Source organism: Venturia canescens, chromosome 8 (genome assembly GCF_019457755.1).
Source record: "Venturia canescens isolate UGA chromosome 8, ASM1945775v1, whole genome shotgun sequence".
Lineage (NCBI taxonomy): Eukaryota > Metazoa > Arthropoda > Insecta > Hymenoptera > Ichneumonidae > Venturia > Venturia canescens.
The window spans coordinates 21,061,527-21,339,255 of NC_057428.1; the positions used below are offsets into that span (position 1 = coordinate 21,061,527).

The following is a 277,729-nucleotide window of genomic DNA, read 5'->3' on the forward strand; positions in this document are numbered from 1 at the left end:
GACCTCCGCCCTCCCGGATAATCGCTTGGGGTTTGGGGATTTTTGTGTCGAGCATGAATCTCTGGGGAGGGCGAACGAAATGGTGTCATTCGGAGCGGTTGGTTTTTCGAAGTTTTGACAAACGACGAGTTGTTGAGCTTCGAATCTTGGTTTTTACAGTCTGCTTGGGAATCGAGCACGTCGATTACGATCGGCGGATCGATCGCGTTCGGGGACTCGGAACAACGGTGGAGCTGAAGGGGAGATTCAGACTCGTGAAGTTTGTTCTCGATGCTCGAAGGTCGAGGTATTTTACACGCGCGCATACGCACTCGGCGGTTGTGCAGGCAACTCCGACGGAGATGGAAGAACTGCTGTCGTGGAATAACGAATGTCTGGCGCGCCCCTTTCTCTCTCCGATCCGCGCATCGCCTCGATTCTCCTTCTTTCTTGCTCGCTGGGACGCCCCAAATAAGCGTATAGCTTTGCGACGATGTTTTGACAGTTGCTGCTCCGACACCTCCGGCTTCGACATTCATTAGGAAGCGGTGCCCAACGACGAGCCAAACTCCGCTGCGTTTGGCAAATCGTCAGCGAGGCAAAACGACGGAACGCGGACTCGTCAAAGTGTTTGTTGAGAACCTTCCCTCGCTGCTCGGGGGCTTTCTCTCGCTCTCTTCCTTCTCGCCGCGTACATCGACGATGCTCCGGCCCAGCTGTCCCCGGATTTAGATGTTTAGGATAATGCCCCGTGCCCGTTTGCGGTTCTCGCTCAGGCTGCGGACGACCTTACAACTAAATAATGTAGTCCACTCCGAATGCCAAGGACCCGGAATGAGAGTTCTCGTCGCGCTGAGCCTGCAAGATAAAAAGAGAAAGAGAGCGTTAGTAAAGCAGCAGGCAAAAGGAGCTGGAGAAGCTCGAGAGAGGGAGAAAGAGAACGAAGGAGGGGGGAGACGGGAAGCATTCATCTAGTGGTTATTTGTAGACAGATTCGACACCTCGACAATACCGGCGAGGAATCATAATGGATCACCATCAAAGGATCGAGTCCGCATACACGACGTGTGCTTTTGGTAGAAAGAAAAAAAGAAATGGGCGGTCTTTGGCCGAGATTGTGTCGAGAGTGGTAAAGATCCGGGCAACGAGGAAACCACGGCGTCTCTCGCTACGGGGTGTCTTACGGCGAGGTGTGAAACCGAGGCTAAGTGTCTTCGAGCTTTCTTAGCTTCTCTCTCCCTCCGAACGCGCATCGATCGAGATGACGCGCGACTATTGTGTCGCGCTAAGAAGTTTTTCGTATTTACTTTCCAGATCGAGAGACACGGCGTATTTGGGTCTCTTTTCTAGAGTCTTTCACGGGGAGGCGCGCTTGCATGGAAACACGTGAGCATGCGTTTTTGAAGACTCGAGGACCGGCAAATCCATTTTCCTCGTCCTTTCATCATTCTCTCACGCGAGTCCCTGCCGTGAAAGAATTTTTACTCGGATGAGAGCTCTGCGGTTGCTCCCGATATCTCGGAGCAGCAGAAAAAGTTCGGGCTTCGAATCCATCGCGGGTCAAAATAAAATTAGTCGATGACCGAGCCAGTACTGGCTCCCGTTCGTTTTTCTCCTCCAATCGAGCGACCTTCGACGTCCTCGTGCGGTACGAGAAACTTTCCCCGAGCCCCTCGGGGAGAGCACAATGGACAATTATCGAAGAAATGTATCGTCTTACAAACCCGCGGGGGAAACCCACGAACGCGCCAGTTCTCAGTGGCGGCGTATGAGAAAAATCGGTGTCAAGGTACGCGTCAAACGCCCAGGGCTTGCGAGAGTTTTGACACGAGAGACGGCTCGGGGGTTGTTAATGAATGGTTAGATATAAGTCGACATTATGGCTGGTATTGAACGCACACGATGGAAAAAGCACGATAATGCGATACCGGAGTGTGTTTAATTTAAGGATATTCGAAATGAGACGAGTTTCAATGGAGGGAGGTGTGGCACCGAAACCAAAACCTCCCCTCTCTTCGCGACCCCCGGGTACCCTTCGCCGGCTTACACCCCGCCCTTCGTCCCGCACACACGCGCGATTCTCAATGCACCCTCGACGAAGTGCTCCTCGCCATGGGAAAAACAAAATATTTTTCTAGCTGCTAACTCCATGCCCAAACTTTTCTCACTCCACTCGACATACACGCTTCTCGTATGCGCATACGTCCCAACTCGAGCCGCGAATTATTGTACCAAATAATATCAAACTCCTCGACTAAGTATTCCGGGGCTCGACTTTCCTCGCGGAGCTCTCCCGTCAACGGAAACCCTGCAAAAGCTTTCTTCGGTTTTACAAACACTACAAGAGCTCAGGCAAACTTGTGAATTATACGGAAGATCCGAGCATCCCATCTTCGGGTGCCGCCAACAATGACGATCTACGAACCGTCCAGCTCATCTGGTTGACCCAATTTCTCGACCTTCCATTCCCACGCACTTGCCGCCAACCTCACAATCAACGAAAATCACTAATTTGCGGATACTTCGTCCCTCGACTCTCTCACGACGTTGCAACGCTCGGAAACTGACGAAAAAATATTCGTCATTCAACTACTTTTCGTTCCACGAAATCATTCGTGTGAAAAACTACGAATTGCAAATTCGGAAACTTCAGCGTCATACTTTCTCGAGGATTCTCCAATCCAAAATTTCCAAGTTTCAACCACGGAAATACCCCAAAAAACAAAGATCAATGAAAATTCTCGTACACCCGCCTGAACCTGGGAATCAGCATCGAAATTCTCAGATTCCGTTCCACAAAAAATACTTCACAGTCTCATCGATCAAGATAATCCATGGTTACAGCCATTGAATATTTTGAGAGTTTAATAGAGACATTTAATAATTTAGTTGGGATCTATACACTGGAAGAGATACAGGAGGGCTTAGGAGCGTGTACACTCGTGGTCGTGGTGAATGTGTCAGGCGTCAGTGCCCTCACGAGCTATTAAGCCGCTTAGCACTATGGGGTTTATGTTGTGCCGGCTTGAAACCGGCGGGAACGAGAGAATCGGATGGGGTGTGTCTATCTCCTGTGTGCAACTCCTGGTGGACCATGTATGCAGTAACCCTCCACTCCGCCCCCTCCGCTATGCCATTATCTTTCCTTATCCATCCTCCTTTCCGTCCCCCCGAATATACAGGAGGAGGCATATGTAGCCAATATACTCGACATCCCTTCGAATATCATCGTGGATGGTCCAGATTTTCCACGATCTTCCAAATGAGTGTCAACACTGCGATTCAGTCGTTGGAATTCCAATTTTTTTCTCGACGAAGCTCGTAAACAGCTTTTGGACGACGTGGACGAAAAAAGGGCCTTGAGTTTAGAATTTCATGATTCGATCGCGGTCGGAGGCTTGAGCAGAGCTCATTGATTTTCGGTCCAGTGGAAGGGAAAGCGAAGAGATGAAAATGTGGAATAATAAATGGCTGGAAGTTCGAAGGAAGAGGGAAAATTGCGGAGATTTAGTACTTAGGATAAAATATTCGGTGTGTTTTGGTCGCAGAGGGTGCGAAAGCCGAGGACGGTTAAGACATAATAATTGTATGTCGGCAAAGGATCGTAGGAGAAAATGGGACCGCGCGAGTTTATATACACGCAGGGAGCGAGATACTTAGCTGAGCGTAGTGACAGCAGCTCCGGGATTGAGGGGGTGAAATGTTATTATTGCAAGGGGTACGCGCGGCGTATGGTTAACACGGCTCTTTCTATATTCCTCTTAGGGGGCTTCGAGCGACAACGAGAGAGTGAGAGAGGCCAAAGAGTCGCCGGAGAAGCTGTAGGCGCTGCTGCTACTAAGTAGCCTGGTTAAGTATGTTGTTTAAGCCAACACTGTGCAAGTAACCATTTCGCCAAGGATAAATTGCTCCTGCGCTCCTCCTCCTCCTCTTACCCTGCGTACAACTCGCTCACTTCCCGCGTCAACCTCACGCCTTTTCCCTCCACTTTTCACTCTGCCGCATCTTCCTTGATCCTGCGGGGCCGCGACCCGGTGGAGGAAAGTCAACGACCGTTTTTCCTCGTTACTGGGCTACACGAGCTTCTGTCTTGTGAGCGTTAATTTTTACGAAACCGAGGAAAATCAAGGAAACAATGACGCGGTTAGTGGCTTGGTGCGAGCGAATTCGTCGTTCGTGTGCGTCCTTAATGATTGAAGCTCAGTGAAGCCGTTCGCTGACAGACCCCAATTATTTCCTGGCCCAGCCTTCGATTTGACCGCGAGCGTCTCGGTGCCACAAAAATGCGCAGCTTTGGGGAAGCTGCGCGGGACGCGATGAGGAAGCTCATTAACGTGAGCTTTCGTGGCTCTTTCTCGGAGCACCTCCGTCGATATAGCTCGAAGGAACGATCGAGAGCCGGGGAAGCGAACGGAGGAGTCGAAAACTCTGGAAAATCAGGAAAAGTAGATGAGAATATTGATAAATTTGAAAGTTGGAGAGGGAGCCTGATGGCAACTTTGGCGAAGAAAGCTCGCAACGCTTCGTGAATTTTGATTCATCATTTTCGTCAGCACTTCTCACGCTCGCTTTCTATGCACGTAGAATCCTGAGCGCCGCCGTAACCGACCCAAATTTCACTTATTTACATAAGCACAAAAGATAAGAGCCTTCGAGAGTCGACGCGGTAAATTTTCCGCCCTTCCTCCTTTCTATTCTCAGCGTCGAATTGCCGATCTCGTTTTATCTCACCAAATACGTCATTTTGATACCGGAACGAAGAATTTCCGGGGTTGAGTTGCATTTCGAGATGTGGTCTGACCCGAAGCTGTGCGAAGCCAACCCAAATGAGCGCGGATCGATGAATTCGACTGCATCCGATGTAACCAGCAATGAAACCGGAGTGAGCTTTCCACAGTGGAGTTGCCCAGTGCCGGAGTCTCGGTTTTCCAAAGCCCTGAAACATTTGATTTGCCGTTGAATATAACAAGAAATATGAAATGAAAGCTGGAGATAAAAATAAATGCGGCGAGTTACACCGAGCGGTGAAAAAATGGGAGAAAAATTGTAAAAAAAAGAGAATCGAGCGCAGGCTATGGAGAGGAGAATCAGAGAGGGGCGTTCAGAGCGACGAGCGTGGCGCGCTTCACGGATATCCGCACACCCGAGCCAGCGGAACTTCCGGGAAAGCCGCGGCGAGTATGTACACCGGGCGCTGGACCGAGCGAGATCGTCAAACCGGAAGAGAGAGCGAGAGAGAGAGAGAAGGGAAATCACCGCGGGTCGATTGCCGAATGCATACAGACGCGAGCTCACACAAACGGAAAATTCTAGTCGCACAGACACGGAGGCAGATAGATCGCGACGGCGGGAAATGTGGGTGATGCAGGCGCGAGAAATAAAGGGCGTGGTTTTCGGCGGAGAAGCAGAGAGGAGCGAAAGAGGAGGATTGGCTACGAACTTGGCACTCCGGTCGATACTTCGCTGACTATCGTATACATCAACGTTATGTACGTATATACGAGTCTCTGTATCGCGAGACCACGAGAGCACATCTGACACCTCGCTCTCTTCCTCGCCCTCACTCCTCCCGAGAACCGAGAACCCGAGACACCGACTCCGCAGTTTTTCACGTTTCATTTCAAACGTCGGTTGGCCCTTGATCCGAGTCTGTGCCAAGGGGAAATCAATTAATCGCCATCGCGAGACTTTTCTTCCAAAATCCCGTCAGCTTCTAGCTCCCATCGAACAATGCTACCCGATGCGATGAAAATATGGAACGGAACAAAGAAAGATTGTTCCTGGAACGAGTCTCTGCGAGGCTCGTCAACGCTCGATTCAATCAACGATTAAAAGTTCCGAAACTAGCGTCCTCGTTCATCCTCCAACGGCGGATCGAGAGCTCTCGATCGCTGTCAAGCAACGAATTCGATCTTAGTGAAATAATGAAAAAAAGGTGATGGGTCGAGAAAACAGAGGCGTAAGCCTTGATACCGATGATAATGGTAATCAGAGGAGGAGAAATAATACAGTATACAGGCAGTATCCTCTCATTGAGGGCAACAATGCGTCCGATAGATGAGTTAATCGGTAAGTTCCTCCCCGGGGCACTAAAGTCCTCGGTTCGCGCTCTCCATTGTGCAGCAACCTTGTATATTCGCGCATGGAGAGAGAAAAAGAGGCAGAGAGGGAGGGACGAGTATGCGAGACCGGATCGCAATGGGCCCAACGTGATGTGTTCGCTCCTCGTCGTGCACATGCGTGCACGGAGCTTGATACGAAAAGGGAAAGAGAGCCATGCAGGATAGTTTATGTGTGATCGAGAGCGAGAGGGAGTGCGAGTATCTTGCGAGAGAGAACAAAAGGATGAGTGACGTCTCCGGTGATCCCGATCGGGAGTCCGTTCTCTCTCTCTCGCTCTCTCAATAAATTTAGTTGATCATTCTACGCTTCGCGGATGCTCACTCGCTGCTGCTCCCTCAAAGTCCCGCATCGCTCCATTATACCGAATATAAAACAGAGGCTGGGAGTACAAACAAGATCGAAGAGCTCGTGAACGATTCTCCGGGGACAGTTTTTTGAGCATCGATTGCGAATGATCGTTCGACCGAATCGATATTTCGTTTGGGTGGTGAATGAAATAAAGAAAATGAAGGAAAAACAAACAAAAAATAATGAATTTTAGCTTGTCAGGGGAAGACAAAAGTTTGGACAGGGACGAAAGAATCGTGACGAATTTGTGTCTTAATCGATTTCCGTTGGAGCTCCGTTGATCAGTGATTTTCTGGCGCTTTGTAGATGGAATTATAAATAGAGAATGCGCGGCATCTCGGGCGAATGAAAGCCACGGGATCGGGGAGAAGGAAATTAAGTAATTCATCAGGTCGATGGAAGAAAAGAGAGAAAGCGAGAAGAAGAAAGGAAAGAGCGGTCTTGGAATATCATTCCTCTCATCTGAGCATATGCCGCGAAGGAATCCGACGCGTGCGCACCCGGAATGAGAGTCACTGATCGATGGGATGCGGCCCGATGGAGAGTAATTCATCAGCGCAGCAGCCGCACCAGCAGAAGAGAAAAAGAGAGAGAGAGAGAGAGAGAGAGAGAGCGAGAGAGAAACGTCGAGGAGAAGAGGATGCGGCCGGGTAACCCGATCTGTTCTGCCACATCTTCTCCTCGGCTCCGATGCTCTCATCCAGTCTCACTCCTCGTTCCTTCCTCTCTCACTCTCTGCTCTCAGACTCGAGTTCAACCCTCTCTACCCTCGGCTTATTTCGATTTGGGTAAGAGACGGCAAGATACGTTGAGCAATGAAGAGACGAGGAGGAGGAAAGTCGAGGATAAAATGGGGTCAAGCCCGGAGCGCCCTCTGCACCGAATCCTCTCGATCTCTCTTTTCTTCGCGGTTAGTTTCGCGGTTAATTCGCAACGACTAAGAAAAAACAAGCGCTCTTCATTTGCGAGCGTTTCTGCCTCCGTCATTAAGGAGCTTCGGTCCTCAATTTTTTCGGAGCTTGCACCAAAAGTGCATCCGCTCGCAAGATTTCTCTGATTCCGGTAAACTCGATCGGCGATAACGACTTTTTCTTCCAGCGACGTTGATTTCTTCGATTGGCTACGGACGTAGCCAATCGAGGGCCACGAATTTCTTCGTCAAACTCGCCTCCGATGACATCGAAACTCGAGACTTTTTGCTCCGAATCGTAGGACGATGCCCCGCTGTCGTTTTCCATTGGAAAAAACAGCCCGAAGCGACTCCTCCGAGTGAGACATCTGACAATCAGGTGGCACGATGATTTCATCAAGTCCCCGACGCATCTGTAATGGCGACAAAACACGTGTACACAAGCACAGCAACGAGAGCGGCCGAAGGGAAGGGAAAGCGAGAGATCATCATACTTTGTAACTGCTCGGCAAAAAGCAAAATGTCTCTCGTGCGAAGCTCTCAGGCGCCGAGGGGTGGATATTGTAATATGCACATACCGGGTGACACTTCTGCTCAACGAACGAAGAAAGCGTTGAGAGCAGCGAAGATCGGGGCGCTTCGAGTCGAAGAAACGCGCATTTTGCTCGATTCCCTCGCACGCTTAATCCAAAGTCGACGTTCGTCACGAGAAAACATTTCGGCTTCGATACTTGAACGAGAAACTCGTTTCATTATCGGGCTTCCGTTGGAACTTTGTCAGTTGTCAAGAGTCAGCAACGTTTCGCGAGTTTTTTCAATAACGAGCCTCAACCCCGCGCTTCCGGGGCATCGAATCCGAACACCCGGTATCGAGTAAAAGGTGCGAAGAGTTTTGTCCCCTGAGAAATGGAGCGAGAGAGAGAGAGAGAGAGACCGACGGCTGTTTCACGGCACGCCGCTCTCCTTCGTGTATACACGCCAATAATACACGAACGGATTCGTCCCGGCGTGCCAACTTGACGTATGATGATAGTCGTCGCTCGCACACACCGCGCCTCACAATTCTCATTGTCCGTGTGTGCACGCGAATACAGATTGGCACGTCTTTCCTCTTCCTTCCTCACTTTAACTTCGCCCCACGAGCTCCACGGGGAATCAAGATGCTCGTAATAATATCATTATCACAGTGGTCGCCCTGGACTCCTCGTAAGTCTGAATCCCCTCGCTATTAAGAGTCCACACGTACCTCCTTTTCCTCTCTCTTTCGAGGGACTCTCTGAGTGAGACATTTAGGTGGAGGATCCATAATGACGTGGCCGAGGAGGGCACGCGAGTTGGAGCAGCCGCGACGCTGCTGAGCGAGGGATCGGAGCTGCTCGATGGTTCGAACGCGCTGCTGATGATGCACCGAGAATTCCTCGAGTTCCTCAAAATCCTCGAAACTTCATCGGAAAATTGGAATCGGCGAGGCGGGAAAAACCATTTCCTTTCGCAACGAGATCGCTCCGTTGAATCCTGAAAGCGAGACAAAGTGTTACCGTTAATGACGTCAGAGCCAGCTGTCCTGGCTATTAATTAAGAGGGCATGCGAGAGAGGCCCCGAGAAAGGCTCGGTAGACCGAAATTTGCCAGAGGGATATGTATCAACCGACACACTGAAAATTAATCGTCAGACTCGATGAATTTTCAGAGTTCTTCTCTCGCCCTCGGGTTAATGTACTTTTGTCGAGAGCGATACGAGAGATTAGGAGAGTGAGAAATCGCTCGTGAGGATCTAATACACCGTAAAGACTTCATACCCGCTGTACCCACGAGTAATAACGTTATTTATGGAGAACGATTCTTCAAATCTGACAAGATTAGAGTCCCTCGCTCCGGAATATCGCTTCCGTATTATGATTTCTTACTTTTCATACAGATTATTATTTTCACGCTTCGTTTACTCCCTTGATAATGGCTCGTTCATTTCGGTACCGTCGGCCCTAAAAAATCGTCTTTTTAATGAATCAGTTAATCTATTCGATGTGCAAGAAGCGTTCATTAAAATTCTCCATTCAAATGATATTTTTTTCTACGTTCCCACACGCTCCGAGGACTCTCATTTCGGGGCAAATGTACCCGCGTGCACGACACCAATCGATTCAGGAGTTTGTACAACAAATAATTTGAGAAACTAAGTCGACGCGAAAGCGAAAGTAGCCGAAAATTGGATGAGAAATATTCATTACCAGGATGATGGTTATTGATTGGACGATTTTATAGGTCACTGTTAGGACACTAATCGTTGCATCGGGCTCCGAAGTGTTTGATCAATGCTAATCGAGCCTCACCTTGATCCCACTATTTCCTCAAGTCTTGGGAGGTTCTCACTCGTAGACCCGGACATTCTAATGCGTGCGATAAAAAAACCTTTTTCTCTCCGCGTGGCTGGACCGGGGAGATTGAAGCGAAGCTGCTAATCATCCGAAATGGGTTCTATTAATGAGTGAATTCATCAAAAAATCATCACGCGGAGGCGCTCGTCGCTCGGGCTCTCAAACATTCTTTTCCCACCTTGTCGCGAGGTTTTTTGAATTTCTTATCAACGCTCTTTCCGACCCTTTTCTCCTCCGCTTCTCACTAATCCTACTGGTCGGCACTCTCGGTCCTTGAATCATCAATTTTCAGTGTGGGATCATGACGAAAATGGTGAAAGCAGTTTAAGAAAATTTGCTGGACAAAAAATCGTGTTTTTTCAGGCAAAGCTCTGTTGGAAAGTTTCTTTTTTCGTTTAACTTCCCGAAGGGAGGAACTCATATCTGCATTTTCACGGGGAAGTGAGTGCAGAAAAAATAGAGAGCGATTAAAGAGCTTTTAGTGTAAGTGCGCACGCGACAAAGCCAAAGTCTCGCACCCGTTTTTTCCTCCTCGCTCTCCCTTCGCCTCGCTCGGCAAACTTATGCGCGAAGTACTTCCTCCCAGGGCAGCGTGTGTATTATAATAACGAATTCTTAAATCAGCTTGAAAAGTTAACGCATATAAAGCGCACTCTCGACGCGACTAAAAATTTTGCTCTTCCACGAAAACTCGCTCTGCCTCGAGCACAAGGAACTTTAAAAAACAAGCTGCTCTCGGAGGAGGAGAGCGTTAATATGGAAGCGAGAAAAATCTGCAGAGTGCGAGTGTGCGGCGACTTGGAAATGGAGAGATAAAGGAGGAAAGCGAGGATAAGAGGGAGAAGGAAGCTCCGGTAAAAACGCTGAAACCAACGACGAAGCGAGCAAAAGCTCAGCGTTCTCATGAATCCCAGATTCAAAGGATTAAAGCTCCCGAACTTGCATCGTCCCTCCATTTTTTCCACTCCCTTCTCACGACCCTGCCCTATCCCTTATCCTCATCCGTGGTTTACGGGAATCGCGTGAAAACGTATAATTTCCGTCGGGATTACGACGAAAGTACAAAACCCAGAGGAGAGGCACAAACCTTCTATGAATTAAGGATCAAAGTGTTTCCAAGACGAGGCAGCGGGCGAGAACGTTATTACTTTTACAATTTCACTCAAAAATCGTTGAATCGATCTTCATTTTTGTTGCTCGAGCAAATTTGCTCTTCACACGATTCGTGTTCTTTCTACGGGGCTTATTACTGAGCGAAAATGGAAGCAAAAATAAACGTGGAAACGGAAATTTGGAAGTGAACGAGCGGATGAAAGAGTAGAAAAGTGTGCTTGACCCGTGAAATCGTTTTTCATTTCGAAGGCACATATTCGTATCATTGATTTTGAGAACCCCTGATCAATACGGTCTAGCTATAGAGAGCTCTAAACCGAATCCAATCCTGATTGACGTGATGCGAAGGGAGCTGAGAGGGGGAGGGAGCGTGTATATGGAAGGCGAGGCGGAAAATAGAGTCGATAGAGGGGGAGTGAGAGGGCGATATCGTGGAGGATTATCTCTGGCGCCACCAACACCGTACCGATCTGCGTGTCGAGTCGAAGATCGGAGGAGAAAATCTTCTAGAAGGCGCGGAGGAGATGGTGCTCCAGAGAGATCGAAGACCATTAGAGAGAAGGGAAATCGGAGTAGACGAAGAGAACTTCGGGGATGTTGAATCCGTAACAATTCGAGGAGCCCACGAGACGGTGGATCCGCGCTCCAGTGAAAGCAGGAATATCTTCGGAAGGACTCTCTGGGTCTCTGGGAAAGTCGATTCCCGTCCATTTCGAAAGAAACTCTGGCGTCCAGTCCTCCGAGAGAGTGGATCCTCGGTCTGAAAAAGTAATCATTTAGGAGGTTAAATTCTGCTCGAATTTCGACAACGAAAATCATTTTTATTTGACAAATCGTTCCTGAGAGAAGCAGCATTTGTGAGTACACTGTTTGCCAGCGTGCAGGATTGTGGACCGAGGGAGAGGGTCTCGACCACAGATACTCGTAAGTACAGCAGGGCCACGTGTGGTTTATACCAGCAAGCACAAGCCGAGAGGAGAAGGATCAAGGAAGAGAGAAAGGAAGGAAAAAAAGCGAGGGAAAAGAGAAGGCTCGAGCGAGAGGGCGCTCGTCTTGTCTTTTCTCTTCTCGTGGTTTGTGCCGGGCTCTCGCCCTTAGGGGAAGGTGGGAAGGAGGCTGTACGTTGAATGGGATTGTTTGTGGGCAAACACGGTGGAGAAGAGCATCTCAAGAGGCTTTTACCAATGTCCGGGTCACACCGTAACCACTATTCGCCTTCTCGTGACTTTGACTCACACAGAAATAAATTTTTACGTGAAAATAGCTCCGGACGTATAAATAGAAGCTTCTTCGCGAGCACTGAGAGAGCCAAAAGAAAATGGAAAAGTTTAGCGGCCCCCGCGCGTACATGCACGTAAATGCCCGCATCAAGGACGAGGATCGTCGTCCTTCTCCATTCGAACGCGTACACAACATTTCTCGAAATAAAAACGAGCCGCGTTCGCACAAGAAAAAGAAACTCAAATAAAAGACAGAGAAGCGGAGTGGAGAAGTTCGGTCGCTGCGTCAGGATAAAATTATCGAAGTGCAAGTCATCCAGGCAGCTCTTCGGATGCATTCTCCAGCGTGCAGGTTCTCCACTATACCGAATGACGAGGGAGTAAAAAACTCGCTCGATCCTCCGCTCGTTACAGTGCCAGATTTGTGAGGAATTGAGTTCAGTTTCTCGAGTATGGCAAATTGGAGGAAAAAATCGAAGGTAATTAGCCTTGGAGTCGAAACAGGTCCGTGACGTTTGAATTTTTGGACGGAATTCCAGGGAATTTGAGTGAACGAGCTCCGAGGTCTTATTTGCCTGCGCGATTGCTTGATTGGAATTTTCTTGCTGGAGCTTTTATATTAAATCACAAATTTAGCGGCGCTGGATAGTTAGTTGCGGCGGAAGCGCGGACGGGGTCAGAAATCGAAAGTTGGCGAGGGTCGTTGGAGTTTCGTGCGCCCGTGTGTGTGTATGCGGGAGGAATAATTCTTCGTTTTTTGTTGTGGACGAGGGTTAGGGCTGTAGAAAAGCAAATAGCGAGCGTCTGTCGTGTGTGGAAGGACGTTGGTAGACGATCGGGAGCGTCGAAGAGTCCCGCGACCGAAAATCCGCCTCTCTCGTGGGAAAGAACGAGAGGGAAGGATGGACCAGAGGGATGCGAATGGAGAAGAGCGTGGACCGTCAGAATCGTCACCAACGACGTACACTGCCGCAGCCAGAGAGTGCGGAGCTGGAGGATGGTTAGTTAGAGCGCGGTGTTTGCTGAGCGAGTTACCCTAACCCAACTCAGGCGGTTGGCGGAATTAAACGTTCGACGGAGGCTCGTTAACGTCATGAATATGTACCCTCCTACTCTGCTGATGGAGGCTTCGCTGCTCCAACTCTCTCTCTCTCTCTCTCTCTCTCTCTCTCTCTCTCTCTCTCTCTCTCTCTCTCTCGGCTTTGCTCCCGAACGCCTCGTCCTCGATGTGTGCGTGTGTACACGCACCGTTTGAGCCTCTGCCCCCGGCGACGGCGCAGCTTCTCTTGCGGTTTCATCACCATATTTATACAGGCGGTGTTAAAAGTCGCGCTTAAACGCTTCCGGATTGTTGGAACATTCGATGATGCGAAGGAAGCTCCTTAAACAAGTTTTCCTGGGGCTGGCCAATGACGGGAAGTTGCTGATGACACTGACCGACGATCGGCTCAGTGACGAAGGTCATTCGTCCGGTGAGAATCGACTTCCGGTGGCTGATAAGCACACGTCGACGAATCCGGTGCTTCGTCAAGGAGAAATGGGCGTGGTTTAGTGATGGCACAATCCACGAACGTGGCCAAAGAAGCGTTTCCAATTCTTCCTTCGGGGATCACAGTTTTCTGATCAACGGTATGAGGAGCTGGACCATCGAACCGGAAGTTGCAGTGCATTGGGGGCGGTTTGAGCGAGGAAACTTTTTGGACGGTCTGTACACCGAGCGGTAATAATGCACTTGCTTGTGCCGTCTGGCCATCGCTTCCAGATACAGGCATTGATAGCATTCCTCGAGAGCATAAGCAGAGTCACTTCCGGATCGTCGAATCCTCGTCTCCTCTCAATGAAAGAGGAATCCAAATCACCTCGCAACGTCTCAATCGCACGATTCATCTATTCAGTAATCCTCACACAAAGACTTTCGCACAAACGTCAAAGAGAATGAACAAATTCCCTTCTCTCTCGTCGAGCTCTCGTACGAGAGCTACGAACGTGTCCAGCGAGTGCGAGGCTCTCCTGACCAGCGATTCTCCCTCCCCCCGATCCTTGCCATTTGCCTACAGAGCTGGGGTCGTCCCGAGCACGTCAACTTTGCTGGTTAATATTCATTGGTTCGCGGTTTCACACATGTGGCCAAATCCCCGTCGAACGAAGACCACATCACTAGGATGCCTCGGACAATTAATTCCTGTTCTTATTCCATCAGAGTAGACTTGACACGATCCACGATCCTTTGGAACGGTGGACTCTTTGGACTCATTCACTCGGATTCCTGTGCCAAGAAAATCTATTATAATAACGAACAACATTTTCAATTCACGTGATTATGATACGAGACTCGTGTGTATTTATCAGAAGATTCAGGTGCTCATGAGTACAGGAAAACGATATTCTTGGGAAGGCTGGCGTCTTGAGGTCGGGTTCGCGCAATCGCTCGTCATTTATATAAATAAGAAGGTTCCACCTCGTATAGCTATATATGCTTGTGTATATATATAATATTAGAGGTATGAGCGATACTCTGCTACCGTCTGGAACGAGCATTTCATACGTCTCTCCGGGTGACTCCACACTTTGCATTATATTCGAAGGTCCAGCATCAGGAGCAGCAGCAGCAGCAGCAGCAGCAGAAATGAAAGGAAGGAGCACTGCTGGGAATCACGCTTCAGGATTACGAAGGCATTCAGAAGGATCTCGCGGGGCCGATGACTGACTCGCCTCCCTCCTCTGCGTCGACTCGCTCCCATAGTTAGTGTATTTTTCCTGCTGACAAGAAAAAAGGCACGAATAAGAAATGTGACGAGAGATGAAAGAGGGAGAAGGACGCGGGAAGTTAAGGTATCTCTAACGAGGAGCTAAACACGAGGGGCTAATAAAATAATCCAAAGCGAAGAAAAACTTTTTTCAGTTTCTTTAACCCCCGGGCTTCATTGTGAGCAGGAGTTTCAATTGCTGGAGAGCTCCGGTGAAAAGACTCTTGCCGAGATGAGAAAACAAGGGTTGAGAGAAGAAACTCGCTGCTGCTCCGCCCGGTGAAAAAGCGTGGCTCGTTCCCAATGGACGACATATGCGCGGCCACTGCAGAAAAGCTGGCCGAGCGAACCGAAGTGGGAACGAGGAGTGTGTAACGCATCGATAAGTTACACCCGAGATGCCCGCAGCCGAGGGAGCGAGACACCGAGAGAACATTCGTGGTTACGGTTTAACAGGTCGTCATAACACTCGTCAGCGGTGCCCACTGACAAAAGGGGAGACCCTTAAGCAAATAAACATTCCAACGAACCAGTTACTTAACGATCGTCATTCGCTCGTACGCAAGCCGGCTGTTTCCTTCTTATGCACACCATTCCTGTTCGTACACACACACACACACACACACACACGCGCGCGTGCACACACACACAATATTCGCTTCGCGGTGAACAACCGAGTCGACGCACTGACAACTGATAGCACTGAATCAACCGCGTGTGGATACTACGAATACGAAAATAAAGAAAACACCGATAAAGAGAGAAGGGAAACACAAACACCGGGCACCAGGCTATCTACTCTCATTACCGCTTCCTCGAGTGCATCTCCTCGAGTGGGTCCAGCTCCCGGGCACAGAAATAATACTAAACACCCGGACCAACCGGTCACCCCCCTTTCAACATGACCGTTCGAGCCTCGCTTTGACCAACGATTTTTCTTCAATACCAAAGAGGTTTCGAGGAAGCGAAACCTTTTGGACAATCACGCTGGAGTGACTGGACTAACTCGATTCGGCCGAACTTGGAATCACCTTCGTCTCGCTCCAACAACTTTTTCGCACGGATCCTTCGATATTTCTCGAGGAATATTCAAGTTTTTTCTGTCCACGAGCATAAATTTTGGCACCATTTTCAAAGCGTTTTGCAACCCCCGAAAAACCGCTGCGAAGCGACCGTCTTCAGGGGCAAAAGCTCTCGAGGGGAACGATAGATTAGCATTTTTACAAAGTCCAAATAATTTTCCATAAATTGGAGAAGAAATTCTTCGGGCGACGGAGCGACACTCCGAATCCTGTGTCGTTGTTACTCGGAGAAACCTCATCGAGGTACGGATTGCAGGAGCAACGGCGAGAGGGCGAAGTGAGAGGTTGAAGGAGCTGCACCCTCGGTTTGAACCGTTAATTAAGTCATCAGCTACCGAACGGCTACCGCCGGAGGATCGCTCACGATCGTCCGGCGCATTCCGGGGCGATGCTCTTCGATGAAAACTCTCGAAGCGAGGCCCAGCATCGGCCTGCCGTGCGAGGAGCGCCAAGCATAATGGATTAAAAGATGGGCCAGCGGGAGCGAAGTCAAAGAAAAAAGACGAAACGAGGGGCGCGCGTTACCGAGGAATCGAAAAAAACACTTGGAGGATTGATGAAAAAAATTCGAAACGTCAAATGAATGGAAGACAATGAAACGACGAAAAAAACAAACGGAACGGATCCGAGCCGCGATCACGCACACATTCACCGGCATACCCGGCTCCTAAACCGCTCAATTCGAGGCATGACGCGCTACATTTCGATTCGATTATCTCCTCGCGACTCCCCAATATCGGAGCCGGAACGATCTTTGACCAAAATTCAACTTTTCGACCATACGATTTCGCTTGACATTAGTTTATTGCCTTAGTTTGAAAGGCAGCCAGAAAGGTGCGCACAAATCACAACAATAATCGAACAAAATCATAAGAAAAATAAAACGAAAAAAATGTAAATGAAAAAAGAAAATTAATATAAATTTGCGAGTTCCGAATAAATGAAATACTTTGAGTGGCTACAATAGCAAACATCTGCTTAACTGGACGGCCAGAACTCGTACAAATATGTCTTCACCTGAACTGAACTAGCGAGCTTAAAACCAGTACCCAACATCCGTATTAAAGCTCTACAAACTGTAACTAAACTAAATGTAAGAACGCGAAATGGTGCATTTGTAAAATCGCAAAATTGCACCGTACAAGGTTTTCGAAAAACAGGTGCCAGTCACCAAGTGCAAATATTGGAACAAAATCGCTCCTTCGCTCCACTCTAACAAACGCTCACGCAGCTCGGATTGAAACACACTCAGGCTCGCAGCTGAGACAACCTCGTGTGCTGGCAGTCCCAAAACTAGCAACCAGAGATCTGGAGGAAATCTCTAAGAATTTGCGTGCGACGATTGGCGATAACGAATAACTCACTCCTGGCTCTAAAAGACCGGAAGTCTGAGTTCCCGCTGTAATCAGTGTTGCCGATCCGTACAAAGGGCTCATCGATGAATTCAGCCACACGATTGCTCTTAATTTTAAGGAAGTTCAAGCGATTATCGTACGAAAAATACACTGGATTCTATAATTCTAACTTATAGAATTGAAAATTTGTGTAAATCTTCTTGAACAGCGTTCAATTACGTGTGAAAAATTTGGAGGATTCACAGCGCCTGGTAATCGGGATATTCATTGTTGAAAACGGCAGGTTAAACGTGGCTCTTGTGGAAGCTTTCAAAAATTGCGAGCTTCAACAATAAATATCTCAATTTCGAGAATCATCGGCACCTCCGCCAGAAATTTAACACTGTCTTAAGCTTTCTGTTGAAAATGTTATTCTGCAAAGTTGTTAAATAATTTATCCATAAGATACGCGCTTGAGTCTCTAAACAGAGTCGACGATCAGTTCGACGACAGTTTTCAGTATCAGTTCTTGGAATAATTCAAACCGGAGTCTCGGTCTCGGCATCGGGGAAAACGATGCGGCGTGTCCCGGTTGTCGAAAAAGAAGGGAAAGAAGTGCGTCCGAGGTGTCAGGTGGCGAGCAGGCTTCGTCCCGGGAGTCACACCTTGCAGGAAGCACTTGAGACTTAATTGCTCGGAGGCGCACTTCGAAGGCGGCGGCGTTATTTGTTTGTCTCGAGAATAACGTCAAATTGGAGAAAATAAATGAGCGCGGAGAGGCTCGCGCAACTCGATCGAAGGGACTCCGGAAAATGAGTGAATTCCCTCCGAAGAATCAGTCACCGCACACTGCGGTGTGTGCGCAGAGATTAGCAAGCTCCTCGAAGCTGCTGCACGACGAGGGGGGTCGCTCTTTCTCCTCTCTCTCTCTCTCTCGTCCGGTGTTAAAGGCAAAAGTGAGAGTGGATCTCCGGAAGTCGAGTGCGAAGGGCCGAGGGCTCTGGAGCAATCTGGCAAAGTGTTTGCCCTCGCAGCGTCGTGCCGGAGCTCCGGTTGCCGAAGGGATTCTTCGAGATTTGCCTCCCTCGCAATCCTTTCTTCGGACGGGAAGAAAAATCGCTGCAGTGGGGAGCAAGTTCGTGGTGGGCGTTTGTAGAAAAGTGGAAAAGCGCCCGGGGGCGCCGGGAGCGTGACGGCGTCGAGGACGACGGTCCGAGAAGCGGCGCGGAACCTCCGCGCAATTCATCACGAGCGTATATCAATCCCTCGGCCTTTTCCCTCGATGAAAGTATCCTCTCGCGCCGCAGCCGAGGCCAGAAAGCGCCGGCAGCGATCCCGGCCTGTTTGCCGCTGCGTCGAGATTGTTGAATCACGAGAAAAAAAGAGGCGGACCTGGAAAAAGGAAACAAATAAAGGGTTATTGTATTTACACCCGAACTCGACGAGCCTGCTTCCCACCTTCATCTGTCTCTCCGCACTCACCCCGGAATACGCGCTGTTGAGGAGGATACCGAAGCCCTGGTGATCTGCGCCTCGAGTGAAACACGAGGAAGAGATTTGTTCCGACGCCGCGCGGCGAAGCCCTTCGGCAACTTCCATTCACACTGCTTTTCCTTCTTCCCTTTCTTGCACGCTTTCCTTCCTATTTTTCTACCATTATTGCCAAATACTCGTTTTCCTTTTACATCGAATTCGTTACGAATGATTTGGTGAAGGGAAGTCGAGCAAAATCTCGGCCTCGAGTTGCCAAAATCACTGGAAAATTAAAATTCAATTTATTTTCGATTTCTTCATTTTTGTGGAAGAGTTACTAGGAAACTGGAGGAAAACGGGGAAAAAAGGTCGAGCGAAAAAATCGGGGGGGCAAAATGTCAAAAAATGATTATCGTAATTAAAAAAAAAATTGTAAGTTTTTAATACAAGAATCGAGTCTCGTTGAATTATCATTCAAATCGTTTTTTCCGAGTTTGACTTCGTCGTTTCCTGTCACCGATGCTCGGGCCCAATTCCCATTTTTCAACTTCCATGACGATCATTTTTTCCGTTTTTATCCGCTAGACATTTTCGCTCGAAGATTATTTCGCGCTGGATAAAATAATGAGAAAGGAGGCTCTCCGGGCGATCCGGTAGTGAAATAGTTATAGACGAGAGTCCGTCACAGTTTATATAGGACGTCGCGTTGACACGTACGTATATACATACATAATATGCGTGTAATAGAGACGAGAGGGTACAAAGGTGAATGAGAGAGCCAGGCCGGAGAGATCGACAGTGCGAGAGGAATATGGCATCGCGTACACCACGCCTTGTGATTATCGTTTCGTCAGTAGCGTAGTAGAAGCCAGTCTCTCATTAGTACAATGCTCCTGTCGTGTCGGCGTTCTCTCTTCGATTTTCGCTACACAATATATATCTGGATAGGCGCTACGCTGCCTGGACGAAAATAAGGGTGTATCGCAGCCCGGGAAAATTGTAAGTGTCGCGAGATCAAAGGGTGGTGTAGTAACGTGATATCTGAGAGAGCAGCTGGTAGGTTGCGGAACGCAGCTCACTACGCGCGTGTATACATTTTTGTGCGAAATTCCACGAGAATGAAAAAAAGGGATTCGGATCGAGGGAATTTAATTTTTTACGAAAAAAGCAAGTTTTTTGGGTGCAAGAATTGATAAGTTAATTTTTTTCGAATTATTATTGTTATTTTCAAGATTCTTACCTTCGTTCGGGTTTCCATGTAGTTTCGTGGCGAAATAAAACGGCCAATGATTCCGCGAAGTGTTATACTCGGTCGCTTGAACTTTGAGGAAAATGGCGGCAGGAGAAGGAGTCTGAGGGAACACCGATAGGCTTGTTTGGTATTATCGCACTTTCCTTGATACCACGAAACTCCTTACTTTCTCCTCCGTCCTTCATCCTCGTCGTTTAAGACGACGGGAAGGACAAACGCACTGGAATATCACGGATCACGGGCTGGCGGCGAGGCAGTGTCAAGTGCAGACGGCATTCGCCCCCTGCCAACGCGAGAATAACCTTCGTACCCATAACACCCTCAACCTTGCTCCTTGCCAAACTCTCTTCCAATTTCTACTCAGTAACGAGCAACTTGTTTCCTTCTGTTCGCGCACTGAAACACTTTTTCTCACTTTCATCGTTCTTCGTATTTGATACTAAATTTTGAATATTGTTCAGGAATGTAAAAACATTTTTCACTTCTCGCGTTCATTCCCACTCGTCACGAACTGCCATTTTTTTTCTCAACACTCGATTGGGACTGCTCGATTTTTGTACGTTATTTACTGTACCCACATTCTCCTCCCTTTTTATTTCCTTATTCTCTTTTCGCATCACAGGACCCAAAATCCGCGAGGGCAGCACCAAATTGGCTCCGACCACGCTCCGACGGAATCTCGAGTTACGAGAGAACACCAGAGAGCGCACATGTACACGAGCAGGCGAAACAGGACACCCCACCGCGATTCGAGACGCTCACGGAGATATTCTCGTACTCTTCCAACACCCTTCAAACAAAAAGAATACAATATTGCTTTTACGATTTTTTATCTCATTTTTTGCCGTTCTTTTATTTTATAGTTTGTCTAAGTTTCTCGGATTTTTTTGAAAAACACGTCAAACACCATTTTCATTGATTTGAAATAAAGTTCATTTTCAAAACGTCGACAGCTTCAGACTACGAAAAAAAATTGCCCACTCAAGTTGATTCGTTTTTTTCAAATCTTTCTAAACAATGAAAATATTGAGCTATATTCGAACTATTTTTGTCAGATACGTTCGGACGTCCCATGTGGCAACAAAGTTTTGTTTTCAGTGCACCGAAGTGGAAGTAATGCTGAGGATCATGTGACTGGAATATACCGGGGCCCTACCGAACGTTTGAGGCGATCATTTATGTACGAAAACAACGATGCGATATCTTCACGGGTTCTTCTTTTTGCCATACAGCAACAGCAGCAGCTCACGAGGTCGTGACATGTATAGATATAGCACGCTGCTCTTGCCCTCAGTGTACGCGTGAATGTATTGAAAAGACTTTATTTCCAAGTTCCACAAACAAAGAAGTCTCAGCAAAACTAAGGTACCGCGAAAACTATTTTTATTGCTCATATAAAAATCAATTAAATTCTGGATTCGGTGTCAGATTTGAACAAAGTAAGCGTATTTACGAGTCGAATTAGAAAAAATGGCGGGAAACAATGAACAACGTTTTCTGACATTTTTCATAACCTCACTTTCCCCCCGAGTACTCGCCGCTTTGTTCCGATCCCCACTTTCATATAATGTAAAAAAAATGGTCTCGTTTATATCGTGGCATAATAATATTATACGAGATTTTGGGCAGTAGAAGCCCACAGAGCGTGTGCGATGCATCGAAGAGTATAAAATGAGATCGAGGTGTACCACACGCGCTTTATGTATATATCGAAGGTATAGAGTAGTAACCCGATAGGCTCACCGTGTTCCCGCAGGAGAAGATCATACTTCGGTACAAAGACTGATCGCTACATCGCACGCGATCACCCCACACGTCAGCCAAACTGACGATCTTCATAGCACCATTTGGTCGTAAGCCAAACCTCCTTTCGACCTCTCAATGCCTCTTTTTTTCCTTTCTTATTTGCCATCATCATTTCATCCCCCGGACTTTTGCATCTTTGCGGACCATTGGAGAAAACAAGGTTATATAACGCTCGTGCGATTGTTCGTCGAAACGGATGAATTTCATTGGTTACGAAAAAAAACAGCTTTTTTATTTTCATTTGCAAAGTTAATGTAAATAGCTCGATCATGGTGGCGCGAGAGAGGAAATTTTTCGAGGTTAACTGCTCGCGTAAATGTTCGTTTTCGAAACTAACCTATTTTACAACGTTTTCGTCGAAACTTTATGAATTCGGTGGGAAATATAAAATTATTAGAAAATTGGAATAAAATATCCGTGTCGGACGAATTACTCGTCATTATCGTGCTCGACTGATCGAATCATTTTTTTCAACCTCGCCCATTCGGATTCACTGAGCCCTTGTCAGACAGCCATTGTCAGTTTCTTTGTCGACTCTTTTTTTTTCCTTCACGAGGAAAAAACGAAGCATCTCGATCCAATGGAATTTTAAAGGGTTGTGCGATCAACTGATGCTTCGAGTGTAATGAATGAAACATTATTTTCGTTCTCTTTTTTATTATACAAAATAATAGAAAAAACACGCTAGTAAAATGGTGGCTTTTTCGAGGGTGATATGAAAGGGTTTGTAACAGTGCGCTCGAGAGTTAACATTCTGCGTCGAGGATACTCCAGATTATTATTTTTATTCTACTTGAAAACTTTTTGGATGCTACTCGGAATGAAATTATTTGAAAACTGAGTTGAGCACACTCGTATTTTTTCGTTCGACTGGCTCCACTCGATAATGGCTTAATCATGATGGATATTAAATATTCAATGAAACATTTTTATATGCTCATAATGTCGTGAAATACTCGCTCTTTTAAGGCTAAAATGAATTTTCGACGAGAGGCAAGTTCCTGAAGAAAATTTTCGGTCAATAACTGTCATTTCTGATTGTTTAACCTCAAAAAAGTTTTTATTCTTCAGCCCGATCGGACGTTTCGCCCGGGGTCAATATTCTTATGAGATCGTTGTTCGATTCTACGACATTTTTATACGAAACTGTATTTCCCCCTCTCGTGGGTAACTTCCACTGGGATATCGGCCTCTTCATTACGACGAAAACAATCATGGCGAATAAGGCAACTATTAAAACTCCGATTGCGGACCACACGATCGGATAAATCGTCCAGTTGTTATCCTCGCAACGTAATTCCACGTTTGGTATGTCTGCTAAGCATTTTCCTTCGAGCAGAGGCGGAGATTTGCACCTGATCACGAAAAAAAGTCGTTTTATTCTCTTCGAGTCGAAATTTTCAGGCGTTTTTACAAAAACAAAAAACTTTTAATAATTTCGCAATGCTTCCGTAACTCGTAATGATTCGATATTTTCCTTTATTTAAAAAAAAAAACCAGGAAAACAGTGGTGGATGGAGAAAAGGATCGAGAACGTTGAAAATACGATTGCGAAGGAACGTTTCGTCGGGATGCTCGAGACCAAAGTGAGGAAAGACTCGGAACTCGACAATTTGCTCCGTGAAAAAAATGGCAACGCCATCTGTGAGTGGCAAAGAGAAATTATTACCTGATTTCCTGACTGAGTTCGTTGGTAAGTTGAAGTCGATTGACCCATTGCATTCTGCAGTCGCAATGCCAGGGATTGAACTGTAAATCGACGACTGGCGTGCGCTGCATTATCGGTCGCAGTTCACCGTTGAGAGATTCGATGCTGCAATTTTTGATCGACAAGCGTTGGAGTCGTGGCAGTAAACGACTGTTGGGAGGCCAGACGCGAAATTCGGTGAGTTTTTTCGAGCCCTCCATCGACAAGGATTCGAGCATCGTCAGGTTTTCGAAATCGTTGAGCAATATAGCGGTCAAGTTTGGCATCCAGTTCATTTGCAACGACACTAATTGCGGAAGCAACAAATTTTCAGGGTAAAAAATATCGGTACGCGAGATATCGAGCTCCTGGAGACTGATCGGTAAGAAAGGGATCGTCACTATCGGATTCGAGGATAAATTCAAATAAGTCAATTTCGTCAACGGTTTGAATAACCCAGCGGAAAAATCACTCGCTGAAATATTGCTCAAGTCGAGGTGAAGGAGGGAGCGCAGAGTCGAGAACGAATCCTCGTGAATTTCCGCAACTGGATTGTTGGCGACCGATAAAAACTGCAACATCTGTGGAGAGGGAAAATATGAAGCATCGTCAGTTTTGGACAACGAATTTGACACTGTATTTTTCCCCCTCACGGTACTGATAATTTCTGACTTTCCTCATCATCTACAATGCTCTTTCGTACATTTTTTATTTTTTACTTTTGAAACGAAGAAAATTTTCAACAGAAAGTGAACGAATATGAAACCTCGAGAGCTCCACTTCGCTGTATCGATTGATTGTAAGCAACATATTTCGTCGGCTTAATCTCAATTAATTCCAGTCCCTATCTCGAATATGTAGGAAAAAAAAACAAGCATTTCAATGTGATACTTTGAACACCGATACACAGTGACCTCTCTCGATTTATAGCGTTACCCAGATCTGCACGCACAGACGTCAAAGGCTTCGTTAAGTTGAAATTAATTCGTGATAAGGCCCGTGACGTTTTTTGAATCCCGGATTTAGCTCGAAAATGTATTTATACATCGTTGTGAGATCATGCGCGAGAAATATTGCAATTTTCCCTCGATTTTCTCCGGTTTTTTTTCAGATTGTTTAAAAAAATGTTTTTTACCTTCATGTGTTCCAACATCGTTTCATTAACGACGGTCAATTTGTTCCAGGAAAGATCCAAAACTCTCAGTTTTGGTATTCGATCGTTCAAGGCATAATCGTCGATGTACTCGAGCTGGTTGTGACTGACGTTCAGTATCTCCAAATTGTATTCCTCTTTGCACAAAAAGAAGAAACGCTGAAGATGATTCTCCGATAAATCGAGTTTCCTCAAATTGTCCAGTTTCGTTGAACAATCGAGAAAACTATCGAACTCGTTGCCACGCAGTATCAAATCTGTTTTGTTGTGGAGGTGGATCTGAGACTGAATTTTCACGAAGAAATCTTCCTTCTTCAGGCCCTTGTACGACAAATCGACCTTAGAAGAGAAAGAAAACACGAGAATTGGATGAAATTTTCATTTTCATTGTAAATCAGCAAAAATAATGGAATTTTGTTTTTAAATCTCTAATGGCATTGGAAATCATTTAAATATTTCTCATAACGAACATTTCCCAATTTGAACGCAAAATATTCACAATAATTTTGAGCATGAAAAGAAATTTTGAACGAACACAAGAGTACACCGATGAAACAAAAGGTCAAAGACTCACCACAGAAGAATCGTGATCACAGAGAGCACCGCGTAATCCCAAAAAGGCGATTAGACCAAGCCACATCGTCGCAGAAAACCGAAACATTTTTCACGTCGACGAGGGGGGTCAGGTTGCTTAGAAGGATTTACAAAGCGTAGCTCGTGTCACGATGACGGTTAATGGCAAATAAAAGCAAGGGAATATTCACGCGCGATCTCCTCTCAGGAGGTTCGTAAAGTTCAGATTCGCGTTGAACTGAGAACGTCACTGTTAGATAAATCGAGATGATTAATAATTCTCCCACTGCAAAAATACTCGTACAAATGCACCGAGTTTGCTCGACATTCGAGTGTATAGAAATGTATACACAGACTTATAAAACGACGATAATTAAATCACACTTTCCGAAACTCTTAATCGACAACTGTTCTCATTGGCTCAATGTCTTATTTCAATTAAATTAACACTTCTCTGCCACTGATAAAACGATTTCGAAATTATTTTTACGTTTTTTTTTTTGTAAATCTCCAAATCATACCAGTCGAATCAGTCGCACGCTCTGGCGAGAACGTCTAATTTCAGTGCAAAGGAATGCACTGACATCACGAGCCACAATCTATTGTCATTCCTCTCGATATTATAATTATTATTAAATTTGTTGTTATTAGAAATATTGTTGTAATATTCGGCACAGAATGGTATCGAGTGAGATGTGCAGGGGACGAGAGGGCACAAAGACGTTAGAAAATGAAGCTAAGAATTTTTTGAGCCGAAAATTTATCTGCTTTTGACACGAGACGCCCAGATTTTGCGTTCTGCGATACGCTCTTTTATCTCTTCCTTTGACGCCTCTCACTCGCACTTCTCACTGATATGTCAGTATCTATATAAATATATAGTAAATTTAATGCATACATCAAAGTCAGGTTCGAATCATCGACTCGTACGTATCGTAAATATGTTTTCTCTTCTTTATTATCATTTTTTAGGTGTGTTAGGGCTATCGCTGACTTTGAAAACTAACGGATTTGAAACGCGGAATATGCTTGGTAACATCGTTGCAAGAGTGCCGAAAACCTCTTCGGACATTCCCTGAAAAATAAGGAATAAACAATTATCAATTTCAATAGCTTTTTTGATTGTCTTTTTTCAATTTCAACGTTGGCCATTATTACCTTGGGAACGAGAAACTGTAAATTCTTCAATTCAGCTCCGCCCCACGATGCCATTTCTATCATGAATCCTTTGACACATTTAAAAACCAATTCCGCTCGTTTGGTGCACCACGCCACTGTCATGTCCTGCGAAAAAAAATGGTGGGAATTCGTTTATTAAATAGACTTAAATTTTTACTGGTTTCATGATTATTCATTCAATTTTTGTTCGAAATGGCAATAAATTCCATTCATTCAAATTGAAAAAATTGAAATTGAAAAAAAAAAAATCCATTTATATGAAAGAAAAGTTACCTCGGTCATTTCATGAACCAAAAGCACTGGAATGGTCAAAGTAGTAACATCGTTGCAACACGCAGTCTTGAGAATGTTTCTCAATCCGAGAATAACTGGATGACGCGAATTTATATCACCCGACCTCAAAGAGTCGTTGACAACCATGTGAAAAACTACGTGAACTTGTGCCAAATTCGAGTGCCTCGTGATGAAAACGTCTCCCGTTTGCAGAGCCTTGCTCGTCGTCGTTCTCTTCGTCTGTCGTGGATAGATAAACAAATCAATGTTTTATCGATATTTTTAATTTTTTTTCCTCTTTATTATAGTTTACGAACTTGTGGATCGCTGCCATCACGATGATGAGATTGACGCCAGGCAACCGCTTCTTTGACGTCGTCGCGAATTTTTTCCAACTGCTCGTCGATCGGTGGGAAGTGGAATTCCGTCGTCAGCTGACAAATTGAACAGAGTTCTGAAAAACATTGATAAGAGTAGTGAAAAGTCTCATTTGATAGTCATGAGAAGTTTGAATCTATTCAAAATGCATATTGTTTCGTGAACATCGGGAAATCCGAACATTTTTTCATTCTTTTGTTTGAAAATTCGAAAAAACAAATTCTGCCAGAAAATTAAACTGAACATGAGCAATTGCTATTTTTCATAATTTTGATGAATCGTCTAAAACCTTTTGTAATTCCGGAATAACTTCCAAGATGATTGTCACTGAGTAGGACCAGACCGCACAAGTCGTTGGAGTACAGTCCAAGAGCAGTTTGTAATCTTTGAGGTATGGGGTCCATATTTCTGTGTGAATATACGATAATACAAATTTATGAGAAAGCAGATAATTGATTAATTTGGTATTTTAATTGAGTATTTTTCGCTGACTCATCAACTGACCCCAAGTCTGCGTGTTTCGTTCTGCAAAAATCTAAAACGTCGCCAGTCAAAATACGAATGTTGTGCATTTGTTTCATCTGTGAGCCCAAATGTATTGTGAAGCTTTCTTCCAACTGGGGATAGTCCGAGGTACTCTTGACCTCGTTAATGATGGAATTGTCATGGCCACTTGGAATGGGGGGCATTGGCACCATCGGTGAACTTCTGCAGGAGAGACAATAAACATTTATCATTTTTATCGATTTCTGTGCTTTATGAATCGTTCGATAAATTATTGTCGTCATTTCTGATAAATGAATCGACTTGTCAAATTCAAGAATCAAGGATGGTTTTCTAACAATGAAAAAAGATAAAAATGACTATTTTTTCGTACACAGGCGTCGGCAACATGCTCGTTTGTTGATCCTCGAGCAGTCGCATTATCCAATTACGATATTGTCGCCGCTGTTCCAACTTAAGAGCGTCGACTCGCGATCCCCAATGTCCTTGCAATAGACTCTGTTCCTCAAAATGTCTAGCTGCCATCTCGTTAATGGATTTCTCAGTCGATCCTGTCTCCAGGGTTTCTATGGCGACTCGCATCTCTTCGGTTTGCCTGGAAAACAGAGGGAACATGAGATTCTGAGAATAAACCACCTAGTTATGAATAGTAAAGCAATTTCATGGAGTGAAATTTTCCACATTCATTTAAGTCGGACTTGATTTCAATGAAGTTGATTATCAAATAAAGATTAACTTTTTTGTTAGCTGCTGATAATCCGAATCTCTCATTTGTATGACTTCGGTGACATCTTTGCCGTATTCATGTTCAGCTTGTAAAATAGGTTCGAGCGATGGTGAGTGAACCAATCTATGATAAGCAGCAGCAAATAATTCTTCGTCCGTTGTACCCATGGGTTCGGCGTACTCAGCAGTCTTGAGTTTATAAGCTTTTTCTAGATTCTTTATTATTTCTTCGACGTCAAGATCGCCACTCTGAGCTTTTTCAATGAGTTTCTCTGATCTCTCGTCATGGAAACAGAGCGACTGCTCTTTGACAAAAGTTTTGAGAGATTCGAAAAGGTCTTGTTCAACGTAGCAAGGCAATTTGAAGGATGACATTATTCTGTGGGTGAGTTCTTTGACAGAACCGTTGAAAGGGATTTTGAGTGGAATTTCTAAGGTGTAATTATCGTTTGTTGTACAAGTGGGAAACTCAAATTTGAAGGTTTTTTCTGTAGCATCTTCTTCTGCCATTCTTCACAATATTGAAGGAACTCAGCGTAGAAGAAACTTGTGAAGATTGACACTGAATTTTCTCAAAGCCAAACTGTGATACTTCCTTCGGTCAAATAAGGTTACAAAAGTATCGACAAGTTGTAGGCCTCCGAACGATTTTTGTGTTCCATATTGTGATAATATTTCAACACCAGGAACAATAATTGATACTCCAATTGAAGTTATAGAAGTTTATCGCACGTTAGGTTATCGGAAAGATGAACCAGGGTGGACTAGAGTGGACACGACTATGTGATGTAAAGAAATTCTTAATAATTGTTGAGCTGATCATTTAAATCGTCAAAATATACTTGACAGTTTTGAAATGTCAGTATGTAATATTCACCCCTGTATAACCAAACTTAAATAATGTTTGAAAATTAGATTTATTGTATTGCGAGCAGTTTGGTAATTTAAAAAAAAACAGGAAACATATTTGCTTTTAATGTCACTTCGGTGTTTACGTAGAAAACACTTTTAATAAACACTCAAGTTGACAAGTGACAGGTCTGACACTATAAACGCCCCTCGTCTGGCACTACTGTGAAAAAAGAAAAAAAAACATTATTGCGATTGGCAACACTGAAAAAAAACTCAAGAAGGGTTCAATCTCCTGCGTCGTCCTAACCCACTCGGGCACAGAAGCAGCGCATGTTTTCACACTCCGTCAAAAATCTGAAACTGTGTGACGCGTCAAAATGTCAAACCAAGATACGAGTGAAGAAAAATTTTATTTTTACAACAGTTTAGCTATTTTACTGAAAGCAGTAGAGGGCGAAAGAACGACTGTTGATTTGCGTAACGAAGCATCGATTTATGGGACGATAGAGCAAGCCGATGGGTAAATTTCGCGCATTCAAAGCGCTGGTTCCGACGAACAGCTGATTTCAAATACCGGCATCGCAGTAACGGTTTTCTTTGTTTCGGTTTTGAATAATTGCAGATATATGAATATTGTTATAAAAGACTGTATTTTTACGGATCCGAGAGGTGACAAATTCCCCTACGAAATTTTCTTCGTTCACGCCCGTAATATTCGCTACGTGCACATTCCACCCAACGTAAGTGCCTTTATGAATATTCGAATAAAATTTGTTTATGCAGGGTTGAACATTTAACAGATGCTGGCTATGTACCGATAGTCGATCTTGTATGAATGAGACGGATATGAAATACATCTATTGCACTCTTCTCACTCATGGGCGAAGGTGACTACCGGTACATGGTCTGGATTATTCCACACTTCCGAAAATTTCATTGTCAGTTCATGCGTTCAGCGAATGCTGCAACCATTTCGTAATAGTGCACTAAGCACGTGGCGACAAAACCAGAAACGATTCTCACAGGATTTACAGTTTATTTTCAAACTCAGTAACCAAACATGGATATATTTTCGAAATAAATTGTAGTACAATTCAAATCTCGTGGTGGATATTGTCATGATAAAAGCGACAAAACTTTTCTGTCGAGCACAAAGGAATTGGAATTATATTCAGAAAAAAATACGTACTGGCAATAGCGAATTATTGAAATTAAACATTATTTCTTCCTGCAATCGTTCGCTCGAAACATTGTCTGAATCTTCTGGGAACAATAACCAAAAAATGGATTTCCTGAAATTGAACGACTATGATTGTGTTGGTTTCGACCTCGACCATTGTTTGGCGTCTTACGACATCACCAATTTGGTGAGATTCGAGTTCGAGCTGCTGTCAAAGTTTATGGTCGAGCAACGAGGATGGGACAACAGTCTGAACGACCCTCTACTTGATGCTGACATTGATTTTATGCAAAAAGGACTTGTGCTTGATTTTGATGGTGGCAATATTCTCAAGTTGAGATCGGATGGTTCAATATTTCGTGCAAGCCATGGCACAAAATTAATGACTCAAGAAGAATTAGAAAAGAAGTATCCACATGGGAGGTGGAAAGAGGCAAGTGCTCTCGCAGAAGATTCCTTGAAAGTTTGGAACGGTCCGGCATCGCTCAAAGTACGCAGTCTTTTGGACTATTTCGATATGCCAGTTTCTCTTGTCTTTGCTCGTGCCGTTGACGCCTGCGACAGGAAAGGAAAGATTGAAGGAAATTACAATATCTGGCCCGACATACTAGATGGCTTGACATACATGTTTGATATGAATAGAATTGAAACCAACAAAGGTGGATACTTTTCAGAGTTGAAGAACCATCCCGAGAAGTACATAAACCGAAACAATCCTCGGATGATAGATTGGATTCGAGAATTGAAGAGACAAAAATTTACTTTTCTCATCACCGGTGCCTATGCTCATTGTGCAGATTTGGTAGCTACCGCTGCTTTGGGTAATAATTGGAGAGAGCTCTTTGATATTGTTGTTTGTTATGCAAAGAAACCAGGATTCTTCACAGATCAAAGACCTTTTTTGAAACTGTCTGGAACCCAAGAAGTCGAAGCTGTAGAACCTGGATTGTTGATGAGAGGAGAAGTGTATTCTCGGGGCAATTGGAGAGAATTGGAAGAATTTTTTTGTCAAGAAACCAAAAAACATTCACCCAAATGTCTCTACTTTGGTGATAACGTCATTCAGGATATTTATAGTCCATGTACTGCTACCAAGTGTGATACCATTGCAATCAGTGAGGAACTAATGGCCGAGGGAATGGTTAACAAAGACTTTATTTATCCTCACAAAAAAATATTGACTTCCCAAATATGGGGCTCTTATTTTTCTGAAGAAACAACGGGTGTTGTTAATCCCACACTCTGGTGCCATATTATAAAAAAATCCTCACGACTTTGTGTACCTTCGATGGACTTTGTCGTGGTGGACGATTTTGATCGAGAGTACAAATGTTCCGCTGGGAACGCAGGGGCAGCTTTTGGTTTTTATCCGGCTGAACCGCTGAGCATGAAAATGTCATCGGATAAAAAAATAGACCCGGAGTATAAAAACGGTTGGCCTAAAACTCGGAAATATGATTGAAAATTTTTTTTCTTCTCAATGTTCAACAAACGAATGAAACCAATCGTTATGTCAAATTATCTGTCACAGATTCCTATAATTCCGGCAATCACGAACCAACTGAGGAATTTATCGAAAAACCCCAACAAGACCAACAAAATGACATTTAAATCGAAACGAACTCAGCAAAACCAAATGGAAGGTAGAGCAGCAGTCGATCGAATACTCAAAGGAAGATCGAGCAAGCCAGAATCGGAGATAACAGAGGGAAATAGATAAATTGTCAGTAAGCACGACGATAGCGACTTAGAAAGTAAGATTTTCGATATCAAATGACTTTATTTTTATATAAACATTCGAGTTTTTACTCGTATATAATAAAAATACGCATATATATTTATATAAAAATAGTACTGACACCGCATCCCAAAAAATACTGTGTTTGTAATACAACAATTCACCTTACGATTCATAAATAAATCAACAAGACAATACTTTGAAATACTTCGTCATTGAGATTTTTCTTGTGAATAGTGACAGCTTCTGAATATAAAATTGGTGTTTTCTAATAATGTTTGACAAATTTTCATCACACTGCCTCGGCAAAGTGTCTAATAATTTCAAAGTTCCGTTGTTTGTTTCCAAAATTGTTTTTCCTACATACAAAGATGCACAATTCGAAAAAAAAAGCAAAAAATTGAATAAATTTTTCTCACAGATGTAACCAGAAGGTTTGGAATCGGTAATATTTTGAAAATAGACAATATTTGAAAAAAACGAGCGACGATCGACGATAACGATAAAAAACTTCAAACTGCCGTTATGATCTTTCGATCGCGATTGCTATTCCCATTCCTCCTCCGATGCAGAGAGAGGCAACGCCTTTCTTGACTCCGGTTCGCTCCATCAGATGGAGAAGGGTGACCAAAATCCTTGCTCCTGAAGCTCCGATCGGATGTCCCAGGGCGATTGCGCCACCGTTTACGTTGACCTTGGCTGGGTCAAGACCAAGGCCTCTCAGACAAGCCAAAGACTGTGCCGCAAATGCTTCGTTCAATTCGAAAAGGTCAACTTCATCTTTCGACCACTTTGCCTTCTTTAACTAAAAATTGAAACATTTATTCTCGTAAGATAATGTTAAATGGGAATCCAAATTTAGCACACAATTTTTTGAGATTTTTTAGAATAAGTACATGAACAAAAATAATACTGACGAGTAATTCAACAGCTGATATTGGTCCAACTCCCATGATGTCAGGCTCCATACCAGTTTGAGCTATTGCAACAATCTTAGCAAGGGGTTTGAGTCCTTTTTGAGCAGCCAATTCGGCAGACATTAATACCACCGCAGCGGCTCCGTCGTTGACGCCTGATGAATTTCCTGCCGTCACTGTACCATCGGTCTACATTAAAACGAACATTTCATTTGAAAGAATGAGAAAATTCTTCAATCATTATTGACGTGGGTCAAATATCTGTTTTCACTGCACTTAATTTTCTTGAGTCGAATAATGGATTTTAATGAAGACAGAAGAGTGCGCTCACTTTTACGAATGCTAGTCGCAACTTTGTCAAACTTTCGACAGTCGTTCCAGGTTTTGGATATTCATCCGTGGAAACCGTAATCGATTCGTTCCTGCCAGCAACGACAACAGGAACTATTTCTTTCTTGAAGAATCCCGCGGCAATAGCAGCTTCGGTTCTTCGTTGAGATTCGGCGGCATAAATGTCCTGATCTTCTCTACTGACGTTGAACTTTTTAGCGACGTTCTCAGCTTGGGAAAAACGAATGGCGAGTTGAACGATTTGTTTTTTCTTTCACCAACGAATATTTCAATTCGAGAGTGTCCCAAAATCGATGTGACTTCATTTCAGGATCGAATTGACTTTTTTTTTCAAATTACCAGTAATTCCCATGTGAATATCAGTGAAAGCATCGGTCAAACCATCGAAAATCATGGTATCAACCATTCCAGCATTTCCCATTCTGACACCGTTCCTCAAATATATAGCGTGTGGAGCCGAGCTCATAACTTCCTGACCACCCGCTACAATGACGTCACCCTCGCCATTTTTTATTGTCATGTATCCATTGAAGACAGCTCTACACATAAAGAAGAGCAAAATATTTTTTTGGTCGAGGTCAAGAGGTGAGGAATACGAAAAATAAATAGACCTTACTTGAGACCCGAGCCGCATAGTAGATTGATGAGGTATGCCGGTACTGTAATAGGAAGACCAGCTTTTATAGAGGCCTGGCGAGCTGGATTTTGACCCTGCCCTGCGGTTAATGCCTAAATTAAAAAAACAATATTATTTTCGTGTACGTCGATAGAGAAATCGGATGAAAAACAAACCAGGAGCCACTTTTGATTGATATTCGGCTCGAGATTCGTTTTAATACGCATGTTTGGACTAAAATATTATTTGAGTATTAACAGTTTGCAATATGATAAAAAATTTTGCTTTTCCAGAATACAAATTTCACTTGATAATTCTCTGCACTTTCTGCATATTGTTTCACAATTTTTCATGTTCCGTTGTACCTGTCCAAGAATAACTTCCGATACTTCTGATGGTTTCAAGTTTGCCCTGGTGAGACACTCCTTTATTACGATGCTCCCCAAGTCCGATGCCTTCAAAGAAGACAGTGATCCACAAAAAGATCCTGAGTAAGTTTCATTTCAATTTTAAAAATTTATCAACAGGATATCTAAAACTGCATTCTTCTATTGCTTTTGGGGACACAGGAAAAACTGAATTTTTATCTAAAAATCTTTGATGTGAGCACAATTGAATTGTATATTACTTGTGCAACAATATATTCTTTCTCACAAAACACAAAGAAGACTTGATGGTAAAAAAAAATGTGACGCAATAAAATATTCGATTGAGTGTTATCCGTGGTAGCATGAATACCAGCATAGATAAACATAATCTGAATGCCTTAACTCTTTCCTTTCTGCTCACAAAGTAACTAATTTTGTTCTAAGATTTGAAGCGATAGAAATAAAAAAAGATGTATTTTGCAATGAATAAAAAGCAAACAGTAATTTTCATTGTCACTAAGATAGCGTTGCTTGAGTGACGAAATAATAATACAGTATTGGGAAAAATTTGAATAGATAGAAGACATAAATGGGTTTGCGGTGGCACAATTTTGGGGAGATAAAAAATATTCAGTATCATTTTATTCACATTGAAAAATATTCTCGAGGTTAAAAAGAAACGGTATTTTCGAAAGTAGGTTGCTGCCTAAGAAAAGTTTCTATGCATGTCATTGAAGAATAAAATGACATGTTTTAAAAGACGCAATTCTATAGAACGGTTTCCACAACAATAAAGTTTCGTTGGTTTCTTCAACATAGCGAATGCGCAAAATTGTTATTTTAAATTTAAATGGATGGAATATTTTTTCCCCCCTTTTCCTCCCGAAGAATTTGAGTGTGGTGACACACTTGTCAGAAGTCCTGGTTAGGCACTTATTTTATTCGTAATATTGAAAAATATCGGATTTTTTGGTTACATACCTATCGGGGTTCTCGCTGCCGAAACTATGACCACGTCTCGATTCGACATTCCGAATGTCTTTTATTAATACTTTTTGATAAACTGTTAAAAAAATTGTTCAAAAAGTTTTTACTTGCTCCGGTACGTGTGTACTCGCGGGCTCTGCCAGCGGAAATAAAAAAAACAGTCGATGTCGATGTCATATACATGCTTCAGGGATGTAGGACGTAGGTTTTGGGGTTAATACAGTAGCGTAGCACAAGAAATTTGTATTGAAAACAAATTTTCTAAAAATAAGTTTCAGTTTGTTTCCCAATAATACGTAATTGTCTGTTGGAATGCAAATAGAAAAAGGATTGCAGAAGTCTCTTTCGCTCTTGGAAATGTTTTTTTGAAAAGAAAACTTTGAAAAACTTCGAAAATGTTGAACTTGGAGTACAGCCGTAGAAAATTTTTATGAACAAAAAATCGAAAACGAATCCCGTGAATCAAAACTATATCGAACGAGTACGATTGGCGATTTTTTCGCAAATGAATAGGACTTCAAAACTGTCTGCTCAGAGAAAAGAATTTCTTTAAAATTCCAGAATCTTTTAAATTACCCGCCATAAAGAACGTCCGTGCGGCGAAAAAATGTAAAGGGTGGGAGGAGTGAGAGAGAGGGAGTGAGGTTGCGTGTTCTGACAGTGCTGTTCGTCAGGTGGCGCCGGGTTGAATTTTCCCGTAGTTTGTATTTACCCATAGTGCATTGTGACCAGTGACTGGTGCTAAGATGGCCGACAACAAGGAGGAGATTCCGGAGCCCGTCGAAAAACGAGGTATTTATCGTATAAAACAAGGCTTCATTCATCGTTTCATGAGAATAAAACGATAGGAAATTTATTTATCGTTATTCCGATACCCCCCTCGTGCCAGCCGTATTCGTAATTATCCGGTAAATAATGCCATCTGCAAAGCCTGCGTTCCGGAGCGATGGGCATGGAACGTCGATTCTTAAGCTCTTCGTCGGTGCGGGGCGAAGGAGGGCTGCGGGCGGGAGGGAGGAGGAGGAGGATAGATATTAATTTTTTCATTTATCACCAAATAATACGAGTGTCACCATGTTTTGAAAGAAACTTGAGAAAAAAAACAATATAAAAACGCGTTCCAAAGGTTTCGAACGTCTGTCAGTCGATGGCAAATGAGTCTCTCGTGCGTGTATACGCGTGCATGCGGTTATTGCTTCTTTTTAGCTCGTTTATTCTACTTTTTTTCTGTCTTTTTTTTTTGACAGGCCACGTTCACCGCGCGTAGTGCATTCGGTCGTCGGCGCTTGCACACGTATGTGTGCTCTCTGCACAACTTTTATTTCGTCTCGTAACGTGTGAATTAATATTCAAAGATAGAATAGAGCGAGCAGTGAAACGGTTTATCGTAATATATGCACGTCATATGTATACTCTTCGACGTCTCTCGCTCCGTCTCACTCTCGTATAGTAGAAGTGCAAAATGATCGTGGCTATGCTCGTTACTCATTAAGGTCATACGGCAACGGCCTTGCAATTGGCACCGGGCGGACACGATACCCGCCCGGCTGGACATAATCTCAATCTCTCGCTTCTGTCCGCGTGATATTAACCGCTATTCGTAATATCTATAGATATACGTATATTTATCCTCACGATTTTCTGGTCCCTGCAGACACGTATACCTAACCCCCAAGAGCTCGAGCACGCCTGTCCAACCGTCTCGAGGCGCTCTCAGGACACTCCGAGCTTCTACCGAAGTGTACCTCCCTACATTTCGATATTTTTATTTCACACAATTTGTTTTTTCACGTAAACTCCGACGGTGCACGATGCGAACTATTTTTTCAGGCCTTTTTCGACGCTGGTTATTCCGTGCAGCCGTGTCCCGCTAAAAAAATATTTTCGTAACAGTTTCGTGTGTTTTCTCCAAAGAACATCTCGCACGGAATAAAAGTGTAGAGGTCACGCACGTGACCTTCGAGTTTCTATCCCTTCCAGACGTTTCTGAGAATCCTGAAACGCTCTTCCACGAATACGGCACAGTTTCTTCGAATTTTCATCACTTTCGAACGTTTTCTGCGATTCTCTTGAATTTTTTCGAACAACTCGCTCGATTTTTCGCCCTGTTCGGCCCGGTATAAGCGCGTGAAGAAACGCGTTCTCCAACGGCCCGACGGCTGCCGAGAATCCTTCGTTTCAATATTTTTCACAGTCGGGGACTCGTGTATTTTTATCCGCAACCCCCACAAAGCAAACCTCGCCGTCATATCCTCCACCCATTTTTTTTCTTTTCTCTTTTTATCAAACGACCGACAAACGACACTCTTTAAACTCCCATTCCCGTCCTCGCGCGAGTCTGCGGAAAGGGAAAAAAATATTCGAAGAAGAATCGAAAATATTTGAAGAAAATCACGAGCTCGACTCGAACGCGAATTTTTCGCACACTTTGCAAAATCACACGCTCCTTTCGCCCAAGCCATTCGAGGGCCTTCCAACTCCTATACTCGCCGAACGAATGCCTCGGAGTTTCGAATCGAAGCTAAATCTGGACTAACGAGCAATCCACGTGCTTCTGCCGGCTTCCTACTTTCGTGGATATACCAAGTGTACAGCCTTAATGGTGGCGTATTCGCTTCGCACTTGTCAACAATTGCGATTTCTTGTTGGTTTCAGATTTGAGAAAAATTGCGATTATTTCCCTGCCCGAGAATCGTGAATATTTGAACGTGATTCATCTGTCAAGTGTCATTTTTGGGAAAGAATATTTGACGAGTCATCGTTAAGGGAAATGAGGAAAAAATTGAGCTCAATTATTCTGCGGGTAATTTCGGTTTTCGTGTTTCAGACCCCGAAATGTTGACACCCAGTTGTCGCTCGTTGACGTAAATTTTAAGGCGACGAGAGTTCTGCAGAAATAAGGCCTCCTTAATGATAAAACTATGGAAAAAGAGCGTCCGCCAGGCGCACCCGCATCTCGCGTGATCTCGCAACAACTCCGGAATTTCCTCGTCCCAGAATAAAATTCCGCATAGCGCGCTCCTCGTTCGCAATCGAGGCCCGGAAATACGTGTTTTTGGGATAGTCTAAAATCGAGGCGGAACGAGGCGCTCGCGAGGTTCCTTACAGTTTCGTTATTTTGCGACGTTCGGTTTGAAAATTCAAGTTTCTTTGTCTCTTCGCTCTCGACGGTCGTTTGTTCCCCGGGAAAATCCTTGCGAAAAGTGAAATTTTTAATTTTCTCGTCATTTCTTGGATGCGCTAAAATTTTTGCGGATTCCCTGGCACGGAGCCAGCACTCGATGAATCAGACTGAAACGCGCGACACGAATAAACAGTGACACGAGCTTTTCGGTAATAAAAACGAATATTTTTTCTCCAAAATCCAAAATCCCAGCGTTGTCAGAGCCCATTTTCCAGTAGAAATTCCGCGAGGAAACTTGACTCGTTGAAGGCCCCTCGAGTCAATCGCACCTGCCATCAATCGCGTTTCACCTGTCCGAAGAGCTCTCGGAGGAATCTCGATTCCCCGTCTCGAAGCGAGCCTCCCATTGATCTCGTCGTAGCTTCGTTCCGCGCCCGATATTCCGATCGATTATGACGCCGCGCCTTTCGCGTTTCGCCCGACAGACGCAAAATGATGAATATAATTGGCGAGGAAAACGAGGAGCGGAGATTTTTCAGCAGACAGGAGCGGAGAAACTGCGAGGAAAGTTTAAAAAAAGGGCCACGAGAGAAGAATCGTGGCCTTAAACTTTCCTATAATGATATATAATGATATACAACAGCATCGTCACAGCCTGATAAGCTGACGCGTAATAACGAAGGTCGTTACTCTCCGCGAGAGCCGGGCTCGGGCGATCGGCAATCATAAATTCAAATGCCTACCTGCGCCTCCTAATATCGAGCCCCTCCCTGTCCGCAGGCTCGTACAAAAAATCATAAAATCAATCGAGCACAATGGATTTTCCATTCGGACGATGATTCGTCGGACAATCGAATCTTCCGGCTCCTTTTTCGGATTATTCTCCTGCTGCTTCGACAGCATTCTATTACGAAAGTGTCAGCACTTTTCGTGCCTGTTTTCGTCGGCCCCGTAACTCAATACCGAAGAAATAACGAAACAATTATTTAGCTGATTCTCGGAACGTTCGTTTCGATGTTCCGGTCAAATTAGTCAAAAAAATTCTCACTCGTTTGGGCAAATGATTTTTCAGCGTCGCAACAATTTCGCTTGGCACCGAAATTGACGACGCTCGTGAAGCACTTTGACAACGTCGGTGCCCGCCATGTGTTGATACTCGGTGAGTATAACCACGCCGAGAGCGATTTACAGTCTCGATGCTCGAGTCTGCGTGCCTTCGTAATGTCTCGTGCATTTACACAATGCGGAGCGAGAGGACAAGCTCATTTAAAATTGGCGCGTGCGTCACCCTGACAACCAACCACGGGGCTATGGGACACATGACTAACCGGAACTTTCCACGCGAGTAAGACGTCGATACAGTCAGTTCGGAATAACTCTCTCATCGATTCTCCAGCTTTTGGAATCCCGAGCAATCGCTCCCCCTCGAATTTCGAGGATTTCGTTGATAAACTTTATTTAGGTACTAAATTGAACTTAATTAATCCGAAACGATCACTCTGACCGAGTGTGAAGGGATTTGAAACGTTGATAAAACTAAGAGTTGTTCAATCGCGACGTAATCCTCAAGATTTTTAGACGATCGATTACGAAATATTTTTTTGCGGATGAAAACGGTGAATTATACTTTGACAGCTCCGTCAAAATCAGACGCTCGAACTTTCTGCCTTGGTACCAAATTCACCTCTTTATCTCTCGGATTTATCTCCGATAATAGTAAGAGTGACGAGACCGATAAGCGGAAAGGCTGCTCGGGAGATACGCGACGTCAATTTCTGTGAGCGAATAACTACGTTCACCTTTGATCAGCGAATTACTTTTTTTTGCTTCGATTTCAAAGTGCTCATTCGCTTTTGAAATATTTCTCGAAGACACGAGCAAATATTCACATTTTAAATTCTCATTCACGATTTCCTGCGGTTGAGTCTTTGCACAATTGAGCATCAACCCGGAACTGGGGAAATAGTTTCAGGAAAAAGTTCAACGATCACGATTCTTTTGATCTTTGCATTTCCGTGAAAAAATGTATTTTCATTCCTCCATTCGATAATTGAAAGTCCTCGTATTTTCGCTTGCAAACAGCCCCGGAAGCGTTCGTATTTCGTAGCAGCTAAAAAAAGACCGGATGACTCGTAGAGAAAAGTGACAACTTTGTATCGCAAAGTGCTTATCGAATTTTCCAAGAGTTCCTCAAGAATTCTATCAAACGAAAAACATCCGAAAGCAAACCTCAAAAAATGAAGGAATTTTTTTTAACGATAAACTAGAGCAATAACAATTGAATGAGAACGAAGAAGACAAAAACGATGTTTCGAGTGTGTGAGAGCCGGCGGCGAGCGTTGTCGCGGTTCCCGGCGCAAGGGCCGGGGGCGGGGATCGGTTCATCCGAGCTCGCTCGGTCGAGGCGAGGCTCGCACTCCACTCGGTATCACGCAGTCGTGCCGGGAGCCTCGAGGCCCCTCGTTTGTTATTGTTTACATGTTTTTCTGCGATTCCTTAAGATTCTACGAAAAGCAGCTTCCGCCGTTGGGAGCATCGGTTAAATCGCTCTTCCAGTGACCTCTGTGAGCCCGTGTCCATAAATGGGATCGTTTTATTTGTCTCAACGCCTATAGAATCGAGTGAAAAGTGCGGTTTTGGGGGAAATCAAAAGTGTGAGGGTGGGAAAGAGGCTCTTGGCAAGTTGAACAGCCAATAAATAATGGTTGTGGTCGTGACGCTCACGGAATACGAGCAACAACATCGCGGTGACTCCGGTACGTTTTTATAACGAGCTCAAACCTCGTATTCACACACACACGCTCGATCCAATTTTAATGAAGCAAAACTGCATCAAGATGCTCCCATTAGCACTGTTCATTCATCAACTTTACAACCACCGGCTTGTTCACATTTTAAATCAAGCTTTCAAGCCTCTTTTCGAAAAATGCACATTTTAACACGCAATTCACAACGCTGAATATTCACGTTTTATTCATTATATTCGAATTTATTCATCATCCTCCAAGCGAGAATCGAGTGTGCAGTATTTTTTATACGGCACACCATTCAGGCAACGATTTCGAGACGTTTCGAGTGCACTTGAAGTTTCGAGCCATCATTTTACGGTTTTGTGACTGAAAAAATGTTTTTTTTTTTTATTTATTTTTTTTCCGTTCAAACGACGAGAATGCAGGCAAATCTGTCGAATTATTTCACTTCTTTCGCGAGTTGCGAGAACGGGTGGAAACCTCCGGAAGAAAACTGTGGAAACGGTTTTACCGAAAAAACGACTAGTTTTCCTCCTGCTCGGACCGAAGTACTATCGTAGCTCCAGGGGAAAAAGTACGGACGTCAATTTGAGTGACGTAATAAAGGCTTTTTTGGGGTTCTCAATCAGACCGGTTGTCCCGAACGAAATAGTGAATTACGAGTCCCTTTATGACGGTGGATGAGCTCGGTGAAAAAAAAAGAAGAGCGAATTAACGCGGGTTGTGCGCGCGGAGGGCTCTTTGCCGAGAAATTGCCGCTGGGGTGGCGGCGGGCTTGATTTTTCGATCGCGCTTATAAGTATCGGGCGAGAGAGAGAGAGAGAGAGAGAGAGAGAGAGAGAGAGAGAGAGAGAGAGAGAGAGAGAGAGTCGAACATAATCGCGTATAATGATCGCGATGGAACGAGGGCTCAATAGAGCACAGGAGCAGCCAGCGACGACGGAGCATAACGACGGCATTCCTGGCCCTGGCTCGGGCCGGCAGGGTGTCAGTTCATCACGGGACAAATGGCTACTGTGTCAGTTGGACCGCGCAACTCGCCATTGTTCAACTCTTCAATCGTAGTAAGCCTGCTCCGTGTAAACTCTACAACTGTGTCAATTGGACCTAGCACTAGTCGAGCCCGTAGTATTTGGAAATTTCCCCGCGGCTCGCGCATCCCCACTTTTCCTATTTTTTTTTGGGTACAGCCTGAGCAAGCCCCCACCGTATCCGCAGCACCGCGCAACGTACCATCGTTGAAACTCTCCAACTGTAGCAATTGGACCCCATGTCAAGTGCTCAACCGTGGCCTGTGGCCGATCGCGGCAACCCGGCCTGTGTAGCAGTTCGACATTTTGCCAACGCTCGCGTACCCCCACTTTACCTCGCCTGTCTCACAGGGTCCAAAAGACACGGTGGCCACTTTTCGCCGTGTGCATTTGAGACAGGCGAGGTAAAGTGGGGGTACGCGAGCGTTGGCAAAATGTCGAACTGCTATACAGGCCGGGTTGCCGCGATCGGCCACAGGCCACGGTTGAGCACTTGACATGGGGTCCAATTGCTACAGTTGGAGAGTTTCAACGATGGTACGTTGCGCGGTGCTGCGGATACGGTGGGGGCTTGCTCAGGCTGTACCCAAAAAAAAATAGGAAAAGTGGGGATGCGCGAGCCGCGGGGAAATTTCCAAATACTACGGGCTCGACTAGTGCTAGGTCCAATTGACACAGTTGTAGAGTTTACACGGAGCAGGCTTACTACGATTGAAGAGTTGAACAATGGCGAGTTGCGCGGTCCAACTGACACAGTAGCCATTTGTCCCGTGATGAACTGACACCCTGCCGCTCGGGCCACCAACTCAAACTGATGCGCGCCGTCGTTCCTCATCCTTCCTGCTGCACAACGCTGCGCGCCGCCCGGTTGCCTCGCGCAAAAGACCGCCGAATTCCGGCGCTGCTGATTGCCCGGCCCGCGGAAGTGCCGAATTTACGTTCATTTTTCGTCGCCCTCTGCCCCCTCCATTTTTGACGGACTCTTTTGCCTTTTTTCCGTTACGAACGCCCCCTCGAGTACACGCGTCGACTGAATTCCTCTGACAGGCGGTGCGGAGCTTCGCGGCTTCGAGCTTCTTTTTACACTCGTTCCTCGAAGCTGGCCCCGCCGGGACTCGGTTTTTTCGTTAAATTGCCATTCTTCTTAGCTTCTCACTAAAGCTCAAAATGTCGATCTCATCCGGTAACGAAACTCCGGGTTGATCTCGTCGAGGGAGTTACAAAATTGGGCTCCGCCTCGAAATGACCCCTCAGCCGTCGTCTTTTCGATGAAAACAAAATAAACTGGCATTTGAGCTGGAGATTTCAATCGTTTCGCCAGGAAAGACTCCGCAAAGCGATAAATTTTAACGTCATCGCGTTAAAATCTGACGCCGTGAGCTCCACTTTAAGACTCGGTCTATACACGAGCTCCCGCGAATAATTGAATTCCCATTTCGCACGCACTCTTGCAAAACAAGCGAGGAGACCCCCTTTCCACACAATTCCTACTCGCCTCGCGATCCTTCCCATTGTCCGCGAATTCCCATTCATGAACCTCGCTGCTGCGCTGTGGCTCTCTCACGGGCGTTTCACAGACAGTAGACTCGACTCTCGCCGCTGCTCCTCGAGCGCGGAGCCTCATCGACGACGCTGTGAAAAGACCCTTCGGGAGCAGGGGCCATTGACTCGGTGAGCGATTGGGAGAAAATGAGAGTGCCCAATCCCAACAAAATTCGAGTTCGATGGAAAATCTCAATAAATTGGTAAATTTCTGTACAAGGAACGAAGAAGCGTGCTCGTTGGTGCTGGAGCGATCGAGCTCTTTTCCCACTGCCTGCATTTGACGAGAGTTTTGTCTCATTTTTGTTTCAGGTGAGTTGAAAAAATGGAGATACTTGAAATGCTACCGCGTTGGATCGTTGATCGGTGAGTTTGCTCAGCAACGATCGTAGCCAATGAAACGACGTTCTCGCTCCCCCCCGCCAATTCGCATGCGTGCATCAGAGAAAAGTGATTATTATAAAATGAAACTGTGAAATAATGGAGAATCCGTTAGACTCGGGACGAGTTCTAATGCGTAATTAGAAGAAGCTATTTCTCGTTTTAATTAGCGAGCCACGCGATAGTAGTTCGGTCTAGCGCTCCCGCAGCGTCGTTTTTTCTGTTTCGAAGCCTAAAAGGCACGAGGAAGAATCGTTCGATGTCGAATCATTAAACCCACGAGGCTCCGAGGCTTTTTTTCGCTCCATCGAAAATGCCGTTTTTACGGATTTTTTCGTTCGTCTCTGTGGCAGAAAATGGGGATTAAAAAAATTGGAGAAAACAAGCTCCGTGAGCAGGCGGAACCGTCGCGATCGTTCCATCGCTACATTCGAATGCGCTAAAAATGTAAATTCACTCGTACGATGAAGCAAATTCTGCAGCTTCGTGTCAGCCCCCGACTCCGCTGCTGACGGCACGCTCCGCGCCCGAGCTTAGGATCCGTGAACCTTCCTCGTCGCGTACCCACTCGCTGCACCGGAGAACCAGCTCAACTCTGCGTATAAACCAACGGATCTACGGAACGCATCCATGAACGCCTAATTTACTAAATTACCAGAAGCACCATCCTTCCAGCTCGTTACATATTAACCCTATTTCTTTAATTATTAATTTAATTGCAACTTCGAGGGTCCTGTACGCTCGCATAATCCTATTAATTACTTTCGGCACTGATTTTCTTCTCCCCCTTTCCTCATTCCGCATACTCGAAGACACGAGCCTCGTGCTGTGCTCAACTCCCCATCGTCGGAGGCCAACAAACGTGGGAATGTGAAAGCGATCGATGCGGACATTAATTTCATTCGAATTCGTTTTCTTTAAAATTAAGGAAAATCGTTACGCGTTACGCGTTATTCAAAAAAGTAACTTAACTTTTATGCTCTTTTCGGTGATCGAAGAAACGATTTAAATTTATTCTCCCAATTGTTTAAATTAGGTGCAACTTGTTTGTTGAGATTTATCCATTTTTAAGGCAACTCCTGCACTGCATGCTACTCAAATGAGTGCTCAATTTTCAAAACGCTTTTAGACCAAGTTCAACGTACCGATTAAACTTATTGTTAGCAGATATGTATTCAGGCATGTTTTATTAACGTGAAAAAATATTTAAAATGATAGTTTTGCAAAACTATCAACTGATAGATGCAAATTTCCATGATGACACATTTTCACAGCTATTTTTCAAAGAATCATCTGTACTTTTTAACCAATTTTATTGCACCAAGTCTCATTTTGCTCCTCAACTGATCCTCTACGAATTCACCACGTTGATTTTCCTTTAAACTCATTCCTGAGAGAAATTATTTATGAAAAAGTTTTTTCACTTAATGAACGATTAGTTGCAACAGTGAAACGCGATCGAGTTAAAAAAACAGCTACATGGTGGATTCATAGAGGACCGGTTGACGAACAAAATGAGACTTGTTGCAATAAAATCGATGAAAAAACGCAGATAATTCTTCGAAAAATACCAGTGAAAATGTGTCAGCGAGGAAATTTGTATTTATCAGTCGATGCTTTTGCAAAACTAGCGTTTTTAATATTTTTACATCTTAATGAGATATGCTGTAATACAAATCCACTAACAATACATTTAAATCGGTACGTTAAACTTGGTCTAAAAGCGTGTTTTGAAAATTTAGCACTCATTTGACTAGCATGCAGTACAGGAGTTACCTTAATGTAACAATAGCAGTTAAAGTACTTTCGTAGTAAAATCGTCAAGCAAAATATCACAACAGACATTTTCTATTTATATGCGTATGCATATCTATATTTTAAACCAGCCGGCTCATGGCGCTGTCAAACCTTCCACTGTTTGTGTCGTTATTACTCGTTAACCTCAAATAAGTATTTTTCCTTTTCCATTCTTTTTCCAAGTGATTTTCACCGGTAGCAAGGCTTTCTCAAAACATGATTGTTGTCTGAAAACATTATATCTTCTTATTCTCGGTTTTTGGCTCTTCAAAGTTGGGAGGATCCTATTTCATTAACCATGCACGAGAGTCTGTGTGTAAGGCTTAAAAAAATGGTGATTTTCGTTGATAGTTTTCTCGACAACTGGACGAGAGATCCTGTAATAATACCGGGAATCGATGCACGCTGTGTATTTCTAGTATATTTAAAAATTCCAATTCTCAAAGTTGGCATTTTTGGATTAAAAAAATCCAACATATTTTTTAGTCTCCAGGAAGGATTTCGATCCTCGAAATGTTGCGACGAGTTCGATGACGAAAAAAACCACTGCGCGTTCTTATTTTCGAGGGGAAGGAGTGTCGCAGCTGTGGAGCTTTGAGTCGGTCTTTCTTTTCTTGAGCGACCCACGTGCAGCGTGCGAGGACAATTTCCTTCGCTTTGTCAGCAGTTGTGCAATTTCTGAGTACTCGCGCATTGAAATACGTGCGTTTGTGCGCGAGTGCTCGTATAAATATGTTGTGTCCGTACACAAAAGAGCTGCGCGAGCGATTAGGCTCGCCGGAGCTTATCCAACGATCGTTTGAATATCCGCCATTTTTCTCGAGAATCTCACCGAGAGAGAGGGAGCGACGCCTCGTCGAAACTGCGTCACGATTGTGAGTAATTCTTCCTCGTTTATCCTCGCACAACTCGGACCTCTTCTCGAGCCGTTTTCAATACTGCAACGGAGACGTAACGAACGCGACCTCGCCCACGTTCCATTATGTCGAAGCGCATTACATAAATGCTCGTCTCACGTCGACCCCGAGCCGAGATTACCTCGCGTTCTTACATTTTCTAGCTACGATCCTCCCCCGTTTTTCTTGAGGGTCCCCATCGCCGATTGCAGTCGGTTGCACGGAGCTTCCGGTCTTGGCAAACGCCTCGGAGAGTTCTGACACATCGTCCCGGTCACCGGGACCTCGATACCTTGAATCCGTGACGAGGAGTCACAGATGGTGACACTTGTGATTGAGAAACCCGTCGAATGGGCCCGAGCTCCGTTGCCCCTTTGACCTTGACCATCCGGAGCCAGAATTTTATGACCCGGAGACGAAAAGTCGAACGCGAAACGTCCGGATACAAAGGCAAGATCGCAAAATCGACTGTATTATTCGTTCATTTTTGCCGAACAGGTGCTTACCGAAATTCCGATTTTTGGCGGGCTGCGAGAGCTTTTCGCACGGAAATCGAATTCCCCTGGGTTCCGATCCGGTTCCCGGAGAAGCGATATTCGATGCGGACGAATTTTCGAATGATCCGGACCCGCAAGATCTACCCTAATTAGACGGGCAAAACGAAACTATTTTCACGATTTTTTTCCACCGGTATAAATTACAAATATGGATATAAAAAGTGTTGGGCCTAAAAAATACACAAGAACATTTTTTTATATTTACTTTACTCACTTTTCGTACAGAAAAATGGGGGAAAAGCCGGGTCCAAAAAAAATTGGTGTGCGCTGTTGATAAAATCTCTGAAATGGATGATCGGAGAAAATAATGGTTTTAGATTCAATAGGCAAATGGCTGTAGCACGTGTACGATTTTTGATTTTTTCCAAAATAACAAAATGGCTCCCATTTTCCCGAAAACTACGAAATATCACTTTTTTTTTCATCGTTTTTTGCAATAAAAAATAGTTGCGCTCAAAACTTCAAAATTCGTATGACATAAAAATGGTACGTACATTAGAAACTTCGATAAATATTTACCGAAACTTGAGCATTTTTTATAACGCTGAAGTTTGCAACGTTGGAGTCCAACGAAATGATCTAAAAAAGCTCTCCAATAATTCCAGTAATTCTCCAATTTTGTTTCATACCGAATTTGCAATTGCAGTTGTTCAACTTACACCAATCACTTCGTGAAATAAAAAATTGGTGAATTACAAATCTTTTTTTCGTTAATTTCATTGGACTCCAACGGTGCAAACTTCAACGTCGTCATTTTTTTTTCATACCGATTTCTTTCAATAATTATCGATCAATGAATAATAATAATTATTCACTTATATTAAGAATAATAATAATTATTATTATTATTATGAAAGTATAACTTTTGAAAAAAAATCGTATAGGAAAAAAACGTTGAAATTTCCAGTTTATCTATCTATTTATAGAAATGTCCGTAAATTTATATTATTATTATTATTATTATTATTATTATTATTATTATTATTATTATTATTATTATTATTATTATTATTATTATTATTATTATTATTATTATTACTTTATTTTATAAATTAATTTCTTTCTTTATGTACACGTTGTTCAATTTTTGTGACTTGATCATACACGGATTACGATTTACCTGCACGAAGATTCTAAAATGCTGAGTGTGTTGGTATTCTTGTAAAATTATTTGAACGCGACGATACTCTAGTGGTAACGTGCTCATGCAGTTGGAAGCGAAGATGACAGTTTCGAATCCCGATGATTGTAGATTTTTTCTGCGTAAATTATTATTAGGACGATCGGAATTGATTGAATAATAAATACGATCGGAAATCAATTAGTAATAAATAATTAAAATTTTTGAAATTATTCAAATCTTGACATTTACATTTGTAAACGAAGTGCGACATCCCTTCCGAGGGCCCGATCGGAGTCCCGATTAAGGTCCTAACTGCGTTCGGAAAAACTAAGGAGGGCCTCGTCGCAGCCTTAATAAAATTTCTACACGCGGGATGCGCCGTAGCTCTAGTCACAAAGAACACGCGGTAAAATTTTGGTAAACATCGGTTCAATAGTTTCGGAGATTTTATCAACGAGCCGTCGAAAAACGTAAAAACGTCGCTCAAATGTACACTTGGACTGATCAGATCTTTATGAAATTTGAGTACGATCCTTTCAAATGTGTATGCTTTCGAAAAATGGAGAAAAAAATGGATTTTTCGACAATTCTAATTCGGGTAGAGCCCTTAATAGAAGCGTGTGCATCGGATTGCTGGAAAAAAACGTTCGTGTTCCAACAGTCTCGATCGATCGTGACATTTATCCGGGTCTAATAAATCGTGTGAAGGATGCTCGATATTCTCGTGGCAGCTTCGAACTCCGCGAACGCTCGGTAGATGGCGAAGCCCGGTTGAAAGTTGCGCAACACGCCCGGAAGCGGCGAGTGCATTACGCCCGCGGATGGCTCGGGACATAGCGGGAAAAGAGAGCACGGAGCAGATGAAATAACTCGGCGCGGTGCGCGAGTATGTGCGTCGGTGCACCTCACCGCGCGGTGCTCGTTTCCTCTTTTTCATTTTGTTTGTTCTCCCGCGACTGGGAAACCTGTGCGAGGACGGCGTGCGAACGAGCCTCCGAGTCTGCTCTTTCCAAGGTCAGGGCGAAGGTCTTTTGCCGCTCCTCGGACCCGCGGTGCGCGGGGGCAGGCTGCTGACGACCCAACGTCCGTTTAGTTTCTCTCTTTCACTCGCCTTTCTGCTTCTGAGCGAACGTTGCGGCATTCCGACGAATGGAAATTCGTCGCGTTGTCGCGACTTTGCTCCGCGCCAAGTAAATTCCTCGTGTTTTACCATTTTCTCTCCTTTTTATCGTTGTGCAAAGCTTTGCATTCACCGCTAAAATAAGCCGAACGAGCGATTCTCCCAGACGTTTTTTCTCCCATTAAACGAGGAAGATAAAGCGGAAATGAAAAGCTTGCCCGTTTTTTATCGACTCGCGCGAGCTAATTATCCGCGGTTTTACGATCGATTTATAAACGCGCCCGGGCATGCCCGATAAAACTTTGGCGCTTCCGGCTCGTAAATCCTGAAACTTTGATGGCGGGGGGTGGTGAAATTTTTTTTACTTCCCCTGGTAGCTTCCCGGTGCCTGAGCCGTGCTCAACTTTTTCCCTAATTCCGCATTCTCCCAGATCCGCTGCAGCTCCGATCGCGTGCTCGCGCTCGAGGCCGTTTCCTTCTTTCCCTAAAACATCACGATCTCGTTTGGCAGATCAGCAGCAAGCGGAAGTCTCGTTCCCAGTCTTTCCGAACGACTCGAATCGCGAAAGAGTTGCGTTTCCTCCCCGAAATCGAGATCCGACTCTCGACGAGCCCAAAACTCACTGAATTTTTCGCCCCCGAAGCAACTTTCTCGGTCGCCTCGTGAAATCGTTCGCGGCGCGGCCTCACCGCGCGCATCTGCCTCGTTTTTCGAGCTCCTCGCGCGTTCGTCAGACACGATACGGCCGCCCAATCGCGTGCCCGCCCAGCGACGCGGCGGCTTCGTCAGCAAGGTCGTTCTTCAGGTATGCGAGAATTAGAAAGTTCGTTACCATAAAAGACGCTTCCCTGGGCGGTTCTCTCGTTCCCGAAACCATAAGATTTCGGAAGCCACCGCGCACGAATACATTCGAAAAGTGGCTCTTCGAACGTGCAACTTTTCCTCAGCAGCCTTCCAATTCCCTCCGTCAAATTAACGAGTCAATCACCTCGAAATCCATTTTGTATGAAAAGGCTCTCAACCCAAAGCCTCAATCCGGCGTCACGAAGGGCTCTCCGCCTGGTGAGAGAGCCTGAGAAGCTGCTAAACGAGGAGGCAAGGTCGAGAATGCCTTAATCGATCGATCCTCGAGCAGGCTCGAGAGCGGCTTCTTCACTCTCTCAAATATCCGAGCATGTTTGGATAAATTTCGAAACGGGACAATGAAACGCGTGTTTTTCTGTAATCTACAATTTTAGTACGAAACATTTTTCTCTGAGATAAATATTTATTGAAATAACGCAAAAAATCATTTTTGTGTCAATTTTTTTCAAGTTTCTATATCGAAAATGTCATCAGTGCGAATTTGAACGACCGTGTTCTCAAAGTCACTCACGAAACCTCAAATTCATTATTCAAAGGGTTGATTAGGACTCGCGAGGACTTTTCGCAGGGCTCGCGGGGGGAGTTGGGCTCTTCGGAGTTTTCCAGCGGCGCGGTTGTTTATCGATCGAGTAGGTGAGACGAGGAAGGGGACGTGGGTGGGAGCGATTTGCCGGCGTCGCGACGTCGTTCGCACCGCGGTTCACTGCGCCCTCTGCGTCCTTGGAAGGCGTGCGTCGTCGTCGAGGAGGAGCGTCTTCGCGGAGGCTTTGTCCTCGCCGCATCCTCGTTCTCGTTGCTGGGCTCGCGTTCTTTTCGATTATTCTCCAATTCCGCTCGCTTCCGCATTGGCCGTTGTTCGAACGAGGATAAAGAGAGCAGCGATGTGGTGCTGCAAGCGCGTCGATGACACCTCGAGCTGGCCGATCACAACGATTCTTAGAGGTAAAGAAATATCGAAAAGTTTCGGATAAGCACGAAATCTGAGCTTCCTGCTTGTCGCTATGAAGAAAGGCTTTTTATTGTTTCGTCCTGCTGCGAAGTGTTATTCGCTTCGGCACCGAGGAGCAGCCTCTGATAATGCTGCTTCCCAGGGAACGCTCACCTCGAAAACGATTTTTGTAAGCACGCAGCTTGTTTGCTTACTTTTCTCAATATTTTTTCACGACAAATTGAGCTTTGGGTTGATTCTCGCTCCCGATGTACACGCAGCGGCTTGAGACGATCGTTCTCGAAGCCCTGCGAGGAGGCCGCCGCGGATGCGGGCCTCCTCGTTCTCCTTTAATCGCATTTCTCGTGCTCCCCCTCTCGGCGCATAACTTGTACGATTTAATGCCGCGCTCTCGTGTGTACAAATGTCGACATGCCAAAGTGATGCAATCGCCGGGAGTTTACCGCGAGAGAGTCGCCGAGACGCTGGGCGACATATTGGGAAGAGAGCGAAAGCTTCGCACTCGAATGAAATTATCACCGTCCACGTGTCTTACACGCTCATCGATTTTCTCTCGCACCCGCCGCCCCGGCTCCTCGTTTGCGCTCGCGATGTGGAGCGTGCTCGAGCAAGAGATCTGCAATGGTCCCCTGCCGCGCGTGTGGCCTCGCTCACTCGCTTCGCTTTTCAATGCTCTCTCGTCAACGCATATACGCGTCGATATTCCTCGACTCGTTCACGCAGCTCTCCGTCGCGCAACCGCGTGCACGAGAGTCGGCTCCCGAGGCTCGTCCAGCGCTGTTTTTTCTCCTGCTGGTTTTCTGCGACTTTTGACGGAAATTCGAGCGCTATTCAGACGCAGGCTTCCCGCCCTTTTCCCCGGGTCTGCCGATAATTTTCCCTGAAATTATCGCAGAAAAGATAAGAGACTCACATTTGTACTGTGAAAATGAGCGCATTCGTGGGCCGCGGCTGTCAAATACGACGCGGTGTCGTTTTATCGCGGGGCAGCTAATCTGCGATACTTCTCGTGGTCAATTAAACCGGACGTTTGACGGGGGCGGGGTATCAGCCGGTAATTGGATGAAGACGTAGTTACGGTGGGAGAGTGACAAGTCTCTTGGGCGATCTCGTTGAGGCTCGAAGCGCCTGCGGGATTGATGAAACTTGATAAAGCAGTTCGGGAGGACAGAAATTCTCAGGAAACTCTCAAAGGGAACGAGGCTCGAGGCTGCCCCCCTTGGAAGAGATTTTGGGCCTCCTCGCGCTCGTGACGTCACATCCGACGTCTCAAGAGACGCTCGCGACGAGAGACATCCTCGAAACGCGAGACACTCTCGCTCTCTCGTCGCGTGGGTCAGTTATTTTCGTACTCGAGCAGCTTCGCCCCTCGGCCTTCCCTTGCCCCGGCCCGCGCTCGCTCACTGCACTCCTTTAAATTCCACACTTTTGTTTTTCCCTTCATCTCCCTTCCCGACGACTCTTTCTCCGTCTTTCGCGGCCCTCGCGCGCCCGCTCTGCCATTTTCGCGTATTTGAAGAATTCCCACGCGCAGCGTCCGCTCGATCGTCGCCACCGATTCGCGCTCATTTTTTCTGCCGATTTTCTTCCGGCAATTCGCCCGTGGAAATCGGGTCTTTCGACCTCCGTCCAACGCACTTTCGTTCCATCAGTCAAAAAGTTCTTTCCACCTGTTCGCATTGCAGACTAAAACCATTTTTCCGGACAACCGCGATCGTTCGCGTGCCCTCGATTCAGCAGCCTTGAATTCCCCGAGCTCGCTCGTGCAAATCTGTCACGTTGAAGCGATCGATAAGCGACCTGCTGCGAATTACAATGTTTCGAGAGGCGCTTCAACGCAAAGCAAAGCAAAAGATGAAAACGCGTGTAGAGAGCCCCGGGTGCAGTTTAAAAAGGAAGAAAAAACAGGGAAAAAGCCTGCTGCGAGGCTCGTGGAAAGAAGCCGCGAGAGAAGTGCTCGATCGCGTGTCTCGCGTGAGGACGTTTAATTAAGCGGACGAGACGAGCGATCGGTCAGTCCGTTAGGTGCATCGGCGCTCGTTAATCAATCGCGCTATTTCTCACTTTCGTTTATCTCATACGCGCGCGATCTCACCGCAATGAAAATCATCGGCTCGACGCGCCGCTGCAGAATTCGTGCATCCAGACCCGGCCACTTTCCCCCGTTGCAGAAACCGCGTATCTATCTTTACAGTCGGCAATCGAGCGAGGGTGTGCAACGACGAAGGCAGAACGAAGCAGACAATTTTGAAAAATTGCTTGCATTTTTATTATTTCATTTTTCGAAAACGTACTCAAATTTCACAAAGATCTGAGCACTCCAAGTGTAATTTTGAGCGACGTTTTTACGTTTCTCGACGGCTCGTTGGTAAAATCTCCGAAACTATTCGACCGATGCTCCCCAAAATTTTACCACGTGTTCTTCGTGACTAGAGCTACAGCGCGTGTCATACGACTTCTGAAATTTTGAGCGGAATTATTTTTTAATTCCAAAAAACGATGAAAAAAACGTGCTTTTTCGTAGTTTTCGGAAAAACGGGAGCCATTTTGGTATTTTTGAAAAAATGGAGAGTGATACGCGCTACAGTCATTTAGATATTGAATCGAAAACCATTTTTTCTCCGATCATCCCTTCCACAGATTTTATCAACAGCGCACACCCATTTTTTTCTCCACCCGTCTTCTCGCCCAATTTTCTGTACGAAAACTCAGTAAAATAAATATTAAAAAAATGTTTTTGTGTACTTCAAGAGTGTATTTTTAAGGCCCAACACTTTTTATATCCATATTTATAATTTATACCGGTCAAAAAAATTCCTAAAAATTTGAGCCATGGAAAACGAAACGTAGCCTCGTTGACCCATGAGTTGCGCAATGATAAATTAAATTGAAAATAACCGCAAGGTTTATCGGTGTGAAATTATAATTTATGAGGATTTTATTTATTGGAAAATAACGATTTGGCGTTTATGCGCTCTCGCGCCTTTCGCAAGCTTAGTGAGAGTTTCTATTCGCGCGGAACTCTGCTTGCTTTTATGGATACATCGATTCCGGGTCGAAGGACACCCGCGCCCACCGGCCTGTGTGCACACACAGGCGTTGCAATAATAATCTAATCGCTCGTAGATTATTGTGAATGATCTCTCCTCCCTATCTCTTTTCTCTCTGGCAGAGTCCGCCGCGCTTAATTTCCTCCTAGCAAGAGAGCGAAGGAGGAACGAAAATCGGTCGGCGTTCCAAGACCACTGAAGAATCAGACTTTCCCCGGCGTTGTCCAATTTATTTAGCCATTAAGCATACGCGGACAAGGCGACGAGACAAGAACGCGGCAACGTTGATCCAGCCGAGTGCACTTTTCCCGCATTTCCTTGTACTTTTCGTTCCTCGCTTTCTTTCCATTTAAAAAAAATATAATTCTCGCAGACATTCCGCGCGATTAAATGCGCGGCGCGCGGGATTGATCAATCGATTGACCCCGCTAAACCGCTCTTACGAGAAAAGTTCGACGACTTTCCCTCTCCCTCCCTCTCTCTCTCTCTCTCCCATTTTATTTATTATTGCGCGACTACGTACTCGAACGGAATTGAGTCAAACGATTTTTTTCTTTTCTCAGCAATTGCGCAATGCCAACGGAGCGAAAATCTGTTGGAAAAATGACGCAGAAAATTTGTTTCTTTCTCTTTCAACGATCGGAGCGAATAAAAATATGCGAACGCGGTCCAACGAACGCGCGGCTTTCTCCGCGAATCGAATCCCAGATTCACGAGCGTATTATTGCAAATCGCGTATGTGGGAGTCTGAAACTTCTTGCGCGGCACGACGAAAGGTTAATAGTTGGGATTAACAGACACACGTTTCTCGACTCGTAGCTACGTGCAGCAGCCTTATTTTCCTTGCGGCACAATTAGAAGTTGGGTGTCCTTGATAAGCGAGCTCCAATTGCAGGCGCGACAGCAGAGCCTCAAATTGTGCGAAGAACGGATTACTACATTTTAACACGGTCATGCCTTTTCTCAGACTCTGTTCTCGATTCGTTTACATTCTTCGTTTCGTCGAACGACCTTTTCAGCGAGTTGGGAGAATTTTCATTTTTATCCGAGGACGAAAGTTTTTCACGAAAATTGCATTATTTTGCAAACGAGGTTTCTGGATCGAAAGACACGAGTCGCGCGGTTCCCTGCGCAATACAATTTAGTCGGCTCGCGCGAAAACCTTCGGCTGCGCCAATCGGGGAGGAATTTGTGCAGGTAGCTCAAGGGGCTCTAAATTTATCCTGACAAAAAATCGATCCCTTTGGTTTCCAGCCCCTTTCGCTTTCGGCCTGACACTTCGTGGCCCAATTTCGATGCAGTTTATACAAAAAATCTTCCGTTTGAAAAAACGACGACAAAGCAGTTTTCTTGGCTCTAATTTTCGTCTGCGTAGCCAGCGATGCGCGATGGATTCCGAATTCGCTGAAAACGGGAATTGACGATCGTGAAAATCGCGAGCGAGTCTACCGTCCGTCGGCCACTCTGCTCTGCAGAAAGTGAGAGAATCGAAGAAAAATTGCTCAAAGCATCGTCGAGCCGGCGGCGGCGCTCCTCGCTCGAGTTCTCAACGGAGAGTCTCTCGTCTTTGAAAGTGACTTTTTACAGCTGAAGGCAAAGCAGAACCCTGCGAGACGAGTATCCGTTGGAAGCCTCAGCCGTCTGCCATCCGCGTGGGAGGACGAGAAGACTTTTTCAGCATCGAGCAGCATTCCCGATCGAGTTTTCATCGATTGTGTCCCCGTTTCCGCACAATTTTTTCGTTTCTTTTACCACGCGCAAAGATTGCAAAGAATTTTTATTGAAAATCGAAATTTCCTTGGTTTTTCATCATTTGACAAAGTCCATTCGGAGTTTATTAGTTTCCAAAAGAATTGAAAATCCTTTGATGAGTCGATTTCATTCGCATTTGGTGCGACTCTCGATGTTTCCTCATTGCCAACTCGATCCTCAGCTCCTCCGTTAATTTCTAATCGATCAAAAAACCGTCGTTATCCTTTCTCAACGAGAAACCACGTTTGGGAGGCTCATATAAACGTTGTTTTATCTTCGAGGATGCATAGTTATAGGCGAGATCAAAGATTTAAGGTATTACTGGATGGATAGTCCAGCCGATAAATTGTACTTGATCGGAATTTCCGTACTTCGTGATGCAATAAAAATCTGAAAAAATTCAGCAACATTTGGAAAGTTATGAACTACAATTATCAATAATAATATTGCCCAAAAGTTATTAATAAATTGTTTAAATAAATAATTTTTTAACAATTTTACAGTAAACCCTTGTTTTTTTTTTTTTACGAATCGAATGTGCGCATTTTTCTAAATGCTCGTGATTTTTTTCCGAATTTTCGTGGATTTTTGAAATTCCCTTTTTTAAATTTTTTAAGTGGCTCTATTTGTAGATTTTTCGATCCAGTAACCTTGAGACTTTTCAAAACTGATGGTAAATATGTCTTCTAAAACGTATTGAAAATTCGAATTTTTAAAAATTTTTTTCAAAATTTTTTCAAGAAATTTCAAAAATCCACGAAAATTCGGCAAAAATTCATGAGCATTCGGAAAAATACACACATTTGATTCGTAAAAAAAACAGTAGGTCACCACAAAATTATTGAATAATTGATTGTTTAAACAATTTTTTATTAACTTTTGGGCAATATTATTATTGATAATTGTTGTTCATAGCTTTCCAAATGTTGTTGAATTTTTTCCGATTTTTATGGCATCACGAAGTACGGGAATTCCAATCAGATATAATTTTTGGTCGAGCTATCCATCCAGTTATACCTTAAGGTGATCTATTGCACGGTTTAATCGGAATCTCATATTTTCTTTCAAATATCAAGCTACTCGGAATAAATCGTGCAACAGGATTTTTACCGACTGAACAAGTGATAGATCACCTTAAGCGAGGGTCAACTTTGGCCCTTTGAACATTTGGGCCCTTTGAGGCTTTTCTGTTCCTCGGTTTGCTGGCTTTCGGCCAAGGCTTGTGAACTCGTGTATTCATCGTTCTCTCGTAGCGTTGAGAGCTGGTTTACACGCCCACGAATTTACAAGAAGCGAACAAGGAGTCGAGAGGTCAAGGGACAGGAGAAGAGGACAGACTGCGAGGATTATCGAACGGTTGTCCTCGCGCGGACAATTAGAATCCCTGACACTATTTGCGTACCGAAAACGCTCTACGCTGAAGAAATACGAATAATACCCTTGAAATCATCATCGAGATTTATTAGCTTCCGTAACGTGGAAAAATGAGTCTTCCAATTTGCACCAACTTTCGCGTTCGTTCGCCCAACGAGTCCCGTAATTACGGGAATTTAATTACGACCACAAATTAATTGATGGCAATTAACCCCCCATTTTTTATCTCCGACCCAAGATCGAAAGTGCTTTGTTTCTCATTCACGAGATCGCGGCGACCGCGCCTGCTGCAGCGATTAATCGATTATCCGCGGGGGCATATATAAAACAGCGAGGGATATAAAAATGAGAGACCGAGAGGCGAGCCGTCGTCCCCAGAGCCGAGTCGAGTGTCGTGTGTAACACTCGCGAACTCTCCTGATGCTGGAGCTTCCAACGTTCCGTTAATTATCCCTGTCTCGGGGAATTAGAAGTAATTAAGGTCAGAGCGTCGCATGACGATACTCTTCGCGAGATGTACACACCGACAACGCGCTCCGCACTTCGATACCTCGGTACACCACCGGGCTTCTCGTTTGCCAACTGCTTGCCTGCCCCCCTCCCGCGCCGCTTCCCTCTCTTTCTCGCTCCTTCCCTCGCGGTTTTTTCAGTCTTTCTTTCCATTCTCAGATCCAATATCTCGAAATCACTCTCTCCCCTCCGCGATATCTCGGTGCTCAATCCTTTTGTGCTTGTTCGCTAACGTGTAACCTGCTTACGCTCGTTCATTCATTTTGTATTGTTCCCGCACCTTTATCTGCCTCTCCTCAAATACCGCGCGTATCTGCTTCGCGTCGTATCGGCGAATTTCATTATCGTTGCTCCGGAAAGAAGAATTAATTTAAAATATGCGAATTCACGTTTCGTTGAGGGGAATGAGCAGTTTTACTTGAACTTGGTATCGCGGCGGAATGAACGATGAATAAAGCGGAAGGATTCGTGAGCAGGAAAAAGGAGATTTTTCCCGAGTCGAAATTTTCAGCCGTTTATTAATAATGTTTTTTTACGATGACTGCTGAATTTTTATTATCTCAAACTCGACCTCTGAGAACGGATACTCTCGTCCGGTTTGTGCGAGCAATTAGTACTCAGCATTTCTTCGTCGTAAGGCAAACGGGCGAGGCCTCGCAAAAGCGCACTTCGGTAAAACGAATATTCTCGATTGTTGAGGAATAATTTATGTGGTCCTTTATCCGTAGCCCTCTGGCGGACTTTTTTTACACTAAAAATTGTACTGGGAAATAAACTTTGAGTTTTGTGAATATAAGAGAACATTCGCTCTGTAGATTTAGGCCGTAGACAGCAGACTGCCTTTAAGGACACGGATCAACGACGCACTGGTGCAAATTTGTACTTGGACTTTTTAAAACGTTTTTATTTCGTTCATGAATGTGTGGAATTAATCTTACTACGAGACTTTTTAGGGGTAACGATTCCTTAGTAATCGATTAGAATCATTGTAAAAATGGAGAGATTAAGTTTCATTATAGAAAAATGGGCAAATTGAAGAAAGGAATTTCGAAGTTCTATAGACACTTGACATTTTCTTGGGTGCAAATTTGCACCGGTGTCGCGTCTATGCTATCAAAATAGGACCTGGGGCTACTGAAACTGCGTCCAGAGAAGTACGAGGTTCCGTGCAAGTGGTCCAGGAAGAGAAGTTGATTCGGGCGACACTTTTAGGCGCATGGAGACTAGCAAGTGCGGAAAAGATAGCCGCAAATTTCGAAACCGTTCGATTTGTGCCATCGTCAAACTGTTTCACCGAATTTCGATTTCGAAAATTCCAAGTGAGGTTATTTGACTGATCCGTGCTCTTAAATGAAGTTAAATGCCTTTAAAATAGGCTCAAAATTTCGACTAAAATTTCGACTCGGGTCGGAAGGAGGCAATTCTGATGGGAGGTTGAAAATTGGGCCGAGAACGTGCAGCGAACGAATGAGACGGGGAACAGAAGGTTTTGCGATGTTTTGCGGGATCTTATCGGCTCTGGGATGGACACGAGTTCGCGTTTGTTTTCAAGATTGTTACAAGCGTGGGGAAAAACGAGGATACTTTGCATTGGACGAATGGCCGAGTTTTTCAACTCTCGTTTCCCTTGGCGTGTCTCATTCGCGGCAACGAGTGTTCCAGATAAAGTTTAATAGTCATTCGTGGAAACGGGCGCGTATAATCTGGCGTCATATCAATTACGACAAATACTTTGTAAGATCGCGGTTATTGTTCGAAGGAGTGGAAAAGGCGCGGACGCGAATTTCTCGATCTTTCATATCGCTGCTCACCCCGGCAAAGTGGCACTTTTCAACCGAATAAACTCGAGCCGTTTTGCTCGCTCTCGCTTGACTCGAATCGCCCGAGAGTCTCGCGGAAAACGCGCTTAAAAAGCCTATAAAAACGCGGAGAAACAAAAAGCCATTAAAGAAACGGGACGACAAGAAATCGTCTCTGGAACGCTTCCACTCGCCCCCCATTTGTCAAGACTCGCGCGCACACTTGCTCAAGATTCGTGAACTAGGCCAGAAACCGCACTGCAGGAAAAACATTTATCTCTGTACACTACGCATTCAGACTAATCTTCGGTTTATTCCACTCCCAAAGAGCGCGCAGAGAAGCGACCGAATTTATCCACCTTCTCGGTCCTTTGTTACAGAATCGAAGTCCTTTTTCGACCTGGCGTTTCACCGGACAAGTGACACCGTTTCGACCGCTTTTTTTATAAATTATTCAATATACATTCCCAAACAGATGAGGAGCAAGAAAAAATGGGCAATCTTTCAGTTATTTTATGTCGCGATGAAATTTCGTTGAAAAAATCTTCATTAAAATTCAACATCAAGATTTAAAATCCTCCAAGATTCGAAGCGGAGAATCGAGTTGTTCAAAAATTCATAACAACCTTGGTCGACCGATTCAGAAGCGAGATTCAGAGCACCCGATGCCGCGCGCAGACGAGAGAAAATAAGTTGGAAAAATTGGAATGGTCCGAGGTGAAATTTTGACATGAAACGTCGTAAATGTAAGTTCGGGGATATATCGATCCACGAGAAGAGAAGGCGAAAAGGAGAGAATGGAGAAAATGGGGTTTTGTGTGTTGCTTCGAAAACAAGTGTGCGTTGCGGGCACTCGGCGAAGCGTGGAGCAAATTGACCCACATCATTATTCCCCGCGTCTACTTTTCTTTCTCGGCATCGCACCGTTCCCCCCGCCCGTTTTTTTTATTCCATCGCGGCATTCGAAATAATCGATGATCGATAACCGAGCCTCGCCTCTCCGCGGCTCGAGCAAGACTCGCGGGACGCCGGGAAGCGAGTAATTCGCTTTTCATCGCTTCTAAAATCTCGTCGATCGTCGAGGCAAGGAATGCGCCGGAGAATTTTAGCCTCCGTGAACAGCGTCGATGAGATTAACGGTTGCTCGAATGCGATCGCGAATTCACCTCCCGCCGTTCGGCCTTCCTACACTCGCTCCGCGTTTCTTCTCGCGTTGCGACAACTCCGTCGCGATTAATCGATTCCGAGATGAACCAACGAGAACGGTGAAACTCTCGACGAGACGCGTTCGACCGCCTCGATCATTTCCAGACGTCAAATCGCCCGTTTTTATTGCCATTTCGAACTTTTCATCCCGAAGTTTTGAATCGACGAACAAGCTCCGTTGAACGATCAATAAACAAACTTTTTATTCCTCATAAAACCTTGAATTTCCACGATTAATGAAACTTTTCACGCTCCCACTCAACTTCGAATCCCCTGCTGGCTCAATAAAAAGCTTTTCAAGACCCGGAGGATTGCTCGGGTCATGGCCGGTGCGTGACGCCGCCCCCGGTGCAGCTCGCCCCTTCGCAACGTACATCGCAACCATGAAATCTCCCCGCAGTAGAATCCTACCTTTGCGCTTTGATTCATAAAACAAACATTATGTCATAAAACAAAGTGTTAACTGCCCCTGGAATCGAAGGAGTTTGGTAGATCAGAGTAAAGATTATCCTCAAAGAACAAAAGCCAAGAGCAGCACGAAGGACTCGTGATTCCAGAGAGTCGTCGCTCCCGCCGCGCGGCGATCAGTCGACGGCTTTGCTGGTAAAAAGGCCTGGAACAGAGACCTACTGCTCGAGGGTGAGTTCGCAGGGTAGGTCAGGAGCCTCGTGTGTTTCCTTTTCACGTCACCTGTCGGTTGTTCCGCGTCGACCCGGAGTTCGATGACCCGGGCAATGCCGTTGGAGCACCAGCCGAGTTTTCGAGTCGCCAGGGGATTTCGGATGGAATAATCGATTGAGTAATCGATAGAAGCGAATCGTGGCGTGCCGAATCGCTTTCGATTGAGCTTAATCGCCGTCGATCGAACCGCTTGTGATGTTCCTGCTTAATTGTTGCCGCGGCTCGCCTCCTCCGTTGATCCAAAGCATCGATCCAAGTGCGAGCATCGACTGTAGCTGGTGGGACGACGTGTATATGAGCGACATCGGAAAGTATCGTTCGCTCGCTCGATTCTGTATACAGGAAGCCGAGGATCCACGTTGCGTTGGCAAGAGATAAGCCGAGAATTAAGGGCGCAGCATAATAATGGAGGCTCAATGGAGAGCCGATGCTCCGCCTACGCGAATTGAGGCTTTCGGACACCGCGCGTAGGCCGCTGTTTCTCCGCTCTTTTGTCAGCATGGAAAGGGGCTCGGTACGATCGAACTAGGAGATTTCGTGTCCAGCTTCAACCTCGCGTTCGCGTCACGCGCGAATGCATCTCGCTTTATTAATCAGCAAATCGGAGGATTCGATTGCGCTCTCCGTTCTCGTTCCCGACTCCGAATCTTTCCGCAGCTCCTTCATCGCGAGCCCGCGGTGAATCTCAGTTCTCCGAATCTTTGGAGGCTTCGCGAGAAGATTTTCAAGGGATCTTTCGTCCTTGGAAACCGACAAGTTCGTGTTCCGCAATGAATACGAACGGACGGTACGAAGTCGATGACGAAACGAAATTTGGAGAATCGGATTTTGTTGTGCGGGAAGGGGGGGGGGGGGGACGCAACCGCGGGGATGCGGACAAATATCGCGATGAATCCTCGCGCGCGCGAGGATACGAGCCGATGACGCAGGACACGAGCGTCGTATCGAAAGAAAGAGAGCGTCGGGGCGTCGTCGTCGTCGTTGTCGTCGTCGTTGTAGTTATCGACCCTGAAGCTCGTCGGCGCCGGTGCCACCGTCGCCTCCGCGCGTCACCCTGGCAACCTCGCCCATTTTCTTCTCTCTCCCTCTCGCGCGCGTCGCGTTTGTAAAAGCTCTGTATGAGAGAAGCGTGTTCCGGGCGGGGGGGGGGGGGGGGGGCAGAGACGACAGACTCGGAGGAGTCGCGGTAGCCGGAGGCGGCGAGTCCTCGAGCACGCTGCAAAGTATCACATTTGAGCGATCCCATTTACATATCATAACGAGTAAAAACGATAAAAGAGAAGGAAAAAGAAGGACGCGTGGGTGGAAATTAGAGTACCGAAGTAACGAGATCCCGCCATTTTTCAAGAGCCCTTTTAATTGCGACGCAAAGATTTTCCATCCCTCCGATGAGATCGTGGAAAAAAAATCGCTCGAAACCTGCGCTCAGCCCCGCGCTCGCGAATCTTAGCGATTCTCTATAATTAACGCAATCTCGGCCCGCTCGAGGATCCGCACCTGTGCGACGCATCAAAGCGTGAGATTAAGCGCGATTAGCGTGTCTAGAGGAGTGTGTCTTGTAGCGAAAGGACGAAACGCGACGCGCAAGAATCCAAAGATCGTTTGCCCTTTCTCTGTTTACCGATCGGCGATGCGTTAGCGCCCTGAGGCCCAGCACACAAACGCGCGAGCGCGTAAAAATGCATGTGTGCGGTTAGTCTCGATCGATGCACGTGTAGAGCCGAGGGAGAGGCAGCCGAACGAAACGAAACGAGAATCGGCGTGGCCTATTACGTCGTTACGGGCCCGCGGAGACGCGGGTACAGGTGCAGCAGGAAGTCGACTCGTGTCTTCGTCCCCGAAGCTACAGGTATATATGCGAACTCCGCGCACGCTGCTTCGAATCCGTTCTCGTTTTACTGTCGCGAGGCTCTCTTCGTGTCGCTCAAAATTGCAGACCCTGCCCCTCTCGCAGTTTACTGCAAAACGATCTCGTTTAATCGAGCCGGAAAAACGGAGCGTCTTTTTAATGTCGGGACGTCGCTGGGGTTACACGCCGACGGCGGCGTCTCGCCCTCGCCGTGTGTTGCGGACTTGACGATTCAATGTCCGCAGACGACGGTGCGCCGCTCCTGCGTAAACATAGCTTGTCTCGCCACTTTTAATCTCCATTCACGGCGCTTTTCCTGCCTCGAGATAACTCCTCAAGAACCAACCTCCGGAGCCCAGCTTCGCGGCAAATCGCGTGCGCGTTTAAACCCTTTCATTCATCAAGTTGTGTCCTCGCGTCGCTGCTCCGCGGGAACAAAATCTGTTGCGTGTCTCTGCCGAGCGTTTCGCGCGCGCGAATAAAACTCCGCTTGGCGCCACTCGCGCATCAACTCGATTTTCAATTACCACTTTCGTCACCGAGTTATTAAAATATGGTTTTGTCGTCCTGGAGCAGGGACGCGGAAATCGTCGAGGGATTTCGCCCTCCCGTTTCGTCGGCAGCATTTGAAATCGGTCCAAGTAACCGATTTGTAAATTTGAAAGAATATTTATTCGACGGTGAATCACGCGCTCGATTTCCAGGCACCGATGACCCGCGCACATGCAGCACCGTTTTGAAAGGTTTCTTGAAAAGTAGCACCGATTCGAGCCCCGCAACTAAATCGGCAGTAATTACCTTCGTTACGAGACGCGTTTCTACTTTCTTTATTTTGATTGATCGCGACTCGACTTTCATTGTCATTGGCCGCGCGCGCGTTTCATTCGGTACGGTAAAAGTAGAGCCTCTCGGGAAGATTATGATTATTGGAGGAACATTTGACGTCTCTCGTTATTTCCACTGGACCAATTAATCTCGGCGCAAGCATCCGGGGAATTTTCATTTCGGAATAGCGAGATCGGGTTTCTTTCCCGAGGATTTTCGTCGTCGTTTCGTCGAGCACCCGAGCCCCACTCGGGCACTCATATCCGGGCATTTATATCTCTCAAACGCAACCGTCAACGTTCGCGTTATTATTCTATCCGCGAATTCCTACGCGGTGGCAAGAGAAAGGGCGATCTTTCATCGGGATTTATAGCCGCGAGAGCGATGAATCAGGTCTCCGTAGAACGGGGGCCTGATTATTAGAATGAAATGATTATTTATGCGATGCGCAATGACCACAATTGCGCTCGACCGTTTCAATTTTCCTGGAACTTCGCCGCGGGAGAATATTATTTTCTCCTTTTCTTTTCTCCCGACGTATTTCGAGAGCTGCCCGCGGATCTATTCTTCGGCTCTCCTTCGCTCGCTGCACTCGAGTCGTACTAATGCGCTCTCTTTTTACCGCTTTTTTCGCTCCCCAACCTTTCCTCTCGACTATCCTCGTGCGAGGCTGCGATCTTTCTGCTGCCCCGGCAACACACGCGCTTTCTTTATTCTGAAGAAGAATTTGGAGCGCGACTTCCCTGCGCACTCGAGCGCTCGCCTCGCACTATTTTCCCGAGTCTCCGATCGTCCCGGGACGTCTCGCAGTCCGAGTTGCCCGAGTCGCCCCAAAAGTCACTCGGAAGAGTCGTCTTGACAGTGAAATCCACGAAAATCGATCGATCGAATTTATTTTTGTCGCCAAAACAAACGAAACGCTCGATTTTGCTTTCGTGCTTTTTTGTGTCAAGATAACTATTGTCGATTTTCTTGAAACGTTTCTTGATTTTTCACTAGAAAATTCACGCGGGAGGATATTCCCGCAGGGCTTTGTTTCTGGATATCGTAACTCACAGATTACGACTGCGCTTGCGATGCGCCTACGCTTTCGTATACATAAGTTACGGAAACAAACGAAGCGTTCGAGAGAAATCTTTATTTCTCCCTACAAATCACTCCGGTTCCGAAGATAATCGTACGATTAAACTCAGCACGATTCCGGAAGGGATAAAAAAGCTTCTGAAAGAGCAATAAAAGGAACGTCGATCTCTGGAATTTATCGCCAGAATGGTTGTCCAAACTTTGAGATACTTTGCTCCACGCTCAGCAAATTCCTCGAAATTTCAGTCCCAAAGCAAAAAAATCAAATTCACTTTTTCACACTCAATCGAAATGATTCGAACGACGAGAAAATATCGTAAAAATGCTCGTTTAAAGGCGTGAGTCCGGCGTCGGGATCGTTAGTGAATAAAAAAAACATTGTGCCCGAGTCACAATCAAAGTTCCATTGTTTTCATTGACGTGTACTTAGCGCGAGATGAATTGAATTGATTGATTATACGGTCGAGAGAGAAAAGTGGGTGTAAAGTGAGAACGTCGAGCGCGCGGAGCGGGGATCGGTCCGAGTGATTTTTCGGAGAGCCGTGCTTCGATGGGGTATCGTTTATCGTAATAACTATCATTATTCGAACTGCGAGTGACGAAGCTCGGGCCACGATTAAGTGTACCTGCGGAGACGAAGAAAAAGAAGTGAAACGCGAAGGAAGGAAAGGGGGGAGCGACTCGCACACTCGAGTATGAGTCATCGAAGCTGGCGAGTCTCGGACGATGCGCTACGCAGACTCGCGTCTTTCTCGTAGACAAGCGTTGACCGCGTTATCCCGTGATCTTCATAGGCCTTCGCTCGAACGAGCCCGCGTCGATCCATTGGAGCCTCGTGTGGAGCACTCGAAAGGCTCGCATTATTTCTTCTCATTGGTCGCTAAGAGGCCCCTTAATTTCGGGCTCAGCTTTGGTCACAGCTCTCGTTCAATGTTCTGATTAATGTGGGACCGAACGAAACGTGGGGTCTCGCGATCCCGGAGATCGTCGCGTCCGACGAGTTTCGACGTGTTTCGCTTGGAAACGTGAAAAATCGTCCGAAGTGTTCGCCATCGCGACAAAGTGGCGAGCGACGCTCGTTTCGTCAGAGTTGCGGAAAAATGGGTAAAATCGTAGCGAGGAAATCTCATCGGTGATGAAACTCCGCTCGGAAAGTGGGGCTTGAGTTTGATTACGAAACGAGTATGCGACAATGCGACGCAAAAAGAAGCCGGAGCGAGAAAAGTTTGAAGGAAGTAACGGCAGAAAGATCGCTCCTGGAGGAAGCAGGTTGAACGCAACGCTCTTGACTCCCTCGAGAAAAAAGGCTCCGAGAGAGAAAGAGCGAGCGCGGGCCATGTGAAAATCATCTCGTTCTCGTCGGTCCCTTTCTCTCCTTCGGCGATGCCAGCCGGCGGTGTGTGTTTCTTTTTTGGCCTGTTCGTTTTGAGCCGCGGATATATAGAGGACGGCGATTCACGCGGTTGCTCCGAGTGCGCTATGCGCAAAGCCCGCCTATCGCGGGCTCCGAGTCCCGAGCGAGCTTTCAGTCTCGCGTCGACCGTCGTCGCAGTGGTTCGAGGGAGCGCGCTCCCGTCACATCGCTCGTTCTATGTTCGCGGGAATGTGAACGGGCACGTCGATGTTTTTCTCCCGCGCGCTCTCCGGAATTCCCGAGCTGACAGCTGTCACCTGGCTAAAGTTTCGAGCGCGATTCTGCCGACGATCCCGCCCAGCTGGACCATCGATCGGAGCGAATTTCATCGATTCTCTTCTCTCGTGGAATGTTTATGGAGCGTGGAAGTAGTGCGACGAAAAATGAGCGGTTGATCGACGCTGGAAAAACGTCTTCCGGACTCCCTCGCAAGATCGATCGGAATTCACGTTTTCTCGGTCTTCCACTCAAGCGGTAACGAGAATTTTCGTCGGCTCGACACTTTCCACCGGAGATTGACGCCGGGCTCAAACAAACGCTCGCGGCGATTCGTTCCGTGTGTAAATATACGCACGACACGGAATTGTAAATACGAGAGCACTGTGTACTCACTTTTCTCGGGGATACGCGATCCGAAGAATCAACTTTCGTCGTCGAGCGTGCACCAGGTGATACACGACGTGCGGGTTTGCGCCATAATCCTTCTATACACGCTTACGTATTCTTATTATATACATAAACGTATGTACAGCACCCGCAAAGGTCGATCATCGGCCGTGTGCGACACAGAAACTCTCTTCGCGATTAATCGAGCCTTAAAGAGCTTCTGGCTCTTGGCAAACGCGAAAGGAGCGAATAACTTGTAAACGCGCATGCATTTTTTTCCAATCCTCTCGTTTTTCGATCACGAAGCTTTTTTCTGATAATCAGCGTTATTCTACTGATGAAAAAAGGAGTAATTACGCGAAATTAGTGGGGAAAGCTGTCAAGTTACGTATAGAAATTCGTCTTTGGGAAGTCGATGAAATAGGGGGGGCCTAAAAAATGCGGAATTCGTTTTCATGAGGCTGCGCGGGGCTCGATGTTATCGCCACTCGGGAAAACTTTCAACAGCGTTCGCTGATTAATTTGCTGGATAAGCGCTCCTCGATCTCTCGAGCGAATCATTGTTCGTGAAATCGCAAAACAAAAGTGTTTGCAGATTTTGACTGGGAGCGTTGAGAAGGAAAAGTTTGAAAAGTGACGAATTCGCGTTTTGCTTTTAATCCTTTTTGCCGAACACTCTTCGAGCCTGCTCCGTGACGAAATTGGCTTCGTCCTCGTTGCCGGTTCAATGTCCGGAGTTTCGTGAGCGGAGGAGAAGCATCGAAAAAGGAGGCTGCAGCGTCGAACGTGTTTTGCGATTATTTAAAAGAACGACGAAACAGTGCCGAGGATTCGGTCGGACAATGAATTCCCGTTGCCGGGAAGCGCATCGAGGAACGAAAAGTGCGCACACGGGATTAAGAATCTTGACGAAAACACGACAATGCTGACGGCTCGATCTGGCCCACTCGGGGTCGGACGAGTCCCGAGAACCCTCGGACCAGCCGAGGGCAGTGATCACCTCTTCTTGCTCCCCGAACGCGCTCTCGTCATGGACAGCACCCACCTGCGCCAAGATCTAGCCGGTCTCGACTTCAATCTTCATCTCAATCTGCTTCACACCGCTCCTCGTGGCAACGTTTGGCTATGTAAGTGTGCCCCGTCCGTTTTAATGCTCTCTCGAACCGCTGAACGAATGCACAGAAGGGGGAGGGGGGAGAGAAAAAAGTGACGAAATGTTGCTTTGCTCGGAGCGAAAATCACTAAAATTCTCTGTCGAATCGAGGTTCAACGATTCCGATGATTCGGCAGCGTCGAGCTGAAACAAAATCTATTTTTCACGACGTCATTCCACTAAAAAGAAACAAGTTTTAACGTGGAAAAAAATCGAGACGGCGAAGAGCGAGGTTTTTTCCCGTTTTTTGTGCGGAGCGGATGGTGCTCGGGTTAACTGGAGTGTACACATTTCTGTGGGTATTGTCCGCTCGAGTTGATCCGAATCTGCTCGCCGAGGGGTTAATACGAATCCTCCGGGTTTTTTTCACACGTGAAAAAGAGGTGACGCGAGACGAAAGCAAATTCGAGATAACGCGGAGGCCGCGTTTTCCGGGCGAGTAGTTTCTCGGTAAAGAAGAGAAAATTTGATTGATTTAAGTCATTTTCGTAGCGGCCTCGGATCGGCGGATTTCGTGGCGAAGAATCGATCGGATTCCTCGAGCGAAAAACTGTGTCATCGCGGACTCCCCCGCCGGCGCGCTTTGCGATCGTGAAGTAACTCGAGTATCGATTTATTCGTTAGGCGATCGACGATTCGGATGAACGAGGCGAGAGAACGCCCGGGGGGTCCGTTGGGAAGAGGAGGCGTGTTATGAATATTGAACGCTCGGCGAGGATTGGCGAAATCGGAGTTTTATAAAAGCGCATTCCTTGGCCGGCTCCTCGCTGCTGGCGATGCTTCGCCAAAGACACGACGACGCTCGAAGCTCCGATTGGAAGTCGACAGAATTTTTTCTTTTGTGTTCTCGAGCGCGTGTGTCGCAGGCACGTTTTATTTTATGTAACGGCGGGTGAGTCACGCGACTTTCAAGGTCTCTCGTCGCTTCCGAGATGGATTTCGCTATCAGGCCCGCTTGAGCGTTTTCGGGCGAGCCCACTTCCCCCCCGCCAGCTTCGCCGTCGCACAATCAAATGGGAGCGAGAGCTCGACACTCGAAAGAAACGTGCTCGCCCGCCCGCCGGGAGAGCCGGACGCGTTTTTGGCTGAAAAATCATTTTTTAATAGGCGCAGCTTCGATCGGAGTCGCTGAAAATCGACTCGATTCCTCGACGGAGGGCGCCCGAAGCAGAACTCCCTGCCTTCCAGCGCAGAGGATTAAACTTGTTTCGCGTGCATGAGAAAACAAAAGGTGGTGGGTGAAGTCGGCGGGGGAGCGCGCGAGGATTCCGGAGGCGCCGAAATTCCCGGAAACTCGAATCCTCGGGTCCGCGGGGCTGCTCGTGGGAGCAGGTCTTGCTCCGTTCTCCCAATTAAAGAGGAATGTGTTGGGCGAATACGCGCGTGTACGCGACGCGCAAACGACCCTTTAGAAATGCGAGCTGACCGCGCGGCAGCGTTGCTACGAGCTCCGTTTTTTCGAGGCTAACGAACCATCGCGTTAATTGTTAATTGGTTTAATTAGAGACGAATATAATCCATATCAAGAGCTGCGTCGGAGCAGCAGTAGCCCCAGCAAAAGCGCCAGATCAAGGAAAATAAAGTGCGGCTTTTTACTCTCGACAAGTTTCGCTGGACCTGAGGACCGACCGCGAGGCTTTTGCCGCTTGGATTCCCCGATGAGTCCGCAGCCCCCGAAAAGTTCGTGGCGAACTTTCCGTCGCCTGCTCTCCAATTAGTCATTTCGCCAACAAGCTGCGTCCTCCCGGGGAATCGTCCCTCCGATAAACTCCCCACAAAGTACTTTTCTCGTGAAAATTTCTCCGAGATTGTTCATATTTTCATTTCTTTCATGCTCGATTCATGTTCTACTTCCTTTCGAATACTCACCGCGCTACCAGGCCAAATGTAAATGTAAGCAGAGACTGCACTGTGCACGCGCTCCATATAACCAGCCACGATTCATTTTCCTGATAACCGCACACACGAGCTTCAATTCGGCCCCGCACTTCTGTGCAAAGGCAGCCTCGGACTTTTATGAGAAAGAGAGAACGACGGAGATCGAGCTCCCCTTGCCAAAGTAATAAACAGAAACTCTCGATCCGCTCTCCGCGTCGGCAATCGTGCAGCAAATTCTGCCAAATATTCCACCGGCGTTTGCTTTCGTGTGCGAATCGCTCTGCTTCGCATCGAGACGAAACAGCTGATTCGGGCACGAAAGTCTAGCGGACAAGGGCACGGAGCCGCGCGGGGGGGTCGAGAATGGGCTCGTCGATTCAGAAGCGCCCGCCGCGAGGCTATTTTTGGTAGCGAAGTTCGCGTCGTCGATAACCCGCCACTTCGCGGATTATGTACAAAAACTTGTGCGAAGTCTCAATAGGGCAGCCTTGAGCATTGCGCGAGCGATATTTATTGAAAAAAGGCGACGGAATCGAGGCGAAGGGCGGGGATACACGCACGCGCAGTTTATTTCTCTTTCCACCTTCAATGAATTCACGGAACAAGTTTTTCGAGCTGTTCCCTCTTGGGGGGGAAAAAAACGAGAGAATCTCAATGGATAACCGGCGTTATCGATATTTGACAAATGAAGCGTGAAATTGACCTTGACAGGCTCCCCCTCCCGGATAAATAAACATAAAAAGTTAATAATAAGCCTCGGGATATCGATGCCAACGATCGACTCTCAGTCCCGTTGCTTTTCCTCCTCTCATTTGACACGATAGACTCGCAAACTCCACCAGAATTATCGTCGTCGATATACCGCTTGGCGTTCATCAAAATAGGATTCGGTGCAATTCGGACCATAACTCGCGCTCGCTGCGCGCACGCATCGTTTTCATCCGCAACCTTCGAGAATCTTTTGACTTTGAGCTCGCTGTAATTCGCGTTTCGAATCGAACTTATTGGAAACACGGAGAGCCCGAAGGTTCAGTGCAAGTTCAGAAAATATCGACAAAGCTCAGCAACTGCGACGATACTTTGAATTTTATTCAAAATCGTTTTTATTCGTCTCGAGAGTTTTTTTGTCCTTTGATAAAAATGAAGGTTTCTCTCGAACCTCTGAAATTGTGCCGAGTGCGAGGAAACATTGGTCGCAGCTCGTGCGTCCAAATTCCCACCAATAGCTTCCCTCACAGCCCGTGTATCTGTGCCATGTTTAGCAAGTCTATTTATACGGCTTATTCCATCAGATCGAACGATTTCTCGATCCTGCTCAGCCGAGTCAATCGAAGCGTGAGTTAATCTAATCGCTCATAGTCCAATTATAATATCGCGAGCTTGGAAATTCTGTCGACAACGATCATCAATAATACACGGATAATATATTATTTGTTGTTTGTTTATTTGTGTTACAGGTGAGTAAACTGAGGAGTTTTATTGCCGTTGGGAGAGAGGAATCTCGGGGGAATATCCCGTGGGCTAAAACACCGATATGAACGAGTGGCTGAGTACCTTTTTTATGCTCTTTGACGTAGTCCTCTTTGCATTTTATTTCAACGGAATTGGAACAGCGCGGCGTACTCACCGGGGCAATAATATTTCGAACGGGATATTTTACACGCGTATAATCGAGCGAAAAAGAGTTTTTGCTCCACTCTACGATAGGAGATGTTGCGGGTTTTGTGTTTACAGGGTGTCCCTTGCTCGAAGGCGAGGATCGCGAAGTCTGGCGAGGACCAAATTCGGAGTCGAAGCTCCCGAAACCGTTTTTTTCTGGAGCCGACTCCCTCGCGATGAATTTACGGCTCGTAGTGGCCAAACGGCTGGGGGTAGAGCAAAAGTCCTGGGGAGTGAATTTGTAGGGGATCGAATTTCCTGCGAAAAAGTTCCTGGCCGTTTTCCTCTATCTCGAGGATTTTGGCCCTGAGAGCCGGCAGAACCTCGGGCAGAACAAACGTCTCGAAGAGATTCGTCCTGCACGTGAAACCTGGAAACATGCGACCTTCCCAGGAGCAAACTACGGGAGACGGAGAAACGCCGTCGGGGACTTTTTTGTAGGAAATTCGATGCCCTGCAACTTCGGTTCCACACTTTTTTGCTCTATCTCCCCTCGTTTTGCCAGTAGACTCGACGAAAGGGCGCGGCTCTCTTCACTCCTCGAATTTGGCTTTCCGGTCGTTTTTCCCTCCTGAAATTCAGTCAGCGGTCATGTCCATTCCCGCTGGAACATTCCGCGTCTATTCCACTGAACATCCTCCACCAGAAATGGCACTGTTTAAAAAAAACATCAACTTTTCGCCCATTTTCCGTTCCAATAAACACATTTTCGAATTACCAACAAAATGACAGAGTTCGCGAATCCTCAAAGGGTAGACGCGCCATTGCGTCGTTTTATCGTGCATCCAAGTGACCCTGAAACGCGTGAAAGATCTCGTTGGCGGGATGGGATTGCGGTAAAACGTCGCGGAGCGTTCGTCACCGAGGAAGTGAGCGATTTCCTCGCCCCAGAAATACCTGCATCGCGTATCGTACGTTCGTAGACTCTTCGCCTAATTCGTCTCGTTGCTTCAACCTTCGTCGCTTTCGATTGCTACGCCATCGACGATCACCTCCGTATTTCATTGCACAAGATCCGTGCTCGCAGTTCGAGTTTTATTTTCATCGTAAATTTTCAGTCTCCGTAGATACAATTTCGAAAAATAATTCTTTCGAAGTGCACTTTGTTCGAATGTCGAATCGATGCTCTTCGATTGCGCTCTCTTCGGCGAGATTGAAACGATGCCAATTTTTTTTGTTCTGCGTCGACCAGCGCTCGTGGCACGCTGCAACGAGATGAAGAGAACGTGGACGGGGAGAGACAATTATTATTATGTTTGTTGTTACAGTGCTAAGGCGCTGACCGGAACTTTATTGCGTTTCCCCGAACGCTCTGCCAACGCAATATCGATTATGCCTCTTTTTTCTATCCCTCTCTCTCTCTCTCTCTCAATTTTTCCTTTTTTCGCGCCTCGTCGCTTCTCTACGTAAAGGGAAAACGTAATTCTCGGGAGCGACTCACCAATGACTCACTCGCGGTGCTGTCTCGCGCGCGATCGAAATTACGTTTTTCTTTCTTTCGCGGCTGACATTCCACGGCTTTAATTTCGCTCGATGTCTCGCGGACCGTTTCAAATGCGGAGGGGATGCGCTCGCGACGATGTTTTCTACGAAAATCGTTTTCCACTCCTTTTTCCTTGCTCGCTCCTCGATTGAAGTCTCCTTTTACATATTTCTCGACTTTCACAAATCCACGATCGATCTTCAGCCGCCAACGCTAGCCTCGAATCCCCGAGACACTTTCTAAATGAGAAAAACTTTCGTGGAAAGTGGAAAATTGCAGGGGCTCGTACGAGCGCTTTTAATTGACATAATCTTTCGACCTTTTTCTCCGTTCATGGGAGAGTCCGCTGTACAAAAATGTCGGATTTCGCTCTCGTTTTTTCACACTTTTTCTCCACTCCGGATAAATTGAGTGCAACGACACGCGATACGCTCACTTTCTTCCATTTTTTTCTCCCGCGCACCCCGAACCGTGTTTCTCGAGTGGGAAGAGGAGACCGCTGCGCGCGGACACTGAAGAATCGCTCACTTGAAATTTTTCCGAATTTTTCCCTTTTTCAAATAGCAAATCTTCAGCGCCGCATTTTTCTCAGTATTCTGCCGCGCGACCGCGGACGGCGAATAAGTTTGTCGTCGACCTCCCGTCGCTCCAGCGTTATCGGTCACACTCCGTGGAAAATGAGAGCTTGACGAAAGATAGGCGAGGAAACCCGTGCATACTTTATGCGGCGACGGATCTTTCCGCATAACCGCTCGGCGCTCATGCACTTTTGCGGTTGCCCACGGAACGGGCAAACTCGGCCCGCACCCCGCGTTTTTCAACGCGGAAGAAAACTCCCCGGAAAGAATATCGTAATATTTGATTGCCTGTCGGAGGCCGACAGGTTTCATTGCTTTTTTATGTTATTTTTAACTCGCTCTCGACGGACTTGAGATTCATACGTGAATTTTCCCCGTTTCGGTTGAACGTGCCTCTTTGTAGCGATTTTTGAAAAAAGCCTAAAAAAATGGAAAAAGATTGAAAACAATCGCGTTGGAACTCCACTCTGAAAATTGATTTCCTCCCGCGAGCTCGTCGCTCCAGTATTTTTGCATTAATAACGAGAATAAACGAAGCTCCCTGCAGGCCAATCCGAAGGTATACGAATCGTCTACATTTGTGCGTGCGGAGGAGAAAAACGCATTAGGACGATCGATCGAGCCCCCGGAGTTGCGCACGTGCGTCACACTTTTTTCGTAACGCATTTGTTTCTCCGAACACATATCTAGAAATTGTTCAGAACAGTGTTCATTTTTTCTGTTCTAAGCGCAAGATCCGTGCGCGATTAGGCGCCGGTGGAATCGATTTTTTCGAAAACGCCCTCGAGTGACGGTGCACACCTGTTCGACGTTCATAATTTATTTAGTGCCTCGGACTCGTCGTTTTCGTCCGCGCCTCTCCGAAACTCGAAATGTGCGAGCGATAGGCCTTCGCACGAGTTTCCTCGCTCCGCATTTTCGCTCTTCATTCATTCGTATTCACGGGAGATGGAAGGTAATTGCGCTCGCGTCATCAAAATCGTTGCGTCCCCGAGCGAGTAATTGGCAGAGCGCGTGTCTAACTACGAGCCGCGCCACCCTCGCTCGCCGATCGATACAAACCCGGGGGTTGACGTCCCGACGATGGCCTCACTCACTTTTCTCATCTCGCACCTTTCGCTCGAATTTCCTCACGCTCCATGCCCCCTTTTTCACCTGTCGCAAACGTTTTTACAAGCTCCAGGAGAGCCTGGAGGCTCTCCGCTTATGAAAATCTCTCGCTCCGTCCACACTGAGAAAAAAAATCGTTGTAACAACCAAGTGTCTTCATTTTTGCTGTTTAATCTCACTAACATTCGCTTGCGATAAATAATAAATAGTTCACGTAATTTTCGTTTATGTGAATCAACTAAACGAGTGAAACCAAATCTTTTGTTCGAAGAACTCGAAACATTTGTTTATTTCTTCACATACACTTTTATCATATATTTATTTGAATATCAAGCACTGACGTATCTGAACGGTTTCGTTGAAAATGATAAATATTTTCTAAATCGAATCATACCGGTCGGTTCAATATAACCCAAAATTTGTTGAAATGTGTTATTATATTAGCCAACACGATTTGTGGAGGGTATTTTACACTATGTAAGAAAATGTATAAAAATGCATGTTTATGCGACAGATTTCGTAAAAAGTAAATGAGAAACGTCAATATTTATTCATAAAAATGCAATGTAAATTTAAAATTCAATTTTAAAAATCGTCTTCTTTCATCTGTTTTTCAAATGTCTAAACAATCTAGATTCTTGTCGTGCGCTCTGTGTTGTGTTCAAATTTTACAAGTTATTGTGCACGTTTGTGGACTTTTATCATTAATTTTATTAAAATCGCATGTGAGGAAAGACGGTTTTGTGAAAGCAGAAAGTACAAATCTACCAATAATCAATACGTTGATGGGGGCGATGAATCCACTGTTTTTGTGGCATTTTTACACTTGTATTATTGCACTCAGGCACAAGAAACCAATGACATACCATTATAACTCATTATTTTCACAAATCTTTTTACTTGCTCTTTCGCAATCATGTTGTTTATTAACGGAGTGACGTCACAGACCGAAACAACATGGCTGCGAGCGTTTCCGCGTGAAATTTAAAAATTATAAATAAAAAATAGGTTTTCAAGTCACTTTTCGGTCTTGTAAAATTGAAATAAGAATTCTACTGGTTTATCACGATCTCAGGATTACTTAAAAACAGTTTTCAAAAAAGGTGTAATGCCCTATTTTGATAGTCGGATTTTTTTTTCGTGTAGCTTGACCAAATTTTATCGATGACGAACCAAATGAATTGTCCCTACGAATGTCTAACTCGAAAGAAAAGTAGTTCAGTATATTTTGTATCATTTAGTTAATTCAGTTGAAGGTTTTCTTACCACAACGCAATCTACGGAGATTCAATACACAATGATTTTTGTCTCGATTTTTGTAGCAACAAAATATGACGTTAGAGCAATCCAAATATCGTCACACAACCCTCAATTTCGTTAATCCAAATCGCTATTTATTTGAATCATTATCTAAATATTTTGTGAAATTTAATAAATATTTTGTCGTGCTCGTGGGGCTGAATACTTCAATTAAATCGAAAATTTTTCAGGTGTTTCAACCAAATTCTTTCCTCAATCCGTGAACTCCGCGAAAAACGTTTTTTATAATTATCATCCCCGGAATGGCCGCGTCCCCGCGGACGAACTTCCGAGTCAAATTTTTCCTGCGAACTTTTCACAAAATTTGGCTCCGTTGCCGTAGTCGTGGTGTCGCGAATATAATATTCGAGTGACAGTACAAGTTTTTACTGACATTTCGCGATCGGAATTCAACCGAAAATGTTGCGTCCCTGGCATCGAACAATGGGACAATCTAGCGCAGAAGACACACACACACACAGACATGCGGTAGGGATGACACATCGATCTGGTTTGCCGCAAAAATAGTCCCGCAGGACTCGAGAACGGGGTGATGCGGCTCCGGTGATCCGATATTCCGTAAGCGGAAGGAGACACACGTCCCGCCTGCCCCTTTCTCGGCCTCCTGGTTAAATTAACTTCCGTCGACCTCGTTTTCCTCGAGGAATTCTCCGATCTCTTATTTACTCTCCATCGATTGTTCTTCTTTCTGAAAACTGGAGGCTCGACCCCGCACGTTTGATTTGTAAGAGAAAATCGACTACTGCGATTGGAGAGTTACACACAATGTGGATTCGGACTCGAATGATTTTCAAGTACTCCCAAAACTCGTGGGTCACGATTCATTTTAAATTCTCCTCCGAACAGCAGCATTGTGAGTGCACGGAGAGACTTTTATACGAATATTTCGGATGAATTTGCTAGAAAAATTTGCTATGTTTTATAGCAGCGCTGTTCTGTATCGCCGTTCTATTACATTTCACCAAAGTGCGTAGTAATTTTGATGCCGAAAGCAGTTCCCTCAAATTTTATTATGTACGACAGGCAAAATTTGGGTCTGCGACATTCTTACGCATCGAACGATGTATCGATATCCGAATGTCGCTCGTGTCTTTGGCGAAATGTTAAAAATAGGTGAATTGGACTGGACAAATTGTTTGAAATTTTACCATGTGCTGCTGGTTAGTTTTCATGTTTATACTCACAACGCCTCATATAGTTGGTGGGGGCATGAATTTTGCTATGTCATTGAGCAAAATTCAGTGTGGTAAAAGGGAAAATACGAAAATACGAAAACGCCTGCTCTTTTATCTCCTAAATTTTCATCAAATCATTTCATTATTTACTATATGTTTTCAATCAAAATTCGCTCGGTGTTCATTTTTGATATAGTCCAGCGCGTTATTTACTATCAACTGTGGCAATGGTTCCCCAAACTTTTGCATTATTTGACGCACTCTGTAGCGATTATTATTACAATATCGATGTAGTCCGTGGGTCGAAACAAAGTGCGAATTCCCCTGCGCAATGCGTTTGCAGAAGACCCCTTAAAATCAGTTGGGTAGTTGTCGAGTCGAGTGTCCAAACACAGATTGCACAGATTTACCGATGTGTATAGACTCGCAGAGAGAGAGAGAGAGAGAGGAGCGTGCGGATGCGTCTGCAAAAGTTTATTTATTATTCTTTCCGTCCCCGCTCCCTCCGGTTCCCTCTGCTTATTGTTCTTCTGTGGCATCTTCGACTAATGAACCCTCACAGCCTCCTTTGTGCGTCTCTTCAGACTGTAGCGAGTGTGTGTCCGCTGGATGCTGATTCCTCTTAAGGAGGTGTTCGCCGGTACAGTCTGCACAAGCGCGCCGCACTTTGAGGTCTCCTCGAGCACGCACCTTTTCTGAGCATCGAGTCTCGATTCCAACAACTTTGATCTTCGATCATCCAGAGACTCGTCAACAGAGTCCCAGCGTCGGAAGTGACGTCAGACAAAAATCGCAGCTCGAAGGAGCCTCGTTGAAGTCACAAAAGAACGAAAATATTCGCCCTCGTCGATGACAACGCAACGAATTTTTCATCGGCCTCCCCAAAAAACGCGCATTTCACCGCGAAATAGCATTTTTCCCCCCTCGGAGCACTTTGAGGTTCACTGTACCGCCGAATCTCTCATATCTTCTTCCACGAGACTGTCTCTTGATTTTTCTCGTCTCTGATGTAGACTCCGGTTCGGTGTGAGGAGAGAGAGAGAGAGACAGCGGTCTCCTACCACGACGACAGCAATCGTCTGCACTCGTGGCACAGACGACGAGGATTTGCCTACACGTGGGCCGCCGTTCATTACCTCTATACGTGTATAGAGCTCTTAAGGGGGACACTCGATCTTTCTCTCTCTTCTCTGTCCCACTCATCGGACTCGTTTCACGAGCAAGGTGGATTATTTTCGAGAGGGAGTGCCACATCTCGGAGACATGCGAGCGAGCGAGCGAGCGAGCAGACGATGGCACGTTCGCTCTCTACAGGCTGTCCTCGGAGGTCGCTCGTTGGCAGGGGATTAGGTTTTTGGATTTCCAACATTTCGGGCAAAACATCGTCGGCTTTGTTCTCATTTGAGGAGGCAAAGTTTCGAGATTCTCAGCCTCTTTTCCTCAATCCCGAAGCTGCTTGCTCGTCGGGGTCTCGTTGACCTTTTTGGAAGGCGATTCGAGTGAAAATCGGGAGCTCAAATCCTCGGACCCTTTGTACCTCGCTTAACTTCGCGGCTTGTACATCGACGATGTGCGTGAACGTGTATTCAGGCGCGGGGGCGAGACGCCAACGCCCACCAGCTGAGAAAGAGACGAGTGTCTTGGAAGCCGGTGATCTGCTCTCGCCACACGCCGCACTATCTTTTATTTCCTTCGTTATCTTCTCGAATTGCGCACTTCCCAACGGCCTTCGCGATTCCGCGACCACCCTCGAGCCTCTTTCGTACCAAAGGTCTCGACATTTTCAACCACTTTTCCACACTCCGCGACATTTCTGACGCGCACGAGGCATCGGGGAACGAGAAAGTCCGCAAGCTGTCAAGCGCCCTTCGGAATCCTGATTAAGTCGCTCAACAATGGCTCTGGTATCCTGGAAACATCGATCTGACCTTTCTACCCTCGAGCTAAACATCCAACTTGGATTATCGCACTTTCTAACGCGACTTTACAGCGCGACCGGGTCGACGCTTCAACGGAAAGTAACGCTTTTACTGACATTTTTATCTCCTCGCTCGTCAATTACTCTTCGCTGAACAACAATCACGACGCAGCCCTCGAACGCGTTTCATTTCCAACGGGCGAGCGTATCGATCGCGGTGGAAGGACGAAAAGTCCTCAAAGCTTTACCGGTCACCCGTAATTCAGGGGGAAGAGTCAGCCTCGAAGACCTCGAAGTTTTCGCTCTCCCCGTTCGTCGATAAAGCAGAACGTTCCTCGGCCGGTGGGATCGTCCGGCGCAGGAATCTATCGCGCTCTCGCGAAGCGAGCGACGTTTTACCGATCGTCGGAAAAAGGCTCGCCTCGTCAGAGTCCACCGCTGACGACCTTGGGTAAAATTCCGTTTTTTACGTCACGAGTTTTCGTCGCAGTTTCGTTCCAGGCCTCTTACCAATGCGCAGTAAACGCTGGCCGACTGTGCATCGATTTTGGCGACGGCGAGGGATCGGAGCAGCGAATTTTACCGACTGGATGTTGACGCGTGACGCCGGGAAGGAAGGGACGAAAATTTGTGGGTTTTTCGATCTCCGGAAGATCGAATCGATGCGAGAAAACTCGATTTTTTTAAATCATTTCTGCGTGCTCCGTTCGAAATTCGTTTCGTGATAGAAAATGATAACAGAAACCGCGATCAGGCACCTTCGTTCGGTCCAACACCGAAATCCTGACCTCGAACGACGACGCAACCTCGCATTTTCTCTCTTTTCTTTTGACCGAAACGTAGAGCCGTGAGCTCCGAGGCAATAAATAACGCCTGACTGATATTAACGGGCTAATTAACAGCAATTAACATGCTGCGGTATGCGGAGATTTTTTCTCTTCCGCGGTATATAAACAATGCGAGCAGCGCGCAACGCACGGGAAAACAAAACACTCGAAAAGCACTCGTCGCTACGTGATTCAACTCACTACTTCGCGGTACGCTCGTCATTTTTTTCCTCAATTTCTCGGCCTCCTTTCCCAGCCGCGGTGGATTCACGTACTACCTGTCAAAAGTCGCGTCAAACTTATGCTTCAACCTGCAATTTTTTAAAAACATCGGAAAATCTTTACCGTTTTTCTCATCCCTGTGAAGGTGTATAAATTTCGGAGGCTGCCTGATGCCCATTCGCTCTGTAACAAGGTCGTTGGACGGTCCCGCGAGTAGAGTCGTAACGTTTTAACGAGCTTTTTAAATTCGTCGAGTCGTTTAGGCTCCTTCGAACCTCGTTAAGTTTCCTGCTTTGGAAAGTGAAAAAATGGCTTGTTTTCGGGAATGTTTTTAGGATGGACGGAAATAACTCAGCAGGATGGCGAATTTGATGTCGGTGCGCGGTTTCAAGGATATTTCAAGAGCATAAAAACATTTTTTTAATGCGAGAAATACCAATTCGTTCACGGTTTATGCGCTAAGTCTGATCTTCCAAGTTTCTCAGCTGTGTACAATCTGGAGATCGTAATTATTGTCTGAAACGAAAATTTAATTTTTTTTCCCCATCCTCATATATTTTCCTTCCATTCGAACCCATGAAAATCCGAAAAAATCGCGAAGTTCTGTATTTACGGGACGTTCAAGTGATATTTTTCTTCTTTATAAGCGTTTTTTTTAAAACTCCCTAAAAATATAGAATTCAGCAATTATTTCGGGTTTTCATAGATTCGTGTGGAAGGAAAATAAAAAAAAAATTGGAATTTTTGTTGCACGACGATAATAACGATCTCCACACCGTACGCAGTTGAGAAATTATGTAAAAAATGAGTATTTCTCACGTTAAAAAAAAATGCCTCAAAACATTCCCGAAAACAATCGATTTTTTGATTTTCTAAAGCAGCCTAAAGCAGCTTGTAGACCAAAGAATAATTGACTCCGGAATCGTAGAGCATCGAAAGCCTCGCATTTTTCTTCGAACCGTGGATCAATGAATCTCAATCAGAAATGAAAAACTCCGAATTTGCACAGGAAAATGTGGGAAGAAATGAATTTTGAGTGAAACCTATTTTTCCAGAGTCCAATGTTTTGATAGTTCCTTAGACGATCGTTACCACTTTACTACGCCAAAGTCGTGACGTAGTTGGTATTTTTCTCTAGCTTACGAGAAAAAAAGGGCGCGAGGAACGAGGTGATAAAGCAGGAGGGAGGAGAATGAAAAAAGATGAAAATAAACTTGGCCATGCTCGCGGGCAAGATTCTCGCCGATTCCTTGTGTCACGGAGTGGAAAAATCTGTCCCCCTCGCTCCTCGCCTCGTGATTCGAGCTACACGCACGAGAGTGACCCACATTTGCCTGCTTGCTCTCTCCCTCGCTCCCTCTTTCTCATTTTCGTTTGGTGCAACGACGCGGTAGATTTTGCGGGCAAATATCCGAGTGCACCTACACCGCACACGTAGCTTTTATATCTAACTGAGACGGGCCGCGCAGTTCCACCTGCAGAACTGCATCATGCAGCATGGACTTGGCGTCACGCTACTCCGTATTATATTGGTGAATATAACGGAGTCAAATATTTTGTCGGTTGCGCTCAAACCTGCTCGCGTTTATTTCCTTTTATGACTTTTTCACTCCAATCAGAGTTTTTCCCCCGTAAAAAAAAAGCATCGTTTCGATCGGCCGCGCGCTGATTTATTCTTGTGGTAGTACATAAAGCGGCCCCGAACGCTTGAGAATTTTAGCATTTCCGTCATCCCCGAGCCGAACGGGGCATTTCAGAAACTCAAAATATTTCTGAATTCCACGAAATTGCAATTCGCAGCGCCGCCCGAACGGTTCTCCCCGATCCTCTCGACGGCGCGGATCGCATATTTTCTCGTTCCTTCGATCCCCGCTCTCGGATGTGAGATCTCGATTAAATGGAATTGATAAAGCGGAGAGTAAATAAGTTTAAAGCCGAGCAGCCGGGCCGCTTCGAGGTTTCCATTTCCTTGTTTTTCCTTTCCACACTTTAATGACGAATCAAATTCGTGGTTTTTGGGTAATAAAATGAAAACGCAGCGCAGAATTGGGCCGAATTGAGGAAAAGGAATGCAGACGATGTCCAACCGTGGAAATTCGATGAAGCGGGGATTAAAATATGGTGAGGAATCGCGATGAGCAAAAGGATCGCCGAGTGTTCTCGTTCCCGGAGGAATAATTGCTCGCTCCCTAATTCCGTTTTTCTTTCGAGGCGGGTCCGAGGACTCTGTTAACGGGGAGAAAAAGGCTCGAGCGTTTGTGTCTCGTAGTTAGAGTGTGAACGCGACATTCGTGGCGCGAATCCGTCCGCGGGGGAGTGAAAAGGTCCTCAAAGTAAGCACGAGTACAGGGCGAGAGTGTGAGAGGAGAAAACTCGAGGGAGCACGACGCCAGTAAATTCGCGGGTGGAAGTTTCTCTCTCGGGGCTCGCGGGAGTGCTCCAAAAGCAAAATTAAGAGTACACAACGGAGTTTGTACACGTGTACGAAGGGGGAAGAGGATTGGTGAGAACGTGTGTACAAACAGCACGCTGGAGCCTCGTGCGAGGCTTTTGTGGGCGAGTCGGGCGCGCCCCCTCATAATTTTCATCATTTGCAAGCGAGTTTCACCAGCAGCTAAGCCCGAGCTGGCTGAGATTTTTGCTGGCATTAGGAGGGCGAGTTCTGCGCGAGGCAAGCGGCAGCAGGTGCCGTTGCTTCTCGCGATCCGTAACAACGCCCGACTCGGCCATATGGCGCCGTTTTCTTTGCGTTCCTAAGCATTATTAAGGTCGCGAACGGTGCCTTACGAGGTATGCAAAGCGACGAAAAAAAATAGCGGAGATTTCTTCCCCGTGGACAACGAATGAGGTCCGCGAGCTCGTTTTTCCTGCCTACTTTCCAAGACACTTTCAAAGCCCCGGAGCCCCGCCGCCGCCTCCGATCACCGCGGACTAGTCAATCGATTACTGAAGAAACGATCGTCGCAAAGCCGCGTAGAATCGCGGACGCAGCGGAAAGAACGATCGAGGCGACCGCCTCGATTCTCAAATGTCATTATTGATTATATAGAACCGCGTGGAGGGCACGACGTCCGTGAAGCGCCTGCCCACGCTCCCGGTGGATGTTAACATCGGGCGGGAGAGAGGCCTCTTTGAATAAACAGCTGCGGCACAGGGTCACTCGTACCGGGATCTTGGCCATATTCGTCTACGCGGCTGCCGACGAAGCGCGATCTTTCAAGTACTCGCTATCAATCTCCCAGCACATAATGAAACATCGTCGACTCCCATCGTCCGGGGTAATCGGTCCTCGACGCTATATTTAGTAGTGCCACGATTCATTATTTGTTGAGCAACCGAACAACTTGCCATTGGAACGCTCGATCGGGGATCGGGAGATGCGGAATTTACAGTTTTCATTCTGAAAACACTGCGGGGACGAATCTCTCTCGCTCTCGATACACTCGCCTTTTATTAGGCTAATGAAAAATGAGATCCCGACGCTCGCGGCGCGGCGGACAAAAGCATCCCCGCGCCCCCGTCAAGGTCCGATTCGTGGGAACCGGAGAAACTCTAGACGTTGCGAATACCAATGTCCAGAGGCGACGGGTTTCCTCCTCCCGAAAGGGAGGAATGGAACGAGCGCAACGGAGCAAAAGAGAGCAGTTACTCGATATCCCCATCTAGTATCGATTCTCCTGTTCTCGATGACCAGCACCTTTTTTCTCTCGTTCCCCATGCGCGAGCAGCGTCTCGCATTAATATTACATTTCCAATTGAAATTTACATCGATTCCAAGTTCTTCGCGATTATGCGATTAAGGAGGTTCACGCGAATCTAATGGCAATCGAAAATTCAAACTTTGCACGAGTACTCGGAAATTGCACGACTGCTGACAAAGCGAAGGAAATTGTCCTCGCACGCTGCACTCAAAGTTCCACAGCTGCGACACTCCTTCGAAAATAGTAACGCGCAGTGGTTTTTTTCATCGTCGAACTCGTCGCAACATTTCGAGGATCGAAATCTTTGCTGGTGATTAATAAATGTGTTGGATTTTTCGAATCCAATCACGCTGGCTCCGGATTATGCATTTTTTCTCACAAGATCACGCGAATCCAATGGAAATTGAAAATTCCAACTTTGAGAATTTAAATTTGAAAATGTGCCAGAAATACACAGCGTGCATCGATTCCCGGACTTATTACAGGCTCTAGCGTCTAATTGTCGAGAAAACCATTAACGAAAATCACATTTTTTTAAGCCTTGCACGCAGGCTCTTATGGCAGGCACACTTCCTGTGCGACCATTTGGATTTAATGAAATAAGATCCTCCCAACTTTGAAGAGCCAAACACCGAGAATAAGAAAATATGTTTTTATAAAACAATGATGTTTTGAGAAAGCCTTGTTACCGGTGAAAATCACTTGGGAATGGAAAAAGAAAAACACTTATTTAAGGTTAACGATCCAGCTGGTTTAAAACACATTAAAAATTGATCAATCTCAACAAACAAGTTACACGTTATTTTAATAATTGCGAGAATAAATTTTGGTCGTTTCCTTAAGCCGAAAGATTAGAATTTTTCTGTCCCTCGTAACGGAGAGGACAGAAGCGAGGAGTTTGTCCAATAAAACGTTTTTTTTAAGCATCGCACAATCAGGACGGGGGCGAAGTTCGCTCTCGAGTCAGCCGATCACTCGATGATTTACGAACGGGAAATAACGTTTGCTAGTGGCAAGATCTAGACAAATTTATGACAAAATGATAAAAAACTTTGCGTAATCGAGGAATGTCGAACCCCCCGTGCTTTTGACGTGCCAAGCTCCGGTGCATGCCCCACTCGATGATGACGTTCGTTCGCGACGCCGTGCCACGAGATACCTGTTCGTTTTTGCCCCCTCCGCGTTCCTCGCACTCGCACAGGCTCGCTCTCTCGTTATTACGTAACGTCGAGAGAACGAGCCTGCACGACGAGTTCCCACTGGCCTTAAGCACAGCGCTTGTGTCCGACTATTTATTTGTACATGCTTCTATATTCCCGTGTCTTCTTCCTGGAGCGCGATTTTTGGAGAATTTCACCCGGCGCTTGTGCTCAATTTCCAAAATTCGCGATCCAAGTCCCCGCGGGTAATTTCGTCGAGAGTAATTCCGAGTTTTCTTCGCGACTCATCGGAAACGATCGAAGCGATAGAGGAACGTCTTCATACGCGAATTCCACCGTTTCGGGTTGAAAGAAAAGCATCGCTGCGTCGATCCAGCACATTTGCTGCTACGATCCCGACCGGGAGGGTTTTCAGAGCGAAACATCGAGTGTCATAATCCCAAGCAGCTGATATTGCCGCACGCTCCCTCCCGCAGCATTCCGCTCGAGGTTCCCAGTCGTTGCGAGTGTATGACGAGAGCGGAGCGTCTATAGCTATGTGTACAAGCGTATTTATATGACGGAGATTTTAAATTTAAATTGACGTATACATTATCGGCGGAGCGGCCTTGCCGTGCGTTCTCCGGCGCGTTCTCGCGCAGTGAAAAAGGCTCGGGCGGCTTATAATTTAGCGACGAAAGTTGTGCAGAACTCTCCTTTTTCCGCGGCTCGATTGCTCCCCCCTCCCTCCTTTTTTACTCTCCTTTCTATGCCTCCACAGAGGCGGCCGAGGTGGAGAGATCGAGCTGAAAAGTTTGCGCGATGAGAATGCGACGTCGCGCTTGGCCCGCGCGAGTCCGCAGTCAATAGATTCCGCTAAAGTTTTAGTCTCGAGCCCCAGAAAGACGGCGCTCGCTCGTACATTTTTCCATTTATTCTCCGCCCCTGCTCCGAGCCCCGCTTCTCTCCTGCGTTTCTTGCTTCGGAACGATTTTAACGTTGTTGAGCGATTCCTTCTCCTCGTAATGTGTTTGGTAAGAGTACTGGTAAGGTACTGAAATCCTTGCGGAAAAGAAGATTCGATGTTTACGAGAGTTTCGGTAGCCCTCCGATCAATTACCGCCCGATCTTGCCTCCTCGTTTATCGTTTTACGAGATTTCTCCTCAAATTGCCTCAAACAGGTTTTCAACGTGCGATTTTCGGAGTAGAAAATACCCGCTCGTTTGCAGCCGAGTGACATTGCAAGGTCGCCCGGATCCCTCCGACTTCGCTCTCTCTCTCTCTCTCTCTCTCGACTCGACATGGAAATTGAGAGATCATGCGAAGCCCGTTCCAAAGCACTCGTGCGCAAAGATGCTGACAAATAATCGCATTAAGGAGCAAACGAGTGCCACGGAACCGTCTCCGAGAGACGTTTTTCCTCCCGTCGGCGATGCCGCCTCGCGTGACGTCACCCGATCGCGGAACAGCGATTCTCGTCGTTACGCAATCGTCGAGAACAGCGGACGAGTCTGAGACACAATAAATCGAAGGAATTTATGAAACCGAGAGGAACGTCTCTAGAAAATAACGTCGGACGCGGTCGCATCGATGGGGCTCAACATTTTCACCGCGTTTTCCTTCGAATGAAAATATTCGACGAGCGTTGAACCGTTGGAAAGCGAGGCCGCGGCGCGCACGCTCGCAAGCGGAGTTATCTTATCACATTCTTCGTGGCTGCGTAGCCATCATCGCGATCATACTTTCGATATCTTCCTGGTATCGCTCCCATTCGTCAACCGATGTTTGAAAAGCCTCGTGAATCGCGCGCGCCCGTTATTCCGCACTTGAACTTTGAAGCTTTCATAAGCTCGCGCGAGTATGTTGCGCGAATTCGAGGCAGAGAAAATGTGGTCGAGGGAGCTTGAGAAGCAGAAAAAAATGGCGAGTCGATCGGGTCGCAGCTCGACTCAAGGCAGATTCTCTTCTCCGCTCGAATCAGTTCGCACAGGTACGAGCCGGGGATAAAAAACTCGTTGAATTCGAAGCGAGGTGCGCGACATGCACGGGGCAGCAGAGAGAGAGACAGCGAGGAGTGCGAAAGTGGCGTTGCCGAAAGGTGCAGCCTCGGAGAGTCCGCCCGGCGGGGGGAGTCCGTGTGCGTGTCTCTGTCCGTTTGTCTGGTGCTCGCAGAGCCGGGACCGTTTCTACTCTCGCTCGGCAGCACTGCTTTTGGTGTTAAAAACGACGAGGACTAGCGTGTAGCGAGCGAGAGAAGTAGTTAGTGCGGCTCGAGCAGCCTTCGCGCGTTCTCTCGTACGAAACACAACGAGTCGCGCAGAGAGTATCACACTCCCGTGGCCATGCTCGGCCGCTGCGTCCTGCCGCGAGTTCTTCTTCCATCAGTTGTTTTTTATTTTCTCCGCGGTCTCCAGCTTCTCGCTCGACTCACGATTTTACGATCACCCTCGGGCTGAACGCCCCGGAATACGCGGCTCAGCCCGGAAGTGACGGCGCGTCGACGCTTCTCTTTCATTATTTCTCTACCGCTTTTATTATTTGTTTATTTTCTCGTGAGTGTCTTTTGTGCCGGTGCGCGATCCAGTGGGAGTGGCGAGCAAACAGCTTCGTACGCTCTTCCCTTTTATTTGATTTTCTTTGCTCCTTTATCGTTGTTGTTATTACTCTTGCGAAGCCTGCTCGGCTCCCCATCGATCACGGATCGTCCCGAGTGCTCCAGTGTCGCCAGTGCTCCCAGCTCTCTCGCCGATTTCCTCGCCCCCTCTCAAGCCCCGCCGTCGAACGTTTATTTCTCGTCCGTCTTCTCGGGCTGTTCGTCGCACACAAACCGCTCGTTTGTTCTACGATGAGATGGGAACCGGCGAAATGGATCGAGGAATACCCAGCAGCACGCTCGCGACCTTGCGAGGCATACTCGTGAGCTCCCTTTCCCGGGAGAATCTTGGGCCCCACGATCTTCCGGTGCACGAGTACACCTCGAGCTCCAGACAAACTCGGAAAACGCGAAAAGTCCACTTCCGCGAAGGTATCTTTTCGCTGCCTTTTTTTACATCTCCTTCCTCTCCCGTCCCAACCTCCCCCCCGCGCTTCTCCGCAGTCATTAACGCTACGAAAATAACGATTGTGTCACGCCTGCGAATGAGCAACGGAATAATACGAATCGGGCATTCGCAACTCGCGCCTATATATGCGACGTCGCATTGTGAATATTGATGACGAATTGTAGTTTAGAAACGGACGCTTTCTCGAGTAGAGAAGCGCCGAGTCGAGTCGCAGGAGCTCCCATCGGCAGCGGAATACATTTTTCGATGGGCTCGTAAGACCGCGCTAAAGTTGACAAACTTTGGAGTAAGAAAGGTGACGAAACGATGCAAATTTTTCAGCACTTTTGAGCCTCTGTCAAATCGAATTTCCCGGCAGGCAATGAAAAATTCGAATGAAGCAAAGCTCGACGACGCGAGTGACTCGCGAGCGAAGAAAGGCCTCAAGGTCGGGGGAGCGTGATCGAGGAGCTGCTTCCGCAGCGTTAGCAAAGTTGAGCAATTCGTCGAACGAAGTTCGAAAGTTCCTCAAATGGTTTTCCCCTTCGCGCAGAGCGACAACACAAAATGAAGAAAAACTTTCCTTTTTCTTCATTTTTGTGTTGTTTGCAACAATGAGGCGCAATTCGACCGCGCCTCGATGAAACACTCGCTCGCGATACTCCCCCGAGTTTGTTGAGAGCGTGCCACGCACAAAGGCCCAACGTACACACTTTTTACGAACGCATACATGCGAGCGTGTGCACACAGATTATGGGACTCGCTTATGCGTTCCGCGACGAGAGAACAACGAGTGACTTTTCCACCTGTGCGGAGCTTACGTGTTTGCATTCGAGTATTCCACAAAAACGGAAACTCTCTTTGTCGAACATGCACTTTTGCCCCGTTTCTATTTATTTAACGAGACGTCCGAGAGCGACGTCGCAACTGACGTTTAACTTGCGCAGTGGCAACGCGAGAAACCGACGTTTCCACTCATATTTACACGCGTTTATTTATTTGTGAAAATGAACTTTACAAGCCGCAAATAAACTGCTATTCGCAGAGGCCAAACGACGGTGAATACGAGGCACGAATATTTCTGGCTGCATCCGAACTAATTCGGCGGTTCCTGCTCGTTGACAGGATGGAATAAAAGCTTTTTGTTTTTTCCGGTATAATCAAGGTGCGCGAAACGATTCTCGTAAGAAAGTCCTGAAATTTACAGAGTTTGAATGGCTAGTCGACTGACACGCGCATCGAATTTTAAGGGGCTCGTCTTAATTTAAATACGAAAAAAAATACACAGGGTTAAAGGGACTAAAAATCGTTTATCTTTCCATATAACGAATGAACTTTTCTCACGAAGTTTATGAAAAACGTACGCAATATAACAGTGAAGTATATAACGAAGGTCTGGAAAAAATTCGAGATAAATTGCGTTAAAGATTGAAAGAAAATGGTAATGAGCGCTGCTCGTGTAACCTCACATTTGCTTATTTCGGCATTTTGTTTCTTCTTGGCTCGGCCCATTCCTGCCACAGTCTTCTGTCTTTTTATTAATACTTTTTTCTTGATTCGTTTCCCTTTGCGCTCTCTAATGCGATTTTTAGCATAAAAAACTAGAGTATTTCGGCCAGGGACGAATGAAATTTGGAGTTCGGTCAGTGATGGATCCCCGATTAATTAAGAAGTTTCGGTACAGGCGATACAATGTTGCCATGCTAACCCATGCTAAAAAAATTAAAAAATTCAAAAAGTTCAGAATTTTATAAAATTTGGTGAACATATTCTTTAGTGCCAAATTTGACTATAGAAATTTTTTAAGATTTTTCTTCTACACAGTTATCGAGTAATTGATCAATAAAGTTCACGTGTATAAGCATAGCGTTTCCATATATATAGGTATACATTCCGGGCATAAGAAATCTGCTTTAATTACTCGATAACTAAGTAGAAAAAAATTTTGAAAAAATTTGTGTTTTCGCACTTGATGTTGAAGAACATTATCACCAAATTTCATCAATTTCTTAACATTTAGACTTTTGTACCGAAACTCTTTAAAGATGTTTGGTACAAAAAAGTCTAAATAATTATAAATTCATCAAATTTGGTGATAATGTTCTTCAACATCAAGTCCGAAAACACCATTTTTTTAAAAACTTTCTTCTGCTTAGTTATTACTTAGCTTAGTTATTGAGTAATTACACATTAAAGCAGATTTCTTATGCCTGGAATGTATATGGAAACGCTATGCTTATAGACGTGAACTTTAGTGATCAATAACTGTACAGAAGAAAAATCTTAAAAAATTTGTGTCGTCAAATTTGGCACTAAAGAACATGTTCACCAAATTTTATAAAATTCTGATCGTTTTGAATTTTTTTATGTTTTTAGCATGGTTCGTAATTTCATTCGCCGCATGAGATAAGTTGAAAAAGTGTATTTACAATTTCGAATGAATAACTCTGACACGAATGTAAAGTGATTATATCTTCAATGAGGAAATAAAAATCGATTAAATTAAAATACCCATAAAATACGATCGTTCGGGCATGCTCTGCCTTAAAAGTGAGTAAATTCGAATGAGTGAGTTTTATCGAGGGGAATTTCAGAGGAGGAAATACTCGGAAAAATCGACCTTGTCGCACTCGGCAGCGATTCGTCGCGGGCCTTTCTTCACACGAGTCTTTGTACCTCAAGTACAAAGACGACCTTTCCAGTGGGTTTTCTTGTTCGCTTTGTCTCTTTACTCGCGGCACCAAACACCGTCATTACTCCCGCGCACTTACGTGTCACGGTGTAAATGCAGCTCGCAGCAGTTGAGGCCTGCGATGCAAATCGTTCGCTGCTCCACGGGCTCTCGTGAGTTAACAAGTTTTTCAAGATTCTTTGAAGATTCTCGCACGAACGTTCGCGCGGCAGAAGAAAAATATCATCAAAGAGTTCGGGAATGAGGCAGAGGAAACAGAGTTTTCAGAACGAAAGAGTGATTTTCAACCGGCGCCGATACGAACAAATGCAAACTCGTCCACGATCGCTTATCTTTCGATCGATGCCCCGGGCTGGAAGTGCCTGCAAACTCGTCACTTATCTACCGAGTGGTCCGCGATCAAATGGGATAATGAATAGCGCGCGTTTCGCTCACCACCAAGAATCAACGCGATCGCAGCGAGATTTTTACACTTCCGTCGCCCGCCCCTCCAATATCCACTTTCCCCGACGACAATCAACGCCGCCGTTAATTCGCACGATAAGCATCATCGACGTTTGCGGATACGCCACCGAGTTTCTCGTTAATCTGAAATTTTCAGCCTCCGGGGAAACACCGGCCGAAGCTTCACGAGGGTGCGGAAGAGCTGTGAGCTCCCCCCGCCGGGCTCTGCTCTCCTGCTGACCACGCTGCGCTCTTCGTGGCTAGAGACCAGACTCGCTGCATCGGCCCGACGAGGAGGCGAGCGACGAGCACCTCGTAATTAGGGCGCAGATTGATTTATCACGTAATTCACAATTAATGCGCTCCCCCCCTCCTTTGCACCTTCTATCTGGATCCTCATCACACACGTGTGCCCACACACGCTAATATTTTAAGCACCTCGGATCCCTTGTTCCTCGTAACCGGCGAAACTTGCTCGCGAGACTCGAAATATTCGAGCCTCAGCATTATTTTGCTACCTTAATCAAAAGTTGCTTCTGTAATAAATGATCGAACTGTGCGCTCGCGCTGCGGGAACGGAACGTGGAAGAAAGGATTCGAAATGTGATTTGTTTACGTTGTAAAAAGCAATGATTAAAAGAACGACTATTTCGTAAAAAATCGTTGAAAGTGAAGAAAAAATATCGAGGGAAGTGACAGCTTTGTTGGCGTACCTCGAAAAATGAAGTCGCTCTGATGCGAAGGAAACATTTTAATTCGTTTGAATCGTTGTTGAATCCAGTAAAATTTCACTCCCGAAGGAGACCGTCGAAAGCCGTCGCGATTTGGGGCTTAATTTTGGAGTTTTTTTTCAAAATCCGAACCACTCAAATATGTTTCGACTAATTTTCAAGTTGAATTTCAATTTCTATCTGAATAAGCGAATGATAAAATTTGTGAAAAGCTCGCTGTGAGACCCCGAAATTGCATTAGCTTAAAAAAATTTGAATTCGCATTGATAAACGTCGTTTTTTATGAATGATTTTCCCTTTTTGGTTTTCAGGTGAGTACTCAATGTCGAGAATGAGCTCTTTCGCAGATGTCTACGAGTCTCATCGCGACAGAGTTATGTGTAGGAACGTATGACGTACTCGCAGCTGGTATGTAGCCGTAGGAATTACTAATCGTTGAAATACACGTTCGATGAGCGAGTGTCACGAGAATCGTGGGCTCCGCGGTCGAGATTGTCTTGCCATGTGTCTGTACGGACGGTTCTTCAGCGACGTCGTATCGCGACGGACCTTGACCCCTTTCCGTTTCATTCACGATGTTTCTTAATCGATCGTACCTGCTCTCGGGGTCGCGTCTTGAAGCCTTTTTCGAACTTTTTCAGACTCGTTATTAATAGCATTTCAGTGAATTCGTCACACCTGAAAAAATTAAAAAAAATTGCATTAAAGGAGAACCCGATCGACGAGACGGGAAAGTCAACTTTTTTTGTCGACTCTGAGCTCTCTTGGAGTGTCGAATCGCAAATTTTGTCGTGACACCAAACACCGGTTTTCGTATATAAGATCGAGGAAGCTCGTCAAACATCGGCCTCGAATATATTTTTCTCCTTGAAACGCATTTGACGAGTTGGCATCAACATTTCTAGAAAGAAAAAACCGAAAGTTGGGAATAATTGTCGAAAGAGAGAGCGCAGAAGTGGAAAATGGATTTTGCGAGTGGACCGGTCTGAAAACCAGCCGCTTTCCGAGCAACTCTCCGATCCGTTTCTGCATAACGTTTTTTTTTTCTTTTTTTTTTTTTAATGCTGTTCGATCGACGAACAAATTCAACGGCCCGGGTTTCGATTCTATCGAGCAGCGTCTCTCTTCTTACCGTGTCCGCTTCTCGCGACCAGGTTTTAACCTCGAACGACACACGCATCTCGCTATATTTGGAGTGAACGCTCACGCGCCATATCGAAACTCGCGTCCTCGTCTCCGCATCTCTCGTAACGTTTCCGAATGGTCGAAATAACGAAATTTCTACCGATCGATAGAAACTGTCAAGCGGCTCACAAGAGTCTTGGGAATGTTCGAAATTTCGGAGAATCGTTGAGAATTTTTCGACTTTTTGCTTTCGAAATGCCGTCTGAGAAACCCGCTGGAACTAGCGCCGGGAGACGGAGCATTAAAAATAAATGATTCGTCCAGAGAATAAAGCAATTTATTTAACGAACTTTGCGTCCTCGAAGTTTAGCTATTAGCCAATAGCGCTTAATCAACCGACAGCAAGAGTCGCGCGAGATGTTTCTTCAGGCGGAAACGATATCGAGCTTTGTAGAGTCTCGTGCGAAGTCGAGAGTTCGCGCTCGTATGGAAGCGACGATACAAAAGGCTCCAAACGCCTGTCTGCCTCGTTCGGGCTCTCGAACGGGAGTTTCTACTTTGAAAGAGGCGCCAGTCGTAGATAATAACACGCCCGATAATTAGGCGATTCGCGATGCACAAGGGAAACTTGCATCGAGTTGAAAATTCACTCGGATGAGAAGATAAATGGCTGGCACGGTAACGAGAGTCGACGGAGACGATTATTAAGCGCACTGCTTCTCTTGATCTCTGATTCGTTGTTTAAACACGCGGCAATTACAATTTAATCCTCTCAGGCTGAGGCCTCTATTTCACGTCGAAGGAAAATTATTCCCTTCACAATTTTATCTCAAAATACTTTCTAATTTACGAATACATTGTGACTTGAATTTCGGGTGCGTACGACACCAACTCGGGGAGTGAAATCAAGAAAATTTACGAATTAATCTAGCACCTAACACCTTAAGGAGTCTACCCTAATTAGACGGGCAAAAAAAAGACTTTCACGAATTTTTTTGACCGGTATAAATTATAAATGTGGATATTAAAAGTGTTGGGCCTAAAAAATATACTCTTGAAATACACAAAAAAAATTTTATATTCATTTTACTGAGTTTTTGTACAGACAAATGGGGGAGAACACGGGTCCCAAAAAATGGTTGTGCGCTGTTGATAAAATCTCTGGATGGGTGATCGGAGAAAAAAACGGTTTTAGATTCAATAGGTAAATGGCTGTATAGCAACGTCGGACCATATCGATATTATAATAATAATCGCTACAGAGTGTGTCGAATAATGCAAAATTTTGGGAAACCATTACCACAGTCCATAGTAAATAACGCGCTGTACTATATCGAAAATGAACACCGAGCGAATTTTGATTGAAAACATAGTAAATAATGAAATGATTTGATGAAAATTTAAGAGATTAGCAGTCGTTTCTCTGTGCTATACGAAAAATGGCATACTTTCGTATTTTCATTTTTACCGCACTGAATTATTCTCAATAACATAGCAAAATTCATTCGCTCACCAATTAATATGAGGCGTTGCGAGTATAAGCATGAAAATTAATTAGTGGCACATAGTAAAATTTGAGAGAACTGCTTTCGGCATCAAAATTACTATGCACTTTGGTGAAAAGTAATAGAATGATGACATACAACAGCGCTGCTACAAAACAGCAAATTTTTCTAGCAAATTAATCCGAAATATTTTTAAAAATGACAAAATGGCTCCAATTCTTCCGAAAAATACGAAAAAGCACGTTTTTTATCGGCTGAACAATTTCGGAGATTTTATCAACGAGACGCAAAAAACCGTAATGTTGAGAAAAACGCGTTTAAACAAAGACAGCGAACGTCGCTCAAAAGTACACGTAGACTGCTCAGATCTTTATAAAATTTGAGTACGATACTTTTAAATATGCGTATACTTTCGAAAAATGCAATAAAAAAATCGAATTTTTGAAAATTCCAAAAATATTAGCTTCCCTCCGAAAAAATATAACATTTGGAGTATGAAAAACAAATGTGTACTCACTTTTATTTTGCGATAACTGAAGCACGTTTTCACCATCGATATTTCGATGGATTGAAGCAGTTTATCTCTTGGTTTAGGAGCGCGTGTTGCGTAGAAGCAGCACACGCTCCGAGAGTGTTAAAAAAAGGTGAAAATATGAGACGTTGGATCCGAGTGTTTGAGATCAAAATAATTGATGGAAATTCGACGAACGATTCGAGCTGTGAGTGTGTGAAAAGTTTTTCAACAATTTTGGTATCCCTCACGAGACCTTTCACTGGATTAGGATTAGTAGTAGGACTGACTACTGTGATGAGCGATAAACGAATAATCACGCGCGATCTTGGAGCGCGGATTTCGGTTGGTGACGTTTTGGATGAATCTAAATTCCAAATATACTCGAAATTCGAGTGAATAGCCCTCTAATCCCTTGCATTGTGCGAGGCGAGAACGTTTCTCTTTCACCTCGTGCTCGCACAGAGCCCAAAGACCGTTTCTACTCGTAGGGATTATGCTTGCTGCTGGAATATCGCAGAGCCGAGCTCTGCCCTTATTGTTCGCAGTGGGCGCGATCTCTGCAGCATTGAAACTGTACCGAGGTGGGTGATCGGATTGTACGAGGAGTGAAAAGCGGCAGAAGAAGAGGAATAAATGGAGATAACTGCACATTTTCCTGGCTCTTTTCACCCATTCGCAGTTAATTTACTGTTAAATAAATTTCGTAATCGACGTCCCAAAAAGAAAGTCCATTAGGTCGGAAGACTTTTTTTGTTGTGCTGAAAATCCTTGGGGAATTTCAGCACCGCACGCGTTGACTAATGCCCTCGACGTCCTTCCTCAGTGCTCCACTATTTTTTCTCCCAACTTACCAAAGAAGTACTTTAAACTTTTGTTTCTACCGACCGACCCACACACGCAAACACTGAAAAAGTAAACTCGGTGAAAGATCGCTGACGATACCTCAGCTTCCGCATCCCCCTCCAGCTCAATTACCGAGTAGAAGAGTTGGAGAATAAAAGAAGGAGAAAAATGAAACATCAACGAGACGATTATTCCTCTGTTTTTTCTTCTGGCCTTTCCCCCGCCTCACGTGTCCCAGCTTCATCCCTCATGACGAATTATCCTCGGACGCTGCCATCCGCGAGGACAAAAAATTCAATAAACAACCGTCCTTCCTCGCCAGCTCGTCATCCTTGGTCCGCTTCCAGCGCTCGGTGAACGAGTATGGAAAAAGGAGGTTGAGTCGCAGGCTAGATCGAGGGAGTAAATTCTTTGCCCACTCTTTTTTATCAACGAGAGCACAACAGCGGCATCGCCGTACAGCGATCCGGAGCCTTCGTGTGCCTAGACGACTCGCACGTGTGCTGGCCATCGGAGATTTCAGGGGGAAAGAGAAACACGTTGAGAGCTAAGGAACTCGCCTCCTGGGCGTCAACGTGTAATCGCGATCTTGTCAAAAGATAGTGCTCGCGAACTCTGCAGTCCTCGAGCAGCAGCCCGCTCCCCTCCCCCCGGAAAAGCCTCTCTCGGTTCGCCCCATTATACATTCGCGTGTGCTAAACTCTTGACACCGATCTCACGACTGCGGGATAAAAGCTTCTCGGAACGTCGCAGCACCCTCCCATTCATCCGCATCGGCGTTCATTTTCTTTGAGATAAAATGCCACACTTGTAAGGACGGCTCTGCGCTCTCGGGATATCCGCGAAGACGGTGCGCCGGACTCGAGTTTCCCCAACATAATTATCAACTCGATTTACGCCAAGTTTCAATCCTCAAAGTCCGCGGGAAGTGGATTTCTCGAGAGGAATCCCCGACTTCACGATAGGTTTCAAAGTCTAAGAAATGTGCCCGCGATAAATGAACGCACCGAACTCGCCCGACGCCGGGCTGTGACGCAAGCCCAACAGCGCAGGTCGTTCGGGAGGCAAGAACTTTCAGCTTTCATCACGCGGCGAATCCACAATTCTGGGCAAACTCTTTCTGTGAGCCTGAAATGGGAGGGAGCTAATGTCCGAAATAATTAAGACACTCGACGGTGTTGCAGTTCTGAGAGATAATATTAGCGAGAACGGGAGCAAACTCGAGGCAGATTCGCCTTGTTTCCTTCGTCGTAAACTCTATTAATTACGTGAAAAAGTTGGGTCGATGAATTTTTTCAAAGTTACATCGAGTTACGTGCGCCGTCAGCAAGCGGAATCACGCGGTGCCACTAAATCACAGAGCACATCGTTGAATTTGCTGTCTCCTGAAGCGCGCAGCTCGCCACAGGCTCACGGCGACTGGACGCGCTTTTGGTATGCCGAATTTGCTAAGCAGCTCCAGCAGCATGAGAAATGAAGGCGAAACAGAGGAAGCGAGCGTCTGGCGAGTGTCCAAAGGATCGGACGTCTCCGTCGCGAGAACAAGGAACCAGGAGAAAGAGACGAAGAGCCGATGCGATCCAATTATGAATATTTGCGCGACGAACGCAACCAGCCAGTGTAGCAGTCGGTGGGAATTAATATCTCCACCTTCGCAGATGCTGTAAGTTGCTAAAATCTTGGAAGAATCTTCGCATTCGATCAGTAATCGCGGAAGATCGGATAAAGCGAGAATGTGCTGAGCCAGATTCCGATGGGAGAGCTGCAAACAAAACGTCGAAAGCGAGGCAGGAAAGACAGTCGGGAATTCCATTAATGCGAGGCTCCGATAAAACGCGAATGTGATGCGGAGATGAGTCGAAGAGAGAAAGCGGCGGGGCGAGGGAGCGCTGAAAAGCGTTGGGACATTGTTGATATTTGCCGAAACTATGGAGCCTCGGGTGGTTGAGGGTCCTTCACCCTGCAACAGAATCACTTTTCATTGTTCCTCCTGCATTGGTTCAGCACTCACGCACAATCGTCTAGAGGAATTTCGCACTCGGAGAGTCCTGCGCTCGTCCCACTCGAAAATCCATCGCGCCGCTCGGCGTCTGCTTGCTCGTGGTTCTCATCCGTCGTGTGCGCGAGTCTGGTGAGCCAGGGTGTTGCTTTCTCCAGGGAGCGTCTGTCTCCGTCGACGTTTGAAAGGCTCTCGGTGCTCCACGCGTCACGCGGAATACGTAAACGATCGTGTCCCGTGTCTTTCGGGGGCTCCGCGCAACGAGGAAGATGAGAAAATATGCGATCGCGGTGAAACAAAACACCCTCCGAGTGTCCCCGCACACCCGGGCGCCTCCCGATCTCTTAAACCGCCCGGCGGTGCATCAGCCTCTCCCAGGATTAATTTTCAGGCCTCCGCAGCACCCTGTCAACGTGTAATACGCAAGGGAAATTCATTACGAGCCTCCGCACCGTGAGGACTAACGGCCTAGCGCAAACGGGAGGGCTGGCCCGGTTAACCGAGACCGCACTAACGCTCCTAATAAACGGAAGATGTATGTTACGGAAGGAAGGAGGAACTGGAGATTCCGCCACGTTTTCGCGGCGCTTCGGTCTAGCGCGCCTTTAATATCACTCGAAAACAGAATTTCCTCGTGAGAGGCTCCCCCCTCCATCGCTCTTTGCTCCCTCGTGTTTCTTCATCCCCGCCATCCTCATGGGAATTCAATGAAACGACCCAAAAACCCTTGCTAAATTTACAAAGCATTTCTCCTCTCCCCCCCGTCTCATCAATTTCAATCATCCTGGATAGAGTTTTATACTCGGCGATGACTCTCGACCTCGTGACACCTGAGAGATTAAAAAAAAACTTGGGAAAACCTCTGGAAAATGCTGTGGCTCGTTTCTAGTAGAGCGTCTCCTTGGCTCCCCGAGGAAAAGGGATGCCGAGTCGTCGAAATGATTTCTCGACTCCACCGGGTTACACGTCCTCGGTATCTGCAAATCCCGGACTTTCGCCGAGGAACGTCCCAGCACCGAGGGAGCCCCCGACAGCTCTTGATTCGCGGACGCGCCAACGTCCCCCGAAAGTGTATACTGTTTTACGAAATTGCGGTGAAGTGGAGCAGGCGACGGATGTATCCGGCGGCCCTGGGGAGGGTCAACCGCGGGGAAAGCCCGGGGGAAGATCGTCGAGAAAACTGGCCTGCTCGGTGCGCTGGTCCGTACGGAACGGAGTGTAGCACAAAATCGAGACTAATGGAAGAAGAGAGTGCGAGAGGGAGAGGCGAAAACTCATTTTCCTTATCTGGCGAGCGGTGAGATCCGGTGTCGGTGAAATCAAGGGCTATCAGGCTCGTTTCATTTCGTAAAATAGTAACCCGAGCGGCTACCTCGGTGTTCACCTCTGCAGAATTATTCCAGGCAGTCTCTTCGAATATCGAAACTTCCGGACAGCGACGAGGGGAGAGCGCCTCGGACTAGAGCAAGAAACTTCTCCGACTCCCCAACTCCACTTTTCAGCCAGCTTCGACTGTCCAAGTTCGCGCGTTCTCAAACTTTCCTGCGCTGGTTGCACTCGCAACAATAAGCTCCCGAAAGAACACGGCTCCGGGCCAGAGTTTGCTGTACAGCTTGTAGAGCACTTTCGGCGCAGGCTCAGCACCAAAAACTGACAACTTTCTCCCGGGGGATTTCATCATTCGTGCATCACTCAATAACAACGACACTTTGGCTATTAGCCGAGCCATTAGCTGCAACGATTCTACGAGCGCTGCAAAGCGAGCAATGTCAGAGGGGCTGAGAACTGCGGGGGCGTTCCACGAACGAATCGTAATGCCCAAAGCCATTTCCAGGGTGTGAATTTTCTTGCAAAACTTGAATAATGTTGAAGAACTCGGCTATCGCTGCTCCGTGAGGCAGGGAGGAATGAAAGAAGCGAGATTCTATCACAGCTCTTTGCCTGGGGAGTTACCGAGAGCTGATCGCCTTGCCAAGGTCGTATTTTCTTCACGAGTATTTTCCGGCTCATATATGACATAAAAAGTTGGTCTCGCTTCGCTCTTGCCAAGCGTATATATCGCGTCGGGGTGAGGCATTTTCGTGCCTCGGAGTGGTGTATCGATACCGACAAATAACATTGCGTCGATACACGTTGTCAAAGTACTCCTCCAGAAGTGAGTTTCTTTCGGGACGTCGAGGGGGTTGTTATTACATGAGAGAGCTCCGCGAAAAGTACTCGGTCTCTCGAGCGTCGGTACACCCGAAGGCTTTTTCCCCAGAAGAATATGACGGGGAAGCAGAGCTCGAGTCTTTTGAGGGTTGGCGAGGAGAAAGGAAGGAAGGAAGGAAGGAAGGAGGTGGCGACGCAACTGATCGATGCAACAGAGGCATGCACACCAGCCCCTCGTCGGAGGTGCCAGAGACACCGTAACGGGCTTCTCACTCTCACTTTTTGTTTGTTCCCATCGCTCGGTGCTCTGGAAGGATCCTTCGTTATTCGAGACGCGATCGACTCTCGCCGAGATGAATGTCTAGAATAAAGATCGAACGAGAATGTAACGAGAGCTGCGCGTAACTCGGCTCGGGCTTGTTCCTTCCTCCGGCGGAGTGGATGATAGAAGGCGAGGAGGCTGGACGCGGACACGAGTCTCGGTATTCTAGGCCGGCCGGAACGATTACAAAGGCATCTCCGAGGGGGAGAGATCTCGGGAAATGCTGGATCGGTAAAGAGAGTGCTGGGGACTCGAGTGGCTCCGAAGAGTGTTATAGATTACGCGGGAGAATTGTTGGGACTCGCGGGTGGAATTGAGGCTCCTCGCGCGCCGGTTATGCTATGACGCTGTTTCCAATAATGTGGGCATTCATCCTTTAAAGTGGAAAGATAGAAGCGCGGTGGACGGGATATTAGCTATTAGAGCGGGCACGGGGGTGCTCGAAACTCGATTGCATTGCTACACGACGTCTGCTGGTTGCGTGAATCGAGCAATCTCATCCCCACCATCGCGTCATCCCTGACGAGCGCACCCCCGTTTCGCCGGAGCATCCCTCTCCCGGCAGCTCGCCAGCGGCGTCGGCGTTGGCGGTGGCGACGACGCGGAAGGCCAACCGGCGGGTGGCTCCGCCGTTCCTCACTGTGGCCCGCTCCGGAGATTCTGCTCAGCGCGCTGCCGCGCTCGCCTCTCTCGTCCTCGCTGCTTCGTGCTCAGTTCTCACCCGGAGACGATCCGCGCGCGCCCTCCGGTAATTCATCCTTTTTCTCTTCCGCTTCTTCCTCCTCTTCTTTCGCTCTATCTCGTGGGATTCCTCGGAGTGACATTCTCCTGGCACGAACCTTCGGCACTCCCGAGATATAGATGAAACACGAACACCAGGTCCTTCCGCACATGCCACAAGGACCCTCGCGCCCCACGTACCGAAGTCCGATCGCGTACTTTTCGCTCCAGGACTCCCGACCGATGCTTTTTTTCCTCTTTCCCTCTCATTTTTATCTCGCTCTCTCGTCCTCTCAAAACTTGGCGCAGTTGGGACAAAAGTTTGCGTGTGCAGTGATCTCTCGAAAAAAAAGTTTGCGGAGCATCGGGGAGTCTCGGGAATTTTCGAGTTAACGTCGACCCGATATTCGAAACAATTCTGCGTGCTCCCGGTAGAAAATTCTCGCGAGTGTCGTTCCCACGAGAGCTTTCTGTTTACACCGACCCCGCGCGAGTCGATCTTCCTTCTTTCCAGTCAATTGTCGTTCGAGCGAATTTCAATAGTTCATTTCCAACGAATGCGGAGTAATTTCGTATGATTTTTGGCTCGGAAAGCATCGGCTCGGCCGCGTAATCCTTCCCTGTCGTAGAATTGATGGACGTCGGACTGGCGGAGCAGCTTCTGTGGCTCTCGATCTCTCGATTAAAGCTCTCGTTCCAACAATTTTATGCGCATCGCCGAATAGATTCTCTCGCTTATATTCGCCCTTCGACAAACCCCGCTAACCTTTTGTAACCACTGCGCCAAGCCCCTCGTCCCTCTCGCCGTTCCCCCGTGTTCTCCCTTTTTTACCATTAGGAGGAATCCTTCGGAGCCAAACAGAGCAGAAGATCGAAAACCCCTGTGTACAAACTCAGACTAAAAGCCAAATTTCACGGATCCTCGAGCATCCGAGTGTTCCCTTCCCGCGGGTTTCCTCCATGCGCTCCGTGCCGGCTCGGCGCCGGGTATCCGGTTAAATAGTAAACGCGGAGGGTGCGAGACCCGGCAGCCTCATTTGTAATGCCCTCAGCGTTTTTCGATAATTACCCATTTTACTACGCGCACGCCTTCGCCAAATGGCGCATCGTTTAGGCTCCGCACCGAGGATGTTGTAACGGTGCTCGAAGTGGCAGAGAGTAATGAAAACCAGGATGAAAACTGATGTGCTCGATCCGTTCGAAGCTGCTATTGCGACTTGATTACGCGTCCTTTCGAAAGAACCGACAACGAGCCGATCGATGAGCTGAACAATGCGACTTTTCGCGACGGTGTTTGGTGCGACGAAAATATCACGCGTATGAAAGGATGACGACGAAATCGTGGAAGATTCGGCGGTTACTCGTCACCTGAGACTCCGAAGCCTCGTCTCGTGTCCTCAGCCGGCGTCGGCTCGCTGGATCGTTTTTTTTTTAAATTTTTCCTTTTATTCGTGTGTGTGTGTGTGTGTGCGCGCGAGTCCTTTCTGCGAAAGCGTGCCTTCGAACAGGGCAGTTTTGGTCCGCGAGGGCCGGCCATGGGGGAGGCACAATGTTCTCCGAGCTGTGCAGGGAGACGCTCCGGAAGGCAGCTGTATGTTACACTTCTGGTCGTGCAGGAAGTCCTTCAACATCCCCACCAACATCGCCGCCATCATCACCAGCCAAAGAAGCAAAGACTTCTGCCAACGTTGAACTGGCAAATGTCCATCGTTCGTCCGGAGCAGGAGCGTCGTCATCGGCGTCATCAGCAGCCTCATCCTCCAACCATCAGCAATCTCAAACCCAACAACCCCGGCAACAGTACTATCAACAGTTCACCGACATCATCAAACAGCACAACGACCATGCCGGCTCTTCGAACGAACATCTCGCGAGAATTCACCATCAACAGCACAGCCAATCCACGGCTTTCAGGACCAAAATCACTACGACGGACAACGACCGAGCCAATCCTCCTCCTGAGCACAGGCCGTACGTTTTCCTTCCACGAAACTCTGTCCCCTCGAACACTCGACTACGAGAGTCCCTGCCGGGTCAGCTGATCGCATCCGAATCCGCGACTCTCGTTTTCCTCTTCTCAAGAGCAAAAGGAGACGATTTTTACACGAAATCTAATTCAATTAACAGAAAAGTCCGTTTTTGTTGGATCGAGGATTAAAAGTCTTCGTAATCGCGCGCTCGTTCGTCCCTTCTTTTCTGCACAAATTCCGTTCAATCGCGCGTTCTTCAAATATCCTCTACGTCACGCGCGCTTTCGAAATGTTCTCCATCGCGCTACAAAAAAATGGCTTTCCGTTCGCCCCTTTACTGGCCCGCAGCCCATTGAATTGAAACGAATGGGTAGCCCGAAACGAGCCGTCATGCGAAGCATCTTGCTCACGCGAATTTACACGGTATCGCGATAAAAACGTATTGCAGCGAGCCGGCGAATCGTGTACGACAGAAAAAAAACTTTGCGAACGTTCTCCGGTTCGCGTCATAAATCGGAACTGTCGCTTTCATAATCTCCTCCCCATTTAGACGTTCTCAATATTCCACATTTTAGTTCGCCCCTTGCCAGCCTCGTTACTGCGCAATTCGAAAGGAGATCGACCACGATAGTGACATTCGCGATTCTCGTGCCTCTGACCCTAATGACTTTGGTGACTCGATGGAGCGCGTGACGAAATTCTGGACCAACAAAAACGGACTGTCGCGAGACGCATGTCGGGATCGAGTGAGAAAGAGAAAAAAAAAAGAGCGAATTTTAATTTCGATATTCCCTGCGGAGTGATAAGCTAATCGAATGGTTGTGTGCCCGCCGGTACGGCAGCAGAAAACGTACGGCAATGCCAACGGATTTTGGCAGGCGATCTCCCGAGTACCACAGACACGAGAGACGAAGATCATCGCACTCGGTGTCGGATGATTATCGGTCTGAGTGGAGTTCGAGCAGCAGCAGATCTGCATCCCCATCGAATTATCCGGATCGGGAATGGCTCGTCGGATACGAGAGTTACGCCAATTCCGGTAGGTCGAGAGATCACAGTAGATCGAGAAGCGAGTCCTCGGGATCGTCGACGGACGCTGACGACTCGTCAACATCCGGTGACGAAGGTAAAACGACAAAAGGATCATTTTCAGAGTCCCCCTCGAATTTAGGATGCTCGCAGGGCTCTCGCGAGCCCGGAGAAATATTAGGATCAGGACCGAGGTCACGGATCCGAGCTCCGGTAAAACAATCCGGCCGGTCCTTCAAAAAAGAGGGAAAAGAAACAAAAGTCACTGAGAGAAAGGAGGAAAAAAACGATAATAACGGCGCATTGAAAAAAGGGAAGAAACGTAGAGATTTGGCTCACGTCCGAGCGGGAAATTGCACGTGAATGGTAAAGAAAGCAAGGGGCGGTTGAATGGTTAGCCCGAGCGTTTCGCCTTATCAATCGCGGAGTGGAAAGAGTTACGGGAGATACTTTCTTCGGCCTTTCTTCCAGCGATCTTTCTCTCTCCCTTTTCCTTGGACACTGGAACCATTCTTTTGTTCAATGGACGACGAAAGAATGGATCCTCTTACCCTCCTGCACCCTCATTCTTGCAGTATCTTTACTCTCGTGTCTCTGTATTTCTTCCTTCTTTTATTTCCCCGTATCTCCACCTCGTGCCTCTTCTTCGCTGAGCCAACTGGCGAGTTCACTAATTCAGAGCATCGGCTCAATTTGTACTCGCGAAGAAAGAAGTAACAGGGATCGTGTATACAGTCGCTTCGAAGTTCCGTGCCCGCCCCGAGCCCCGGCGACTCGCACGCTTGTCGAGGACACCGGAACGGGCTCCGCGCTTCTTTGTTCCGAAGCCACAATTTGGGTGGTGAAAAACTCGATCGTCGCTCACTGCTCTCCTGGATGTGGCGCGATGTTCTTCAACATATCGGGGAATCCATTATTGGAAAATTCATCCGATACCAACGTGTTATTTAGTTTAGCCACTTGTGGCGAAAGACGCTCCACCGAGGGTGGGAGCCATCGCACCGAGCTGGACCGCAACGGCACCGCGATACCCATAAATTATCCCTGATAATGGACCGAAAACCGTGAGATCGCTCCTTTTTGCCTCACTTTTCCCTCAATCGATTTTACCGATATTCCAAATCACTGAATCACCTTAATTATGAAACTCTCGTGAAGTACGAAAATTCTGTGTACGTTTCACAATTTTTCGGGTGGGGATAAAATGTTGGAATGACTTAAATCTCGAGTTTGGAAACTTGGAGGTTCGAAGCACGTTTACATCGAAAATAGAATGTAACAATCGCCCATGGAAGCAGGACGACTGAAATATCGATTTTTCGAAAATTCGAATATCGCTCTTTCGATTCATAAATTACGGCAATCAGCAAATACTCCGAATATTCACAATTTCGAAAATAAAATAACGAAAGACTAAATATAACTGAGGTTGAAATACTCAAAGAGCTAAAAGTCACTCACTCACTCGCCAACTCAGGTGGTGATCCCAATTCGAAACATCGCCACTTTGATTTTCGTCTTTTCGAGCCATCGCTATTCCGCATATCTAAGTTTTATTGGCTCCAAAAATTCACTTTCGATTTTTCGCTACTCTATATTCTGGTCTATCTGTAAAACAACTACCCTCCATTTTGAATTGGAATATAAGAACTTTTGACATTCGTATAATCCGTTGAAATTGCATTCGAAATGGAAACTATCAAAATATATATTTTCGAGCGAATACGAATTTAAAGAATATATTCGATTAAACACGTAATCCGCTAAACAGTCGTTCGGAAATAAAAGAATTTCGAATACCTTATTTTTCTCCAATCTGATATCACATAAATTAAAAAATTTATTTATCGTTCGTCATATCTCTACCCCACCCGACACAACTTATTCCTTTTGCCTTCGCACTTATCAAACGAACAGAGTTCAACAACGAAAAGGGCCGTTTGATAAACTCATATCGGCGTAAAGATTTCCATCCGATTGCACAGCCTGTCTGCGTGAAATTGTTTCGCATTAAACATGCCAATAAAGTGTTTATTACTCTGGTTGTATGGGCGACGATACGCGTACAAATCGCTGAGTCGTGTCTTCTTCAGTATGGAGGAGATGGTGCGCAAAATTTTCGGGCTCCACGGGCTGCACTTGGAAGGAAGACAAACCGAGAGAGCATCCGATCTTGCCAAATCGATGTGCATGTATACGAGGCCGTGGTATATAATGTCGAGATAATGCCACGTCTTTCGATTCGTCTATACATAGACGTCAATAGAGCATCATTCTACACTCGCGAGCCCATGGAATCCAAAGTTTCCTTATTTTTCTCGGTCTGTTGGATCGTTCAACGTCAGATGCAGTTTCCATTGTTCTTTATCCGGCATCAAAGCACGTCGCATATACGTCTTCATTCTCATTATATTTCGTGCGACCTCGTGTCCCTCGGATGGGTCGATTGACGAGGAGCTGAGAGCCAGCTGGACTTGTCCAGCGCTCAAATTATGCTCGAGCTTTCAAACGCAGGGAATTCAAGTAAAAAAACTTTTCTCCGAATGACGAACGACTTGTCAATCATTATTAAGGTAGGATCGTATTTTATGGGTGTGTAAATCGGGTCGATTTTTTACTTCCCAATTAAAGGTATTATCACTCTAAATTAATGTCAGAGTTATTCATACAAAATTGTAAATAAATTTTTCCAACTTATTTTTTGCCGAATGATGAAATAACGAGCCATTAATTTATCGGGGATCTATCACTGACAGAACCCGAAATTTCATTCGTCCCTGCACAGTTTTTTGTGTTAAAAGTCGCTTTAGAGAGTGCAAAGGGAAATGAATCAAGGAAAAAGTGTTAATAAAATCTTCTGTCAAACCAAGAAGAAACGAAATGCTGAAATAAGCAAATGCGAGGTTACGAGTGCTCATTTCACCAATTTCGTTAAATCTTTAACGCAATATATCTTTATACTAGTATAAGACAATCGTCTCGAATTTTTTCCCAGACATTCATTACATACTTCACTGTCATCGTGCACGTTTTTCATAAACTTCGTAAGAAGCGTTTTTTCGTTGTATGGAAAGGTAAACGATTTTTTATGCAGAGTCCCTATACCTCCGCGTATTTTTCTTCGTATTAAAACACGTTTATTTAAAGACTTTGCTAAGAAAATTGTTTCGTGCATGAACTACCTTAAGCGAACGTCAATTTTGTGATTGTGAAAGAACGAAATTAACGTCCATCCACTCGCTCATTCATCCCTGGATACAAATACTTTGCGTTGTTCGATGTCTTTATTCCTTGAACGACAATTGGAGACACGATCGTCCCTTTATTTTCCATTGGCTCTCGTCTCGAGTCCCCCGACGTTCCATCGGTTTTTCTCCTGCTTTACTTCACTCCCCGCATTCGTCTGTTCCCTGCGAAGATCTTAACACTCGAAAAATAGTACAAAGTGCTCGATTTTTCTCGCTTCTCTGTTGCTAATTACTTTCTCGGTTCGACGCGCCAATGGCCGTCTTCCGAGCTCTTGCTAAGTCGCCACGAGCTTCTCTACGTAATTCGCGGTGTTGTACGAACATCTTTGTACGTATATAGCCCACAATCGAGTTCTACCATCCTCAGACACTTGGGAACGTGAACAGAGAGAATCACTCCCTTGCCCTTGTTTTATCGACAATTAAATTGAGACCCAAGACGCGGCAGCTGCAGTAGAAATTGCCACGAGTTGCTACACTCCATTTCCTTGTACGAGCCTTTGCTCGGACTTGAGAATTCCACGCTCAATCGAAAGCCTCGTTGACCCCAACGAGTTTTTTTTCAAACCCAACGATTTTTTCACCCCAGCAACGACATAAAATTCCGCCCGATACTCGGAGAGGGCAAAACTGATTGGAAATTTCGTACTCGCTGTAAAAATTCACTCGTTAAAGCAAACGGAACTGAAAACATTTTCCGAAACTGTCATTTTGCAAGTGTCGTGCCGACCCAAAGTTCAAGGTCACTATTTCGCTCGAAATTTTCTCGTGCACATATGCAAACAAATATTGCCGTCCGCATGCTTCACGTCAGGTAATAGAATAGGTTTGAAAGCCTTCTAGCCGGGCTCTCAATCGCGCGCTCTTCACTTTGAAGGGAATGGCGGCTCTTCGCCTTGGTATACCATCGCCAAATCTAATTTTCTCTCTCTCCTGGTCGATGGAAAGCAATCTCGGTACCTCGCGTCATCCAACCACCCCGCTCTCCCCTCTTCCTCTCGAGCTCCCTCGACCTGTTTCTCGGTTTGTTTCACGTCCACATTTATTACCAACAGTTTCGCTTATTCATTAGATTCCGCGCTTTTCCTCAAGAACGTAGTTGTCGCTGGACTACTCGTTCCCATCATTTCAGTGGCCAAGATACTTTATTGACGTCCAAACACGTGCGTGAACCGCGCATTTCCCATTTTTTAACGTTCCCCTTTAAATTTGTGAATTCGAACAGAAATTTCGAAGAATTTCTCTTGGAATCAGGGGGGGGGGGGTCATCTTGACCCCAGTTTTATTTCCACGCTTCGACACCGATGATCGAAGCCCCCGGGATGAAGCTTTATACGACAACTTGCCACAAAATTTCTCCTCGACACAAAGAAACACGAAAAATGGCTCGTTTTTTCTCTACACGGAGAGACTTTTATAGCAAAAATTTAACATCGGACCACATCGACGTAATAATCGCTACGGAGTGTGTCAAATAATGCAAAAGTTTGGGGAACCATTGCCACAGTCCATAGTAAATAACGCGCTGTACTATATCAAAAATCAACACCGAGCGAATTTTGGTGAGAAACATAGTAAATAATGAAATGATTTGATGAAAATTTAGGAGATAACATAGCAGTCGTTTCTCTGTGCTATACGAAAAATTGCATAGTTTCATATTTTCCACTGAATTTTGCTCAATAACATAGCAAAATTCATGCGCCCACCAACTACATGAGGCGTTGTGAGCATAAACACGAAAATTAACCAGCAGCACATAGTAAAATTTCAAGCAATTTGTCCAGTCCAATTCACCTATTTTTAACATTTCGCCAAAGACACGAGTGACATTCGGATATCGATACATCGTTCGATGCGTAAGAGTGTCGCAGACCTAAACACTACCTGTCGTACATAGTAAAATTTGAGGGAACTGCTTTCGACATCAAAATTACTGTGCACTTTGATGAAATGTAATAGAATGGCGATACAGAACAGCGCTGCTACAAAACGTGGTAAATTTTTTTAGCAAATTCATCCGAAATATTCGCATATAAAAGTCTCTCCGTGTACGAGCAAAAACAATTGGAATTAGACGTGATTACTGAAAATCCATAATGTTTCCTTTCCATAAATTCTGCGTTGAAGAGGAAAGAAAGTTTCCGAGTTTATGACTTTGTCGTGATAAAAGCCAATGATTAAGCGAGTAATTAATGCTTGTAAGATTAGTGCTCGGGAATGCGGGTGAAAATAAAGAGCGGAAATTGAGTAAGCCTCCCGGCAACCGGGTACTCGACGTCTTTAAACGTCGAGGAGATATTAGTATCGCCTCGAAAGAGCTGTGAAGCCATTAGAACGGTATTTACCGTGGATTATCTCTCCGGAAAGAAGTGATAATGATGCGATGATGATGTTGTCGAGGAAGAGGCGGCTGGAGGAGTAGAGAAGGCTCGCCGAAAAAACATCGTGTTGTTTCGATGGGTATCGCGCGAGCTTGAAGAAAACGGACTTTTTCATGGCTCTCCGTGCGAGCCTCGGTGATCATCGAACTCCGAGGAATGTGAGATTAAATTCATTAAATATTATTAGTGTTGAATTCACCGTATACGCGGATGAGCCCCGGTAAGCGCACGCGATCTCGAATCGAAGTTAACGATCCGCTTAATAAAAATGCCGACTTTCGTCGAGCTTCGCGTTTCGAAGATTCCAAAAACTGGAGGATCGAAAGTTGTTCGTTGGAAGGATGAAAAGTGGGGTTTTCAGTCTCGTGCGAATGGGGAGCTCGTCACATTTTCAAAAGGAGATAAATTTCTTTGGGAAATGGAGTTGCGATGCTGCCGATCCGGAGATGGCGGATCGCGTGGAAAAGCTTCGTTTCCTCATCGAGATAACGATCTCTGATGCTCCAGGATCACGAGAGTTTAATTCCAGGTCGGAAAAGCTGGGAGTTTCCGATACGAGAAAAGTTGGAGGGATAACGAGAAGAAATGGGAGAAAGAAAAATGACGTTGCTCATGAATGTGCGGATGGTCGTTCCGATGTATCGATTGGAATGTCTCGTTTTTCGTTTTTATTTCGCGACTTTTGCTCTCGAATATACATTTTCATGCCCGTTGATTTTGCTTTCGTTGTGATTTTTCATGTTGCAATGGAGAGGAAAAAACACAGGCGTGCGGGAGCTTCCGATATGATTTCCTCGTAGCGATGAGTCAGGTCCGATGTGCGCACAAAACGAAAAAAGGGACAAAGAGAAAAGCAGAAGCAGGCGAGCCCGAAAAATCACTCTGAAGAGGCCAATAATATCGATTTCAAAAGTCTCCGTGTCCGTGTGTCCGCGCGAGTCGCAGCCCCGTGTGAATTTAGATATGAGAAATACTCGTCTCGTCGAAATGAAAGAGTTTCCGAACTCGTTGGGCCAGTGGAATAAAAAAGCAACGAGCAAAAATGCCATAATATCCGACCGGAATGTTCGCGTCGCGGTCGGCATCGAAATCATCGTCCTCTCGCGACTCATCCTCGCTGCAACAATGTTCAACTCCGGCGGCCGGCTTGCCCGCCCAACCGAGTGCTCCGCCGTCCGTCTTCCCACTTTTTCTTTTTCATTAAAAAACGCTTCAACTTGCGGACTCTGTTCGCCCACACGAAATTTCATTTTCCTGCTTCTCTCTCTCTCTCTCTCTCGACCCATTTGTTAACCAGTTACATCAACGTGTAACCTTCCATTCGCATATATCTGCCCCTGCGCCCGGCCATTCATATTGTAATCGGATTATCGCCCGTTACTCGATTCCGTGGCCCAGAGGCGCAACCATTCTCATGTGTATTTACTCGCGCACCGACAACCCCCGACCATTCCCAAGAGCTATTTGCTCGAGCAATTTCACGAATTTGACGAATTGACGTTGTACTCCATCCCGCGAAAGCCACTCGCCGGTCTACTCTTTCCCCATTTCTCTTTATGGACCGCTAACCCTGATCGTTCAATCCTCGGGTCACCGTAGAGATTACCGAACCAAAAGCCCCTTCATATTTTCCTCAAATTTCAATAACTCCTCCCTCCCGCCCCTTCTTTTGTGAAAAGTTCGTAAAACATCGAATTTTTAAGATTTTTTCACGAGTTCAAAAAGGCTCGAGCGATCGTGGACTTTCGTGTTTTTTTTTTCATTCTCCGGTCTGGTTTATTCACCAGACGCGTGAATATGAGTAAAAACATGGCGAATTAACTTTTCTCTCGAAGGAGGATCAATTATTTCATGCCACGGAAAAAATAGCAAGAATTTTGGGGGCTTTTACCAAAAACGTTGTAATTTTCGTGTCGTTTCCAAATAAAAATTTCTCAATTGCTTGTTTCACAATTGAGCATAGTAAAATTCCAAGAGCTCGAATACAAATCGCCGATCCGCCGAAATTAAAAAATTTATTACGGTGAATAGCAGAATTTCATTCGCGCTTCAACATTTATCGCCCATTTTCGTGGTTTTTATACCAAAAACATTGTAATTTTGTTCTGACAGAGGTTTAAACTGTGCTATTTTATCTTACGTAGTTCACCGAGGAAACGTTGTAAAATTTACGTCTACTCGATCATGAACTGTAAAGTACAATTATTATGCCCTTCTGCCATGGTTAGCAATGTCCTCACAATCGAAATTTACAGTTATAGCAAAATTTGAGCGTTTATAGAAACTCACTGTGGTGCTTAGCAGAATTTCATTCGAGCTTCAATGACCCATGAATTTTCATCGAGTCCTCGCTTCATAAAAAGTCACTATGTATGTTCGTAAGAAAATATTACGATTCGATCAGCCGAAGAGCAGTTTATCTGGCGTTTCATTCGGTTGAGTATTCGAATGATACGAAAAGTTTGGCTCGTCCTTTATCCAGCGTCATATTATGTAGGCATTGAAAGATGACGAAGGTACATGCTTGCGGATTAAAATGTGGAGGGTAAACAGCGTTGAAATAAATTTCATAGGTATTCGTTGGCCTCGAGGAAGCAGCAGTCCGCGCGTACGGCAGCGCGCTCGGCTCTGTCACTGTAGATTAAGCTCTGCGGGTGGCTTGTTTCTGCGAAATAAATGAAGTATGAAAGGCCAACTCGGATATTCAACACGCTGGAGCGGAGGATATGTCTGATCGATGTGACGTACAAAACCGCGGTTTAGAGAGCCCTTCGCCGGGGAGCTCGTTTTTTGTGTTCTTTTTTGTTGCCTTGCTCGTGCATCGGTTCTTCCGACCTCGCGGACACGCGGACTCGGAAATTTGATGGATTTTACGAGCTTTCTTGCCGGAGGAAGTTGAGAAATATTTTGCGAGATAAAAATTGGGTCGCGAGCTCCCTTTTTTCAATATTTCGATGAAACGATCGGGACAGCGAGACGAATGGGGACGAGGGAGCTCGACTTTTGCAAGGGGCTTCGTCGCGCTCCCGAAATCTGTTCGAACCGCTCGAATCGCTGGTCCGGAAAGCCCGCGTATCGGACGAAACAAGTTGAAAATGGAAAAATCGAAAAGCGAAAGGGAAGAAAAGAGGGGGGAGAGGGAGGCGCGACGAGCAGAAACAAAGCTCGATTTTTTAATTTGAAAAATCTGCGAACTGGCGCTCGAGCCTCTCGGTTCTCCTGTCATGCCGAGCAGATATAAATCCCCGATAAAACGACGCTTTTGTACACTCGGCTAGGAACGTATCTGCGTTGAGCAGGTGGAGGTTTATCCCTCAGGCGTGTACAGCTTGTCGCGTGTGAAATTCAATGAAGCATTTTCCAAGTGCGCCTTCCCTCGCTTCGAAAACGAAACGCGAAAACAATAATTGCTTCGAATTCGATCGAAATCTCGGGCAATTTATATTTATTTCAAATCCTAGCAAAAGTAGCTCGTCTCCGTCTGATTACTCGGGGAAAAATGAACTCGACGAAGCCCTAAATTCGTTTGCCCTCCCCAACGACGATATTTCAATCGAATTGCTGCTTATCAGACGAAGCGAGGGCTCCGCGTTGATCAAATCGACGGAAATGGGGCTCCGTGTATGCAGGCTCCTCCCTTTATTCCCTCATGAATCCTCACGAAGGCATGGAACTTGGCATAAATATGTATCGCGTACGTGACTGTCAGCTGCGCGATCATTTTATGGCAGGAGGCTTGCACATGAGCGCGCCACTCCATAACTCCTCCATATTTATCCCCCGCCGTTGGGTGTATCTCCTCAGAGGACAATTTGATCCTCGTGCCCTTCCCTCGATACGTGATAGACCGCGTTGCTTTCCCACGCGCGTGTTTATTCTTCCCCGGATTAGCGGTGGACGATGTTTCACCGTTTTATATTTCTCCGGACTCGTGCCCGAGGCTGAGGCCGTAGGCAGATGAGTTCGGAGCAACGAGGAGCTTCTAATTTCGAGGATTTTCTCTGCGTGCCGTCCTCGAAGCGAGTGTGGCGCGTCCTTTTTTCCCGTGGATCTCGAGCAGTCTCTTTCTGCCTTCGCTCAACACGCTCGCATTCGAAAATCCGTCCTCTCGGCCTCGCTGGAAATTCGTCCCTCCGCGGAGCACGGAGTGTGTGTGCGTGTACATAAATAATTCGTATATAACGGAGCTCCGACGCGGAGAAACTGATGCGCCAAAGCTCTTGCGGTCGTCGTGCTCTTTCCTTCTGTCTCCGCTTTTTCCCCCGACACAGCCAGCTCCGGAGTCTCCTCTCCTCGCGCGAGTACAGCTTCACCTGCACATTCAAAATTGGATCGAGCTCCCGCACTCGGAGATCCCGTGGCATGACTTATTGTCCCGGAAGAGAGGTCTCTGCGGAATTCCGACGCGGTTGCTCTCCACCGCGAGCGTTTTCCCTTCCGATCCTCTAATATGTATCGTATTTTATCCGCACCACCGACCCACGCGCGCGCTGCCTCTCCGCGTACGTCGTACGTTCCGATGGCAGCGCCCTGACTCTCTTACTGAGATTTATCTCCTCCTTTGCTCTCTCCGCCATCAATATAAATAATGCAGATCTATGCCGTCGAATAAATTCGAATAGCTTCGTAAGAAACAAGCGAGATGTGAATCGATTCGCTCTCGGGTCTTCTCGGGACGACTCGCGACCCGGTCGAACGTTTTTATGGGCTTTCTCTCGCGATGAGCTTTCGTCCGGGGGTCTTGAAGTTTCTCAATTTTTCGAGGCCACGTGTTCGCCTGGCAGCGATATTTCCAAGAATTCGAGCAAGGAATCGCGCTCCAGTGGGGCGAGCGGCACCTGGAGAATCTCGAGAGTATCTTTCCCTCGTTTTTTTCCCGTCACAGGCTCCCCGCGAGAGGAGATACCGCTCGCGACGTTTTAATAGCTCGTCGTTGTCTAGCGATTCTGACGTGAGCGTTTATCCGCCAGTCAGTCAACGGAGGGAGAGGAAACTCTTTCCACGTCGGTCCCTCTCTCCGGTGTCTTCCGCGCGCGTCTATGTGCAGTGATATAATTAAGCGCGAGAGCTCTCAGGAAAGATGGAAGAATTAGCGGGCAATTTTCGACGCGCTTAAACAAAACGTCGCTATAGAGCGGATGAGTTTAAGTCCTCAAATCTCGGCGTCAAGCGAGCCGGAACGTTCGTCGCTTCTCCGCTTTTTATCATCTTCATTCTCGCCATTTTCGTGCTTCTGCGGAGTTAACGAACTCGTTGCAAAAGGCTTTTGAGGCGTCGAAGCTCACGCGGCTGCGAGCTCAAGCTCATTTTTGCGTGCTCCCGTCGCAAAACGAAGCAGCGTCGAGATGATTCTGACCACGAGCCGGAATTTATCGTATCGCTTATCGTCACGAAACAAATAACGTTTTCATAGACGAAGAGCCCTCGCGGCTTATCGCACCGGGGATCGCTCCTCCCGGTAACCATTCGGTTGCAACCCTCCTCGGGCTGAAACCCCGTCTTATGCAACAGCCGGAAAGATCCTCGCCGAAAGATGATGAATGTATAGCCAAAGGCGGAGCCGAGGGGATTGCGGAGCCGGGGTGTTGCTACCGAGGTGTTTCTCCCCCCTGCCAGGCCCGGCTTTGCCACAGAAACGAGGGACTGGAGAGGCGACCTCAAATGTCGAGGTTCAACCACTACGGAGCGTCGCAGAGGGACCCTTTGCCTCTTTCACTCGGCTCTGTAGCTCGCCCTCCTCCGCGGGGTCGATACGTACACGCTCGGAGAGGGCTTTCCGGAACGAGATCGTCGAGGATTTTCGTCCGTGTGTGTTTGCGCGAGAGAAGCGACGGGAGGGAGAAAAACTCTCGAATGCCTTTCCATCCCGCGTATCTTCGGCTCGCAATGATAGCGGCGAGGAAGTTTACGCTTTTTTCTCATCGGAATCGCGCTCGAATATCGCCGCTAGAGAGCCCAGGGAAGCAATACCGAAAGAGATATCTCATCGATCGATTAATCGCTGACCCATGACGATGCGAGTACTCGACAGCGAGCGGGCGATCCCGAAGAAAAGCTCTTGATTCCGGGGCGGGGGGGGGGGGGGGAAGTCGCTTGCAAACAAGCGATTAATTCCTCGGGTAATATTTCATTCCTCAGACTTTTCCGAAGCTCTACCTTATTCCATCGACTCCCCCGCAACGTTTCTTCTCCCCCCGCTTCATATTTCATCGCTCATTAGCAGCATCGATATGTGCAACGAGCTCCCTCGTAACCGCGCATTCGACCACGTCGCAAATTCACAGAGAAATATGTATGTGAGGGCGTCGGAGTACGTGCGCTCCCTTGATTGCGGATTAGTACGTACACCGCGCGCCTCCAGACGTACGAGCTTTCCCCAACGTTGCTCCACGGCAGCATCCACCGCTCGCGTGTCTCGTGGGAGGAACTATCGATCCTCCCGACTGACCAGTTTTGTCCTGTCTCATCTCCTCATAATGGCTCAAACATCATCGCTCTCTCGAGATGGCAAACGCAGCTTCGAATCGCGTCAGCTCGATTTAACCCGGCATGACGCTCGCTACGGAAGAGCCAACGGGATTCCTTTTTTCCCAGAAACTTTTCCACTTTTCATCTCAAACAGCCGGCTACATTTCGAGCCTTGTAATCCTCGGATGTTTTTCGTCCCGATCCACAGGACGAACGATCAGCGAATCCCAACCGCGATCGCATGGCCAACTCCTCATCCATCAATATCTCATCAACGGTGCTCCGGGAAGGGGAAAATGACAAGAGACTTTTCTCTTCGGAAGCCTCCGAGCTGCTCCGAGCTAACCAGCCTTCGTAACTTCACAGCGAATTTTCTATCACCCCGGCCATTTCACACGCGCATTTATACGCGGCCCCGTACAACCTCGCGCGCGCAAAGCCTCGAGCCTATATAGAGAAACGGCATTTGCGACTAACACTCTGACGTGCACCGGACGTATCGTCGATAAAGCTCGATCCCCGTTACGTATCTCCTCGTTCTCGTTATATATTGAGTGTGAACGTGGAATTCCCGATCCCCCCCCCATATATCTGCGGGAAGGTATGCGTGCGAAATTTCATCCATCTCTCGATAATCATCGGGCGATCTTCGAACACCCGCACACGCACGATCCCCCTGTTCGTGCGCTGTGTACACGTGGACACAATTTTCCACGGAGATTAAGAAACGTATACGAATGTGGGCGTTAAAATTCCGTTGAGTAAGTCAGCGAAAGTGGGGTGGAAAAATCGTTTCAAAGCTGATGGGAATACGCACGAAAATGGTCTGAAAATCGAGGTCTAAAATGAAATTTTTAAGGTCGATCGACCGTTCGATAAAGTACGGTGAAGCTCCACTTTTCCTCGTGGTCAATGATAGTTTGGGGTCCCCTGGTGGGCAAAATTTTGAAAATTACTTCATTCACAATTTTGAGTTTTTAACACGGTACCCTGTGGAAGAACTGACAATAATAATTGTGAAAAAATTGTACGGTGCTCGAGCTCCGGAAAAGTTTATATCGCGAAGAAAATTCATCGCAGATTCCGTTTCTTTAAATGAAACATTACCTTACGGGGCTTTTAAGAAAGAAAATGTATGAAAAAAGTTCAGTTTTTATCGCGTCGAAGCGGAATCGTTACGTTGGACTGCTGTAACAGCTGATTGAACTTCGGGCAAATTCGGGGGGAATTTCAACAAATTTATTTTTAAGACTGACTCGCGTGCTAAGGAACTTTTGCACAATAAAAATGTTCCTTAGCTTTTTCAAGTGTCACCGGCACCGACTCAACCATTAAGGAGGGTGGATCACGAAATCGAAATAATCAGAATTTGATCAAATTTGGTGATAACATTCTTTGACATCGAGTATACAAATTTTTTCAAATTTTTTTTATCACATGGTTATCGAATCGAGCGTTAAATCGAAGCTCTTATGCACGAGATGTATAACTGTATATATGTAAACTTTATGCTTATAGACGTGAACTTAGTGTTCAATTACTCGAGAGCTACGTGGTAGAAAAATCTAAAAAAATTGATATTGTCTTATGTATTTTTAAAGAATAAATTTACCAAATTTTATTAAATTCTTATCATTTTGAAATTCTTAATATTCCTAACATGGTTTAGCATGGTAACGTTGTATCGTCGCGATCCACCCTCCTTAACTCGTCGAGTTGGATGAGTATAAATTTGATCTTTTATGATACCTTTAAAGCATTTTATTACATTCTTATTATAAAAATATTCTCAATGCAAGTGTTCATTAATTTTATTGATAATTTAGACTCGAGATTAATCAGCGTGAAATAGTTGCAAAGTTGACTAGTCATGGAACGGCCGAACTACTTTAATTCCGAATTCTGAGCAGCTCGCGTTGGGATCGAAATAAATTCGTTTGCAATCCTAAATAGTCAGTTTGTTAATTCGAGCGTGAGTGCGTGAATCAGAAAGTGAAAAGAGCTCCGTTTGAAATGCGAATTTGTTTGATAGAGACTTTGAAACATTACGACGAAGCTGCAACGTCCCTTTTTGTGTTGTTGCAGCTGGAGCCGTTCCTGAGGAAAGCAACCAAAGGTCCAGTTCCGCGCACCATCGCCACTCTCTCACGAAAGGTAAATTTCACTCGCCAAGGAAGCTCGGCATATCGAGTTTCGATGGAAGCGTGTTGAGTTTAGGTTATTCCTGTGCGAAAAGTCCGATGAGAGGGAGCTTCAAAAAACGGGGAAGCGCGCAAGCAACTAGTAAGAAATAACTTGGATTACTCTTCCTTGAGGAGATGAAACTTCCATCGGGGATTAAGGAGTTTGCTCTTAATTATTGATAACCCGGGGGCCGCTCCTCGAGGGAGACGTCGACCGAAGAATTTCCGAATATCCGCGATTGTCGAGGGGCTGCTCCGATAAATGACTGGATGATTATCCAGTCGCGAGAGCGACGAAAAGAAAATGAAAAACTGGGGAGCCCGCCCCAAGATTGGGGCTCGGTGTAAATCATCGATAGCTGCTCGCGCCTTAGACGCGAATACACGGATGAAGAAAATGGACGCGGCGGCTCGAGAATTATGCGGATTTTCCATTGTCTCGAACGACCCACTTCCAAACGCGCGCGCGCGCTCCGAGATTAACCGACAGCCCAGAATCGTGGATATGCACACCGACGTTATGCATGCCTGTTAACACGGAGCCTGGGGAAGAACATAACTACGATGAATGAACATTTTCCACCGTTTGAAGACTCAGTCAAGATGTTTGTTTAGCCGCGAACGTTTCCTCTCCTTTCTTCCCCTCTCCGCGCCTCCCCGCAGCTCCCTCACTTTTTTCCGCACTCTTCCGCGCTGTCTGGTATCCTCCGCCCTTGCACCTCGACGTTCTCCGCAACTTTCCTAGTTTCCTAGTTTCGCGACGCCCTCTCGGATGCTGTAGCCAGTAAAAATGCCATTGGGACAGGGTTCTCGCGACCCACACACGTGTCTCGTCGCCTCGTCTGTTTTTTCTCGCGCCCTTTGGGCGCCGGGCGGAGGCTTCAGTTTTTCTCGATTTTCCTTTCTGCTCGACTGGCCCTCGCTTTTTTTATTTATTGTCTCGATGCTCTCGAATGTGGAGCGAGGATTCCGTTGGATTTTCACGCTCCTCCGAGCCAATCGCCGATCCTCTGTTTTTGTTTTTTCCACTTGTTTTTTATCGGCGTGTGGAAAAATGGGTAAAGCTTCGCCGACGCGCGTCCATCAGCTCGGTGGAATAAGTGCGCCTATATGGAAATGCGGAGAAAAAGAAACGAAAGCGCGGAACTCGTCGATATGCGAGGGCTCGAATCGCAGCTTTTCCTCGAGGAACTTCCCTCGACTCTTCCTCCGCTCCTCAATCCTGTTACGCGTTTCCGAGTTTCCGACACGGAACGAATGAAATTTCGTGTGTGCTCCCGGAGCTATTAGCCGCGTTAAACAATCCTTCCAGTTTCGTGTCCAACGAACGCGAAAAGCGTCGAGTTTCAAAGTTACAAAAACAGGCTTTCAGCCGTCTCGACTTGAGCGCGGGCCGAGAGTTTGCCCCGCTGAATAAACAGGCTCGCGAGTTTGCAGCGATGTAGTTAATGAGAGGAAAGCGGATTTGAAAAGTCGTCGACATAATGCAGCCTGCGGAGCCTCGAGGATGAATCCTGAAGGGATAAAAGTCGCCGTACTTCATCGCAGAACGTTCGGACCGCGAGTACGTTCCAATGGGAAAATAAGAACTCGCTCATAACCAGGAATATCAAGGTCTCGATGCAGGTTGCTGCGGAAACTCGTACAATTATTCGCACACATGGACACACACGGCGCAGTGATTATCCTCCCCGAGCGGAGGTGGAACGGTTCAGCCGAACCTCGAATTATCGATTGGAACCACGCGATTCGACACATCTCCGATGTGTGCCGTCGATACAAGTTGCATAATGCATGCGTCGCCTACACACGAAGGAGAGGAGCGCGCACGTAGTTGCATCTCGATGGAAATTCGAGACGGTAGCGATTCGTGAACTATGCCAATTGTCGCCTCGCGTATCGATGAGCGAGTCGTTTATTTACACGCGCTCTTCAGACCGAGCGATAATCGTCGCGAAATATTGCCTCAATTTATTCGGCTAATACGATTTATTAATCGATATTCAAAGCGGAATGCGGCGCACGCTGTTTGGAGCCAGAAGTTTAAACGACGAGTAAAACACGGCGCTCCGGAATCGTTTCGTCCACAGGGACCGAATCGGCTCGCGCGATTGACAATTAACTTTTCGCCGCCCGAGTCGTGGCTCGTCAAGGGATCGAGGGACTTTTGTCCCGTTATTTCTTTTCCAAACTCTCGTTCACCGATGAACTTTTTTTTTCTGGCATTTGGTCCAACGCCCTCTCAAACTTCAAATCCGCTCGACGCGTTTATCGTCCATCAAAGAAATCAACTCCGCGACGATGCCACGTCGAGGAACGTGTTCCAAGAACTTAATAACCCGAGATTGGACGAAGCGAAAACAGGAATGTTTCGCATCCGGTGAGCCTCGGTCCAGCTCGATTGGCATATCTGCCCTGCTAATGAGACATCCAATTATCTTGAGCCAGAGGGACGAGCGAGAGAGAGAAAGTGGGCTGCGACGAGTTAGCGTCGGGGGCTGTTCACACCTCGGTGTCCATCGTCGGCAAACAAGCGGCGTCGCGGTGACGCTTGACTCGCTTTTCCATCAGACATTTGCAATCAGCGAGGAGAAACAAGAGGCCCCCGTATACCTTTACAATTCTGTTTCAATCCGCGTATACAAGTATCTATAATTGTGTGCTCAGTTGTTCAGAGGAGTGAAGAGCGAGGGAGTTTCTGCCAGTGTTTCTCTACCTTCGTATTTACCGGCTGTTCCAGAAGGCACCTCGACGCCGCGCTGCGAAATTCAGCCATCCTCTTTACACGCCTCCACTCAAAAAAACTCTTCTTCCAAAATATTTACTCCGAAATTCATAAAATTTGTACGTCTCCTCATCTATAATCCACAACCTTCGGTATTTCTACTCGCGATGAGATTTGTTCTGAAATCATCGTGAGTAGAGATATCAGGGATTAAATATCACACCGGAGTAGATATGTTAAGGATCTATGTAAGATCAATTCCGCAGTACATCTATTTATTTTTAAAGGTTATGTCTTACGTTAAAATGTCAATGGGGAATCATTTCTGTTTGCATTTTATAATTTTTAACAAAAAAAACTATGTCATTTTGAATCATAATTTACGATTTTTAATAAAATTAATATTCAATTTGATAACTGTGGTCAAGCACAAGCGAGCCAATCAAATTACATGTTCAATATAGCGGACGTACTAACTACAGAACGCCGCTGAAACGTCAAAAGTTAACCCCAAATATCTCCACAACGACATCGGAAACAGTGGGTTTTTTTTGCGTGAAAAAATCGATAAAACTTTGAAGTTTCTAAAAAATTTTTTTTGGCCGTGCGTTGACAACGATTCATACACTTTTTTATCATTTTAGTTCGATTTTGTCAACTTCCGGTACAAATGACACGGATTTAAATGCGGCTTTAATTCTTCAATATTTCTTTTTAACCATCGGCTAAGTACCTTTTTCTTTTTTTCAATCGATGCAGCGTGATCAACTCTATTAAATATTTCAAATTCATGAAAAATTTGACACCTCGATATTTTTTACATACATCCTTAAGGAGGATGGACGTTCTGTATGTTGATCCGCAGTTATCAAGGAGCGGAGTTGTTATCGAGCATGGCCACCGGTACACGGAGAGAAAAAAATAATAAGAATTACTATGCTGCCATGGTATGGGGGTTCTATATCGCCCATTTTGAAGGTTTCTACCAAAAATATTGTTATTTCCAAGTAAATTCTGAATGAAAATTTATAAATTGCGTATTTTGCTGTGACAAAGGTTTAAACTGCGCTATTTTTTCCCAACATAGTTCACCAAGGAAACGTTGTAAAATTTATGTTAACTCGATGATGAACTGTGTCGAGTATAATTATTATGCCGTTTCGCAATATACTTAGTACTGTTTTCACAATTGAAATTTACGGTTGAACATAGTAAAATTTGAGGAGCTCGAGCACAAGCATCGATCATACGCCAAAGTGTTTAGAAATTTACTATGATAAATAACAGAATTTCATTCGCGATTGTACGATAATATACCGGTATACGTGCGTGTACCGATGTATTTATTTTGACATCACTCATCAGTTTTCATCGAGTCACTTCACAAAAAATTACCATGTATGTTCGTAAGAATTAATAAATATTATTACTGATATAGAACCCTACTTCTATGGCACCATAGTAGTTTTTAGTGAAATTTACTCTCCGTGTAAAGTTGTTAATTGGCAGCTATGTATAGGTATGCTCATCACAGCTTTACTCGATAACAACTCCGCTCTTTAAGGTAGTTCATGCAGGAAACGATTTTATTAAGAAAGTCTTGAAATTTAGACAGAGTTCGAATGGCTAGTCGACTGACACGCGTATCAAATTTTAAACGGTTCGTCTTATTGGTTATTTGGATAAACGTGTTTAAAAATCGTGTATCTTTAACGAATGAAGGCTTCTTACGAAATTTATGAAAAAGGACACAATAACAATGCGGAGTATGTAATGGGGTCTGAGAAAAAATGCGAGACGATTAAAGATTATTGGTAATTTTGTTTCTTCTCGGTTTGGCCCATTCCTGTCATAAGCTTCTGTCTTTTTATTAAAACTTAATTTAGAGTGACAATACCTTCAATTAGGAAGTAAAAAACGACCCAATTTAGACACCCTTAAAATACGATTCTCTGGGCACGATCTAAACATATATTTAGAGGAGAACTGTTGTTGAATACATTTGCTGAAAGTAGAATTGCCGACTCGCTGCAACATAACTCGACTCTCATAAGTCCCCTCGTTAACACGTCCACTCTAAAGATTTTTATTTTATGCCTGAATCTCGTCTCTGCTCTTCAACGCGTCTATTGATTTAGCAAATTTGAGAGTAGGGCTATTTGGAGTGGTTTTTGAGTACAGCCGTAAAGAGGACGGTTGTTATTCCGCCCGAAATTCAAAAGAGGAGATTCCGGAGTGAAGAAAGCAAAGTTTTCTCATTCGCACGGGGCCGCGATAACTCTGCGCAGACTGAAATAAAATTTATTGCGAAATAGTATCTGATAATAATGCCGCTGTTCTTTTAGGCCTGAAATTCCTTACGCGTGTATAAACGGAAGCATGAATTTTCGAGCGAGACAGCTTTATGAATGCAATGCAACGCGGGCTCCATCGTAGTACGTGCGTATACATTAAAGCGCACTTGTGTATTTGCACTCGAGTGTGCCAGAGCCGGAGAGGTGTGAGAACGGATCCAGGAGAGGGCGCGCACGAATCCGCTATATTCGCAATTTGTTCAAATGCCTCTCGCATTCTCTCTCCTCCAGCCCCCCCCCCCCTCCTTGACGGAGGGGGAAAAAATATGGACGCTTTCATCCGAAACACGAGGAAGGAGCCAGGGAACGAGAGGAGACTTCGAAAGAAGGAAATTTAAAGAAAAAATGATGAAAAAAGCGCCAGCGCCCTCGCACTTGGCCGAGGCTCAATGTAGCTTTTTATACTGAAAGCTAAAAAATCCGCGACCCTCATTACGGCCCCCGCGTATATACACTCCGATCCCACCCATACACGCTTACGCCTTCTTTTATTTGCAAACATTTGACTGATGCCGAGAAATCCCTTTAATTTACGCTATTTCCCCTGCCACACACACGTGTATGGATTAAAATTATATTTTTTTGACTCAATACTCGTATATTTGCGTGTACTCTGGCCTCTGCGCGTACTCCGTTCATTCCCTCTTGAGTTCCCCCTCGTCGAGGGCTCTGATTCAAAAGAAACTGTCGACATTCGCCGTTCTCTCAATCGCGATCTCTCTCCCTCTCCGCCTTTTCATTTCCCTCCTTTTTTGTTCCAACCCCCCCGCGCCCTTAATCCTCCTGAATATTTTCATCTCTTTATTCCCCGTTGACGTTTTTGCCCCGCCTTCGACCTCTATTTTTCTTCACGTCTGACATATTTTGTTTAACTCCAGATCAAACGATGCACTGGTTCGCTCAAATCGGCGCCGATAACGAGCCAATTCGACAGGGCTCAGGTAAAGCCTCTTCGAGTTTGCCATCTGACGTTGACTTATTTCACATATTTGCAATTAACTTGGAGCTTTTATCTGCGACATTAACGAGTCCGTTGGTTCGTTTTGTTTTCAATACTAATGAGAATGCGTTTTTGTGACGCTCGAAAGCACCGTTTTCGTATCATTTGTACGATTATCTACGCTCGCTCGCGGAACGACCCTTCGTTCAATTATTCCGTCTCCGCTTCCTCGTCGTCGACGCTCCTCCCATTCTTTTCGTACTCTCCGGACCATAAAAATCTTCGGAGTATCGAATAAAGAGAAACAGCCATAAAAGAGTGATCGCTGGGGTGATTTTATCAGAGAACATAAACGAGAATAGAGCACTGACAAGTTTGTCAATCTCTGTCCGTATGGAACAATCGAATTTGCTTTTCCTGGCTTCGCACACGCGACGACTCTTTGTCGCGCAGTTGTTGAATTTTGTGGATACGCGCTGGAACGATGCACCCGTCGATTGAAATCTCATTGGGAAGGAGAGCCGATCGAATAAGGACGTGCGTAAACGCACCTGAGAGAGAGAGAGAGAGAGAGAGCGTGAAAACGCGAGTTTGCTCGTTGTGCAAGCAAATCGAAATCCGTCTCGATGTATATTTCAGCACGTTTTGCATTGCCGCGTCCTCGGGCGTGGACGACTCGTATGCACAACTAATGAAAAACAAACACGACGCAGCGAGGAGCGCGAATCTCTTCAACTTCGATAAATAGCAAAATTCCGATCAAGTTCGATCCGCGACCGAAGTAAAAGTGCGACGATTAAAAATCTCGAATTTTCTGACAGCGCGTCCACCCGCAAAAGGACGATCACCGTCCGCTTATTTCGAGCTTTTAATTAACGGAGTTGCACACCGCGCTAGATAAATGGAGAGGAAATAACGAAAAAAGTGAGAGTGCAACGTTCCGAGTTTGCAGACTCACGTGTACTTGTCAACCGAAACAAAAGATTTGTGTCATCGCGCGAGTCCCCGTTGGAATGTCAATAAATTTATGCCTCTTGACAGTATGAAACGGGCGTGTGTACGAAGGTGTGGCATGGCTCGCTGGGGCGATAATTTAAGCACGTTTTAACAGATAAAAATGCAATATCCGGCGGAGAAGATTCGCCTGTTCGTATTCGCGTGAATAACCACCATTTGTTGTTGATTTTTTCTCTTGTGCTCGATCGGATGAAACGTGACGATATTTTGACGGGACGAGCATAAACGCTCGGCTCGGTCGCTCGCAGGCTGTCGCTGATTTTGTTTCTTCTTTACGGACAAACAAAAACTCCGCCGCCGGCAGTATCGCTCGATTTTCGCTAATTTTTAGTTGCTAATGCTTCCTTCGTTAACGCACAAAATCCACACATGTTGCAATATGATTTATTATCGGCAGATGTGAAGCGCCGCAGTCTCTACGACGAAGACTCCCTTGACGGCGATCATCCTAATGACAATCAAGGTATCATTGCTTTTTTTTAATCGACCATTAAACCGCTCTCGAATCATCGAAATGAGAAATGTCAAGATTGCTGTTATACATTCGCTCGTGTCACGTGTCATAACTCAAACGTCTTTCGCCTCTCGGTTGACCTTGACTTCTGGCCTGACCCGCTTTGAGCCCTGACCACGAGGATCTCTCAGACTCGAACTAACTTCTTCTCTCGCACCCCGACCCCTTCCAACCGGACTTTCAAACGTTGAGATTAAACATTCCGCCTGCCCAATTTCTTCCCCCAGGACGCGATTCGACCGGAAACGCTAAAGATGTCGACCGGGCTAAACTCGTCCGCGACAGACAGAACGAGGAACGACAACGAAGGATCGAGGAGATGAGACAACAGGCTTTCGCGGCTCAACGCTTCCGGGAGCAACGCGAAGTCGAACGGAAGAGACGCATCGACGAGCTGAGGTCTCGTGACAGCGACAGGTAATAAAAACCTGTCGATTCTCATGCTGATTATCATTTTTCAATCGTTTTACAAAAATACTCACGAAGTTTGGGATTTTAATAAATGTTCTCACAGCTTCTAGAGACTGGAGGAAAAATTTATTTGAGAAACTCGCTAAAATCAGTTCGCGCTGGAAAAATAAAATTTTTCGAAAAACTTTAGCCGAGAAAATATCGACGCAGCAACGTAGAAATTCGCTTGACATTTAACCAGCAATTTGTTTACCAGGCGAAACCAAGTTGAGGAGAGAAAACGTCTGATATGGGAGGCCGACAGAGAAAGACGAGAGGCCATTTTGCGAAAAAATCAAGAGCGAGAGGCGCGCATAGAGGCGCGAAAAAAGAACGAGAGGTCGCAGATTGGATTCGCGTTTGGTAGTTCGACGCCGCGGATGCTCGAGCCTGCGGACACCGGCGGCTCCTCGTTCTGGGGCACGAGAAGAGCAACCTCGACGACAAACGTCATGATGTTTTCAGCAGCTCAACCATTGACGAGACGATCGTCGGAGCGTGAGCTCGATGGCAGCAAAAAGCGAGCGACTTCGGCCGGTGGACTCGATCGAAAACCTGGCGAAGGTAACAAACACGATTCTCCCTATTACTTCTTCCCTCAATAAACACCAAACGCCTAAAGTCCCATTTCCTTGTCCAATAACGTACTGGGCCGAATTTAGGATGCGAACCCGTTTTAATACAGGCAGAATCTCTTCTTCTCGCAAGATCGAGTAAGTTATCCGTCGTCAATAGCGTTTGTAACGTTAAATAGTTATACGTAAATGTGTATTTGTATGAGAAAACTTGAGAAAATCCGGCTCCACTCGAAAAAGAGGTACGGACACACGTATCCAGTTTATTTTCTTTTTCTTTCATTACTTTATCCTCTGTTTTTATTATTATTTTTCGTCATATTATTATTTAGAGTATTCATCTAGTGCGATAGAGTGTGAAGTAGCTTCGTTAGTTGTCGATAGTTGTCACGAATCGAGAGATCTGTCACGAGCTCAGAATTGATTTTCACGAAGTGTGCTCGTTTTGAGCTTTATCTCTGTCCAAATTTCGTGTGCGTGTTTCGACGAGATATTTGCCTCGTGAAATACGAGTATTTTTATCTCTCTCAATATCAGTTTAATTCGAGCACCAGAGTTTACTTTCCGGTTGTGTTGGCTAAGCTCGATATTTCTTTTAAAATAATTTTCATGAAAATCCTGCAGGATTATAACGAGGAATAATAATGTTTTTCTTTTCTCACAAATATAATAAATAGAGTTTGACTTTTGTTGGTAAAAATGTGCACCGATTTCTCGGAAGTTTTTAAAGGCATTTGTGGACACATGGGAAATCCGGTAGGACACAAATGTTTATAGTCACGTCTCGCAAAAACGTCAATGTCACTGGTTTTTATTTGGTCGTTGCGAGTGCACTGACAGCTTGAAAAGCCCGAAGAGACTTCCTGGAGGTTTTATGTTTTTTCAGGAGAAGCTCCGAGCTTGCCGCGAGGGAACTTGGAAAAGCAACGAGAAAACCATTAAATTCGGCTCAGTCAAAAAACAAATATATTTGGCAATTACCTCGCCTCGTCACCTCGCGTTTCTTTCACATTTTCATTATCTTCGTTCCATAGAACAGTGTGTAACATTGCTCACCAAAAGATCCAAATTCTTCACTCAAATAATTCCTTTTTTTCATTATTTTTCATTTCCCCCTGCTGTACTTTCTTCCAAATTTCTTTACCCTGTATATCGCATGTACGAAAATCTAAATGTGCACAGCAGCATCGTTAGAACATGTTTGACGGAGCATATTACAATCGTAAACGAAGAAATAATAAGGAGCATTCGTATCAAGAGTTCATAAATGTGTGTCGATTGCTCCCCCGCCCTTCGAGTCCAAACATTAATATATTATTTCTCGTTCGTTTCAGTTTTTAATGACTCTTCATCCTCTCTTCATCGTAATTAGCCAAACGATTGAAATTAGTTCGCCATTGGCCTTAGTGAGCGCTTGATTGTTTACTTTTTTTAAGATCAAAGTGCACAAGAGAGAGACACACACGCACACACGAGTTCATTTATCACTGCAGCAGCACCAGCCTCATTCAAACCTCTCATTCGATTGGGCAATTAACGAAGAGTTTTAGAACACTCGAACTATTCTTAAACACTGTTTCTCTTCTCTGCGTCTCGGTTCGCTCTTTCAAAAGATGAAAATAAACAAAAAAGTAGCAGCAGCAGCAGCAAGACAATATCGAACAGTTGTCGCTTTTATCGACCTCGGAGCTAAGAAGAAACCGATAAAACACACAAAATGTCTGTCCTCGTTGTTTTTTTTTTTTTTTTCAGTCTCTCCTCCTCCTCCTCGAGGAAATGGGATTAGCCCCCGAGTATTTGTTCTCAAATGGAAGCCCCGCTGAGTTTGTTGAAGTTTATCTCTCTTTTTTCGTCGGTATTTGAATTTGTTCGCAGATATGAGAATGTCCTCGTCTATGTACGAGGTTTTCAATTGGAATTGTAGCCCCGATCCTTCTTTAACCCATGCCAAAAATAAGAGAGCCAGCCTCTCGCTGCCTCCCACCACTGACATCTTAGCCATCGACGATAAATCAGATAACGAGACTAGGCGCTCAACGATGCATCGGGCTACCACCGGTGAGTGTCCGAAGAGAGCCCAGAACAGCGTCGGGATACATAATTTTAATACTCGTTGCGTTCTTTTAGTTTCTGGTTATTTTTTATACTTTTTTTCTGTCTTTTTGAAATTGCCCGCTTCTCAAGGACCACGAATGATTTACATTTCTCCGTTTTATTATCGTTTCTCTGATTTGTTTTTCTCTCTAGAATTCACACTAATTTTTCATTCTTTTACCCCGGTAACGGCGAGTCCCCCATGGAAAAAAATGTTTCGAAAATGTATAAAAAGCAACGTTCATCGATCGTTCAACTCTTTTCTCTCTCTCTCTCTCTCTCTCGTGCCTGTCAATGATTCGTCTCACGGCTGTGACTCCTATTTTTTTCCATGGACCGGGCAACCAGTCACAGTTACTCGCATTCTCGAATCTCTGTACACGAAGGGTCGCATGTTTTCGTGTCCCCCGTATATTCACGATGTTCGAACGCACCGAACGCGCGCAGCATCACGCGATTCTCCGGGAAAAGTACTCGTCAGTTTAACAAGCTTTTTTTTTCGTGCTCCACTGTTATTCGCGTGGAAAATGGATTTTTTTTCTAGAAACGTGTTTTCATTAAATGGCGAAATGAGCGGATCCTGCTTTTGTTTTCGGAGCGAGTAAAAAGAAGTAAATTTCATTCGGTCCGAGCGGTCCGGTACATTTTCATATTTCTTTACAATCATCCGTTGCTCAAATTTGGCCCAAGGATCATGTTCGAAAATTCGTATAATTCTCCATTCGAGACGCCACCATCGCACACACGCTTTTTGTCTCACCGTTTCATTATACAATAGCGAGCGAGCTTTTAAATCGCATTTACCGTTAGGACATAAAATTACACTTGTTTGTCGATGAATATTTTTTTTCGGTTGCTCAATCACTTTGTTCCTGCCTGCAAAGCATGTATGCGTTTTTCGTCTCGTACACGTGCACCCAATTTCAACCTGACAAAAAAAAACACGTCCTAATCCCCCTCGCTGTGCATCAACGTATGGCCTTTGACGAGTTGGCCCAATCGCAACTTGGGACAACTCGTTCGTTCGCAGATTGTTGAAACGTCGCACGTCTTTATTGCTGTAATATTCGTCCACCTACGAATAACATTCGTTCGTGTGTGTGTGAGTGTGTGCGTGTGTATTTGTATATTTTTATTTAACTCGGAAAAGCTTCATGTGCGAGCTCGGCTCTTCCAGTATTTTTGGATTTAAAAAAAAGTATACGAAAATGAAAATATTGAAGTAAATCGATCGAAAAAAAAATACAACAGCCTTCCCCTTGCAAGTGTACTTGCATTTTTAAAAAATGTGAAAAAACACGAATTCGTATACTTTTTTTTATTCTTCCCACAGCACGTATCCCGTTGATTCTGCAATCAAAATTTGTCTCGTTTTACAAAAGTATATTTTATTCTGTATTCAATGTATTAGTTGCTATGATTTTGTATCACTTTTTTGTTTGTTTTTTCTTTTTTTTTTTTTTTTAATTCGATTCGTTTTCGTTGACCCCCGAGGGCTCGATGTTTGTGGCTTTTGTTTTTAAGGGTAAAAATTTCCAGGTGAGGATAGCGACGGAGCAGCGGGAACCCCGAGCTCGGTATATCTGCGCGTGAACAGAAGACGAACCGATCTAATGCCGACGATACCATCGCCCAGGGACGGTGGACTGGTTCAAACTCGAAGTTCCAGCTCCAAGGCATTCACACGTTCACCAGGTAGGACTTACTCCATGTCGAGACTGGACCAGCTTGCCCAGCCTAGGAAGCGTAACAACAACGAGCTCGGAACTGTTACGGAACAGACACAAAATCAGCCCTTGGGCGCTACCAGCATGAGTCGCAGCATGTCGCACTTGGCTGCGCCCGGGGCCAAGAGTCTCAAGCGTACCGATAATTCACGTAGCATGGGCACGTTACCCGGTGCTTTGCACGTACCGCGACCAACCAGGGCCGAGAGATTGCGTCGAAAGGCACGCGAGCATCAGACTCAACAGCAGCAAGGTAAGTGCGCTGTGTGAGGCCTCCTTTGCCTACCATTTATGTGCCATCAACTCGCCGACGTTCGACAAACTCCAATTTCACTAAACAAATTCGAGTTTATTCACTCAAGGACGCAGTTTGAGGGGTCTTTCTGGCTATCAATCTCTTCGACGATTGCAGTCTCTCCACTTTTTCCACGAAGCTTTTGTGCGGAGGTTCTAGAGCACTCGAGTCGAGGCTCCGAGAAACTTTAAGCCAAAATGTCAAATGGCACGATGATAAAGAACCTCAGGGATAAAAAGACAAAATTTTGAAAATCTTTTCTGACCTCCGAAAACCGATAATTCGATAATCATTTTGAATGAGTAAGCACAGATTCTCAGACTAAAATTCCAGTGAAGAAGATAAAAAAGACTGAACCAGACGCGTTTTCATCGTCAAGTATACACGAGTTGAAGGGACACACATGGATTCACACTTTCGTTGCATGCATAGAAAACGAGACCTGAAAGCGAGCCATTGTCAATCAATAACAAAGCCTAGGCCACGGCTGATACGTGAGCGAGAAAAAGATGCACGTTTTACGTACTCTTGTAACGTACGATTTTCAAAAGTTTCTCTCCATTGTCCTCGTCGAACAAAAAAATCACTTCAAACAATGTCTTCAAGTGTTTTTTTTTTTCGTTTCTCGGTTTCATCTTCACACCACCAAACTACCGAATAAATCTTCAAATCAAAAAAATCACAATTCAAAGAATGAAAAAAGTTTTCTTCTGCATCGGAACTCATTCGATCTTGCTAATTTCCAGCAAAACTTGTAAAGTTCGATCAAACAAATGATATTATTCGTGCACAGCTAATTGGTGGACGACCTTGAAACTTGGTAAGCGCTCGCGACCCATGAAAACGAGATATTCTATGATTTTTTTTTTTTTTTTTTTTTTTTTTTTTTTTTTTTTTTTTTTCATTTCAAAGCCGGTACATCGCCAAACCTGATTTTACTAGTCGAAGGAAAAGGTCGCCCATGCGTAGCAACAAAAGAGTTAACAAAGCCTAATCTTTGAAAAGTAACTTTTCCTGAAAAGAAATCGATAAACGTGTAATATAGTATTAACCACGTACTCGCTCACTTGCTATTGATTAACGAGAAGCTCCCTTTCGGTATGAAACCCTCTCTCCACGCCCCCGCTCCGCCAACGATATGAGGTGAAGGTATATATAAAAAAATAAAACACTCTTGCTACAGCCACTTCTTCGTAACCCGGTAAGCTGCACACTCTTCTACTATTAATATTCCTTAAAGTATCATCAATTTCTCGTCGTATTTTACACTCGTATTTTATGTGCAAATACATCTTTCGATTGTTTTATTGCATTATCGTATGTTTTAAAACCACCATTTACTCGATCGATTTACTCCATTCGTTTGCAAGCGTTCAATTTTTCTTGATTTTCATTAATATCTTTCTTTGTTGGATTTATGTTTTTTTTTTTATTTCGAGCTGGACGACCGGTCGGTGGTGGATTTCTCTATCATCAACACTCACACACTCTCGAGCTTTCAATACTCCTGAGATCTCGGAGAGACAAAAGTCTCATTGTCACTGCACTGTTAACTTTTAACAACCAGCACAAACGAACATAAATGACACTGAATTTTGAAAATTCTCATTGTGCAGCGCTGCTGCAAACCTCGTCTACGATGGAGCTTACACTCGCTAAATAAATATGTTCATTATTCTTCGCATATCTTTTCAATCATTTATTTATTACACTTGTTTTCATCGGAGTGACCTACATTTTTCAATCCAGTGCTTCCTCACCCTCCGTGTACTGTGGAATCGTTATCCTCCGAGGCATTGCACAAGAATAAATCAATAGTCATTCTAAATTCATGTGTTTTTGATATATTCGAAAGAATTAATGTGAGAAATAGCAAGCACTCAAAACGATGAATAAATGATTGAGAATAGCCTCGAAGAATTCCTTGTTTGTTTCGAAATGAATACAAAAATGCTGACTCAATGGTGTAATATTTTTGAGAGATATGAGAAAAGATAACTAACGAGAGTTTAGAATACTAATTAAGCCTGTGAATGAAAGAAGAAATGGGGGAAAAAAATTGCTTATCGTGGGTGGATTTAGGTGTCCGCAGTGGTGAGGTGACGCCGAACAGTCCATCGCGACCGCACAGTTCCATGAGTCAACAGAGTGGCAGCAGTGTGGGCAGCAGTAACGTCAATCTGCGTCCTCGCACAACGACGCCCCGACGTCCGCGACCCGCTTCTATTGCCGGAACTGGCGTTTCTGTCACAGAACGACACAGTGAGCATGGCTTTTTAACTCTTAAAGACAAAACGAAAGAGAAACAACATAAAAACAATCGCTCCGTACCGCACACATCAATCGAAATCGAAACGATTATTTTCAAATGAAAAAATATTCGACGCGTCGAATCAACAGAAAGCGCTGGTCAATCGTAACACACGCTCCACCGAATCATTTTTTATCCCTTTTTTTTATGATTTTTTTTCTTTCATTTTCATTTCGAAAAAAGATGTTGCATCGTGTTGCACATACAAATACTCTTATCAGGAGGGACGTTTGTATTTTTGGGACCATTTTTCCAAATTTTTCACATTCTCGAAATGTACGAGACGATTTTATCGATGATTTCAATGGTCGAAAATCGTACGTCCGTTCTACGGTAGATTTGGAAATTTTATTACCTCTCAAATTTGACTTTAACCAAAAAAAATTGACTGTCACCCTCGTTTCTCGGTGGTTCTTTCATTACACACGTATGGCCTATCGTTTTCAGATCTGGTAGGAGACATCAAGGTCACGAAAGATTCGAAACCACCACTGCCAAAGGTTCACAGTACTCCAAAGAAGCCGACTACTCCGAAGGTCACGGATCCACCGAAAAAACCAACTGACAAATTGATCAAGAGCGCCAGAGCATCTCCTCGGATCACCCCCAAAGCTACACCTCTACAAAGCCCAGGCGCCGAGCATCCACCACTCATACGGGAAAATACGACCGAGATTATAAAACATAATAATGGCAATAAAGAGCTCAAGACCGAGGAGAAAAATGAGGAAAAGAAGGATCAAGGCACTGAAAAAGCTGAGGCAAGAATAAATTTCAACTTTTCTTTCTCCAACATTTCCCATCGCTCGAATATTTCTATTAAATTTTTAACTCGCTACACACCAATCATTTCATTCCATAAAAGATTCAACAGAGATTGACACTTCTTCGGAGTAATTTAATATTCAAAGTGAACATATTTTTTATAGGATTCTCAAGATCTCGGTGGTGACCTCGATAAGGATGATAGCAAGATAACTTCGAACGCCGAGTCAAACGTTTCCGTTTCATCCTCAAGAGCTGCAAAGGAAAGCGCAAATGTCGTTCATGAAGTTTCTGGCCAAGTTGCTCAGCATGCAATTACGAAAGTCGAGAAGAAGGACGAGCACATTAACGGGGGGAAAAAGGCAGCAGTGGAACCTGAAGTCAAATCCGAGCCGGAAATTGAAGAGATTGACATGTCTGGTGAGAGATTATGATATGGGAAAACTTGAATGATAGGATTTTGAGAGAAAAAGTGTCCAAAGTTATTCCCACTGCGTGATTTTTTTTTTTTTTTGACCTTTCGTTATTTAATGAGCTGCTCGATTTGATGTTTCAACAGCTTCGATGATAGCTAAAATCAGAATAACGACGGAAGAAGAGGCCAAGGCTGCTCTCGCCGAGCGTAGAAAATTGGCTCGCGAGCAAGCCGAACGCGAGGCTGAGCTCGAACGTCAACGATTGGTAATTGAATCCTCTCGAATCCCCATTGAAAACGACAAACTTTGTCTCATCGAATTATTCGTGTGATTGATGGATCGTTAAAATATTGAAATTTCAGGAAGAAGAAGAGCGCCTCGAAGAAGAACGACTACGGGCTGAGGAGGAAGAACAACGTCGTCTTGAGGCGGAAACGTTACGGCTGGCAAAAGAGGCGCAAGAGTGTGAAGAGCAAAGACTTCAACAAGCCATCGAGGAAGCAAAACGCCGAGAGGAGGAGGACAGAAAAAGACGCGAGGAAGAGGCTCGTTTGAAAATTGAGAAAGAAGAAGCCGAGCGCAAAGCAAGAGAAGAAGCTGAAAAGTACAAAGCTGAACGATTTTTTATAATAAATTATTAAAATACTCGATAATAACGAAGCAATGAATTAATCATTCGTTAAAAAACCTTTCAGGCAACGTCTCGAAATGGTTGAACGTCTGAAAAAGGAAGAGGAAGAGAGATTGCAACGACGCAAACGAGTGGAAGCTATAATGCTTCGAACTCGTGGAAAAAATCAGTCTAATACTCCCACAAAGGTGAACCTCAAGACAAAAGTTCCGAATTTCTAGCGCATTTTGTTTTTTAATTGATGTTGAATGAACAACGAGTGCATTGGTTACAGGGCGAGGGTGGCGAATCGGACAAGATGAAAGAAGACAGTCCGAGTGACGAGAACAAGCCAGCCCCCGGTAGCAACAGGGGTGAGGATGTAATGACAGCGAGTCTGATATCCGAAGCGACCCAGCAGTTTATAACAGTCGAGCAACAAGTTAATCACGATGGTAACAACACACAAACGGATATTGTGCGTAACGGTACTAACCATCGAAACGGTATAAACGAGAGTAAAACCTTGCTGGAGAGTAACGCCCACCAGGATAACGTCGAGGGTGTTGGTGGCGGTGAGCTGAACGGTCATCACACGAATCACGGGAATGGCATCGACAGCCAATCAATTACGTTGGACAATGCCACTGTGTAAGTATGCCCAAGTACAAAAAAATAGCCAAACGATTGAATTTTATCACTGGGAATGAAATAACTTTGAGATAATAAATAAAGTTAAATGACATAAACAACAACGGCAAATGAAACAGAGGAATGAAAACAATTACTAGCTCAATGCAAAACAAAACGTGATTAGCGCAACTATTCTGGCCGCCGCATCGCCGACAAACGATTACAGTCCGTCAGACGAATAAAAACAAACGCTTGCGAGTGTCCCGCCCTCCGTCGTGCGTTATTTAATCCATTTTTTTCTGTAAATCTACAATTATTCGAAAGCAACAAAAACACCTGTACTTGTCGCATTCAAATTTTTGCTATCTCTTCATCGATCAGTCTCCTGCCGATAACACGCAATTTTGTCTGGCTGCGTTTTTCTCTCACTGTGCGAGATGCGAGCGAATATGCAACTACGAATGCCTAAACTTTGTGTATATTGCACACGAATACGCGCTTTTTCATTTAAACGAATGAAGGTTATTACGAATTTGAGCTGCGTGATGGTAATTTAAAAAAAAAAATCTAGACGAAAGCATCTATGAAAAAAACACCTTGCCATTTCGTTGGACACTCGTCGAAGCTTTCAATCGAGTACCAATGTACGATTTTCAAACTCCTTAGCAGCAACGCATGAAAAATGGTACTCGATATTCAACAATATTCTGTATTATCATCCACATAGACGGTCTATTGAGAAAGAACCAAAACAAATGGATGATTGTTGTAGAAATATTTGGTGCTTCAAATCAAAATTATGTCAAAACGATTTATCGAGATACAAATTAATTTACATACAAATGTGTACGCATGAGAATTAAGAGCAAATAAAAAAAAAAGAGAGAGAGAGAGAGAGAAAATGCAAAGTGGAATGAGAAATAATGAATCGATAGTGGCACACCCGACGATTTTCGACGAGTTAACTCAAAAAGCGAACCAGATCATCGAAGCGTGAAAAAAATAACACACTATAGTACTAACAAATTCGATTCACTATAGACTCGGTCTTTCCACCCACAGAAAAAAAAAGCCTCGCTTTGAATGATGACACGAATATAAAAAAAAAAAAATTCTGTAAAAATCAGCCAAGAGACGCGATAAATCTGCGCTTGAACGTCCGGCAGATGTGATATATACGTATAGTTAATTAATAGATATTCATCATGCTTCTCTGCGACTCAAGTCTTGAAAAAGACTGCCTATTCTCAGAATCCATTTCTATAATACATCGTCAGCAACTTTAGCAAAAAAAATATGAATAAAAAACGAAGATAATCGATTGACTATTTGATTTTATTCGATGATACTTTGCATCACGCACCTCTCTAACCACGATATAACCGTATTAAAACGCTATAATGAAAAAAAGATGAATAAATCTACGCAATTGTATTATATATTCACAATGACAGTTCAACATAAATATATATATACATATATATATATATTTTATAATTAAATAGTTAACTTCGGATTAGAAAACTGTATAACACGATGAATTAACTAGGTAGGGAAAAAACGATAATAATAATATTTAAAAAGTTTGTTTGATTGTGCGCATCAGCCTCTGTCCTCGTTATCGTCAGATTGATGTTTCATATACAACAACAAAATGAAAAATGATCGAGTGGGAGAGAGATTTACCGAGAAAGGCGAGAAAAAAACGCACTTATGAAATATCGACATGTTGTTCAGCGGTAATCGTCATGGATAAGATTTTTAGTGTAAATAATGTAAAGAGAGTGAGAATGCAAGAGCAAGAGAAAAGTTAATAGCATAAACGAACTTAATCATCCGAATAATTGTATACAAAATTTCATGCCAAGGGCTCAGTAAAGAGGGACAAATGAGTTTAATCGTTTATTTTTATTGTCCAATCTTTACTGGGCTCCAACCAACTTATATTTTTTCCATTTATCCTCGCAACACGTTCGCTCTTATTTCGTTCTCCAATTCACACACCTCGAAATTTCCTTCATTCAGTTCTGCACGATCGTTGTTTAATTTCGCGCATCTCGACAGCAATCCCCTCTGAACACGCCGCACGTTTGCCGCACGCATCCAGGGACGAAAACATTTAGACCAATGAAATAATTTTTTTAGTAGTAATTGTTCTCTTTTCGTGAAACTTTGTGATTTCCGTGGCCGTATCGAACACACGAAAGATCAAAAATGATCCCTCCTGAATTTTGTGTAAACTCTTTTCTTCCTTCTGTCCTAATAATGCACACGTTCTTGGCTATTCCTTTGTGTAGTTCGTTTGTTTTCACACTACGACTCATCCGTCAGCTAAATGTTTCGTTTGTTAAGTATTTAGATCATAAGTCTTGAAAGCATATCCGATCAACGCCAACGTTACTCCAGTTGTTCACACTAATTTCTAGTCGTAAGACAAGTACAGATCGTTGATGATTGTTGAGAATAACTGGGACAGTGCTTTTTATTAGGAACGTAGTCCCCGAGGTATCTCTGTAGTCTGTGTAATGAATGACATTGATGGCATCGACGACGCTTTTCAATGCAAAAAACAAACGAAACCCCCGCGATATTTAATCGTTGAATAATTTTGTGTACCTGTTGCTTTCGTTGAGTTCAGCTACAATATTATCACACTTCGAACGAGTCTTCTCGGTCTTGTGCATACGTAATTTTTTCGTTATCCGAACTTTTTCGTCGTGTCAAATAATATACGTGAGCCTATCAATAAAAATGAATGTAGATTTTGGGAGCGTATTTTTTTCTTGGTCTTTGTGGAAAAAATTCCTCGCGAAACAGTACATTTTTTGTTGTTGTATCGATTGAATCGTAATTGTGCAAATTTTAATTTTTCTTCAACGAAAATCATTGGCGTGAGCAATGAGACGTAAATTTATTCCACGAAGCCATGAAAATCGATGCAAGCCTGAACTAGTATCGCTTTGACACTTGTGAAATCTGTTCTTTGGTTTTTAAAGATTTTATACACACGTGACACACGAACACACATGCAAACACATTCATGCTCAAGCAAATTAGTAATTAGTGTATTGGCCGTGTACTTAGTGTGTTTTTTATGTTTTCCTTTGGCTGATTTTCTTATAGCAAACAAAACAACGTGACCAACAACCTGTTAGACCTGACGGATTTTGATACACTGAGTAATAGCAGTAGAGGCCCGATACTCGAGCTGTCGTCAAATCTGTCTAACGAGGATTCCCTCAACTCTAACCTAAACCCAGCGGCAATGCCCTTTACTCCCATGGTCAACCCTTTTGTGCCTGTCGCCGCGAACGCCAACACTAATCCGTTCCAAGATGCTTTTATCAACAACCGAACCCAAGACAACAATCAAGTACCAGGTATGTGCATGAATCGTACGAGTTTATTTGAAGAAAAAAAAAAATACATATATATGAAAAATATATAAACAATTGAAAGCAAGAAAAAAAGCTATTGATAGTAAAAGGAAGAAAACCCTATAATCCTGAAAAATCATCATTCAATTCTTATTATTTTCAATTTATTTATTTATTTAACGTCATTTTAATTCGTCTCGTTCAAGCCCATTTGTCTCTCTGTTACAGATCTTCTATCATAAAGTGTAAGTGTTAGATACTCTGGTTAAGGAAGAATTAAGGAATGACAGAGAGAAAAAGAAAAGAATAAGTAAAGAAACTAAGAATCGCGAATAACCGGTGTTTGCCACGGCGCAAACTTTCGGTAAATATTATAAATGCCGTTCGATGGAACAGACAGATACGAAGCAGGAACAGAAAGAGAAAGAGAACGAGAGAGGGAAAGAGTGAGAGAAAAAATGTAAATAAGCTCTAAAATAGATGATTAGGACGAAAAGAAGCGAAGGTCCAAATATAAATGGAAGCGATACGGAGGGTGAACTCCTGTGGAAAGAGCTACTCTTCACAAAAAACGAATAACTCTCGTACACGATGATGCGCATGATAGTGATTGAGAGCGAGAGAGCGAGAAAGAGAGAGAGAGAGAGAGAGAGAGAAAAGAAAAGCAAAAATGAAAACAAATAAGAAAGAAAAGATGAGGCAAGAAAAAACTAAGGCGAGGAAGTTGTAAAATAATATATAATGTTAATTAATAATAGCATACAATGAATGAAACAAGAAAAAAGAAGAAGCATATATATATACATAAACCCCCGTCATAGTATACCTACTCGTGTAGAGAGACTAACTTTTTAGACGAACCTTTGCTCGGAATATTTCGTATTTATAAAACAATTACGTATTTCGATGAAACGATGACACGCATACACTATACACACACACACACACACACACACACACACACACACATACACTCACACATATAAATATATATTTTTTTCGTTTTTATTGTAATCGAAAAACCTCATTAAATTATGGTTCAACACCGTGTACTATGAGAACGTTTTTTTCGACATGTGCGCTCGATTTAATTGCATTCGAGTGAAAGTTCACAAAACAAAATATAATTGCACAATTTGATGAAACTGAAATGATGAGAAATGGAGAAAAAAAGCGAAATTAAAGAAAGAAAACTAATAAAAATAACAGCACTGTATAGCTAAACTATATGCTTTTGAGAGATTGATCCGAACGCGAGAGATACGCAGAAATCCGAATTATTCGATTGTCGTAATTGTGCTCCTTTTTTTGTTTTCTTAATTTTCTTATTCTAATATTATATACAGACAAAAATGATTTCTTCCGTACTGAGTTTCAGGGCGTGCGCTCACTAGTCAAGCGATTTCTATTGTTTTTACCAGCCTCTCTCTCCGTTTAGAAACACATCTTTTTGTTCTTCGAATCCGCTACTAAACAAGGTGGCGGATATTATTATTAATATTATGATAATTTTTATTTTATTATTATTGTATTGATTTACTTGTTGGAATTCACGTGAATGGTGATCGATCAAGTTTATTGCGAATATACCATGGATTCTTTGAACTGTGATGATGTTGATGATGCTGATGATAACGATGATGCGAAATACTTCGTGAAAATAGCCTGCTGTAAAGTGTTTAGTATTTAATAACGCAGAGAAAGAATAATACGGAATCCGAAGAATAATAATGTTGTACGGAAAAAAAAAAGAAAAGAAGAAGAATAATAATAATAATAATGATGATGATCTTAATGATAATAATAATGGAAGAGATTGACGATACAAAAACGGTATTGGGTGAACTGACATGGTGGCAGATTCGTCACAAAATTGCGCTGCCGTTTTCTTCTGCATTATATCTCTTTCTTTTTTATTTGTTTTTAATTGTTCTTTCATCTTCGTGAAGCGTTCGTTTCTTTCGTAAGGCCTAGCGCTTCGGCCTCGTGCGTCCTTAAGCCTGACAAGGATATAAAAGTGAATTGGGGTCACAGGAGAGGTGGATTAATGAGAAATTAATACAATACGTCTATCCCGTAGTATATTTAACGCGAACAAGATGAGATGAGCAACAAAATGCGTGCAGTGACTGTTTAATACTATAATGTTAATTATTGTGTAATACGGGGATATTTCCGTCTCGCAATGTGTTAAGTAAAAGAAAAAAAAACGAAAAATTATACAAAAAGTGTTATTCAATTGAATTTCTCATGAATACTGCTGCGAGCGTCTCAACTGAAATTGTTACGTTTCTTATTTAATCGACACAGTTTTTTAGCTTCGAATATGGACCACAACGCGAATTTGCTGATCCCCCTGATTCGGTGTTCCGGAAAAAACGTCGAAATTGCTTGTTGGTGAATTCTTTGGTGAAAAATCTCGCTCCATCGGTCGTTTTTTGCTTCGTAAAGCGAATAAAAAAGGAGGAAGAAAGCAAAGAGGGAAGAGAAAGAGGACCGAAGATACTGGTGATCGTGCTGGATAATAATTTTGTTACTCAATTTTCTTTCACTACGCACCCACATGTCAAAGGCGCTCGTCATTTTTGTCTTAACACGTTTATTACGTAGGAATAAAAATTAAGCTGATTATTGTTGTCTCTAAATTGTCAAGGAATGTTCGTCAGAAATGTTTTTATGGTGTTTCGTAAACGCTGTATCCATATTGTTATTATAATTAAACTAAATTATGTATTTGAAGAGAAAAGAAGAGAGGATAAAATAAGCTTCGGAGTTTTGTTGGTGCAAGCAAAAAGTCGATTCCCTAATCGTGCTTAATTCTTCACGAAGAGCAACGAGATTTATAAAGTAAACATAAACAGTTTTTACGAATGATTTGAATCTTGGAAATTGGAAGGGTGACCGTTTGTATTCGCACGAACCTCGATTCCTTATTCCTTTTGACCTCTCACTTTTCTCATTTGAATTATCTTCCCTCGTCCGACGTTCTCCGCCACTACGAAGTGTTACGGTTATTTTTGTCTTCAACTTTTCATTTTTGGCGACGAAGTCATCGTGTCTCAACTACTTCACATTGTGAAATAAAAAGTATTGAAAAACGACATGTTTGTACGTGAGAAGCATAAATCATTGCGACGAGACCCGGTTCGTCGATAAACCTATGCAGCACTTGGTCGTGCAAAGAATCGTCGTTGAACTGTTTCTGGTCCACCTTTATAATTCGTAACCGGTGGAGAGCATCGTTGGAATTTTGGTGTACGAGATATTCGTTTCAATACAAGAGTCCATACGCATGAAAAGTTGGAATTCTTCAAAGGTACGAATTTTTATAGATTTTCTACCTATTTTAACCTATAAATTTTCAAATTTTTTGCTGAAAAGTTTGAGAAAACTGACGGCATAGAGGCACACTTATGTTATCGACGGTGGTAATTTAGTGCAGCAAAGTCTATATCTTTTGTAGGGACTTTAGCGTGTTTTCCACTCTACGTTCGATATGACAGCGATGCACATTACCTGCATCGATCGGATGATGCAATTTTGCGTGCAGCTACATGATCGATAAAAAATTAAAAGCAAAACAAGTTTATATATAAAAAAGCGTGATGACTGAAAATTTGCGAGACATTGGCGCCTGGTTGCGGCAATATTAATAACTGATTACTGATTGGAGCGCACGCGCTGAATTTTAACTGTCAAGTCCATTCAGAGATCTCAGTGTCAGTGGTGATCCAATCGTCTTCTCACTTTCACGCATACGTCTCCAGTTTTTATTTTTTGGCGTTTCAATGTATCGAAATTTTCTAGTAAGTACGTGGAGTCATGATAAAAAAATTCTTTAGTTCGTTGAATAAGTTTAATCCTTCCGAATGTTGTTCTTTGGTGAAAAATTTTAACGATGCTATTGTGACGACGTTGAATTCTACTGTCTATATACGCTGTTGTTTCTACGTATATCTCTGTGCTGCGATCTCCTCCACTCCTCTTTCCCAAACACCCCTTCTCTCCGGCCAACTTTCTCGGATCGGAGGGTTATTTATTTTTGTGTTGCCGTATAACTACAATTCTACTCAACTTTCGGCCTCGTCATTCGTGATCGTACATATGTTTCACTTCGGCTAGTTATCTACTATTTCTTGTAAAAAATTTCTGCTTTTTTTATTATTCAATGAGCCTAAAATAATCATAAAATCCGCGAATATTATATTTCCCATTTTTTTTTTCGTCGCACGCAAGTTTAGACTCGAGCGAAAACAATTTTTCGTTTTCTTTCATCATATTTTTTGATGCAAACACTTAATCTTTTATCGTTTATTATTATCGATAACACACTTCCGCGTATATTCAAACAAAACGTTTCATCCAAACAAAAAAGATAAAGAATGAGGAGGCGACACAATTCCCGCGCACCAGCACTAGTGTCGTTTTATTATTCTTTTTTTTTTTTCAAAACTCCCATGTTTACGGTTGCATGGCCTGACGAAAACGAATAATATATATTTTTACAGATGTGCGGCGAGACTCTAAATTGAAAAGTGTACTTCAATTAAACAAAAAATAAATAAACACAACATAAACTCACGACGAAAGTAAGAAGAAAACAGCGACAATAGAATTTGTATTAAAACAACGAACAGCGAAGCGATATTCGACTTGAGGGAAAAACTCAATTAACAGGCAGTAATGCGCTCACCTCTCTCCACAATTTACAGAAGGAAATTTGGATTCAAATTTTGGAGGATTGTCTTTGTTCATGTGTTCCACAACCAGGGATGAACGTGCATAATTTTTAAGACAAAAAAATATAAAACAAACAAACTTTATGCAGGGTTGAAACAAGTGATTGACAATTGATCAGAGAAAAAGTTAAATATGTCAGGGAAAATTGTGCTAACGCCCTTGGGCAATCAAACTATCAACAAGGATCTTTCACCTACTGCTGCCGATTATTCCATTATCAGGGGAAAGGTATTTTAGTTTCTAATTCCCTCCGGTATCGAAATTCACAACTATCGATCGCTAAACAAATTTTTGCTGTATTGCTTCAGGATGTCCTCGTTGCTCCTTCGGACGATCAGTATGAATTACTTATGAGAAGACTGAAAGAAAGAATCAGCGACGGAGGGAGTGAAACTATATTTGATATCGGAATCGGCGAAGGTATATTTTCTCCAACATTTTTCCAAACTATTGTAAAGCACCTGAACTTGCCACAAAAAGATTAATAAAAAGTCATGCAATTAATCTCCATTCTCCTTCAAATTTTTTGTCGAGATACTTTCTACAAACATTTCTAATAAAAATGAATGAATATTTCTAAAATTATATATTAAATTACTTTTAGATGCTCACAATATTAAATCACATAACATTCTTTGATATTTCAATCTCAAGTGAATAAAAAAGCGCTATTTGACATTGTACAGATTTTTTGTTGAATGATACCATTAATCAATACAAAACTTGAACAGATGGTTCCGAGGATGGTTTGAAGCAAGACGAGTACGAAGCCTCGGTAATAACACTGCAGTCACTTGCAGCAACGCTAGAGGCGGACTGTGTCCTTCTGCGACAGACTAAGGTCGATCAAGGATTAACAGGACAATATTTGGTTCGCAAAAGGCTGGATCAACAAGATTTTCTCGAAATAAGGGTCGCGGTTGTTGGAAACGTCGATGCTGGAAAATCAACGTTACTGGGTGTTCTAACACATGGCGAATTGGACAATGGTCGAGGACTTGCCAGACAAAAACTGTTTCGTCATAAGCACGAGGCTGAAACGGGACGAACGAGTTCTGTGGGAAATGATATTCTTGGATTCGATAGCGTCGGTAGGAAAATTAACGAATCCAATGAAAAAAAGCAAACTAGCGCTACTTGGCGTAATTTATCATTGAACTTAACTTCCATGATTTACTATAGAAAAATTCGTTTGTTTTCTTCAGGAAATGTCGTTAACAAACCCGAACACGGATCTCTTGATTGGGTGAAAATATGCGAGAAATCGTCGAAAGTAATAACGTTCATAGATCTGGCTGGCCACGAGCGTTATCTAAAAACAACAGTGTTCGGTATGACCGGTCATGCTCCAGATTTCGGTGAGTTCTCTACATATCTCGCTATTACCGCCGTCACCCGAAAGTGAAAGGAGAAAGTCGTTGATGCGGAATTTATTCAACGGAGAACGGTGAAACAAGACTATGCCTTCGAGCATCGAATCATTTTACACACAGTGAAAACTTACCTTCTTTCTCCTTTTCTATTTCTCTATCGGCTCTTAGGTATGCTAATGGTCGGAGCTAATGCCGGTATAGTGGGAATGACTAAAGAGCACTTGGGTTTGGCACTTGCACTTTCGGTTCCTGTTTTCGTTGTCGTTACCAAAATCGACATGTGCCCACCAAAAATATTGCAGGAGAATCTTAGACTCCTCATTAGAATTCTCAAATCACCCGGATGCAGAAAAGTACCCGTCACCGTAAAAACTCCCGATGACGTTGTCGTCAGCGCCACCAATTTCGTTTCGGAAAGGTAAAGGATCGGATCTGAAGAGTTGCCTCAAATCTGATCACGATGCAAAGTTCATTTTTATTAATTAAAACAATTGATGAAAAAGAAAGCCATTTCAATTCCCGTTCAAATTTTTTCTCTAGACTATGCCCAATATTCCAAGTATCGAACGTGAACGGTGAAAATCTGCATCTTTTGAAAATGTTCCTCAACTTGCTTACCGCAAGAATAACGAGTCATGACGACGAGCCAGCAGAGTTCCAGATCGATGACACATACTCTGTACCCGTGAGTAATTTGTTAATATTCGGCTTATGAAATCGGCATCGGAAGATTGCATCAAAACAGTCAACAATTTGCAATTCCTGAATCATCGATTTACCACACGTTTCCAGGGTGTTGGTACCGTCGTTTCTGGCACGACGCTGAAAGGCGTCATACGTCTAAACGACGTTTTGCTATTAGGTCCAGATCCTCTCGGGCATTTCACTCAGATTGCTGTCAGAAGTATTCATAGAAAGAGAATGCCCGTTACGGAAGTAAGAGGCGGACAAACGGCAAGTTTTGCCCTTAAGAAGATCAAAAGATCGCAAATACGGAAGGGGATGGTGATGGTTGCACCTGCCCTAAATCCACAGGCCTGCTGGGAATTTGAGGGTGAAATATTGGTTCTCCACCATCCGACTACGATCAGTTCTCGATATCAAGCAATGGGTAAATTTCTACGATTCGAACGGAGAATACAAAATAAAGCATCCTTGAAAATATTTCAAGCGCTTATTTCCATTTTGTTATTCCAGTTCATTGTGGAAGTATACGACAAACAGCTTCAATATTATCAATGTCACAAGATTGCTTGAGAACGGGTGACAAAGCTCTCGTACACTTCCGTTTCATAAAGCACCCGGAGTACATAAAACCCGGTCAACGAATGGTATTTCGTGAAGGACGTACCAAGGCTGTTGGTAACGTCTTGCGACTGATACCATATTCGAGTTCGTCGAATTCGCAAAATTCACGATCCGGAAAACCAAACAAAACGGGACAACAGCAAGGACGTGGACAGAATTCTACGAATTACGTGGGTCATTGAATTTTTCGGCATGCGTTTATGAACCAAAAATTTCGGATTTGTGTAATTCGTCGTCAAAAAATGTTCGAAATTTTTTTAACTGTTTCATTCAGATAACGGAGACCTCTGAGGCTAATGGAAGCTTCGAGTCGCAAGCAGCGAAACGTGAAAACACACCGCAAAAAACGAGCTCAGGACCTAGCATAAAAATGGGACGAGGTCGACGAGGTGGTGGAAAATCGCACAATTCAGCGATCAACAACGTACAACCACTCTCCGAGCAAAATCCACCGGTCAAAATTTAAATGAATGAAATACTTTTTCACTTTTTTCCTCCCTATCTTTGTGTACAAAGTATGCATAAGTGATGCTTGAAGAAATATTTCGTGGAACTCTGTCACGGTCGTTGATCTTCGATCAACTCTGATGGTAAATTTCAACAAAACTGAGCCTGCGATTGCCTTTTTTCCCTTCCCTTATTTTCACTTTACTTCCTACTTGAATCTAAATTAACAAGTTTTGCGTTAACTGCTTTCGCGGCAACGATCGTGAACGAGAAAATGCCAAATTTATGGCGAATAGAGAAACCATCCACTTATATGTTCATTACACCCCGTTAATACTGAAACCTGAGAAAAACAAAATATATTTCATGTATTATTGAAAAGAAAAAAGCAGAAAAATGAAACGCGACTAGCAGTATTTTTCTGTCATTGTTCACCAAGGAAACGTCCATTGAAATTTTGGAATAAATACTTCGATGAACGAAAAATTAAATGGGATAAGGTTTGATGTTGCAGGAAGAAAGTATATTATTACGAATCGAAATAGAAGGGATGACTTGACTTATTTGTATGGAATTTTTCGAGATAAGAAGCACAAAGGAACGAATACTATTTTGTTGCATATATAACATTTTCCCTCTTTTCATTTTTCTTTTGTGAAATCGAAATTTCAGCTTTTTCTATTCACAACGTATAACTAGTGTACGGGTATATCCGGTTGTATTTTATAACACGAGTAGTTTTTAATATGATAAATACATTGTTTATTCAACAAAAGTTCATATCAACTGTTCCAAGCTCGTGAGACAAGTAATCAGAGGAAAATAAAAATCTTGAATAACATCCCATCGTACCTTTTTTAATTCTTCTTAACCTTATCCTTTGCGTCTTGAATCTCTTCCTTAAGATTAGACGCGAATCGTCGAGCTAAATTCTTCAATAATACAGCAAATTCTTTAGGATCTGATGGCAAACTGTGCGCTCCAGTCATTGAACTTGTTCTCGTTAGAATATAAACTACAAACTGTGCCGCTCGTCTCATAGGCTTTGATTGTGCCAATTTATTTACAAGATTCTCGTTATTTGCAAGATAACGCATCAAAAACCTCAACACCATCGCGACAAAGATTTAATTCCCTCACGACTTATTAATTTTCATAAATTTATCACACAAATGGAAAAATGTTAAGAATTGAATTTTATCGTAATAATAATTCAGACTAAACTTTTGGTATTTCAAAAGTACATGTGTTACGATATTTGAGCAATAGCTCGCGTTTTAATCTCAACTGCTTCCTCAGAGTTTCTAATTTTTGGAGCTGATCTTCCTTGCTGAATTCGATTCCTGGCAATCGTTTAATCTAAAATTCATACGAAAAATCACGTTTTTACATTTATCTATTGGATGTACCCTAAATACTGTACTCTGTTAGAATTTTATGTGCTAACAACTCTGACTCAACTGTGAAATTCATGACAGAGCTAATTCTTTGATAGGGTTCCTTCTTTTTCATCTTTACGTACTATCTAAGAAAATAAAAATGAAATAAAAAATCCATTATTTAAAAAATAGATATGGCTTTTATCAGTGAATTGTAGTTACCTGTGACCTCACTGAGTCCAGTTTTTTCTGCAATTCTAAAATTTTATGACTGGTGTCCTGAGACTCTTTAGCCTTCTGTGATGTGTCGTGAGGGTCTTTTTCCACACTAGTAACAAAATAAACACAACATTGTTCACCACACTATTCACTTTGGTATCATTAAGAATAAATATATCAATTAATCATGACTATTTCCAAACCATCATTTGAAACCCTATTGAATATAAGAAATTTGAGAAATCTTATCGGGATCGTTAAAAGGTGATAATTCAACGTGCGCACATTGACTAATAATAGAAGTTGGGAAATGTTACGAAAGCATATTACTTTATTCCTGAGCTCTAAACGCGAACAAAGTCGTGTCACTATCGAGCGTTCGATTGAGGTTATGTTCTTTACTCAAATGATGTTGAATGAAAAAATTCAGAATCGTGAAATCCCTTTTCGTTTTATAAACTGTAAGGATTTATTAACATACTTTGAATATTATAATTGTAAAAACCTCACAAATGTTTATCTTACATTATCAGAGCATTGAAATAACCTATTTGAATGCTTTTGAAGTCTCAATCTCACCAAATCTTTCAAATTTCAAAAACATACTGCAGATAGGTGATGAACAAAAATTCACAGGACCCCAGAACAAAAGTTGAAAATGTAAAAATTAATAGCTTTAAAAAACTAACCTTCTTATAATCTCGTAAATCAACGGGAGTATTTCGACGTCAAGATCATCAACCGTGAACTGGTTGTTTCGTGGGGGAGTGACAGTTTCTTCTGGCAATTCGACAACTTCCATGATACGAACTCACTTGACAAAAAATATTCATGACATGTCTTTCACAAAGATATAATAATTCCAATGTACAAAACTTGTAACTGTAATATTTTCTATTGTAGATAAAAATCAGTTAGTACATTTCACAAATTCTAAGATGGCGGGCGGAAAATAACAACATGAAAAGCGGAAGTAGGTACCGCTAGACAACATGGTGACCAAAATGTGAAGCTTATTTATTGTTATATCGACGATCGATACATCGACATTGACCAGCATCGCTTCGATACTCCGTTCGAAGCTATCTTCAAGCTTATTCAGTCCGTGACTATCTTCCTTTTCCATCGTAACGCTCGTGAGACATCGGTACGTTTGAGCAAAAATTTTAATCCATTCTATTAACAATAATCTCGCTATAAAAATCGTTCACAATTGTTCTACTGTTATTGATACCTTTCGCTGTTTAAGTGGTTCACAATATTTTTTTTGAATTGGTGAATATTTTTGTTTTTTTAGGCATCAAGATGGGCCGACGTCCAGCTAGGTGGTAAGTCGACATCACGCTTTTTTACCAACCTTTAACCTTAAGTTTTTCTCGTTCCATAAATTACATGAATTTGTGCAATCGAACGATTATTTACACTAAAATTTTTTTCTTCGTTTTTCAAAATATCGAATTTCTTCATAATAGATCGTAAAATACTGATCAAATCTATGCATTTGTTTTCTTAGGGTTTTAAAAGATTTTCACTTTACCATAATAACGATCCATTCTCTTACTACATAAAATATCGAAGTTCCAAGCCATTAGAAAAGTATAAGTGAATTCCAACATTGAGAATCGAGTTTTTAACTAGCATCAACTAGCTAAAACTAAACATATTTGATTGATTTGTTTTCAGTTACCGTTACTGCAAAAACAAGCCGTACCCAAAGTCACGATTTTGTCGTGGTGTTCCTGATCCGAAAATTCGTATTTTCGATCTTGGCAAAAAGAAGGCTTGCGTAGAGGATTTTCCTCTGTGTGTCCATCTTGTATCAGACGAGTATGAACAACTGAGCTCCGAAGCCCTAGAGGCTGGACGTATTTGTTGCAACAAATACATGGTGAAGAACGCTGGAAAAGATCAATTCCACATTCGCATGAGGCTTCATCCTTTCCACATTATAAGAATCAACAAAATGTTGTCGTGCGCTGGAGCTGATAGGTAACAACGTCATTTCCAATATTTTCCAAGCAGTTTTGAAAAATTCTAAAAAAAATCAAACTCGTAACTTTTTCCATAGAAATTGTACTATGGTCTAAACTTTTTAACTGTTGGTCATAGCGAAACCCCTAAAGTATTTACAACATCCAAAAATAAAATTAACTTTAAATGTAGATACTTTACTTTGCCCCCATTAGAACCAAAAGATTAACTCGGATATTATCATTTTTTATGAGAATAATGAGATATTTGTATAACTCAATTGCAGGCTCCAGACTGGAATGAGAGGAGCGTTCGGAAAGCCCCAGGGAACGGTAGCTAGAGTTCGTATCGGCCAGCCGATCATGAGCGTTCGTTCTTCGGACCGTCACAAGGCTGCGGTAATCGAGGCTCTCCGTCGTGCCAAATTCAAGTTCCCAGGACGTCAAAAAATTTACGTTTCGAAGAAATGGGGATTCACGAAATACGAACGCGCCGAATATCAAGATCTCAAAAATTCGGGTCGTCTGGAACCTGACGGTTGCAACGTCAAGTATCTGCCGGAGCATGGACCTCTTGCCAAATGGAAGAAGTTCAAGGAGTATTTGGCATCTGTCTAAACTGAATACTATCGGTCTACAATAGAAAATCTTTTGTAAATCTTGGTATTCAATAAAAAAAAAGACAAAAACCCCGCATCCATGTTTGAGTAATTACTATTTTATACGTCATATTTCTTTTTTTCCATATACAATTTATAAGTGGTACAGTTTTGAATATAAAACGATATACATATCGACGTACGTATAGAGCCTTACGAGAGTCGTGAATTTTTTTTTTTTGTCAAGAATTGCAACCATTGTTCCGCCAATGCAACAGCACAAACCTCCAATTACTTGGAAAATCTTTGAATTATAAAAGACGAACAATGTTTGTCGTTAATTTTATTAGAAATATTTTAACAGCTTAATAACCACATCCTGTTTATGTACATTTCATGAGCGCTAATTATTATTATTAGGTAATGTTCTAATATTATTCATAAAACATATTCGTAAAGCTACAATACAAATAACGGCTTAAGAGTCTCGAAATATTTACTCTCAGCATTGAAAAATTCACGGAGATAGACTAAAATATTGGAATATAGAAATACTAATTGGCAAATTCCGTGATTTAATTTGAAGATTTTCCCTTTGTCATGGATTCACGCGTAAATCACATTTGTTTGTCAGTGAAGTATGCACATATATTACAATTCTCAATATTCAATAACTTCTTTTTTCATTCAATGAGTTTTCCCCCAGCGATATCCTCTTTTTTTTCCATGGTATCTAATCAGGTTGATTATCCATGACGTTTGTGACAAATCGTGATTCGGACATAAGATTTGTGTACACATTTACGCGCCGTCGTCAGTGAGAATGACAGATTATTTCCGCTGCGCTCATGCTATCGATATTCGGCAAATCGTCGTCGTTATCAACGTCGCAATTGTTACGATGAGAATCTAACGCCTCGGTATTCGTCGCGGCATCCAACAATGGGGACAGTTTCTCAGCCTCGCTGTCATCGTCTCGTCCGTTTCCCTGGAAAAAAGTGAAAGTTAACTTCTTAAACTTTTTTTCGACTTTGAAAAAAATTCGTGTCAATTCCACAAGCTCTACATATTTCTTTACATATTTTAGAACAATCATTTCGTTTTATTATAAAGATGATGTTTTCTTTAGTAGGGATAAATGCATATTGTGTAATCACAGCGTTGCCCTTAAATTGAAAGAAATATCCCACTATATTATAATTCTTTACCCAGATATTTCAATTAAATTCACTGCACAGAAGCTATAATTAGTGAAAATGTACCATAATCCACATGTTGTTTAGCCATGATTTTATTGGATCGCGCATTATGCACATGTTTTTCGTTGAAGAATTCAAAATTTGGTATTTCAGAAGAAACTTATGTATAGCATTACTTTTTATTATTATATTCAGTACCAAAATTGTTGGATATTATAACAAGAAACTTCCTCAATAAGAATTTACTCTACCTCGTAGAGAGAAGCTGGTTGTTTTTCATTAACTAGTCGCAAAGTATCGCGTGTACGAAGATTACTCTTATCACGTTGATGACCGGAGGTTTTGGCTCTCATACCGGGTGAGCGACCATGGAGATCTTTCTGGGAAGCCCCATTCTCATCACGAGCCAATAAAACTGACATACGAAATTCGGGTGTTGGACAAGGAGTGCTACTCGAACGAGCAGTTATGTCGCTGTCCTTGATCGATGAATGTTTTGAAACTGGAGTCCTCTCAGCCGATCTAAGAAAAATATTACACATTGGGAAATAGAAGAATTTTGTAACAAAAAGTGACAAAGGGTTTATGGAAGCAAGATTGCTTTTCTGATGTAATAAGAAAAATATAAAAACGTTATTCTTTCTTTACGTATAATACGAATCATAATGCTCACCTGTTCAATGCTTCTACGGCTTGAATAGCACTGGCTGTGTCTGTATCCGGAGTATCTGGTGATTCTGGGGGAAGAACAGCAGCTCGCGGAGTGCAAGGTCCGTTCAAAGCTTCTATCAGCGATACAGCCTCGTAGCCTGCTGGTATATTTTCTGAACTTCCCTGAAAGTGTGAAAATTTAATTATTTTATCGGATTTCGATTAAAGATAGAATTGCGTACTTCTCAGTGAATGTTTCGCTTTCAAGAATTTATCTCCTTCCTGTTGATTCTTTGAGTAAGTTCAGACTTAAAATCTATGTTTAATCACCGACTGATGCCGGTTTTGAAATTTTTTATACAATTATTGGATTTTATATGCTTTCACCTCTGGTAATGGTGGATTCGTGATGACAGCGCCAGTCGCTTTTTGTAGTGCCTTTATCTGCAAAAGAGCTCTGAACGGGGCACGGCAAATTGGACAATTATTTGCTTGATATCTCAAAGAATCGGCACATCCGTTGCACAGGCATAAATGCCTGCATGGAAGAATCAGTGTGTCTCGAACGTCGCACATGCAAATCACGCATTCGGAGCCATTGTCTTCGGTGTCCTCGTCAGTACCCTGCTGCTTACGATAAAAAAATGATGCAGCATTTCTCAAAAATGAAGAAAAATTCAAAGATTTTTTTCTAGCCATGTTTGAGCAAAGCTACCTATAAGGTTCGAACATTTTCGTTCTAAATACTGTCGTTTTCAATTTTGATGTACCTTAGCATTTTCCGTGTTCTTGTTCTCAATGCCGTATATTTCTTGCAGCAAATAGCAAAGTCCATCAACGTAAAGTTTTTGTTTAAGAGCTTTCAAAAGAAACGAACCGTCGGTTTGTTTTTCAACGACTGCTATTGTTGTGTGAGATTGCTTAGGCTCCTCAGAGCCTTCTTCCGCAACACAATGGATTGCAATTGGTATTATCTGCAAAATAAATTTTGATCAATTGTCTTTAGAGAATCAGTGGAAAAAAAAATTCAAGTGAAAAGTAATAAACACTATTTCAACGTACTGAATTGAAAAAAGATTAGAAAAGAATAAATTTTCTTTTAAATCATTTAAAATGGTCAATAAAACACCAACTTCTCTGTCTGGATTGTACACCAAATCTTCCTCGTTGAAAAGGGTTGGATCAAATATATGAGAAGACTGGCAGAACTGTTGGTTAGCTCCTTTCTTATAATGGAATGTCTCTGAATTCATGGAAGGATCACGTGGAAGATATCTGTAAACAAATTAACTAAAATTAGTGTTGACCGGACATTTATGAGGAAACAAAATGAATAATGAGTTAATACATGTTGTTTCAATTTTCATGAACGTTTTTTTGATATATCTTAAAACTTAAATGTCAAAGAACGATTTTTTCAGATTTTGAATTCCAAGTATTCATTCTATCTCTAAATTATAATTGACAAATAGAGAAAGTAAAAAAAAAACTCACGTGACTCCTTTGGTGGTGACTTCCTCGGTACAAAAATAATAAATGGTAATGGCACATCTGACATCGCAGTCAAATGTGAATTCTATATTAAATCTTGTTGGTTTTTTATCTGTGTCTCCATCCACATAAGAAGTAATATCATTGTGAGGTTGAGATGATGTGGACGTTTGATCAACGCTCCTACACAGTCTCAATGATTCTTTACGTATGTTGACCAAACTTTTTAGTGTTTTTGTTGGATCATTTGCTTGAGGCGGTGGATAAGGAAACTAAAAAATAAAGATTTATCCTCTTTTCAATTCGAACGCAACTTCACAGAAACGAAAGAGTTTTTACCATTAAAATTTGTTTTTTTTTTAAGCACTTACAGGCGTCGGACGACTACCCAAAAAATTGAGATCTGTATTTTCACCAAAGAGATATGCTTCAGGCTGTGGTGTATCGAACCTCTCGCCTCCCATTATAAAATGACTGCCAAAGTAGCTCCCTGCATAAACCCAAAATCATATCAATTTATCGTCTTGCTTTTAAATTCATGACGATTAAATTTGAGTTTGACATGTCCTCCAAAATTGAGGTTAGATAAAAAAACAGGTTTAATCGATGCGTATTGTTCAAAATTTATACAAACCACATCGTGGTGGATATTTGTAAGCATGGTTCGAAACGATGTCAACTTCCTCGACACCAGCGTTTTGTCTACTGGTTAGTGCGCCCATTGTCACAATTTCAGCAAAATGTCACAACTTTTATATTTCTCTTTTATTATATATCACTTCACTGGGATAACTGAAATCGACCGAGAATCAATTTGACGACGACGATGATTGAATTTAACAATAATTCGATTTTCACTCCAAAAAAGTATAAAAACAGATGTTATGATTAACGTCCTGATGACGGACTGGAGTATTTTTTTTAGTTTATCAACAGAGCTAGATAGGAAACGTTTGGATGTACAGCCGAAGGCCATAAAGAACTCAAGTGGGGGAACCAGCCTTCTATCTCGATTCCATGGCCGCCAGAGAGATTTCCGCGTCAGAGTTGAAAATGTCACTCTTATTTCTCCAAAGTTTTGCACCGGAACAATTCGATCCCTTGAGATGCTTGAGATTCTCGATTTGACAGCTGGGAAATCTAATAAAATATTTAACGAGAAAAATTACGACAATGAAAATTTCAAGTGTACGACAGATGGAATTAAAAAATGAAATAAGAAAATATCGATTGAGAGTCCAACTCGAAAAAATCACGTGAATGCGCCGGTTCCAGTGAACCGGAGGTTTAATATTTTTCAACAGGACAAACGAGCTTCTCAATACGTTCCGTAACACAATTCAAACTCACGTAGAAATTACGGAAGCTCGTGATTATAGTCGTGTGGAACCTCCGTGGAACCTTCCTACTTCTGTTCTCCTTTTTCTATATACCACGTTCTCCTCTATACACAAGCGAAAACTGACAATTTGAGTATGTGCACATATATGAGAATGCGGCAGGACTTTCTCAATCCTTCTCCCTTGATACGCGAATGAAGAGTTTGAAATCTTGCAACCATATTAAAAAGGAATAATCATACATTTTTTAATTTACTGAATTGGAGATTACAGAGGAATGAATTTCAGTTGTTGATCTTTGAATGCTTGATACCTAATTGAAATGATTCATGCACATAATAAATCAAAAATTGTATAAATATGAAACAGGTCGTGAAATAAATTACTTGTTGGATATTACGGTAGGATTTCCTTTGTTCCCACAAAGTTATCGTATTACATTGAATCCTATCGCTATATTATAATATACAAGATTTTCGAAGCTAAATATACATTAACAATCGACACTAGATACACGAGGAGCTTTCTTTTTATCGGTCGATCTCGCCAAATACGACGTCGAGTGTACCGATAATTGCGACTACGTCAGCAAGGAAGTGTCCAGGACCCATTTGTTGCAACGCAGAAAGATGAGGAAAACCAGGTGCCTTGATTTTGCATCGATAAGGTTTGCTGCTTCCATCGCTTACAAGATATACTCCAAATTCACCTTTCGGAGCTTCGATCGCGGTGTACGTTGAACCAGGTGGCACTTGGAAACCCTGACTGAAAAGCTTGAAGTGATGGATCAATGCTTCCATGCTCGTTTTCATCTCGTGTCGACTGGGTGGTGTGACTTTTGCATCGTCAGTCTTTATTTCTCCAGGTGGCATTTTATCCAGGCACTGATTTATGATACGCAGCGATTGACGCATTTCTTCCATGCGGCATAGATACCTGGCAATCAAACAGAAGAGAAGTTTTTATTTATTGCTCAAACAGCATGACAAATTTTGTGAATATGGCTGCTGTTAATTTCTATTTTTTTGTAAAACTACTCCAATCATAATTTCATTTGTATTTATGATAAATTTGAGTAAAAATGATGAATTATATCTTATCCATTCGTGCCCTAGAATATTTTTATCAATTTGTGATTTTTTTTACCGATCATAACAATCTCCGTTTATTCCGATAGGTACATCGAAATCAACGAGATCATAGGCATCGTAAGGTGCAGTTTTTCTTATATCCCATTTGATGCCTGAACCACGGAGCATCACTCCACTGAAGCCCCAATTTAAAGCATCTTCGGATGAGATTGTTCCAATGTTAACTGTACGATGTTTCCAGATTCGGTTCTCCGTAAGAATGTCCTCAACCTCGTCAAGTCGCTCGGAATATTTCGATGCCCATTCGTGTATATCATCCATCAATCCGAGGGGGAGGTCGAGGGCCACACCACCTGGACGAATATACGCCGCGTGCATCCGAGCACCGCTAACGCGTTCGTAAAACTCCATAAGTTTTTCACGCTCCTCAAATAGCCAGAAAAAAGGGGTCATCGCACCAACGTCCAGTGCGTGCGTTCCAATTCCCATTATGTGATTCAGGATTCGAGTTATTTCACCAAAAAGAGCTGTTTTTTCAAATATTTGCATTGAATAAAAAGTTATAGGATTGCGTTAAATTAAATAATTGACAGCAGATTATGGAAAAGAGCTACTAACTACGAATGTATTTCGCTCGAAGTGGTACTTGAATGTTGAGAAGCTTCTCGATAGCCAATGAAAAACACTGCTCGTTGCACATCATGGATACGTAATCAAGACGATCAAAGTATGGGAGAGCTTGCATATAGGTTTTGTATTCAATGAGCTTCTCAGTCCCTCGATGCAAGAGACCAATATGAGGGTCTGCAGACAGTACAATTTCTCCTTCTAATTCCAATACCAAACGCAATACACCATGAGCCGCTGGATGTTGCGGTCCAAAATTGATCTTTATGTTCTTTACATTCTTCTCAACTTCTTGAGGATAGTGTATCGGTGGAACGGTCCATCTCACACCGTCTGCGGGATAGAGAACAGGACCTTGTAACGTCTTGAGGTATTCCAGGTCTGGATACCATCTGGTCGCTGTTCGTTTTTGGCTGAAATTTTTTTTAGGAACAATCATTATTGAATACTGCTTCAGTCAATTTATTGACAATGATACTAAATTTTTTAAATCTATATTATAGCACTGTACGACATAAAACACGGGCTATAAAACATTATGTGATATTTGTGGAGTAAGTTATTCTATTATATGAACGGTGTTTAGTTAACTTCACGCCGTGCAATAATAGACAACTTAAGTCACATGTATCGTAATGTACTTTCATAAATTCATAAATTTCATGATTTAACCTGAACTGAGTTCCTTTCAGATCTTCTAAATTAAAAAAAAACAATTAAATCAGATTGTTCAAACCCAGTAGAGTATTTCCAAATTTGAGGAAATGGAATAAAAGTAGTCTATTGGGAATTTTTAACAATTTCAATCTGATAAAAACTACCGAGTGAGAGTTGATGTTTCAGAATGACAGCATTGATATTTCTCTTTAGAGCCATTTGTGACAATAAGCTAACAATGTCAGCAAAAGAGAAGGAAACCGATTTTTTTTGTCAATCTTTAAGTGTACTGGGCCTTTCAACTCGGCTAATGACACTAATTCCTTGTTGAAAAATCGTGTAGAATGAATAGTAATAATGTTACTTGGATTTTTTTTTACGTTTAATAACGTGGTGATAAAATCTGTTGAGAAAAACATACGAACGACAATGGCTCGCTTTGTAATGTTGTGGTATACGCCAACGTAAGAGCAAAGACGTAGAGGTTAACCAATAAATCATTACATAACTAATAAAATAATCAAATGTCGAAACAAATGAAAACAACACAATGTCTTACTTTGCAAAATGTATAGGAGCTCCATTCTGCAATAAAATCTTCCCGTCATTCGAAAATCCGGTGGATTTGCGTAAAATCGTTCTCAACACACCAGTAGCCATGGTTCACCACGGCCACGGATAACACGGACCGGACCAATTCGTCGTACCCTTGCGTCGTGTCGACAGACAAAAACTTCAGACGATGGAACACACGGAATTAGAACTGCGCAATTGTCGCATTTTATTTGACCTCTTCAATATTCATTCAGTATATGAAGAACAAAGTTATTGAAGACTGATTTATTACAAAATATTTTATATTATTGTGCAATTCTACTTCTATTTTGAAGTCTAACTTGATCCATTCAACTGGACAAAAGGGAAATAGCTGATGGCTCAGTTTGTTCAGTTTCAATTCTTGACTCGTTTTGCATTGATCTATTGACCAATGAAAGTACACTTTCGCCGGAAATTTCAATTTAAACGCGGATTATCTGCAACATCTCTGTAGATCTTAATTTAAAACAAAACTATCTATTCATAACCACCGCTGCATTATTGCCTGGGTAATTTAAGCTACTTCTTATACCGAAATTCAAAAAAACTAGAGTTTTTTACTAATTTACGGAATTTTGGGCATTTCAATGCTGATACAAATCCACTTCGCTTAATTTATCATTGTCGTCGTAGATGACTGTATGTAAAAACCGACTACTCATCGGTGCTTTTCGGTGTCTGCCCACAAAATGTATTATATATTTAAGGATACTGGTTCACGTATCGGTAAGCAGTTTTTTGAAAGCATATAAACGGATCTTTGTGATTTTCCTTTGTGCTCGCTACAGAACGACTTGGTCGCAACACACATACGATCGGTTTTATTACCTGCGCCAACACGTGTTGTTTCTTTATATATATATATCTTTTCTTTCTGATAACATTTCATTGTTAGTTATTTATGTATATGTGCGAATCCCACTCTATCGATTTTTCGCGCACATCATCCGCTTTTATTGGAGTAGAAATATAAAAAAGCAGGTGCTAATAACAAGAACGCATATTATTCAGTTTTATTATTTCCTTACAAAAAAATGAATGAAAAAAAAGTCGAGTTGGGATTCAAAATTTCTTCCTAGTCCAAATAATAACTTATTTTATAACCTCAACAAATTCTGGATTTTTCCAATACATTGTCAATAAACTTGTAGCGACACGGACCATCAATTTGTAAACAATAAACGTGTTCAATGGAATGAAATAAATCATCGTTTGATTAACATTGCTCATTTTTCCTCGTCATTCATGACTCGTGTCCTCAAGCTCCTAAACATTGTTTAAGAATGTTTAAAACGCTAATGGGATGGAAGGAGTAATAAATAATGAATAAAAACGAGCGCACAGAGAGAAATCGCGTGTCATCATTAGATCGCGCGTGTCGCAGCGGTGAAAGACCTTGCGCGCGCTTCTTTGACGTTTTGCACACGCGTTAATCTTAACTTTGGAAATTTGTGTATAAAGGGAAGAGCGCGTGTACATGCGGCGTATGTCGTGCAAGTTCATGTCCGAGCGAATGTTGCGCAGTTGTATTTCGGCGAGGGACACACACTCGGTGCGCAACTCTTCTTGGTTTTTCTCCTCTCCCTTCTTCTTCGTCTTCGTCTTCATCGTCGTCGTCTTCTTCTTCTTCACGCCGCGATCTCTTTGTGTTATTTTTGGACTATTCGACGTTCAATGCTTTAAATAGGACCGAGCTTTCGAAGAAGAACTCAGTCTATAAGAAGTCTTCTACATGTTGGAGCATCGAACCATCTTCGACGTAAGTAAACAATAACATACGATCAAATCCAGTCAAAACACCCACACATTTTTTTATTTGTGTCTCTCGATTTACACTCTTCGAACTACGAATATAGCCCATTTTCGAACATTCTATGCCAATCGACCTTTCCCTTACGACTTCCGCTTTTTCACCAACAATTCCCATCAATGTTTTTTCCTGCAACAGTCGAGAATAAACAATACATTTTTTGAGCATTCGAAACTGCATATCTTTTAGAAAGCTCAACATTTTTTTTAATCGGAAATGTCAATTATAAGGAATGACTTTCAATGAAGATTGAAATAAAAACATTTTCATGAAATTATATTTGTTTCCTCGTGATTTTCTGTCGGAATCATTCCTTCTGTTTACTTGAAAATAATAAATCTTCAATTGTTAATATTTAAAAATATTTTTTACATCTTGAAATAATGATTGATCATCATTTAGCACGATTTTGAAATAACAATGGAGAAATAAATCAATAATTTTGGTTAATCACTCGATCTTACACACTGTTGTGTTACATTGCTTATTTCAAAATATTTTGACAATATGAAACGTCGAGTTTTGTCTTAAACTGTGAAACGCTCGAGGAAACGAAGGACGTAAAAGAATCGTGGTTGTTTAAATAAATTGAAATGGGGACTCGACTGATCCATCGACGTTATTAGAAGCCTCTTTATTCGTTATTTTTTGCAACGCCACTTGGAAACTGCGCCGTACCTTAAAGCTTTGGCAAAAGTTCCGAAGCATGACTCGTGATTATTTTTGAAACTAAGACGCCGAGTTTTGTGATCAAGAAACCATCGAGCTACTTCTAATTAAAAATTTTCTAAGCATTTAGTTTCCTTTGGCTTTGCAGAAATTTTCTGTTTGACAGGAATGAATTCGTAGAGTAGATTCAGGAGGCTCGAAAAATCAAAGTGTATGTCCGATGCGTTCGAGAAATGGAGCTCGAAGAGTAAATAAGATTGAAAAAAAAGAATTCCGCACAATACAACGAAATTAGAAAATCAAGTGAAAACGCGATTCAAGGTCAAGCGTATTTTAGAGCGTACGAGAGAGTATTTCCGGGATTGGGGTAGGTCGCCTTTGACTTCGGGACGTGAGCCTCGTTCTCGAACGTTCCACACACTTTGAAATATGAAAATCAAGAATCAAGCATCGAAAAAGTCTTCAAAGACCTGCTTAATAATGAAAATTCAAACGTTCCTTATGAAACGAACAATTATCAAATAACAAAACAGTAATGAAAAATTATTTTCATTCCCTGTAGAAATTTAATGAAATTTGTGAAATTTCAGATGCCGGCCGAGTGCATCGCCAATCCCTTGCAGCGAGAGCTAGCGGATTCGATAATTCGAATGCAGCCCCTGGACGAGATACGAATTCTGCTTGCCTGCGGGGCCAAACCGAACGACGCGGTGACACAGGGTCTAAGACCGCTCCATTACGCCGTTTGGCAAAAGTATACGGACGCAGCTCAACTCCTTCTCGTTCGTGGTGCAGACATCGATGCTACTGACGAGTGCGGCTATTCCGCGTTACATTTAGCCGCTGAACATGGATATCTGGAACTGGTGAAGCTTCTCCTTAAATATGGCGCGAAGGTGGATCATCGTCAGGATACGGATGAATTATTCCCCAGGTTGGTCGAATATTAATCGAGAAATATTGGGCTTTCGCGTTTGTCATCCAATAATCACCTTTGAAAAAAACATAAAACTCAATTATAATTGCTTGGCGTTGTGAGGCTCGACGTCGTTTTTTTAAATAAAAAGTTTGCTTTCGTCAATGCCAAATTATATGATTTTAGTTTGACTCAAGTTAACAACTGATGACACTTCGATACATCAAATAGAGCGGATTTGTCGAGCAATCTGCTGAACTGACCTGCATCTAGACTTCTTAAGAAAAGCATTTTTTTCGTTAATTATTTCAAGTTCTTGTTATTTGTGTACAATTTGGAATCGATATGAGGCTTCTAAGTGAATACAATTGAAGATTGATGAATCTTTTGGAAATTTGATTCGAAGGTTGTGTAATCACGAATATTCTGAGAGTCTGAGAGCATGTGACAAAGTCAAAACGAGGAATCTCGTAATTCACTTATGAATGATCTCTTGGCGAAAGATGAGGTTTTTCAGAAACTTAACATTAGTAAATGTCACAGTGAAGCTTTTACAAGATCCAAGATCATTAAAACGTTCAATATTATCTAATGAAGAGAGTGATTATACATATGGTTTGTATATCGTTTGGGATAACAGAACGATGTTGTGCGACGAACCCTTGAGACTGGCATTACGGAATCGGCACATAGAAGTGGCAAAACTTCTACTGGAAGCTGGCGCGAACCCAAATAAAAGATATTTCTTTGGATCTGAGATAAACTTGGTATCACCGTTGGATCTTGAATGCATGGAACTGCTATTAACATTCGGTGCCCAACCAAATACGAGAGACCGAGCTGGCTTAACGCCTCTCATGAAAGCAGCTCGTTTGCCACAAGTACGACTTTAATTATTTATTTGCTTATGCACAAAATGTATTTTGAAAGTTCGGTAAGTTCAATTCCGTGAACTTACCTAAAATCAATAGAAGAAAAAATCTTAGAATATTTGCTTTTTAAAAATTCCAGGGAATATCGTCGGTGCTTCTCCTATTGAATTACGGAGCTAACGTCAATGCGATGGCCGATGCCAGACACGACTATCGAACAGTACTTCATTACGCGATACTCGGCGGTGATCCAACGGTCATCAATCTTTTGTTGAAGCAGGGAGCACGATTGGACCTTGGCCCCGACTACCAAAAACCAACGGCATTGGATTTGGCTATATTGAAGGGTGACCTGTCGATCATTGAGATGCTTTTGCAATCAGGTAATGACATCTGGCTCGAATCTGTAACATATAAAACAATAACACACTTGTTATGTATCATTATAAAATAAGACACATCGATACATCTTGGAATCTCTTTCATCCAATTGCGTACTTATATTTCTCTATGAAAAATGTGGCTTCTATACTATAATGTTTCCTGTTGATTTTCTATCGTTCATAGGAGAATTTTTTTTCTTTTATGTTTGCTAAGAAATCCTTGAAGTATCTTAATTGTGATAGAATTTTTCCCTCACCAATGAACTAGTATTTATTCGTGGGCTGCCTCAAAAAATGACAATGCAATGGTTCTCCTCTTGCTTGATACAGTCCTCGAAGGTGTGATGCATCGGTGGCTCGGAAACATTTTCTTCGTTGAATTTTCTCATGGTTTTCGTCATTGTTCCAGGTGCTGATGTGAATGCTACATCTCCAATAATCGGCTCTCCGTTACACGTTGCCTGCGCAGACAACATTCCCAACAGATTACAAATTCTGTGTATGTTATTGGAGCGTGGAGCTGATCCGAACCTGGTGATTCGAAGTGACGAAGGTCCGGCCCTACGACCCGTGCTTGCCGAATACGTCGCTTCCAATGTGAATCCATCGGTCGAAATAGTCGCTCTGCTGTTAAAATACGGCGCGAGAGTCGTCATAAAAACTCAATTCAGAGACCCTCACGGTATTTTAAATTCTCTCCAAAATACTGCAGGCAAACCAATTTTATTAAGGACTCTCCTCGAAGCCGCTGAAAGCTTTGATCCTTGTATGATCAAAAGATCCAGTAGCTTGACCGATGCTCAAAGAGCTCTGGTCATGGAAGCCGCCAGAACTCCATTGCCTCTGACCCACCAGGCGAGACTCAGAGTCCGAAAATTGTGTGGCACCAAATTACCAAATATTGTGAAAATCCTCCAGCTTCCACAGACGTTGCATCGATACCTTTTGTATGATTTGTATTAATTAAAAGCAGTTTTTATACTCCTTCAATATTTGCCAAGTACTTATCCGATCAAAATCGCGTCTTCATTTGGCAAAAGCTTTAGAAGATTACTTCTCTTCTTTTCGGAAAAGAATGATAATCTGCTGAGTCAGACTTATAAATTTGTTGAATTTTTTCGATGAAAATCAACGAGCTATTTCGTGTTTGGTGAATTATTCCAATATCCAGATTGAAGCAGCAGGCAGCTTGTGACGATTTGCCCAATTCATCGATAGTCTCACACTCTCGTCTTCTTGCGAACGGTTTGCTCCAATATACATTGATTTGATATTTTAATCCTAACGAAATAGGAAGACTGCTGGAAAAGATGAAAATTTTTGTTAGATAATTTCGATGATTATGAACTATTTCAAAAATCTGAGCTCTCCAAGTTGGGAAAACAATTACCTCGAGTCTCCGCAGACAAAACATCTCGAAGGAAGTGAGCCTACGAAATTTTCAAACACCCACGATGCCAAGGTTCCATGTTGATATTCTTTTTGCAATGTCCCCAGTAAAATGTGTTGAATTGCATGTCGCCACGGTGAATTCATACGAGGGGCAATGTCTTCGTGCCAAAAATCATCGAAGGATCAAGTTTAAAAAATTCGCTGCGATATTATAGTATTATAGGTTTGTCCTAACGTGTTATCAATCGAATTGTGCGATCTCAAGGAACATCATTATACTCAACATTTGCAGTGTGCGATTCTAAGTATTTTCTTTTTCTCATGAGAGTATATAATTTTGTATCTTTATATACGAATACAATAAATATTGTAAAATTGCGTGGAAAATAAACGCGTTTACTGCACATGAATAATGGACTTGATTGAATTTCCTGATCATCTTAGCTCTTCGATCAGTTGATTGTACAAATTCGTTCGATAATTGACGATGCTTACGAAGCATATCGACAGCTCGGAGCTCTTAAAAAAAAATGGCTCGTATACGAAGCTACGCTTTTCGCTACAGTCTTGAACCGCGAAACGGCAATGATCTAAGCTTTCCCATTCTAGAAATAGCTATCTCAATAGCGATGCTTACGTCACTTTTGGCAGTTCACCGACTCGGTGTCGAAATTTGACCTTTCATCATTTGCGTGGTCTACTTTTTAGCGTCATTCACATTTTACACAAAAAACTACCCATAAATATGAAGAAATATTATTAAATTGAAAAAAAAAAAGAAAACAGAAACAAAAATTTAACTGTGGGGAGTAAATACATTTTTACGGCCCTGAAGCCGGATAAATCAATTGAACATGAATTACTCACAAAAAAAATTCTGTTAGGCTTCACCTTGATTATTTGAAACTGACGTTATGCAGATTTTTTGCATATGGCCAGTAATAGGGCACGGTCAGCCCTGACGTTGAGAGCGTGATAATAATTCCACCAACTGTGGCGTCGTTTTCTTTTCTCGCTTGAAAGGAATTCCTCGATTCTGCATAATCCGTTAGAATTTTATGGGCCTTCTACGACTTATCAGAATTCTTTTTTTCCATTTATCGAGCAACATTCGAGAAACTGTTCATTCGCAATGCGTTAGAATTTCGATTCATAGGGAGCTGTATTGATTTCCGTAGAAATTCAATATTATACGTAAATAACCGAAAAGTTTTGGGAAACAATCCATTAAAAAAATAGATTCGTGTAATGGAAGAAAAATTGTTCAATTTCTGACAATTTGTTGAATCAAATGTTAGTTTTTAGAGTTATATTAACTAAAAATATTTCGTCGGATTTAAGAATGACTTATTCAAACGAAGATCTTCGGTCTGGACAAGCTTCACGATGCCTTAAATTGAAAAATCTTCGACGAAAACATCCGCACTGTAAAAAGAGCTTAAATAAATTTATTAAGGAATATCGTGAGTTGGGACAATTGAAATGATTGATTTCAGAATTACTTTTATTAAGAAATACTCTGCACTTAGTAAATGCCTTATGTTCTTTAATTGTAGTTATGATAATTATTGTATAGCGCTGTCCTAAATCACTAATAAGAAGCATGATCGCTAAACACATTTTACATGCCCTTAAAATTAAAAGTAATATATCCTTAAAACACGACGTATCTTTTTGTTTTGTTGCTGTTGTTTTTATCGATCAAACGAAAATACTTGAATCTCTAAGGAAGCTTAACGAAGTTTTGATGTGGAACTTATTATTTGAATGTCGATGGCTGCATGGGTGATTTTTATTATACGAATGAATGGTGACGATCAAACTGCTAGTTTTTTCTCCTATCATTTAGATCTGTCATGAGTTTCTGTTTGTAATGTCTGTCTGTATGGAATACTTGATCGATTTGGTTTTCTCTCTCTCTCTCTCTCTCTCTTTCTCTCTCTCCCTTTCGTTCATCAGCTTAACAGGTTTACGACTATTGGCATGAACGAGCGCGCACGATCGAACTAACACGAAGGCATGGTTAAACTGTGCATTGTAAATACATCGACTGACCCTTGAATCAGTGTAAATTTGATCTAAAAGGAAAAAAATTAACAATACAAATAAAAAAGCAATGGGCAGTTTCGAGTAAATTGTACCCAGGGGAATTTACTTGTTTAACTCGTCAAAAAGCCTCCGCTGTGAAGAGCAAAATCAAAAAAGGCTCAAGTTATTATATTTTATTTTTCAACACGTAAATACAAACAAAATGTGATTCTAGGAAAATATATGTATTCGTATTTCATAATTGAGTTTTTAAATAAAAATGCATTTTCAATAGTTTCGTAGGCTTGATTGTTTGATCATTTTTGAGATTGCTCTTTTTGCGGAATTACGATAAAATATAAAGTTATTGATCGTTTGGAGATCAATAATGGAGTGTGTCATAATCGGAAAAATATTTTGGAATACCGAATTCTTCTTGTTCAAAAAGATTGAAGCAACAGTTGATCTGCGATCCGTTACATCCCGATCGTCGTATGAATAAATCACTAGTGGGGGAAGGGATGGGGCGGGGGGCTGGCATGGGGTTAAATAAGTGCGAGTCATCGAGTTGCAATACGAGAAAACATATCGGCCCCTGATACTTAAAACTGTACGAGGGTTAACATTTTTCTTCGATTGTTCGAACGACCGTACTGAATTTAGCTCGGTTTTGCCAAATATTAATCTACAAATTAAAGACGTCAATCTCAGGACGACGCCCGCGGTGATAATTAAATTAAATATGTGTATGATTCGCCTCGGAGTGGCCAACTAATTATGAATGAATAGCTAACGACACGTAATAGACTTCTAGAGCCTTCGCTTGTACTTGCAAATCTCGTAACTCGAATGGCTCGTCGTACAAGGGAGCTGAGGATTGTATTTTTTTCTTATCATCATTTTCCTTAATTCTTAAAACATATATGCCGAGGCAATGGCGAGCACAGTGGAGCCCTCCCTACGGTCCACGAATTTAAGTTTACGAAGAGAACGCTCGCCCACGATCGCTAGATAACTAATTATTATGTTTTTTTTTTTTTTTTTGTTATTTTCTCATCTTCTCTTTCTGTTTTCTTTCATTTTTCATTGGTTCAGAAATACTAGCTTAATAAATCTGGTTAAAACTCATCTCGGATAGAGAACGCTCGGTAGAACGAGACTGACACAATTGCGCGTACAAAGACAGTGATTCAACATACAAGAAGAATGAATTAGACCGTCGTAATTTGGGAGTTTGACTCGTCTGGCTTAACACACGACCGAATCACAAATCGGTGATTTCGTTACTGTTTACGTTTTTCTTTTGTTTTGTTCTTTCGTAGAGACTAATCTATCCTAACGGCACACGCTCTTTATCGTCTGTCTCATTTTGTAATCAATTTCATTTTCTTTTTTACTGTAAATAATTATGATACAAGTATTGCGTTGCATGGAAAAATATGACTTCATCTGAGCGCTATTTAACAATGGCTATACATTACCGAATGTTTCAATGATTCGTATAACCGGTGTTCACGGTATTCGCACAAAACTTTTGCAACGTTCATCTTTATCTCATTGTATCAAGATTTGTTCTATTTTTTTATTCATTCTTTTTTCACAATACGAAACCAGATATTTCTCTCTTATTCGTTTTTTCCTTTTTCAAACTCACTCTCCCTCCCTCCCTCTCTCTCTCTCTCTCCCCTTGCCCCCTCTCGTTCCCTAAGCATTCCATTGTTATTCATTTTTATACACTAACATGGAAATAGCATAAAACAATTTACGTCATGATGATTATTATTTCGTTTTTCCGTTTATCTTTTGGTTTACCGAAGACCCTCGGAGGCTGGAACTTCGAATTAATTGAAGCCGGTTCTTCTAGCGCGTAAATTACACGGCTCAACAAAAATTTCATTCAACATTTATGCCGAGCGTAGCAAAGTTTCTTGCTACCCCTCGCTCTTGATTAAGTCTATAAAAATATCCGTATATTGTGACAAACGATTACGGAACTTGGACTCCACGATAAATCAAAACTTATCTGACTCGTGGATCTTGATCAGAATTGTAATAAAACAATGGGAATTGTATCGGGGTTTCACTCATATGGGGGTCGCGAGTTTACTAGTCATCAAATATCTCAACGGATCGTCTTACAAACAAAAAAAAACGAAAAAGTAAATTTTTTATCGCAACCGTCCCCGTGTGGAATAAAGTGCGGCAGGGGAATCGATCTACCTGCGTGTTTCGGATTGTGTATGTTTAAACAATTGATTTTTCTTCGTTTTTTTTTATACATTATTTATAATATTTTCGAGGTGAAACTGTCTCGTTACTAATACTGCGACTCTAACGCACTCAGTTAATTAGCAAGCGTGGTTAGCTCAAGGATTGCTCCGTTACTAGGTATTATTCTCGCGACGTGATGCGACGCGCGTTCAACGGCCTAACATTTTACACTTCCTGTATGCTATTATTTAGTTTTACTGTTTCAATTTTTTTTCCTTTTTAACGATCGGGCATAAAATTCATCGATTCCGTGGGTGAAATCAATCGACGTAGGGGAAGTTATTCGGACCGAACGGTTCTATAACGTAAGTAGTCGATCTTTTATGTTTCGACTTTCAACTAATTATACCTCCGGACTGTGTCGATATTCATCAATCCTCTTTTGTGTTACACTACTGTAGGCTCGAGTTGAGACTCTCAGGCAGACGATAATTCATCATGTGGTACGGCGGGCTAGCCGGGCTACCAGGTTGACTGTTTACACCGTGTTGACTCGTGCCACGACCCCTTTTTCGCCTTTGCAATATTCCTTTTCGTGCCATGTAAAAACGAATCGTACTTATCGGTATCTTGTATTTTTCCGATGCTACTTGGAACGTCATTCCGCGCGCTACCAAATCCGATGCCTGCTTCAATTCGTGCTCCGAACGTCGCTGACGCCTCTGGTATCCTGTTGTACAAATTCAAACAGTGTGAGATTTTTTTTCATCACTTTTACGCTATGATTGTTTGCGTCAATACAAGAATTCGTTTGTTGAATATTTTGCGGGCTCCGGACGAAGTTTCCCAAATTTTTTCATCGTCGTGAAACAAAGAAGACTGGAGAATTTTCATATCTTAAAAATTTCATACTAGAATCTTGTATCGAAGACCCGAAAGTTTACAGACGATGAATGTTGCAGCAACATGAAGAAAAAGCAGAATTGGAATTAGTCATCCAAACATTTTTTCGAATCTTCAAATCTGCGTTTGATATGAGAATAAAAATGTTGGTTTACCTTCGATAGCTGGGAAGGGACTGCTAGGACTGCACATACTGCCTGGCTGCACCATACTGATGGAATAAGGTTTGATATCTTGAGTGAATTGTTCATCGGGTTCCATTTTGACCATGCCTTGGGTCTCGGTTAAAGTAGCCTCGCAAGCGCTCAATGCTTTTTCCAAATGTTGCAACGCTTCTGTATGTTCGATATTGACAAAGTTTGACGAATTGCTTGATTGCGAATCACCGGAAGGGGTTGATTGAGCCGAAGGATTTTCCATACCGGGTGACACAGCGGAAGTAGTATCATCTATAAAACTGGAATTGCTTGCATTCAAACTGGCTGTTTCTTCGAGCTTGTAGTTTGATGAAGCAGGCTTTGAGGATAACGGCGGTGAAGTTGGTGCACTTGAAGAATTTTGCTGAGAAACGTTCTCACTCTGGATGGTATCTCGACCCTGGCTCGACAGTCCGCGAACCTGGAGTACGCACAATAGAAAAAACAAATTTGCACAATGACAAAAAGACCTTTCAGAATGGCTCGTTAAATTTCAAATCATTGTTATCACTCACTTGCAGTGCATCCGCAGCCTGCATGAGTTTCTCAAGTTGTTGTTGTTCGACATAGACTTCACCACGGTACATGAATTCGACCAATGCCTGGAGTTCCCACATTCGCATGTCTCTCAAAAATATGATCGGATGAGTGCACGGGATGTCCAGTAGTAGACGCTCGAGGTAATCGCTACACGCGGACAGTACGACTTTGTGGCATTTTATAGAGCCACCGTCGCACGCGAGCGTCACATCAACGAATTGTTCGGAACTCAGCAGCTTTGGAAAGGCGCTGTGCATGTTGGACTGATGAGAATTCCATGATACACAGAATTGTTGTCGTACGCCACCGGGATAATTGCCTGCAGCGGGCAAGGTACTTCCCGTTTCCATGTTAATTTTATTGACAATCGATTGTTGCTCTGCAAACGATCAGAAATTCTCATTTTACAGATTGTAACAATAATTTTGTTCATTATTGCAGCTCACAAATCATCTGATTTTTTATCAAATGAAAAAGTCTTGCAATATTTTTCAAGCTTGGCACAAAGTTTGAATAGATGATCAAACATAATGATCTTTGATTTTTGATTATCGACTTCAAAGTTCTGGGTAAAACTCAAAAATAATTACTGATACTATGTAATTCAGATACGACAAAGTTCTTGTAATACAAGTAAAAATATTGAGATCTGCAATACGAGTTCATTTTTACTAATATTTCTTTATCAACTCTGTCAAATCCTCAATTCTGAAATAAAATTCAGAAATGAGTCAATAACTTTTGCTGCTGTAAATTGATTCAAGCGTTTGGGTTACCGATTTATCACATCTTCGATCCTAGACTCAATGAATTTGCTTTTTCGAAACGATACAGTAAAAAAACTTAAAAACCTTTGTATACATTTTCATTCATTTAGGTTCATGGATTCTGAATAGTTGCCTTCGTTTATTCAGACTCAAAAGTTTATAGAAAATGCAATTGTGAGGTAAAGATAAACATCCGAAGAGCCATAGGTTAAAATGATTGAAATCTTTGGAAAAATAAAAAAAATGTTGGCTCTGCCACTTATTCGTTCATAAATATCACTTACAATGAAAGTACGATTGTGTTTATTCAAAAGTTGTACCGAGTAACGATTTTAACTAGACTGGATAAATTTTTGAGTGCGGGCTGAAACGACTGTACGAGTTTCATTGAATTGATTGTATTTTGGAGCCAGAGGTGATACAACATCTAAAAATCCATAACAAATGTGATTCGGTCACCGATTTCCCAACCAATGCAAAAAAATACAAATTACTTGAGAAAAAAGCAGACTCTATGAATAACTTGAATCACAAATTTCAAATACCTTTCAGAATTGTCCAATCAGTAAACGAAAAATCCAACAGTAAACTCTCGTCTCGTGAAGCCAATTACAATGCAGAGGGTCAGAAGAGTCTGCTTGTTCTAGAAAAAAAGAAAAAAAAAACACATGGAAGAGGGAGAAAAAAAATAACAGTTCAAAAGTAGAGTCCTCAAAAACGAAGAAAAACGTGAAAAAAACGTGCGATACTAAACGGGATGAATAATAACACTGGAAAAAAAAAACTCGGGATTCGAAGAGATATCGATTTAAAAATAGGTAAAAAGTGTATTAAAAATGTAAAAAAAAAGTGTGGAGTGGATTTAAAAAGTGAGACAGAAAATACCTAATTGTCGTTCGGCCGAGCGTTCTTAAGGAAATTTACAATATGGCTGTCAGACGCTCGAAAAAGTTCACATTTAAGCAACAAACATTGGTCTAAGCCGTTTAATCGAACGCTTAGGTCCGTGAACGCACGGGGGTACGAGTTGGCGAAACGAAAAGAAAAAAAAAGTAAAAACTTTGTTGTCGGCCCCCCGAGAGTCTACGACGCGCGACTGAATACGATCTATATAAAATATTAGTTAAAAAAAAAGGGAGAAAAAGGTCGGAGCGTCCCGGTCCAAATGGAGGAAAAAACGAAAATTCACGACGGTAATAGCGACGAGCGGTGTACATACAATAACACGAATTGTGAAACGAAGAAACTCACGGTTACAAACACGATCGTGTGCGGCGGAAAGAAAGAGAAAGAGGAGGAAAAAAGAGAGAAAAAAAAGATCCTCCACGATGTTGAGGAACGCGTGTGTGCAACGCGCAATGTGTGTACATTAAACGAAGAGAGGCAGCGTCTACGCGGTGAGAAATCACGTGCACGAAAAATAACCGTGTACTCGAGAAGACAGGTTAGCCAAACAAAAGTCGGGGACGCGCGTGTTCTTACAGTACTACGAGACCTCGCCTAGGCCAAAAAATGCGGAGATCTTTGTGAGACGCTGTCGGCATCGAGGGGCCATCACCCTTCCCGGGACCGCCTTGACCGCAAACTTTTCAACAATTTATTCTTATCCTTTTTTCTCCTTTCTCTCTTCCATTTCTTTACGTTAAACTTACCGATGCGTCACCCAACACCGTCTATCATTGATATACTTCGATGTACGATCCTTTCCTCCGTTCAATTATTTTTTCACTCACGGGCGTTTCACACTCGATAACAAATAAGTTGATTGTCGCGTCGTTTTTCAGGAAGAATTTCTCAAGAAAACATGCATCAGCCGAGATTTGCACTAGCTAGGGGAGCTGGAAAGAAAGGCGTGGGGGTAGCCGCCGTCGCTTCTGGGGGCGAGCGCATGGAGGGAGGAGGGTAGATCCGATAGAGGGACACTAGCGAAACCTTTTCCTGCTAAAGCGTTTAAATTTTCACATTTTTTTAGAGAAAACATTAAATTCTTTATTTCGTATTGGTTTTTACTTTTTTTCTCATAGACTCTATTGATTTTTATTCCTATATTGATAAATAAACATACAATGTTAATCGAATACGATTTATTGACATTTTTTCATTACTCATCCTCTCTGTCACGGAAATAATATAGAAAAATTGTATTCGTCTTCTTATTGAGCTAGAGAAATGGCTTCCATAATAACGTCTAAAATACTTCGATAGAAAAGTTTCATTTCCATATGCTCAATTTTAAATCGTGAGATTTTCATTGTCGTTACCGATCACGTCTATATTACGTGACCTATTATTTCTTTTTAGCCGGGTTTGACTATCCTATCATAAATGATGAAATTTCTTCAACACACCATTTCTCCGTTAGGAACCAATCATGTTTCTTGTTTCATTGGGTTCTGGGTTTGGTTAGTTTATTAACGTTATGGAATTATTTTTGGTATAGCGTAATAATAAAAGGCGAAATGTCGGAAGGCGTTCAGTCGGTAAATTCATTCACGTTTTTTCTCTCATGTTTAAAAACATATTTTCAATCAACGGAATAATACGGGAACAGAGTCTTAAATTAAAAAAAAAAAAATTATTTTTTCCATGCATGCCCGTTTCTTGAATGAAAACGGGAAAATACGGAAACTCGCACTCGTCGTTTTTGCGTTGTCGTCGTTGTCGAGTATCCCATTTGACCATTAAAATGGATATTACTCTGTGGAGGGGGATATTGGCGCCATAAAATCAAGCCGGTCTGCCGTTCAAAGAATACCGTTATTATAAAATACAAGAATAATTCTTGGCAAAACATGAAGAGGCTAAGATGAAATGAATTGTGAAAAAGAAAATCTTTGAAGGGGGCGTATCAGAAAAAAATTCAGAAACTCCATAATACAGTTTTTGGGAGGGAAATTCCCCCAAAAACCATTAGGTTAAAAAACACTCTATTTTACCGACTATATAGTTCCAGCTGACGCAGTGACGCACCAAAGACCTACGTAGGATGGATACCTACTATTCATTTCTTGACACACGTTTTTCAATCTTTAATTCCTATCTAATACTATAATAATAACAATAATTTTATTAGTTGAAACGTATAAAAAAGCAGCTACAAAATAAAACCAGAAATCTACAACTCCAACGTTAATTCCAAAATAAATATTTGATAAAGATTGGGATTGAAACATCATGAATCCAATGCGAAGTGGGTTATCGCTTTTGCGGTATTGGTATTTTCGATATACTCTAGTAACCGAACTTTACATGGTGGAAAAGTGGGAACGAAATTTCATCCGTATCCTTTTGTTAACAAAAAAAAATTCGTTTAACAGTAATCGATTAGCAAACTGTTTTCATGTTCAATTACAAGGTCGCAATTGATATTTACAAGACGATGTTGAAGTACAACGTCATGTAGCACTTCAAATTACAAAATTTTGAAACAATTCATTTAACCACAAGATTTCTATCACAAATAAAAATTGGGAAATAACATTTTGACTGGGTCAGTTTTTGAGATGGCATTAGAAATAAAAAACAAACTTTGTGTGATCTGAAGAATGTCATCGTTCAATCTCCAGATTTGATAATTGGTCTTTTGTTCCGATCAGAAATAAGCGTTAAAATTGGTACTATTGGAACAGTATCGATACTAGAAAATTTAGCATTGTATCTCGACACGATTTTTGTTAAATTTTATCAACGAAGAATGAATGAGATGGAAAAGATCCTATACGATAATCAGATGTTTTCATGCTTGTAGTATTCGGCTTGTTGTTCCTTTTCAATTGCAAGGTTCTACTACCTGCAACAATGAGTTTACTCACGTAACAATTGGTTTGGCGATAAAATTGGTCCAGTTTCCGGGGCAAGACTGCAAGATGCTTTGTTCCTGAACATTCCAGGACTGAATGAATTCTTTTCCTTTTGATTGTTATTATTGTTTTACAAATATGCTAAATACATTATTTCTGCAGATATATAAAGCTTCACAGTCTTTTCTACGCTAAGTGTGAACAGTGCGGATTAATAATATAGTAATAATAAACGACAATGACTTTTCATCATTATTTTAGTATGCGAGTCATTGGGTAATAATACAACTTATATACAGCAAGAATGAAGTCTGCCAGAGCAATAATTTCTTTAGTTCTCTTATCATGGAGACAAAACTTGTTTTTTATCAGCCTGGAAGTTTCATAACTGTATAGGTAATAAATATTGAATCTTTATTTATGTATAATATGCATAATATGTACCAAATCAACGATAAAACCAATAAGTATTAACAATTTCGATTTCTTATAATTCGTTTTTAGTTTCTTTTTTTTTTTTTTAATCTGGCCTAATTAACTGCCAATGTCACATCTTTCATCAAACCAAAAATAAATTTTATTTTCGATGATAGAAAAATCTACGATCTGCAGTATCGATTATCGACCAATACAAAATCGTTTACAGCGCTTAAAAATTCCGCACGATGTTTTGGTATTTCTATTTCTTTTTTCTCGTTCGTTTTCCTTTTAGTTCCATCCGACCCACGTACGTAACGTATTAACAGTACATTTTCAAATTGCTGTTAAAAACCAGTCACGTAACGATGAAGACCGACACATACATTTCGTACATTGATTTTTACTGGTAATAGAAATAGGCACATTAGGAGTAATTAAGACGAATTTAACGTCGTTGAAAAACGTCTCGGGAAGATGCTGCGATCGGTTGGTTTCGAACTTAAAGTGTTTTTTTTTTTTAATGACGGAGGAAATTTCTTAATTGCAGGGCCAAAAATATCCGCAATTCTCACCTTGTTCATTAAAAATTTCCCTTTTTTCTGTGTTCATTCTCTTTTTTCAATTTCAATACTGTCTGACAGTGTAAGACGCACTTATCTCTAGACCCACGATCATCGATTAAGTCAATTAAAATTTTCAGGTCTTCTCTACGCGTAAAACAAGATAGTACTTTGATCCTAGATCCGTACGTTTTATAAATATAATAATAATTATAATAACAGTAACTTTATAATATAATGTTCGCTAAATCGTGTACGCTACGCTGTTTGGGTTTTCTGATGCGATGAAATGAGTATACAAGGAAAATATTTGTTCTCGCGGAGTTACGCTATTTCTTCGTTTAATTTTTAATTCTAGTGTGCGTCTGAATAATGTGAAACAATTGAATTATTGTTGTACCAGACTCTTAGGTATATAAATAGTCAATATTGTTTTGAATGAAATTAATATATAGCCATGTGAAAACATGTTGAGAAAAAAGGAAGATTAAAATTGAGGGGGGGAGGGGGACAACCCTAAATCAGTGGTAAGTATGATATGGATCGGCTATCCAACATTACGTTATTCTCGGTGTCTAATCTTCGCACACGCACTCTCTGCTTGTAATGATACTCCTTGAGATAGCTCTTAAGTGTCTTTGGCAACTGGAGTTTGTTTATCCCATCGTAAGTTGTTCTGGTTGTTATTACTGCTCGGCACAAATGTTGCAACGGGAATGCGAAGTTACGGTGCAGGGGTATCGTCAACATTGGCTCGAAAAACATACAGCAAGAGGGATCCTTGTAATGTTCGATCAAACCGCAAACCTAAAGAACATAAAATTCTCGAGATTATGTTTGATCCATGAAAAAGTCTAAGTGGTACAATTTTTTAAACCACTGGATGGAACCACGCTTTTGTTAATTTGAGTTCTATTTTATTGTCATTATTATTGATAAGTGAATCATTTTACCGTTTCCGAAGCATAAACACCGGGATCATGAGCGTCGAAGCTGAATTTGTGATTCCACTGTTCGATTCTGGCATGTAACGAACGTTCGTACTTCCGAAAACTGACGGAAAATAGAAATTCTTCTTGTGCGGAATCTCGTAATAAAAAGGTACCCTCTGGTTTACCCTCGAGCAACCGTTCGGCCTCGTATCGGTCCATCTTACCCCAATAAAACGAGCAGGCCGTTATCGAACGTAAATCTGGTACTAGGCAGTGCACGTAGTCGACCTATAAAATTTATTAGAATATTTGTAATATAAGAAACTCTTCAACTCAAATCGTCCAGCATTTTTTTGGAGTTTAGAAATGCAATCTGTCTACTGAAAATTAATCATACATTTAATCGTGAATTATAATAATTGATATAATGGTCACCTGTGTATGCGCTTGTCTTTCTACATTCGGGACCAAAGTAAAGTCGATTTGTGATAAAGCAGTGAGAGCGGCAGCGTGTATTCCAGCATGCGCTTGGAAGAGGGCTGCGAGGCTATCGACGGTGATACCATTGGGATGTACTTGAATCCCTGTTGGATAATTAGGTCTGTATCCAGGCGGAGGCTCCACACCTTCTTCCATCTCTCGAGCTCTCTGGAGTCTTGCCCTCGCATCGCAGTCCTATTAATAACAAATTGAATTCGTCATTTTATCAAACGTAGAAAGAACCAGTAGTTATGTATTTAAATATAAGTTCTGGACAAAATTACGAGTGAAGAAATCGTAGAATGCTGAAGAAGTTTTTCTCTGATTACTTATTAGTTTCTGAAATTTATAAATATGCATATGTCTGTCAAGCATACTGGTACTATGGTTAATGTGTCGACGTGTAAGAGGTGTTGTGTATAAGAAACTTAATATTCCACAAAACGAATCTTCTGAACTTGTGTTCCGGTTGAACACAACTAGGGTGTTGTAGTTGCAAAACAAAATGTTTACCTCCATTGGGAATTCAGCTGGGTTGAAGCGTGACAAATCAATGACAGGACTGGGTGGGAGGGGTCCAAAAACAGGGCTCTGAGGAGCTGATCGATTATTAAAAACAACACCAGCTCCCATGGGATGTTCTTCGGTGCGTCTGTAACCAGTGCAAACGCACTCAGTGCTATTGTTGGGTTGATCCGGTATATCAATATTTTTCGATCCTTTGCTCTTGGCACAATTGAATTTCAGGACCCAATTGCTACGTTTCTTCTTAGTGGATAGGACATGATTGCACACTGTGCTTTGATCCTTGTTTCGCTGTTTAATCTTTTGCTTGCCAAAGGAAAGAGTTTTTGAGGTGCGCCTTAAGGGAGGATTAACAGGGCTGTCCTCGGAGCTACTGCTACTGTTACTGCTGGAAGAGCTACCGGAGCAGCCTTCGTGTTGTTTGAAATCTCCTTCGCTGTTAGCAACCAAAGCTGGACTTACAAAATTCCCATTACTGCAATCCTGTGTTGACTCTTGAACTTGATCAATAGCTTGGCTATAAATCGATTCGAATCTCGAATTATGATTATCGAGTGATAAATTAGACTCTTCGTTATCTACCACATTCCCATTAAACTTAGCTTCGTTGTTACTCTCCTTATTTATATTCTGAGTTGTTTCGTTGCCGTTATTTTCGTTATAAAGCCTTTCGTTATCCGGTACTTCACGCTCCAACATATTAAACTGGGATTGCTGCTGTTGCCCATCCGTGTATAAATCCGCGTTCAGCCTTTCCCCATCCATTCTAAAGAATTCTCTGAAACTAGCTAAATGCTGTCCCATAACTGAATAATATTGCAGGCATTTTATCCAGCCAAAATCTCCTTGTTAATTTTAGTCCCAAATTTCTTCACCGCCTTACAATATCTCATTGGTTGTTTGCTTTATCCATATTCAACGAAGGACTAAACAAAATTACTAATTCTTTTCCTTTTCTGTTCCAGACGATTTTTCAACGAGTTTGCATAGTACGAGCTGAAAAAAAAATATTCGATAATTTTCCAAAACACTTTTACCAGTTAATAAGAATTTTATGGAATAAAAAAATTTCGGAACCACGTTAGGAACAATGAAAATCTCGTTATCAAGATAAGTGAAAGTACGCATATAGTGAGTTACATCTGCGATTCGTCATAGCTCCGATTTTAACGATCTAATACACGGTTCGAATAACTATATATAACATGTAGATATTTACCATAAATTCGTTCCTCGTAGGTTAAAAATTGAATGAAACTCCAAACGTTGAAGGTTTTGAGAATTGAAAGGGTGGAAATGAAGACGAAAATTCGATGAATCGTGATAAAATTGATGCTCCAGACTTTTGCTCCTCTGCTTGTCGTAACTAGTCCGCACAAGTCTTGACAGGAGCACTAGTCGGTTCACTTATCAACATTGAGTCGTTTTGAAGTTCTTCGTTAGGGATATTACACTATTTATAGTTTTTCTTTCTACGAACACGAATTACTTACAACGTTTTATGATACAATCGTCACCAATTATAGACACGGGTCAACAGTTATCTCGGAACAATGTTGAAAAATATCAAAACAGGTATGAGTGATGTTACAGCCATTTTTGCCAACTCCCTCGTCACCACCGTTTTCTCTTCTCTTTCTCTTGGAGCAGCTAATAAGAAGGCATGGGAAAGAGACATAGAACAAACACAATGGATGGTTGGGTGGAGGTGGTGGGTTCATGGGGTTTATATATCACTGAAATACATAAATATATCTATAGTTCAGTGGTTTTTATATCATACTACACTACGTCTTTTCCTAGGGAATTATTGACTTTTTTTTGTTAACCTAACCTGGTCGTCCAAAAGGTTGTCAACCCGAAAAAACGAACGATCCCAGCAGCCCGTGTGTGAAATTATTTTATATAATATATATGATGATGATCATGGGAGACGATTAGTCTATGAGAAAACAAAACATAGTCCTATCTCACAATTTGTTTCACAAATAATGTAATGCGTTGTGTTGGACTATTGATATCATTATTGATATAAACTATATAACCAAATTATATACTTCATCATTATCTAGTTTTTATTGGAATTCGGAAATTTCCTAAGAGACTTGCTAAGAGGAGAGTTCGCAGAGAGGCGGGAGAGCGCAATGGTTGGGTGATAGTGAATTTTTCCCAATTGTTCACCATGTGGCGGTTTTTCCCACATAATTTGAACTCTGTTCTATTTTTTAAATATAACGCTGGAGATAATGAGTGATCAGTCAAAGAAACAGATATTTTCGCTAAAAATTTTTTACGGCTTAATTGTTTTCCCCAATTTATAAAACTTATCGATTAAAAGAGTCTTAGAAAAATAACAGTGTTTTATATATTTTGTTCTCTTGGTTTTCTTCGTTTTCTTTACCATCTGTACATCGCCAGTTTTCTACATGTATCACGGACTGTCTATGGGAACTACGACCAAATATATATATGTAATCAGCAAAAGCAAACACCGAAGGTTACAAGTGTCAGTTTGGATACGTCAGTGAAATCGTCGAGTAATATACTTCCAGGATTAAAATTTAAATTGTATCTAATAATTACTGTTGAATAACTTTGCATCAACGACAAAACGTGTCTGTACTTAATTCGCGGTTAATCATAATCTTACTATACGTGTTTGTCAATATAACACACGTATATTGATGAGGTTCGAAAATTGACATCACAGAGATACGAATAAATAAATAAAGATATCGCCGTTTCGTCGTAGGATTATGACAATTATGAGAGAGTCGTATGACGGTATGTTGTCAGGAGACGTTGACGAGCTCTGAATCCAATCGTACAATTACCTGGTATTATGACAGGTCCCGGAATATACCATGAACGTCAGGTATTGCAATATTTTCATCACCTATTGATATAGGTCATTCGGTCACGTCGTTCTTAAACTAAACTATACATAGTCGACAAATATGAAATATTTTTGTAAATCATGATAATTTAAAAAATCTTTATAATAATAATTAAAGTTTTATTTCATAAAAATTAAAATTTTAATAACAATTATGTTGACGATTTTGTTTAATGTTTTATTTACTAGCATTCCAAGGTAGCGACCCATTTTTTCATTTTTGAGTTCATATATTTTATTAACTGCTGATTTTGACTACGAGTTTCCTGTGATTACTGGCAAAATATTTTGATGTTATTATTTTTTACAGGTGAAGGAGTTGTGTGCGTTGCATGCATTGAATAATATGTTTCAAGAGCGTTGTTTCAACAAACAAGAACTTGATCAGATATGCTACGGCCTCAGTCCAGATGTTTGGATAAATCCTCACAAGTCGTTCCTCGGACTTGGAAATTATGACATCAACGTAATAATGGCTGCATTACAGAAAAGAGGCTGCGAAGCTGTTTGGTTCGATAAGCGCAGGTTTAAGAACAAACTCTTTCAAAGATATAAAATTCATTAGTTTTACAATAACTTGGAGAAACATATTTATTTAAGAGTAGTAGAAAACAAATAATATACTGAGTCATAAATATAAATAACTATACAGCAAGAATGAGGAAAATGATAATTTTTAATAAAATGAAATAATAAATGAATCAAAAATTTTTTAGAGACCCAAAATGTTTAAGTTTGGACAACATAGATGGTTTTATCCTGAATGTACCAACAGAATATAAACTGGGTTTCGTGCTATTACCATTGAAGAGACGTCACTGGGTAGCGCTGAGGAAGATACACGGTGCTTTCTACAATCTTGATTCAAAGCTCGATTCACCCCAGCTGATAGGCAAGGTATCAACATATTATTGAGAAAGATAGTTGCGAGAAGAAACTAATCGAAGCATGAAAATGCAAATTGAATAAAGAACGATTTTTAAGAATTGAATCTGTTTTAGGACGACGAATTATTAACGTACCTGAGGGACCAAATCGAGAGCAAGGAGAAGGAGTTATTCCTTGTCGTGTCTCGTGAAGTGGAAAGTCGACAGGGTTGGTTATGTGAAAATTTGGTAAACCAAGAAAATATTTATAGGAACGATAACGACAATGTGCACTATATTGAAGACGGTTTAGTTAACAATGTAGAGCGCAAAATACCTATAACGGATCTTGAGCTAAATAAGAATAACCGTTATATGTCTAATAACCAAAGTACCGAGAGGTAATCCCAAATCGTCACGAAATGTTATAAATGTATTCACGGGTTATCAGCCTATATATATTCTACCGTTGAAATCGCTGGAGTGACAATACGTAAAAGAAAGCATGCTGGACATTTCATAGAGTGAAAAAAATCACAAAAATCAATACAAAAGTGTTCAGTGATATAATTTAATTTAATAATAATGCATATAATATGTATGATTTTTGGGTTAATTGCAATTCATGTTTTTCAATTCATTCAATTCTGCAGCAGAGATGCTTTGTGTATGAAATTAACATAAGTACACTGTACGCCACTACGGACAAATTTTGTGATAAATGTTTTGATTAATGTAGCTCGTTATGGATCACAATTGTTATTTTTTTTTTCATTATCCCCTTTGCTTATCCACACTTATATTCTTTATTGCTCATAGAAAATACTGCTCGTTGCATTTTGTCAGAGGAGCTGTTGCCATTTTTTTTAACATCGTGATCTCATGCCGGTTGAAAAGTTGACACATTGTTGGAAGAAGATAAATTTCTTTCGTCTCAGGAATGTGGTACTTCACAGAGATTTCATCACTCGTTGAGGCGATTCAGTGCAACTCAAAAAGAGGTTGAAAACAATTTCGAGTTTTTTTTCCAACAAACTCGTTCTGCAACAAAAATGATAAGTCATTATTATTTGATGCGATGGATATAGTTTAATAAAAGTTAAGAACTGGGTCGTATCCTTACCAGAACAGGAAAAGTTAAGAAAACCACCAATTTTTGTGCAAAAACTTCAGCCTTCTTCCTTTTCGAGTATCATGTCATCTCATATGCTTTGTAGTTGTACAGATTTGGCCAGACGATGAATCTCTTCTTCCCCTTGGAGATGCAATCCGCAGCAAACCCCATTATAATGGTTGTTCCACAAACCTCATCATGGTGTATTTCGAGCAGCGGAAAAAGAAAAACAAATAATTAATACTTTGGATACACTTAAACTTAATAAGTTATTCCTTTAACAGAAGGAATGGGAAAGAATTGAGTTCTCAAATATTTTGAAAATTTTGTAATTCACTCAAAATCGTAGGGAAAGAATTTTTCAAGTTTTTTTTTACCGCAGATAGAATTTTAGTATGTCAGCTCGCTCTTATGCACACTCTTCCATATTAAATGAAAACCCTGAGATTAATATGGTAACGAACATATTGTGTTTATCAGGATTAAAAATATATGTACCGTGACAGAAAATCTTGCCCGACATGATACATTTGTTTGTCTTACGTTTGAAACAGTTTTCAGTTAACAAAAATAACAAGAGTAAATTCTCTGTTAACCAATAAACTCAAATTCTTGCAATTTAAGCACTCAGGATTTATTGACAATAAATTAGAATCAAGAGACGAACAAAATCAAAAATATCATTAAAACGAAAAAATATTATTTCCAATTTATCCAGTCTACAGACAGAATAGTTGAAATTGCTTCGATTTAGGTTCGAATAAAACGTTCGAATATAGTAACGAAACACTCAACGTACATTGCTTGACAGCCAGTTTTAGAGAAAAAGGAATTTAAGCGTACTTTTCCAACGCGAGCTTCAACATTGGGTTGAAAATGTTTCTTTTTGGATGCACATCGATTTGCATGAACAAAGCTTGGGTTCACCGGGGGGATTACGATTTCAGACAAACGGTAAAGTAGTGCCATAACTGCACGGTGCCCAAGTTGACTCTCATTGCTCTTTCTTCAAATTAATTGATTTCGCTGATTATCATTATTTGAAAAGAGCGAGCTTGGCGGTCACCACAGTCACCCGAGTCGTATACCCAAATATACTCGTGGTATTTCATATTGTAGTGTTTTCCGAGTTCAACTAATATATAAAGTCTGGGCACCGCGACGACTTTTCAAAAATTAAGTCCGCAGATAGGACAACCGTGGATCATGGGCGAACACTTGAAACAGTCCGTACGAGCTTAGCTCGAAGTACGGCGTCGATGTTATTACGAAATGTATTGTCTCAGAGTCGCTACCGCGACTCTATAAGCTTACTGTTCTCATGTGTGCCATACGTCATGAACCTCCGGACGATGAGTTTTTGTTGACCGAAAAGACGTTCACCCACCGGTTTCTTTGCTTTGTTCTACACTCCTTTAGCCAGAAAGCTGAAGGACGAAAATAATAATAAGCTAAATACGTGTGATCCAAAAAAACGTAATTTCTCGACTTTGAAGCAGTTTCAGTGTGTATCAGTACAAGACAGATAATTGAGACTGAGAAATACATGTTATTCTCAAACATTGCTTGATATTTTGAGGAAAATAAAGTTTTACCTTGTTCTCTATAACAGAGGCGTAATATGCCTAACTTTTTTTCTCTCTCTAGATCTTTTTCGAAAAAGAGTAGCTGAATTTTATAGTGTGATTTTTAGGCATATGGTGGCAGTTCATCACCGAACAGTTGGACCCCGCATGGTTCGCGTATATCAAGAGAGCCGGTGAAGTATCAGGACATTATGACAGCCCTGTCGTTCACTGACTCCACGTTCTCGCTAAGATATTGCTTATATTATCTCAAAGCATGTCATTTTGCTCAACTACGAAGCTGAGGCGCCATTTTGCAACTTTTGAACAATGGGATCTGTAACTACCCGCTGACGAACTAACACCTTGCCAATTTTTATGTAGCAGAAAGGATCCGAGCGTCGATTATTATGAAGGTATACAGGTTGTGAATAAGCAACTATAAAATTTCGTAACGTATGTAATGGATAACTGTCACGGTACGTATAGAATAATAATTAAGACAGAAATATTAAATTTAGACTTTGAAAAATGTGCTGAGCTTTTTGAAATAAATTAATAAAATAATCGTATGTGTATGGTGTGATCATTCGGCCTTGGATTTTGACGCAGGTTCCACTCCTTCCATCTCGGGGTCGCTTCGGCTCTGCATTCCTCCCCCCTCCACCCCCTTGTCAAGTATGACGTGAAGGATGCTTTCAAGAAAGGTAGAGATGGTCGAAATACCTGCGATTTTGTGTAATTGTTTGCCTGTGAAGATATTTGTTGTTTTATTTTGGGAAAGTCTCACACTCTCAAATACTTTTGTCCCCCTTATTAATTATCTCTTGTAGCAGATGATCGTGATCGTTCTTCACTTATTGATAGGAGTGGATTGAGTTTATAGAAGTTCGTCCACTATACTTCTCCCTATATATACGTCGACGTCATCGATTACAGCGGATCCGCCGATCAGCCGTAAAATCGGGTAGCGGTTTTGATTTCTTCAAGTGCTATACCCCCATCTTTTGAAAGAGTGCAGTTGGTCCAGTCTCCAGCATTGTCAATCCCCACAAGGGGTATGTCCCTGATAATTTCTGTAAATGTGGTGGTGTTTAGGCTGTATTATCCCTCGTCTCCAATTTTTTTGTATGGGTTTGTTTGGCTCTAGTCCTATCACGCCCGTGTGTCGCCTGCCTTTTTAATGATCGTGTCGTATTAGAGTGGTGACTGAGTGAGTCAAAGTAGTTCGATTCCTCTTGAATATGGGGTAGTAGGGAATCACCTATTGTCCTCCTTAGTTCCAGATTTCGGATTAATTTTTCGAAAGGTTCCGATCAATACTCTGGTTTTTCTTGTTATTCTTATGATTATTATTTATGATTAGATTAAGTAGTTATTATTAATTGTTTAAATTAAATAGGAGTGGGTTGTAACACCTCCCGTATATTAATTATATCCAAGAGCTCCTCCACTACTTTAGCCCATACATTTGGGTCATCGGTGAGGTTCAGGGTGTGGTCCAAAGGTTTTGTGGAAATGTGCCTATGGTTTTCACTATTGGGAATCACATCCTTTTCTAATCTTCTTTGATAATGTTTACACCATGTTTCGTTTAATAATTGTAGTTTTCCCTTCAGCAGAGAGTTTAGAAAGGCTATAACCATTGTGATGTGTTATATAGATGCGTTAGATAGTCGCCTGTGCCTTGTGTCGCGACTTCCAGTCTCCAAATTATAGGGGTATTAGTTATGTTTTTCTGTTCATTGTATTATGATAGGGGTTTTATAGGGGTATGGTAAGGGTTTTTTTGATTAGCCTTTTTCTTGTACTCTATTTGGGGTCTCTTATTCGTAAATTGGTTTTCCTTTTGGTCTTATTATAATGGTGATGAAAAAGTATTTTTTCGTCCCCCTTCTGAAGACAGGGAGAAAAGGTCGATCAATACTTGGGTCTCTGTTAATAATGAGTATCGTTTTTGAATTGGATGTAACACCTCCCTCCTTAAGACAGGGCATCGTCGGAACAATAGATGCCCTTCACATGGCCTCATGTGACGTTAAGCCTAACTAATTTAATTGTTACGTGTTTAGCGTTTGAGTTGTTGCTAGCCTAATTATGGTTGATTCAGGCTGGAGGATCTGGTCCCGGTGGGTTGTCGTCATCTCCTTCTGCATAGAAAGGCCTCGGGTTTCCGGTCACGTTAACCCAGTAACGCTGTTCCAAGGTTTCCCATGATTTCAAATACTGTGAAATGCATGTTTTACAGTGGTCTGCGTTAGCTGCATGCAGGACAACTTGGTGGCAGCGGAAACATTCCAAGAGAATTCTTTGCGTTGGGTAGAATAATGTGTGTTGATCGAAAAACTCCCAATCGTCCGTTTGCGAGAAGCTTTCCTCATGACAGTGGGAGCATAAGAGTAATTGTGTTTCTGGATCAAACCAAGCGTCTCCCCGTAAGCACCATGACTGATACAGGATATCCAGCGGGCTTGGTAAGGCAACTCCCCGTCGTGCTAGGTTTTCTGCGGAGTAGACCAGTGGTGGCGGTATAGGGCGGCCGCTCATGGTTGATAGTTATTTTGTAATATGTGTTTCCGCATACACGGGGTTAGATACACATGTATAGGTATATATATTTGATTATTTCCTTTGTTGCGACACACGTCCCTCCTCTTTGAGTATATAAGTGGGACATTTAAGCAGATAATTCTTCTATTTGGCAAAGCTTCTACGGGGTTATACTTGTACTACATCATTTTTTTGTTCAGATCGGTGGGGTTTGATCCCTTATTTGTCCGTTCCTATTATGTTCAGAAGTTCATCTACTACATCTCCCCATATATCGGGGTCTTCCGTTAGATTTAATGTGCGGTCCAGGGGTTCCATGGAGTGGTGCCTAATGGTTACATTAGCTGTTACCTTTGGAGTGGTGGATGTCTTCCTGATACCCTTTTGGTACGTTTTCCACCATGTCTCAATTAGTAATTTGAGCTTCCCGTTCAGAATTGTGTTGAGAAAGGCTGTAACTGTTTGTATATGGGCGTAGACCCATTTAGTAGTATACGGACGTTCCTTAGTTCGCTCTGTCATGACCTTTTCCTCCAGAATCTGGTCGAGCTGGCGCATTATTTTTCGCCACAGATTTTTGACGCCGCTTCTTTTTGTTCGGTGTCCTTGTTACGTCCCCGGAAGCTTATCGGAGTTAGAGAGAACGCAACACAGGTATGACTTCTCTTTCGGGTCAAGACAATCAAGTCCTTTACCCAGGGACGGAAGCCTCGTCGTTTGGTATGGGAAGAATGTCGGGGGAGGACGGTCCGGGAGTTACGTGTGTCGGGGCTTGAAGTTATAAGAGATGAATTAGTTACTCACGTCGGTTAGTTTTCCGGTGGTTTATTGTTCCCACAAATGCTGCACGACACGTTTACAATTTTACACGTACAATGTTAATCACAATTAATATCCCGGTTTTCTTTATTTCCGGGTGAATAAGGTACTTAGTAGATGCAGGTACAAATTGTGTATATCGAAGTAAAAGGTTACAGAAAAGCGTTGGTTACTTAAACGAGGGGTGTTACTGGACTATGACTTGGTTTACTCGCGTTTTTCGGCTAAGTTCAAAATAGAAGATCTCGGACTTAGAGAACGGGGTGCCGATGAAGTAGAGCTTCTGACTGACACGCCGGTAAGAAGTAGAACCGTGAGCTTTGAACTCTGACTCGAACTCGAACTGAACTGGAACTCTCCGATGAACTGCGAGCTGCGAACTCGAATTGTGACGGACTACTCTCCGAGATGTAATACAGGGGGTTTTATACTTGTTACCCCTCTCTGAGGGTTTGTTACATCTAATTCAAAAACGATGTTCATTATTTAATAGAGACCCAAGTATTGATCCACCTTTTTCTCCCTGTTGTCATGAGGGGGGACGAAAAATACTTTTTCATCACCATTATAATAAGACCAAAAGGAAAACCAATCTACGAATAAGAGACCCCAAACAGAGTAAAAGAAAAAGTCTACTCAAAAACCCTTTACCATACCCCTATACAACCCCTATCATAATACAATGAACAGAAGGACATAACTGATACCCCTATAAATTGGAGACTGGAAGTCGCGACACAAGCCATAGGCGACTATCGATGGCACCTACGCACCGATTAACAAGACACCCGTCCAAGAGGGGTAACACTTAGGAGATCAGACCACAATCTTATCCACGAATCCAAAAAAGAGGATTTTTCCCACCATCGAGAAATTGCAGGAGGACACCACCGAACAGAGGAACCCTTTGAGAGGGGTAACAAGTATAAAACCCCCTGTATTACATCTCGGAGTTCGAGTTCGAGTTCGCAATATCAGTCTTCAGTCTTCGCGCGGCCAGGAGAGTCCAGTTCGTCGGAATTCGTCAGAGTTCAAAGCTCACGGTCCTACTTCTTATTAGCGAGTCAGTCAGAGGCTCTACTTCATCGGTACCCGTTCTCTAAGTCCGAGATCTTCTATTTGAACATCATGTTTCCTGTAGAAAAACCAGCGATTTTAAATGTTGTAGCTAGAAGTCTCAGCGGTGAGCCAACGATACGTCAAGGCATCTCAATTATGAATTTAATGGATGAAGACTCACTACAAAAACTCACTGATAGTACCTGAAAAAGAATTTGGAATTCATTCATGACGTTCAGCACAGCAAGCGCTGGATTAATAGGAATATTAATGATGTTCCGCTTAATCAAGTTAATTGTCGATACGATAATACACGGATATGCATTACACGACGTTTATGGATGGTCAATACATTTACTGGGAGCAATATGGAGCTCCATGACACACCTACTATTGCACCTAGCCAAGACCCCTCCACCAAAAGAATTAGGAAGAGAGAAACCAACAAGCCCGGAGGAATCAAAGCCTAGAGAGATAAAGGTCCCACTTTACCCCAACAACCAGTTGGAAGAGATGATGAAGGGACAAAGGGGCCCTGAAAAACTTACTGTTGCTTACACACTAGCTCAACAATAACAACTGATCGAGAATCCATAAAGCGGGCTCATTATCTCTGATTGCAGAAAAAGAAGTCACCTACCATGAATCAATGGCGATATGACCTTCCAAGTGGGAAATTAGATGTGCAGTATGTCAGAAGGAACGAATTCTCCATACTAGCCTTCTTACGAGGATTACGAGCGGCGCAGAAAATAGCAAGCGAAGGACCGATCGGGTACTTCATCATACTACCATGGTCGCTACCAGTACCAAAAACGGAAACAGGAATACCTGGCACCCAACTCAGATCAGAATATGAGATACCCAGACTAAATCCACCCAACGTTGGTATGGCTATAGATGCCCTCATGCGTGGATGGCCACCAAATATTACGCCTGCAGTAGCAAGTTGGTCAAGCTCAGAAGAAGAAGACGATCCGAAGCCAGACCTCCAAAAATCTTCACGGATTAAAAGGATTTATTCATCATTCAACCAGTGTTTTGGAAAAATTAAAAAACCAAGGACCCCACCTGGATCACCGGCACGACCCAAAAAGCGGGTAACATTTGCCCCAAAATGGACAAGCGACTTTGGAAGCCAGGACCCTTTAAACACAGAATCCATAGAGATGACCGAGTTTGGAAATAACCACGAAAGCGAACCGAAACCACAAAGTCCGTCGTCAGAAGAGTCATTGTACTCGCAACCTTCTACGTCTTATGCCCAAAACCCAAGCCTATGGGCTGAACCAGAGGAAATAATTACAATTATCGTCGAAGACTACCCAACTGACATACAACCCGAGAACCCCATAGAATAAAAAAACACAACGCATAAAAATATCCTAAAAGATACACTCAATTTAACGAAACCTATATATATATATATATATTACAGCAAATGCAGAAGTCCGTCGCACCACGTCATAACCAAGAACCAATTCGAGAGACCCCAACTCCTAGCCCACTCGATCTTCTGTACCGATCCTGGTGCGTCAAAGGGTGTATCTGGATCCATCTAAGATCCTGCCTTATCCTTTGCGAAGAGTGCCACTATCGAGAATATAAGGAAGATAGAAATTGGAAATACTTCCACGAGCACACCACATTGTACCCTGCAGCAAGCTACTACTTCGGTTGCCTAAGGTGCGGAGTCGTCACCACGAGCATTCAAAACGCAGACCATTGCAGAGACTGTATCCTACAGTTCGCGACATCATGGGGAGAACTGGGACGACTCGGGTATCTGAGAGTGAATCATCGCCCGCATCATCCCACGCTGGAAGATCAGTACGATTGGATTCACTTGAACCAAGGACCAGGAAATGTAGTGTTAGCCTGCAGTTCTCCATGGTACCCAGCAAGAAAAAGATCCGTAGGGTTTCCAATGGAACCGCCGTCGCCCGTGAGCCCAATACTAATAAATCAAAAGAGAAAGCAATCAAAAGAAAAGGGCCAACCAACCCGCTTCGTAAATCAATCCCCAAAGAAACCACGGAAGAAGAAGGAGCCCACAACCAAGGCCAGGGGAAGGAAAAAAGAAAAAGAAGAAGACACCGAACAAAAAGAAGCGGCGTCAAAAATCTGTGGCGAAAAATAATGCGCCAGCTCGACCAGATTCTGGAGGAAAAGGTCATGACAGAGCGAACTAAGGAACGTCCGTATACTACTAAATGGGTCTACGCCCATATACAAACAGTTACAGCCTTTCTCAACACAATTCTGAACGGGAAGCTCAAATTACTAACTGAGACATGGTGGAAAACGTACCAAAAGGGTATCAGGAAAACATCCACCACTCCAAAGGTAACAGCTAATGTAACCATTAGGTACCACTCCATGGAACCCCTGGACCGCACATTAAATCTAACGGAAGACCCCGATATATGGGGAGATGTAGTAGATGAACTTCTGAACATAATAGGAACGGACAAATAAGGGATCAAACCCCACCGTTCTGAACAAAAAAATGATGTAGTACAAGTATAACCCCGTAGAAGCTTTGCCAAATAGAAGAATTATCTGCTTAAATGTCCCACTTATATACTCAAAGAGGAGGGACGTGTGTCGCAACAAAGGAAATAATCAAATATATATACCTATACATGTGTATCTAACCCCGTGTATGCGGAAACACATATTACAAAATAACTATCAACCATGAGCGGCCGCCCTATACCGCCACCACTGGTCTACTCCGCAGAAAACCTAGCACGACGGGGAGTTGCCTTACCAAGCCCGCTGGATATCCTGTACCAGTCATGGTGCTTACGGGGAGACGCTTGATTTGATCCTGAAACACAATTACTCTTATGCTCCCACTGTCATGAGGAAAGCTTCTCGCAAACGGACGATTGGGAGTTTTTCGATCAACACACATTATTCTACCCAACGCAAAGAATTCTCTTGGAATGTTTCCGCTGCCACCAAGTTGTCCTGCATGCAGCTAACGCAGACCACTGTAAAACATGCATTTCACAGTATTTGAAATCATGGGAAACCTTGGAACAGCGTTACTGGGTTAACGTGACCGGAAACCCGAGGCCTTTCTATGCAGAAGGAGATGACGACAACCCACCGGGACCAGATCCTCCAGCCTGAATCAACCATAATTAGGCTAGCAACAACTCAAACGCTAAACACGTAACAATTAAATTAGTTAGGCTTAACGTCACATGAGGCCATGTGAAGGGCATCTATTGTTCCGACGATGCCCTGTCTTAAGGAGGGAGGTGTTACATCCAATTCAAAAACGATACTCATTATTAACAGAGACCCAAGTATTGATCGACCTTTTCTCCCTGTCTTCAGAAGGGGGACGAAAAAATACTTTTTCATCACCATTATAATAAGACCAAAAGGAAAACCAATTTACGAATAAGAGACCCCAAATAGAGTACAAGAAAAAGGCTAATCAAAAAAACCCTTACCATACCCCTATAAAACCCCTATCATAATACAATGAACAGAAAAACATAACTAATACCCCTATAATTTGGAGACTGGAAGTCGCGACACAAGGCACAGGCGACTATCTAACGCATCTATATAACACATCACAATGGTTATAGCCTTTCTAAACTCTCTGCTGAAGGGAAAACTACAATTATTAAACGAAACATGGTGTAAACATTATCAAAGAAGATTAGAAAAGGATGTGATTCCCAATAGTGAAAACCATAGGCACATTTCCACAAAACCTTTGGACCACACCCTGAACCTCACCGATGATCCAAATGTATGGGCTAAAGTAGTGGAGGAGCTCTTGGATATAATTAATATACGGGAGGTGTTACAACCCACTCCTATTTAATTTAAACAATAATAACTACTTAATCTAATCATAAATAATAATCATAAGAATAACAAGAAAAACCAAAGTATTGTTCGGAACCTTTCGAAGGGATTCCGAAGTCTATAAAATTCGAACCAGCTATGGAAACTGCAATAAAAATTAATCCGAAATCTGGAACTGAGGAGGACAATAGGTGATTCCTTACTACCCCTTATTCAAGAGGAATCGAACTACTTTGACTCACTCAGTCACCACTCTAATATGACACGATCATTAAAAAGGCAGGCGACACACGGGCGTGATAGGACTAGACCAAACAAACCCAAATAAACTCAAACAAGATTCAATCGAGCTTATAATCACATGAGGTCATGTGAAGGACATCTCCTCTGTTGTCCCGGCGATGCCCTATCTTAAGGGGGGAGGTGTTACATCTAATTCACACAGCCCTAGAAATATTCAATATCAACAGAGACTCAAGTATTGATCGAAGCTCTGTCCTATGTCATCTCATATAAAGAACGACAAATTTTTATTATTATACTAAGAACGTAAAAACTAAAATACGAGCAGAACAAGGGAAAAGACTTAATCTTATGCCCGTTTTCTCCAACATTAATCTGAGTTTAAACTCGGTTCATTCTATCTCGAAACTATATTAAAAAAATTGAACTGAGTTTGAACTGCGTCGGAGAAAACGGGCATTATTCCGGTTTAGTCATATCAATATAGATATACAAAATGCATATCTGTCGATATATATAAATATACCCGTCTGTATATACAAAACCGGAATAAGAGAGCCGTGTAAACGTATAGTCTTGAGACCCCTATAGCAACACAATGGATGAGAGAGAGAGAGAGAGAGAGAGAGAGAGAGAGAGGAGAGAGAGAGAGAGAGAGAGGGAGGGAGAGAGAGAGAGAGCACAATCATCTGGAGCCTGGAAGTCGCGACAATTCGAAGCGACGACCACCCACACATCGTTTAATAAAAGAACCCTTCCTCATTGTCAATGCTGGAATTTGACCTAGCACCTTTACAAAAAGAGGAGTAACGGGGAACTCGGACCATATTTTTTATCGCAAAACCCACGAATCAGAAATAAGACATTTTTGCCACCAGAGACAGAGGAACCCTTTTGAGAGGGGTAACACTTAGGAGATCAGACCACAATCTTATCCGCGAATCCGCAAAAAGGAATTTTCCTCACCACTGGAACATTGAAGAAGGATATCACAGAACAGTAGAACCCTTAGAGAGGGGTAACAAAGATAAAACCCCCTATATCACACCTCGGAGAGCAGGGTTCTTCAGTTCATCAACAGTCTTCTACTACTTATCAGCGTGTCAGCCGAAGGCTCTGCTGCATCGGTACTCCGTTCGCCCCAACCCAAAATCTTCTATTGTGGACTTGGTCAAAAATTGCGAACACTCCTGATAAACCTAGTCGTAGTCATTACAGTCCAGTAACACTCCTTGTTAAAGTTATCAACCCCCTTTCGTGAACTTTTAGCTTGATTATATACCAGATAATTCAGAATTGTACCTGCAGCAGCGAAGTACCTTATTTACCCAAAAATAAAGAGAAACGGGATATTAAATTGTAATTAATATTGTACGTGTCGGTGTAAACTTGTAAACGTATTGTGCAGCATTTGTGGGATTAATAAACCATGAAAAAACCTAACCCAAAAAAAATATTAGTGTTAAAAACGAAAGAGAAATATTGGATGCATGGGAGAAGCACTTACATTGGCCTGAGCCACAAGACGAGAAAACTATAAAACTCGAAAAAAGTCAATACCGTATGCCTTAACTTCAGATGCATGGAAAAAACATTTTGAACTCCAATGACAAAAACACGCTGAGAAGATTCAAGTCGCTACCGAAAAACGAGAAATGAGGGGACTTAAAAAGGAAGCCAATGAAAAAGCAGCTGCGGAACAATTGGAAATCAGAAGAATGAAAAAGGAAGCAGCTGATGTTGCCAAAGCAGAAAAAGCTAAAAGTCAGGAACAAAAGGCAAAATTAAGATAAAAAAAAACAAATAGAAAAGCAAAAGAACCAAAACAGCGTTACTGACGCTGTTTAAAGATGATTAAAATATTAATATATTTATTTTGTTATTTTGAAAATATTCATTACAATATGTTTCATTTTTATATTAATGTTAACTACTTATTATCAATGAAAGTGAATAAACAAAACTGGTAGTCATCAGTGAAAGCTATGATGTTGAATAAAAGTGTTCCTTCAATGGGTCAAGTGTTCGGTCTTTGGGATATCGGGTATGACGTTTCTTTTTGCTAATTTCCGGACAATTCATCGACACGAAAGCAAAAAAAAATCGTATGCATTATTCAATTCGTCTTTGATCAATAAATGCGTTTTATTATGTGTCCTATGGGCAGTTTACCCTACTATGAATCTCTGAGACCCCCATACCCAACACGGTGGACAAGAAGGAGAACGCAGTTAATACCGGTACAATCTCAAGACTTGATGAAAGTCGTGATAAGCAGATTGGAGACGAGAAATGATACAGCCTAAACACCACCACATTACACAAATTATCAAGAACTCTGTGACTCATCAGTCGCAGTTATTCCAATCACCCTATCTTGACACAGCAGCCATCAAGAAGGGAAGCGCAACAAATCTCGCGACAGCTGGAGCCAAGGGATGACACAAGACGCAACATACCACCTCCTCACGCCAATTCATAAGAACACACTCTTTGTTACTGTCAACAACGTTGAACAGTGAACCAACACTCTTCGCAAAGAGCACCGAAAATGAGTCAAACCGCTACCCAATTTTACGACTGAGTATGGATCAGTCATACACTTAAGGTCACTTGAAATTTTCGAAATCAAAATTCTTTGACACAGTTCGGCTGATCAAAAAAAGGCTCTGTCGGCCCACGCAGGCCGATGACAAAAATGGGCTGACATTTTTATTATTTCGATCAGGCAAACGGTATGGAAAATGTTTGATTTTCAGAGCATGTTTCATATATTTTTTAATGTTCATGCTTCAATGAATTTAACTCAATAAATACTGGGTGGGTTTGTAAAAGAATTAATGGTCAATATTTTATGAATTATTGTAGTATACAGCGGGAGTGATAAAAAACGATCAATCCTGATATTCCTCAATGTTTCGAAGAGAAATTTTCACGACGCATGAGAGGCCATGGAAACAAAAATACGAAATAAATAATGAAAAACTCCTACGTACCATTGAAGTCTTGCCAGGACGAGATCACATCCCAGAACTAATCAACTCATGCAAACACTTACATGAGTTTGAAAACTTAGACAAGCGCAAATAAATTCACTGTAAAATGCCAATTGCAAGAAAATTCCCAAGTTAATTCAATCACTTTCGTCAATAATTATAGTTTCATCAAACATAAATTGTTGAAATATAAATAGCAATGATAAAACAAATGTCCTATGCACCCAGACTCGACTCTATGACTCCTCACTGAAGAATGATACAAACGACTATGAGTGACTCTTGGGGTACCGGCATCAAAAGGACTTCCATCCCCTCTTAGTCCACTAGGATGAGTCTCCCTAAAAAAATTTCCTTGTTCGAATCGAATCGGCGAGCAGAGGGGGGAGAAGATCGTAAACATGTTCGTCGACAATGCGCGTTGAAGATATAACTACGCCTCAAACCTTCATAGCAAAGAATTTTCATCAAAAAGTGGATGAAAAACATCTGCGTCCATAAAACTAGCCATCGCCTGAACACAAAACTACGCCGTTTCGATGATCCATGCAACCCCGCAGCTACAGAAAAAAAGATTCCTATTCATATCGATTTTCCGAAAAGACAATAAAACTGACTGTCGCCATCGTACGTAGCGAGTTCACCCTACTTAATGGGCGCCAGAAAGTCTAAGTAATAAATGGCATTATTGGACCAGCTTGCGAAGGGAAACGAAAGTTTATATTCTGGAAATAATGATGCGGGGGATTTTCTCACTGTTCCATATCTCTGTAAGCGTAACGAGGTTGAGAAGAACGTAATACCGCATGAATTTCTTCGATAATCAAGAACATAAAATTGTTTATTCTTGCAAAGGACGCACGTGACAGTTAATGTCACTCGTCTCGTATATCACCATTATGCCCGTATTCCCTCTACGCTTCCTTCAATTCCCCTTCATTTTTGTATATCGAAGATGTAATTTTCATCCCTCGCCAATAAATTTGAGTGTTTCACGGCAGGGTGTCGCAGTTCATCACCGGGCAGCTGAACCCGCATATATATATTCGAGACTATATATATATATATATATATTGGGGTGGTTTTTAATAGGGGTGTTTTCGAATTTCTTTGTTCCCAGGGGCTCGAATTAATAAAAAAAAAAATCCTGAAAAACCTTCGTTCTTTAGAATTCTATAACTCTGGAACAAATAATTTCAAAATTACGAATGACACATGCTTTCCATGTTATTCAAGTCTTCCCGACCTGGATAACAGACTCGTAATAATAAAATTTGAATATATCTAAATGATCAACATTATAAGAGCGTAGAAAAAACTAATGAACCAAAAACAGATATTAGCCAAATTTTATTGTACAAAAAAAAAATTAATGTCAATATTATAGGCAATTTCCATCACCATTTCATGGCTAGCGGCGTGTTCATTTTTTCAATTTCGTGATATTGCGTTTGTAGAAAAGCTGACGCTTTATCAGTATTCGGTCCCCCTAACCACGTTTTGTAGAGTTTATGCATTAATTGATCTTCTTCTGGTCTTATGGATGGAAGATTTCGGTACACGGTCTCGAGCCTCGATGCCAATTCTCGAGGTAGCATATTGTCCTGCGGACGAATTTGGGCTCCGCCATTCATGCAACCTATTTTACAAAATATTATTGTCCGCCCAACTTGTTTTCATAACTTGATCTGTTATTAATTTTGTGAGAATATCACTTTTATTACTCACCAGCGGGACAAGCCATTATTTCAACGTAATCGTAACTGCACTTTCCTCTCTTCAGCTTTTGAACAATGTTTTGAATATTGCGAAAACCATTGGCAATAGCAAACCGCAAAAGTACTTGGCCGTCACGTTCTAGTACCGCTTCCTGGAAGTCAGGATTTCGGAGGTTCTTGAATTTTATTTGTACATCTTCGATCTCGAATAAATGTCGTGCAGCATATCCGAATATGTAGTCAGCATAACCACCGGAACCGGAGCCAAGGTGCGACCATATATCAGTATCTATTGACTCTTTACAACTACCAAATGGTCTGTCTAATTTCTCAGCTGCTATTTCACTCAAAACCGTTCCACGCTGTTCCAACATTTGTTCCAGTTCAACTAAAAAGTTAATAGCAACCAATTGAGAATTATTAACAATAATGCCTTAAGAATATTTAATAGTCTTAGTTTTCTTTCAACTACGAATATACGACTGCAAATGACTTTATTGTCCCCGTTGTTTTGCAAGAAGAAAAATAAATGGAAATCTGACAAAGTTTTCGTGGATTGGCAATCGATGTACTTACTAGCAGTAATCACACAATCGACGTCTCTCGTATTTTTCAATTTATTATTGAAATCTTCTCTATAAGCTTCCAACTTTTTGTCGTAACAGGGCATCAGTGTGATGTGGTAAATTCGATCAGGTGATAATCCTCTCGTTTCAGCCATGTGGTACTTCACCAATGAACCCATTATTTGCTGAGGTGATTTCGTGACACTTATGTAAGGTATTACAACGTTTCCATGTGTTTTCTCCGCATAACAAACCCATCCTACGACATATATGAGAAGTCACTTGAATCAAACGCAATCAACAAATTCATATTGATGATAAAAGCTGTTTGATTTTTCTTACCTGGGCAAGAAGATGCAAGCATCGGCAATTGTTTAGGTAGACCTTCCTTTGCAGATTTGTATCTTTCAACAAACTCCTTGGCTGATTCCAGAAGCGCAAAATCTTCAGCTACTGCCATTTCCAGGACCATGTCGGCTCCTAAACTTCGAAAATATCCGGCCAGTCGATGAATGGCTTCTTGTGGTTCAAGCTCATAACGTGCAGCTAGCGATATCACTGGCTGCACTGATAGGCTTACTACAATGTACCGACAGTCCTCTAGCTGGTCATTCTGGGCAAAAGATGGAAACCCTTATCATCAAGATTCAACATAAAAGCAATGCATACCATATTTGTTCTATTCAATAATTGAATTACAACACAGCTTCATTATGATATGAAATATTTTGGTCTTAAAATAACCTGTATTTGTTGTTTTTTTTCTTCAAATATACGGAAGAGCTCTTCCTGGCTTTGCTGGGTAATAAGTACACTTTCGGCTGACGTTATACATCCGCTACATGCCAAGCAATCAGCCAATGTAATTTCAACTTTTTCAAGCTTCTCTGCACCACCTTGCTAAAAATCGATTGTTTCAAGGGAAATTTAAGGAGAACTGAATTTTTGAGTCATAACAATGGGATAAACTGAATAAGAATCTCACATTATCCAACTCAAGATAGGCTCCATCTTCCTGTATTTTTATTTTTGCTCCAGTTTTTGTTGTAGATTTTTTTACTTCCACAGGTTTTATGCATTCCTAGTGAATAATTATAACAAAAAAAATTTTCAATATTATATTGTAAGAAAAGATTGCATGGTTAATTGGAGAACAGAGGTGATAAAGTTGTTGATAAGACAGAACGGAATCATAATGCTTTATTGCGATGTGAGGATAATTTCACTGATTTAATTCAATAGAAAAGCACCAGAAATACACAATCCCAACGGAAAATCGAAAAATTCAATATCTCAAATATTCGAAAATCGCAATATTCAAGACATTTACTAAAATTTGCAGTCTCTTGAGGGAAATAATGTTTGAAAAATATACTAACTTCTGATGGGGTTATGAAATCGTCGAGATTTGTTATTTGCAACGCACCACTGAAACGCGATGTCATTTTGGTTCGTACTTTCCGGTATCCACAACAATATCTACTTTACAATAAAATTCAATTGTTTAGAATTATTAACGTGTTGAATTGAGTGATATGCTCAATATAAAATCTTCTGAATCGTTCGAGTGACATATTTTACTTCACTGACATCATAACCTGCAATGCTTGAATCAGCTGATTCGTATTTTTCTTGGCTATCAAATCAAGCGATAGGTTGGCGATAGGGCAAGTTACAATTTTGGAACTTCATGTCTCAAGCTACCATTGGACCGATCCTAATACTAATTTGCGTGCAACCAATCAAATGCGATGCGACTTCCGGATAAATTTCAAAGTAGAACATTCTTACTGAAGATTAAAGAAAAAAGATATTGTAGTAATAACAATGCGAGGAGAAATATTCAACATGCCATGGACGAAAAAAAATATTGAGTTCTCAGATAACTGTAAACTTGTATCTCACACACCTCACTATGTTTGTAAACTCTTTGTTTCCCAGTTGAGACTGTTGGTTGAGACCGAATATATTACGTAATAGTACACGAAAATATATAGGCAACTCGTGATTTAAATTCATCATTTCCGAGTCAGCATTTCTGCTTTGGGACAAACTCATATTCGTCCAGAGTTGAGTCCTAACCTAAAAGTATTGTAAACCCAATTGCTGATGTAACTCTAAATTCTATTTAAATAATTCTCAATTTCTGACTACAAAAAATGACGAACAGCGAAAATAAAGGGGAAAACAAAAATGCTTCGACGGACAATAGTGCAAAAAGTGAAAATGCATCATCGGCAGAACCAAAATTTCCACCGGGTGAAGAGAAATGGGGTTACGATCTTTATCCGGAAAGGCGCGGTGAAAGACATCGAACGAATTGGGTCCGCGCGTTTTTCATGCTCGAAGGACGCGATGCCATGCAAAAAGTACGATGCGAAAAAAATGTTTACGAATGTGTAAGGTCCAGTACGTACGTACCGCAATTCAAGGGTGGTTCCAATTTCCATGTCATACAACTATGTATTATAGCATTTGTAGACACATTTGTTTTTATTTTACAGGTCCATTGGTTAAACTTATGATGGGAGCTCTTAAAAGCTCAGGATGGTGAGGATTGAAATTTTTTTTATTAAACCCTCAAATCAACGAGTCATTTCGCAAGTCAATTGTTGTTGAAAACACTATCAATGAGTATCCTGGAGTAGAAATTTATTTTGTTCCAGTGAAATAAACATAAGACGTCACATAGTCTGCGAATTCTGCTCTGAATCTGTAAGTGGAGGATACGATCCTGAACTGAATCAGGTACGTGATGGGGCACTCAATCTCAAGTACGATAAACAAATTTTGTAACTGAAATATTTAGAGATTTTGCAAAAAAAATGAAAAAACTAAACACCAGTGTAGAAAGAAGCAGAAAATTGTACCGCTATCATGAAGGTAATTTTATAGTTAGATTTTTGATAATTATAGATAGTCGTATGCCAAAATACGTCAAAGTCAAAGGGGATAGTTCAAGGCGTTTTGACACACGAGATGATTCACATGTTTGATTTTTGTCGATACAATTTGGACTTCAAAAATATTGACCACTTGGCATGTACGGAAATACGAGCAGCGAATCTGACTCATTGCAGTTTTCTCAGCGCTGTAACTCGAGGGGATGCAGCTTTTTGGAACATCAAAGGAAGACAGCAGGTAAAAACAAGAATAAACCAGAGAAAAACAAACATATGAAAATGATATCGAGTCAGGAAATGATACATTATTCATCAATTTCAGGAATGTGTGAAAAACAAAGCTGTGCACTCGGTAATGTCAGTGAGAAATATAACGTACGAACAAGCTCGAGAAGCAGTAGATCGAACCTTTCCAAAGTGTTATCCGGATATGGAGCCAATTGGTCGACGTTTACGACCTCGATCAACCGATGTTTACAAAGCTTATTACGAAGCTCCACTTTATGGTTACGACTATTAAGCACTCATCCAATGTAGCTCAAAGATAAAGTCACAACAATTGTTTCAACAATCTATGATCACCAGTCGAATAATTTATTTCTCCATGATCTGACATGGAGCGTGAATATCCTGACCTGTTCCTCATTATCAACCTCGAGCTCTCAGGGAAATTTAATGAGTTTTTTACAGTTGGAATATACAGAAGGATTTCAGAAAAAATACAGTGATTCTTAAAATTCAGAGTTGAATGCTATTAAAAAATTCATTTTCTCTATCGACTAAAAGCGCATCAGTCTCCGGACTTCAGGAAATCACCATTCAAGCAGATTTTCACGTTCATACGTTCAGATGCTTTCAAATTAATCATGTGGTGAGAACCAGTCCTGACAGTCGATCACAACTGAAGAATGAAACTCATCAGGATTTATTGAATAGCTATCAGTTTTACCGGCTCCCGACTCGTGACCATCGACTATACTCTTACGTGTTCATTTTATCACTCACGCGATAACGGTGGACGCTCTGGTTTATCAAGTTCCCAATAGGAAATGCGTCCGTTCTCATTTTTCAACTTTTCCAGGTCGCACTCCGTCACTCGAAATATTCACTTTCTCGCTCATTCCAATTCATTCGCTTTGTTTCCCATCCATCGGTTATGTCAACCATGTTTTTAATAACAATAGATAAGTTTAAAGCTGCAATGTGTTTATGAAATTTCATAATAACGTAGCAAAATATAATTTTCCTTATTACACAATTCCGGGCTTCCACAGGGGCCGACAATCATTCCAACCCATATTATTCCATACAGCACCGCATGTGTACGAAAACCCAAGGAAACGTCTGCCGGAAACCCGTAGCGGCGCACTCGGCCATAGCGATCACCCACCAAAAGTATTAAATTGTAAATTAGCGAATCGAAGTGACCCATCACCCGCGTGATCGCCGTCATTACATTATTTACTTTGTTTTCAATGGCGATTAAATCAGAATTACTGGGTTTGTCAGTTTTTATCCATTTTTTTCTCGCATATACGATGGCATCGTACACACTACGGTGAATGTGAGAATCGCGCTCACGCTATCGTGCGTACGTTTTTATGGAACATTTCACCCGATTAATAACGGTGCCCACGCGCAGAACGATTCTCTTTTAGGGAGCATAAAAAATTCCACTAGATTTTTCAATTACTGGAGGAAGAGTAGGCGTTTATTGATGGAAGTGGAATATTTCATTGGGCACCGTATATCTCTTCTACAAACGCAGTAACCTTGAACTGACCGCTATTGTTTGAGCTGTCGGTTATTCTGCCGTTATTTTCGTTCACACAATTAATTCTGATTTACTATATTCATATAATATACGACAATTACGTAAAAGCGATATTGAGTATGACAAACGACCACATCGCTGCAACATTTGAGTCTTGCTCCTAATACAATAATGATTATTGAAAAAAAAAAGAAAACAGATGACGGACGTCCACACACTGTTTCGCACGATTTTTTTTCCCACTGTGCGACACACTTTCATCAGTTCTAAACGTACTGGACGAGCGAGCAGCGCTGGATATTTCCTTTGTTAGTTTTCGAATTCACACGAATACACGAATGTGTGTGTTTGGGATGTGTGTCCAGGAAGGAAGTGCAAAACACCGGAGTAGCAACACGATCATAAATTTACACGAAAAGTTCGCTTAACTCACGTGCAAGGGGGGGGGGGATAGGGAACGCGGAACAAACAGAGCTTTAGAGAGTAGAGGATTTTTATGGACGATCGTATTTTATATCTCGTGTGTAATAGTTTTAATTTCTCATTTATATTTACTTCTTTTGAACGAAACGTGCGGATTAGGAGAGGCGAAATTTCTTCAGGAATCATTAATCAAATGCGATTGATGAGAAAAGAAAATTGGATCTCTACGTTTTAGAAGCTCGTCATGAATGTGCTCTGATAAACGACTGTTCCGTCCGATCATTCGTCACCCATGAAACTATATATACATACGAGTTTAACGAAGTATCCTGAGCTTGGTTTTTTCGAAATTGACGAATTAAAAATTTTGATGCCTCGGCGGTTTCACTACAGATATAAATGAACAGTTTAAGGAATATTTTCAAATCATTATTGTTTCTCAACTTATTCGCAGAGGTTACAGAGCAGCACCGTGTGAATAGAGCTCCCCAAGTTTTTTGTGGGTCACTCAATAATGCAAGATCGTATGCGTGTTTTCGGAAAAAAACGTTTCGTCAAGAATAAATATAAGCAGCATTTTTAAGGAATGGGCGGACAGTGTGAAACCGATCAATAGTACCGTGGTGAGGAACTACGCAGGCAGAATTTTACGAGCATAAAAAATACGACTATTTTTTGTTTTGTTTTGAGGGTTGGGAGAAAAGTGAAATTCTCTGTTATTGATGTCGCACGTATTGAACGCTTCCGAAAACAAAAGTAGCGCTGACTGGCCGTGACATTTCAATTCTCACGTGGATGGATAATCAAGTAAACGTGACGATATAATTTGTGTGTTTCGTTCGTCTTGATATTGAAAGAGCGTAACGAATGTGTTGTTTTGTCACGAATTTTCTGTTACACTTTCTCGCTGATTCACACGAGCGCCTCTTCGTGGCTTTGTTTCCAACAAAAAACAAGCGGATGGGAGCTTAAAGTTTTTATATTTTCTAGTTGAAAATATTATTTTACTGAGAATTGGCCTCTTCTCTATTCAAATATAGAATAAATTAGGTTCGATGTTTGCGATCTGCAATCTCGAATTCAATTACGAAAAACCGTCGGGGCGTGCGTATCCCTTTGTTGATAGTACAACGGAAGAAAACGGCGTTGACGCAGTCCGGCCTCCGTAAAGTGTGCTAAAAAGTTGCGAGTCTATTTTTGTCAATTATGTTAAAAATTTTTGCATCATTTTTGGCGGTTTTATTGACCATTTCGATAGTTTCGATACATTTCGAACAAAAATTGAACAAAGCCGTCCAAGTTTTCACTGGATCCTGATTTTCGGTTTTCCCATATGTTTACTTTTCTAGAGGACATGTCGTGCGAGTCGTCATGATAAAAACGAAAGTTTTTCAAGTGACTCGAATCTTTGATTCCAATAAATTTCATTTTCAAGGAAAGAGACGAGCGGAGCGGAGAAAACGGTAAGAATTCATCGGAGAATAATCTCCGAGGTCCCGAAATTTCACTTCGGCTTGACGACTTAATTAATCCTCGCCCCTTGCGAGTCGAGCTTCTCCTCCGTGTCCTGTGTTCCGAATGACGTGAGACTTTTGCAGCCCTCATTCGGATCTTCTCGTCTTACCTAACATTTTCATTCTTTGGGTGATAGCCGAGTCGTCCTCGCCGTCGTTGAGTTGCATGGGTACGTGGGCTGTCAGCGGAGTAGTATAGGAAAAGGCAAGAGGAGAACGCCGGCGCGTACACGAGAGAGAGAGAGAGAGAGAAAAAAAGAAGGGGCGGCGGGGGAGAAGAGAGGGAGTCAGAGGGGTACGTTCGTACACACTGAGCTCGGAAGCGCGCGCTCTCATTCGAGGTGGAGAAGTACAAACGTAAAGACGAGTCGGCACGGTTATTGGCCGTGCGGTGATTGGCAGTCTCCGGTAAAGCGAAGCGCCTTATTGGGTAGAGAGAGGTCCTAAGTATGTCAATAACTAAAGTTTTTTTTCACTTCTCCACCGAGTGATCCGATGACTGTGACGTTTCTTCTCCCCCTACGCGATTCGCATACACGTATTTTAACGTGTATGTACATAAATCGCACCACCGAATAGGAGGGGTTTGGGTGAGAAAAATGAAAAGCAAAAGGCGCTCGCGCATCTGTGACGGTGAAAAGAGTGACGGGGACGGGTGTGATGCTGGTACGTGAACAACTAGACTGGAAGTAGGGAGTTCCTGCCTCTTCAACACGGACGGACCAAATTTTCTCCTCGGGCTACCACACGAGAGAGTAAATGCCTCTGTGTTTCACGTCGACTACGACGACGACGACGACGAGCAAGAGTTGAAGCGGGCTACGAGTCAGTCAGTCAGTCAGTGCCAATCGCGGTCTCGTCGCGCCGAGACCAATTTTTTCTCCGTCCCTTCGCTTCTCGTTTATACATCTACGTACATTTATTTATATGAATGTACCTCATTGTATGCTCATTTTTTTAACGTTTCGCTTTTCACAAATGAATTATTCCCCGTTCGCGTGTCTTCCAGTTTAGTCGGTTCTTTGTTTTTACAACCACACTCGTCTCACTCTCCATATGATTTCATAAAGTCTCTTCAGTTTTCTCATTTTTGACAACTTTTCTTCAATTTTTTTTCAATTCTCAATTCGAAACGACCTTTCTCACACGTTTTTTAAGAAATTCTCTTCCTTCGATCTCGTACTTTTCGCCCACTAACCTCTCTTTTTGTAAACAACTTTTCAACGTGTTTCTCATCCCGAGGGAAGCGGCCAAACGTTATTGCTCGCTCGCTACGATTATTCGGAACGTGCAAAAGGTGATCGGTGCGTACGCTCGAGGACGATTCTTACTTTTCCGCAGTTGAACACGTGAGATTCACACTTTTTAATGTTTCCGATTCCTATTCGTTTGTCATTCCGTATGAAAAATATTTTCTTGAGGATTATTAATTCGATTGTAGCACGAGAAGAAAAAAAAAATTCGTTCGACTTCTTCGATTCGATCTTGCCAAAAAGCGAACCTCTAAAAACACGGTTTCGCTCTTCACCCACTGTTTTTGAAGGGTCCTTCTCGTCGTGCGGTCATAATTCCTTTTTTTTGCTGGCATTCCAGAAAATGTATATTTCCGCTTGAAATTTTAAGCGTTCCGCGAGCCGCGGAGTCGTGTTCGAATATAACTTTTTCAGTCATCACAAAAACCTGCTCGTTTGATTAGAAAATTGTAAACGAAGTGACCTTGAAATTTTTTCAAGGTGTCTCCCGCACGAACGCATTCTCGCAGCTGCTCGATCGTCCCCTTCGAACGGTCGAACTTTCCTCGAAGCGTTTTCCCCCTAAACGGTGCTTCGATTTAACACTCGAGGTGATATCAATAGAGAATTTCATTATCTCGCTGACGGCGGAGCGATTTGACGGAAAGTTATGAATGAGAAGTAGATCGATCGAGTGGCAACGAAGCTGCCGGCGTAACGAGACTTTCCAGTTGAACTGCGATCCGCAAACTTGCTACAATTTAACCGGTGCGCGAACGCTCGATGGTTTTCTAAAGTGTCTATCGATTAGAAAATCAGACTTTCTACCGGTTTTTTCGCCCCGCGCGGAGACAAAGTCGCGTTCGCAGTACCACCTGCGACCGCCCTTGGGCATTTCTGCGGAGAAAAGATGTTTGTCGCGCAGACCAACGCGCTTTTGTTTCTCCTCAGTTCTGAGAACGTTTTTTCATTCTCCATTATTATATTTACGCTCGAATCTTCGCTCGGCTCGAGCTCACAAGGTCGAACATACAATTTTCACCAAAAGTGTGTGAAACGCTCGAAAGAAAAAGGTCGGAAAAACGACGTTTGCTCTCGCTGCAGCCGCTAAATTACTGGCCAAAAACTCTTCTTCCGCTCTTCCGTCCGCTCTCCTACACTCGTTACACACACACTCGCGCGTACTAAACTCGTCGAGGACTCGGTGAAATCTCCAACAGCCCGTTATTCGGTGACATACATTGGGTAGGTCATGCGGGTACGTACGTAGGGGAAACCGGGGCAAAACGGGCCGCCCAAGCAAATATCCAATTTTCCACGAGTTTTCGAAACTCTCCATTTCTTTCAAACACGGAAAAAAGTACAGTCATTTTTGACAATATCTCAAAAAAAAGTTTTTCGCTAAGAGCCCTGAAAAATTCGTGAAATTTTTTTTAGTGCTTTCCTTAAGGGAAAACTTTCTTGTTGAAAAAATCTAAAAAAAGGAAACCGAACAACACGAGAATTGAGAAAAATGTTTGAATACGAGAAACTTTGTATTCCTTTTTTAAATATTTTTATAGAAAAATATAAACAATTGAAAGGCTGAAAAATAGGAGAGAAGAAACATTTTGACAGTAATTTTTTTCCGAAAAATATGAAAAAAATTGAAAGTACGAAAGAAAAAATTTGGACGCTATTCCCCCCGTTTTGCCCTCGTCGCCTGCCTCTGTACACGCGTGTAATGTGGATGGAAAAATATGCGTCGTCCTCATCGCATGCCCCGGATTCTCCGCGGCTCGAGTCCCGCGAGAGCTGCGCTTTTTTTCTTCTCCCCGTAACGACCTCCGTGTTAAATATAAATCGCACTTGACCAATTAATATTGACGCGCGCGGAGGGCGGCCCTTGGACGATGATTCGCGGCAGATAAAGGCGTTTATCGATTGGCATTGGGATCTCGCTTTACAGGGGGGAGGACTGGCGGTGAAACTGCGGGGACGCATTTTTATTGGTTTTACGGAAACGTCACTCGACTATTTTCGCGATTTTCGTCAGAGCCCCCCCCGTCGGGACTGCGGAGTCCCGAAATCGCTCGAGTTCCTGGTCCTAAAAATCGAAGCTCAAAGAGCCCTTCGTCTGCAAACGTGGGTCTTTCGCGTCCGGCCATTGCTTCACCTCCTTAATGCACTCAGAAAATTCTGAAAAAATTCACGCTACTTCTCGTAATATTCATTTTCAAGTGTCAATTGTAAAATTTTCGAAAATTCCATTTTTTCATACATTCTTTGTCAAATAAATGAATAAATTCGAAAAAAAATTTTGATTCACAAAAAAATTTGTAACTCTGCGAAAAATAAAGATACCACAATTTTTTAAATTGGAAATTAAAGGTAAAAAGTCAGGCTTCAAGAAAAAAATTATTTTGTTTCATTCACCCAAAGCTAAGTGCTCAAGTTTTGGACATGAAAACGCCCAATAAATTACGCACGACGCATATTAGTTTTCACACACTTTATTAGCAAAATTTTTATTTTTTTACAATGAAGAGTCCTTAGAACAGCATATTATTATGATTCAGTGCATCGCAGTTGATAATTATAATTATTCTGTGACGCGATGTTCGTCGCACACGGTTTTTTTACATTTTTCTCCGCAGTACTGTGTCTGTCGATCTTTTTTAATTTCACAACGATAAAACCGCTTGTGTTTTTCCATTTTATCTGACGCGGCCGATCGCTGCTCCATTTTCAAAAATACTAAAGAAAAAATTTTTTTAGCCATCCTGCTGACTAAAATACTGGACGCGCATATCGTCAGCGAAACGAAAGGATTCGATCGAGCGAGCGCGTCTCGTTGCGGCTCCAACGAAGCACCGAATAATCGAGATTGTTATTGAGTCGAAGCGACGCTCGATCTCGCAATAATTTATGAATCGTTAAAGCTTTTGTGTTCCTCGGTTGATTGGCAAGTGCGCGTTGCCGCTTATCGCGCGGCTCGCAGCGCCCGTTTGCGAGTTTCCACTCCCTTTGTACCGTCGGCGAATCCAGCTGGATTCGAATTTCCAACTTTTGAAACTTTTGAGCATTCGATCTCGAGGCGGAACGTGCCTCGCCGAGAGTCGAGACGAATCGCCCTATCGGCGAGATTATCGGGAGGGAAAGAACAATGAGAGCGAGAGGGGACGCGGAGAGCCGACGAAACGTGAACAATACGAGAGTCTGCTCCGAGTGGGCGCGCCTGAGGCAGCTCGATATTACTCGATATCCGCAATGGAGCGAGATCGGGTCCGCGGTTGACCCACTTGTACGCTTCGAACACCTCTGTTTTATTCGAATTACTCAATTTTAATATCCCCGAGAGCGGGAGATAACGATCTTCGCTGTAATCTCCGGGGATTCCCGTTCGCGAGTTACGTCCTCGGTGGGCTCGATTCGAAGGACGATCGATCCTCGAATTCATCGCTTTTCTTTCCCCATATTAAATTGTACAAAAGTAGTTCGGTCCTTCTACGAGAAGTCGAGTTAGCAATTATTTAACGTTGATTCGATTCGAGTCTAAATTTTTTATAAAATCAGTGAAAAATTACACTGATAATATTTTTATCAAGAGTGTAATAAAATGCTTCAAAAATATCATGAATGTGGGAACGGGAGGTGAAAGAGAAGACGTATTCGAAACGCGACGAGTTTACATTGTAAAAAGCAACGATGAGAAGAACAACACTTTCTTAAGGTATTACCGGATGGATAGCCCAGCCGATAAATTGTACCTGATCGGAATTTCCGTGCTTCGTGATATGCAATAAAAATCTGAAAAAATTCAGCAACATTTGGAAAGTTATGAACTACACTTGTCAACAATAATATTGCCCAAAAGTTATTAATAAATTGTTTAAATAAATAATTTTTTAACAATTTTACAGTAAACCATTGTTTTTTTTACGAATCGAATGTGCACATTTTTCCGAATGCTCATGATTTTTTTCCGAATTTTCGTGGATTTTTGAAATTCCCTTTTTTAAATTTTTTAAGTGGCTCTCTATTTGTACATTTTCGATCCAGTAGCCTTGAGACTTTTCAAAACTGATGGTAAATATGTCTCCTAAAACATATCGAAAATTCAAATTTTAAAAAAATTTTATCAAGAAATTTCAAAAATCCACGAAAATACTGAAAAAAATCATTCGGAAAAATACACACATTTGATTGGTAGAAAAAAAAACAATAGGTCACCGCAAAATTATTGAACAATTAATTGTTTAAACAATTTTTTATTAACTTTGGGGCATTATTATTATTGATAATTGTTGTTCATAGCTTTCCAAATGTTGTTGAATTTTTTCAGATTTTTATTGCATCGCGAAGTACGGAGATTCCAATCAGATATTATTTTTGGTCGAGCTGTCCATCCAGTTATACCTTAAAAAGTTGGAGCGTCGACACTCTTTTTATGAAAACTTCAAAACGTCGCAGGATTCGTATTTTTTTACAAATTCTGACAAAATTATCAGAGAACGAAGAGCTTGTATAGATTAACATCTGTGGAAAACGGTAGCCCCGTCTCTCAAATCGTTTTCGAGTTATAAGCGTTTGAATATTGCAGTGCCATAACGGACTTCGCGTAAGTGACATTCGCGGACATTTTTTCTAGATATGATTTTTCGACGTTTTGGGACATTTTGAGGACATTGACGTTGAAAACTGGAAAAAAGAAAATATCAAGAGAAGTGACAGTTTTTTTCGTGAGCTTCGAAGAACGGAGACGTTAAAAAAAATGTCATTTTCAATTGAATTTGAAAACAAAGAATTTCGAATTTGTTGATCCAATCCTACATGAAAGGTGAAATTTATACTTCAACTTGACCAGACACTTTGAATGACACTCGATCTAGGGAACGTTTTATTGTGCGAAAAAAAGTTTACATCGGTGTAACGGCACCGAGAAGAAGAATGTTCAATTCGTTGGAAAAAACGAAGCGACTGGACGAGCACGTGAGTCAGTCGGAAAAATAAATTTGGTGAAACTCCCCCGATTCCTGAATTGCTCGAGTCCAATCAGCTGTTACCAACGGCCCAGCGCGATACTCGCTTCCGACGCGTCAAAAACTAAAGTTTTTTCATGTTTTCTTTCTCAAAAGCCTCGTAAGGTAATATGTTTTTTTTAAGGAACGAAATCTGTGGATGAATTTGCAAAATTCTATATTTTTAGCGAGTTTGAATAAAAAACGCTTCTGAAGAAGAAGAATATCGGTTCAACGTACCGTAAATATAGAATTTCGAAATTTTTTCGGGTCTTCATCGGTTCAAATGGAAGGAAAATGTACGAAAATGGGCAAAAAAATCGGAATTTTTGTTACGGACAATAATTACGAGCGGGCGCATAAGCCATGTACGAATTAGTATTTCTCACGTGAAAAAAATGTTTTTGTACTTTCGAAATATCCTTGAAACTGTACCGAAAGTTCGCTATCATTAATTATTTCCGTCTATCCAAAAACAATTTCGAAAAATCGACTTTTTCGACTTTCTGAACGACACAAAAAGTGGATTTTCACCGTCTTTGTTTTGTCTTTTAAAATACTCGAATTTTTCCTCCCATCGGTACCAATTGCTCGAAGCGCCTTCGTAAAAATGTGAAATGACGATGGACGCGGGGAATGCGCTCTGACACGTTCCACATTTGCGAGCCGTACAATTAGCGAGGCTTTGGTATACGAAAGAAAACGGATTTTTAGTTAGCTCGAGAGTCGAAACGAGCTTGTTCCATTTGTACAGTCAAAGTAACGTGTTATCGGGGTCCGTAGACGCGGAGAAGGAAAAACAAAGCGAAGAAACGGTGAATGAGAAAAAAGCGGAAATTCTCCGCGGCCCCTGCCGCCTCTTCGCGTGCCCGCGCTCTTTTGCATAATTTATGTGCGAATTGACCGGGGGAGGCGGTTTCGGACCGAGTTTTTCAACGAATCATTTGTGTTTGTCTCCCCCTCGTCGGACTCGATAATCGGGCGGTTGTCAAACTCACGATCGAGCATTAAAAATCTTGGTCCTGAAAAAAACGCCTCTAGAGGATGAAAAATTCGAGCGGAACTCGCGGTTTCGGGTCTCCGGGAGCGGCGAGTGAAAGTGGCGCGTCCGTTTCTTCGTTTCCTGCTCGAAGCAATTTCTTTTTGAAGAAATGACGCTGAAGTTTCCAACGTTGGAGTCTAACGAAATGATGGAAAAAAACTCTCCACTAATTCCAGTAACTCTCCTATTTTGTTCCCTGCCAAATTTGCGATTCGTAGTTTTTCAAGCTGCACCAACGATTCGTGAAATAAGAAATTGGTGAATTACAAACGTTTTTTTTCGTTCGTTTCGTTGGACTCCAACGTTGGAGACTTCAGCGTCGTTTTGAAGAAATGATTTGGAGGTCTGAGCCCGAGAATAGCTGGATCCTCGACTTCGGGCATTTCTACCGAGCAAAATCGACGCGCCCCTTCCCGCGTCTCCCGAGCACGAAAAATGCTTCTCATAAAGTAGCTACGCGATGCCGCTATCGGTTCAGTCGACGGTTTGCTCCAACCCGGTGCGGTGATTCGCGTCACGAAAGCAGCGAAGGTCAAGAATCCTCGTTCCAAATAATCGTTGTTTTTGCACGTTTTTTCCAAGGGAGTGTAACGCGATATTATCTCAAACGTCAAATCCGTTTGACAGCTGTCACGTCGACGAGTAGATTTTGAGCCGAAACGCTCCTCAGCACCGAGGATTCGTGAGAGACCATCGAATTTCTCGATCTCATCAATTCGTTTCGGTCTCCTCGGCAAAGAAAAGATCTTGTGCCCAGAACTTACTCGACTTCCTGTTCGAAGTAACTTTGTTCGAAAGCGTCGGAATCGGTGCTGGGGCGCGATGCACGATCTCGAGTTATGCCGATGACGGGAGAGGCGTGTTCGATCCTCTTTCCGGCTCGATGACTCTTCGAACGGGACTCTCACAGTCGTTTTTCCAGTGCGGTATAACGGTTCTAAAAACCGGACCGAGCATCGGGGTCTCTCAACTCTCGTTCTTCATCTTCCTTCCCAGCGTCCGAATTTAAAATGAGCATTTTTACACTCTTCTTGCTCGTCAGTTTTTCAAATCTCTTTCTTCTCCACAGATTCTCGTGAAGATGTTCGCCAAGCTGTGCGTCGCCTCGGTGCTCCTCTTCGCCTGCTGCTACGGCGCCGCGTCCGGCGTCGCCGTCTCCCAGGAGCCCATTGCCCAGGACGAGGACATCGCCAGGCACTACAATTCTCGCTACTCCATATTCGATGAGCCTTACAGCATCGATTTCAAGTACCACAACTACGAGCAGATGAGCCGCTTCCTCAGGGCGACTTCGCTCCGCTTCCAGAATCTCACTGCCCTCTATTCCATAGGAAAATCGGTCAAAGGTACCCTCCACCATTTACTTTTGGCATCGAGATTAGCAACCGCCCTTTTTACGGCAGCATTCGGCAACCCTTTATTTTCGTCATCGTTATGGATTCCTTACATGTTTTCCTAACGGTGAGACAGTTCGTGCGAGGAATTTTGAATTATTTAGTACACGGAGAGACTTTTATACGCATATTTCGGACGAATTTGCTATCTTTTGTAGCAGCGCTGTTCTATATCGTCATTCTATTACATTTCACCAAAGTGCATAGTAATTTTGATGTCGGAAGCAGTTGAATTTAGGTCTTCGACATTCTTACATCGAACGGTGCATCGATATCCGAATGTCACTCGTTAAAAATTGGTGAATCGGACTGGAAAAATTGCTTGAAATTTTACCATGTGCCACTGGTTAATTTTCATGTTTATACGGAGCAACGCCTCGTATAATTGGTGGGCGCACGAATTTTGCTATGTTATTGAGCAAAATATGCAATTTTTCGTATAGCAGAGAGAAACGACTGCTTCGTTATCTCCTAAATTTTCATCAAATCATTTCGTTATTTGCTATGTTTTTGATCAAATTTCGCTCGGTGTTCATTTTTTATATAGCTCTGTAGCGATTATTATTATAATATCGATGTGCTCCGACGTTACTATAAAAACATAGTAATTTTTGCTATAAAAGTCTCTCCGTGTATGACGCTGAAGTCTGCAACGTCGGAGTCCAACGAAGCAACGTAAAAAAAACCCTCGAATAATTCCAGTAAATCTCCGACTTCTTTCCTGGCGAATAAAAAATTTTTAGTTTTTCATCGCACGCCAATGATTCGTGAAATAAAAAAGTCTTACGAACGTTTTTTTCGTTCGTTTTAGAGTAGAAATTTAACGATTTTTCAAGTTTTTATTCTTTATTAAATGTTCGGTGACCTGACCTGAAATTTCGCCAATCTATTCGCAGCCATTTTGACTCAACTCTTCTCCCCTCGGTCCCCATTTTTAATTCCGTTTCTTCCCTCAGGACGAGACTTGTGGGTGATGGTCGTATCGTCTTCGCCTTACGAGCATATGATCGGCAAGCCTGATGTCAAGTACATCGCGAACATACACGGAAACGAAGCGGTCGGCCGGGAGCTCATGCTCCATCTCATTCATGTAAGTGTGGACATTCCTTCGTCGGGGTTTTCCGGGTCGAGATCGTGTTCGGGATGGCAAGACTCGGTGCGAGTGTAGTCGAGAGGTTGGAGCCCACGATTGCGTAAGATCGACGTTGTCAGGTGACTCCGGAAGAGGCGAAAACTGCTGATCGATGGACGAGAAATGTCAAATAACCGTTTCCATGAGATTTCACTCGGTCCGCTAATAAATTTCGCTGAGATCAAATGCTGTTGGGTTTTCCCGAGTCGAGAGGAAAAACCCGACGGAATTGGATGCTTAATAATGTCGTTAAATGAGCGGGTGATTAAAATCTGCGTGGCCATGAAAAAAAAAAGGTTCTCGAATGATCTTTAGATGCTACGACGTTTGAGTTGAATTTGACGAAGTATTTTGGGATTAAGGAATGTGAGTGAACGTGTAATTTTCAAGGACGGGATGTGGGGACGCGTGATGGTATAATTTCAAGAGTTTTTGTATTCATCGATGGCGTTAAAATTGCGAGGTTTGTGCATACGAAATAAATGAACGTTCTGAGAATTCGTAAGAGGATTAGTCACGTTGTATTTCTAGGGGCACGGGAGCTCCTTAATTTCAAATTGCTCCTCGTTTCTCGTCGTCCTCGACGATATTTTCTAAATGGAAATTTCGTTTTTTGTTTCTTTACGATCAGCTGTTGGTGACGAAGTATGGCGTCGATCCCTACATAACTTGGCTCCTGGACAACACTCGGATTCACATATTGCCCTCGATGAATCCGGACGGGTTCGAGGTCTCGAAAGAAGGCTCGTGCGAGGGCGGACAAGGTCGCTACAACGCCCGGGGCTTCGATCTCAATCGCAATTTCCCGGACTACTTCAAGCAGAACAACAAAAAGAGTCAACCGGAAACGGAAGCTGTCAAAGAATGGGTATCAAAAATTCAGTTCGTACTTTCAGCAAGTCTCCACGGCGGAGCACTCGTCGCGAGCTATCCCTTCGACAACACACCGAACTCGCGTGAGTAACCGCCATTCCACTCGCCGTCGCTCCGCTCTCTTATCTTTCCTCGTTTCGAGAAACAGCATTCTTCATCCCGCCTCACGCCACTTTAACCGTGAACAAAACTCTCGACTCGCGAATCATGCTAAAGCACGAAAATTGCTATCGGAGCACCAAAAGTTTTGTTCCAACTGCTAGGAACATAATTGCAACGAACTTTTCGATAGTAGTTCGTGGAATAATGAGAAAATATTCACCACAATAAATAACCAAATGCGCAACAAATTTTTCATCCTGTGAGAAGTATTTTTCTGAAAACTCGACTCACTAGAACGTCGACGACGAATGTCACTATTCCAACTCCGATATAATGTATGTCAAAAATCAATATTCTCTGAAATATTTTCACGCAATCAGGAATATGTCGTTCGGCACCATTGTGCGCAGGTAAATTCGTACGTTATTAAGCCTCATTCACCAATCCTGATAAAAGTGAACTATTTTCTCTCGAAATATGCAATTTTTCGTTGATTTTTTGCCAGTTAAAACTGAGAATATTCGAACGGCAGTGTGTCAACTTTACATCGAGAAATTCGACATCGTGTCATCTCTCCAGTCAATTTTTCCATCGTTGGAACTCAGCTCTCAAGTTTATCGACAAATAGAATCATTTCCATTATGATTTTCTCAATTAATAATGCTACGAGCAAATATTCATGATAATCATGATAGATCTCTCTATAGCCAGACAAGCATTCTAACTTCATAACTTATTAGCTTCTTGAAACAACCTGAAAAAAAAATCCATCTCATTATTCTCGATACATATTTATTAGGGTGTGTAGAACAAATGTTTTTTTTCCCCCAAAGAATAGCCTTCAGGTAGAAGGTTGAAGGCTATTCGCTATTTGAAGGCTTCGCTCTATTTCAATCTACAGATTGATTCTAGTAGATTTTTAATTTTTGCCACTGTCCTTTGCCACCATGATTTGGTGGACAAGTTAGAACTTATTTCGGTTCGAGTTTATTGGGTTTGTATGGATTTTTGTTTAGGCTTATTTGGACTTGTTGGGTTTTGTTTGGGCTTTTTTGAGATTTTTTGGGAACGCTTGGGTTTGTTTGGGCTAAGCCCACACGAGCCCAATAAGCCCGAACTGAAATAAGTTCCAACAAGTCCAATCAAACCATGGTGGCAAAGAACAGTGGCAAAAATTAAAAATCTTCAAATAGTGGTGAATATCTTCTACCTGAAGGCTATTCTTTGGGGAAAAAAAAACATTTGTTTTACACACCCTAATAAATATGTACCAAGAATAATGAGATGGATTTTTTTTCAGATTGTTTCAAAAAGCTAATAATTAGAATGCTCATCGCCACTACGTAATGAAGAATTATCATTTGAAAAGACTATGGAGAGATCTATCACGATTGTCATGAATATTTATGACAAAATCGTAATGGAAATGATTCTATTAGAAATTTATCGATAAACTTGAGAGCTGAGGAAGCGGGCAGCTGGTACGTATGGAAAGATTGACACCCTGCCATTCAAACGAGTGGTAAAATCGAATTGCATAGTTTTTCAGATCCTTCGATTCGTTCACTACTTTCCAAAGTTCTTTTTTTTCACACAATTTTTTAAATAGAAAGAATTATTAAATTTTAAATATGATTTTGAAAGTAATTTTCACGATGAATCTGTGTAATTTTCGAAAATAAAAGTCAAAGTGCGAGTAACGAAGTTGTTTTGTAAAAAAGTGTTTCAGAGCTACTCGTCGACGCCGAGCATATCACCGGATGACGACGTTTTCCGTCATCTGTCTCTGATGTATTCACGCAACCATGGAACGATGCACCGTGGGGCAGCCTGTTCGCCCTCCCAGCCCGGCTTTAAAGACGGCATAACCAATGGCGCAGAGTGGTATCCGCTTACCGGTGGTATGCAAGATTTCAATTACGTTTGGAACGGCTGTATGGAAATGACTCTGGAACTTTCGTGCTGCAAATATCCGCCGGCGGAGGATTTGCCGCGGTACTGGGACGAGAATCGCGTTGTAAGTTGAACGAATGAAGAAAAAAAACGCTGGAGCATCATAGAAAATGCGAGGGAATAAAATTTGTGGCAGAAAATCCATTCAAACTTCGAAATAGGAATTTAGATGTTTGAAACATTTTTTAATTTCTCATAAATTTTCGAAATCCATTAACTTTGTTACTCCGACGAAAAAAAAAATAAAATAAAATAAAATAAAAAAAAGCAACCGAGAATTTCAAACCGCTTGCAACGATTTCATCAACTTGTTTCTCGATAGGCGTTGATCAAGTTTCTCGCTGAGGCACATCGCGGCATTCACGGTTTCGTTATCGACGAGAACGGCAATCCCGTTGAACGGGCATCCGTTAAAATAAAGACACGAGACATAAGTTTCCTGACGACGAAATACGGTGAATTCTGGAGGATTCTGTTGCCTGGTATCTACAAACTCGAGGTACGTCGCTTTGTATCTTGTTTTTTCCCATCCGACCTCGTTTACTCCATTTTTCCCATAATCTACAACTTTCTACTCGAGGCTAAAATTAGATGTATCGCCCTCCAACGCTTTTTATTCCATTTATAGCTTATTTTTATCATACTTTTTCACACTTTTTATGACCTTAGGTTTACGCCAATGGATACAGCCCCCGAGAGGTGGAGTTCATGGTCATCGATCAGCATCCAACTTTGCTGAACGTCACGCTCCACGCCACCAAGGTGAGCAGATATGTTAATTGATTTTATCTTTTTGCCAACTATCGCTGAAGACTCTATCCCCAAATGTTATTTTCCGTTTTAATATGCAAGTACCTTCTTCGTCTAGAGCTGAACGTTATACGCGATGAATTTCGATATTTGTATCCGCAGTAAATCGAACACTTTGTTTGTATCTTCTACTCGAATTTCTTCGATCACCATTCTCATCGTTTTTGTGTTTTTTCCTTTGGAACGATTTTTCTTTGGTACCATTGGAAATGGAAACTAATTGAGGCGAAAATTTTTTTACATTCTCGTACTCACATTTTTTTAACTCCAGCAACATGCTTTTCACAATAGATCAGTAAAAACGATGAATTTCGAGGGGTGATCGAGGATTTCGAAGTCGTGAGCGTTTGTACATAACAACATTCGAGTTTGAATATTGTAAATATTTGTTGGAAACGTGAATAGGAGGAAGGTGAATCATATTCAGAAAGACATATTCGTGTGTTTGGGATTGCCCCGTTTGGTGAGGGGTCTGGCATGGTGTTTTCAGAACTGGGGTGATGATGATGATGATGATGATGATGTTTGGGATTTATCGGGGCATAACACCGGTACGAGACACCGTGACGTAACACAAGCGAGTATCAACGCTGCTGTCAGTGGCAGCAGTGTGCTCGGAAGTAACTCGCATCAAAAGAATAAAAATACCGAAGGAAGCAGGAGGCCGGTCGATGATCACGGGGCCAATTTCGCGCTTTACGATCCCAGGGACGCTATCATTTTTCCAGACTCCTAATTATTTTCAAAGCCCCTCTGTAAAAACGATTCCGACTCTGCGTTTCTTTGCCTAAATTTAATTCATTTTAATGTTTCTCGGTAAAATACAAATTGAGACGATTAGAGCAAGGAATCCAACGTCGTGGTTTCGTCTCATCTTAAAAGTTATTCGTCTAGTGCTTGTTAGTATCTCGATGGCCGATTTTATTGATGGTTTTAAAATTCATGTAACGATCAATGAAATCGGGCACGTTTATTTGCACCGTTAAATGTTGCAAAATCGTTGCAAAATACGAATCGCATAGTCCGTTTCCCTCTCTCCAATATTTCGCTCACTTCAGTATTCCTCGGAGAAGCAAGTGCGACGACAACCTCACCACGATAAACAACAGCTAAAAAGTCTATTTTAATCGCTCGGATTCTCGAATATTATCGCACGTGTGTTGATGTAAGTACCAAACGAGAAGGTTTATTCAAGCAAAACTTGGGAGCTAAGAGCTTAGAGATTCTCGGGTTTTGTATTTAATCGTATACCATCGCTGCATCATTTCGTTTCAAGCAAAGGTCTTGATTTCCGGCTGTGCGCCACGCTTTCGAATGACGTTACTTCCGATCGATTGGCTAAAATTCATTTTCAAGCTTTTCAGACGCTGCAATGACTGTTGGTGTTTTTCCTTTTTTTTTGTCTGAACGCTTTTGAGGACATTCTAGTCCCGAATCGATGCCGCTTCGTGTGCTATCGCCGCTGCTGCTGCTGCTGCTGCTCTCATCGATTCTTCTCATTATTTTTTTCTTCCATCTACAGATTCGTGAAAAACGAGTTGAAGAATTCATGTTCCTGCATCAGAATAATCGAGTTTTGGCCAAAAGTTGTTCCTCGAGAACTGAGAGATGGAAAAGGAAAAAAAGGAAGATAAAGGAAAAAATGGTGGGACGACATTTTTCGAGCGTTTCGCCATTTTTTCTCGACATTTCATGGCAAATATTATTTTAGCATGAAACTTATTAATTCTGAAGATAAAAATGACGTTTAGAGCGGAATTAATGGAAATTTGTTCTATTCTGGTATAAACTTGTGGATCGATATGGAGCTAACGAGGTGGGGTAAAAGCTATTGATAGAGGCAAACGTATATATGTACGTGGGCACACGCGCGAGGAGACACCGGGGCAGCTATCGTAACGTGTGACTAATTGAATAATCTATTGTCGGAAGAATAGGTTGAAACGTTAGTACGGAAATATAACGATTAAATGAAATAGTACCGAATAGAAAGTGTCCAGATTGAAAACGGAGAGGTTAAGTTGGTCGTTTCCTCTCGCCTCGAATACGTTTCCACGAGAATAGCCGAGCATGCCAATATTGGCTAACGAGATGTCATTCGACCTACTGACAAGAACAATGAGAAAATCACTATTCTTGCTTTACCGAGGAACTCTCTGATTCAGAAGTTATTGATGTAACACTCGAGTTTGTCACAGAGTGAAAAGCTCCTCGATCCGCTCACGAGTCATTACAGAATTATTTAAATGGGAGGAAATTCACGTTTTTCATTATCTTTTATGCGTCGCGCGGTGTGTGTTTTGCTGTTCTGCGCTTCTTCTGCGAGCTGCTTCTTTCAATTGCATTTTTCAATGAATGTTGTAATATTTTTAAATTAATTTATTGATTATTCATGTGTAGGAATGGAAACTATCGATTGACGTTTATTTGATACTGTAAAATGTGATTGTCTGTTATGTTCTGGGATATCTTTGTCACGACGAATTTTATTATCATCATTAATCACAGCTGATTCAACGGAATATTGATGCATTGATACCGATTTCATATTTGTGACTCGCGAACATACAAACAGAGGCAAGACGACAACCTCGGGGATGAAGCTTCAGGATCACCATCGGGCGCCCCCTATGCTGGCAACACTGGCGGAGTTCGACCTTATCCTCACCGAGATTACACGCATCACTTTCGTCCCAGTTCGGGCGCCAACACTGCCTCGGACTCGAACAACGGTATATTCTCATCAATAAGCAACGGCTTCAGTTCGTTGGTCAATAACCTGTTTGGCTGATCGTTTGTTTACTTCCCGAGGCTCCTTTCCACTACTCGTCAATTCGCGATAATATTTATTGTATTATTATGCGGACAGTATTTTCGTTCTCGAAGAGTCGTTAACGCTACACGCGCAAATTTATTCATTCATTCAAAAAACTAGTGTTTTTTCGTCGCCGGATATTTAAACGTAAGAGAAGCACAGAGAGTCAATTTTATGTGATCTGCGACCGCAGAATTTCTTTTCTTATTTAATTCTTCATCATAATATATTATATTATAGTTATTTAGAATACAGCACAACTCCTTCGCTCTTCGTTTTTGTACTCTCAAACTTTGTACTTTGAACTCTCCTCGTGTCACTCTACTTGCGGCACTTCTTTTCCTAAATATCTTCATATCTCGTGAAATTTTTGCCAAAGCATTGCTGCTCTCAAATATTTTCTTCCCAAATTGTACAAAAATATCTCCAAGCCCAGACATTGAAGTAGAAAAGTCATATCATCGGAGAAACAAAATGACTCTCCGTCAAGTGTCAAAGCGGAGCCGTTAGGTTGGACAGCTACTACTGAATACAAAAGTAGAAATATTTGGAAGTCGTGATGAGCCAGAATATTCTAAAAAATTTGGAGTAGAATTACTGAGGGTACGGCGAGTAGAAGTCAAAGTTTAGAGGTATGCAAGGTTAGAAAAGAAGGATTATTTGAGAGTACAGAAACGGAGAGTAGACTGGCTGTATTCTTAATCCCCATGACGTTTCGTTGTAGCACATAGCGAGCATATAATTGTCAATTATTATTGAGTGAAATCTGCACTTTGAACTTTGAAGTAGAGTACCGAAGATAGAGTCTCGAGTACTTTTTCCTGAGTTGGACAGTAACGCTACAGTTGCGATCCCATTTGGATTATGAAATGCCCTTATGAAGTGTAGAAAATTTGGAGAGTTCGGTGAATACGAGCAGGCCTGTCCTCTGTCGTCTGCAGAATTTTAGATCTGTAATAAAAGAGAGTTAATAATGTTTTCAACGATAAAATAAAGTAATGAAAAAAGAGATATTTAAAAAAAACACATTGGATCCTGCAGAATATAAATATTTTTAGATTGTACTATAAACATCGTCCTCGGCTTTTGTCTCTGCTCTCCGCTCTTCTTGGAATTCGCAAATACTGCATACGCACGTATATCCACGGCACAGTAACGAGTACGAATGTGCCATCCTGTAAATATATCGTGCGAGTCGGAGAGACGATGATTTTTCGATCGCCTTAAAAAAATGCCTGCCGCACTTAAAATACTGCAAGTTGATGTATAATAAAATGATGTAGAATCGTTCACCGAGGGTGTTTAGTTCAGAGCGGAATTATAATGCGATGTATAAAAGTGCGATTAATCACTCGAAATAATCGTGTTTAAATATCTATACTTAAACAAATGACAAAAAATCCTATATTTTGAAACTAGATCAGATAAAATTTTCAACCAAATCCACTTTGATGACGACTAAGATGAATATTTATGAAATAAACGAAAGAAATAAGTGAGCGATATCCAAGACTATTTTTATAAAACGTCGAGACATACTTGTGAGCGTCACTGTTACTACTTATTTTCATTCCTACTTTCTTCTGTCTATTTTATTATTTTAAGTTATAATCTGTACCGCATTCATTGTAGTACGCCCGTTGTATTTATTGCTTCGATTTATGATACGATAAAAAAACAATCATTCAAATCAAGAGACTCGGTAGAGTCTCGGGAGAGACTATAATTATTGTGCCGAAAGAAAAATGCCTGTTTTGAAACGGGAGCAAACAGATTGTTGTCATTTCTCAGTAGGCCTGAAACCGAATAGAAACTCGTTTCTGACAACATCGAGATCTCGATGTTGTCAGATATTGTCAATTTATTTTAAAACGTAAACGATACGAAAAGCTCGGTTTGTGTGGTATTGGAGAAAGCATCAAGTCCAGATTTCATTCTTATTATTATTCAATACTGTTTCACGTAATTGCAATGCTACTTATATCTCGTATTACATATCATTTGAAAATGAATGTACTTAATATGTAACCATAAATAATAAGAAACAAGAAACGCATGTTGATGTGTTTGAGATAAAATATCTTCTATCACGAGCCCTAAAAATGGTCCGATAAGTCCCAATCGTGACGGTTCGTGCACAAATCACAAATCTAGAGACTTAAGTTGGGGTCGCCCTGATAGAACAGTTACTCGAAAACATCGGAATTAATAACTTTGTCAAAATGAATGGAAATCCAACCCAACGTCATAATTTCTAATCACGTTTATGAATCTTTAAGATGTTCGTGTCAGCTTCGAGAGAGATCTATTATCCATGACCCGTGTGCTAATATCTTACAAATTTGAGCTTAAAAATTTTGTCGTTTTGGCGAAATACACGTGTGCTAGAGCTACCAACGATTTTTTAATATTAAAACGTCACGTTCAAAAATGCTCATAAGAAAATATTAAAATTCCAACGACCCTGAAGTTGTATTCACGATGCTCCGATTGCGGTGAGAAAAATGAAGCAAAAAACGAGTCAGTCCGGATTGATTGATTTCTCATAACCATCCTTCCGCTCAATCGACGTTCAATCGTTCCCTCAAATCGCTTTCAATCTGTAAATTATTAATTGAATTCTACAGTGAATACAAATTCAGGGCCATTCGAGGTTATCCGACTTGTTTCTTATTTTTCTTTTGCGAAGTGCGTTAATCGATCGGACTTTTGTTTTGTAGCCAATCTCCGTCAGTTTCTGTGCTATTTTCCATCCGAGGCGCACGCGCCCTCTATTCTCTTCGAAATAAATATTTAATCTAAACATCTATAATACTATTTCGCTTCTTGTCCAGTTCCGTTGAGTCGAGATCGTTCCCAAGACTTCCGACCCTCCCCCGCAGCCCTATTCCACCCCCTCCTTGGCCCGTGGCTTTCAACTTTTCCTGCATTTGTGCAAGCATATCCTGCATTCTCCGGATCTGTGAAAAGAAAAGTAAACAATATAATACCCTTCTCGTACAACGAGCATTCGTCGGCTGTGTCTCGATACGAAAATCAGAATAAAACATACGAAAACTTAAATAAACGACGAAAAAGAGATTTACCTCTTCGTCCTTCTGCAACAAAAGTCTGTCAGTGTCGGATATACTATTCTCGAAATGCGGACCCGAGTCCCGTTTCAGCTTACTGAGAAAATACAAACAAAAATTTCATTTCAAATATAAGCAAAGAAAAACAATTTTTAATCAAATACAAATCATAGACGACGAAATCAAATTTGTAAAATAACAAAATCAGTCGAAATGATTTCATTCGCGAAAATTGAGTATTTCTCGTTGAGCAATTATCATAAGATTTTCACTACGACTATTAAAATAGTACAAAATATATTTATTTACATGCGTAAATACCTCCTTTCCCGGATAGCCTGTTGGGATATTTGAGAAATACACTGGGCACGAAAATTCTCGTAATGAACGTCTTGCGTGACGTCTTTCAGATCTTGCATGTGGGTCGATATTAGCATCGTCCTTAATTTAACAAAATCGCTGTGTTTTGGGTTTTCGACTAGAAAAACATAGAAACGATTCGTTAAAATCCAAGATTTTCGATGAAAATTCATGGCTCGAGGTGAGAACGTTTTTTCCTCCCACCTTCTACAACCCCCCAAGGATATTGTCGTCCCCGGACTTTCCGTCCAGCAACTTCGAGAACCGTGGAGCTCCCTACCACGGCGAACGGCACCGTCGCCTTCAATTCTTTGTCTTGCTGTTTGAAATCCTCGTCCTCGTCACTGTCGCAATCAGGGAACTGATAAATCTGCAAACATAAAAGTTGAATGAATATTTGTTCATGCTAAAGAATTGCTTTTTCCCTCTCGCTCAATTTCGATGATAAAAGTGAATTTCCCGAGGCCACCGAGTACGAGTGAGAGTATTCGAAGCACAGAAGTCTACCTGAATCTCGTGCTCCTCGATATCAGCCAGTATGCGTTCCTTCAGTTTTTTCACTTCGTGCGTCGTCAGGGTGTCCGCTTTGGCAATGACGGGAACAACGTTTACTTTCCTGTGTAACCGCCTCAGGACTTCGAGGTCTAATTGTCGTAACCTTGTGAAAAAATCGTCAATGTCACATCAGTGATCAATCGAATCTCTATTTTGTTTGATAGATTCGTGCCAAAAACGTTACTCGATAAAAACTCGGACGCAAGAAAGAGTTGAGAAAAAACTTTTGAAAGAAAATTGTGTTGGACGAAAATCTTACCCGTGTCCGTACGGTGGTATAAAATACAGACAGCAATGTACCCTGTTGTCTTGAATATTTTTCCTATTGAGTCCACTCTCATCAGTGAAATATTGGCGGAATTGTTCGTCGATGTATGCGGAGCATGCTTTCCACGTGTCCTCACAGTTCACCGCATCACCGAAACCTTTAGATTGAAAAAAATCCAAATTTCCCGTCACATAAAGCACACCGAAGAATTTTACGTGGTAAAAATGAGTGAATTTTCATTGGCTCGTCACCTGGAGTATCAACGATCGTCAGTCGGAGTCGAACCCCTCGTTCTTCGATGTCCATCATTTTTTTCTCGATCGACGTTGTCTTTTCCACGCGTTCTATCAACACGATGACAAAAACCATTATTGAATGTAGAAGCGAATAACGAAACTGACAGAAAATCATGGACGGAGGAAAAATGGTATTTACCGAAGGCATCTGGAATCCTGCGTTCTTTGTAAAGATCACCGAGAAAAAGGCTGTTTATAAGGGTTGATTTTCCAAGCCCGGTTTCACCCAGGACCATCAGAGTGAATTCGAATCCTCGTTTGACCGACTTCCTGTGCACTTGTTCCGGCAATGTTGCAAATCCGATATAGTCCCTGTCTTGCTAAACAGATTTTCATTATTTATTTTCACCGATATCTCGTTCCGGCGTTTACGCTTTTTACAGAATAAAAATATTTCAGACAATTTTACATGAGAATGCGTAAAAGCGTCGATGATTTTTTCATTTTTATAAAAATACATAATATTCGTCTAAATAAAATCCACAAATATGTCTATATATTTGAATATTAATAAATGCCGGATATTGAGCTCCACAACCATCAGTGACAAACAACACTTCGAGTTTATTTTCCCCTTCGGAAATTTAAGCACAAAAAAAATGGATAACTGTTGAAAAAAGAGGGTTGAATAAGCCTTAAAAACAATTGCTACAAGAGGACTTACCGCCAGACATGTTCAGGGCGACAACAACACTAGCCAGGATATTTGGAAGTCTCGTTGGGGTTGAGTTAGGGCGATGTACTCATGGAGTTGGAAAAAGACACCCCCACTCGTGGCTCTTTTGTCTAGGCTGGTGATGCGGCGCGGGCGCGCACCCTCGTTCTCGTTCACCGATCAATAATAGCACGAGGCGACGTGTGACGGAGAGGGGTTTGAGAAAATTCGTTCGTTGCTCGGAGCGGCAACTGCGTGTGGGGACTAACTTTCATGGCATCCTCGCCCCTCGTGTGTTTTCCACCTTTACCGTCGTCCTGTCTTATGAATTTTCTTCAACTCGATTAAGAATGAGAGATTGTATAAATTCATTTAGTAAGACGATTTGCGAGAAATACGCTGGAGACGGATTTGTGCGAGTTTCACTCTCATGAAATCATTTATTTTCTATCACATACAGATCTACGCTTGCTATTTTTTTGTTTCCCATATATTTATCTCCAACGACGTCAATGAACGATTTGTTCGATCGTGTTTTATTTTTAATCGATTCAATTTATATATTTATATATAAATATAGCAGTATTTAATCCGATGGCAAAAAATACAGCTCTGGCGATAAAAAACGACACGCTCTCGACTCAGATTTTTTGTTTGTTCACGTCACTTTTCTTATTACTTTCCTTATTTCATGAAACTTTGAAGGAAAGGGTTTATAGTGCAAGCTATACGGACACAGCGTGTTCGAGAAGAAGGATTTTCTTATTACATATTTGTCATATATAAGCTACCCTGGAGCTTGGAAATTCTAGATAATTGTGCAGATGACTCGTGCATAATTATCGTTGGACTGGTTTTTGTGGTCAAGATTTACATATCCTCAGTCAGATCACAACAATACATTTGCATATCGATAAAGAACACGAGAGGTAAACATTGAGATGAAGAAACATTGTTATTTCGAGAAAAATAAAATTCATCTGCAACTGAATTGACGATAAATAAAAACAGCGAACAAACGAATCGATGGTTATTAGAGTAATTTGCAAGTATTGATAGAACGGCTCTTCAACACAGCTTGTTCAATTTTTCGTATAGAATTCGTTAATGATAATCATAACATTATAAATATAAATGTCAACAGAATATATACATTCACATCTCAGAACAGAGCGTTTGCTCGGTTTTCTCACGCTCTTTTATTACGTTATAGTTCTATCGTCTCTGGCTTCTTTTTCTTAACGTTCACCTCCTGTCCAAGCTCGATACAATTGGTGAAGGAGATTTAATACGATCGGTTATGACCAAGAGAACCAAGATCGATTTGATGCTGCGGTAGGCGATTTGGGAGTGGGTGACGACGGTACCGAGTTTTTGGGTGACGCGTTATTCGACCTTGTTTCTTCCTGCTGGTGGGGCTCGTGCTCGCCTCTATTTATCTGAACCTTCTCATTCGTTGCTGCCTGCATCTTCGATTCGTAATTTCTTACATCCTCCAAAGTCATCTCGTGCCATTCGTCGATCCAAGTGAACGCTTGTCGATGACCCAATAAAAGGACTTCTCGGACACACTGATTTGACATAAAAATTCGTTGTACACCGATGACTTGACATTTTCAGTTGATAATTCGTTTTTCTTCTCCTCATTGTCTTTTACCTTGTGAATAAAGTCTTCCACACGGGTCTGAAGTCCCCAGACCTCGAACGTGGCATTGACCAGTTTATAAGAGCACATTATTGGCTGAGTTGTCTCGCGCCAGCCTTCCACCAGAGGTCCACGACCCGTTGTTTTTGATTGGAAGAACTTTGGATCTTCTTCTTCTTTGTAGTGCTTCGCAGAGATTTCATCGTATGCTATATCAACATGATCGACTTCACGGTGTATCAGCTCTATCGGTGTCAACCCTAAACACTTGAAAGTCACAAATTCTATAAAAGAGCTTGAACTTCCATTTTTATCCGAACGCACAATGAATTTTAATCAGATTTCTTCACTATGAAAAAAAAAGAAAACATCGCTAAGTTGGTATTCTCAAACTCAATTAGTATTCTTACATTTTCCATTGCACCATCGTCATCCTCGAACCGTGTTTTGATTGATATTTGAAATTTTGGAACGAAGGAACACTGTAAAATATAAATTCTTCGTTATACCAGGTATTTTCAAATATATTGTTTACACAAAGTCGATTACTTACGGTATACTCTGAGAATGTTCATGAAACAAAGAAAAGATTTGTTAATCGCGCATTAATATAAATGAATTGAGTTTTAGGAAAATAGTGAGAAAAAAATCCAGCGTTGTCTGTCGCCGCCGTTGAGTACTCACCTGTTATAGTGTAGGGGTAAAAATTCCATGCTTTTTCAGTTATGTAAAATATCCTTGGCAGCACCGACTGAATCCAGTAGGGCAATTTGCTGCAAAACATAGAATTTGCTATGAATTGTGCTACAATTAAAAAATTCTAGACATGATTTCTCTACCATAACAAATCTCTAGAAAAGAATGTCTATGAGAAACTTTTGTTCCCTTGAAACCTGGTTATGGCAACAATGAGTTCAATATATATCAAATTGAAAATGACCCTTGACCTTCATGACCCTTGAAATTTTACAGGCACATAGCTCTAGAAAGAATCAATATTTTCATGTGCTTTTCTAGATAAAAATAACTGCTAAGGAATCGTAGAGAGTTTAATGTTAAAGAAGAATATGACTCACTTTGGTCAAAGTTGAAAAAAATATATGCCAAAAAGGTAATTTTTCCTGGTCTTAATTGACTCATATGGGCAGTATAGACATTTAATAAAAAATTGACAGAAGAAAACAACTTTTTTTATTATAATTTTGTCAATTCTATTGACTTTCAAAAATATTGTAAAAAAACTTTCAACTTCGATACTTTCTGGACAATACTATTGGTTGATTCGTTATTAGAGAAAAAAAGTAAAAGTGGAAATAAAAAGAATAAATACCTCGATAAATGAATTCTTTTTTCGGTAAATTGGCCCTTCCCGTGAACAGGATCTTCGCACTCTGTATTTTCGACGACTTCGACACCCTCAGCAGAATCCGATTGTTCGTTACTGTGTCTAGCTATCATGTAGAGCTGGCCTATACGATACTTGATGAAGAATAACGAAAATGTAAACAAGTCGCAAAAACAGGATGACAGGATATTTTTGAGCAATTATATCGAAAAAAATTGGCTACCTCTTCTACCGTGAGAGGCATACATATTCTGTATTCCTTCGTCAAAACCATTTTGTCTGCTGTAATGGTTTCTAAGATTATTTTTTTCGTAATCACTATATTCGACTCTCGATGGTATGCCTTAAAAACAATTCGCGATAGGAAAAATTGCTAAACTATTCGAATTTTGGAAAAAAAGAGCCGACGTGCCGCGACAGACGACACACAAAACAACTTTGCCCACGACATGTGTGAACTTGGCTTTTTTGTTCACGAAGTGCGGGTTCGAGAACTCATCCGATGAACGACGCAACTCGATCTGGAATGGTAAATGTGAGCGGCGCAGCAGTTGTTTTATTTTACTGTTTATATTTCCGATCACCTCTACGTGAAAACGAGATTGATTCCTGTGGTATAATTATAATGAAATAACGACTAAAATAACAGTTGAATACAATTTAGCCCCATTATCATCCAAGTTCATGACCGAGTTCACAGAGGTAAAACGAAACATTTTTTTGTCTGAAACATTTCTGTAGGAGATCTTTCTTACCAACTCTCCAGACGTTCCTATATATATATAGCTTTTTGCTATATATACAGCATTGACGAGGTAAAACTTGAGTCGATGCCGTCGATGCATATATATATATCATATGTAAACAAATAATTGTTGTGTCCCTTTGTCCTTGCCCAAAACAAGTCGGATCTCGACTACATCAAACTCAAAATATTTTCTCTTTCGTTTGAGCAATAATATAGGCGCGAGACATTTGCTCAAGGCACTTTTTAAGGTTATGTACTAAATTGTTTTTACTGCATGCATGCGTGATTTTCATTTTATCAAGTAAATTTCTTGCGCTAGTGATTATGTTGGTTATATTTTTCACTTTATTTCCTGTTTTTTATGACGTCAGTTGTTTCCTCTGTACAAACTGAGACGCGAATACATAAAGGAAGGGAAACACGACAAATTAAAATACATCGAAATCCCGCTATATTAACTTCAAACCGCCAACTTCTTATTTTATCAAGTTATTGGATATTTTTTGAAAATACTTGAAATCAAAGAGCGTAAAAATTCTTCGATTTTCAGGAAAAATATTCGGAATTCATAACTGAAACTCCCCCTCCCCCCCCCCCCTCTCATTTCCTTCGCCGAGTTCGATGTTTCATTGTCAGTAACGAACTCCCAGCGAAGTCCCTTCAGCCCGTTATCCAACCGCATTATCGTATTTCGTATTTGCTTCAAGGCCAACGGAAACTGTACAAAACTTGCGTTAAATATATGGTCATCTTGACCACCCTGAGTACGTTGCCAACGGTTAAAAATGTCAGAAATATTGCTGGCGGTCAGCGGCGTTCGATATATGGCCAAGCGGTCACCCATCCGAGTGCTGGCTTTGTCTTATTTTAAGAAAAACTTGACATATCGCGAACTATAAAAATTCAAAAACTAAATTAAAAAACAGGGAAACCGCAAACGTGATTCCACCATGTCAAAATGGCCTAAACAATGGTTGGCGGAGGGAGAAATTCCGAACGAGCTCAATTGCAAGCACGACATGCAATTTTACCAAGGCCCGTTAAGTGGCACTGTTGACTGGAAATTTTTCCAAAATTGGTGCACTCAAAGAATAATAAGTATTTATTATTTCATTTAAAAATCAAGTAATACGATGGGTTTGAAACAAAAAATAATTTATCGGAAAAACTGTTGAATTTATTTGCAGTTCTGGTAAACGTCATGAAAATAAAATCGGTAAACGCGCACAGAACTCCTGCACAATGCAGAGACGAATTGATCACATTCTTGAAGCGTTACACCGATGACTACGATGATTGGATTAATTTGTTCACCGCTAATGGCTCCGACGCCGACACTAAGCTTCGTATTTTAATGCGAAAAATGGACAATCTTTCGCACACGGCACTGCGTATCTTTTTCATTGACGGATGCGAGGCTTCGAGTTGGTTCGAGCAAATGGAATGCTTGCTCTTCCGCTGGAGGCTCGAGGCTCTCGACGACGACGGAGTTATCAAGTTCATGGATCTCAACAACATGCAATGTCCCGTCGTAAGTGTGACGTTCGTTCTTCCAAATTTTTTTTTATTTCTTTCTCAGAAATTTTCAATTTTTTAAATTTACGAAAAACGAATTCAAAAAATAATTGAATACACGGGATCTGACAATTTTGAAATGAAACCGTTTGAAAAAAAAATGTTCTCGATGGTTCTCGAACGAAGTACATTCGTACCGAGAGCTTCAACAGTGACGGCAGTCGAAATAAATAAATTTTAGTTTTTACAAGGTTATAATCGTTAAAAAAACAAAACTTTGTAGCTCAGCATCGATGAAAAAAACCGCTTGAAGCATGGGATCGCGCCCCTGATGGACGATCCTTCGAAATTCGACGTCACCACATTCTACAAAGTGTCTGCAGTCGAAGTGCCAGAATTGTTGAGAACGCGATCGGTCCACTTGGAAAAGGGAATAGCGTTCCTCAGCCGGTCGCAGTTACGCCCGTTCATTCATTATCGCTTCACACGAATACTCTCCAAGCATCTCGAGGTTGAATAAACGAGATAATTAATTTGATTGGAAAAGACGTCGCTGTATGATGAGCGACATTAAAATGTCTATTGAATTTCAGGATAACGATTCAGCTTATGAGCACGTGAGCAGAGATGCGAGGTTCGTAACGCTGGGAAGGCGACTTCGGAAATTCGTCAAAGATTACCAATATAAGACCTTGAATAACGTCAGTTTTAGCGTCGACAATTTGGACGAGGTGAAAAATTGAAAAAATTGGTGATTCGTCGATAAAGTTGGAACACAGAAAAAGACAATTGAAATGATTTTTATTTTCAGGTTTCCAAGACTGCTTTTCCGCCCTGCATGAGAAGAATTCACGAAGGCCTGAAGGAGAGAAGTCATCTGCGCTACGGTGCGCGGCGCCAGTTCACAGTTTTTCTCAAATCCATTGGCATACCGGCTGACGATATGATCGGATTGTACCAAAAACACTTTTGTCCAAAAATGACAGAAGCCGGTTTCAGGAAGGAACATTATTATCGTTTCCGTCATTTTTACGGCTTGGAGGGGTCGCGGATTCAATACGAGAATGACGAGTGCATCAACATCGCTGAAGGATCGAATATTGGACCGAACGATTGTCACGGCTGCTTTTTCGCGAACCGCGATATCGAAGATCTCGCGAAAAATCTCGAGAAGTGGAAAATTAGTCACGCTCGTAAGCTATTTTCATTTTATTCCTTTCGCAAAATGGAAATTCGTTGAAAAAATATGGAAAAAGTACTGGATTTTGGACTGGATGATGTTGACTTCATTTTTTTTACCAATTTTCAGATACAGAAAATATAAAGGCATTCACACAAACCAAAGAGTACGGAAAAGCCTGTGCCGAATATTTTCACGCCGTTCTCGAATATCCAGTTATTTATCCTATCGAAAAACCGGATCATTTCGTCATTCAAAGCAGATTAGTGCGTGAAAAAGCAAAGAATGGTTAGTAGCGATTTTGGGATGATTTTAATGCAAGTTCGTCCACCGAATCAATTTTATTTTCACACTTTATGCAATTTCTTCCATTCCAGAGGATCCATTCTTCGAGCCTAACGACAGTGATGATATGATGGATTAATGATCCGAGCTCGCAGTGCCAAAAAGTTGTGATTTTTTGAAGGAGATACCCTTAAACAATTAACATTATTATTATTATTCCGTTTTTTTTTAAATTTTTTAGTTGATTTAAAACATCGGCGATAACACCGATTTCGAAAGGTATTTTCGCGCATTACCGCAGGCTTTGGCAATGCCATGACAAAGAGGCAAAGAAAACAATAGAATTTTCTTTTATTCCGGTTTCGAGATAGTACGAGGAACCCGGGAAGTTTTAAATTGATCTTAATTTTTATTTTTAGCGTTAGGTTCGCTATAGTCGCGCTCGTCGGTAAAAGCGCACGGCTGTGTGCATGTCATATACATATATAAATGTATATATGTGTATATAAACGTTGAAATATGTTTTCCCGCGCAAAGCGAGATTTCAGCTGTGATTGAAATAAAAATTATATTAAGAAATGTAAATGACAGTTATTGTTGACACTCATTTAAAATAAAAATAAGTTGTAAGAAAATGTAGAAGCCATTGTGAAGTGCGTATATCTTGAAAACCTGTGAATATTTTTTGGGAGATATGTAGTTGAGGTTAAGTTTGCGAAATAAATACCGACAGTTATATTTTTCTTATCAAGAAAGTTGCGAATTACAAAGTGGACGTTGCCTTTTAAGTAGACATGATAAAAGTTCTACTTTGTATTCCAATGTTGATATTTTAAATAATGAACTTTTTTCGCATCAACTGGACGTTCTTTATTGGAAGAAATGTTAATTTGATATCGCTGAGATTCAGTACTGAAGGAATCTCAGCTAAAAAAACAGAAAAATTCAATAACACGATGAAAGTTCTTAACGTTGCGGAGAAGAATGATGCAGCAAAAAATATCGCATCGTTGTTATCCGGCGGTCATTCTAATCGTGTAAGTAATTAGTGCGTTTTCAAATTTCATCTTTTGTAAATATTTATAAAATTTTTGTGTTTTACGTTTTTATTCGTTGATTTTGCTAGTAATTTTTTTTTCTAGCGAGAAGGATTGTCGCCCTACAACAAAATCTATGAATTTGATATGAGTTTATTCAATCAAAATTGCAAAATGATAATGACTTCGGTATCAGGGCATTTATTGAATCACGAATTTGTTGGTTCCTACCGAAGATGGCAAGGTTGTCATCCATTAGCGCTATTTGATGCACCTATTGTTAAACAATGTGCAACGGAGAGTATGGAAAAAATTAAAAAGACACTTGAAAGAGAAGTAAAGTGGTGCAATACTCTCATAATATGGACGGATTGTGATAGAGAAGGAGAAAACATTGGATTCGAGATCATTGACATTTGTAAAGCTGTCAAGCCAAACCTCAGAATTTACAGGTTGTTGGAATGGACTATTTGAGAAAAAACTAAACTTACTTTTTCTCTAAACTATAAAGTTAATTCTGTTAACAATTTTTTTGAACGGCAGAGCCAAATTTTCCGAAATCACTCGGGCTTCGGTTCAAAGAGCGGTACAAACCTTGGGAGAACCCGACAAATTAATCAGTGATGCGGTTGAAGTAAGGAGCCAATTGGATTTAAGAATAGGAGCAGCATTCACGAGGTTTCAAACGCTCAGATTACAAAAAGTATTCCCAAGAACGCTCGCTGAAATGCTCATCAGTTATGGCAGTTGTCAGTTTCCCACGCTTGGCTTTGTGGTCGAAAGATTTTTGGATATAGAGAGATTTCAAGCAGAGCCCTATTGGAAAATCAAAGTAATCGACGACCATGACAATATATTTGTGGAGTTTAGGTGGGCACGGTATCGCCTCTTCGAAGAATTACCGTGTCAAGTTTTCTTGGATATTTGCCAAGAGCACGGTATTGCCAAGGTTGAAAAAGTTATAGGCAAACCCAAAAGCAAATGGAGACCTTTGCCTCTGGATACAATAGTGAGTTCTAGTCAATCAGTCAATAAATAGATCAGTCGAAAACAAACGTTAGCATTATTTCACTTTCAGGAACTCGAGAAACAAGGTTCGCGCAAGTTGCGGATGAACGCGAAGGAAACAATGAAAATAGCCGAAAAATTGTATACTCAGGGTTTAATAAGTTATCCTCGTACAGAAACAAATATATTTCCGAAGGAATTGAATTTATCGACGCTGGTTCAACAGCAGGTGAATGACAGGGCATGGGGAGAATTTGCCCAGCGAGTTTTGGACGATGGTGTAACGCCTCGAGTAGGAAAAAAGAGTGATCAGGCTCATCCTCCGATTCATCCAACGAAAGCGGCGAGCGGTCTTCAAGGGAACGAGGCGAAAGTTTATGAATTCGTGGTTCGTCATTTTTTAGCATGTGTGTCGAAAGACGCCCAAGGTTATGAGACTACAGTTGACATCGACATCGCGGGGGAAAAATTCTCTGCTTCTGGGCTCCAAATAATCGCCAAAAATTATTTGGACGTATATATTTATGAGAAATGGAACGCGAAAGAAATTCACGCTTATCAACAGGGTCAAACATTTACACCTACGAGCATAGAAATGGTTAAAGAAAAAACGTCTCCACCAAATTTGTTGACGGAAGCGGATCTCATCGCTCTGATGGACAAACACGGCATTGGCACCGACGCAACACACGCCGAACACATCGATACGATCAAGGCGAGAGAATACGTCGGTTTACGCGACGGAATTCATTTTGTGCCTGGCAAATTAGGTATCGGCCTCGTTATGGGATACGACAATATGGGCTTTCAAATGTCGAAACCGAATCTTAGGGCAGAATTGGAATCCGACCTCAAGGCGTGAGTTTTATTTTGTGTTTGAAGAAAGTTCTTGATATTTCGATTCAAAAGACTGAAGCCTGATTTTAAAAATCGTATGTACGCTGTTCTTTTGTTCAATTTAGAATATGCGAAGGTCGTAAAGACCCGGAGAGGGTACTCGCAGAGCAGATCGAAAAATATCGTAACGTATTCAAAATTGCTCTGGAACGAGCTAACTTGATCGATACGGCTTTATCGCAATATTTGGACGAACCACCGGCCCAAGCTGAGCAGCTTGAAAACATTATACCCGCCGAAGACCCGACGGTTTTAAAATGTCCACGATGTGGTCTTAACATGGTTTTGAAAGACAGAAGGCAAGGCACTGGGAAATATATCGGTTGTACCGGTTATCCAAATTGCAACAATGCTATTTGGTTACCTCAGGATGTAACGGTGCTCGAAGTGCTGGACGAAATTTGTGGCCAAGTGAGTGAACAGAATCATCTCGAGATTAGAAAAATGTATTTTGAACCCATCTGACTGTCTTTTCTGCTTGATTCCGCGCAGTGTCCGAGTCAAGTTCACAAGCTGAAATTGAAATTGAAGCCAGGTGCATACCCTATACCTGGCACATCTCACACCGCCTGCATCGGTGGCTGTGACCCTTATTTCAATGAAATGATGAATATCCGAGAAGCGAGCGTTCGTCCGGTGAATCGTTCGAGCGACAGCGGTTACGGATCAAGTTTATCCGGCGGAGGTTCCAGGACGATGACGCATAGCTCGAGCAATACTCAACATCATGGAAGAGGAGCTTCAAACGCGATTCATAGTGGAAGAGGAAGAGGAGCTAACTCAGGAAATCGTGGAAGAGGAGCCTCGAGCGCGGTGAATCGTGAAAACGGATCTCGGGAAAGCGGCGGAGGATCTGGGTCCTCGAACACGTCGAGAAAAAGGCCGGCTTCCAGTGCGACGCAAGCTTCTCAAGGTCCATCGTCGTCGAAGAGGCCGACACCCTCGGCAACTCTCAATACGAGCTTGGGAAACAATTGGAACGCCTGGGGAACGAACGACGAGGAGGAGGCTATTTATTTATGCAATTGTAATGAAAGAGCCCGCTATTTAACCGTTATGAAAGAAGGGCCTAACAGAGGTGATTCTCCACACGTCGTTGGTCAGGCTACGTTTTCACTACGTTTTTAACTTTTTGCCTTGTCGTTCCAGGACGAAAATTCTACAAGTGTCCCAAGCCCCGCGAAGAACAATGTAATTTCTTCCTCTGGGCTGATGCTGATGATTCGTCAACCTCCAACACTGCTCGAGCTCAACAACCCACTCGGGCCCCTCCCCCGTCATTCGACCATACATCACCTCCTCGCCACCCTCCACCGTCTCAAGTCAAACCTGGAGCAGTAGTAGCTTCGGGCTCTTCGCGTGGTCCAGATTGTCGTTGCGGGAAACAATCTGTGGAGTAAGATGAATGATTTCTTCGGGGGAATCTATTTCCCAGAAGACACTTTTTTTTTCATTGACAAATTTCCATTCCTTATATGGACGATTTTTTTTCAAATACTGAACAGTCAATTCTTCGGATATTTCAGACGAACGGTCCGTAAGGAAGGTCCAAACAAAGGAAGAAGATTTTGGACTTGTGGTCAAGGGAATTCGCCTGAAACTGTATGTGGTTTTTTTTCCTGGGCCGATGAGACTGCGGTACCAGAAAGCAATGGAGGTGATGATTGGGATGGGGAAGTACCAAGTTGGAACGCCGGACCATCCAGAGGGGGACGAAGCCGAGGGCGAGCGAGGGGAGGCGGGGGTGGAGCAAAACGAAAATGCGGTGTGTGCGGAGCTGAAGGTAATTGCATTTAATACTATAAATAATTATTTACATCTGTACAAGTATTAAAACGAACGAGGGATTTTATCTTTATTGTTTAACGTACAGGTCACACGAGACGAACGTGTCCCCAAAATTCTATGGATTAGAAAAATCTGGCCGTCGGTTGTAAATAGTTGTAAATAGCGTTGGAAGATAAAAAAAAATATTTTTGTACAGCTTCCGGGCGAACACCCTGGTCCTGAAGAGTTTACGTGGTTGTAACGATATGACGAACGAACTGCAAGACTGATAATTGTTGCTTACGACTATTACAAGGACTAATTACGTCGCGGTGCGTTTGCTGTAAGATAATTTGTTCCTCAAGCTCTCTAGTTCGCCTCGATGCATATGTACCTCCGCCGTTGTTTCAGTTAACTGTGAGTAAACGAAATCTTTAACAATTCACCTGTGTTCGTTGACGTTAAAATCACTCAATCTCCAACATATATCATATTCACGTAGTATATTTTTTTATTTTTATAAAGCCAAATTAAAAACAATGTACGTTACCATGTCGAGGAGCAGTTCGAATTTCAACTTCAATAAATTGTTTTCCTCTTCAAGTTTTTTAACTTCTTTCCGCAGTTTTTCGTTCTCCCTGAAAGTTCCACTAGCTTTACCAGTTTCAGGAATCCACAGGCCCTCGTCGAAAGTTGCTTCTTGATCGCCCAGACGGAGTTTTATCGGTCCGATATCAGGGCCTAATTCCCTCTCGATTCTCTTCGGACTGAGATCTTTGTTCGCCAATGAAACGTCTGCTTTTCGAGTCGGTATTTTTTTCGGTGAAAATTTATTCGTAAAAAAAGGCATTGCGCTGAAAAACGTGGCGCATGATTGTGACCGGATTAATGCGGTTTTGGGTTTGTTGTACCACAGCATTACCGTGGCAACCAGTTTGGTTCACTCTCATGGGCGCTCAACCGACCGTATCCCCCAAAGGTATAATAACGTTTTCAGGAAAGGTTATGCCTTCGATAGAACAACCTCATGAAAACAAAAAAACAAAAACCTGTATAACATATATATTTTTTATTTTGATCTTGTTTTCTACAACACTAATTAATTCGTGAACGTTGGTAGACGTTTTGTTTTCGTTTGTATTTTTGTTTTTTTTGTCATATAATATATAGACACGTAAGTGATGATATTTTATAATATTGAACAATCTTTACAATTCATCCCCTTTCCCCCTTTCGGATCATAGAATCATTTGATTATTCTATATATCGTCTCGTTGGAAAGTTTGAAGAGAAAATTCTTTTACAATTTATTATTCTCGAAAATATAACATTAATATAATTTTTGTGGTATGTATATTTATATATTTGCGAAGTATGTTCTCATAAATCATTTTTCATTGGTTCCAAATACATATGTATAATATAGCTCGTGGAAAAGGAGACATGCATACGATATTTTGATAAATATGCATGTATTTCTTGTCGGAATTACACCTAAAGGATAAACTCAATTCTCCCAAGTGTTTTGTTTTTATCTCTTTTCCGTACAGCGTCGAGGTCAGGTACTTTTCAAGTCGTGCTTTTTCAACGAATAATTCTTTTGTCAGTTGAAGCAATAATATATTCTTTGCGGTTTAAATGCTTTGTGTGCTTCATGGAGTACACAACACGCTGAACGACTCGCAGCCTCGTACGTGCACTTCGATCCCTTTCTTTTCTTTCGTACGTTTTTTATCGGGCTTTCTTTTCTTCCACCTCAGTGTTTTCGTTGCTTATGTCTGTGTCATATGAAAATCGCGAACGACGTAAAAAACGCTACGATTGCGAAGGCTTCTTTCTCCTACCGAACAGATTGCTCAGTACCGAGGTACGCTTGTAGTCGCGATCTTTTCGACTCCCGCTTGAACTTTGCTCGCTCTCGGAACCGCTCTCCGATGCTCTACGTCCTCCGTCCACGACTGTCATGTTTTGAGCGATTGGCGTTGTCGCCGGTGGCGGAGCCACGTAAGGAGGCAACGACGTTGGTCTCCCCGTGAACGAATTCATTTGCTGCTGCTGCTGCTGCTGCTGTTGACCACTCTGAAATATTTTTCGATTATGAACTTCAGTTTTTCAACGATTCTTTGAAACGAGGCTCATGAATTGTTGTAAATCTTACCTGTCTCATATTTATTGGGACGTTTCCATAGGCTGTAACAGACCAAAAAAATTATAGTCAACGCTCGAAGTACCAATTTCTTGTTCATTGCTAATTCGAGCACGGTGCATTCAGTGCGGATCTACTTTGATAAATGTGTGGGTATAATAATTCCGGCAATAATTATCGCAGCTAAAGAATTATCAGAATTCCGTTGACTGTTTAATCGAATGATGTTTTTTCTTGCAATGTGATCAGAAGGTTTACTCTTTGAGGGAATGAGCATACTGGAAAATGCTAGGAAGACGTGAAAAATGAAAATGAGTTCAAACCATACAGCTTCAAATCTAAGAGTGCAAACAAAATAAGAAAAATGAGTGAATTTCTTCAGCAACATTCATAGACAGCATGCAATATAAATCAAGTGCACGCAAACAGAAATCAACCGGGACGCTAAATGAGAATTTCGTCTTCGTCTGACAGTGACTGACCAGGATCATCTCGAGGAGTGTTCCACTGAATGATACCGGTGGGTGGCGGAGCACTCGATGGTAGGGGAGGCGCTAATTCTATAAAATTATTCATTTGTATAATAATGTGATCGTCGATGTAATAATTTCATTGTGTTGGAAAAAAACGTTCGAAAAGGTATTAGTCAGGATGGTGAAGAAAATATTGACCTTGGCTCGGTGAGGTCGCAAAGTCGGAGCTTCCAGCCCGCTGCCAACTTTCGTTTGCTGCGTACGTTTGACCCGATCCGTTGTGATTCACCGTTGCACGTGGTTGTTGATACGAATGAGGCCTTGGCTGAGGCACGTGGTATTCGACGTCTGGAATTCATGGTATTAGCGTTGAAAATATAAATAATTTTTCTGTCTCTATTTGCCATGGAAAATAATCATTTTAATTGAAATTTGTATAGGAAGCATGGGTAGATTGTTGTTCAAACATTTTTCTAACCATTTCGTCTCATCGGCGCCATATTTTCGGAACTGGGTGACCTGACAGGAACCGGAGGAGGCGCACCTCTCGGTGGTATGGGTGGACGTTCCGCCGGATGTCCAGAGTATTGTTCTCGAGCATTGGCCATTTTTTCGTGTTGCACAAAAGCCTGTTGTTGCTGTGCCAGGAGTTGCTGTTGTCTGTGTTTTTGCAGGAATTCCGTTTGGGTCTGACTGGCGTCGACAGAGCTTCTGGGACTGTCAGGGAGTTCGGAATTCCTGGATTCTCGACGTTGCTGGTTTTGGCGATGCATTTGGAGGAATTCGATTTGCACTTTGCTAGAAGAATTAGTATCAGTGGGATCCCGTCTAATGACAGAATTCTTCCGTTCAAGTTCGGGCGTGGATGCGCGACTGCTGCCAGTTGAAACATTGTCGTCGGGTATTTCAGGTGTCAAATTTTGAAGTCTCTCGATTCCTTCCTTTTGCGACTCGTCGTAGCTGAGCAATTGTAAGCTCGGTGGTAATTTAGCGTGGAACGATATCTTGTTAACCCAATCATCCATTTCTTGTTGGCTCGAAGCAAGAAAGAGGAACTCCGAACCGTCGGTGCATTTGAGCCTAAAAACGTTTTTGCGCTTGGTGTAATCTTCGGCTCTCTCGCAAGTTGCATTGAATATAGTGATCGGTGCTGTGGTAGCTTTACTCAATTGAAAGTCCTCGTAGTCTCGGAAGAAGCACAATAATTGGCCGCACAAAACCGTGTAGTATTGCTTCCACGAACGTACCGCTGCTTTTTTCCCGCCCCTCTGTAACTCGTGTTTTCTCTCGAGAATCCCTTGGATTTCTACCGGTCGAAGCGCGTCCATGTTCTCCATTCGTTGATGCTTTCGGAAGCTCTGAGTTCGTCGTCTCGTCGTAAAGCTCGGTGTTCTTTTTGGTTTTTTCGTGTCGACTTTCATGCTCTCCGCGCGTTTTATGTCGGGGGTCGTTCTTCTCAGTCGATCACCGAACATGTGCGTTATACTGTTCGATTTCTCAGTTCCCGAAGCTTCAGACTTCTCGGCAGATGTGTTTTGGGCTTTGAGCGGTGACAATCTGTTCATGGATTCGTTTTCCTCCGCCAAGCCGTTGGACTCGTCGTGCGATCCACCGTGATGACGCGGACTTTCCAACAATCTGCGACGTTCCTCCTCGCGTTTTCTCTCTTCCGTTATTCTCTGGACTTCCTTTCTTTTCCTCTCCTCGATGCGAGCACGCTCGACACGCTCTTTTTCCGCTTGTCTCGCAGCCATTTCGGTTTGCTGTTGTTTCTGGAAAGCGCGTTCCAACATCGTGATGCGTTTGAGCGCCGTGAATTTTTCCTCCTGCGCCTCTATCGTTTTTTCAAAGTCCTCGTGTTTTCTTATCAGATCCTCGACTTGAGGGATCGTCTCGCCCAATTTTCCATCGTTCAACATTGGCTCACGACTTATTATCCAATTCTCGAGTGTTTCCGCTTCTCGTTTGAACATTTGCGTGTCGAGATTTTGCTCGTAAATGAGTTTTCTTTGTTCCCACGTGTCGTTCAACACTTGCTTCCTCTGTTCGAGCACAGATATTTTTTCCTCGATCTCATTCGCCAAAAAATGTCCTTGCTCTATGAGGCCGTTACCGATGCGATAAAATTTAGCGAAAGCATCCTTCCGCGTATCGATTTCAACTTTGTACTCGTTGTGACGTAAAATCAGAGCTTCCGCGCCGGGAACGTCTCGAGCCAATTCCTGAGCCGTTACCTTTGCCACCATCTCGTTTATCCAGGACAACAAGTCTCGGTACTCGTCGAAGTAAGCCTGCAGCTTTTCGGCTTGGGCTAATTTGCTTCCTCTCTGGGCTGCTTTCTCGAGCAACTCGCTCCATGCCTCGTCCGCTTCTTCGTGCTTCACGGCTATGTGTTCCCGAGCGTCTGGGAAGAGCTCTGCTAATCTCGACGCCTCAGCCATAACTGATTCAACCTGCCAAAAAAATGTAACACGTTACCTCTGTTGCTCTAAAACTTAGTTTACAGTCATAGAAATACGTTCAATTGGCTCTGATATGTTACCTGTTCCTTGACAGCAGCCAGATCGGTTTCAAAGCCTTGATGTTTTCGCACGAGTGCTTGTATAGTCTCCAAATCGTGGCCATACCCGTCGGAGCTGAGACTCGCTTCTTTCTCTTGAATCCAAGCGATAGTTTCGTCAGCGGTTCGATCAAACATGTGGACTTGTTTAGCTCCGGCCAGAGCTTCTTGTCTTGCGTGAGCCAGTTCTTTCAAATCGTCCCATTGTTGTTTAGTCTCATCGATTTTGGCTTTGATTTTGCTTACTTCCGGATTGTTAATCTCGATGAGCTTCTGTCCAGTGTCGATAATCGAGAAGACTCGACTTTCGCTCGTCGTTAGACCAGCCAAAAAGTTGTCAAATATTTGAATAAGCAATTCAACGTGTTCAACGTCACGGCCATAATCCTCGGAAGCGGCAACGGTCGTTTGATCGCTGATCCATTCGATAACTTCGTCGGCTTGTCTCAAGAATTTGTAGAATTCTTCGCTCTCGAGTAACCTCTTGAGTCTGTACTCTTTGAGTTTTTTCAATTCAACGAATCTTGACTCGATTTCCGCTTGCTTTTGTGCAATATTTTTGCTATCGAAATGATTCCTGTTTACGAGACCATCGGACAATTTCTTAAGGTTCTCGACGGTGCTGTCGAAAGCGGATAAATCGCGCTCGATACCTTCCAATTTTTTCAGCAACGACTGCACCGAATCTTCGTCCTTGCCGTAATCGATGGAAGACAATTGTGGATGCTTCTCTTTAATCCATTGCTCAGCTTCCGCGGCTTCGGCGTAAAACATTTGCGACTCGACGGCATCGAGCAAACGGAGCTTCCTCACGCTTGCCAAGTCTCTCAGGTGAATCAAACGTTTTTGCAAATCTTGCGAGAGGGATTCGATCTTTTCCGAGGCAAAATGTCCGCCACGAATCATAGCGGAAGCGCGACTCGCGAGGGAAGATACAACGGGCTCTCTCGATATCAATTCAGCTTCGAGGGCTTGATGTTTTTTCTGGAGTCTCTGGACCGTCGTCAAAGAATTGCCAAGATCATCGCTGGCTGCGAGATGCTCTTTTTCTGTGAGCCAATGAACCTCGTCCTCGACATCGCGAACAAATTGATGCAAAAGTTTTGCGTCCTCGAGGTTATCACGACGTATTTGTATTGGCTCTTGAAGACTGTGATATCTGTTGATCGTAGCGGTTGCTCTCTGCTGTATTTCGTCCCTCATAAAATGTTTCGTTCTTTGAAAACTGGAAGCAGTCTCTTTGATGGATTCGCAAGCTTCGTTGTGCCCGAGCACGTCGTTCTCGAGGTTCGTGTGTCGTTTCAACAAATTCGCCACGCTCGACAAATCCTTGCCGTGATCTTCGGACTGCAGCTGAGTCTCAATTTCATCCATCCACGTTTCAAACTCGTCCAAGGTACGACCGAACAGAAGAGCTTGATACGCGTCGTTCAAACGGTTCTTCTTCAATTCGCTCGTCTCCTGTAACACTCGCCATTCTGTTTCCAGCTCTTCCAAACGATCCTGTATTTCCTTCGAGGCGTAATGATTGTCCTCGATTAATGCTTCACCCTCGGCAACAACCGCGCCGACTCTTCCTCTATTGGCTGTCAATTCGCTCTCGAAAGCAAGATGCTTTTGTATCTTGCTTTGCAAATTGGTGGAATCACGATAATTCTCGTCAGCGGCTACTTGTTGTTTTTGATGCAGCCAGCCTTCGACCTCATAAATATTGCGCAAAAATTCATGCAGCCGCTTGCTCTCCAAGAGCTTCTTTTTCCTCGCTGCTGAGCTCTCCTTCAGCCTGTCTCGTCTAGCGCAAACCGCTGATAATCTCTGCTCTATAGATTTAACATCGGAAGGTTTTTCTGCCAAAATTTCCGAGGCGAAAGTCTCCAATTCGTCGACACGTCCCAATTGCGAAGCGAGCATTTTTTCGAATTCGACGTGTTTCCGCAGGAGTGTTTCAACTCCTGAGAGAGATTCGCCAAGATCGTCGTTGTTGAGGAAGGCCTCTTTAGTCGCGAGCCAACTGTCCGACTGATCCGCTTGTTCCTTGAACTGTTGCAGATGATAAGCTTGCATTAGTTTCTCCCTGCGTTCTTCCCACGCTTCGCAAAGGCCATCGCGAAGTTTTTCTAAATGGTCGAGGCTCTCTTTGACCTCGGGATTTTTCGAAACGAGTTTCGTGCCGTGCTCGTGAAGGGATTTTATCGCGTCGTGCCGACCGTCGATCTCGGCTTTGCGTTCTTGGTGAAGCTCCAATAAAGCTTCGGCTTCGGATATCGTAGTTGGAGCCTCGGATTCGTTCATACGTTTTATCGTGTCAGCCACCCAAACCTCGATCTCGTGCAAATCAGCTTGGAACTTGTGAAGAGTGTAGGCTTGGCTAAGTACGTCACGACGGTGTTGAGTCAAATTCAATAATTCGTCCCAGTTCGATTGTAACTCGTGCAACATTGCCTTTATTTGGGGGCCATTTTCCGGATATTTATCCGACAATTGTCTCGCTTCTGCTTGATGTTCTTTGAGTTTGCCCTCGATCGCAGTCATGTCGCGTTCCATGGCCTCTTGCTTTCTCTGCAATTGTTCAACTCCCGGCAAATCTTTGCCAATGTCCGTTGTATTCATTGCCAGTGATTTTTCAATGACGCGTTGACTCGTGTCGTCGATGTCACGATTGAAAAGATGAATTTCCAATGCCCCAGCCAATATTTCACGGTAAGCGCTCAGTGCGCCCTGCAAACCTTTCCACTTGTCATTGAAATTGTCTCGTCTCTGTTGAATACCCCTCGACTCATCGTCGTGTCCTTGCTTTATCAATTTGTCCGCCAATGCGTTGATCGTTTTGATTCTTGCATCATCGACTCTCATGTCGCTGTCGACATCGTCCAACTTTCTTTGGAGGCTCAAACAGTGCTCGTAATCTTTGCCTGTGTCCCCGGCCTGTACCATCATCTCTTTGTCTCTGATCCAAGCTTCAATCTTCTCCACTTGATTGTTAAATTCTAATATGTCCTGCGCTTCTTCGAGCCCTCTGCCGCGATTACCGGAAATGAGCAGGAGCTTGCGCCACGTTGCATTCAAGTGTTCCAACTGTTGACGAATCTCCGTGCTCGAAGAATGCTTGTGAGCCAACAGAGTTTCACCTTTGGCTTTGATTTCTTCGATTCTACTTTGATTGGCCGCCAATTCGGCTTGGAACGCTTGATGTTTTTGCAATTTCTTGATTTTATCCTCGAGGCTCGAGACCTCGCCTTTGGAAGCTTCAGCCTCGAGTTTTTTTTGTTTCTCGTCAATCCAAGATTCCGCCTCGCCAACGTCGCGTACGAACTGCGCATGAAGCAGGCTCGCTTCCAAACGTTTTCTTCTCACCTCGCAAAGATCACGGACTCGGGCTCGTTTCTGTACAACTTCGCTGACTCGTCTCGCTATAGTTGGCGAGTCAAAGTGATTTTGAGCCAAAAGTTTGTCACCGTGTTCCTGGAGAGCCGTCAGTTTTTCTTCCTGGGTTATGAGCAGTTTTTCAAACTCGTTGTGCTTCTTCACCTGGACATCGACTTCCTCCACGGAAACGCCCAAGTTGTCGCCACTCAGTGCGGCTTCCTGGCTGGTCGATAAGTTGTCCAGTTGTTTTGCATCTCGCAAGAAGAAATGCAAGTCGATGAGCTGATCGAGACGGACTTTTTTCTGCTGCCAGGCCGTGTGTAGCTTCTGTCTCTCGTCCAACAGTTGATTACACTTTTCTTCAACTTCCGGTGCTGCGTAATGTCCCGTTTGTACCATTGCGTCTCCGAGGTCGAGAACTGATCGGAAACTGTCCTCTCGCGCTTCGATCTCGCTCTTAAGTGCCTCGTGTTCCGCTTTCAATATTTGAGCGCTCGCTGCGTCACGGACTTTGTCCTCGGTCGACATTGCGGCGCGAAGACCAGCGGCCCAGTTCATGAGATCCCTCACTTGAGTAAGGAATCTTTGAAGATCGCAGCTCGCTTGTAACTGATCCCTCCTATGAGCGGAACGTTCTTTCAACTCCTCCCAATTCGCGATTACGATTTGTTGCTGCTGATCGATGTGCGCTGCATTGTTGCCCGGATACAAAACCTGCAATCTCGAGGCATCTTCCACGAGTACCTGTAACTGAGCCTCAAGCGCGACTAGATCGTTTTCGAAACCTTCGTGACGCCTTATCAGTGCGAGAACAGAATTCAAATCCCGACCCAGATCCTCCGGAAGTGCAGCTTCTTTCTCTTGTATTCGTGACAATGCCTCGGCGACGTCACGATGAAAGCGATGAATTTCACCCGCCGCTTGCAAACGTTGCTCGCGATGCCGTAGCAGTCCGAGGAGATGTTGCCAAGATTCCCTGTGTGAAAATCAATAATTAACGTAAAGAAACTCCAAATTCCTCATATTGTTGCAAGAATGAAACCCAAAAGGTTAGTGAAAAAAGGAACGTGCGAAAAGAGAAACGTGCAACAGACATTCGTCACAAACACGAAATATCGTCCATCAACGATTGACGATAAATACTTGATGATAAGTGTGGAAAGAGAAACATCCGTTTTCTACATTTTCTAGCCACTCGCTACGTGCCGAAATTCTATAAAATAATAAACCCACAGAGAAACGATGTATCCGACGTGATTCTGCGATGACATGGCAGTTGGGAGTAAAGCAAGAAAATGATTCCATTCTATCACCAACTTACCGCATGTGCTGGTGTTGCTTGCGTACTTGTATGACAGGATCATCATCATCACCACCATCATCATCATCATCATCATTAGCACTATTAAAAACGTAACGTTAGAACTGAATGCTACCCCACGCACCGAGTTTACAACTACTCCGTTCTACTGACAGCTGAAAAATTCTCTATCGACCGAAAATCAATGCAGAAAAGACATGATAAACATATCGTGTGTTAATTGGAAACAAGAAGAGGAGGAAAACCGCATTCGATATTCTACAGAAGTGACAGAAGTCAACCGTGTAAATGGTAGATCGAGAAAGACCCATGTGAAAAATCGGTCTCTACGTGATTTGGAACTCACCCAAGCTGCTCTTGACGTTTTTCGATTTCCTGGATATAAGGACTCTCGTTGGCGATCAATTTCCTTGCCAATTCCTCGCACTGGTTGAATCTTTCGGAGCCAGCTTCGATGCGATGTTTAAAGTCGTTGAATTTGGCCTGTAGAATGAGAAGATGCTCGTAATCCTGACCGTAATCTTCGGACGCAGCGGCTTGCTCCTGCTCTTTGATCCATTGCTCGAGCTCCCTACTCTCCAGGAAATATTCGTGACGATACATGCTCTCCATCAATCGTTGCTGTCTCGTCGTCGCCAATCTTTGAAGTGCTCGCATCTGTTGGGCAATCGATTGCTGCTTGTTGGCGATCGCTTTGCTGTCCGGGTGTTTCCCGTTTATCATCGCGGTCGCCGTGTGTCCCATTTCCGTTACAATTCCATTGTAAGTGTCCAATTCGAGTTCCACCGCTTTGTGCTTCGTTAATAATTTCGTCGCTGCGTCGCGATCTCTACCGTAGTCCGTCGAACTCAGCATGTCGTTTTTCTCACTCAGCCAACCCTCGACTTCGCCAGCCTCGAAGAAAAACTCTTGAGCACGAAGTGACAGGTCCAGGGCGCGGCTTCGTTCCCCGGCTTTGTCCTGGAGATCTTTCCATGCCTCGTCGAGCTCGTCGCACAATTCTTGAATCTGTTGGAATTTTAAACGATGCTCGTTATTCCATGTTTTTACTATGGGAAGAATATTTCTGTCAAACACTAATCAGCCATCGCGTTATGTGCACATGCATGCTGAAAAACTAAAACAAATTATAACACTGAAAACGAAACAAATAGTCGGTTGGTATATTTTTCCTAATAATTTTCAATAAATTCGGGCTATTAGGTTTTTTCAATTATGTCATTTTTTGCTTGATCCGCGAAGCATCAATTTTCTTTGAAAAAACTATGATTCAATATTGAATTAAATTGTGCTGATCTTCCGAAAAGTAAAAAAAGCATTCCTCAATGGTGCGTCGTATAGGGAATCCACCCTCCTCGTGAAAAAACGTGATTTGTTTAATCAAGACGAAGGAAAATAACGTTAAATGCGTGTCTCTTTTTCTTCCACTGCTAACAACTGTGAGTAATATTCAAATCGAAAACAAATTGAGTCGACATAAGTAATGAAAAGTGCACAAATTAATCGGCGAATTGGAACCACCAAAACGTGGTTGTCAAACGTCAGGAAAACATTTTCTTTTTTTCATGCATCTCTTGGCCTTACCTCTGGGGACCCACGGTTCTCGTAGGTGCTGCGTCTGTGCAAAAATTGTACTTTCTTATACCAGAATGTCAAAAATCAATTGGAAAGTGGCGCGAACGAGTGCGTGCGAATGCGCACAACGACACACGCAAGAAAATAGCGTAGATTGAGACAAAGTTCATGAAGGTAGAACATAAATGCGAGTTCAAATTGAATCTTCACCTTTTTTCGTTCCGGATGAACTTGATCTATGAGCGTTTGTCCGGACATCAGTGTCTTGTCGATCATCGGCTGATGTCCCGCGATCTCAGCCTCGAATTTTTTGTGCTTTTTGTGCAAGCTTTGAGTCTGATGTAAATTTTGTCCGAGCATCGTCGAAGATGCCTGGGGTAGATGGTCTTTGATCCATTGAAGCTCCGCGTCGAGCTCGAAACCGAATTTGTGAAACCTCAGACTCTCTTCCAATGCCTCCCTCCGTTTTCGAGCAGGTTCTTTCAAACTACGGAATCTGTAACAAGAATAAGAGAAGAAATTAACTCGAGTTCGAAGATGGAAAAAAAAAATGGTTAAAAATTGAATAAAATGTGGACTCACTTGCGTTGTGTAGCTTGGCTACTTTCCAAAATGTTGGCAGCATCGAAATGACCCTCGTGTGCCATTTCTTGTCCCATAGCGACGAGATCATCGACCTTTTGTTCCCACTGTCCCATATCAGTCTCGAGGGTTTGATGTTTTTTGAGTAAATCTTTGCAGCTTCGAAGATCGGTACCGACGCGTTTGCTCTGTAACGAGCTTTCAATTTCCTCGAGTTTCAACCTGGCGTCTTCCATCGTACGATTGAAGCCGTGTTGAGAGGCAGCCTGTCGTAGTCTGCTTCCTTTTTGCAGAGACAAGGTAACGAGACGGTTCCACTGACAGTTCAAATCCTCGAGAGTTTTACCGACGTCTTGAGAACGATAATTTTCCTCGGATATAAGAGCTTTTCCGGCTTTGTTCACGGCTCTCAGTTGGCCCTCGTTCGCGCGTAATTCCCTCTCGAAAGCTTCGTGCTTTTGTAGCTTCCTCTCGAGATTATTGAGATCGCGATAGCTCTCGTCGGAGGCAATTTTCATTTTATCGCCCAGCCAATCACGGAGGTCGTCCACCTCGGCTGAGAACTGTTGATAATGTTCGGAAGCTTTGAGAGCGGCGCGTCGTCCTTGGGCAGCTTCTTTGACGGCAGCTCGACGCGCCATAACTTGATTTCTTCGATCGTTTATGTAATCTTTCTCGTAATGATTCTGGAGTATGAGACGGTCCGCGGTGTCACTGAAAGCCTTCATTCTGTCGTCCTGAGCGCTCAGAGTGTTTTCGAATTTCTCGTGTTGCTTCAAAAGTGCCTCGACGTCGTCCAGAGATTCTCCTAAATTGGTGAAGTCCAAGAAAGCTTCGTGGGAGCTCGTGGTCGCCTCGATCTGATCAGCTTCGCGATTGAATTGTTGCAGCTCGAGACACTGACACAACCAATCTTCTTTGTCGTTCCAATCTGAGGTAACAGCCTGATAAAGACCTCGAAGTTTGTCCAAACGTTCGCGGACTTCGACCAAAGATGGATTTCTGTGTAACAATTGATCGCCGAGCTCTTCAACTTCCCGAAATTCGTCTTCTCGCGTTTTTATTTCTTCCCCGAGTTCCGTGTGCTTTTTTCGCAGCTGTTCCGCAGTCGCAACGTCGCGAACGGGCTCTTCCGCTTTCATGAGTTCCTGAACGTCGGTCGCCCAATTAATGAGGCTCTTGGAACTGTTCATGAATATCTGCTGGCCAACCGCATCCTCCAAACGGGATCGTCGCTCTTTCGCCTTCGTTTGTACCTTACGCCAGAGATCCTTGATCTCGTTCTGTCGAGCATTCACGTTTTCATGTTCGTTGGGATAAGAGCTCTTGACACTGTTCGCCAATAAATTAACTTTCCTCACTTTCTCCTCGACCGGAGCCAATTCTCGCTCCAAGTGTTGATGTCGTCTCTGAAGTGCTTGGACTGTTTTGAGATCAGGGCCCAATTCGGCGGTGTCCAATTGAGTAATTTTCTCGAGCATCCAATCGTGCGCCTCGTCGCACGTGCGATTGAACAATTCGACGCTCGACGCGCCCTCGAGACTCTTTTCCTTTTGGGCTTTGAGCCAATTCAAATGATCCCACAATTGATGAATGTGTCTCTGTCGAGCCTTGACTTTGTCCAATTGGCCGTGTCCCTGCTTAACGAAATCGTCGACCGCGGCGTCAATCGCTTCGACGCGTTTTCCCGATGCGGAAAGATCCGTGAGGAATTTTTCGTATTTCCTTTTCGCAGTTTCAACATTATCTCGGGAATCGTCGGCTCGTAACATTTTCTCTTTGTCTTTGATCCATTTTTCGAAATCATCGCACTCGCGATAGAATCCATAAAGCCTTATAGCGTCTTCGAGAAGGGCGTGACGTTTCGCTGCCAATTGTCGGAGCTCGTCGTACGTGTCGTTTATTCTCTTTTGTCTCTTTTCAACGTTGTCACTGTCGCTCACCGTTGCTCTCCTCTTCACCGGTTTCACCGTCGATTTAATGGACTTTACACGCCTAACGGGAATCACTTGATTCACCATTTTCGTTCTCTTCACTCTCTGGGTGACGCGAACTTTTTCTGGCCTCTTTACTTGTACCTGAATAACTTTTGGCTCGATTTCTCGCACGTAGTTTGCCGGTACGAAACCGTCAGCACCGTCAACTTTTCTAACGTTCCACCAATCCGGATTTGTCTTGTTCAGGAGAAACATTATTTCGCCTTTCGTCATTTGCATTCCTTGTCCGCTGAATGGATAAAGACTCTTGACTTGGGGAACGAGACGTTCCTCGATAACCGTGCGCGGCTCTACCCGTTCGACGATCTCGTCGACCCACTCGTCCTGCGGCACCAAACGCACTTCTTTGCTCCACTCTTCTTGTTCCAGTTCGGCAACTGGCTCCGGATCAGCTGACAATTCCAGGGTCGATATACCCGCTTTGATGAGCTTTTCGGCTTGAAGGTTCAACGACTGTACGTCACCTTTGTAAGCGTTCAATTCACCTTCGAGATCTTTGTGCCTCTGCAGAAGTGCTTGGGCGCTCGGCTCGTCGACACCGTAATCCTGCGAAGCGACGAGTGCCATTTTTTCGTTCATCCACGAATCCGCCTCGTTCGCATCGGTATAATACTGAAAGGCTTCGGCCGCGTCTTCCAACTGTTTTTTCCTCAAGGCGGCCAGTTCCTCGAGAACTCGCCAGTGCTCCTGAAGCGAGTCGATGCGATTTTGTATCTCCAACGCGGAAGGATGCCCGTCGGATATGAGCTTTCTCCCAGCGCTGCACAACTGCTCGGACTTGGGTCTCCTGACTTTCATTTCATCCTGCAGCGCTTTGTGTTTCTGCTGCAACGATATGACGGCTCGTAAATCTTTAGCCGATATTCCTGCTTTGCAAATTCTCTGCTTCTCAACCAACCACGATTCCTCGTCCTCGTGATCCTGCAAAAAGTGGAAAAAATTTCTAGCGTCCTCGAGACGGGCCTTGCGTTCTTTGCTGTTCTCGACGAGCTCGTCGTAAGCGGCGTTTAGAGTCTCGAGTTTTTGTTGCAACAATGGAGCTTCCTTGCTCAACGGTTGAGTCAAATGCTGAGCGGCTTGTCTGCCCAACCTTCTTTGACTCTCGCCCAGTGCGGTCACTTGCAATTCCTGGAGACTATGCTTTTGCAGCAAATCCTCAACACCCAATAAATGTGGTCCGACGTCGGTGCTCTGGAAATTCAACTGCAGCTCTTGTATCGTCGCTAACGTGGTGTCGATTTCCCTCATCAAACTCATCAGTGAACACAACGCTGTCAGATTTACTTTGTGATGATCCAACAAGGCCAAAAGTTCTTTCCACCTTTGCAACACCTCGTGCTCGCGTCCTTGGACTCTTTCCATACCGTGATAATTCTCCCTCACGAGCTCCTCCGACATATTGGTCAAATCGTGAAAACGTTCTTCCCGAGCAAGTATATCGGCGCTTATCGCCTCGTGTTTCTTCACCGTTGCATCAATTTGTGCGAGATTGCTACCGTAGCGAGGATCCGACAAAACTTGTATCATTTCCTTGAGATAGCCCTCCCGCAAGACGCTCTTTTTCTCAAACTTGTAATTCAACTGTTCCAGACGCTCTTGACGTAACAATTCCGTGCGCAGTGCAACCTCCCGTCGATGTTCGGCTCTCTCGAGCTCGACCCAATTTCTCTCGATGTCGTGCACCAACTGACCCTCTTGAGGAATAAACGCCGGTTGATTTAGCGACTTCAATTGCGTGTTTATGTGAAAGTAAAGCGCCTCGATTTCCGAGCGCTCCTTATATTTCGGAGGCTTCTCCACGGTGCGATACTGTTTGAAGGCCAACAGTTCACGCTGTATTCCCTCGAGCGAGTTCGGAAAGCTGCGGTTCTCCAATACCCCGATCTTCAGTTTTATCCACTCGAGCAAATTCGTCGTTAATTTCTCATAATGGACTTTCATGTTGTCCGCGTCCATCATTTGTCCAACGATCTGAAAACAAAAGGGTCCGATAAGTGTAAAGTTCTCTCAGCGTAAGGTCGCCCCCAATGATTTTGCAATTCTTACATTTGCTATTCTCTTGCCACTCTTTATTTCGTTCTTCATCCTGGCGAATGTGTGATAATACGAAGCGACGTATGTGATGATGGATTTTTCATCGGGCCTCTGGGTGTCGACGTCCTCAGCGTCGAGGAGTCGAGGAATTCCCAGCTCCGAGTTGGCCACGTCGAACGCATAATTAAGGTTGTCGATGTGCTTGCCCTGACCGAGTTCCGACCAATTGACAAGGTCCGGTCTGTGAGCGTGGATGAGGGCATTGAATCCAAGACCGCTGCGCCACGAACCTTGAAGAAGATTATTTTCATAAATTATTCAAAATATTCATCGACTCTCTTGCAACTTTTTTGCCCCCTTCGTTCGTCCATTCGCTCATATTTTTTTACCTGTAAAGTCCTGTATGTTGACTTCGGGATAGCCGTTCGTCTTTCTTTGGCACCACAGTAGAAGAGCATCCTTGGCTGACTTTTTCTCGCTGCTCTCGTTCTCCTCGTCGACGTCGATCTCGATTTCCTGGATCTGGAAGCGGAGAATAATCGTCCAGATGAGTCCGAGTATGAGTCTCGGATTTCCATCGACGATGTCCTCAGCTCCGATGCTCTCCAATCGCACCTGCCATCAAATAATAAAACAACGTCTCCAGTTTTATATCCTGTGTCTATTTGATCCGTGTTAAATAATAAAAAACATGAGATACGCTCGTCGAGATAAAACGAAGATAAAGTGGTTGCGATATGCTCGCTAGTCACGGTCTCGCAATGCGGAACGTACAGACTCGATTAAAATTATTTTAAAATATGCTCAACTCCAAGTATTTCGGGGTAGAATTAAATTTTCATTGCAAAAACTTAATTTTTCCTTTGCACCGTACTTTCAGAGCTCGTTTTTCACCCCAGTTCGAATCCTCTGAGACGAAATCCTTCGAATTTATTCTCGGAAGGATCCTTAAGCATAGAAAGTATAGAAAATTAAGCAGAATGACTAACGCAGTTCGCCAATTATTTTCAAACTCTGCAAATTAAGTAATAAAGTTTTGAAAGATTGAGAATACAAACGAAACGCGACTATTTCGAAAATGTAATCCCAGTCTCGAACGTCGATGACTGTACACCGAATGAAAAATCGGAATTAAGGAAGATGACTAATGTAGAATGACGAGGCGCGAGAGTCCGGAATGCTCCGCGGGCCTCGCGTGAAATCATTGTGCACTTGTCATTGGAAAGTGGCATGTGTTTCGTATCGTGGCTAATTCCGTCACGTTAAATCGTCGCGAATAAAGAGATATTTTTCTCGTAACGGTAAAACCGTTTGAACCGTTGCTTCGAAACGTCTTAAAACAAACATTGCATTCACCTTTCGTTGGCAGAGGCGGGGTGGGGGGCGAGAACGTCCAGCTAATTATATTATATATATCATTATAATGCCGCGCCGTACGATCGTATTACGAGTTTCTCGACACAGTCATTAGTTTATTTACGTCGATGTGTCGCAATCTCTGGAATGTCGTTTTTATCAAGGACGCTCAGAAAATAATCTTCCATTTGCTCGGAGCGTGATGATACTCTTCGGGGGAGGGAGCAAAAAATAAACAATGTACAAAGATTTATCTTAAACGAGGCGACAAATAAGCGGATTCGACGATTCTCCGGAGGCGAAACGTCCAATTTAATTTGTCAGAACGAACGATATATCGGGGAAATGGGAGAAAGCAGGATGCACAAATAATGCCTCTCTATTATCGAATGGAGGGAAGGAAAAAACGTGGAAGAATTGTGGGAAATGAGGGAGCGTTGAATAATCGAAATCTCGTTCATCATTCTTACGAGGTTTTCGATCCTTTTAAAATTACGAGGCGTGCCGTTTAATCCGTTATACGCCACTCGTTCGCCTTCGCCTCGGCCACTGCTATTTCGTGCAGTGCTGCATATCAAGTAAATGCACACAAGAGAAATTCATTGAGCTGCATTATCAAATCGTTTTCACCAATCTCCTTGCACGTCGATAAATGAATTATTTCATAATTCATTAATCAATAACGGTGTCATTAGCATTCTCGTTCGTGCGTTCCGAGCAGAGCATCGTCGAAATAACGGAAGCGGCGCAATTCCAACGAGCTTCTTTCCTCGGCGTCGACGAAACTCGTTTCTTTTTCGAAGCACACATAAAAAGTGTGTGCTTCCGCACCCCGCGAACTTTCGGTTGCTGATAAATGCCTCGAAACCAAAGCCAAACTTTCAGTCCCAGCGGCCCGTTTATTCCTGCCTGAGAATTAAGCGCGTACCGATTAGAATGTCTCTCACATTACGCAAAGAGTTTCTTCGCGAGCGTGAGCTTCGCGCGCGAAAGACAAAATGCGAGGAAGGAGAGGCGAGGCGCGGTGTGCGGTAATAAAGAGTTGCGTCGATGCAGAATTAGTTCGCTATGCAATTCCTACGCGGCCAGCAATTCTTTTATCTCCGTTTCTCTTCGTATAACAGTTTTTTTATCCTGTGGCGCGGACAGCCTGTACACGGAGCGTGATCGCGGGTGAACGAGCGAGCTATTTCTACCGCATCGGTCAGTGCACGCTGATAATTGTAGCGAGGCATCGAACCACGTACATATTTCACGAGAGCCTCGAGTCCGAGGCCTTGTGAAAAAATACGAACGTCGAGGCGAGTGCGAGCAGTCTCGGGATTCGACGAAAAAGCTTTGGTGTCCGCTCGACTTTGCTGCTTCCGAATCTTCGAAATTCCCCCGGCAATACGAATCCCCATCGATCCTCCTGCCGTAGCGATCGATTTTCATCGCTCCAATTGCAGCAATCCGAGCACACTGCAGAGGCAAACGAATTTAGATGTAAAATCTATTGGAATAACCGTTCGTCCCTGCTCGCACTCTTTCTCTTTTCGCCGAGTCGTTAGCTCCGAGCGAGCGCGCGTGTATAGCGGTTCTCTCGTTCCTCGTGTTCAGCACGCACGTACGAGCGAAGATTCGCACACTGAAAAGTGAGACTGTGAGGGGAAAACAGTCGCATTGCATCGCGGCAGCGGCCGCGGGCAGCCCGTTTGCATTCTTCGCGAGCCACGGAATGTCGATCGTTGCCGTACGAGAGCGAGGGAGAAAAGCGAATCGAGCGCTAAATGATTTCTCGAGCGCCCGGGGGGGGGCAGAATTTCGAGCAATGGAATGAAAAATGAAGGGGCGAGCGGAAGCAACCGCGCGAGGGAGGCAGCCTTTGTATACGAATTCCTCCTCAAAAACCGAACGAATCTTCAGACATTTGAGGAGCCAATTATGAAAACGATAAATTCGAGGCTCTTGCGCAATGAAACGGGGTCAATGGGAAGGGTCATTCGGAAGGTTTGTGAATCAAGTGTTGCGATAGGAGATTGAACGCGAGCGATGGATATCGTGGGAAGCACGTGCGAGTGGAGAAAAGGAGAAAAAACGGTGGAAAAGAGCGCGAGGGAGAGGCCGCGAGGAGGGAAAGAGCCGAGAGACTGGGCCGTTCTTGCCGGGCTCCTTTACACGAGATACCGTGAATGGTTATAGAGTACAAGGTTGTACTCCCGGTGCTGCACGTTTGCCGGGGAGAAGAAAAGGGGCCGCGCAAGGGGCAGGCGGGATAGAAAGAGAGCGGAGCTGCTTCGACGTCGCGGAGGAAGGAGATTGCTCGCAGGAGTACGTTGTAGCGGAGAAGAGAGAAGATTCCCCGTGGAGGAAGCGTCCGTTATGTCCGTTGGTGCAAAACAGTTTCCCCTCGTTGCGCCTTCCTCATTATTTCATAAGTCTCGTCAGCTTCCTCGATGCTGGGGCCTCGCCCTGCTCCAGCGGCGGAGCGCGGAAGCGTTGCCAAATTCCCGAGGAAAAAAGGGGAACGCGAAATTGAGTGAAAAGATCGTGACTCGTGCGGAATTCCGCGAGAGACTTTCTTCGCTCCATTGTTGCTCGAGAGTCGCTTTGAGAACGTGAGATTTCCGCGGGGAGTCACAGAGCCGGGGCAAAAAAGACGCGTTTCCTCTCGCAGAACCATTATTTTACTCGAATCGTTGTTCAACCGAATTGGCGAGTGATTAATCAAGAATTGACTCGCACACGCCTCGCGCTATTTACATTGTCTCCTTCCTGCTTCACCTTTTTTTTTGTATTTATAAATATCAACGTGTATGGAAGAACGCGCAAGCATGGAGTACTGTGCAAACAAACGAAAAGTCGTTGCATCATCATCGAACAAATACTGAGTCACTGGCGGGACTCTCGGATCGTAATATTGTGCGAGCTCTTCCCACGTCAGGCGTTTAGGAGTGGACGAGAAAAAAGTATTTTTCAGCCTTCCAAGCGCTCCGTTCTGAAGATAAAATCTTTCCAATTTCTCACAACGTTGCAGCGTCCACGGGAAGTCTCTGAAAACGCTGCCGACGAGTGAAATGCTACGAGAATCCGTAAATTTCAATTTTTCCTATACCGAAGCTTTTTCGATTACGTCAAATTATCATTGATCGTCCACCAAACGCTCAGACTCGTCGAGAAGAACTTGGGAGTAAAACTAGCGTGAAAATGGGCGAGGAAAAAATGTGGACAAGAATCGTATTGAATGAAAGAGCGTTCAAATGTTACTGCTCGATGATGAAATCTCAAGAGTGGAAAAAAAAAACTGGCTAGCGAGTGGTTGCTTACGAACAGAGAGTCCGTGTGTTCGTTGTGAGAAACGATTATAGATTTGGGATGACGAACTCGTAAATTGCTTCTCGAGTGGTGGAGGAGAGTTCGTTACTCGTATTTCCTTCGAGAGTACGAAATGTGCTCGGTTCTCGTCTCTCGAGTAAGAGTCTCTCTAATTAACGAGAGATTATCACGGAGGAGGGCGAAGAGGGGAAGCGTGAGGGGGGGATTTATGGTGCACACACGTGCACGTAAACACATCGAGAAAACTGGATGATGTTGCGGTTAAAAGTTCTCGAGAGTGTAATAACCGAAAGAGATCGGTGAATCAGCCGAGAATGGAAGAAGAAAAACGAGCGGGAGGGAGATCGGTTGCAACGGGGCGGAGTTTCGAGGCAAAGACCGGGGATACGAAAGGGAGATTCTTAAAACGCGAAGAGGAAGCGAGTGCGTTGCAACGACTTGAGTAATACGTGAGAGGAAACGAAATGACGAATAAAATAAAAGGATCGTCGTTTTAGATTCGAAAAGTGTGTGTTTTCATTGACGAAGGAAAAAACAAGTGAAAGTATGGGATTGGGAGCGAGTCCTTGAACGGGCGAAACGTTTCCTCTTAATCGAGAGAAGATCGTTAAAAGGCGACCATTCTTCGAGAAGTTTCTCTGCATTTATTCGAGCAACTATCGTTCCCCTCGTTGATCCTGGACATGCGACAAACGCGCCCCGAGGTCCTTAAGCCTGTGTACTTTTCTCTTTTCTCCTCCTCGGATATATAGTCCCATTGTATTGTTCTCGTATACAGGGTGTTCGTGGATCCTTGGTCAAGATTTAAAGGTCACAGGACCGAGGAGATTCGGTTTTCTTTGAAAGTGCATTTTGCAGGAGAATAAAATCGAGTTTTGTCTCGTTCGTGAATTTTTCTCATTTTCGACGTGATTTTTTCAGGTTCGATGCTTTTGAAGGACGGTCAACAGCCACAGGAAAAGAGAGTCTCGGGGATGCAGCAACGAGAGCTCGTAACGAAGCTCCCTTTTGTTTTGTGCGCACGGTGGCTAAACCCATAGATCCTCGCTTCTCCTCTTTCTACGTTTCTTTCTCTCTCTCTCTCTCTCTCCATGATCACACACAGGCCCTTAATGGCAAAAGAGCAAAGGATCTCCGCTGCGACAAGAGCATTGTCGTGGCGAGAGCGCCTCCGCTCGATAACCGATGAACCCCCACATCGTTTCTTTTTCTTCCCCCTTTCTCTCTCTTCCTCTCTCCCTTTTCTCATGTGTATATGCGTTCAGCTCCGGTTTTATTTCACATCGAGTTTCGCCTTTGCTGTTTCACTCGTGGCCCCGCTGGTTCGCTCTCGGGGCTCACGGTCTAGCGAGTTTTGCGCGGTCGCTGACCTCCCTCTCTCCATTTCTTGCTTCTTCCACTCTCTCCTTCTCCTCTTCTCTCCTCTTGTTCGCTCTCCTTCCTTTTTCGCTTCCTCCATGATTCTGTATTCGAAAATTCTCTCGCATCCTGTACAATTGAAAAGACAAAATGAAGCTTTTTATCAAAATCGTTGTTCGTACGGGGCCCCGCTCATCCGGGAATGCAACTTTGTTATCGTTCCTTCCTTTTTCGCCTTACTCATCGTTCTTATCCGAGTTTCTTCCATTTTACCTTCTTTTCTTTCATTTCTGTTATCGCTGCGAGCCCAAAAGCTACTCCGCTTACAGCGAGGCTGAGCGCCTCACGCCTCAACTTCCACATCAGCTTTCTGCCAATCTTTTCATCCGTCAGCGATCTCCCAAGAGCCGTAACTCTTACCGGACCCGGCAGCATCCTTTTCCTCATATTTCTAAACCTCGAGCTTCCCTCCCGCTCGAATTTATTAAGCTACCCATTACCGAGAACCCAATTACGGATCCAGTTCCTCGTCTGACTTCTAATTCCCTGGTCCATTCCGACCTTGATGCTGCGGCGCGGAAGCGTGTAATTAAACTTCGCATCCTTGGAATGCAACAAGAGTTCTCATTATTTTTTACTGCCCCTTGTTCCTCCGCTCGTCGATTTTCGGGTTCCTGGAAGCCCCCCGACGAACTTGAGTTCCAGACGACCGAGACTGCTCTCAACGAAAGAAGAAATTTTCTAACTCCGCAACGAACTTCCTCCAATTTTCAACTTCCGAATTGAGCTTCAAGCTGAAACGTTGAAAAAGGATGATGAATACGTCGAGAATACTTCAACGATCGATACGAACCGTTGGGAAAATGCTCGTGCGTCAGGATCGATGGAAAAAAAGTGTAAAAAATCGGAGCTCGTAAAGCCGGAGGGTCATACACGACAAGCCGGTCACGGCGTGTTCCGCGAACGTAAAACCATTATGTCATAAGCCACACACCAAGCACAGAGGCCATTCACGTCAGGAGTTTACACTACGAGGGCTTCGCTTCCCTCCTACTCCATTTTTCCTCCAGTCTTTTTTCTTCTTCCTGCGTATTCCGCCGCTTTGGCATGAGCCTTCGCCACGAGTGCGCGGGGATTGTTTGCTCGTAACCAGTTTTTCATGGAACCTCGTAGATTCAGTAGGAAATTTATGTACCCATGGCTTATTTATTTGGAGCCGAAGCCTTCCAAGATTAGCAACATTCCTCAAGCCTTTTACGTCTTTTTAACGATTCTATTCCTTCTGCGCGTCCCTTCACGGGGCGAAAAAACAACGACAACAATAACGTCACTTTCGCTTACCTTGGTGTGAAGAAAAGCCAGAGACTTGTTCACGTTCTCGATCTTGTGCACTCTCATGCGACCGTTGTTAGGTTTTGCGAGCCTCTCGCCCGATATTATTTCCAAAAGTTTCAGCAGCTTCTTCCCGTCGGCCAAATCCGTGAACAAATCCTCCACCTCCATCCGAGCCTGAAATACAAAAAACGTTTTGAAAGAGCGCAAATTAGTGACGCCAATTTTCGCAACGTCGGAGAGTCCAACGATCTGAAAAAATCCTCCGACGATTCCAGTAACTCTCCAATTTCGTTCTCTGCCGAATTTCCAATTCGTAGTCGTTCTGCACCGCGACGCTTGGTGAAATAAAAAATTGGTCAATCACAAATGTTTATTTCCTTCGAGTCCAACGAAATGAACGAAAAAAACGTTTGTAATTCACCAATTTTTTATTTCACGAATCGTTGGTGCAGCTTGAAAAACTACGAATCGCAAATTTGGCAGGGAACAAAATAGGAGAATTACCGGAATTATTGGAGAGTTTTTTTTTATCATTTCGTTGGACTCCAACGTTGGAACCTTCAGCGTCATTGGACTCCGACGTTGCAAACCTCGGCGTCGTGCACATTATACGAGAAATTAAAACAAAGATATCGTCGCGCTCTTCTGACCCATGCAAAGATGATTTTTCGTATTTTCTTTCGGCTTCAACTCACTTTTAGTAGAAACGAATTGATCCATTTAGTGAAAGTTTTCTTTTGTATGTGAAGACGTTCTTCCTGCAGGGCCTTGATGCGGCCCTGCTCGAACTTGATGACGTCCTCTCTTTGAGTCATTCTCTTCCGAATGTCTGGTCGAGTGCTGCGGTACCGTTCGTGTCTCGTGGTTGGAGGGTACGAGGTGAAACGTCCTCCCGGTGATTGGTGACGCCGATCGTAAGTTTGCGTTGTTTGGGGTACGGCGCGATGCCCAAAGCCGGGCTCATACTGCGCCCCTGAAAATCCCACGAAATACAATAACACAATGAAAAGTTTGAGAGACCGAGAGATCGAGATTAAGGCTGATCCCTCGACGGGACGAGAGTTCGGCTCCCGCGCGAGTGGAAAATAATTAAAAACAGCTGATAAAAGGCTTTCAAGTTCGCGACGATAATAAAAAAAAAAAAGGGGAGAAACTCGAGAGAGAAATAAACCAAACGCCTCGGTTATCGCTCGCTCGTTACATTTTTTACGTCCTCGGGGCAAAAGGCGTTAATTAACGTGTCCACAGAGGAGCGGTGAGTGTTTCTCGTGCGAGCCTCGCTCTCCGGAGGGAGAGTGCAGTGGAAAATGAGTTTTCATTCATTTCTCTCGCGGAAAGTTTTTCGACGCGATTCGGCGAACCGGAGACTTCGAGCCTCAGAATTTCGCTAGAAATGCCAGCAGAATACCTGTCGAAATAATCTTGTTCTCAATACCGATTAGAGACGCAGAACGAAGCTCACGCGACTCTGCTGGCGTTTTATCTTTCACGGATGTCTCGAGTCCGTGTAAACAAGAGAGAGACGCTCGTGGCTCGAGCCTGTTCCGGGCAAGAATTCTTCGAGTGTGACGTACGAGCTTTTCAGCAGCGATACGCGTTTTGTTCACGCGCATGTACACCGATTGAGAATATATGCGAGTACAAGCCGCGAGCGCGTGTTTACGAACGCTGCTCGTAACAATCGCGCTCCTCGTTAGCTAACGTCGCTCTACGTGCACGCACTCGGTTTCCCTCGCTCTCCTTGCCGCCCCGCAACCTAAATTCAGGCCTCTCTCGCCTTGGAAATTTTCAATCATTCCGTTTTCTTCTCCCTCCCCGAACCCCCGCAGTGTTTAAATATCAATCGAGTTCAGCCGCGAGCTCAAGATCATCGCGAAGGTTGAGCTCCCTGGATTTTGGGAAAACGATCGATCTCGAGTGGCCCCAAAGTATCGAGCTCGACGCGCAGTAACGCGGAGAGGATTTCGGGCGCTTGTGTTCCTCCTCGAGTCGGGGAATAAACACTCGGCGATGAATGTGCGCCGAGTTTTTTCCTCGAAGAGATAGTGCCTGGTGACGTCGCACGATTATACTTATCGAGTGATCGATATCCGCACTCGAGTCTCTCTGCGTGGAAGGGGGAAATGCGTTTCTGCGGCGTCGAGAGTCGCGAGCACGCGAGTGACGTGGATCCGAATGTCTTCTCTCGGAAACCCCTTTTTGGAGGAAATCCTTTTTCGAAGCTTTGAGAAGCGCCTTAACAAATGGGTTCGTTACCGTAGCGATAGGACATCCTGCGGCTCGCGATCCCGTCCGAAATATTATCGATCCCCGTTAACCACTCTGCGAGAGCTCGCTGGAGTCCCGAGGACTCATTTTCCGAACGCGCGCTAGTCAGGGACGAAAACTTCTACACTTTTCCGCTCCTCGTTGTTCCACTCGATCGATCCCTCGAACGTTTACGGCCGGCGGAACCGCTCGCGGCGCAACTCGAACCAACTTTTTTATGTTTCGTTGCGGAGTGAAACGCGTTAAACGGTGAGAGTGAACGAAACTCGAGATGGCAACGTTTGCGAATGATGACACCAACTGATTCAGCTGTTAGCCAAAGGCCACTAACAGGCTCCTTTTTTCTCTCTTTCTTTCTCGTTTTTTCTCTCCCTCTTTCTCTTATCAAGAGCGTTACACGTTGCTCTGTATTCTCTCCTGTTATTACGCTCTTTTTTCTTCTCTCTCTCTCTCTCTCTCTCTCTCTCGTTGATTGCTCGCGTATCGGGCGCATGAGATCATTCGAGCGTGTATATCAAAAGAATACAGACACAGGTATTCAAAACATGTGTTAGTCTCCGGGCGGCGGTGGATTTCGAATCATTGGCGTAGGGACAAACTATTCGTTGGAAGGTGAGATTATAAAATTTTGTTTTCGGGAAGAAATCGGTGGAGGAAATGAAGAAGCAGGCGGCGTTGAGAAGAACAAAGTATGACGCTGAAGTTTGCAACGTTGGAGTCCAACGAAATGATCTAAAAAACCCCTCTAATAATTCGAGTAATTCTCCAATTTCATTTCCTGTCGAATTCGCAATTCGTGGTTTTTCAATCTGCACTGATACTTCGTTAAGTCAAAAATTGGTGAACGGCAAATGTTTTTTTCGTTCATTTCGTTGGACTCGAACGTTGCAAGCTTCAGCGTCGTAAAATCCAAGATTGATCGAAGAGTATTTTGTGGGTGTAAATTGGATGGATTTTTACTCCCTGATAAAAGATGCAATCACTTTAAATTGGTGTCAGAGTTATTTATTCGAAATAGTCAATAAATTTTTTCAAATTTTCTCATGGCGAATGTTATTGCGGATAATTTATCAATCACGACGCCAAAGTTCGCAGCGTCCAACGAAACGAAGGATAAAAACTTTCGCAACTCGCCGATTTTTCATTTCGCGAAGAATCGGCGCAGCTCGAAAAACTACGAATTGCTAATTCGGCAGGGAACGAAATTGGAGGCTGATTTTTTTAGATCGTTGGACTCCACGCTGCAAACTTCAGCGTCATTTATTAATGTGGGATCCATCGCTGACCGCGCCCCAAATTTCAATCGTCCCTGGCGAAGGTGCTCTAGTTTTTTGTACAAAAAATCGCAATGGAGAGCGCGAACGTCCAGATACGAGAAAAAAAGTTGAAGGAACGAGGCTCGAAGATGGGGAAATCGTGAAAAGCGAAAAAAGCTGCTGTCGATGAGAATTGGCTTCGGATGAAAAGAAAAAGCGAGGTCGCGGCGCGATGCCCCGCGAAATCTCTGTGTCGAGTGTGCGCCCCCGGAAAACAATGAATTGAGCAACAGTTGACCCCAATAAAGAGTTTAATGCTTGACGGATTAATTAGAGCGAGCGAATCGCCGATAAAGTTAAGGGACATTGTCCACGCGCGGAGAACGAGTCGCGAGCGAGCGAGACGTTGTTATTCGATTGGAGAAAAGAAGGCGAGGGAGAGATGAAAAATAAAAATCATTCAATTGCCGCGCGGAGACGCGGCTCCGGCGACGACACTTTATCGCTTCTCAGTTTTACCGATTCCCCATGCGAATTGCACAACGCTCAGCAGACGCCATCGGTTTATAGAATAACAAGTTTCCGATTAAATGTCATCTCCGCCAGCGGCTAGAAATTCTCGCTCGCGTCCTTTCCATTTATTCTAAATACACACGCGACTCGAAGAGCTTCGTTTTTGAAAAATTATTCCGTCCGTACCCACCCCCCTCGCTGCAACCCCGCTCAGGTTCGACGTACACGCAATTTCTTGAAAACTGTTTTAAATTGATCGGCAGATCGTAATGAACCGGTGGAATATTTATTTTTTTTTCTACGAGACCGACATCATTGGTTTCTCGTGCCTGGATGCAATGATACGGGTGTAAAAATGCCACAAAAATTGTCGATTCGTCACAGCACCATCGATGTACTTGACGTTGGTAAATTTGTACTTTCCGCTCTCACAAAACCCTCTTCCATGGTGCGGTTTTAATAAAACGAACGATGAAATGAGATACGATGAAAAAAATAAAATAAAATAACAATGAGACTCAAGTTTGCAACGTTGGGGTCCAACGAAATGATCTGAAAAAATTCTCCAACGATTGCAGCAATTCTACAATTCTGTTGCCTGCTTAATTTGCAACGCGTAGATTTTCAGTCTGCACCAATTGTCCGTAAAATAAAAATTGGATCAACTAAAAATGCTATTTTCGTCAATTCCGTTGGACTCGAACGTTGCAAACTACGGCGTGGTAAATAAAAAAAAGTCCACGAACGTGATAATTTGTAAAATTTCAAAATAGCACTGAGCGCACGAGAAAAATCTAGATTGTTTAAAATCGGAGTGACGTCGTTTTAGACATTTGGAAGACAGATGAAACAAGAGGATTTTTAAAATAGAATTAAAAAATTTGCATTCCACTTTTGTTAATAAATATTCACGTTTTTCTTTTACTTTCCACGAAATCTATCATAAACGTGAATTTTCATATTTTATTTTGCACGCTGTCCCGACTGTCCGGAGCCAACAGAAAAATCATCCCCGTCACATGCCCGCAGGGAAAGATCTCTCGCGGAATCTCCGATCACGAGAATCAGTCTCGTCGAATAAAATAATACGTTTGCCCCGCGCGCGCGCGTTTATTCCTCGAATATGTGCGTGCAGCCGCAATGTGCACAATAAGGAGGTTGCACCGAGTGTGTTTGTCGACCCGTCTTGACCGCCGTCCCGAAGGCGAGACGGCAAGATTGATCGATAATTCGTTTATTTATCGCGTCGATTATAAATCCAGCGAATGAGGAGAAAAAGTGTCAGTTGAGAGCCACTGAATTTGTGGAAAATAAAAATGGAAAGTTAAAAAAATTGATGGAAGAATGGAAATGGAAAATGATGAATTCCGAGAGAGGGGCCGAGGGAGTTTATTAATAAATTAAAAGGCCGATGTCCCGATCCTTCGATCGGCGTCCGTGGCGAGCACTCGGCTCGTTACGACACCGGAGAGTTTTACCACTTTTGGAGGATCGCTCGTGAGTTGAGATTAAGAAATTGAGATCGCATGGGCCGATAAGAGTCGCGAGAATTCTCGCAAGAGGAACGACACACCCGCGTTTCTCCCTCTCCGCTGCTCTCTCACGGCGATAATTCAAAAGAGAATAACGACTGTGTCTGACCTTTCGCGTAGCTCGCCCCCCTTTTCCGAGGACCCCCCCCCCCCCCCCCCGGCCCCTGATCGCAGAGTCATTAAACGAAAGATATCGTGATTTCCTACTATTTTCTTAGCTCGATTATTCACCGCGCCATCTGCTGATTCTGCATCGCTTCCCCGTTCACTGCTCGTCGCTCGGGGAGGAAGGATTTCGAGTTGCGGGGGGCTTGTGTAGAAATTGTTTGTTTCTGTGGGCTGAAAGCGTGCGGGGGTCTCGACCTTCCCCCGCGTTCGCGTCCGTACGTACCTCCGGTACGTGCAATTCTATTTATTCGTGTATATTTTCATGCTTCTTATTTCAGCGAGATTACATTATAATTTGAGAGGATGTGAAAGTTGCTCGAGGCTCCTCCACTCGTTTACGAGGAGCCTCGGGTCGGAATGCAACGAAAATGCTTCGTTTCTATGCTCGAACTCCTCCGCGTGAGTGTTGCGCGACTTAGGACGATATTTCGAGTCGAGGCTCTGAAAAGTCGTCTCCGTCCTCCGAGCACGTGCGGCAAGGTTTTTTGCGTCGCCCGACGCGCGCTCGTCCGCGACGTTTTTGAGGTTGAAAAGCGAGGAAGTGGGACTCGGCGATGTTTGTTTCTCGTGTGACGTGCTCGAGGCCGGACGTCTGGGGACGGGCGCGTGCCCGAAAAAGTGCGCTCGGCTCGAGGGAGCGACGAAGAAAAATTTCGATCACCGGAAAACGAGTGAAAAAGGATTACGTTAAGGGCGAATTGGCTCTGGAAGGGGGCGGCCAGCGAAAGAGGATCGAATCGATTTTCAATAACCGAGCGCAGGCCGCTGGCTCGGGGCAACACCTTAAACGTGTGCCCCGTTAGAAAGAGTCGAGTAAAAGCGTGGAGAAAGAGGAGCGAGTACGAGAGTCGCCGGGCGCGCGCGCGCGCGCGCGGCGTGTACGAGACTCGTGAAAGCTACTTGGCAGAAATCGTCACGTCTCTCGGGAGGAGAACGAGCGCGTGAGAGTTTCTAAAACTTGACATTCTACAGACGGTGTGCGACGCGCGATTGCACGCGGGCCCGCGTTTCGTTATCTTCGAAAAGCGAAAAAAAAGAAACAAGAAAACCACCTTTTCAGATGGATACGCGAGCGACTTCCGGCTTCGGGACTTTCCAAATGGACGCGGCGATCGATCCGCCGACGAGTTGGCCCGAGAACCGAGCAGCCGCGAACCCGCCGTCCTGGGAGTCTCGATATTCGAAAAAACCGACGAAAAGTCTCGGCGAGGCTTTTGAAACGCCCTGTACGGGTATCGACTCCAGTCATCGAGGCTGTTTAAGTCGTGAGAACACTCTATGAGAAATCAAGCAAGTCCGCCGTTTCTTTTTCCGCACTCCGCTCTCTCGTCGGGCCTCTCCGATGAATTTTTTTTCCAATCCCGGTACAGTTTCAACTTCTGGGCCTACCCTACGCTACGTAGAAGTCGTAAAAATGCAGCTGCTGCCTCTCGCTCGCTCTCCCTCCCTGGCTCCCGCTGCCTCTTGCTTTACGACATTAAAAGAGAAAAAATTTGCAGCCTGCTTTCAAATCTCCTCGTGCTCGGTAGCGAAAAATTATTCAACTCTTCCTCCTCCTCTTCGCGTTCCCCATTTATATTCGACGAATACAAATATTTCCGAAGTTCGATAACCTCGAGGCTATTTATTTATAAGCATTTTTGTACTTCTCTTCCATTTCGATCGCTGCTCACGTCCGCCCTCCATCTTTTCTCATTTAACTCTTCCTCGGGTGTTTAGAAAAATATTTCGAGGCGAATTTTCGTCGAGAGTTACTGGAACGTCTGCAAAAACGTCCGCTGAAAGCAACTTGCACTTTCCCCCCTCGCTCCTGTCAAACATTCGTCGCCCTGGTATTATGGGATCTCGTGTTGGTTCAGGTGGGGGGGGCTTGTTAACTTATCATTACGTAAATGCGTGTTTTTTTGTTCCAAGTGCTTCCCCAGCCGACAAAAATGCACGTCTGGTTTCTCGAGTTTTCAGTACCTTTTGCCTCTTTGACAAGGCAAATAATGAGTGAAAAAAGGAGGGAAAAACACGCGAGACTCGAGTTTCGAGTCGCGTTATCATTGCTGCCGAACGAGGCAAAAAATAAGTGATAAACGGTGTGGATTACATAAGCCTGTTTTTTAGCTCGCCACTCAGGCTCGTGAGCGAGAGAGAAACGGGAAAAGCAAATGGATTCGCGTATGAAGAGTTTTAACGATTTTTATCGACGAATTACTCGAAGCGTTTGAATAAATTTATTGTTGGAAAAATAAATTGGCCAGTCTGCTCCGGAGCGAAAGATTTCTCATCGGATCGCGCAGTGTGAGCGCGTCGCCGAGAGTAAAAAAACTGAAATGGACTTGAATGGACAAAGAGCGAACTAATTTCGAGTCGAAAAAACACGACGGAAGTTACAACCGGATTTTATGTTTGTTTATTTTTTTTTTGTACCGCGTAATCTCTGAGAGGGAGCGAGGGAGAGAGCGTGGTCGTCGTCGTGGCGCGCGAGCACACGGTTCTCTCGCCTTGAAAACGGTAACCCGAGATTTCTCGGTGGAGAGCACAGAGCGAAGAGAAGAAGAGTTTGCGGCGCTACGCGTTCTTCACACAGGATTCGATGATGCTCGAATCTCGCCGACCGCCAAGGATCTCTTCTCTCCATTCCCACACGAAGATGAGACCGAACGAGACGAAGCAGAAGCAGAAAGAGAGGAAGAAGAGACGCGCGGACTCGGGCCGGCTTCTTGCCGCATCGACACACACGCGTCGCAGGGAGAAATGAAAAAAAATAATGTCGAGTTTGAAGTTATGGCAGCCGTGTCGATGGAAAAAACATGCGCATAAATGTAGCCGCGCAATGATTTCGAATTGAAAACGAAATACTCGACAATTCGTGCCGACAAATAGTTTTTTTAATAATTACGGGAATAATGATGTAATCCTCGTAAATAAATATTACGCATCTTGGAATCGGAAATAATAAGTCCTAACGAGCCATGAATACGGACGTGTTGAACCGCGAATATATTTTCAGCAGAATCGTACGTTCGTGGAAAAACAATAAATGTTATCTCGCTCTCGTTCGAACTGTTTTCGTTCAGTTCGTAATTACAATAGGGGAACACGCACGATGGCTTTGAGAACATTCGGCGGTTGTTGACAGTTTTGGAGCATGAAGGACGAGGGAGTGAGGAAAGAGGGCCAAGTCAGCTCACAAAAAAAGGAAACAATGTGGCTGTCGACACGAATGTGTTTCGCACGTGTCCTTCCTCGTTGAGCGTGTGTATATACGAGCCGTTTCCTGCGAGTGTCCTCTAATTTTGCAAGCCCCGAAACTTCTTTTATTACCATTTTTCCCCCTGCCAATATTTCTTGCTACGCTCTACCATACGTCTTTATTTCTGTCGTTTTTTCACCCCAGAACGTTCGATTTTCAAGCGAACAACAAAGTGTCCGTTAGAAAGGCGGAACCGGCTTGTTTCTCTCTCTGAAACTCACGTCAAGCGCCCCGCTAATACACACGACGACGAAGAGCGCTTTATTTTTCGGAGTCTCGGTTGACCACGATGCGCCGTCTGTTAAACCAGTCTCCGAAAGGAAAAAGGTATAAAAAAGGAGAGAACAACAGATATATATAAAAAAAAATTTAAAACACAAATAAAAATGCTTGTCCATGGCTATAACGCGGCCATAACTCATGGGACCTGTGTCACGATTCGAAATTCCAGAGTTTTAATATTGAGATATATTTCTTTCATCTTATTGAGGACCCCGGAAAACAAATGGTATGTTGAATTAAAACTTTATGGAGTGAACACGAAGAATAATAAATCTGGTCGAGATTTAAATAATCGTACCTTACTCCTTAGCGTGTAGAATTTATCCAAAAACAGGTGGTCGCCCGTGTGCTCGAGTATTTATACATACACACGCGTAAAATACACGTCGCACTACTTTTATAATTCACGCACTGTGCACACATGCGCGGGAGAGACACAAATCTTTTTAGGAGAAATTTGTTTTTGTTTTTACACTTCGCGGCGTCAAATAATCTGTAATTGTTATTGAAAGTATTTATTTTTTCCACTCTTGCACATTTACTTAAAAAACTATGAAAACAAAAAAAAACGAAAACACGACACGGACACGACGTATGATAATTTGTTCGGATTTCGTGAGGACTCCGCACCGTCGAACGATCGATCAACGCATACTACGTCCACAGTTTCCACGATACTGGCGCGCGTTCGACGAGAACTGAAAGATCTCTTTCTCTTTCTTACTTACTCACTGTTTTTCTCTTGCTCTCGCTCCCTCTCTCTCTTTCTCTCTCGCTCCCATCTGACGGTGCGGGAGTGAAGTGGGGCCGGGGATAATCCTACGGGAAGAACGTGTAGTGTAGCGGCATGCAGCAAGCAGCGAACAACCGACCGACGTCGGCAAAGCCGCCAACCGCGTACTTGGGCCGGTCGTGGGGCCCCCGCTGTATATTTTATTTTCTTTTAGTTCTTTCTACCACTTCTCCACTCTCTCTCTCCCTCCGCGTCCTCGTAGATCTCTGTTTTTGAAGCCCCAGGCCCCTTCCTGTAAACTTACGTTTCATCTCGGCTCTCGTATTCGCGTATTCGTACGCGCGTACATGCAAGAAAAAATCGAAAAGAATCTTTGAAATGCAGCAAAATCTTCGAACGGTTTTCTTCGTTTGAAAATCGCTTTCTGGGCATCCAGCGCCATCTTTTGGATGCTTGATTAAATATACTTTTTACCGGTAGTCAATAAGCTTTAACCGTTCGCCGATAAAATTACTCTATCGGCAATTCATTTCAACTTACCCGATAAGAATAATTAATGAAAATTCCGTATATATATATATATATATATAAATATATAATACCAAAGTACCCAGTTCCTAAGTGAAGGTCGCGAGATCTCGATTCCCGTTTCCATTATTTATTTTTTCAATTGATTAAATTTAAGATTATGCCAAATTGAAACAAATTGGATGCAATTTCAGTGGACTACTTTTTCAAAAAAAAACCTTTTCCCTTTTAAAATTGAACCATCATACGGCGTATGAATATTTTACCCTTTTACATATTTGGATGAAAAACATAATGTCGTCGTCACAATAAATTATTTTGCATCTATATATATATATATATTTAAGAGGCGATGGATCAGTCGGTATATCGCAGTCGTGAGTGCGAGAAAGATAGTTGCAAATTACGAAATCGAAATTTCAAGTGAGTTCGAACTTCTAGAAGAGTATGTTAACCATGTCACCACGCTGGCATAATAAGAATTGATAAATAAATAAAAAATTAGTAAATGAGAAACAACTCCTGCTCTTTTCCACCCGTCGTCCGGAAAAGCAGAGCTGCTCTCATCGCTATATTCTCAGTGCGTCAAAGGCCTAACACGTACTGCCACCGTACGGGTACGGCGACGCTCGTATACTTTCATTGCAACACGGTACCAGTACCGTGTAGTATATCTCGTATCCGTCTCGTACCCTTCGTACCATGTTCGTACCCGTGCTTGTAGCCTCGTAGCTCCCTGCAGAGTCCCTGCTCATCATAGTCTCGTACCCACGTGTCCCACGTTCGTAGTCTCGTACCCACGCTCATAGTCTCGTGTCTTGTACCCACGCTTGTACATCTCGACGTCTCGACTTTGGCTTTTCGAACCGTCTTGGTAGCGTGTGGCATGTGCTCTTGTGTTTTAACATAACCTCGAACGTGTAGGAATACTTATTGTACATCCAATTGAATAATATATTACAAAATGTCAAACGAAACAGTGCTCGAACAAGTATTCACAAGCATCGATAATAGTACGAAGAAATTTGATAAATTTCTCAGGTAATGAACCGCTTCTTTCGTTGTTAACGTTATGAATTATAATGCAAGAGTTAAGAGTATGGATCAGTCCACTATAACCTCACTTGGAGATTTCGAAATTGAAATTTTTTGTCACAATTAGACCGATGAATAAAAGCTCTGTGGGCCTACGCAGGACGATGGCAAAAATCGGTTGACAGCCTTTTTTCAATCGGTGAAACTGTGAAGCATTTCGATTTTGAAATTTGCAGCTATCTTTGCACTCACAATTGCAATATACCAACTGATCCATCCTCTTAAGTCTTGTTATAATTCTCCCAAACAGTTTCAATCTGCCACAAAAGAAGTACAGTCAATTATTATATTCGTTGCAGTGTTCAAAATGACGTAGCGGCAAAACTCAAGATCGCAATAAAACAGCTTTATGATTTAACGAAATCTGAGACAAAAAGAAAGAACAACGCGCTACCAGAGCTTGTTGTGCAAGATTTTGACGAGGAGCAAATCTGGCAACAATTAGAGCTTCAAAATGAAGGAGAACTCACACATTTTTTGGGTGGAGTTTCAAGACTATTAGCAGGCCAAAATAAATTAGAACTGCCGGTAAGTCTAATTCCCAAGAAAAAAGAACTGACAGAAAATGAGGGTGAAAAGAAAAAAGATTGTGGAGACGAATGCGATTATGTGGATTCAGAGGAGAGTGACGTACAGATGGACTTGGACATCGACTTTGGTGACACACAGAAAAGAAAGAAAAAAGAAGGAAAAAAGCGAATAACACGTCCTTCCATAGTTGATGACCAGTTTTTTAAACTCGAGGAACTTGATGAGTATTTAAACAAAGAGGATAAAAAGGAAAGTCCCCAAACTGGTGAAGAGTCGAGTGGAGATTCGGAGGAAGAATCTGTGGATCTTTTTGAGCCAGGTTCCGATGATGAGGAAGAAGAGAATTATAGCGAGGACGGGAAGATGATGAAATATGCAGATTTCTTTGATAGCCCGGATAGTGGTGAGGAAACGGAGAAAAAGAAAGGCCATTCAGAATCACAGGCATATAAAGAAGATGAAGAGATGGAATTCGATAGTACAGATAAAGTGTCCACAAGAAAAGAAGTAAAACGTGTAAAATTCAATTTAACCAATGACTCGGATGAGACAGACAGTTTGGAAATGCGCAAAGATGAGAAAAGTGAGATGGAGAACAAATCGAGTCTGGAAAATCGACAGGAAAGATTGCAAATGCGTATAGAAGAATTAGAAAGACAAGCAATATCAGAAAAACCTTGGCAATTGAAGGGTGAAGTTGCCGGACCAAACCGACCTCAAAATTCATTGCTTGAAGAATACGTTGAGTTTGACATAACGTCCAGGCCGGCACCCGTAATAACTGAACAAACAACGCTCAAACTGGAGGACATTATTCGACAACGTATTAAGGACAAAGCGTGGGATGATGTGGAACGGAAATTTAAACCTGTAGAAACACCATTAGAGTACAAGAAAAAATTGGTGATGGATCAGGAAAAGAGTAAAAAAAGTTTGGCCCAGATATACGAAGATGCTTACATCAAGCAGAGAGATGCAACTACTGATCCTGATAACACTGAAGAACGTGAAGCCGAAGAGCCCAAGGAACATGTTGAAATAAGAGAGATGATGCATTCGCTTTTCGCTAAGTTGGACTCTCTTTCGAATTTCCATTACACCCCGAAACAGGTGAAGATTTTAGAATTTTGGCGTGTGCACATTTTTTTCCATTACTTTGGGAAATTGTAACTAAAATAAAATTGTTAATGTTTTATAGGCTCAACCGGAGATCAAGATCGTCAGTAACTTGCCAGCAGTCAATATGGAAGAAGTTGCTCCCGTCGCGACGACAGACGCGACGCTTCTCGCACCTGAAGAAATAAAATGTAAAAAATCATTCCGTTTATCTTCATGTTGAGATTTGATAATCTCATTTTTTTCCTCTATAAATTGTCATTTTGAAAATATCATTTCAGCCAAACCTCGAGGTGAGCTGATGGGTAGAGGAGAGAGAACGAGCACGGACATGAAGCGCGAGAGACGAAAGAAGAAGCTGAAACAGCGGACGCACCAAAAAGCGAGTGAGAAAAAAGAGGCGAGTTTGGCAGAGAAGCTCAAAGCAAGCGGTAAAAAGTACAGAAAGGGTGAGGCTGCAGCGGTGATAAAAAAGCTGACGAAAGCTCGCAACATCGTAAAGATCGACGAGACGAACAGCAAAGCGCCAAAATCCTCGACCGCTTTCTTTGCTCAACTTCAGGATCAAGTAGCAAGTCAGATTAAAACTAAGACCGGAAATACCTTCAAAAAGAAGCGAGATAAAAATGCACATTCAGCAGTTAAATTGAAGTTGTAAATTATGTACAGAGGCCAATAAAAAAAGATTGTTTTTGTTTCTATATTCTTTGCAACGCCACGATGTGGAACATTGACTCGTCATATTCATCTGTCGTGTACAGAGAAAAGGGATACCTTTTTCCCCAAAACTTTTTCATTTTGTGTAATCCGTATATTAGTGAAAAATGGAAAATAATCAACAGCGTTGGAAAAACGGGCTTAATTCATGACGTCATTATAGTCAATAATAATTTTTTCATTTATTAATTACACTCAAGCAACAGCACTCTGGGGGTCATAAGCCACACGTCAAATACGTGACGTTTAAGGAAATTGAAGCGATATATATGACATACGAAAAATACATTAGATTTTATTATTCCAAAATAATGAATTGAAAATTTACGTGAATCTTCTTGAATAGCGCTTAATTATGTGTGAAAAATTTGAAGAGGTTTCACCGCCTAGTAATCGAAATATTCATTGTCGAAAATGACAAGGTTAAACATGGGCTCTTGTGGAAGCTTTCAAAAAATTGCAAACTTCAACAATAAATATCTCAATTTCACGACGGTGAACCATCGGCATATCACGCCAGAAGTTTAATACTGTTTTAAGCTTTCTGTTTAAAAAATTTTAATGTGCAAAGTTGGAAAATAGTTTTAACATAAGATACGCTTCAACCTCCTTAAATACGAAAACAAGTCTCAGATGTGCGTATCTATGTATACATATGAGAACCCCTGTTGCCGAGTCTGCAATTTTCGAATTGTCGATGAAAACCCTTTTGGCCGAACGGAAATAGTGAAAATGCTATTTTTGGCCAATCTATACCGTTCCCGCCATTTTCTGCCAATCACCACCTCCACCACCTAACCGACCGGAAACATCGACGACGCCATTTTCGGCGAATTTACACCCTGCCACCCTGCCGGTGAATCATAGGTCTGTTCGCGCTGCCTGAACTTTCTGCACTATCGTGAGCACTATATATGTATGTATAGAAAGTTCAGCCGGTTCAGCCAGTGCGACGACAGACCTTATGCCTTACTCTCCATTTTCGGCCAATCTAGACCGTTCCCGCCAGTTCTGGCTAATCTCCACCTCCACTCTACCGACCGGAAATATCGACGACTCCATTTTCAGCGAAATTTACACCCTACCGCCCTACCCTCAGTCTCCGAGCCTGCAATTTTCGAATTATCGATGAAAACCCCTTTTGGCCGAACGGAAATAGTGAAAACGTTATTTTTGGCCAATTTATACCGTTCCCGCCATTTTCGACCAATCACCACGTCCGCCTAACCGACCGGAAACATCGACGACGCCATTTTCGGCGAATTTACACCCTGCCGGTCAATCTATGCTTTACCCTCCATTTTTGGCCAATCTATACCGTTCCTGCCATTTCTGGCTACACTCTACCGACCGGAAACATCGACGACTCCATTTTCCGCGAATTTACACCCTACCCGTCACTGTTGAGCCGGTTGAGCCGTCCTGGCAGCTTGATGCATGTGCCTTTATACTTGCTTTTATAATATAACTTCGAACGTATAAGGAATGCTTATCATACATATAATTCAATAATATTCAACAAAATGTGTAGTGAAACAGTAC

General features: G+C 43.0%; 26 protein-coding genes and 3 long non-coding RNA genes across 76 annotated transcripts in view; 15 read left to right on the forward strand and 14 right to left on the reverse strand.

Moving 5' to 3' along the window:
- Positions 1-19,518: 19,518 nt before the first annotated feature.
- LOC122415210 (uncharacterized) lies at positions 19,519-23,385 on the forward strand. The gene is made up of 3 exons (XR_006261885.1): positions 19,519-19,703; positions 20,579-21,321; positions 23,263-23,385. It is a non-coding gene; the product is annotated as an uncharacterized lncRNA (long non-coding RNA).
- Positions 22,403-25,956, reverse strand: LOC122415201 (leucine-rich repeat-containing protein 4B-like). The gene is made up of 4 exons (XM_043427192.1): positions 25,177-25,956; positions 24,585-24,941; positions 23,432-24,030; positions 22,403-23,117 (listed from the first exon to the last, which is right to left on the reverse strand). Exons 1-4 carry the CDS (start codon positions 25,261-25,263, stop codon positions 22,823-22,825), a joined length of 1,338 nt encoding a protein of 445 aa, XP_043283127.1. The 5' UTR covers positions 25,264-25,956; the 3' UTR covers positions 22,403-22,822.
- Positions 25,957-26,106: 150 nt separating this feature from the next.
- LOC122415196 (protein C12orf4 homolog) lies at positions 26,107-29,398 on the reverse strand. Its single transcript, XM_043427182.1, has 8 exons — positions 28,246-29,398; positions 27,883-28,104; positions 27,510-27,713; positions 27,295-27,413; positions 26,945-27,081; positions 26,628-26,867; positions 26,334-26,459; positions 26,107-26,250 (listed from the first exon to the last, which is right to left on the reverse strand). Exons 1-8 carry the CDS (start codon positions 28,743-28,745, stop codon positions 26,137-26,139), a joined length of 1,662 nt encoding a protein of 553 aa, XP_043283117.1. The 5' UTR covers positions 28,746-29,398; the 3' UTR covers positions 26,107-26,136.
- Nt5a (5' nucleotidase A) lies at positions 29,370-32,210 on the forward strand. Of its 2 annotated transcripts, XM_043427188.1 has the most exons (3): positions 29,370-29,607; positions 29,710-29,827; positions 31,799-32,210. In XM_043427188.1, the coding sequence occupies exons 1-3, from the start codon at positions 29,465-29,467 to the stop codon at positions 31,985-31,987; spliced, it is 450 nt and encodes a 149-aa protein (XP_043283123.1). In that variant the 5' UTR covers positions 29,370-29,464; the 3' UTR covers positions 31,988-32,210. The 2 variants fall into 2 exon arrangements, with proteins under 2 accessions (XP_043283123.1, XP_043283122.1); XM_043427187.1 differs by lacking the exons at positions 29,370-29,607; positions 29,710-29,827 and adding an exon at positions 29,834-31,700.
- On the reverse strand, positions 32,028-35,402 carry Acat2 (Acetyl-CoA acetyltransferase 2). The gene is made up of 7 exons (XM_043427193.1): positions 35,239-35,402; positions 34,255-34,376; positions 33,890-34,002; positions 33,613-33,812; positions 33,254-33,483; positions 32,923-33,111; positions 32,028-32,810 (listed from the first exon to the last, which is right to left on the reverse strand). Exons 1-7 carry the CDS (start codon positions 35,285-35,287, stop codon positions 32,529-32,531), a joined length of 1,185 nt encoding a protein of 394 aa, XP_043283128.1. The 5' UTR covers positions 35,288-35,402; the 3' UTR covers positions 32,028-32,528.
- A 520-nt stretch (positions 35,403-35,922) lies between these two features.
- LOC122415191 (MAP7 domain-containing protein 2-like) lies at positions 35,923-142,965 on the forward strand. Of its 25 annotated transcripts, none has more exons than XM_043427151.1 (18): positions 103,294-103,750; positions 104,592-104,875; positions 118,964-119,032; positions 125,019-125,081; positions 126,495-126,560; positions 126,839-127,028; positions 127,279-127,625; positions 129,512-129,694; positions 131,270-131,710; positions 133,835-134,014; positions 134,511-134,824; positions 134,993-135,248; positions 135,388-135,509; positions 135,607-135,848; positions 135,940-136,063; positions 136,150-136,505; positions 139,611-139,867; positions 140,093-142,965. In XM_043427151.1, the coding sequence occupies exons 1-18, from the start codon at positions 103,329-103,331 to the stop codon at positions 140,104-140,106; spliced, it is 3,930 nt and encodes a 1,309-aa protein (XP_043283086.1). In that variant the 5' UTR covers positions 103,294-103,328; the 3' UTR covers positions 140,107-142,965. The 25 variants fall into 25 exon arrangements, with proteins under 25 accessions (XP_043283103.1, XP_043283108.1, XP_043283111.1 ...); XM_043427152.1 differs by having other exon boundaries at positions 104,595-104,875; XM_043427158.1 differs by having other exon boundaries at positions 103,296-103,750; positions 131,270-131,425.
- Positions 142,966-143,513: 548 nt separating this feature from the next.
- Positions 143,514-148,573, forward strand: GTPBP1 (GTP-binding protein 1). 3 transcript variants are annotated; one of them, XM_043427178.1, is made up of 10 exons: positions 143,514-143,670; positions 144,373-144,832; positions 144,913-145,024; positions 145,336-145,695; positions 145,810-145,962; positions 146,146-146,395; positions 146,518-146,662; positions 146,770-147,088; positions 147,175-147,455; positions 147,560-148,573. In XM_043427178.1, exons 2-10 carry the CDS (start codon positions 144,737-144,739, stop codon positions 147,749-147,751), a joined length of 1,908 nt encoding a protein of 635 aa, XP_043283113.1. In that variant the 5' UTR covers positions 143,514-143,670; positions 144,373-144,736; the 3' UTR covers positions 147,752-148,573. The 3 variants fall into 3 exon arrangements, with proteins under 3 accessions (XP_043283113.1, XP_043283114.1, XP_043283115.1); XM_043427179.1 differs by having other exon boundaries at positions 143,518-143,674; XM_043427180.1 differs by lacking the exon at positions 143,514-143,670 and adding an exon at positions 143,879-144,002.
- Positions 148,574-148,763: 190 nt separating this feature from the next.
- MED9 (mediator complex subunit 9) lies at positions 148,764-150,285 on the reverse strand. Its single transcript, XM_043427200.1, has 3 exons — positions 150,020-150,285; positions 149,334-149,439; positions 148,764-149,091 (listed from the first exon to the last, which is right to left on the reverse strand). The coding sequence occupies exons 1-3, from the start codon at positions 150,130-150,132 to the stop codon at positions 148,951-148,953; spliced, it is 360 nt and encodes a 119-aa protein (XP_043283135.1). The 5' UTR covers positions 150,133-150,285; the 3' UTR covers positions 148,764-148,950.
- Positions 150,286-150,360: 75 nt separating this feature from the next.
- Positions 150,361-151,996, forward strand: RpL10 (ribosomal protein L10). The gene is made up of 4 exons (XM_043427199.1): positions 150,361-150,477; positions 150,628-150,658; positions 151,014-151,319; positions 151,588-151,996. The coding sequence occupies exons 2-4, from the start codon at positions 150,636-150,638 to the stop codon at positions 151,916-151,918; spliced, it is 660 nt and encodes a 219-aa protein (XP_043283134.1). The 5' UTR covers positions 150,361-150,477; positions 150,628-150,635; the 3' UTR covers positions 151,919-151,996.
- Positions 151,997-152,002: 6 nt separating this feature from the next.
- Positions 152,003-156,688, reverse strand: Mrgn1 (Mahogunin ring finger 1). The gene is made up of 10 exons (XM_043427181.1): positions 156,591-156,688; positions 155,875-156,380; positions 155,612-155,730; positions 155,244-155,512; positions 154,883-155,024; positions 154,520-154,723; positions 154,137-154,376; positions 153,772-153,932; positions 153,350-153,620; positions 152,003-152,887 (listed from the first exon to the last, which is right to left on the reverse strand). Exons 2-10 carry the CDS (start codon positions 155,960-155,962, stop codon positions 152,714-152,716), a joined length of 1,668 nt encoding a protein of 555 aa, XP_043283116.1. The 5' UTR covers positions 155,963-156,380; positions 156,591-156,688; the 3' UTR covers positions 152,003-152,713.
- A 286-nt stretch (positions 156,689-156,974) lies between these two features.
- On the reverse strand, positions 156,975-159,855 carry LOC122415200 (NADH-ubiquinone oxidoreductase 49 kDa subunit-like). Its single transcript, XM_043427191.1, has 4 exons — positions 159,515-159,855; positions 158,290-158,711; positions 157,727-158,198; positions 156,975-157,516 (listed from the first exon to the last, which is right to left on the reverse strand). The coding sequence occupies exons 1-4, from the start codon at positions 159,613-159,615 to the stop codon at positions 157,111-157,113; spliced, it is 1,401 nt and encodes a 466-aa protein (XP_043283126.1). The 5' UTR covers positions 159,616-159,855; the 3' UTR covers positions 156,975-157,110.
- Positions 159,856-161,039: 1,184 nt separating this feature from the next.
- On the forward strand, positions 161,040-166,004 carry LOC122415199 (ankyrin repeat and protein kinase domain-containing protein 1-like). 2 transcript variants are annotated; one of them, XM_043427189.1, is made up of 5 exons: positions 161,040-161,311; positions 162,622-162,965; positions 163,588-163,828; positions 163,959-164,202; positions 164,612-166,004. In XM_043427189.1, exons 1-5 carry the CDS (start codon positions 161,285-161,287, stop codon positions 165,163-165,165), a joined length of 1,410 nt encoding a protein of 469 aa, XP_043283124.1. In that variant the 5' UTR covers positions 161,040-161,284; the 3' UTR covers positions 165,166-166,004. The 2 variants fall into 2 exon arrangements, with proteins under 2 accessions (XP_043283124.1, XP_043283125.1); XM_043427190.1 differs by lacking the exon at positions 161,040-161,311 and adding an exon at positions 161,777-162,398.
- Positions 166,005-167,080: 1,076 nt separating this feature from the next.
- Positions 167,081-173,935, reverse strand: lolal (lola like). 2 transcript variants are annotated; one of them, XM_043427195.1, is made up of 6 exons: positions 173,893-173,935; positions 172,786-172,883; positions 171,449-171,852; positions 171,159-171,354; positions 170,892-171,071; positions 167,081-170,563 (listed from the first exon to the last, which is right to left on the reverse strand). In XM_043427195.1, the coding sequence occupies exons 3-6, from the start codon at positions 171,821-171,823 to the stop codon at positions 170,286-170,288; spliced, it is 1,029 nt and encodes a 342-aa protein (XP_043283130.1). In that variant the 5' UTR covers positions 171,824-171,852; positions 172,786-172,883; positions 173,893-173,935; the 3' UTR covers positions 167,081-170,285. The 2 variants fall into 2 exon arrangements, with proteins under 2 accessions (XP_043283130.1, XP_043283129.1); XM_043427194.1 differs by having other exon boundaries at positions 170,892-171,354.
- Positions 173,936-175,182: 1,247 nt separating this feature from the next.
- On the forward strand, positions 175,183-176,205 carry LOC122415208 (uncharacterized). Its single transcript, XR_006261882.1, has 2 exons — positions 175,183-175,520; positions 175,971-176,205. It is a non-coding gene; the product is annotated as an uncharacterized lncRNA (long non-coding RNA).
- A 232-nt stretch (positions 176,206-176,437) lies between these two features.
- Positions 176,438-180,696, reverse strand: LOC122415197 (suppressor of cytokine signaling 5-like). 3 transcript variants are annotated; one of them, XM_043427186.1, is made up of 6 exons: positions 180,454-180,690; positions 180,177-180,363; positions 178,946-179,953; positions 178,388-178,627; positions 177,974-178,240; positions 176,438-177,827 (listed from the first exon to the last, which is right to left on the reverse strand). In XM_043427186.1, exons 3-6 carry the CDS (start codon positions 179,759-179,761, stop codon positions 177,537-177,539), a joined length of 1,614 nt encoding a protein of 537 aa, XP_043283121.1. In that variant the 5' UTR covers positions 179,762-179,953; positions 180,177-180,363; positions 180,454-180,690; the 3' UTR covers positions 176,438-177,536. The 3 variants fall into 3 exon arrangements, with proteins under 3 accessions (XP_043283121.1, XP_043283120.1, XP_043283118.1); XM_043427185.1 differs by having other exon boundaries at positions 180,451-180,690; XM_043427183.1 differs by having other exon boundaries at positions 180,177-180,696.
- A 330-nt stretch (positions 180,697-181,026) lies between these two features.
- On the forward strand, positions 181,027-183,457 carry LOC122415205 (Josephin domain containing). The gene is made up of 4 exons (XM_043427198.1): positions 181,027-181,832; positions 182,164-182,378; positions 182,570-182,750; positions 182,855-183,457. Exons 1-4 carry the CDS (start codon positions 181,800-181,802, stop codon positions 183,122-183,124), a joined length of 699 nt encoding a protein of 232 aa, XP_043283133.1. The 5' UTR covers positions 181,027-181,799; the 3' UTR covers positions 183,125-183,457.
- Positions 183,263-186,886, reverse strand: LOC122415209 (uncharacterized). Of its 2 annotated transcripts, XR_006261884.1 has the most exons (3): positions 185,429-186,868; positions 183,843-185,260; positions 183,263-183,760 (listed from the first exon to the last, which is right to left on the reverse strand). It is a non-coding gene; the product is annotated as an uncharacterized lncRNA (long non-coding RNA). The 2 variants fall into 2 exon arrangements; XR_006261883.1 differs by having other exon boundaries at positions 183,843-186,886.
- An 11,347-nt stretch (positions 186,887-198,233) lies between these two features.
- On the reverse strand, positions 198,234-200,931 carry LOC122414766 (probable cytosolic Fe-S cluster assembly factor AAEL012261). Its single transcript, XM_043426342.1, has 7 exons — positions 200,566-200,931; positions 200,172-200,267; positions 199,931-200,086; positions 199,529-199,799; positions 199,197-199,445; positions 198,631-199,008; positions 198,234-198,541 (listed from the first exon to the last, which is right to left on the reverse strand). The coding sequence occupies exons 1-7, from the start codon at positions 200,629-200,631 to the stop codon at positions 198,300-198,302; spliced, it is 1,458 nt and encodes a 485-aa protein (XP_043282277.1). The 5' UTR covers positions 200,632-200,931; the 3' UTR covers positions 198,234-198,299.
- A 137-nt stretch (positions 200,932-201,068) lies between these two features.
- Positions 201,069-202,664, forward strand: LOC122414767 (mitochondrial inner membrane protease ATP23 homolog). Of its 2 annotated transcripts, none has more exons than XM_043426343.1 (5): positions 201,069-201,599; positions 201,668-201,736; positions 201,853-201,934; positions 202,103-202,327; positions 202,412-202,664. In XM_043426343.1, the coding sequence occupies exons 1-5, from the start codon at positions 201,346-201,348 to the stop codon at positions 202,607-202,609; spliced, it is 828 nt and encodes a 275-aa protein (XP_043282278.1). In that variant the 5' UTR covers positions 201,069-201,345; the 3' UTR covers positions 202,610-202,664. The 2 variants fall into 2 exon arrangements, with proteins under 2 accessions (XP_043282278.1, XP_043282279.1); XM_043426344.1 differs by having other exon boundaries at positions 201,076-201,595; positions 201,691-201,736.
- Positions 202,665-206,502: 3,838 nt separating this feature from the next.
- On the forward strand, positions 206,503-224,209 carry LOC122414935 (carboxypeptidase M-like). 8 transcript variants are annotated; one of them, XM_043426615.1, is made up of 11 exons: positions 206,726-206,743; positions 207,048-207,149; positions 214,144-214,420; positions 215,425-215,558; positions 216,232-216,556; positions 216,956-216,985; positions 218,297-218,592; positions 218,851-219,027; positions 219,198-219,290; positions 219,829-220,503; positions 221,914-222,050. In XM_043426615.1, the coding sequence occupies exons 3-10, from the start codon at positions 214,156-214,158 to the stop codon at positions 220,072-220,074; spliced, it is 1,566 nt and encodes a 521-aa protein (XP_043282550.1). In that variant the 5' UTR covers positions 206,726-206,743; positions 207,048-207,149; positions 214,144-214,155; the 3' UTR covers positions 220,075-220,503; positions 221,914-222,050. The 8 variants fall into 8 exon arrangements, with proteins under 8 accessions (XP_043282551.1, XP_043282549.1, XP_043282550.1 ...); XM_043426616.1 differs by lacking the exons at positions 206,726-206,743; positions 207,048-207,149 and adding an exon at positions 206,503-206,637; XM_043426614.1 differs by having other exon boundaries at positions 206,644-207,104.
- Sep4 (septin 4) lies at positions 224,077-227,635 on the reverse strand. Of its 3 annotated transcripts, none has more exons than XM_043426618.1 (9): positions 227,368-227,635; positions 226,843-227,019; positions 226,659-226,751; positions 226,399-226,564; positions 226,092-226,242; positions 225,789-225,954; positions 225,546-225,702; positions 225,240-225,321; positions 224,077-225,113 (listed from the first exon to the last, which is right to left on the reverse strand). In XM_043426618.1, the coding sequence occupies exons 1-9, from the start codon at positions 227,375-227,377 to the stop codon at positions 224,952-224,954; spliced, it is 1,164 nt and encodes a 387-aa protein (XP_043282553.1). In that variant the 5' UTR covers positions 227,378-227,635; the 3' UTR covers positions 224,077-224,951. The 3 variants fall into 3 exon arrangements, with proteins under 3 accessions (XP_043282553.1, XP_043282552.1, XP_043282554.1); XM_043426617.1 differs by having other exon boundaries at positions 225,534-225,702; XM_043426619.1 differs by having other exon boundaries at positions 225,534-225,702; positions 226,843-227,023.
- Positions 227,636-227,768: 133 nt separating this feature from the next.
- rdgBbeta (cytoplasmic phosphatidylinositol transfer protein 1) lies at positions 227,769-230,853 on the reverse strand. Its single transcript, XM_043426620.1, has 7 exons — positions 230,572-230,853; positions 230,334-230,482; positions 229,688-229,776; positions 229,557-229,564; positions 229,414-229,485; positions 229,016-229,270; positions 227,769-228,929 (listed from the first exon to the last, which is right to left on the reverse strand). Exons 1-7 carry the CDS (start codon positions 230,620-230,622, stop codon positions 228,657-228,659), a joined length of 897 nt encoding a protein of 298 aa, XP_043282555.1. The 5' UTR covers positions 230,623-230,853; the 3' UTR covers positions 227,769-228,656.
- Positions 230,854-231,028: 175 nt separating this feature from the next.
- On the forward strand, positions 231,029-234,215 carry LOC122415266 (DNA primase large subunit-like). Its single transcript, XM_043427251.1, has 8 exons — positions 231,029-231,050; positions 232,023-232,194; positions 232,284-232,627; positions 232,895-233,122; positions 233,205-233,342; positions 233,423-233,804; positions 233,921-234,079; positions 234,169-234,215. Exons 1-8 carry the CDS (start codon positions 231,033-231,035, stop codon positions 234,213-234,215), a joined length of 1,488 nt encoding a protein of 495 aa, XP_043283186.1. The 5' UTR covers positions 231,029-231,032.
- On the forward strand, positions 233,041-239,388 carry Top3alpha (topoisomerase 3-alpha). Of its 2 annotated transcripts, XM_043426627.1 has the most exons (13): positions 233,041-233,122; positions 233,205-233,342; positions 233,423-233,804; positions 233,921-234,079; positions 234,169-235,113; positions 235,219-235,565; positions 235,657-236,122; positions 236,192-236,979; positions 237,084-237,429; positions 237,511-238,096; positions 238,168-238,414; positions 238,545-238,801; positions 238,892-239,388. In XM_043426627.1, the coding sequence occupies exons 5-13, from the start codon at positions 234,916-234,918 to the stop codon at positions 238,930-238,932; spliced, it is 3,276 nt and encodes a 1,091-aa protein (XP_043282562.1). In that variant the 5' UTR covers positions 233,041-233,122; positions 233,205-233,342; positions 233,423-233,804; positions 233,921-234,079; positions 234,169-234,915; the 3' UTR covers positions 238,933-239,388. The 2 variants fall into 2 exon arrangements, with proteins under 2 accessions (XP_043282562.1, XP_043282563.1); XM_043426628.1 differs by lacking the exons at positions 238,545-238,801; positions 238,892-239,388 and having other exon boundaries at positions 237,511-238,045; positions 238,168-238,198.
- On the reverse strand, positions 239,066-239,725 carry Cby (Chibby). Its single transcript, XM_043426629.1, has 2 exons — positions 239,336-239,725; positions 239,066-239,200 (listed from the first exon to the last, which is right to left on the reverse strand). Exons 1-2 carry the CDS (start codon positions 239,702-239,704, stop codon positions 239,108-239,110), a joined length of 462 nt encoding a protein of 153 aa, XP_043282564.1. The 5' UTR covers positions 239,705-239,725; the 3' UTR covers positions 239,066-239,107.
- A 114-nt stretch (positions 239,726-239,839) lies between these two features.
- On the reverse strand, positions 239,840-272,317 carry kst (spectrin beta chain, non-erythrocytic 5 kst). Of its 5 annotated transcripts, XM_043426626.1 has the most exons (16): positions 272,055-272,317; positions 271,766-271,960; positions 262,900-263,177; positions 262,211-262,378; positions 255,229-255,454; positions 254,852-255,129; positions 250,809-254,776; positions 250,437-250,722; positions 248,998-249,659; positions 248,652-248,732; positions 243,947-248,306; positions 241,883-243,857; positions 241,603-241,752; positions 241,414-241,491; positions 240,944-240,975; positions 239,840-240,864 (listed from the first exon to the last, which is right to left on the reverse strand). In XM_043426626.1, the coding sequence occupies exons 3-16, from the start codon at positions 263,017-263,019 to the stop codon at positions 240,601-240,603; spliced, it is 12,648 nt and encodes a 4,215-aa protein (XP_043282561.1). In that variant the 5' UTR covers positions 263,020-263,177; positions 271,766-271,960; positions 272,055-272,317; the 3' UTR covers positions 239,840-240,600. The 5 variants fall into 5 exon arrangements, with proteins under 5 accessions (XP_043282561.1, XP_043282560.1, XP_043282556.1 ...); XM_043426625.1 differs by having other exon boundaries at positions 271,766-272,317; XM_043426621.1 differs by lacking the exons at positions 271,766-271,960; positions 272,055-272,317 and adding an exon at positions 264,461-264,563.
- Positions 272,318-273,371: 1,054 nt separating this feature from the next.
- On the forward strand, positions 273,372-276,171 carry LOC122414842 (U3 small nucleolar ribonucleoprotein protein MPP10-like). The gene is made up of 4 exons (XM_043426444.1): positions 273,372-273,769; positions 274,123-275,464; positions 275,553-275,661; positions 275,752-276,171. Exons 1-4 carry the CDS (start codon positions 273,693-273,695, stop codon positions 276,126-276,128), a joined length of 1,905 nt encoding a protein of 634 aa, XP_043282379.1. The 5' UTR covers positions 273,372-273,692; the 3' UTR covers positions 276,129-276,171.
- Positions 276,172-277,549: 1,378 nt separating this feature from the next.
- Positions 277,550-277,729, forward strand: part of LOC122414520 (U3 small nucleolar ribonucleoprotein protein MPP10-like) — a 2,428-nt gene continuing 2,248 nt past the window's right edge. The window contains exon 1 of the mRNA XM_043425869.1: positions 277,550-277,729. This exon is cut by the window's right edge and continues 58 nt beyond it. The gene's annotated coding sequence lies outside the window, so the exon portion shown is untranslated.
- LOC122415267 (U3 small nucleolar ribonucleoprotein protein MPP10-like) overlaps positions 277,711-277,729 on the forward strand; it is an 859-nt gene continuing 840 nt past the window's right edge. Inside the window, exon 1 of the mRNA XM_043427252.1 lies at positions 277,711-277,729. This exon is cut by the window's right edge and continues 58 nt beyond it. Within this exon, the coding sequence (XP_043283187.1) occupies positions 277,711-277,729 (19 nt within the window).

What these genes read in the sequence shown, in the direction of transcription:
- LOC122415201 (XM_043427192.1), bottom strand. Translation starts at nt 25,263, where the DNA reads ATGTTTCGGTTTTCTGCGACGATGTGGCTTGGTCTAATCGCCTTTTTG. An exon ending in GTGATCACGATTCTTCTGTG is followed by an intron (nt 24,942 to 25,176) that starts GTGAGTCTTTGA and finishes TTCTCTTCTAAG; the next exon opens with GTCGATTTGTCGTACAAGGG. An exon ending in CGATGTTGGAACACATGAAG is followed by an intron (nt 24,031 to 24,584) that starts GTAAAAAACATT and finishes CCCTCTCCACAG; the next exon opens with ATGTTGCAGTTTTTATCGGT.
- LOC122415196 (XM_043427182.1), bottom strand. Translation starts at nt 28,745, where the DNA reads ATGGCAGAAGAAGATGCTACAGAAAAAACCTTCAAATTTGAGTTTCCC. An exon ending in TATCAGCAGCTAACAAAAAA is followed by an intron (nt 28,105 to 28,245) that starts GTTAATCTTTAT and finishes TCTGTTTTCCAG; the next exon opens with GCAAACCGAAGAGATGCGAG. An exon ending in AGCATGTTGCCGACGCCTGT is followed by an intron (nt 27,714 to 27,882) that starts GTACGAAAAAAT and finishes TCTCTCCTGCAG; the next exon opens with AAGTTCACCGATGGTGCCAA.
- Nt5a (XM_043427187.1), top strand. Translation starts at nt 30,206, where the DNA reads ATGATAAAAGCGACAAAACTTTTCTGTCGAGCACAAAGGAATTGGAAT. An exon ending in AGACCCGGAGTATAAAAACG is followed by an intron (nt 31,701 to 31,798) that starts GTTGGCCTAAAA and finishes TATCTGTCACAG; the next exon opens with ATTCCTATAATTCCGGCAAT.
- Acat2 (XM_043427193.1), bottom strand. Translation starts at nt 35,287, where the DNA reads ATGTCGAATCGAGACGTGGTCATAGTTTCGGCAGCGAGAACCCCGATA. An exon ending in TATTCACATGGGAATTACTG is followed by an intron (nt 33,484 to 33,612) that starts GTAATTTGAAAA and finishes GTTTTTCCCAAG; the next exon opens with CTGAGAACGTCGCTAAAAAG. An exon ending in TGCGACTAGCATTCGTAAAA is followed by an intron (nt 33,112 to 33,253) that starts GTGAGCGCACTC and finishes GTTTTAATGTAG; the next exon opens with ACCGATGGTACAGTGACGGC.
- LOC122415191 (XM_043427151.1), top strand. Translation starts at nt 103,329, where the DNA reads ATGTTCTCCGAGCTGTGCAGGGAGACGCTCCGGAAGGCAGCTGTATGT. An exon ending in TCGCCACTCTCTCACGAAAG is followed by an intron (nt 119,033 to 125,018) that starts GTAAATTTCACT and finishes GTTTAACTCCAG; the next exon opens with ATCAAACGATGCACTGGTTC. An exon ending in GCAAGAGAAGAAGCTGAAAA is followed by an intron (nt 135,849 to 135,939) that starts GTACAAAGCTGA and finishes AAAACCTTTCAG; the next exon opens with GCAACGTCTCGAAATGGTTG.
- GTPBP1 (XM_043427178.1), top strand. Translation starts at nt 144,737, where the DNA reads ATGTCAGGGAAAATTGTGCTAACGCCCTTGGGCAATCAAACTATCAAC. An exon ending in TCTTGGATTCGATAGCGTCG is followed by an intron (nt 145,696 to 145,809) that starts GTAGGAAAATTA and finishes TGTTTTCTTCAG; the next exon opens with GAAATGTCGTTAACAAACCC. An exon ending in CGGTCATGCTCCAGATTTCG is followed by an intron (nt 145,963 to 146,145) that starts GTGAGTTCTCTA and finishes ATCGGCTCTTAG; the next exon opens with GTATGCTAATGGTCGGAGCT.
- MED9 (XM_043427200.1), bottom strand. Translation starts at nt 150,132, where the DNA reads ATGGAAGTTGTCGAATTGCCAGAAGAAACTGTCACTCCCCCACGAAAC. An exon ending in ATTTACGAGATTATAAGAAG is followed by an intron (nt 149,440 to 150,019) that starts GTTAGTTTTTTA and finishes TTTTGTTACTAG; the next exon opens with TGTGGAAAAAGACCCTCACG. An exon ending in TGGACTCAGTGAGGTCACAG is followed by an intron (nt 149,092 to 149,333) that starts GTAACTACAATT and finishes TATGAATTTTAG; the next exon opens with ATTAAACGATTGCCAGGAAT.
- RpL10 (XM_043427199.1), top strand. Translation starts at nt 150,636, where the DNA reads ATGGGCCGACGTCCAGCTAGGTG. An exon ending in GGCCGACGTCCAGCTAGGTG is followed by an intron (nt 150,659 to 151,013) that starts GTAAGTCGACAT and finishes ATTTGTTTTCAG; the next exon opens with TTACCGTTACTGCAAAAACA. An exon ending in TCGTGCGCTGGAGCTGATAG is followed by an intron (nt 151,320 to 151,587) that starts GTAACAACGTCA and finishes ACTCAATTGCAG; the next exon opens with GCTCCAGACTGGAATGAGAG.
- Mrgn1 (XM_043427181.1), bottom strand. Translation starts at nt 155,962, where the DNA reads ATGGGCGCACTAACCAGTAGACAAAACGCTGGTGTCGAGGAAGTTGAC. An exon ending in GTCACCACCAAAGGAGTCAC is followed by an intron (nt 155,025 to 155,243) that starts GTGAGTTTTTTT and finishes ATTTGTTTACAG; the next exon opens with ATATCTTCCACGTGATCCTT. An exon ending in TGTACAATCCAGACAGAGAA is followed by an intron (nt 154,724 to 154,882) that starts GTTGGTGTTTTA and finishes TTTATTTTGCAG; the next exon opens with ATAATACCAATTGCAATCCA.
- LOC122415200 (XM_043427191.1), bottom strand. Translation starts at nt 159,615, where the DNA reads ATGGCTACTGGTGTGTTGAGAACGATTTTACGCAAATCCACCGGATTT. An exon ending in TCGAGCGAAATACATTCGTA is followed by an intron (nt 158,199 to 158,289) that starts GTTAGTAGCTCT and finishes TTGAAAAAACAG; the next exon opens with CTCTTTTTGGTGAAATAACT. An exon ending in AACGGAGATTGTTATGATCG is followed by an intron (nt 157,517 to 157,726) that starts GTAAAAAAAATC and finishes TTTGATTGCCAG; the next exon opens with GTATCTATGCCGCATGGAAG.
- LOC122415199 (XM_043427189.1), top strand. Translation starts at nt 161,285, where the DNA reads ATGTTGGAGCATCGAACCATCTTCGAC. An exon ending in AGCATCGAACCATCTTCGAC is followed by an intron (nt 161,312 to 162,621) that starts GTAAGTAAACAA and finishes GTGAAATTTCAG; the next exon opens with ATGCCGGCCGAGTGCATCGC. An exon ending in AAGCAGCTCGTTTGCCACAA is followed by an intron (nt 163,829 to 163,958) that starts GTACGACTTTAA and finishes TAAAAATTCCAG; the next exon opens with GGAATATCGTCGGTGCTTCT.
- lolal (XM_043427194.1), bottom strand. Translation starts at nt 171,823, where the DNA reads ATGGAAACGGGAAGTACCTTGCCCGCTGCAGGCAATTATCCCGGTGGC. An exon ending in AGGCTGCGGATGCACTGCAA is followed by an intron (nt 171,355 to 171,448) that starts GTGAGTGATAAC and finishes TGCGTACTCCAG; the next exon opens with GTTCGCGGACTGTCGAGCCA. An exon ending in TCCCTTCCCAGCTATCGAAG is followed by an intron (nt 170,564 to 170,891) that starts GTAAACCAACAT and finishes TTTGTACAACAG; the next exon opens with GATACCAGAGGCGTCAGCGA.
- LOC122415197 (XM_043427183.1), bottom strand. Translation starts at nt 179,761, where the DNA reads ATGGGACAGCATTTAGCTAGTTTCAGAGAATTCTTTAGAATGGATGGG. An exon ending in CAGCTGAATTCCCAATGGAG is followed by an intron (nt 178,628 to 178,945) that starts GTAAACATTTTG and finishes TGTTATTAATAG; the next exon opens with GACTGCGATGCGAGGGCAAG. An exon ending in GTGTTTATGCTTCGGAAACG is followed by an intron (nt 177,828 to 177,973) that starts GTAAAATGATTC and finishes TATGTTCTTTAG; the next exon opens with GTTTGCGGTTTGATCGAACA.
- LOC122415205 (XM_043427198.1), top strand. Translation starts at nt 181,800, where the DNA reads ATGACAGGTCCCGGAATATACCATGAACGTCAG. An exon ending in GAATATACCATGAACGTCAG is followed by an intron (nt 181,833 to 182,163) that starts GTATTGCAATAT and finishes TATTTTTTACAG; the next exon opens with GTGAAGGAGTTGTGTGCGTT. An exon ending in CACCCCAGCTGATAGGCAAG is followed by an intron (nt 182,751 to 182,854) that starts GTATCAACATAT and finishes AATCTGTTTTAG; the next exon opens with GACGACGAATTATTAACGTA.
- LOC122414766 (XM_043426342.1), bottom strand. Translation starts at nt 200,631, where the DNA reads ATGACATCGCGTTTCAGTGGTGCGTTGCAAATAACAAATCTCGACGAT. An exon ending in ATTTCATAACCCCATCAGAA is followed by an intron (nt 200,268 to 200,565) that starts GTTAGTATATTT and finishes ATTATTCACTAG; the next exon opens with GAATGCATAAAACCTGTGGA. An exon ending in GCTTGCATCTTCTTGCCCAG is followed by an intron (nt 199,446 to 199,528) that starts GTAAGAAAAATC and finishes TATATGTCGTAG; the next exon opens with GATGGGTTTGTTATGCGGAG.
- LOC122414767 (XM_043426343.1), top strand. Translation starts at nt 201,346, where the DNA reads ATGACGAACAGCGAAAATAAAGGGGAAAACAAAAATGCTTCGACGGAC. An exon ending in GAATGTGTAAGGTCCAGTAC is followed by an intron (nt 201,600 to 201,667) that starts GTACGTACCGCA and finishes TAGCATTTGTAG; the next exon opens with ACACATTTGTTTTTATTTTA. An exon ending in ACGATCCTGAACTGAATCAG is followed by an intron (nt 201,935 to 202,102) that starts GTACGTGATGGG and finishes TGATAATTATAG; the next exon opens with ATAGTCGTATGCCAAAATAC.
- LOC122414935 (XM_043426608.1), top strand. Translation starts at nt 213,958, where the DNA reads ATGACTCTTCGAACGGGACTCTCACAGTCGTTTTTCCAGTGCGGTATA. An exon ending in TCATGCTCCATCTCATTCAT is followed by an intron (nt 215,559 to 216,231) that starts GTAAGTGTGGAC and finishes CTTTACGATCAG; the next exon opens with CTGTTGGTGACGAAGTATGG. An exon ending in CGACAACACACCGAACTCGC is followed by an intron (nt 216,557 to 216,955) that starts GTGAGTAACCGC and finishes TCACGCAATCAG; the next exon opens with GAATATGTCGTTCGGCACCA.
- Sep4 (XM_043426617.1), bottom strand. An exon ending in TCCTTGGGGGGTTGTAGAAG is followed by an intron (nt 225,703 to 225,788) that starts GTGGGAGGAAAA and finishes ATGTTTTTCTAG; the next exon opens with TCGAAAACCCAAAACACAGC. An exon ending in GAAAGGAGGTATTTACGCAT is followed by an intron (nt 225,322 to 225,533) that starts GTAAATAAATAT and finishes GTATTTTCTCAG; the next exon opens with TAAGCTGAAACGGGACTCGG.
- rdgBbeta (XM_043426620.1), bottom strand. Translation starts at nt 230,622, where the DNA reads ATGGTTTTGACGAAGGAATACAGAATATGTATGCCTCTCACGGTAGAA. An exon ending in TGCCTCTCACGGTAGAAGAG is followed by an intron (nt 230,483 to 230,571) that starts GTAGCCAATTTT and finishes TTCTTCATCAAG; the next exon opens with TATCGTATAGGCCAGCTCTA. An exon ending in AAAAGAATTCATTTATCGAG is followed by an intron (nt 229,777 to 230,333) that starts GTATTTATTCTT and finishes TATGTTTTGCAG; the next exon opens with CAAATTGCCCTACTGGATTC.
- LOC122415266 (XM_043427251.1), top strand. An exon ending in GTGCACTCAAAGAATAATAA is followed by an intron (nt 232,195 to 232,283) that starts GTATTTATTATT and finishes ATTTATTTGCAG; the next exon opens with TTCTGGTAAACGTCATGAAA. An exon ending in TACTCTCCAAGCATCTCGAG is followed by an intron (nt 233,123 to 233,204) that starts GTTGAATAAACG and finishes ATTGAATTTCAG; the next exon opens with GATAACGATTCAGCTTATGA.
- Top3alpha (XM_043426627.1), top strand. Translation starts at nt 234,916, where the DNA reads ATGAACTTTTTTCGCATCAACTGGACGTTCTTTATTGGAAGAAATGTT. An exon ending in CCGGCGGTCATTCTAATCGT is followed by an intron (nt 235,114 to 235,218) that starts GTAAGTAATTAG and finishes TTTTTTTTCTAG; the next exon opens with CGAGAAGGATTGTCGCCCTA. An exon ending in TGCGGGAAACAATCTGTGGA is followed by an intron (nt 238,415 to 238,544) that starts GTAAGATGAATG and finishes CGGATATTTCAG; the next exon opens with ACGAACGGTCCGTAAGGAAG.
- Cby (XM_043426629.1), bottom strand. Translation starts at nt 239,704, where the DNA reads ATGCTGTGGTACAACAAACCCAAAACCGCATTAATCCGGTCACAATCA. An exon ending in TCGAACTGCTCCTCGACATG is followed by an intron (nt 239,201 to 239,335) that starts GTAACGTACATT and finishes GTTTACTCACAG; the next exon opens with TTAACTGAAACAACGGCGGA.
- kst (XM_043426621.1), bottom strand. An exon ending in GTGGCAAGAGAATAGCAAAT is followed by an intron (nt 254,777 to 254,851) that starts GTAAGAATTGCA and finishes TTTTGTTTTCAG; the next exon opens with ATCGTTGGACAAATGATGGA. An exon ending in AAACGTCAAGAGCAGCTTGG is followed by an intron (nt 248,733 to 248,997) that starts GTGAGTTCCAAA and finishes CGTTTTTAATAG; the next exon opens with TGCTAATGATGATGATGATG.
- LOC122414842 (XM_043426444.1), top strand. Translation starts at nt 273,693, where the DNA reads ATGTCAAACGAAACAGTGCTCGAACAAGTATTCACAAGCATCGATAAT. An exon ending in TCCATTACACCCCGAAACAG is followed by an intron (nt 275,465 to 275,552) that starts GTGAAGATTTTA and finishes AATGTTTTATAG; the next exon opens with GCTCAACCGGAGATCAAGAT. An exon ending in CGCACCTGAAGAAATAAAAT is followed by an intron (nt 275,662 to 275,751) that starts GTAAAAAATCAT and finishes ATATCATTTCAG; the next exon opens with CCAAACCTCGAGGTGAGCTG.